This window comes from Heptranchias perlo, chromosome 27 (assembly GCF_035084215.1).
Source record: "Heptranchias perlo isolate sHepPer1 chromosome 27, sHepPer1.hap1, whole genome shotgun sequence".
Taxonomy (NCBI): domain Eukaryota; kingdom Metazoa; phylum Chordata; class Chondrichthyes; order Hexanchiformes; family Hexanchidae; genus Heptranchias; species Heptranchias perlo.
The window spans coordinates 38,149,006-38,437,363 of NC_090351.1; the positions used below are offsets into that span (position 1 = coordinate 38,149,006).

Here is a 288,358-nt window from a genome sequence, read left to right on the forward strand (position 1 = left end):
TTTTTTTGCAGCTCTTTTACTTCAAGCTGTATGAATAGACGGGCTGAGCCCCTGCAGCTCCCTGAAGAAGGAATCTACCCATCGGCACGCCTTTTAACCTTGCCGCACTGAGGGAGCGCTGCACTGTCGGAGACGCCGTCATTCAGATGTGACGTTAAACTGAGGACCCGTCTGTCCTCTCAGGTGGACGTAAAAGATCCTGCAGCACTATTCGAAGATGGAGAGTCCTATTGGTCAACATTGATTCCTTGACCAAGGTTATCTGGTCATTTATCTCACTGCTGCCTGTGGGATCTTGCTGTGTACAAATTAGCTGCCACATTTACCTGCACAGCAACACTTTAAAAGTAATCCAATGGCTGTGAAGCACTTTGGGATGTCCTGAGGACATGTGAGATGTTATATTTTTTCTTTCTATCTCGTAACGTGTCGAGCAAATAGCTGGGCCGACAATCGCTCACTGTGTGGGCCTCAGGTATGAAGAATGTGGATACGGTGAGGTATTGAGAGGCGGAGCCTGCATGGAGCTGAACTACAACAAGGGCCAGCGTCATTGGAGGAGGCAGGGATCACATGTCGATCTTGATCGAGAGCTCAACAGAGTCTCAGACAGACTCCCGCAGTGGGCCGCAGATGTAGACAGCGTGTTGATCAGGCTGCTCCCCAGTGTTAACCCCAAGGAGGAGCGGACAGTGATGGTCCCCCAGGAGGACGTTCTCATCATCAGCTCATCTTCATCCATCTCCTCCCACTCACTGATAGATGCAGCACTACTCAAATCCACAAGGGAGCCTTTAGACTCTCCTGTTTCTCTTTCTAGACATCTCTCTGCCTGTGGGAGAAGGATAAAGCCTTTCAGTCCATCAAGTTTCCCTCAGTCGTAAGAAAATGGACAAATGTGGTCATGTTGAAGAAGATTATTCCCCCCCAATTCCCTCCCTTGTTTAGCTGAGGAAGCTGACCAGGGAATGGTTTCAAAGTCCTGGCACCAACCATTCACCCTCACCCTGGTTTATACCTCTCCCGAATGGTAATTCTTGACTCGCCTTTCAATGGGGTGAGCCTAGACATTGAATATTGAAAGGCTATTCAACTGCAGGGGAGCAACACAGCCAACAAGTTCAGTCCTGTTTTCATCGAAGACCTCCCCCCACCCCCCCCCACACACCCACCCACACACACACACACCCCCCACCCCCCCCCACACACCCCCCCCACCCCCCCCCCCCACACACCCCCACCACACACCCCCCCACCCCCCCCACCCCACCCCCACCCCCCCCACACACAACCCCCCCCGCCACACACACACCCCCCCCCACACCCCCCCCCCCACACACACACACCCCCCCCCACACACCCCCCCCACACACCCCCCCCACACACCCACCCCCACCCCCCCCACCCACACACAACCCCCCCCCACACACCCACCCCCACCCCCCCCACCCCCACCCCCCCCACACACACACACACCCCCCACCCCCCCCACACACACACCCCCCCCACACACACACCCCCCCCCCACACACACACACCCCCCCCCACCCCCCCCCCCCCCACCCCCACACACACCCACCCCCATCCCCCCACCCCCCCCCCCCACCCCCCCCCCCACCCCCCCCCCACACACACCCCCCCCCCCACACACACACACACCCCCCACACCCACCCCCACCCCCCCCACACACCCCCCCCACACCCACCCCCACCCCCCCCCCACACACACACCCCCCACACACACACCCCCACCCCCCCCACACACACCCCCCCACACACACACCCCCCCCACCCCCACCCACCCCCCCACACACACCCCCCCCACACCCACCCCCACCCCCCCCCACACACACACCCCCCACACACACCCCCACCCCCCCCCCCACACACACACACACCCCCCCCACACCCCCACCCCCCCCCCACACACACACACCCCCCACACACCCACCCCCCCCACACACACACCCACCCCCCCTAATGTCCTTTAGGGAAGGAAGCCTGCCGCCCTTACCCGGTCTGGCCTACATGTGACTCCAGACCCACAGCAATGTGCTTGATTCTTAATTGCCCTCTGAAATGGCCTAGCAAGCCACTCAGTTGTAAAATCTCGCTACGAAAAGTCATAATAAGAATAAAACCGGACGGACCACCCGGCATCGGACCACTAGGCACCGGACACGACAACGGCAAAACACCAAGCCCAGTCGACCCTGCAAGGTCCTCCTTACTAACATCTGGGGACTTGTGCCAAAATTGGGAGAGCTGTCCCACAGACTAGTCAAGCAACAGCCTGACATAGCCATACTCACAGAATCATATCTTTCAGCCAACGTCCCAGACTCTTCCATCACCATCCCTGGGTATGTCCTGTCCCACCAGCAGGACAGACCCACCAGAGGTGGTGGTACAGTGATATACAGTCAGGAGGGAGTGGCCCTGGGAGTCCTCAACATTGACTCGGGACCCCATGAAATCTCATGGCATCAGGTCAAACATGGGCAAGGAAACCTCCTGCTGATTACCACCTACCGCCCTCCCTCAGCTGATGAATCAGTCCTCCTCCATGTTGAACACCACTTGGAGGAAGCACTGAGGGTAGCAAGGGCACAGAATGTACTCTGGGTGGGGGACTTCAATGTCCATCACCAAGAGTGGCTCGGTAGCACCACTACTGACCGAGCTGGCCGAGTCCTGAAGGACATAGCTGCTAGACTGGGCCTGCGGCAGGTGGTGAGCGAACCAACACGAGGGAAAAACTTACTTGACCTCGTCCTCACCAATCTACCTGTCGCAAATGCATCTGTCCATGACAGTATTGGGAGGAGTGACCACCGCACAGTCCTCGTGGAGATGAAATCCCGTCTTCGCACTGAGGACACCATCCAACGTGTTGTGTGGCACTACCACCGTGCTAAATGGGATAGATTCAGAACAGATCTCGCAGCTCAAAACTGGGCATCCATGAGGCGCTGTGGGCCATCAGCAGCAGCAGAATTGTATTCCAGCACAATCTGTAACCTCATGGCCCGGCATATTCCTCACTCTACCATTACCAACAAGCCAGGGGATCAACCCTGGTTCATTGAGGAGTGTAGAAGAGCATGCCAGGAGCAGCACCAGGCGTACCTAAAAATGAGGTGCCAACCTGGTGAAGCTACAACTCAGGACTACATGCATGCTAAACAGCGGAAGCAACATGCTATAGACAGAGCTAAGCGATTCCACAACCAACGGATCAGATCAAAGCTCTGCAGTCCTGCCACATCCAGTCGTGAATGGTGGTGGACAATTAAACAACTAACGGGAGGAGGAGACTCTGCAAACATCCCCATTCTCAATGATGGCGGAGTCCAGCACGTGAGTGCAAAAGACAAGGCTGAAGCGTTTGCAACCATCTTCAGCCAGAAGTGCCGAGTGGATAATCCATCTCAGCCTCCTCCCGATATCCCCACCATCACGGAAGCCAGTCTTCGGCCAATTCGATTCACTCCACGTGATATCAGGAAACGGCTGAGTGCACTGGATACAGCAAAGGCTATGGGCCCCGACAGCATCCCAGCTGTAGTGCTGAAGACTTGTGCTCCAGAACTATCTGCGCCTCTAGCCAAGCTGTTCCAGTACAGCTACAACACTGGCATCTACCCGACAATGTGGAAAATTGCCCAGGTATGTCCTGTCCACAAAAAGCAGGACAAATCCAATCCGGCCAATTACCGCCCCATCAGTCTACTCTCAATCATCAGCAAAGTGATGGAAGGTGTCGTCGACAGTGCTATCAAGCGGCACTTACTCACCAATAACCTGCTCACCGATGCTCAGTTTGGGTTCTGCCAGGACCACTCGGCTCCAGACCTCATTACAGCCTTTACATTAGAGCTGAATTCCAGAGGTGAGGTGAGAGTGACTGCCCTTGACATCAAGGCAGCATTTGACCGAGTGTGGCACCAAGGAGCCCTAGTAAAATTGAAGTCAATGGGAATCAGGGGGAAAACTCTCCAGTGGCTGGAGTCATACCTAGCACAAAGGAAGATGGTAGTGGTTGTTGGAGGCCAATCATCTCAGCCCCAGGGCATTGCTGCAGGAGTTCCTCAGGGCAGTGTCCTAGGCCCAACCATCTTCAGCTGCTTCATCAATGACCTTCCCTCCATCATAAGGTCAGAAATGGGGATGTTCGCTGATGACTGCACAGTGTTCAGTTCCATTCGCAACCCCTCAGATAATGAAGCAGTCCGAGCCTGCATGCAGCAAGACCTGGACAACATCCAGGCTTGGGCTGATAAGTGGCAAGTAACATTCGCACCAGATAAGTGCCAGGCAATGACCATCTCCAACAAGAGAGAGTCTAACCACCTCCCCTTGACATTCAACGGCATTACCATCGCCGAATCCCCACCATCAACATCCTGGGGGTCACCATTGACCAGAAACTTAACTGGACCAGCCATATAAATACTGTGGCTACAAGAGCAGGTCAGAGGCTGGGTATTCTGCGGCGAGTGACTCACCTCCTGACTCCCCAAAGCCTTTCCACCATCTACAAGGCACAAGTCAGGAGTGTGATGGAATACTCTCCACTTGCCTGGATGAGTGCAGCTCCAACAACACTCAAGAAGCTCGACACCATCCAAGATAAAGCAGCCCGCTTGATTGGTGCCCCATCCACCACCCTAAACATTCACTCCCTTCACCACCGGCGCACTGTGGCTGCAGTGTGTACCATCCACAGGATGCACTGCAGCAACTCGCCAAGGCTTCTTCGACAGCACCTCCCAAACCCGCGACCTCTACCACCTAGAAGGACAAGAGCAGCAGGCGCATGGGAACAACACCACCTGCACGTTCCCCTCCAAGTCACACACCATCCCGACTTGGAAATATATCGCCGTTCCTTCATCGTCGCTGGGTCAAAATCCTGGAACTCCCTTCCTAACAGCACTGTGGGAGAACCGTCACCACACGGACTGCAGCGGTTCAAGAAGGCGGCTCATCACCACCTTCTCAAGGGCAATTAGGGATGGGCAATAAATGCCGGCCTCACCGGCGACGCCCACATCCCGTGAACGAATATATAAAAAAAAAACACACACACACACACCCCCCCCACACACACCCCACACACACACTCTCTTACATAAGGGCAGAGGGACTTTCCACAGCAGGTCACTGCATAACGCTCAGGAGAGGAGGCCCAAGGATTTCAGACCTTCACGGCACTGAGGGCAATCGTAGAAGCCCAACTGAGATGATCTTAACTCTGCTCCGACCAGGAATCGAACCCACGATCTTCCGATCGCCACGGCTCAGTGGCAGCAGCGTTTGTAATAAGTTCATTTCTCCTTGATCACTATGTGAAGTGACATTTCAATTTCTCACACGGCCACACACAGTCCCAACAGAGAGAGGTGTTCCATTCGTCCTTTTAACATGTCAGGTCAGCTTTGTTTGGTAGCTGTTTCACTAATAACTGGATTGGTTGTTGGGTCAGGCCCAACTAAGGAACATAACCTTCATGGGCCGTATTGGTGTGTCCACGGACAAAGTCAACCCCATGCCCCCATTAATTTGCAGGAATCTCAAGTTGCTGCTACTGACAGATCTCGATGTTGTGATTTGGGATTCATCCACCCAACGAGGCAGCAGCACTTAAAAACAGTCCAGATTGTCAGCCTTTGCCCAGTCGTTCGCACTCTCGCATCTGAGCCAGAAGGTCATAAGTTCAAACTCCACTCCAGAGGCTCGAGCCCTGTATTCTAGGCTGACTCTCCCAGTCCAGTACCGAGCGAGTGCTGCGCTGTCTTTCGGATGAGATGTCAAACCGAGGCCCCGTCTGCTCTCAGGTGGGTCTAAAAGATCCCACGGCCACTATTTCGAGAGCAGGAGAGTCCTCCCCGGTGTCCTGGCCAGTATTTATCCCTCAACCAACATCACTAAAAAAAGAGACAGATTATCTGGTGATTATCTCATTTCTGATTGTGGGATCTTGCTGTGCGCAAATTGTCTGCCACATTTCGTACATTATAACAGTGACTACACTTCAAAAGTACTTCATTGGCTGTAAAGTACTGTATAAATGCAAGTTCTTTCTTTCCAAATCTCCAGGTGTGTGAAATTCAAACAGGACAAGGCAACAAATAATAAAAGCTCAAATACGACTGCGTTGCCAGGGCTTCAAGGCCTTGCTTGTCAAGGCATGGGATATGGGTGTGGTGAGAAGGTGGGTAATTGGGATAGAGGAATATGGTGAGAAGGTGGGGAGTTGGGATAGACGGATATGGTGAGAAGGTGGGGAGTTGGGATAGACGGATATGGTGAGAAGGTGGGGAATTGGGATAGACGGATATGGTGAGAAGGTGGGGAATTGGGATAGACAGATATGGTGAGAAGGTGGGGAATTGGGATAGACGGATATGGTGAGAAGGTGGGGAATTGGGATAGAGGGATATGGTGAGAAGGTGGGGAATTGGGATAGACGGATATGGTGAGAAGGTGGGGAATTGGGATAGAGGGATATGGTGAGAAGGTGGGGAGTTGGGATAGAGGGATGTGGTGAGAAGATGGGGAGTTGGGATAGACGGATGTGGTGAGAAGATGGGGAGTTGGGATAGACGGATGTGGTGAGAAGATGGGGAGTTGCATTAAGCTCTGATAAGGGACAGATTTTTGCCTTTTCCTCAAAATTTTTCAGGTCTTATTTCTATCACAGTATAATTTTGAACAAAATGGATTTGAGCCATTTTCAGATGCACAAGTTGAAACAGAGTTCGTGTATTAATACAGAGGGGGATCTCAGAGCAACTGAATTCATCTAATTATTCACAACACTACAATGATGTCACTGAGAATCAACAACTGATTCTTGTGCTGACCCTGTTTAATAGAAGCCCATTCAGCATAAAAACATTCGAACACCATTCAATCAGAGGACAAAAGGCTTCAATTATTGAACAAGTACTAGAGTGTGGAGCAACTTGCATGATCCAACTCGAAAATACAACACAGGACCAGTGTTTAATGGTTCAATAATAGTCTTGCTTGTGGTGCTCAATAAAGAAAATCTTTGGCACCCTGATGCCTCGTGCCGCCTGAATTGGTACCGAGCGACACAAAGAAAGAAAGAAAGAAATTGCATTTATATAGCACCTTTCATGACCCCAGGACTTCCCAAAGCGCTTTACAGCCAATGAAGTACTTTTTGAAGTGTAGTCACTGTTGTAATGTAGGAAACGTGGCAGCCAATTTACACTCAGCAAGATCCCACAAACGGCAATGAGATACATGACCAGATCATCCGTTTTAGGTGTTGGTTGAGGGATAAATATTGGTCCAGGACAGAACAGGATGGTCCCGTGTTTGGTTTCACAGTTCGGGATGAGTCAACTGTTCCCCAGCCTGATACAGGTCCGACAATTAGTATTGGCAGTCCCAGGCTAGGGAGAGGGACAAAACACAAAGCAGGTTCCCCATTCTTGATCACATACCAGCGACTCATGCTGTAGAGTGTGACTTTAATCAGGTCAGGTTCCAACGTGGGTCAGAGACCCTCTTGACGCTAGGCATTTGGGTGAAGTACTGGAGAGCAGCTGCTTCCTCCCTCTCCTTCCCTCCCCCTGCCCAGTGACACCGAGGCCAATTGAAGCCACCATCCTGACTGAGATCAGTTAACACAGCATGGACTGGGACTGACCCTGGGGCCTTCCTCTCTGCACTGTGTGGCTCAGCGCTGCATCAACTACCAATTGTTCGGGAATAAACCAAAGATTTGTAGTGGATGAAAGTCTGAAGTCAGCAGTGGGGGTGTCTGTGGAAGGCATTGTTGCAAGAATCTGCAATGAAAACAACACAACTTTGTTTATTTTCCGTTCCTTTCTTGTAATTTCCTGAGAAGCCACCAGTCTCGCGACAGCAGCTCCCCTCCCCCACTGTGGTTATTCAGTCCTGCAGAGGTCAGAGTTCAGGGACGATCGAGCAACCTCTGATTCAACGGAGTTAAATGAAGAAGGTCACTCGAGACTTTCATCATCCCTCCCTCCCCAGGTTAGAAGCAGCTGCTTCACAGTTTCGGTCAGTGTGTCCTATTCCTACCAGTGAAGTGGGCAGAGGAGAGGGGGGTTGTTCACGATGTTGAAACACCCTCTAAAACTCTATTTTTAATATCGGACCACTTCTTTCATGTCTGGCCTTTATATCTAGAGGACTGGAGTACAAGGGGGCAGAAGTTATGCTGCAGCTATACAAAACCCTGGTTAGACCGCACCTGGAGTACTGTGAGCAGTTCTGGGCACCGCACCTTCGGAAGGACATATTGGCCTTAGAATCACAGAATCATAGAAGTTTACAACATGGAAACAGGCCCTTCGGCCCATCATATCCATGTCGCCCAGTTTATACCACTAAGTTAGTCCCAATTGCCTGCACTTGGCCCATATCCCTCTATACCCATCTTACCCATGTAACTGTCCAAATGCTTTTTAAAAGACAAAATTGTACCCGCCTCTACTACTACCTCTGGCAGCTCGTTCCAGACACTCACCACCCTTTGAGTGAAAAAATTGCCCCTCTGGACCCTTTTGTATCTCTCCCCTCTCACCTTAAATCTGTGCCCCCTCGTTATAGACTCCCCTACCTTTGGGAAAAGATTTTGACTATCGACCTTATCAATGCCCCTCATTATTTTATAGACTTCTATAAGATCACCCCTAAACCTCCTACTCTCCAGGGAAAAAAGTCTCAGTCTATCCAACCTCTCCCTATAAGTCAAACCATCAAGTCCCGGTAGCATCCTAGTAAATCTTTTCTGCACTCTTTCTAGTTTAATAATATCCTTTCTATAATAGGGTGACCAGAACTGTACACAGTATTCCAAGTGTGGCCTTACTAATGTCTTGTACAACTTCAACAAGATATCCCAACTCCTGTATTCAATGTTCTGACCAATGAAACCAAGCATGCTGAATGCCTTCTTCACCACCCTATCCACCTGTGACTCCACTTTCAAGGAGCTATGAACCTGTACTCCTAGATCTCTTTGTTCTATAACTCTCTCCAACGCCCTACCATTAACGGAGTAGGTCCTGGCCCGATTCGATCTACCAAAATGCATCACCTCACATTTATCTAAATTAAACTCCATCTGCCATTCATCGGCCCACTGGCCCAATTTATCAAGATCCCGTTGCAATCCTAGATAACCTTCTTCACTGTCCACAATGCCACCAATCTTGGTGTCATCTGCAAACTTACTAACCATGCCTCCTAAATTCTCATCCCAATCATTAATATAAATAACAAATAACAGCGGACCCAGCGGCCTTGGAGGGAGTGCAGCGTAGGTTTACTAGAATGATACCCAGACTTCAAGGGTTAAGTTACGAGGAGAGATTACACAAATTGGGGTTGTATTCCCTAGAGTTTCGAAGGTTAAGAGGTGATCTGATCGAAGTTTCTAAGATATTAAGGGGAACAGATAGGGTGGATAGAGAGAAACTATTTCCGCTGGTTGGGGATTTTAGGAGTAGGGGGCACAGTCTAAAAATTAGAGCCAGGCCTTTCTGGAGTGAGATTAGAAAACATTTCTACACACAAAGGGTGGTAGAAGTTTGGAACTCTCTTCCGCAAACGGCAATTGATACTAGCTCAATTGCTAAATTTAAATCCGAGATAGATAGCTTTTTGCCAACCAAAGGTATTAAGGGATTTGGGCCAAAGGCAGGTATATGGAGTTAGATCACAGATCAGCCATGATCTTATCGAATGGCGGAGCAGGCACGAGGGGCTGAATGGCCTACTCCTGTTCCTATGTTCCTACGTTCTTATGTGTCAGCTATGGCTCAGTGGGCAACACTCTCGCCTCTGAGTCAGAAGGTCGTGGGTTTAAGCACCCGCTCCAGAGACTTGAGCACAAAATCTAGGCTGATACTGAGGGAGTGCTGCGCTGTCAGAGGTGCCGTCTTGCGGATGAGACGTCAAACCGAGGCCCTCTCAGGCGGCCGTAAAGGAGAGCAGGGGAGTTCTCCCCTGTATTTAGTCTCCCAACCCACACCTAAAAACAAATGAACTGGTGATTTATTTCATTGCTGTTTGTGGAAGCTTTCTGTGCACAAACTGGCTGTTGCGTTTCCTACATAACAACAGTGACTACTTTGGGAAGGTAGTGCCCAGTGAGGATTGACGTGTTGGGAGTGGGGCAGATGGAGTTGGGAGGTCATGTGGTAAAACCTCTAGGAATACGTCTACCAGAGTTGGTGACCAAGATTGAGGGAGGATTAGGAGGACAATTGGCGGCAGGGTTAGGACGAAAGGTTGGAGTGAGGATTGGGGGCAGAATTGGGAGGTAAGATTAGAGCAGGGTTGGGGGAGGATTGGGGTCAGGGTCAGAGTGAGGGTGGGATCATGGTTTGCTATTAACTATTTCAATACCATTCAGAGACAATGTAAAGCCAAACCCACCCTGTATTGATGCACTCTGTGTGATACAAAAACACGTCACCCGCTGTCACCCGGACTCCATTTCTTTTGGTGCTTGATTCTCTCGCTCGTAACTCTGTGGATATTCATGAGTTTCCCTTTCATCACATGCTGAACTTGAGCTTCATTTATCAGAATGATTCATTGTATCGTCACACGGACCTAAATGGACTCCATGCATTCTAATGGGGCTCTAACTCAAATATTTTGCATTTGAGTTCAAAGTGGGAATAAAATTAATTGTAGGGCTGATTTCAAAGTTACTGAAATGGTGACAGATGCTACAAAGAATTATGGGGCTTGTTGGAGAATTGTCAATCAATCTCACCATGTGTAAGAGCAGTGAGGGGGGCGGGGGGTTTAAACAGTGAATGCTCATTATCAAGTGAGCCAGTTGCTCCAAGTCCGATTCACTTGCAGCTTTAGGCTTGTGAGAGAAAAGAAAGGATTTGCATTCTTATAGAACATTGCACGACCTCAGGACGTCCCAAAGAGCTTCACAGCCAATGACTAACGTTTGAAGTATCGTCACTGTTGTAATGTGGGAAATGCGCACAGCAAGATCCCACAAACAGTAATGTGATAATGACCAGTTAATCTATTTTCGGTAATGTTGGTTGAAAGATAAATATTGGCCAGGACACTACCCCTGATCTTCGTTTAATAGTGGCCATGGGATCTTTTACATCCACCTGCACAGGTAGACGGGGCCTCGGTTTAACAACTCACCTGAAGGACGGCACCTCCGACAGTGCAGCACTCCCTCGGTACTGGACTGGAGTCTGTCCATCCAATGTGTTCTGCCCTAGGGGCCGGGTCCTAACTCAGGTCTCACACATGAGATTCTTGAACCACTTACCAGGGAAGAGGAGCTGTGCCTTCCTCATGGTTTTTATCTCGAGAGTATCTTCAATCGGGTGGGCTGCAACCCAGGCTAAAGACCCTCCCTCCCCCCAATCCCTGCACGTACCCTTACAATTGGGGGCAGCACCTGCGCCAATCAGACACAAGTATCCCCACTGTATGTCAACCCAGTACGTAGTGAAGTATCGGCCTGGGTTGTGTGCTCATTTTCTGGAGTGGGGCTTGAATCCGCAATCGGAGGACGCAGATTTTAAGATAACTGGCAAAAGACCAGGGGGGGGGGGGGGGGGGGGGAGGGGGGGGGGGAGATGAGAAGACATTTTTTTTTAATGCAGCGAGTTGTGATGATCTGGAATGCGCTGCCTGAAAAGGCGGTGGAAGCAGATTCAACAGTAACTTTCAAAAGGGAATTTGGATAAATACTCGAAAAGAAAATATTTGCAGGGCTACGGGGAAAGAGCGGGGGAAATGGGACTAATTGGATAGCTCTTTCAAAGAGCAGGCACAGGCACGATGGGCCGAATGGCCTCCTTCTGTGCTGTGTGATTCTACCCCTCTAACTCAGAAGGGCAGACTACTACCAACTGAGGCAAGCTGACACGTGCAGTGCATTTATGTGGCAGAGCTGCTTCTTGCTGAAGGGTTCTGGTATGGTGGACTCTTCAGTTCTCCCCCTCCTCTCCGAAAGGTGCTGGTTCCTTGCTGCGGTACAGCTTCACAGACACCAGCAGACCTTTTGGTGCCTCACCTCTTTCGCCATTGTTTAGTTGATTTGAATGTCTTACCATGGCTGTGCCAAATAGACGTCAGCCGTGACTCCGTGGGTAGCACTCTCGTCTCTGAGTCAGCAGGTCTCGGGTTCAAGCCCGCACCCCGGAGACTTGAGCCCATAATCTAGGCTGACACTCCCAGTGCCAATGCTGAGGGAATGCGGCACCGTCAGAGGTGCTGTCTTACAGATGAGATGTTAAAACGAGATCTGTGAGCAGGGGGTGTGTTTTTCGAACACTATTTGTATAATGTGTTTGACACAGTTTAGAACAGCATTCCTCACAGGCAATCGAAACAGGGTGAGAGGAGGGGGTGAGGAAGCCACTAATGTGACTGATTGGGCCGACTGGCCCTTTGAATGCTGTCGCTGGCAGTAATTGCAGCCTCCATTTGTCACCCCAGTCACACTGCTACAGTATGCATGAAATGCATCTGGTCAGGATGTAATGGGAAGCAGATTAGGACGACAGGCTCGTGAAAAGTTGACGACATCTATTAATCATTTCACTGCTGAGAAATCTCGCTTTCTTGAAAAATTAATTTTGGGCCTAAAGGCTTTGTAGGTTTGGCACCTCGTTATTGCTCGCACACACCTGGAGCCAAATGAGCTGCTCGTAAAGGAGTTGACTTATGAGTGGGGCTGCAGTGAGCAGCAGGAGAGCTAAACGTTCAGCACTATCAATGTTCGGACAAACCTGAGGTATTCAGTCACGAGACCAGACAGGCCAGGATTAGGCCTGGTTCCCATTTACATTCCAAAGCGGCTCCTTCATCCCAAGGGAGTGTCAGCCGTGGCTCGGTGGGTCGCACTCTCGCCTCTGCGTCAGAAGGTTGTGGGTTCAAATCCCAAGACTCGAGCACAAAATCTAGGCTGACACTTCAGTGCAGTACTGAGGGAGTGCTGCACTGTCAGAGGTGCCATCTTTTGGATGAGACATTAAACCGAGGCCCTGTCTGCCCTCTCAGGTGGACGTAAAAGATCCCATGGCACTATTTTGAAGAAGAGCAGGGGAATTCTCCCCAGCATCTTACCCAATATTTGCCCCTCAACCAACACCTAAAAAAACCCAGATTATCTGGTCATTATCACATTTCTGCTTGCGGGATCTTGCTGTGTGCAAATTGGCTGCCACGTTTCCTACACTACAACAGTAACTACACCTCAAAAGTACTTCAATGGCTGTGAAGTGCTTTGGGACGTCCTGAGGTTGTAAAAAGCGCGATGGAAATGCAAATCTTTTCTTTAAGGGCAGTATCTAGATTTCTGCCAGTCTCCACCTTGTGACCTAACTGCAGAAACACTAGATCTAAAAGTACTTTAATTTTGTTCAAAAACACTTTTTCTTGAAGACAGAAATGTTTGCCCAAAACAAGAAACCTTTTTAACTCACTCCCCGGATGGACCAGTGCGAAAACGCACTACGTGCTGTGCTACTGAGCCAGAGAGACCTGGAAAATCCCAGGTTCCCTCCCCAGTCCGCGGACGAGGATCAACCAGAGTTCCTGCTCCTGAATACAATCCAGCAACCCTGCTGGAGAGTGTGGACGTGACACGGGGGGGAGCACCGGGCTCGGCTGTAATGCCATCCCCCTCCCCCACCTAGTTGAATAGCCTGCCAATACGTTGTCGCCCATGTAGTTGAAACTCTCCTAGAGTCAGCGGCCTCAACAGAGGAATGGAACAAGCTGCAACACAAGAGGGAGGAAGTTATGCTTCAGTTGTACAGAGCCTTGGTCAGACCCCCCCCTCCGGAATATTGCATTCAGTTTTGGGCAGCGCACCTCAGGAAGGATATGTCGGCCTTGGAGGGAGGGCGGATTAATCAGAAAGATACCAGGGCGTAGTGGGTTAAATTGTGAGGACAGGTTGCATAAACTTGGCTTGTTTTCCCTTGCGTATAGGAGATTGGGGGAATGATCTGATCGAGGTATTTAAAATGATTAAGGGATTTGATAGGGTAGATAGATAGAAACTATTTCCTGTGGTGGGAGAGTCCAGAACAAAATTAGAATTAGAGCTAGGTTGTTGCAGGGTGATGTCAGAAGGCACTTCTTCACACAGAGAGTAGTGGAAATCTAACTCCCCATCTGATTTATCTTCACTCCTACTCGTGCCACCTTGGTGGTGTCCTGCACTGTGGGCTTTGGCTCCTCACCTAGTTTTCTCAGTTAGATGATGTAGAACGGCTGGTGAAGGGGTTAATCGGTCCATAAATACTATAAACTCGCAGGGTGACAGGTAACCAGGGGCAACTGTCAATTGATCAAAGCCCACACTGAAAATCCCTATCAGAAAATAAATCTTCATCTCGTTCATGGAGTTATTGAAGGGGAAAAAGGTTCATAAGTTGGTTAAGTCCCTCGAGGACCTTTTCTTTGCAAGGTTATTTTCCCTGCCAGAACCTTGACCCAAGTTATAAATCCTGGCTCAAGCCATCAATGTGCAAAGTGAAAGTTATTGTAATGTAGTCAAAACAGCCTGTAGGGAAACACAAAGCTCCAGACATGGCAAATGATGGGTGGCTTTGTAGCAGAGATCAGAGGTCGGCTGCTGTTTGTCTCCGGTTAAACCCTCGGTCAGAGGCAGTCACTCGAAACTCCACTGCCCAAGTCCTAAACCAGACTTGGGAAGGTGGAGGAGAGAGATTGCGTCTCGACTCCCGAAGCTTGCCGATGAAGAAAATCCTTTGAAATCTCAATTAAACATCGCACATCACAAGCCACAGAGCCAAAGTAAAAACGACTGAATTGGTTTAAGATTCTGACTGTTTGGTGACTGGTTGGCATTTTTAGACATTGTTGGGACAGCCAGCTTAACAAACAGATGTGTGGGAGCCCAGTGGAGAGAACTGTGTATCTCTACCCATCTGAAAAGGCGAATTTGCCCCATACCATTGTGCCTATACCATTTTCCCCATAGCATTGCACCCACAGCCCCTACGAGTGCTTGCTGAGCTATGCTGTTACTGATTTTCAGATTTAATATCGAGAGCGCAGTACTGGTCATGGGAACTCCATAAACAGTCCATAGCCTAAAGCCTGTCCATTAATTTAAGGTCTTAAAATTCTGTATGGGCTTCCATTTGCAGCTTCTATAAAATCATTTTAGTTCCTTCAGTAACTCCCTCCTGAACCCCCCCACAGTGATGGGTTACAGCGAGCACAGGGATGGGCGTGAAACGGCCTCATTTCCCGTACTGATGAAACCAGGACCCGCTTCAGACGCTCGCCCCGACGGCGGCCATGTTGGTCTACAGCCTCGGCTTCTGTTGCCGGTGCTTTGCCCATTCACGCTGCCGGCTGAGGTGGCAGTGCCATTAGAGACGCAGCTGGAAACTACCAGACTCCCGGTGCACCGCGGCTACAGGAGGGGGGGGGGGGGGGGAAAAAAGAGGACGACAGGGTCATCTTGTCACTTTGCCACTGTCTGGAGGTCCCAATGAGATGGTGCTTGTGCCAGTGGAAGCAGCTTAGGCCAAAACAAGATGCGCCGTGAGGCCCCGTCTGCCCCCTCAGGGGAACGTAAAAGATCCCACAGCACTATTTTGAAGAAGAGCAGGGGAGTTCTCCCTGACATCCTGGCCAACCAGCATCACTTTAAAAAAAAAATTATCTGGTCATTTATCTCATTGCGCACAGCAAGATCCCACAAACAGCAAACATTCCAACAGTGACTACACTTCAAAAGTATTTTATGATGCACGACAAGCTCCCACATACAGCAATGTAAAACTGACCGGATAATCAGTTTTAGTGATGTTGGATGAAGGGTAAATATTATCCCAGGGCACCCGATAGCTAGGTATGTCACCACAAGCCTCACACAACCAGCTTCCTGGTAGGTTCTCCAGTCCATCCCATTGCGGGCTTCTTCAGTCTGTTGTCCGGTGCGGTAGATCCAGGCCCTACACTCCTCAGCGCGTCCTCGCTGTCTGTCAGCGGCCAGGGAGTCCCAAGAGTCGACGACCATGTTGCACAGCTTCAAGTGACTCTTCAGTGTGTCCTTGTAGGGCCTTTGTTCTCCGCCCTGCTTGCTTCTGCCATCAACCAGTTTTCCATAAAGCACCTGCTTCAGCAAATGTACAATGTCCATTCTAACATGTGAAATAGTGGCCTCCAGTGGCAAAGTATCAAACTTCTTCATATGCTGTATAATTTAGGAATTCAGAACTCACATCCTACTTACCACGAGTCAGGGTTGGGACACTCTCCAGCACTGGCTAGGCAGCACAGGTTTGGCTCAGTTAATAGCACTCAGGGGTTCAAGTCCCACTCCAAAGACTTGAGCACAAAATCTAGGCTGGCGCTCCCAGTGCGAGTAGTGAGGGAGCTCTATACTGTGGGAGGTGCCGTTTTTGGGGTGAGACGTTAAGCCAAGGCACCGTCTGCCCCCTTAGCTGGACGTAAAAGATCCCATAGCACTATTTCAAAGAAGAGCTTGGGCGTTCTTCCCGGTGTCTTGACCAATATTTATCCCTCAACCGCTGTCCCTAAAACAGATTATCTGATCATTATCACATTACTGTTTGTGGGACCTTGCTGTGCCCAATTAACTGATGCATTTCCTACATTACAACAGTGACTAATTTTTTTTTTAGTGACATCAGTCCTGCCATCCCTGGAATCAGTCTGGTAAATCTTTGTTGCACTCCCTCCATGGCAAGGACATCCTTCCTCAGATAAGGAGACCAAAACTGCACAGAATACTCCAGATGGGGTCTCACCAAGGCCCTGTATAACTGTAGTAAGCTGTACTCAAATCCTCTTGCAATGAAGGCCAACATACCATGCGCCTTCCTAACTGCTTGCTGCACCTGAATGCTCGCTTTCAGCGACTGGTGCACAAGGACACCCAGGTCCCAATCTATCACCATTCAGATAATAATCTGCCTTTCTGTTTTTACAACCAAAGTGGATAACCTCACATTTATCCACATTATATTGCATCTGCCATGTTCTTGCCCACTCACCCAACTTGTCTAAATCACATTGGAGCCTCTTTGCATCCTCCTCACAGCTCACATTCCACCCCAGCTTTGTATCGTCTGCAAACCTGGAAATGTTACATTTAGTTCCCTCATCCAAATCATTGATATATATTGTGAATAGCTGGGGCCCAAGCACTGATCCCTGCGGTACCCCACTAGTCACTGCCTGCCACCCGGAAAAAGACCCGTTTATTCCTACTCTGTTTCCTGTCTGTCAACCAATTCTTAATCTGTGCCAGTATATTCCCCCCAATCCCATGTGCTTTCATTTTGCACACTAACCTCTTGTGTGGGACCTTATCAAAAGCCTTCTGAAAATCCAAATACACCACATCCACTGGTTCTTCCCTATCTATTCTACTAGTTACATCCTCAAACAACTCCAGTAGATTTGTTAAGCATGATTTCCCTTTCATAAACCCATACGGACTTTGTCCAATCCTATTAATGCTTTCCAAGTGTTCTGTTATCACATCTTTTATAATAGACTCTAGCATTTTCCCCACTACTGATGTTAGGCTAACTGGTCTATAATTCCCTTTTTTTTCTCTCCCTCCTTTAAATAGTGGGGTTACATTTGCCACCCTCCAATCTGTAGGAACTGTTCCAGAGTCTATAGAATTTTGGAAGATGACCAAATGCATCCACTATTTCCAGGGCCACTTCCTTTAGTACTCTGGGATGTAGATTATCAGGCCCTGGTGATGTCAGCCTTTAGCCCCATTAATTTCCCTAGCACTATTTTCTTACTAATACTGGTTTCCTTCAGTTCCTCCCTCTCACTAGTCCCTTGGTTCCCTAGCATTTCTGGGAGGTTATTTGTGTCCTCCTTTGTGAAGACAGAACCAAAGTATGTGTTTAATTGTTCTGCCATTTCTTTGTTCTGCCATTTCTTTGTTCTGCATTATAATTTCCCCCATTTCTGACTGTAAGGGACCTACATTTGTCTTCACTAATCTTTTTCTCTTGACATAGTCAGTTTTTATGTTCCCTGCTAGTTTACTCTCATACTCTTATTTTTCCCCTCTTAACCAATCTTTGTCCTCCTTTGCTGAATTCTGAACTGCTCCCAATCCTCAGGTTTGCCGCTTTTTCTAGCAATTTTATACGTCTCCTCTTTGGATCTAATACTATCCCTAATTTCTTTTGTAAGCCACCTTTCCTGTTTTATTTTTGCGCCAGACAGGAATGAATAATTGTTGTAATTCCTGCACACGTTCTTTCGATATTAGCCATTGCCTATCCACCGTCATCCCTTTTAGTATAGTTCCCCAATCTATCATAGCCAACTCGCACCTCTTACAGTGCTTAGGGCTTCTTCTCTCCTACTCGATTCAACCAGCAAGAGAAACACGTTGAGCTTTACACAGTTTAGTGGTGCCATCTTGTGGGGAAGAATGAATAGGCTCAAAAAGTAAAAGGTTTGAAATTTGAAGAGTCGGTGGGGATCGCGGGCTCGTGAAGACAACACAGTATCATCAGTGCACGTACCTGTAAATACCACGTAACACAACGTACAAGATGGTTTAACCACAAAGTCCCTAAATCGGTAACATGGTCTTATTACTGCACAAGAGCACAATAAATTCTTGAAAACATTGAACGCCTCAATTTTAAAATTCTCGTCCTTGTTTTCAAATCCCTCCATGGCCTCGCCCCTCCCTATCTGTGACCTCCTCTAGCCCTACAACCCTCAGATCTCTATGCTCCTCCAATTCTGGCCTCTTGCGTATCCCCGATTTTCATCACACCACTATTGGTGGCTGTGCCTGCAGCTGCCTAGGCCCTAAGCTCTGGAATTACCTCTCTAAACTTTTCCGTCTCTCTATCTCTCCTTTAAAACACTTCTTAAAACCTAACTCTTTGACCAAGCTTTGTCACCTGTCCTAATATCTCTTTATATGGTTTGGTGTCAAATTTTGTCTGATTGTGCTCGTGAAGCACCTGGAGACGTGTTACTATGTTAAGATGCTTTATAAAATGCAACACCAAGTTATAGTCCAACAATTTTATTTGAAAATCACAAGCTTTTGGAGGCTTCCTCCTTAGGTGAATGTCAAGAAATTACAATTGTCAACCCTAGTCCATCACCGGCATCTCCACATTATAAAATGCAAGTTGTTGATATTAATCAAATTTAGCTGAAAGCAAATTTTTAAAAATTCTCTATCTATTGCCCATCCCTAGATGCCTTGAATGCATCAGAGGGAAATTTTAATCTGCCCCACAGGACAGGAGTGGGTACAGTCAACCACCCTGTTCCTCCCAGATTCCTGCCTACCGCCATCTTAAAACAGGCCCATTTTGTTTTAGGCGGCCAAGGCTGATTCAAACAGGTGTCGCATTAATAAATGATAAATGCTAATAGGGTTCCTAAGATGTCATTAGAAGCCTGGTTAAACTTTAATGGCCCTCTTAGTAGGACACCCCTCAATAAAATCTGGCACAGAAAGAAGTGCTCTGGCTAAGATAGATAGGCAAAAGTAAAAACAAGTGCAGGCAGTCCCATCGAGCAGGACCTTTCATGGTCATTTTTCCCTGGTGTCAGCCCATCTGTTGCCAGATTTATTGAATGAAACACCACTACTCGAGACAGTGGACGAATGCAGTGCTAGAAAGGTGACACTACCACACCCCAAAGCGCAGGGTGGGGAATTAATTACAAAGCAAGCACAGGTTTAGAAAGGGATCGGATTGTCATAAAAACCCAACTGGTTCATTAATGTCCTTCAGAAAAGGAAAACCAGTTCTTTACCAGAATGATACTGGGGCTAAAAGGGTTAAATTACGAGGGCAGGTTGCATACACTAGGCTTGTGTTCCCTTTGAGTGTAGAAGATTAAGGGGTGGTCTGATTGAGGTGTTTAAGATGATTAAAAGATTTGATAGGGTAGATACAGAGAAACTATTTTCTCTGGGGTGGGGCAGAAATCATGAACAAAGGAGCATAACCTTAAAATTAGAACTAGGCCATTCAGGGGGTGATATCAGGAAGCACTTCTTCACAAAGGGTAGGGGAAATCTAGAACACCCTCCACCACCCCCCCAAAAAAAACTGTTGAGGGTCAATTGAAAATTTTAAAACAGATTGATAGATTTTTGTTAGGCAAGGGCATTAAGGATTACAGAACCAAGGCGGGTAGATGAAGTTAAGATACAGATAAGCCATAATCTAACTGAATGGCGGAAGAGGCTTGAGGGGCAGAATGGCCTCCTCCTGTTCCTGTGGATCATAATAATTGGCTACCCAAGAAGCAATAGCGTCAACATGCAAGATATTGTGAAAACCCAGGAGAAATACAACTCAGACATTATCAGCATCTGGACAGGCACTGGCCCAAAGGTAGCAGTAGATGTAGCTGCCTTATAGAAATGAGTCAGCATGGCCTTGATCATGCTCTCAGAATGTGTACTATTTGATCCCTTTTGAACAGAGCACAGAATTGTGCGACTGATTTTAGGTATGGTTATAACATTTTGGGCAATATAAGCTGTTGTAACCAGGGAAGAAAATCAGCATTAACAATACAGGGTTATGTGGCTTTCTTCAAAAGCAGAAATATTTTAAGGCAGATCTGGTTTTACAATGATAGTTTATACCCTGTAAGCTGCATACTCTTCAGAGCTGGCAGTTTCCCTGCAATTTTTGTACATCTGAAGTTGCACACCCATCCATCACAATAAGACCCCTGATCTGTTCAGTCACCTCCCCCCGGAGTGACCCCGAAACAGTTCCCAGGCACAGAAATGAGGAAATCCATTATATTAAGCAAAGGCATGAACGCATACATTGTACTTGGAGGAGGGACAGAATGAATTTTAATTGCACTCCACTACACATATGCAAATTATTTAATCATCCTGTCAAAATGTTTACAAAAAAAATTTCTCTGCTGTTGGACGGCGGGCTCTGCAGATGTGGGTCGATGCACTGCCCTACGTGGTACTGAGTCATACAGACTATCCTGTGCTGAGTTAGCTGGAGGTTTAGAGAACTTACATTTATACAGCACCTATCACATGCTCAGGACATCCCAAAGTGCTTCAAAGCCAATGAATGAATTTAAGTATAGTCACTGTTGTAATGTAGGAAAATACAGCAGCCAACTTGTGCACAGCAAGATCCCACAAACAGATCAATGACCAGAAACTTTTTCAGTGGTGTTACTTGAGGGTTAACTGTTGGGCAGGTTACTGGTAGAACTTCCCTACTCTTCGAATAGTGTCGTGAGATCTTTAATATCCACTTGAGCAGACAGAAGGGACCCAAGGTTTAATGTTTCACCCAAAAGACAGCACTTCTGACAATGCAGCACTTCCTCAGTACTGCACTGAAGTGTCAGCCCAGATTATGTGCTCAAGTCCCTGAAATGAATCAGAACAATGCAGCATAGGAAGAGGCCATTCAGCCCATCGCACCGGTGTCAACTGTTTGAAAGAGCTATCCAATTAATCTCATTCCCCTGCTTTTTCCCCATGGCACTGCACATTTTTCCTCTGGGTATTTATCCAATTCCCTTTCAAAAATTATTATTGAATCTGCTTCCACCCCCCCTTTCAGGCAGTGCATTCAAGATCATTACTCGCTGCATTAAAAAAAATTCTCATCTCACCTCTGGTTCTTTTGCCTTAAATCAGTGTCCCCTGGTTACAGACCCTTCTGCCACTGGAAGGGTTCTTCCTTACTCTATCAAAACCCTTCATGATTTTAAATACCACTATTAAACGGATTCACAACCGTCTGACTCGAGATGACAGTGACACCACAGTCAAATAACAATGGCCAGGGTTTGTGCTGGAAGGTGGACATGCAACTGATGTTAGAAGACAGTATTGAGCTTAGCCACGATCTCCCCAGTCAACGACCTCACCGTCAAGGCGCTCAAACGATTGCCCCTCTCTGCGGAATTGAACCCCAGTGCGTTCAGGAAATGGCAGCAGACAGGCAGAGTGCATGTGAGGCAGTCGAAATGGGTTTCACCTCAGGCCGAGAGAAATCTAGTGCCAGCTGCAGCTGCTGTGTCCCTCAAGGATACCTAGGAGCCAGCTGGGAACAAATAAATTGCCTGCAAGTTCATAATGGTCAGGAGTGAATTTAGAGGTGCACTGAAATTCATCCACCACGCTGGGGCTTTTATGTCTTCACAATTTGAAACTATTAAAAAAAGGCTCAGTGGAAGATTTACTTGTTCATATATTTAGGCAGGAAGGTTTTACATTTAGAAACTTCAATTCACATTTTAATACAGGAGATTCATTTCAAAGATTTCCATTTTTATTGCACTCAATGGTAGTACTCTCACCTGAGTCAGAAGATTGTGGGTTTAAACACATAAGCCAAGTGTTTATGCAATCAGTCCCCCACATCAGATCCAAGATGGCCTCCCATTCCCACTACTTCCCCGGTACAACATCCATCTCTCTGGCCTCAAAATTCAAATGCACATCAACAGCAATGGTTATCCATTAGATCTGGTTTAATTAATTTAAGCTGCACTATTGCTCCCTTTCCTCAGCTAAATCTGCTCTGATGGTTGCGGGTTCAAGTCCTATTCCAGAGACTTGAGCCCATAATCTAGGCTGACACTCCCAGTGCAGTACTAAGGGAGTGCTGACTGTTGGAGGTGCCGACGGTTAGATGAGACGTTAACTCTCGGGTGGATGTAAATTCTATGTAATGATTAGGGAGTCTAATTCATAACAGCTGCTCTGTGAAATAAAGCAGCTTAATAATTCAAATGTTATCTCACTAACTATTCTCAGCTCACCTGAAAATAGATTGAAGCACAGATGCAAAGGTCTTAAAATATCCAGTTCAGATCAAAGCAGGATACCACTGTTATACCTCTGGGTTATGCTATTGTATAGTTAGAGATTGGGCACACTCCCTAAAATCAAGACATTCAGACCGTTTTTGGGAGTGATGAGCAGCATGGTACCCAAGAATTTACAGCACAGAAACAGGTCATTCGGCCCAACTGATTTATGCTGGTATTTACGCTCCACACGAGCCTCCTCCCACTTTATCAAACCCCAACATATCCTTCTATTCCTTTCTCCCTCATGTACTTAAAGCTTCCCCTTAAATGCATCTATGCTATTCGCCTCAACTATTCCATCTGGTAACAACTTCCACATTCTAACCACACTCTGGGTAAAGAAGTTTCTCCTGAATTCCTTTTTGGATTTATTGGTGACTGTCTTATATACACATGACCCCTAGTTTTGGTCTCCCCAGAAGTGGAAATATCTTCTCCACGTCTATCCTATCGAACCCCTTCATATTTTTAAAGACCTCTATCAGGTCACCCCTCAGTCTTTTTTCTAGAGAAAAGGGCCCCAGCCTGTTCAGTCTTTCCTGATGGTCATAACCTCAGTTCTGGTATCATCCTTGTAAATCTTTTTTGCACCTTCTCTAGTGCTATAATATCAAAGGCAAAATCCTAAACTTGTAACACACACACAAGTTAATAGCAATTTAGGTGAAGTACATAACATCCTCACCTTTGGGAGATTTAGACAAAACAAAAATCACACTAAAACAGTAGCAATTGCAATACAATCACTGCAGGTTTAGAGTGGTAAACTACAGCTGATTACTAGGATACTTGCTGTCTTATTATGAACCAGCTTTGAATAATATGATCAACAATCTGAGCAGAGCCTTTTAACCCGACTGGAATCGATTCATACGCTTGTTGAACTTGTTCATTTTATTTACGTGAATTCACAACAAATCAGTCAGTACAATTGGAAAACTTTTTAAAAAAAACTTAAACCAGATATCCAGAGTGATATTCTAATTAGATACAGCAGATAGGACCCAGAGATGTCAAGATTGAATAGTCTCAATAAAAGAGTCAGCCCAGCATTGATGTTCTGCTACTGGAATATCTATTAAAAAGAGATATCATTTACAAAAACATGATAAAGACATAATTTCTGCATCAAAATGGACCACAGCCCAATACTGGATTGTTAATAAGGCATGGAAGGCTTACAGATATAGTATATGAGAAATTGTACTTAAGCCAATATATCTTAATTATGTAATGCTGTTAGCTCATGTTCCACAAATTGCTCCCACCACGAGGTCTGTAACCACTGTATTGCTATTTTTACCCCAAAGTACTCTCCCTAGACAACCCAACCTGAAAAGAAAATCTAACACTACAGGCGCTTATCACATTTGTCCTAGAAGTCTTGAGTGGAAATTTCACAGACCATTGAAACGTTAGTGACAGCACTGGTTCAGAATGAAATTCCAATTTCAGAATCAGATGGAATAAATATTTCAGGTACAAAATGCTGATCTATTTACCATTAACTGCATTCAAGGCAAACTTTCAAACTTACTCCCTCAAATTCGAAGCCTGCTGCAGTTCAGGAAATCTAGCAAAGAAATGAGAGTCTGGCATTGTCTGTTGCATTGGGGGGGGCGGGGGGGGGGGAAGATAGGGAGGAGACTGCATGCAACAGACTAGTAACAGGATCTCCGAGGGGTCCAGACCCAAGGATCCTGCCATATTGGTAATGCAACACGCTGGTGCACAATTTTAAAAAAAAGAAACCTAGATTGGAAAGGAAACAAATGAGAGCCAGGAAGCCGGTTTAGAGTTGGTTTAGTATAATATATTTCAGCTTTGAGACATAGAAATCAGCTTTCCACAGTTTTCCTATAAAAGACCCATTTTTCCAAAGCATTATGCACAAAACATTTTTAATTAGAATACAATTGTATAGTGAAAGTAAGGTGGTCTTGTAACTTCCCAATATAAAACGGAGTCACAATGACCAAAAGTAGATGTTAACTGTTGGGATAAGTCCATCAAGGAACAATATGGACTAAAAATGTCAAAAACTATCATTGAACTATTAGTGCTTGATAGGGAGAAGAGGTGCGATGATAAAAGGCCAATATGTAATCAACTCTTAATTTCACTTGCAACATCTACAACATTGGAAATGTGTCCATGCTTTTTTTTGTATAATCATACAACTAAACTCATATTAAATCCACATTGGCTATAACCACTATGCAAAAGGTGAAAATACTGTCTGTTCAAGCGATGTACACTGCAAATTTCAGGAACAGTATGTGCAAACTGTCTTCTGGAGATCTTTTTTGTTTAAATCGAAGATATAAAAACGGGTGAAGCCTCTTCAGATATGTTAAATTTTATTTTTTTTTTTGAAATTGGAATGCTGGCACTTTCCAATTAGGCAACAGTTCTTCATACCTGTAAATATCAAAAACAACAGCTAGTCACACAGAACCAGATAAATTTACCTAAAAAAAGTCTAATAGAAAGTGAGATTACAGTCACAAGCTCTTAAATCTACACTGGTTGATAATTCATCAAAAAAAACAGGCGGGAAAGTGGAGTTGAGGTCGAAGGTCAGCCACAATCATACTGAATGGCGGAGCAGGCTCGAGGGGCCGTATGGCCTACTCCTATTTCTTAAATCTTAGTAGCCTCGACAGCTAAGGTCTCCACATCATACAGAAGTGGGAAAAGGGGCTACTTCAAAATTTAACCTTTAGTGTCCAGTTTATATATCAGACATTTCCAAACACCCCGCTCAAAAGTTGGACTTTGTCCAAACTGAACACAAATGTTCTCGGTGAACCCAGACTGCTAAATAGGAACTCAACAAATCTCAGTCTGTGATGGCCAATGATCTAAGGTCATACAGAGCTGGTTGAAACAGTATCTGTAAATTCAAGAGGAACTGGATGGATAGTTGGCAGAGGAGACAATCGAGAGGTATGAGAGATAGTGTATAGAATTTTTGAACTTGGGGATTGGGCAGATGGTTTGCAATGGTCTCTTCTGACCCCGTACACTCCTATGCAAATACTAATTCAGAGAAGTTCCAGTTATCCATTCGGAATACAAGGATGTTTGATACTGCACTTTGCTTTCCAAGACGAGGGGTGGTAAATTTAAAGCCGTGGTAGTAGATTCAGCCAGTTATAGTGGGAGGGTTCTTTACAGCAAGTTGAATACAAGTTGTTCATATGGTCAGGGTGTTTACACACTATTACACGTCAAAACACGGATCTGCCTAATCACTCGTTGGATCAGCAGGTCATGCAGAACAACCAGAGGTCAGCACACAGGAATTAAAAAGCAAAAAAACCTTGAGCATAATGAGGCAATAGTTAATTCTGAACCAGCTCTTAAAATCCATGGATCAGGAACTTTATAACACCAATAGTTTAAATGGTACATCTCAAAACTGTTAAACTATTTGTGCAGTTACAAAGTCAAAAGATGTCTATTGGAAGTGTCTAGAAAGTAGAGGGCGCTGCACATCAAAATATGAACTGTAGGCAAAATGCGTTCTTGCCCCTGAATCTTCAGGGCCTACGTGTAGTGGTACATTTTAATCATGGTGTTAGACCAGTGACAGCTCAAATTTACACAAGTTATTCAAAAAATGGAAAATGCTTTTAGCATATAACTGTCAAAAAAAGGACAGAACAGACCTAGATACATTAAATTGTTTAGCACTACCATTATATGACAGCACTGCAACCCTCCAAAATTTCTGCACTCCTCCAATTCTGGCCTCCTGTGCATCCCTGATTTTCATCGCTCCACCATTGGCAGCTGTGCCTAGGACCCCAACCTCTGGAATTCCCTCCCTAAACCTCTTTGCCTCTAGTCTCCTCTAAGATGCTCCTTAAAACCTACATCTTTGACCAAGCTTTTGGTCATCTGTCTTAATATCTCATGTAGTTACCATACCAAACATGGCACAAAGTGTGTCGACACTTGCTAGCTCCTGCAATTGGCATAGAACATTTCACCGCCTCCGAAGGTTGCAGGTCCAAGCCCATTCCATGACTCGAACGGGTGACGATTCAGTGCAGTACTGAGGGAGTGCTGCACAGTCACTTTGGGCAAGGCTTTAAAATCTAGGGCCCCATCCACCCATTCTGGTGGATCAAGTGGATACTGAAAATCCCATGGCACTATGTGAAGGACAGCAGGGAGTTCTTCCTCCAACCAACACCGAGAATTAACCACTCATTCATCTCTGGTTGCTTGTGGGAGCATTTAAGTAGGCAAATGTGTTAGCCATTTTTTTTGCATAGCAGTGACTGCACTACTAGGCAATTCATTGTATGTGAAGCACTCCAGGGCGTCTAAAAGACATGATAAATTTGTCATTTGAACAAAATTTCAATGTTGAGATTCTATTCTGCCTCAATTTGCCAGAGAGAAAATTGAAGAGGCATCTGCGTGCCACCTGTAGCCTTCGTCAAATGGAGCATACAGCAATTGGTATCAGAAACAAGTATTTGCACGCTGTGCTTCTATGCATGAAGCACAATCTCCCCATCTCCTCCAGTCTGAGAGACATACCAGACTTGCGCCTCTGCTGCTCTTTAGCTAGGATTGAGCAAATGCTGTGCAGAAACATTTCACAAGGGAGGACACAGATTCAGCCTTCGTTCTTTTCTCCACCCACCTCTCCCAACTATGCATGCTGTGGCTGGATTCACTAGGTATCAAGATCAGCAACTCACCAGTGGGGGCGACAGAGCAATCCTGTGTGCAGCCGTGACATTGGGCTGCTTCCAGTTATCTTTCACTGTAACTGGTAATGCTCAATAAGGATGCAGCTCTTGTTTTTGTCGATGATATTTGACAAAAAAAGACTTGCATTTATATAGTGCCTTCCATGACCTCAGGACATCCAAAAGCACTTTACAGCCAATGAAGTACTTTTGAAGTGAAGTCACTGTTGTAATGTAGGAAACGTAGCAGCCAATTTGCTCACAGCAAGGAAATAAATGACCAGATAATCTGTTTTAGTGATGTTGCTTGAGGGAGAAGCATTGACTGGGGAGAACTCCACCCCCCTGCCCCCTCTTCAAAATAGTGCCATGGGATCTTTTATGTCCATATGAGGGAGCAATTTAACATCTCATCCAAAAGACTGCACCTCTGACAGTACAGCACAGGAATGTCAGCATAGATTATGTGCTGAAGTCCCCAGAGTGGGACTTGAACCCACAACCTCCTTACTTAGAGGCAAGAGTGCTACCTAAGCATATCAGAACCTAATATGCTAAATAACTGGTAACTACACATTCCCAGGAATTAAGGGAAATCCTCAACAGAAATTTCAACTGGCACAATTTTAAAAAAAAATCTTGGAAATGCACAGCAAACCAATCATCTAAAAGAGGTTAAAGTTTGGGCTGAGGCTCTTCATCAGGACTGGTTGAGCGCACTTCCAGAAGGTACAGTTTTTCTTTAAATTTCACTGGGTGTACGAGTGAATTCCGTTCCTGAGCAGTTCTCGGTGTTGACTCTGATCCCAGGAGCCAAAGCCCAGACAGCAGCAAAGGTGGAGGAGAACCCACCAGGTCAAAAAAAAGTTAAAATAAAACAGCAGTTATCTCTGGGGGTGTTGAACAACGACCCCAATAGGTCTCACCTGGCTCAGACCTGCTGCATAGCAGAAGTTTAAAGCAGCATACATTGGGATTTCTTCTTTTTACACTTTTCCACTGGCGCTTTCCTATTGATCTGTCTGACCAGGTCATAAAAGATCTGCAGAAAGAGGAAATAAAATGGAGATACATATGGTTTTCCACACACAAACAAGATTTTTTTGGTGGTTGGGGGTGGAGCATTTCACACTAAACTCTGATGGGGACGGGTGTTGCGTATCAACTCGCTACATCGTGGTGTCAGGGTACAAGCACGTCACCTGGTAAGATAATGGAATTCATTGTTAACTGCCACTTATTAATTCTATATTAGGAACAATAACTTAACAGCACAGAAACAGGCCATTCAGCCCAACTGATCTGTGCCCGTGTTTATGCTCCACGAGCCTCCTCCCACCTTACTTCATCTAACCCTAACATTTCAGAACCAGAACTACCTACTTGACATTTCTGAAGTGACATCCCTTTTTGAAAGTTCCATGATATACAGGTTAAGTGAGTGGGCAAGAAGGTGGCAGATGGGAGTATAATGTGGGGCAATGTGAAGTTATTCACTTTGGTAGGAAGAATAGAAAAACAGAATATTTTTTAAAATGGTGAGAAACTATTAAATGTTGGTGTTGAGAGATTTGGGTGTCCTCTTACAAGCAGCAAAGTTAGCATGCAGGTACAGCAAGCAATTAGGAAGGCAAATGGTATGTTGGCCTTTATTGCAAGGGGGTAGGAGTACAAGAGTAAGGAGGTCTTGCCACAATTGTGCAGGGCTTTGGTGAGACCACACCTAGAGTATTGTGTACAGTTTTGGTCTCCTATCCTAAGGAAGGATATACTTGCCTTGGAGGGGGTGCAACGAAGGTTTGCTAAATTGATTCCTGGGATGGGAGGGTTGTTTTATGAGGAGAGATTGAACAGAACGGGCCTATACTCTCTGGAGTTTAGAAGAATGAGAGGTGATCTCATTGAAACATAAGATTCTGAGAGGGCTTGACAGGATAGATGCTGAGAGGTTGTTTCCCCTGGCTGGAGAGTCTAGAACTAGGGGGCATAGTTTTAGGATGAGGAGGAATTTCTTCACTCGGAGGGTTGTGAATCTTTGAAATTCTCTACCCTAGAGGGCTGTAGATGCTGAGTCATTGAGTATATTCAAGACAGATAGATTTCTGGACTCTAGGGGAAATCAAGAAATAAGGGGATCGGGCGGGTAAGTGGAGTAGAGGTCGAAGATCAGCCATGATCTTAACTAACGGCGAAGCAGGCTCGAGGGGCCGTATGACCTAGTCCTGCCCCTATTTCTTATGTTCTTATACTGGACCAGGGGACAAAAATGCAAACAGGGAACAGGCAAATTCAGGACTGGTGTCACAAAGGACTTCTTCACAGGGCCGAGGAGGCAAAAGCGTGAGTTTAGTGACATCACCTTGCCCCAAGAACGGGAACTGCAAGCATAAACTCACGTCCTTCCATTACATACCACACAGCATGAGAGAAATGCTTTATCAGCATCACCCACGTTCATATCATGCCACACTACATCAGTCCATGGTACCATGGAGGTCAGTTTACATTAAAATATATTATACTCAGATTGAGGTGTCCGTGCATGAAAATGTATTACTGGAGGCAATACTGTAAAAGTAAAAGAGCTCACTGCCCAATGGCTGCAAAGGTCACTCTGCACTGGAAAAGCCAGCAGTCATTCACCTTGTATCTGATGGGTACTGACGTTCTGAGAGGGTGAGATTTTCTACTGTAAGCATGGTTATGCGATGTGTTCAGGGTAAGGGAGATCAGCACTGGGGAATGGAACATTTTCCATTGTGTGCACCAAGTGTCAGCAATAAGCACTCCCAGGCCAGATACAACATGGTTAGTTACAAGGTGAAGCTCCCCTTTCTCTACCCCAAGAATGTGCCTCAACACAACCTATTGCATCAGTGTGACAATTCTCCATTTCCTACATCAACTATGCCGTTTCCTCTCAATGAGATGACCAATCGTGCCAAAATGAGGGACAGTTTTGGACCGTAGACAGACTCACTTCATATTGAACCTCAACACCCAAAGGATCACCCTTGCAGTGTGGACATTTGACCGTACCTCATTAACATTGATCTTTGACTTTGCAGAGGACTCTAAAAAGGCACAGTTGTTCCATTGTCTTGCTAGGTTCTGGCCCTGTTCTTTGCCCACTACTCGCTCGTCTTCCAAGTCGCATTTATTGCCAACCAGAATCATAGGAACCTGGAGGAAAATATAAGCAGAGTCAGGTTTTGTCAGTAACAAGACACAGACTGCGATGTGCCAAATTTTAACATCCCAATTCCATTGATTTTCACCATCAACATTTCCTGACTGTAGTTTTTGGTCAATGGGTAAAATGAAAAGCTGAATGCTCCATATTCCTTATTTACCAAAATAATCCTATCTCCCAATAGCCTTCGATTATAGGAATATAAGAAAAAGTGTCAGATTCAAATCTATCGTGTGTTTAAATGACCAGACTGCCATTGAACTGAGTACGGCCATGGTTTCAACTAAAATGGCAATTTGATTTTTAAAAATTAGGATGTAAAATTAAGGAGTTCCATTTATATTAACAATTGGAAACTTGAGCACTTCAAATTTCCTAGCACAATCTCATGACCAGTTATCACAGAACTCAATAATAGCAACATCAATAATGGGCCTATATACCACCTACATTAATAGGTGGTCTGTTCTCAAAATGACTGCAGTAGAATTGCTGCCTAGTTTCTCCCATGTGGTTCAGTTCAAGCACTAAAAAAAAGTGACATTCCGAACCATTTTGCTCACGATACCAAAGCCTCTGTTACTGCAACATAACCACTTCACAGTTAGAGCACTAATTTGTGTAAGCAAACTGCTGTATAAAACATCATAAACTCATCTTGTATCCATTTACTGTGAACAGCAATCAAAAGATTATGAATAGGGTTTGCACCTCAGGTCTACAGTACAGCATGAAAACCTTCTTGGATATGGTGGCCCACTGGCTTGAGTTTACCAGGATTCCAATGAGCTGCGGTGGATCAGGCAGCTAGATTAATAAATCTCCAGGTACACATTACCATTTTTGAGAGAAACAGTATTTCCCGATTTATGGCTTCATTGCATTTCAATTAAAATATCTTTTTGCAAAATTTTTCAGTCTAGTATTGGGGGATCATCCCCTCATGGGCCTCAGATGAGGGTAGAAATTCAACTTGTGTACAATTTCCAATGGATCAAAAACCTACATTGCCCTCGAGAGATTACAAAGAGGAATAAAGGATTCCAGGCATAAGGAATTGAGGAAAAGTCAAGGAACTGGCTTGTTTTCATCTTGTACCACAAGAATCTTGAAATACTCTATTTGTGGCATTGTACAAATAAACTTACCTTGAATGGGAAATAAGCGTTTTTGCAAAAGAATTAAAATTTCAGAAATAATGAGTGTCTTAACAAAAAATACTGCAAACATCACAGAAAACTCTTCCAAAAGGTTTAAGAGTTCCTGCACCTTTAGAACTTCGACCACTCCCATTCCAAATGGGCACACAAAGAGCGAGCAAACCGGGCTCAAATACTGCTGAATTAACCTAGGTGCATATAAAAAAAATGTTGCATTAATTCTGACATTTAATGGGGATTGTACAGGCACTTCAGCTGATTAAAAATAGAACAGCTCAAAACCGCAGGCCAGATAGAAATGAGCACGACCTGCTCTCCCCTCTAACAGTTGTGCATTTGCTCTCCTGATGCACAGGACTGAAGAAATTGGCCCTGTTGTGTTTCCTTTTTTTTTAAAAAAGGAAGCCAATAAGTTTTACCCTCAACATGCCACAGACATGCTCTTTTTTGTCCCCAAGGCCACTAGGTACATCTCCTCATTGGCAGCCCCTTCCAGTTTGATACTGAAACGCCAAGGTCACACCAACAAAAAAAATCCCATTAAACTTCAGGTCCTTGCCATTAAGGCTAAAAGCTAGCTCTAATTTTTGGATGTGGAGATGCCGGTGATGGACTGGGGTTGACAATTGTAAACAATTTTACAACACCAAGTTATAGTCCAACAATTTTATTTTAAAATCCACAAGCTTTCGGAGGCTTCTTCCTTTCCACATTCACCTGAGGAAGGAGGAAGCCTCCCAAAGCTTGTGGATTTTAAAATAAAATTGTTGGACTAATTTTTGGAAACATCTCACCATGCACTCTTGGTTCGTGGGCTACACTAACACTACATTTTTTTAAAAATTCATTCATTCATGGGATGTGGATGTCGCTGGCAAGGCCGGCATTTATTGCCTATCCCTAATTGCCCAGAGGTGGTGATGAGCTTTCACCTTGAACCGCTGCAACCCTTGTGCCAATGGTGCTCAAACGATGGCCATCTAAGATTTCTATGATGATTCTGTTCTGCAGCAAGTGATTTACAACTGCTGGGCTACTGCATAGTGCATTAATAGTCAACTACATATCGTGGGACTGGAGTTATCTGTAGGCCAGACAGGGTTGGGAGCAACAGGTGACCTTTTCCCGCATGAAGTTAGCAAACTAGTTGGGTTTTTACTAGAATCCAGCAAATTTCTTTATCACTTCTGGTTCTAGCCATAAAATACCAGATTAATTGAATCCAATTTCACAAGTTGCCATGGTGGGATTTGAACTGATGACCTCTGGGGTACTAGTCCAGTAATCACTATGCTACCACACTTTTTTTTCCATATAGCATTTTTTTTAAATTAGAAAAGCTGTTGTCACCTTAAAAATGGAAGGTAGGAACAGGGAGACTTTTTTTTAAAAAAAGCAAAAGATTTTAAACTAGAGTAGGAAAAAAGATTAGAATAGAACGTTAGCTGGAGGGTGTTGGGGTGTGTTGACATTGCAAGTTTAATATCTGCGTGAAGAGGTTTTGGCTTGCCACCAATGCTGAGCTGCAGTGTAAATCCAGGATCAGGGCTCGATCTGCCTTCAAAGTGAAGCAGAGTGAGACACCCCCTGGGAAAGGGATGGAGTCACATTGCACTGCTCCAGTCCAATACCAAATAGTGTGTGTAAATCCAGTGCGTTGTCAAATCTTTACAAAGTGCTGGACAGTCAGGATACTTTAAACCCAAGTGGAATATTGAGAGCAGGGATTCTCCCTTCCGCACGCGCTAAAACATTTAAAGCTCTTGCTGTATGGGAGGCAGCTCTATGTGTGCATGTGTTCAAGCACATGGAGAGCTTTCTACTAAACAGGAACAGCTAAAGTTCCTGCTAGGCAGGAGCCAAGCAGCATAAACGCTGGCTGGAACCCGAACTGCAGCGACAAGGTACCTTAAATATAAAGTTAACGTAAGTGACAAACAGAATAGGAGAAACTGGATGGCAAGGCAAAAACAGGTAAAGTCTTTGTGTTTAGTAGCTTGCATGTAATTACAGGAGCCTCGTTTACTGTAGTACATTTTTTCAACATTACTGCATGAACTGAAAACTTACATAACTAGTCAACCCAGGGGGGATGAAGTGTTAAGCCAGCACAATGAAGTGTTTTAAAACAGCACGTATGACTCAACATTTCAAAATTTTCCCTTAATCTGTTTTGCTGGACTTCAAACGCAAGGAAGATTTAAACAAGAGCTGCTGCAGTATTACTTTTAGATACTTCATTAAACTGTATTTGAAACGGAGGCTTATGATTTGTGCATGAGTCATTTTTCCTAAATAAAAGAAGTCTTCTGCAAAATCACGGGGATCTGCCCAGTGGCAGATCTTAAAAAGTTGATTTATAGGGAGCCTTTCTATGTAAACATGCCTTTTATTACTGGGTCCATGGTTTCATCGTGGAGCAAATCACCCTCTCCCCATTCGAACATAAAGTAGCTTTTAAAGAAAGCTCAACCTCTTCCCCCTTAACAGATACCATCAATACTATGGCTGATGTAGGAAATGAACTCTGTCATCCATCAGTCAGTCAATGTCTCCCATTTCATCCTCTTCCTCCCCTCCACCCCCATGATGCCATCGTGGTCACGCTGTACACCAGATAAGTTTAACCTTCCCTATTCACATCTATAAAAATCAAACTGCTTTTCGATCTTAATCAAAAGCTAAACGATGAGAAAATTGAAGTGTAGAATAATCTTTGAAATGTGTATGTCAAGTCAATGTATCTGCTCCAAGTACTAAAGTTTTTTCAGAAATGAACATTTCAAAACTAAATGTAAAAACGCAAACTGTTATCATGTTCCTGCATGAACCTTTACTTGTTTTGGATAAAGTAGTTACCTTGGCAGAAAGCTGTAATCTTCCTGAATGAAACAAAATGTGACAATTATATATCAAAATGTACTTCAAATACACTAAGCTTTTTGCAGAATTCCAAGCCAATCATCCCAACAGCAGAGCAAAACATCTGTGACTACTTTCCATTTTAATCCAACAGGTTTATACACAAAAGTGGTAGTTTTAAAGTCTACATAATTCATTAACCAGTGACTTAGGCGTTTTATGTCAGGAGAGACTAGACTAAAATGCACTTTCCAATAAGTAAGGCACGTCAACATATCAAACACATAACTTGCTCCAAAGCCGCCATTTAAAATTGTCTCACATTATAGAACTATTTAAGTTAACAAGAACCTCCTTCTACCTCAGTTACAGCATGTTGTTCGTACAGGCCTGCTCAACTTTTAAACCAAATGTAGTAAATGAGTGTAGTATTACAAATGTGCGTCTGTCAAGACTGCTTCAGTCCTTTCTTTTGGGAAACCTTACCTACCAAGAAAGCCACATTGACAGTAGAGAACTTTTTATTTTTGGGGGGGGGGGGAAAGAGGTGGTAGGGGAGGGAAGAGTTACTAAGTTTTACTTATCACCCTAATTAAAATAGGACAGGATTTACTCATACTCTAGCAGCAGACTTTCCACTACAAAAGCCATCAATGATTCACAATCGTCAAAGAGCTGACTGAACATCTATCTATCTATATTATAAAGAAAAAAAAGTTATGTCTGCATACTCTTCAATTTTTCCACTACATCTACATTTGTAATGGTGGGTGTGTAATTATATAATGACACGTTTGCACAGGTCCCATTATAAATGTGGACGTAGGAATTTTAAAATGGAAATATAAAACAGACTTTAAAATGGCAACTGAACTGCGTCTTTATGCACTGGTCTAACCATCCTCTAACCTTTGCTTCATCTGAATATACTTTATGTTGATTCCCCATATGTAACGCCATGGAAGACTGACTAGATGAGAGAAAAAAAAAAATCCGCTGCACGTTTTAAATACCTGTAATAGTGTCAGCTGTGGCTCAGTGGGTAGCATTCTCATCCGAGTCAGAAGGTTGTGGTCATTATGACATTGCTGTTTGTGGGACCTTGCTGTGTATAAATTGGCTGCCACATTTCCTACATTACAACAGCAACTACATTTTAGAAGTGCTGTAAAGTGCTTTGGGGTGTCCTGAGGTCACGAAAGGTGCTATATAAATGCAAGTCTTTCTTTCTACATGCTGCTTGAAGTGTTTAAAACATAGTAAAGCACACTTTGTAAACACACATAGTAAAGCATGTTTACAGTTCAACAGCTGCTATTGCTATCAGCAGATCAAGAGTGTTACCACAAAAAAAAGTGACCCATTTTCAATGTTGCACACAAACAAACTATGCTTCATAGTCCTGGTCACATTACGCCACTGCGACTGGGATTCTGGATTACATACAGCCCATAGTTGCAATTTTAGAACTTAGAATCAGAACGATACAGCACAGGAGGCGGCCATTCAGCCCATCGTGGCTGAGCCGGCTCTTTGAAAGAGCTATCCAATTAGTACCACTCCCCTGCTCTTTCCCCATAGTCCTGCAATCTTTTCCCCCTTCAAGTATTTATCCAATTTCCTTTCAAAATTTATTACTGAACTTAACCTGAGGCACTTATATGCAGAAAAAGTTTAAGATTGGTCTCTATACCAACTGGTCCCAGTAATATCCACTGTTATAGGCTGAATGGTCTGCAAGCAGAGACTCTTGCCTTATACTCACTTCTGAAGTAGAGGAGCCCTGCAATAGAATCTACAACATGGATTTAACAGGTCAGGGGTAATTTTATATGGACAATTCTAGCAGATATTAAAGTGTGGTGGCCCTTTGAAGCACAGAGGCAAGCTAACATCCAAAACAGCATTTCAATAAAATATCATGGTGGGCATTGCACTGCAAGAGTCTTTCTTCAAAATAAATGGCAGAAGATTTAAAATTGTTCTCCAACTATCGTACCCCCTTCAATTAAGGAAATAACCCCCATTTTTCCTAAGCTTTTACAAAAAAAAGCAAAAAGGAATCCTCCCCTCTAGCAGTAGTCCAACAGCTTCTAGCAACATGGATTTAAAATCATTACATTAAAATGCTGGACAACATCCAGCATTTTGTATTTCAGTTGTCAAGTCATAACAAGCCAAAGCTGTTCAATAATCTGGACATGCAACATTTAAAATGTATCCAGCTACCCACTAGTGTTTATATCGAGCCAGATATGCTTTAAATCCCTGGCGATGCTACTACTAAACGATCCTGCACCTTCAGCTCTTTGACACTACAGACCGAAATGGATGGCTCCTTACCAATCTCATTTGTTTGCATTCTGCACTGTCTCTACACTAGAACGTGGAGATCATCCCAGTTACATGCAAATCTGTTCATAAGTTGTTTTTGGAGAGAGGATTTGATCCTGAACAGGATCCACCAGTGTGTGGGACCAATCCTAGTCATTTCCTTTTCTGTATATTTCAGAAAACCTACACAAAAAGGATTAAGTACAGCTGTAGGGAGAAGAGCAAATGTTCATTGCCTTTGTTGGGAGCACCATTAAGTCAGTTCATAGCCTGTGGGGCTCTACTCTGAAAGCCAATCTTAGGACTTCAGTTAGCACTCATACACATTTGGCAAAGAATCCAATCTTCCGCTCAGCATTTTGTTTCAAAGTTTGCTAACAGGCAAGGGGAGCACACAAAGTTATAATTTAACTGCATCACGGATACCACATTAACCAGTTATTAAAAACAGCCATGCAGAATTTGCAAAAGTATAACATGCAAGTGCCATGGAGTGGGAGGACACAGGGTGCCCGGAGATAGTGAGCCACACCATGACTGATCTCAGCGGCAGCTGGTCTGAGTCACCTCAGGCAACTCATACATTACCTAGCAACAGGTTAGGCAGTGGCATTGGCAGGAAACTTGTGAGCTAGTCACCTGCCCATCTCCAGGAAATGGAGGGAGACTCAATAAGAGAGGATAGTACAATAAGTACATCCATGCAGGAAAGCCAGCCTTGCAGCATTCCCATCTATCGGGGCACAGAGAGAGTTTTGAATCTTAACTAAGTTGGTCAATAGCAGCTTCACTGGCAAATTGGTCCCATTAGGACAATCACTGTAATCATAAAATGCTCACCCAAAATGGAACAATTACCACAATATTTAAGGACCAAGAAACTGATCCATTCTGCCTGCAGCTTTGATGTCAAATATTAATACTTGGCCACTGGAAATTATGACAACATTACAACAGTGACCACACACGGCAGATGTAGGAGGGGTTCTAAATGAATTTTTTGCATCTGTTTTCACTATGGAGAAGGACGATGTAGACATAGAAATACGGCAGGGGGACTGTGATATACTCGAACATATTAACATCGAGCGGGAGGAGGTATTGGCGGTTTTAGCAGGCCTAAAAATGGATAAATCCCCAGGCCCGGACGAAATGTATCCCAGGCTACTGTGTGAGGCAAAGGAGGAGATTGCGGGGGCTCTGACACATATATTCAGAACCTCTCTGGCCACAGGGGATGTGCCAGAGGACTGGAGAACCGCTAATGTAATACCATTATTCAAGAAGGGGAGCAGGGAAAAACCGGGGAACTACAGGCCAGTGAGCCTAACATCAGTGGTAGGAAAATTATTGGAAAAAATTCTGAAGGACATAATTAGTCTCCACTTGGAGAAGCAAGGATTAATCAGGGATAGTCAACATGGCTTTGTCAAGGGAAGATCATGTCTGACTAATTTGATTGAATTTTTTGAGGGGGTGACTAGGCGTGTGGATGAGGGTAACGCAGTGGATGTGGTATACATGGATTTCAGTAAGGCCTTCGATAAAGTCCCCCACAGGAGACTGGTCAAGAAGGTACGAGCCCATGGAATCCAGGGTGCCTTGGCACTTGGGATACAAAACTGGCTTAGTGGCAGAAGGCAGAGGGTGATGGTCGAAGGTTGTTTTTTGTGACTGGAAGCCTGTGGCCAGTGGGGTACCACAGGGATCGGTGCTGGGTCCCTTGCTGTTTGTGGTCTACATTAATGACTTGGATATGAATGTAAAAGGTATGATCAGTAAGTTCGCTGATGATACAAAAATTGGTAGGGTGGTAAATAGCGAGGAGGATAGCCTCAGTCTGCAGGACGATATAGATGGGTTGGTCAGATGGGCGGAACAGTGGCAAATGGAATTTAACCCGGAAAAGTGCGAGGTGATGCACTTTGGAGGGACTAACAAGGCAAGGGAATACACAATGAATGGGAGGACCCTAGGCAAGTCAGAGGGTCAGAGGGATCTTGGTGTGCAAGTTCACAGATCCCTGAAGGCGGCGGAACAGGTAGATAAGGTGGTAAAGAAGGCATATGGGATACTTGCCTTTATTAGCCGAGGCATAGAATATAAGAGCAAGGAGGTTATGATGGAGCTGTATAAAACACTGGTTAGGCCACAGCTGGAGTACTGTGTGCAGTTCTGGTCGCCACACTACAGGAAGGATGTGATCGCTTTGGAGAGGGTGCAGAGGAGATTCACCAGGATGTTACCAGGGCTGGAGCGCTTCAGCTATGAAGAGAGACTGGGAAGATTGGGTTTGTTTTCCTTGGAGCAGAGGAGGCTGAGGGGGGACATGATTGAGGTGTACAAAATTATGAGGGGCACAGATAGGATGGATACTAAGGAGCTTTTTCCCTTCGTTGAGGGTTCTATAACAAGGGGACATAGATTCAAGGTAAAAGGCGGGAGGTTTAGAGGGGATTTGAGAAAGAACTTTTTCACCCAGAGGGTGGTTGGAGTCTGGAACTCACTGCCTGAAAGGGTTGTGGAGGCAGGAACCCTCACAACATTCAAGAAGCATTTGGATGAGCACTTGAAATGCCATAGCATACAAGGCTACGGACCAAATGCTGGAATATGGGATTAGAGTAGACAGGGCTGATGGCCGGCGCGGACACGATGGGCCGAAGGGCCTCTATCCGTGCTGTATAACTCTATGACTCTATGACTTCAAAAATACTTAATTGGCTGTAAAGAGCTTTAGGACATCCTGAAAGGCACTATATAAATATAAGTCTTTCTTGAAGAACATACCCCATTGTCTCAAATCCCCTCAAGACCAACTGGATAGTGCAAACAATTGAGTCACCATCATAGGTGATGTGACCACTGTGCCCTCAATCTTTCGAGGTACCGTAAAACATTCCGTGGCCAAGATCACTTGCCCCCGATCCTTACCAGTGTGACTTTTGCTTCGGTGAAGTTGAGAAGTCAACTGACATCCGACATTTCTTAGTTATAAAGTTACGCATTAGGCAGAGTACAAAGGCTATACTTAAATCACATTGAGATTTTCTAAAACTGGTCTCAAGTCTGTTTAATTCTACACTATTTGGGCAGCATTGGAGGGAAAGGAGAGCACCAAGGAACTGTGATGCAGCCTAGCACAAATTCACAAAAAAAACTAGCGATATTAGTCTGCCTTTTGTATAAATTAGCAAAAGGATTTGAAGAAGCCAACCAGATTCAGAACACTTTTACATTACATAAAGCCCTGACCCACAACGTGACCACTGTGGTTTTGAAACCACGAAGAAACATTTTTGTTCCTATCAGAGATGCCTCATGCTTAACAATAAACATAAGCCAGACCAGGTAAGGACGGCAGGTTTCCTTTCCTAAAAAGGACATTAGTGAACCAGGTGGGTTTTTACAACAATCCAGTAGTTTCATAGTCACCATTATTGATACCAGCTTTTTATTCCAGATTTTTTTCTTTTTTTTTAAAAACTACTCTCAATCAGCAGCTAAGTGATGGAAGGTGTTGTCGACAGTGCTATCAAGCGGCACTCACCCTCCAATAACCTGCTCAGCGATGCTTAGTTTGGGTTCCGCCAGGATCACAACTCCAGACCTCATTACAGCCTTGGTCCAAATACAGACAAAAGAGCTGAATTCCAGAGGTGAGGTGAGAGTGACTGTCCATGACATCAAGGCAGCATTTGACCGAGTGTGGCATCAAGGAGCCCCAGTAAAATTGAAGTCAATGGGAATTAGGGGGAAAACTCTCCCGTGGCTGGAGTCATACCTAGCACAAGGAAGATGGTACTGGTTGTTGGAGGCCAATCGTCTCAGTCCCATGAATGAATTTTAAAAATTTGTAGGATATTAACGCCAAATATTAACTGGTGTAGTGAAGATATTAATGTGGGAAAGATGCTCATTTAGACAGGCAAGACAGGAAATTCAATTAATCGTACAGAGGCATTTTTGGCCTTCACTTGCACATCCCCAACTTTCATCACTCCACCCTGCCTTCAGTTGCCTAGGCCCTAAGCTCTGGAATTCCCTCGCTAGTCCTCTCCGCCTCTCTATCCTCCTTTAAGACGCTCCTTAAAACCTTTGACCAAGCTTTTGCTCACCTGTCCTAATATCTCATGTGGCTCGGTGTCAAATTTTGTTCGCTAACACTCAAGAAGCTTAAGAACATAAGAAATAGGAGCAGTAGACGACCACACAGCCCCTCAAGACTGCTCCGCTATTCAAGATGACCATGGCTGATCTTCGACCTCAACTCCACTTTCCTGTCCAATCCCCATATCTCTTGATTCTGCAAGAGTCCAAAAATCTCAGCCTTGAATAAATCCAACAACTGAGCATCCACAGCCCTCTGGGGTAGAGAATGCCAAATATTCACAACCCTGAGTGAAGAAATTCCTCCTCATCTCAATCATAAATGGCCGACCCCTTATCCTATGTCCCCTTGTTCTAGACTCTCCAGGCAGGGGAAACATCCTCAGTATCTGCCCTGTCAAGCCCTCTCAGAATCTCATGTTTCAATGAGATCACCTCTTGTTCTTTTAAACTCCAGAGAGTATAGGCCCATTCTACTCAATCTCTCCTCATAGGACAATCCTCTCATCCCAGGAATCAAATTAGTGAACCTTCGCTGCACCGCCTCCAAGGCAAGTATATCCTTCCTTTGATAAGGACACCAAAACTGTACACAGTACTCCAGGTGGGGTCTCAGCAAAGCCCTGCACAATTGTAGCAAGTCCTCCTTACTCTTGTACCCCCTTGCAATAAAGGCCAACATACCATTTGCCTTCCTAATTGCTTGCTGTACCTGCATGCTAACTTTGTGTTTCGTGTACAAGGACACCCAAATCCCTCTGAACACTAACATTTAATAATTTCTCACCATTTAAAAAAATATTCTGTTTTTCTATTCTTCCTGCAAGTGAATAATCTCACATTTCCGAACATTATACTCCACCTGCCACCTTCTTGCCCACTCACTTAACTTGTTGATATCCCTTTGCAGATTCTTTGCGTCCTCCTCACAGCTTACTTTCCCTTGGGACATTTTGCTACATTAAAGGCGCTATATAAATGCAATTTGTTGTTACTGCTCGTTTAAACGCTCGGTTTAAAACAAGCATAGAAAATAGGATGGCAAAGGTCTGCATTTGAGGAAAATAACTTAAAAACCCAAGAGTTCATTGGAAGAGTGCTGAGGCATTGAATAGTGAAATCAGTAAGATTCACAACAGGGTGTCCTAACCGTTTAGTATAAACATACTAAGGCCTCAATGGTGAAAGGCTACATAAACACTAAGACATTAAACAATCCTTGGTGGTTTTTGGAGAGTCAGCACAATAGGATGGTTTACGATCAGGAGATAAGAACATCGGTGCTTATGTACAGAACACAGGCGAATAGTATAAGAGATAGGGCATGCTCCCTCCCAAAAATGAGCGCTCTCAAGAGGGGACGGTCGGAATTCCATTGCCACGGGCAGTCCGCGAAGGCTAAGTCTGATCAACTTGGACAGATCAGGTTGTATTGATTGCTTGTCATTAATGTAATCTGCAGACAGACAGTTGTATTATAATATTGTTGAATGCATTGTTGAAGACAGCTGTAGTACAATGCTATGTTAAGTCAATCTATTAAACTTGCTACTTTATAACCACTTGGGCTAGAATCAATTGGAGGTTATGTTGAAGGATTAATAACCCCACAGTTGTGACAGTAAGGAGGAGAAATTTGCTAACGGGGAATCCGATCTGCAAACTGACTCCCCATCACCATGAAAACCAAAGTTTTAAGAGGGGCGGGCGTGGGGAGAGAAAGGGAATGGGATGAGTACAGATCCATTTCTAGAGTGTAAACACAGTCTCAATACCTGCAGCAAACCAGAGCACAACATGGTCTCCATCCCCTTTATGCAGTGTAAATGCATCCCCAAGTTGCAGCAGAAAAGCTATTTGGCATTACAATTATTGCAAAGGTTTGTATCCATTAAGCAGCAATTGTGTGCTAGACAAAGGCACATTAAACAGTGAAATCTTCCTGTATGCCCAGATATGGTGCTAGACTGTGGAGTCTTACTGTATTTGGAATAAATGATGAGAACAGTGTTGCTAGAATGTTATGAAGCATAGCTTCTGAATTGAAGATAAATAGTGCCTGCTTTAACCTCATCAGCACTACAGTATGACAGTAAAATTAAAATTTATAATATCTGGCACCTGAATTGTACATTAACTCCTTAACATTGCAAGTGGACTGAATATACAAAACTGGTATCTTTGACTCAGTTAAATACTCATACATTTAACAGCATCCATTGAAACGTCCATGTTATACCACTAACATTTAATCTAAGCCTTCCACATTCATTTCTTGATTGCTATAAATTTTGACCTCTCTTTTCTACTATGATGCAACACCAGTCAATCCACCTTAGCGAACTCACTTTCAACAAGCCTTTTATGGCAGTAAGTTTTTAATAAGACTAAAAAGTGGTCAACACATTGCATGATCTGGAATATGGCACTTAGTTTATAAAAGAGAATCGCCCTTACATGACTGTCGCAGCCACTGAGATTATTTGCAGTAAACTACAGGAATTAAGAGATACAACTGCTGTACTGTTAGCTTTGATGATGCTTTACTGGATAAAAATGGTTTAATAGCATTTACGGTCTTATTAGACTATGTATAATCAATTGTAAACAATTTTACAACACCAAGTTATAGTCCAACAAATTTATTTTAAATTCCACAAGCTTTCGGAGGCTTGTGGAATTTAAAATAAATTTGTTGGACTATAACTTGGTGTTGTAAAATTGTTTACAATTGTCAACCCCAGTCCATCACCGGCATCTCCACATCATGTATAATCAAGACAGAGCTACACTACCTCACTAATGTCACTATCAACATCTACCAAGTCAGGTGTGTTTCAGACTCCTAAAGGCTCTTTTTGAAGCTTAGGATATGCTAATGTCATGTCACTAAACACTGCCTCATGAAACCATACAATTATAATGTTGTGTCTTTTGCTATTACAGAGCTGTTGAAGTACCTGAACATTTTGGGCAGGGAAATGAACTGACACTGCTCTTGCTACTGGAGACAAGTGATCAAACTTTTTTTTAAAACTGCAGCTGCCATGGAAACAACAACCAACACAAGTTTGACACCTGTAAACTGCACTGAGGAAACTACACAATGCTCGCAAATTAAAAGTGCAGCTCACCCCGCAGGGCAGGTGATTACAATACTGAACTGTGAAAATTCTTCTCAAAAGCTTTCAGAGTCTGTCATTCCCTCCAGAAGAATGGAAACAGCGATATATCTTATCCACAATGAAAATGTTGCTGCTACACTCCACACTGTGGAACAGCACCCAATGGGAGTCGTTCCTCTATGTCAGGAGGTTGTGGGTTCAAATCACATTAGACTTGAACACATTATCTAGGCTCACACTCCAGTGCAGTGTTGGGTGAGTGCTGCATTGTAGGAAATGCTCATAGGACCATCATGCCAGAGGCTAACAGCATAACTTGATCCTCGCACTGAAACAAAATTTACCATTTTAGCACAGCCTACCATTTTTTAAAAATTCGTTCATGGGATGCGGGCATCGCTGGCGAGGCCAGCATTTATTGCCCATCTCTAATTGCCCTGGAGAAGGTGGCGGTGAGCCGCCTTCTTGAACTGCTGCAATCCGTGTGGTGAAGGTTCTCCCACAGTGCTGTTGGGAAGGGAGTTCCAGGATTTCGACCCAACGAAACAGCGATATATTTCCAAGTCGGGATGGTGTGTGACTTGGAGGGGAACGTGCAGGTGGTGTTGTTCCCATGTACCTGCTGCTCTTGTCCTTCTAGGTGGTAGAGATAGTGGGTTTGGGAGGTGCTGTCGAAGAAGCCTTGGTGAGTTGCTGCAGTGCATCCTGTGGATGGTACACACTGCAGCCACTGTGCGCCGGTGATGAAGGGAGTGAATGTTTAGGGTGGTGGATGGGATGCCAATCAAGCAGGCTGCTTTGTCCTGGATGGTGTCAAGCTTCGAGTGTTGTTGGAGCTGCACTCATCCAGGCAAGTGGAGAGTATTCATCACACTCCTAACTTATGCCTTGTAGATGGTGGAAAGGCTTTGGGGAGTCAGGAGGTGAGTCACTCGCCGCAGAATACCCAGCCTCTGACCTGCTCTTGGAGCCACAGTATTTATATGGCTGGTCCAGTTAAGTTTCTGGTCAATGGTGACCCCCAGGATGTTGATGGTGGGGGATTCGGCGATGGTAATGCTGTTGAATGTCAAGGGAAGGTGGTTTGACACTCTCTTGTTGGAGATGGTCATTGCCTTGCACTTGTCTGGCACGAATATTACTTGCCACTTATGAGCCCAAGCCTGGATGTTGTCCAGGTCTTGCTGCATGCAGGCTTGGACTGCTTCATTATCTGAGAGGTTGCGAATGGAACTGAACACTGTGCAATCAGCGAACATCCCTATTTCTGACCTTATGATGGAGGAAAGGTCATTGATGAAGCAGCTGAAGATGGTAGGGCCTAGGACACTGCCCTGAGGAACTCCTACAGCAATGTCCCGGGGCTGAGATGATTGGCCTCCAACAACCATTTACAACTATCATTTAGAACATCAAGCAAAATAGCATTCAAACTTACAATTTAATTTGAAACAGAACTTGTACAGGAGGTTCCGAGGGAGGAACAAATGAACGGTGTGAGGGAAAGCTTGCGAGAAGGATGTAACATTGAAGAAATGTTAAGTGGTACAGAACATGCAGTGGCACTAACAGGTATATTGGAGGAGGCATGCAGAGCAAGTACATCTGCCTTACAAATCATACAGCATATAAGGAAACCATTTAGCCAATCGTGCCTGTGCCAGGTCTTTGAAAGAGCTATCCAATTAGTCCCACTCTCCTGCTCTTTCCACGTAACCCTGCTAATTTTTCCTTTAAGTATTTTTTGCACTTCCCTTTTGAAAGTTACAATTGAATCTGCTCCCTCCACCCTTTCATGCATTGCATTCCAGATCATAACTTGCTGCATAATAAAATTTCTCTAATCTTCCCCCTGGATTTTTTGCTAATTATCTTGTGTCCTCTGATTACCGACCCTCCTGCCAGTGGAAACAGTTTTTCCCTATTTACTCTATCAAAACACCTCATATTTTGAATTTAAATCTCCCCTTAAACTTCTTTGCTTGATGAACAATCCCAGCTTCTCTAGTCTCTCAATAACTGAATTCCCTCATCCTTGGTACCATTCTGGTAAATCTCCTCTGCACCCTCTCCAAGGCCTTGACATCCTTTCTAAAGTGTGTTGCCCAGAGTTGGACACAATACTCTGGCTGGGTGACAGTTTCACCCTAGCATCCAAAGAAAAAAGTGGAGATCTAATACTTTAGGTCAACTATTGCTTCACAAAGCAAGAGCAGGTAGTAAAAAGTTGTAAGTAGTTAGTGCCCATGGCATAGAATGAGTTAGAGGTCAACCATGTGAGGGAGCAGAGCAAACACATCATGTGAGGGAGCAGAGCAAACACCAGGCTAAAGCACCACAGGTTAATGACCATCTAATATCATCAGTTCAGCTCCCTTGCACTGCAACTCCAAGCCAGATCTTTGACGACATTAGCACCCTGTAGTTTTGAAACAGTTAAGAATAGGTTGAATCAGTTAGAGAATTATGGTTAACAACTTGATGGTGAGCGATCCACAGTATTTTGATTGCTTACACAAACTGTGGCAGTAGAGTGCATCTGCCTGTGGTAATGAAGGTTTAAGGGGGCAGGTGGTAGAGGGAATGGAGTTATTTTTTCTGCCCACAATAATGCTGGCAATCAATGAAATAAAAAACAGAAACAGAGCTCATACAACCAGCCCACAAATGGCAGATGTTCACACAGTGGAGTATCAGCAACAAAGCATTACACAGTCACAGAAGACCCGAGCCCACAGCAGTTCCCCCTCCAGGGCAATTTCCGACAAAGTATTAAAATGAGAACCATTTCCCCATGGACACCCATCTCAAATGCTCTTCCTGCAGATTTGTCTGGAATAAACATGGAGTTTTGGTATGAGGTTTTCATTAAAATTTTACTAGAACAAAAATGCAATTGCTAGAGAAATTGAGAGACTGGGCAGAGGACACAGCCATGCAATTAAAATTTCAAATACAGCTCAATTTTACTTTTAGAATCTAATTTAAACATCACCTAAAAGTTACAAGGGACTTCCCGTTTTTCCACTTGAACAGCCTTGCTGAATAAGAATGCGAATTGAATAGATTTTAAAACGGCATCGCTGAGATTCAATCCATTATATCAGCGAGAACAGGCAATCCACTCTTCTTGCCGCACAAGCATTTTTTGAACAAAAACGAGCTTCTTGTAATCACGGTCTCTGGGTGAACGTGAGGTTTATATTTCATAGGGCAAGACCAAAACTGGGAAAGCGGAAAGGAGAGAACAGTACAAGTTTCTTATTGTGCCAGCTTCTAAATCAATTGTGCGTGCAACATGAAGGCATGTGCTCGATTAGCATTAGCAATGCTACACAGAAACAATGCGAAGGACTCATGGATTCTTTAGATTCTCGTAAGTTTGCTCACGAGCAAATCCAACATGCCTCCCTCCATTTCACACAACTTGCAATGTCCCAGTTTTATCTTTTACAAATACATTGATGGGAAATCTAGGACATTAAGTGTCAGAGGCACGCAGCTAGACACTCACTCTTGTTCAGGGGGATACAGCATCACAATCACCCCTTTTTGTTACATGGTCCTTGCATGGGGTGGGGGTGGGGAACTGGAGGACAGAGAAAGCAACAAAAAAAGATTGAAGGTGAATCATTCAGGAAGGATTCACCATTAGTTTTTTTTAAATAAAGGGGGGTATTTAAGAAGCCATATAAGAACATAAGAAATAGGAGCAGGAGTAGGCCAATCGGCCCCTCGAGCCTGCTCCGCCATTCAATAAGATCATGGCTGATCTGATCCTAACCTCAAATCTAAATTAATGTCCAATTTCCTGCCCGCTCCCCGTAACCCCTAATTCCCTTTACTTCTAGGAAACTGTCTATTTCTGTTTTAAATTTATTTAATGATGTAGCTTCCACAGCTTCCTGGAGCAGCAAATTCCACAGACCTACTACCCTCTGAGTGAAGAAGTTTCTCCTCATCTCAGTTTTGAAAGAGCAGCCCCTTATTCTAAGATTATGCCCCCTAGTTCTAGTTTCACCCATCCTTGGGAACATCCTTACCGCATCCACCCGATCAAGCCCCTTCACAATCTTATATGTTTCAATAAGATCGCCTCTCATTCTTCTGAACTCCAATGAGTAGAGTCCCAATCTACTCAACCTCTCCTCATATGTCCGCCCCCTCATCCCCGGGGTTAACCGAGTGAACCTTCTTTGTACTGCCTCGAGAGCAAGTATGTCTTTTCTCAAGTATGGACACCAAAACTGTATGCGGTATTCCAGGTGCGGTCTCACCAATACCTTATATAACTGCAGCAATACCTCCCTGTTTTTATACTCTATCCCCCCAGCAATAAAAGCCAACATTCCGTTGGCCTTCTTGATCACCTGCTGCACCTGCATACTAACTTTTTGATTTTCTTGCACTATGTCCCCCAGATCCCTTTGTACTGCAGTACTTTCCAGTTTCACGCCATTAAGATAATAACTTGCTCTCTGATTTTTCCTGCCAAATGATAAATGCAATCCACTGGAGCCAAATATTCCTCCCATTTTTCCCCCACCTCCCCACAAAGTATATACAAAACCTTTCATGGGTCACTTCTGTGGAGCAAGAACCAATCAGCTGGTAATTTAAGTGAGGATTTGTGCAGTCAGCGCCACGGATTTTCTGGACTGTGGCTTTTAGCAACATAAAGGAAATGTTGCAGGTTATTCATACCAGAAATAAAGCGTTCTGCAGTAAACAGTTTTGCTTAGCAACAGATTGCATAAAAATTAACATTTCTAAAAGACAGTTTACCATAACCAGCTTTTTTTTGTTTTTGCTAGAGCGGGAGTCTGATTCAGACAGACAATTCCTCAGGGCAGCAATCTAATTCTGTCTAATCCAGCTACACCACAGGTACCTTTGCTCCCATGCACTTCCTCCCCCTCGATGAGCACATCAAGACGGATGGTCCTGCCTGGGGACTGCTAAGGCGTTTGCTTTCTGGGTGATTCACCAGAAAATAATTGAGATGCGCATACAGACTGCAAGACCATTTGATTACAAGCTGGCAATAGTCACAGCACCTGTCTGCCATTCAACACTTCTGCCCAATACTTCGGTAACACAGCTCACGGTCACATGCCAAATCACGGATCGAGGCTGCCACCCAACCATCCCCAGAACTGTTACTTTGCTCAGTAAATTGAGCAAATTTGAAAAGCACTTAATCACATCTTTATAAAATCACGTGGAACCATTAAGATGTCAGGAGAGTGTTAGTACAGTGTTTAATAAGATTGGCAAGTTTTTGATTTTTAGTAGGTTTTTTGGGGGCATTCAAGAGATGTTCTAGTTTCCCCATCAACTTGCTGCAACAAAAATATTTTAATAAAATTAACAAAGATGGCATTTTTGCAATTTGAGGAAAATTCCTCTAGTGAATATATATGAATTTACTTCTTAAATGCCAACCCTAAACATCACTGATGAATCTTTCCTGAACACTACCAATTGAAATTTTCTTGTTTTCTCCTGTGCTTTGACGGCTCCACTTAGTCTTTCGTACTTGGCTTGTCGCCTTCAACTCATGTATCTCCCACATCTCCTCCATTACTAAAGCTGCCTCCAAGAAGCTTGTTCCCACTTTCAGCACAAAACACTTATTTTCCCATCAAGGACTCTTAACTCTATAAAGCCCAAGTCTACTCAAGGCTGGACTAGTACGCCCATATGTGGAAAGGCTACTCTAGAACCTTTCATAAACTAATACAAGAAAACTCATCTGATGGGTAATCCATCTTTTAAATATAGCCTCCAACTCACTCACTCCTTTAGTCTCAATTTTGCTATGGTATTCCTCTGAACTTGAGCCTTCTAATAATAATGTTCTTCCTGGAAGGAGGGAAGGGAAGGGAGGAAGAAAAAAGAGAAATTTTTAATTCTGAAAGCCAGGAGGCAACTTGAAGACTTGACACAAGATATGTTCCAATGCAGGAGGCAGAACCAGAGGGATTTCAGTGTGGTGCATGCAGATGAGAATTGGTCAGGAGCAGATCCCGATACCCCAGTACTTTTAGAAGTTTAGTACCAGCCAGGACCTCTGCAACAAAGTTTGGAGTTTGGTTCTTTTTAAGATTTCAACTGGGTTGTTGGGTGGGGGGGGGGGGGTAAGAAAGAGAGAACAGGCAGAGAAGTTTTTTGCATTTGAAGAAATATACCCCTTTAAATTATGAAAAAAATCATCCTTCACATTTCACTAGTTAAATGGGCTTTAAGTCAGCATTAAAGGCACGTGATTTGTTTAAAGCTGCATCTGTCGAGCAAGGCAAATTGGCTTCCTAAGATTCTCTGCAGAAAGTTAATGAGGCTGAAGGAAAACACACCAACATATCTGAATATAAAGTAGAGAACCGATTGTGACAGAAAAATGGCTGCTATTTGAACGTCAACAGCTCATACATTACAAAGAAACCCAAAGCAGCAAATGTCGACAAAGTGCCTCGGCCAGATGGGACACACCCTAGAAACGTCAACAAAATAAAAACACATAAAAGAGGCTCTGGTGAGAGCTGCACTACAGAATAATGAATGCTATCCCACTATTTAAAATAAAAGGAATGACACCTGGAAATTATAGTTCAGTTAAGCCTAAAACGTTTAATGAAAAATCACATGGGATGCTGTTTACACTCCTCTACAGATCATAGGCCCGAAGGAGCAGTCAGCATCAAAAGAAGCAATAGATCATGTACCTCACTAAACTGCTGGAATTCTATTGAGGTGATAACCTGCAGATGGGGGCTATCCAGCGAATATAATTTACTCGGATCTTCAAGAGGGCACTTCATAAGGTTCCACACACAAGATTTCTAAAGAAAGTTAAACTCATGGAACTGAATAGCAAATTGGCTCAAGGACTGAAAACTGCCGTGGCAACATGTAGAAGGCGGTGGTGGTGGTGTACGGAAATGGTTGTGGTGGGGGGAGGAGGCAGTGAGCAGCATAGTTCCAGGGAGATCGGTTGTGAGTCTTTTCACCAATCACAATACTGAAAATACTGGGGGAACACCCCTTGTACATAAAATTTGTTGTTCCCAAGTTATGTGATCAGGTGACAACAATATAAACAGCATTTAAGAACAGATGGACCGATTAAGCATAGTAAGAACCGAGGATAAAGCAAAGTAATGCATAGGGGCAGGAAACAGCAGACACATGTACATGATGAAAGGATGCCCTTTTGCAAGGCTGGATGTGCCTGCTATGACAACTTTGAGGTACTATGAACACTTCCTGCACACAACGGGGACAGGAAATCTTGAGTTAAACTCTGCTGAAAACCTGTAGCTTTTCAGTTTTCAGATACAGAAGACCCCATGTTGAGCAATATAAAAAAAAGCTACATTGCTTGCATAGAACAATCCTTTGAGACACTGCCAATTAACAAACTCCCAGTACATTAATTTGTATCTGAATGTGCTCTGTGCTTGTCACTTATCTGGAATTAGCTGACAAAATTAGTGAACAATTCACATTCACTGTTAAGTTTATATCTTAAGCACAGATTCTACACATACAGCATGCTGTAAGTGTTAAATGACCAAAACAGAAGTATTTCAAGTACGCAAGTTAGAAGGTACAATGCGATATTAAATACTCAGTCTCCCATAATTTCAAGATCAAAATATGCTGAATGATCAGCACAATACAAACCAAGCTTAATAAAGAAACACATTGTAAACCCCAGTGCAAGGTCAACTCCAGGTCAATATTTGGGCCTTTGAAAACTAAGATAGTTGCAACAAACTTAACTGTAAAGTGAATTACTTTTTCCTTCCCCCCTCCCCCAAGAACAGAGGAGCACACATGCATAAAGAGTGAAGGAGCTGCACACTATTTCCCCTCAACCTATTCAGCAGCAGAATTGGCAAAGAGAACTAGCATTCTGCCCACCCGGGGCTGCTGAATTAAGTGTACCCACACTAGGACCTTTACTGAAAGAGAACATTAGAAGGGTCACCATTCACTTCATCTTACTGCGACGTGGGCTGTTAACATGGCAAAGAAACACTAGAACGAATCTTATGAATCTTCAAAAGGCTTTCACGGACAATTCTAAAAAAAATATTTTGGGAGGCTACAACCCTGATCTCCAGACACTAGATACACTTCTCTGGTCAAGCTGCCTGAGCAACATACAACAGTGAAGGCAAGAGGGAAACAAAGATTGGTCGTGCAATTTTCCCTCTCCACTGGGAGAACTGGCACTTAGTTGGTATAGTACTATGCCTGGACGTTACATTATAATTAAAGGACAAATATCTGGGATTACAAATACTTTGAAAAAGTGAAATCAGTTTAAAATTACAATCATTGGTTCAACTGCAGTACAGAAACGACATTGCATTCAGGTGCAAGATTAGATTATTTCCCCGGACAACTGAAAAAGTACGAGAATAAGTTGAACAATTACAAGTCAAAAGAACCAGTCCGGCAGCCCATGTTCGAGTTCTCCCACCCCCAGGCATGTGGTAATCCACCTCAGACAGCAACATTTCACGTGGGCATCACAGACTGACGTCATGACGGTTTGGGTTAGGCTCAATGGACCAGCCGGTCTTTTCCCGTACGTCTTTTCATACATTTGTGCGTCTGTTCTATTATTTCACCCCACATTCATTCTCTGTGGGAAACCCATACTGCATAAGCTGGCTAAAGACAGGCTAAGACTATAAACTTGAAAATATCCATAAAAAGACAACCGTATTTCAATTCATGGAGAATCAAAGCCACAGTAGAGCTTGAAAGAGCATCTGACTTAGGTACAATGGAAGAACTGGAAATCAAGTTACTCACAGTTCAGAATTCGGTTTAAAGAGTTAAACTACTAGCCCCAGTTAGAGTGGGCATTCGTCTCCTCTCTCTGGGCTAGATCTAAATAGACTGCAAACAGACGATGAATGCAAGCCTATTCCCCCCCCCCCGCCCCCCCGCACGAACCAAATGTAGATTTTTAAACCACAAGGATCTGGTCTTCAATCTGTACTATACATAACTCAACCCGCTCAGCTGGCTGTCATACTAATAGTTCAACTTCTCAAGGGTTGCGCCAAAGCATCGAAGAAGCAGCTTAACGGGGCTGTTCCATTTCACACAAAACTTGGATTTTTTGCAGCTACTTTTGAAGGAGATTCATTGCAAGGAACAAAATGTCTTCATGCACAGACATCTTTCAAAAATAGACCGTCAATTCTGACCACTCTTCACAGCAATGGTGCAATGAGATAAGCCAATCTGTTTATATTATATTCTGATAAAAACAGAAACTCTGGATACCACACCCACCATAACCCTGCATATTAACAGCTTTCAAACTATTCACATCCATTTATAACATTTTTCTTGTAGATTAAAGTTAAATTACAAACTTTAGCAAAATTTTACAAAAGCAGCCAAGAGACTTCCCTATTTGTATGCAACTCATTTAAAAAAAGTACAAAGTTACCAGCTTTTTTTGTCTGAACAGCAAAGAAAAAGGACCTTGAAAGAGATGAGATTTAGTAATGAGAATGGAATTTGACTGAGAAATGAAAAGAAATGCACACCAATACTAAAAATGCCAATGTAATTACAAAACGCACATTATACATTTAAATAAGGTGAGAGTCAGGATGATTAAAGTGCCAAAATGTTGAGCAAAGCTTTCCAAGTGCGAGACACTAGTTGCAATGGTAAATAAAGCATTATATTTCACAAATAGATTCACAGAATTTATCAAGATGTGGAGATGCCGGTGATGGACTGGGGTTGACAATTGTAAACAATTTTACAACACCAAGTTATAGTCCAGCAATTTTATTTTAAATTCACAAGCTTTCGGAGGCTTCCTCCTTCCTCAGGTAAATTTACCTGAGGAAGGAGGAAGCCTCCGAAAGCTTGTGAATTTAAAATAAAATTGCTGGACTATAACTTGGTGTTGTAAAATTGTTTACAAGAATTTATCAAGGGAGTGGCAGATGCTGTACTATGAATTAGTGAGATTAGGTAGGCATAAAACAGTATACAGTTGGGAGTAAAACTACAAAGTAAAAGGGGAGGGAAACAGCATTTGGAATTGTGGGTTTTTGAACTACGAAGGTGGACTGTAGAGTTAGTTCTCAAGGAGAAGATTGGGGAAGTCTGATCCAATTTGAGTCACCCCCTTCTCCAAGGCAGAAACCCATGTTGGGGCAGGGTTCCACTGGCAGCCCTCCAGCCACTCGATCAAGTGATCATTCATGTATGAACCAAGGCAACTAGCATTCGCAGACTACTGGACTGTAGGGCGTATGACAATCAAGTCTGATCCTGAACTCACCCAAAGTCCAGACACATGCGCTTTCCAGCAGCAGTCATTAGGGCAGTAAAATCATTTGCTGATTTCATTCTCTACCTCCTCCTGCTCTCTCCTCCCTCCCCACCAACCCCCGTAAAAGTCCTGGGTGACAAAGATCAGCTGTGGTTTTTCACCCCTGCCCAGCAGAGATTTACTAACTCAATGCAAACCAAGATAATCTATGCTTTTAGAACAAAGTTAAAAGATAAGCTGGACATACAAGTATTTTGCTGGAAACCAGGACATAGGAACAAGACAAGCTAAACTTAACAGGGTAGGACAGTCTTGGAGAGTAGGGGTACTTTTTGATCATTCTTTTTACAGTGTATTAACCTTGCTAAGTTTGGATCACCAAAGAAAAACTAAATTTCTTACTGGCATGGAAACCCTCGAGAGCCAGCTCTTCCTCCCTGATGGGAGGTGTCCCTATGCATCATAGTAAATCAGCAAAGAGCAGAGTGGGGAGAAACATTCCAAAGCCGCCTGACCCCACAAAATCAGGCCATTGCAAAATCTGCAATCCCAGCTGGTAATTCGGTTTCTTGGGGTCAGACGATTCCAACGGAGCTTTCAGATTAGTCTCAAACTGCATCCCACAAATTCAAATCGGAGGGTATGACACGATAGCTATTACTGAGACATGGCTGCAGGATAGTCAGGATTGGGAACTAAGTATACCAGGTTATAAGGTCTACAGGAGAGATAGGGAAAATGGAAGAGGGGGAGCAGTAACCTTAGTGATTAAAGATGAAATCACTTCAATGATAAAAGGAGAATATAACAAGGAGGTAAGCAGCCAACATAGACCTAATGGGTTGAATTGAGAAATAGGAAAGGGTCTAAGACTATAGTGGGAGTTGTGTATAGGACCCCTGGCAGCAGCTCTGAAGTGCTAGATTATATAAATGCAGAGATTAGACAAGCATGTAACAAAGGCACAGTGGTCTTAAACCTTCACATAAATTGGGAAAAGCAGACTAGCAACTGTCAGAAAGGTAGTGAATTTCTTGTGTATCTGGGATAGTTTTCTACAACAGTATGTCCTAGAGGCAATAAGGGGGCAAGCCATAGTAGATTTAGTAATGAGTAATTAATCAGATTTAGTTAACAGCTTAACTGTGTGTGAACATCTATCCAATAGCGATCATAGCATGATCGAGTTCAAGGTAGTGTTTGAAAGGGGAAAAAAAGTGAATCAGCAGCTAAGATTCTAGATTTGGGTAAGGCTGACTTCAATGGGATGAGACAGAGACTGTCCACAGTAAACTGGGCAATCTGTTAATGGGTCAAATGACTTTATACCAGAGGGGCAAGAATGCTACTTGCCAAAAAAAAGCCATGGATAACTAAAGAGGTAAGGGACAGTATAAGACATAAGGAAAGGGCATAGAAAAGGCAAAAAATGGCACAGATCCTGGCAAATGGGAAAGATACAAAGAGTCACAAAACAGATAGTAAGAACTACAAAAAGAGTATGAAAAGAAACGTGTAAGGGATATCAAAACCAATACGAAGAACTTTTATAGTTATATTAGGAAAAAGAGGGCGGTCAGGAGCAGTGTTGGCCCCTTAAAAACTGAAAGTGGGGATATTGTCATTGGCAATGGGCGGACATGTTGAATAATTACTTTGCGTCAGTATTTACAGTAGAAAAAAGGATAGCATGCCCGAAATCCCAAGAAAACTAATATTGAATCAGGGACAGGGACTCAATAAAATTAACATAAGTAAAACAAAAATAATGAAGAAAATAATAGCACTGAAGAGTGACAAATCCCCTGGACCAGATGGTTTCCATCCCAGGGTTTTAAAAGGAAGTAGGTGAGCACATTGCAGATGCCCTAACTATAATCTTTCGAAGTTCTCTCGATTCAGGAACTGTCCCTCTGGATTGGAAAATTGCACATGTCACTCTGCTTTTTAAGAAAGGAGAGAGAGGGAAACCAGGGAATTATAGACCAGTTAGCCTAACATCTGTTGTGGGGAAAATGCTGGAGTCTATAATTAAGGATAGGGTGACTGAACACCTCGAAAATTTTCAGTTAATCAGAGAGCCAGCATGGATTTGTGAAAGGTGGGTCGTGCCGGACAAACCTGATTGAATTTTTTGAAGAGGTGACTAAAGTAGTGGACAGGGGAATGTCAATGGATGTTATTTATATCAAAGGCCTTCTGGAAGTCCATGAGGTTCCACATAAGAGACTGTTAGCTAAGATAGAAGCCCATGGAATCGAGGGAAAAGTACAGACATGGTTAGGAAGTTGGCTGAGTGAAAGGAGACGAGAGTAGGGATAATGGGTAGGTACTCACATTGGCAGGATGTGACTAGTGGAATCCCACAGGGATCTGTCTTGGGGCCTCAATTATTCACAATATTTATTAACGACTTAGATGAAGGCATAGAAAGTCTCATATCTAAGTTTGCCGATGACACAAAGATTGGTGGCATTGTAAGCAGTGTAGATGAAAACATAAAATTACAAAGGGATATTGATAGATTAGGTGAATGGGCAAAACTGTGGCAAATGTGAGGTCATCCACTTAGAACCAAAAAAGATAGAACAGTGTACTTTCCAAATGGTAAAGAGTTAAAAACGGTGGATGTCCAAAGGGACTTCGGGGTTCAGGTACATAGATCATTGAAGTGCAGAAAATAATCAATAAGGCTAATGGAATGCTGGCCTTTATATCTAGAGGACTAGAGCACAAGGGGGCATAAGTTGTGCTGCAGCTAGACCGCACCTGAAGTACTGTAAGCAGTTCTGAGCACCACACCTTCAGAAGGACATATTGGCCTTGGAGGGAGTGCAGCATAGGTTTACTAGAATGATACCCAGACTTCAAGGGTTAAGTTACGAGGCGACATTACACAAATTGGGGTCGTATTCTCTAGAGTTTAGAAGGTTAAGGGGTTATCTGATCGACTTTTAAGATAATAAGGGTGGAGAGAGAGAAACTACTTCCGCTGATTGAGGATTCTAGGACCAGGGGGCAGAGTCTAAAAATTAGAGCCAAAAACTTTCAGGAGTGAGATTAGAAAACACTTCTACACACAAAGGGTGGTAGAAGTTTGGAACTCTCTTCCGCAAACGGCAATTGATGCTAGCTCAATTGCTAATTTTAAATTAGAGATAGATAGCTTTTTGCCAACCAAAGGTTTTAAAGGGATATGGGCCAAAGGCAGGTATATGGAGTTAGATCACAGATCAGCCATGATCTTATCAAATGGCAGAGCAGGCTAGAGGGGCTGAACGGCCTACTCCTGTTCCTATGTTCCACACTATTTATCACACAGCCATTCCAAGATAACTGTCACTAGAACAGTTTAGCAGTGAGGGTCTCTTATGCAAGTGACATTCAAAAAAAAACTTTGAAAACAAAACAGACTAACATTCCCTTCTATAAAATGGGGACTGCTTCCCTAGACTCTGCTTCCCCTTTAAGGATTAGCTTCATCCCAAGTAGCTGATTTGTGCAATTGTCTAGCAACTAGTACAATGGATTCTGGCTCAGCTGTAGCATTCTAAAGTGAATTGGATCACTCGGCAACAATTGGAAGGAGCTATGGATTTAGAATGGTAAAGATGAAATGGTTAGACTGGCTCCAGAAATGACATGGGTGGCCTGAGCACTGTTCGCACACCTACATGCTCAGAGGATTCGGAACAATGAGGAAACCAAATTACCAGTAGAAAGTCACACTTAGCTTCACCAATCATTTTGTTTAAACTCTGCATATTAAATCAGCATCCTACATTTTAGGTTAACTCCTCTTCAATTCCCAACTGCTTAAAAAGTCAAAACAAATTCTATAGGTTTAAAAAGTCTTTTAAAAAAAAGATACCTGATGGTCAGAAACTTGAGAAAAAGTATTACAATCCTACTTAGTTTGCCCTGAAATTCTTCTGCAGTCAAGAGGAAAAATTAAAATAAAGTTACTTACATCTTCAGTGTCCTTGACCCGTAGGATCTGTTCTCTCAGGTCCTGTAAGTCATTAAACGTTGACTGTGCGGTTATAGAATATACTAGTGCAAACCCCTGGCCGTTCTTCATATACAGATCTCTCATTGCTGTGAATTGCTCCTGTAATAGACAACGGAGGACAGAAATTTAATGCTTGATCAGCTGCAGGCACTAAGTCGGCATTTCAGTCGTATACACCTTATAAATCTCATTTGTCGAGAGCAAAGCAAAACCTACATAGTAAAAGGAGTCAATGGATATGGAACATTTGGAATGTACTTAATTTGTTTCCCTCATGGCTTCAGTTGTTGCATATTCTCACACTGGTTGTAACCATATTACCAGCTGATAGTCCTATATGGCAGGAGGGTTTTATGGGCTCTCACAATCCAGGAGGGGTTGGGGGCGAAAAAACAGGTGAAACACCCACACCCGCCGGACACTAGCATCCCGCTGGACGTCAAGCCAGAATTCAGAAGCAGGGAATCTCCGCTCACCCTGGGACTGTGTGGAGTGGGGTTCGAACCCTGCACCTCCCGACTCAGACAGGACGGCTATCACTGGGCCAAAGGTTTACTCCACGACTTCAGTAAAATAGATTAACACCTCTTTGGATGGCACGTGGCTAGAGGAAATTTTGGACGGGAACGTACTTGATTTGTTCTACTTCACCCTTCTCGGGGTCACAAGTTAGCTGCATACATCTTAAACTTTCACAGCACACGTTTGCAGCCTTGGTTCTTTCTCACGTAGCGAGGTCTCAGCCATGCTATCATGTGAGGTCTCTCCACCACTCCTTCCACCCCCTTCCAGACATACAGGGCATTGAACAAAGGGCCACCCACTCATTCAGCTGGGAATGATTTCTGACACAGGAAGAAAATACTTACAAAAAGCTCAACTTTAAGCTTTATACTAATGCAGTGCTTGAAAATTAGACAAACATTAAGTCAAATTTAATGCATCACAATACTATGCTATGGCAGTCCAGCCATTTTGAGCCACGGCGGGCGACAGCAATAGTTCCTGAACAGACATAAGCAGACATCCAGTTACGTCAAACAAAAAGCAATATCTACTGCTACACGAAAAGCATGACTACAGTGTGGCTAATAAACAGCTTCGTGTAGCTAATGGATTTAATGAGAACCTAGAAAAAGGTATACCATTATAGATGGAGTGGAGGAAATGCACTTATTTGGTTAAAAACTTTAGGCCTGAGTAGCTTTTAAATGTGAAGAAAATAGATTCAAAATGCAGCAACTGTTCAAACAGGGCTTGTAAGTTGAAGATTACAAAGTTTAAGAGAAAACATTAGAGTTTTGAAAAAATAAATCAAAAAATTGGAATGCTGCAGTGCCTGGTTTAACAGCAGAGGGAGCACCAGAGCTCAAAGTCTCCTGGTCATAACCCCACAGTGCTGGGCACACCTTGTGAAGTATCAGCACTGCAGTATTCTGCTAACTTCAGGTCTTGGGCCAATGTGTTCACCAAGACTACATAGTTGAGCTCTGAACTAGCCATGAACCAGATCAGAAGTTGGGGCACGTGAGTCATTCAACTGCTGGGCTGTAACTTCAGGTTGGGTCCTGCTCGTCAATGAAACTATCATACACGGGCTGCACAAAGCTCAGAATAAAACACGCTACACAGATTCAAACAAAAACAATTCTGGATTTTTTTTGTTGCAATTAAAACATTTGAACATACCACATACTCCAGAGAGGGAAAGACTGCACCAACTATGAAAATTCAATCAGAATGGGAGTACGAGGGTTACTCTGATCTCTAGCAGGGGTGGACAAATGTAAGGAATCTTACAACACCACGTTATAGTCCAACAATTTTATTTTAAAATCACAAGCTTTCAGAGATTATCCCCTTCGTTACCTGACGAAGGAGATAATCTCCGAAAGCTTGTGATTTTAAAATAAAATTGTTGGACTATAACCTCGTGTTGTAAGATTCCTTACATTTGTCCACCCCAGTATCTCCACATCTAGCAGGGGTGGCAGTGGTCAAAGGTATTTTGATTATGGAGGAGGCTGAAGTGATAAGATTCATCACAACTTATTTACAGGGCAAGGAAGACACACTTGGGCTTTTCTGGCATCTTCATTAAATTGTAGCATGTCCAGAATACCATCTGCAATTCAACACGAGATAATTCAACTCAAGTATACATGGATATCAACCATGTAGGGTATACTCTGCATAATTAACAGATGCTTGAGACTGGCAAGCAGACTCCAGTACTGTTTGGACATTATGCAATCACTATTCTGTAGCTGCATTCAAGTGCTGCAGGGCTCCATTGGGCAATATTTCACTCACAGGCTACACAGCTTCACCTACTTAAATGCACCGGTCTCAGTTAGCCCTATGCAAAACCAATCTTTCTGGAGACCCTCAAGTTGTTGAAAATGTCAATTTTAATTGACAGCAACCTCCCTGTAATGATGTAGATACATTGTGCACATATGGCAAAGACTACTTATCCAGCTGAGCCAGGTAGCACTTGTAGATCAAGGAGCAGCTTGTAACAGAGATGAGGCAGATAGTGCTTGCATGGTGAAGGACCACTATGCTTTAAGGTAGAAGGAAAAATGTGATAGGTACACAACCAGGCCCAGGTACAGTAGCTTTTATGGCATAAGTTCAAATCTCACCATGGCAAGTTATGAAATTGAGTTCAATAACTGGTCTTGAGGGCTGGCACCAGAAAACCAACCACGAAAGCTGCTGGATTGTTGCAAAAACCCAAACTGCTTCATGGATGTCCTTCAGGCAGGGGATCCTCCCACCCCGACCCGTCTGGCCTACATGCGGCTCCAGTCCCACACTATGTGGTTGATTTCTTAATGCCCTCAGGGAAACTAGGGATGGGCAATAAATATTGCTGGGCCAATGTTGCCTACATCTCAAGAACAAATAAAATGATTAACCAAAGCTGAAGGTCCAATGATCAACTTAAGATGTAACCAGGTGTACACTGACAGGTTACACCTTTATGGAGATATCTTGGAGATAGTGAACCTCATCACTAGAACAGAACTGAAGGTTCCACATTTGAAAGGCTAGGTCCCATTTTCAGATGCTGATGGACCTGTAAATCTCCAGCATTTTCTGTCTTTATAACTATTCCAGCTGTTGATAATTAGCTTCCTGATGGGGGAAGGGAGAGAGGGTGATATGCTATACACAAGTTTCTAACTATTGACCAATTTATGTTAACTGTTTTCATCCATCCATGTAAGGTTCAAAATACAGTACAATAAAATTACATTTCAAGGTGGTCAGATTCTTAAATTTTGTACAAAAAAGATTTCTTACTGTTCCTGCTGTGTCGAGGATTTCAAGCATACACTGTTGGCAGTCTACTTCAACTTGCTGCAGAGAAAACAGAATACATCTTACCAAACCTGGCCACATTCAGATACATAAGCAGCAATTTTAATAGGAACAAACATAGGAAGAGTAGGCCATTCAGCCCCTTGAGCCTGTTCTGCCATTCAATTCGATCATGGCTGATCTGTACCTTAACTCCATAAACCCACCTTGGTTCCATAACCCTTAATACTCTCACCTAACAAAAATTTATCAATCTCAGTTTTGAAATTTTCAATTGACCCCCAGCCTCAACAGCTTTTTTGGGGAGGAGAGAAGAGGAGGGGAGGGGAGAGAAGAGTTCCAGATTTCCACTCCCCTGTGTGAAGTGCTTCCTAACATCACTCCTGAACGGCCTAGCTCTAATTTTAAGGTTACACCTCCTTGTTCTGGACTCCCACACCAAAGGAAATAGTTTCTCTCCATCTTTTTTTATTATTCGTTCATGGAACGTGCGAGTCACTGGCAAGGTCAGCATTTATTGCCGATACCTAATTGCCCTTGAGAAGGTGGTGGTGAGCCACCTTCTTGAACCGCTGCAGTCCATGTGGTGGAGGTTCTCCCACAGTGCTGTTAGGAAGGGAGTTCCAGGATTTTGACCCAACGGCGATGAAGGAACAGCGATATATATCCAAGTCGGGATGGTGTGTGACTTGGAGGGGAACGTGCAGGTGGTGTTGTTCCCATGTACTTGCTGCTCTTGTCCTTCTAGGTGGTAGAGGTCGCGGGTTTGGGAGGTGCTGTTGAAGAAACCTCGGCAAGTTGCTGCAGTGCATCCTGTGGATGGTACACACTGCAGCCACAGCGTGCCAGTGGTGAAGGGAGTGAATGTTTAGGGTGGTGGATGGGGTGCCAATCAAGCGGGCTGCTTTGTCCTGGACAGTGTCAAGCTTCGAGTGTTGTTGGAGCTGCACTCATCCAGGCAAGTGGAGAGTATTCATCACACTCCTAACTTATGCCTTGTAGATGGTGGAAAGGCTTTCGGGAAGTCAGGAGGTTAGTCGCTTGCCGCAGAATACCCAGCCTCTGACCTGCTCTTGTAGCCACAGTATTTATGTGGCTGGCCCAGTTAAGTTTTGGTCAATGGGGTGACCACCCGGATGTTGATGGTGGGGGATTCGGCGATGGTAATGCTGTTGAATGTCATGGGGAGGTGGTTAGACTCTCTTTTTGGAGATGGTCATTGCCTGGCACGAATGTTACTTGCCACTTATCAGCCCAAGCCTGGATGTTGTCCAGGTCTTCCTGCATGCAGGCATGGACTGCTTTGTTAACTGAGGGGCTGCGAATGGAACTGAACATTGTGCAATTATCAGCGAACATCCCCATTTCTGACCTTATGATAGAGGGAAGGTTATTGATGAAGCAGCTGAAGATGGTGCCTGAGGAACACCTGCAGCTATGTCCTGGGGCTGAGATGATTGGCCTCCAACAACCACTACCATCTTCCTTTGTGCTAGGTATGACTCCAGCCACTGGAGAGTTTTCCCCGATTCCGATTGACTTCAATTTTACTAGGGCTCCTTGGTGCCACACGCGGTCAAATGCTGCCTTGATGTCAAGGGCAGTCACTCTCACCTCACCTCTGGAATTCAGCTCTTTTGTCCATGTTTGGACCAAGGCTGTAATGAGGTCTGGAGCCAAGTGGTCCTGGCGGAACCCAAACTGAGCAGGTTATTGGTGAGTAAGTATCGTTTGATAGCACTGTCGATGACACATTCAATCACTTTCCTGATGATTGAGAGTAGACTGATGAGGCAGTAATTGGCCGGATTGGATTTGTCCTGCTTTTTGTGGACAGGACATACCTGGGCAATTTTCCACATTGTCTGGTAGATGCCAGTGTTGTAGCTGTACTGGAACAGTTTGGCCAGAGGCGCGGCTAGTTCTGGAGCACAAGACTTCAGCACTACAGCCGGGATGCTGTCGGGGCCCATAGCCTTTGCTGTATCCAGTGTACTCAGCCGTTTCTTGATATCACGTGGAGTGAATTGAATTGGCTGAAGACTGGCTTCTGTGATGGTCGGGATATCGAGAAGGCAGAGATGGATCATCCACTCGGCACCTCTGGCTGAAGATGGTTGCAAACGCTTCAGCCTTATCTTTTGCACTCACGTGCTGGACTCCATCATTAAGGATGGGGATGTTTACAGAGCCTCCTCCTCCCGTTAGTTAATTGTCCACCACCATTCACGACTGGATGTGGCAGGACTGCAGAGCTTTGATCTGATCCGTTGGTTGTGGAATCGCTTAGCTGTCTATAGCATATTGCTTCCGCTGTTTAGCATGCATGTAGTCCCGAGTTGTAGCTTCACCAGGTTGGCACCTCATTCTTAGGTATGCCTGGCATGCTCTTCTACACTCCTCATTGAGCCCGGGTTGATCCCCTGGCTTGTTGGTAATGGTAGAGTGAGGAATATGCCAGGCCATGAGGTTACAGATGCTGGAATATAATTCTGCTGCTAATGGCAGACAGCGCCTCATGGATGCCCAGTTGAGCTGCTAGATCTGTTCTGAACCTATCCCATTTAGCATGGTGGTCGTGCCACACAACATGTTGGATGGTGTTCAGTGCGGAGACTTCATCTCCACAAGGACTGTGCGGTGGTCACTCCTACCAATGCTGTTATGGACAGATGCATTTGCGACAGGTAGATTGGTGAGGACAAAGTCAAGTAGGTTTTTCCCTCACCACCTGCTGCAGGCCCAGTCTGGCAGCTATGTCCTTCAGGACTCGGCCAGCTCGGTCAGTAGTGGTGCTACCGAGCCACTCTGAATTGGACATTGAAGTTCCCCCACCCAGAGTACATTTTGTGCCCGTGCTACCCTCAGTGCTTCCTCCAAGTGGTGCTCAACATGGAGGAGGACTGATTCATCAGCTGAGGGAGGGCAGTAAGAGGTAATCAGCAGGAGGTTTCCTTGCCCATGTTTGACCCGATGCCATGAGATTTCATGGGTTCCGGAGTCAATGTTGACTACTCCCAGGGCCACTCCCTCCTGACTGTATATCACTGTACTGCCACCTCTGGTGGGTCTATCCCACCGGTCGGACAGGACATACCCAGGGATGGCGATGGAAGAGTCTGGGACGTTGGCTGTGTCAGGCTGTTGCTTGACTAGTCTTTGGGACAGCTCTCCCAATTTTGGCACAAGTCCCAAGATGTTAGTGAGGAGGACTTTGCAAGGTCGACTCGGGTTGGTTTGCCTTTGTCGTGTCCAGTGCCTAGTGGTCCGTCCGGTTTTATTCTTATGACTTTTTTTTTAAAGCACGATTTTACAACTGAGTGGCTTGCTAGGCCATATCAGAGGGCAATTAAGAATCAACCACATCGCTATGGGTCTGGAATCACATAGGCCAGACCGGGTAAGGACAGCAGGTTTTCTTCCCTAATGGACATTAGTGAACCAGATGGATTTTTACGACTATCCAGTAGTTTCATGTCCATTACTGATACTAGTTTTTAATTCCAGATTTTATTTTAATTAATTGAATTTAAATTCCCCAGCTGCCGTGACAGGATTTGAACTCGACTCCAGATTATTAGTCCAGGTCTCTGGATTACTAGCCCAGTAACATAACCACTTTGCTACCATACCCTATAAATGCCTTTAAACATAGCAACTAGATTTCCTCTCAATCTTCTATACTCAAAAGGAATACAAGCCCTAGTCTATGCCACCTGTCCCTATGGTCTAACAATATTAGGGGTACACGAGTACCCCTATGAATTCATAACCAAATTCCCCATTACACACTCACAATGGCACCCATCATAGGAACAGGAGTAGGCCTATTCTGCCATTTAATCAGATCATGGATGATCTGTACCTCAATCCCATTTGCCCACCTTTGCTCCATATCCCTTGATACCCATAACTAACAAAAACCTGTCGATCTCAGTCTTGACAATTTCAATTGACCCACAGCATCAACAGCCTTTTTGGGGGGGTGGGGAGCAGTGTTTCAGATTTCCACATTTCCACCATCCTGAGAGAGAAAAAGTGCCTCCTGATTTCACTCTTGAACAGCATATCTAATTTTATTATGCCCCCCTTGTTCTGGAAGCCCCCGTTAGAGGAAATAGTTTCTCTGTATCTACTCTTATTGAATCCTTTTGTCATTTTGATTAGATCACCAATTTTGGATTGGACAGGCCTGTTTCAGTGAGCTGTCTGGAATTTTTTTTTTAAAAAGGCAAGTTTAAAAATTTTTTTAAAAAGCCACTACCCTTTCATGCCTTATGCTGTGGAGCCATTCATGAATTTTCATCAGTGTACAATTGAATTAATGACTCAAAAGAATCATGAGTCTGTCACTGACTGGATGGGGGAAGAGAAAGAACAGATACCCAACTCCTCAAACTCCGATTTAAGAACCTTAAGCTCCATATATAGTAATTCTTTGTGAACGAGACCAGATTACAACAATTTTGAGGTATAGTTTTAGGATACTTTGCATATTCAGCCAAAGCTTGGTCTCACAACTTAAGATCTCTGTAGGCCTACCTTACTCATGACTTGTCATATCTGGGTCTGTTGCAGACTTATGAACTAAATGGACGTTGGTCTTTTACCATCTAGTAATTCCTATGCATAAGAAGTCAGCAAATTTGTTTTGGTAGCAGTAGCAGGAGGGTCATTTTATAGATTAGCTGTTTTCTTGGGCCACTGATAAAGATTTTTAAATAAAATCCTGAAAGATTATTTTGTGCTCAGGATGAAGGGCTTCAGCATTGCGAAATGGAACAATTTCCACATTGGGTGTCTAGTGTCGGTACCAAACATTTGGGTGGGGTTAAATACAGATCGCTAGATACGACTTAAAGTGCCCTCTACTCTGCCGCAACATGCCTCAGTATGAACTTAAGGAGGAGCCACTACTACCCCATGTGACAAGTGTTTCCATCTTCCACACCAGCCACCTTGTGGTCTGAGCGAGATTGCCAAATGAAGCCAAGCTGGGGAAGGAGGGAGCTTTAATTTACACTCTGCGCTAATCCCTGGATTAAGACTGCTCAATTTACTGTCATGTAGGTGATATATTGGGAAAAAAAGTGTAGGGACTTCAGAAACCATTTTAATGCTGTGCCGTGTCAGATGGTAGCGATTTTGTTGTGGAATGATTCTTCTCGGTCTCAAGTTACAATAATTCCCAGATATCACACGCCATGGAAATATTTTTCGTTAGTTCAGTGCCAGCTCATTGATGATTAAAATCAAAATTTATTCAAACCAGTTCCACTTCTGCACAGCGAGTCAAATGAAAGCAATGTGCCCAACCTAAAGTCTATCAGGTGACAACACAAAATGGGAAGTTTTAACAGTCTAATGTGTCAGAATTACTTCTGAGCACTTCCAACTGAAAAAAAGTTTTATTAGAAAAAGGGAAGTTAGAAAGCTTTTGGAACATTATAGTGATGAGTTTTTGGGTCTAAATAACTGGTATACCAGAGCTGACAATCTGTAACCACCATTCCTGCTGCATTTCATTTTAAAATTCAGCAAGAACAAAAACAGTAACTACTTCTTCGACTGCCACCCACCTCTCCTGGAAGCACTTGAGCTGGAATACAATCCCAAAGGCACCGGCGACCTTCTGGTTCTTTGCCCAAGTGGCACTTCATGTGTGAGCCTAGATATCAGGTTTCAGGAGGCTTTGGCCACAGTGGGAACCACAGCTGAGCCTGATCACCGCCCTCACTAAATTTCCAGCAGCCATTGGATAACAATGAGGGACAGGAACTGGGATAGTAAAATCAGGTCAATGGTCAGCTCAAACAAAAGAGAGTTGGCCGATTGTTAGTATAACTTTTGGTCCCCACTTTGTTCCTTGTATCAGACATCAGCACCATGGCACCAAATTAAATGGTGGCACAGGATACCCACTCCAGTTAACAAGATTAAAAGTCGCAAAGATCAACAGTAAGGGAAGATAACTTTCTTTGCTCTTTTAAAAGTACAATATCAGAGATCCACCATATCTTTATTTTCCCCCAGGAATCTTCCAATGTAAAGCATTTGTTAGAGCAATGAATGCTTAGCTGACTATAGTATTGCACCCTGTAATGCATTTAAGGGGAAGCTAGATAAGCACATGAGGGAGAAAGGAATAGGTTATGCTGATAGGGTTAGATAAAAAGAGGGGTGGATGATGACTCAAGTGGAGCATAAACGCCAGCAAAGACCAGGTGGGCCAAATGGCCTGTTTCTGTACTGTACATGGTGTTATTTTATGTAATTGAGAACAGCACGATTGAAAGACTCAACTGCAGGTCAAGTCCTTCAATCAAGCAGATTCTCATTTGCAATTTGCTGCACTCCCACTTGTTCATTACTAATGACACCATGGATATATTTAGTTTTTTAAAAAAAATTCTTCAAATCCTGTACTGTTTATTAAGGCTCTCCCTCCCAGCCTGTGGACTAATCCAGTAGGACACCGCATGACACCAATTATGCTGAATTCAAATCAAACTGTCCTTCAATTAAAACTGAAGGGCAAACAAACAAAAATCATATTCTGGTACTGAAATGTAGTGACTGCAGCCTAGACCACTCCAACCCAGAGTAGTTAACAAAGGGCAACCCCCAGCATCCCTTGTTCACGCTCTGGGCTATTGCTCATTTTCATTGCGATATGGGTCAGAATTTAATTTTGGAATCAAAAGGTCAGGACTTCTGGTCGGTTGTGCCCGAATGGAACTCTCCCCAAAAAGGTGTTGAGGCTTTGTTAGGCAAGGGTATTAAAGATTAAGGCACTAAGAAGGATATATGGAGTCAAGATACAGATCAGCCGTGATTTAATTGAATGGCTCACTCCTGTTCCTCTTTCTCCTGGATATAATCTAATATGTAGATGTAACTGGTTACATAATGTTTTTCAAACAAAAACTGCATATGTGAGGGGGGGGGGGGGGGGGGGGGGGGGGGGACAAGTCTTTTGGAATGTAAGACAGTTGCACATTCGCTTTTCTAAAGCTGACTAATGGCTGAAGTGTGGGCTGAGGAAACAATCCTAATCTAAATAGCGAGCTGTAAGTTTATCAGCACAGTGAAGCACTGACTTTAACATAGCTAAAATGACCCAAGTTGCTACACAACAGATAGGAAAAATTCAGACAGACGAGGTAACATTGAAAAAGGTAGGTTTTGAGGAGACTTTTTACGGGGTTCGAATGAGGCCAAGACAGCTGAAGGTGCTACCACCAATGGTAGAGTGCCGGGGCACGGGTAGGTGGATATGAATGCACAGTAACCCAAAGATCAGAAGAGGGACAGCATAAGCTGGAACGTAGGCCTAAGGGTGAGGGTGGAAGATGGGTGGGGGAAGGGGAAAAGGAGAAAGAAAAGAAAAAAGGGAAAAAGAGAAACGAGTCCATACACAATCCAGACTCATGAAATTCACAGTCTGGCTGGACGAAAGTTTCTTCTGTCGGCTGCGAAAGGGTCCTCTACAACACAAGTTTACGGCAATCTTAATTCAGTTCCTTGCGGACATGCAGTCAATGAAAAGCTATCCCATAATTTGGCATTATGCTCAGAGCTCATAGGATGGCTCGTATTGGAAGTGGGATGGGTCGCATTGGTGCGACTGGGACATCTCGCACCTTGATACAAGGTACAGAGGCCTCCCCCAATCATTATGCTGACGCAAACTTGCATTGTGAGCCATTTTAAAAAAGGAAACCTAGCCATCTCGGCGACTCAAAAGCTTATGAATGTCTTTGTCGATGTGGAAAGGCAAAGCAGACATATGTACCAATATCACCCCTCCCTTCTTTTGCCCCCGCCACCCTCTAGCTACATCACATTGTCTCACCTTTCTGTAGGAATCTTCTATTGTTGGGTCATACTTTTCAACAAATATTCCCTGAACAAATTGTACAGTCTGAAAGAGAAAAAAAAACATGTCAGGGTAACATGCACAACCCACAGCATCCTAAAAGGGAAGAAAACCACAAGACAGGGCCAGGAAGAGTACAAAATAATCTTCTACCTATAACAAAGCAACATTTACACACAAAGCATCAGCTTTAGAGGCTGATGGCTGCATAACAGATGCATTTGAGGATAGGAATAGAAGGCTATGTTGACAGGGTTAGGAGGAGGCTCATGTGGAGCATAATCACAGGCATAGGACCAGTTGGGCCTAATGGCCTGTTTTGGTGCTGTAAATTCTATGAAGCATCTCGTCTACCCAACGCCACAGATGAATGGTAAGGACATAATAAGCACTGCTACACTGTTATAAAATTAAACAAGTCAAGGAAACAGCTGCCAGAACCAAAATCAATGGAAAAGACAAAGGCCAAGACTTTATGCCACTTGCAGGTGCTGTTTTGTATTGATTATGTTCACTATTTTAGTGGCCTGTAAACACCAGCTGAGGTTTATTTATATATATTGCATTACAAAGCACACTACCGGTTCGGGAGCCTCCACTTCCCCTTTCCAATTCTCAGACACTAAGTGTCTGATTAGTGAATATCGCAGATAACCAAAATATTGATTTTACTTAAGAACCAAACTGAGATGACATTTGACTGGTAAGGGTGAAAATTTTTAGTCAATTGATTTGTACTGGGATGAAATGATGGCTACAGGGAAGCAAAAATAAAGAAAGCATAGTAATCAAAGATCAAACACACTGGCCTAGGATTTCTGACTGATGCTGACGATAACCCATCCAATGAGTTACTGTCAGAAAATCTAAGCCAACTAATTACAAAACTGTAATGGGTTGGTAAGCAAAGTATTCAAGAAATGCACTAACGGCAATTAGCTTTTTTTTACAAAAATAAGTGACTCAACTATATAAATTTTTAAAATAAAAATAGAAAATGCTGGAAACACTCAGGTCAAACAGCATCTGTGGAGAAAGAAACAGAAATAATGTTTCAGGTCGAAGATTGGGAGATAGACCTGAGCGAGTGAGGTGATTACATGAAACAAAAAGCAATTTCTCTAAAGTTTTAATTGATTAACAATTCAATCAGTTGAGCACAAATAAATGCTTCTGCAAATGTGAATCACTGACTCACAAATAGCAAAGTAGATACTGAACCAATTTAACCTTTTTGTGGTTAAATGGGATCGGACTATCCACGAGTTATACTGCTCTTTTCCAGGTCATTGTAGAGTTGCCCTATTTTTGCACCAATAAAAACTTTACTTGTCCTGCACGAGTGGCAAAACAAGCATGCACAAAAAAATAAGCAGCAGTGAAACAAGTAGGAATGACACCTGCAAGGGTATGCTGCTTCAGATGTCAGACTGCCTGAGGTTTCAATGCAAAGCCTTGCATGCATTGTGCAAATATGAAATTAATGCTAAAAGATAGGAGTAGCAACATTCATTAGCAGGATTTGGAAAGATGCTACAAAAGCTGGCAAGGCCAAGTACACAAAAATGTCAGTAAAATAAAAGAACTGATCTCATAATACCAGAGCGAGAGATGGTAGGATCAGTGTTGACAGGTGACCCAAGACAGGTGCAATGAAGTTTGACTATAAATTGTACCGTGCTGATAAACTGAATACAGGAATGTATTAGCTCACTTCTATTTCATCAGCAGCACTCAAGATCAACTAAGTATTCACAATATTTAGGACACAGTTGCCAACTAATGTAAAATAGAATGGAATCCCTGCAATTTTGTGCTTAAGATAGTTACACACTAGAATGCACTGAATGTTAAAACATTGCACATCAGGCACGAAGAAATTGCCAGGCAAATAGAGTTGATCTTTAAAGCCCTGATTCACGCCTGCTCTACAAGTTACAACAGTCGATGTTTACAAATGGATACCCAACCAGCTGTTAATGCAGCATGTACCAAACCAAATACTACTAGCAACCACTGACTTGGATGTTTTCCGTAATCTAGGCTGCATCAGCAACATCCTTCCAAATATTTTTGGTTGAAGAACCCAGGACATATGCCGGGGGGTGGGGGGTGGAATTTATCCCTCACTGGGGCAGTACAAATTAAGCTTCATTTTATTCAAGGAACATTCAGGCAAAATCTCAAGAGCTTTAAGAATATTTTATAAACTAAATGACACAAACCAAATTAGAGTCTCAAAAGACTGCACAATTAAATCCTACTCTGATTGCAATGAAGTAGTTTACAAACAGGCTCTGCATCCTTGTCCCCCAAGAAACAGGGGAAGTTGGGGAGATTACAGAAAGCAACGGGGAAATAGTAACCACAAGTCTGGCTTATAATGGAGAAGGGGAAGAGTACAGAGATTCTCAACTCTAAGAAGCATTTTGAAGGACTGAAGGGGGAACCAAGAGCGACGGGACTAGATCCTATTCTGTTAGGAGAGGAGTAAAAAAGTACAAAGTAATCTTGAATAACTGGGTAGAGCAAAGAAAGAAACTAATGTGGGTAACAAGGGAAGCGATGAGGTGGCTAAGAGTCAAAATAGTATAATCTATGCCAGTGACTAAGGGAGGGCAGACAACCTGAACCATTTAGTTGAGTCAGTGTTCAAAGGATATCAAGATTTTCTTTCCCAATGCAGAGGTAGAATTGTCAGGAGGAGACCAGAAACTATTAAGAAATTACAAACAGAGGTGGCCAATAAGCTGTAGACCACAAGTGGTTAGTCACCTGACTGATGGACTGCATACAGGGGGGGGTGTAAGGATGTTGCCAGTGGGAGGAAAAACATCAAGCATCCTGGCAGGTATTTTTAGGGAATCACTGGAAAACAGGACATGAAGCATGAAGATTGGGGAAAGGTGATAGGAAATAGTGCTAGGAACTACAAGCCAGTGATCAAAATATCTGTAGTAAGATGAATAATTAAGGAAGGCATATTGAATCAGACAGAAACACAGAATAAGAGGGAATAAGCATAATTGGAGGGAGATCATCCATAACAGATTTATTGGGAGTTCTTTGATGAAATAACAGACTTGGTGAACATGGACATTCAGACTATACATTCTGATTTTAGCAAAGCTTTTGGAATCGGTCACATGACATTGGTCCATAACATTGGAATGCATGGAATTGGGGTATGGGAAGAAAAGCTTTTGAAATGGACTGAAAATTGGCTGAATCAGAGGAAACAAAGTATAGTTTTACATGAAAGTGCACTGGTATGGAATAAATGACTAGCAATATACCTCAGGGATCAATGCTGAGGCTGTGGCCACTTTCAGTATACATAATGTGGAACGAGAGACAGAAATAAAGCTTCCTAAATTTGCCGATACTAAATTTTAGATGGGGAGGGCTGACCAAGGAGCAGATACAAAAAAGGGATGGATTGAAGTTGAGCTGAAAAGTGGCAAATGTTTAATGTGGATAGGAAAGACCCTCTAGTCCATCCAGCCTATCCCACACAATCATGATACCTTGTGTATCACAACATACACACACTGGTTTGGGGAAAGGGAAGAAATGGTGGGTCTCTACAGAATACAATACAGGAGAAGGATGTGAGAAATAGTTTAGTGCGGCAATAAATCAGTACGGTGTGCAGCAGCAGTAAGAAAGATCTTAGGATGTAAAGTCAGATGGATAGAGCACAAGTTCGGAGAAGTTAGTACAGAACACTAATCCAGCCCCAGTTGGAGCACTGTGTTCATCATTTCATAATAGGGATAGCTTGGTTTTGGAAAGAACACAAAAGGGCAACTAAATTGGTATGCTGCAATCAAGTACCCAAGATATAGAAATCGGCAATGTTTCTGCTTAAGAAAATGTTCAGATGAATCTTATTGAAGAATTCAACACTAAGATAAACTAAACTCTACACTAAGGGGAGACATTATAGTTCGGAAGAGAAAAGGGGAACAGACAGTTCAGATTTAATTGCTTCACAGTGTGGTGAATCTGTGGAAGAGACTGCCTAGGGTGGAAATTTGAGAAGGTGAATTCAAGATAGGGTTTAGATGAGTATTTGGTGAAAGAAGTGATTGAGGCGCATGAGACATAAAAAGTGTATTTTTCCAGAGTTTGAGAATGGCCTGATGGAATAAACTTTGCTTCCCACATGCCATATTTTGTGCTGAATTTATTCACCCTGCTCCCTTGATTTTAATCTCACAATGCAGTGGTCCCAAATGTAAGGTTGGTTAGGTAGATCATGCAATCACCAAATCCAAAACATGAGCACAGTCACCTTTCCCAGGTGACTCAAAAACCACAAGTGGGGGGGGGGGGGGGGGGGGGGAAAAAGAGAGAAAGAGGGAGAAGCTGCTTCTACCAAACATGATGTGGAGATGCCGGTGATGGACTGGGGTGTACAAATGTAAGGAATCTTACAACACCAGGTTATAGTCCAACAGTTTTATTTGAAAATCGCAAGCTTTCGGAGGCTTTCTCCTTCGTCAGGTGAGTGTCTGATTCCTTGAAAATTGCCGCATATATAGTCAGAGAACAATGCCTGGTGATTACAGATAATCTTTCCAACTGCCCGTTATCAAGGCAATCAAATTGGCGGCCAAACATGGCCACCACTTCATGAATGCAAGAACAATAACCAGAGGAACCAGAACCAGCAATGACAACAGAAATGGAGCAGAGTTCCTAAACTCCTAGTTTATTCACAACAGTTTAGGAAAAGCCAGAACCTATGCAATAGTTGATGAGTCACCCCTTACTATACTGACATGTTCTTAACCAAATAAAGTCAATGCACAAATATTACAATCCTTAGCACAGTTGGGTGCTACATGTCAAAATGTGCAGACTAAAAATATACACCATTTAGAAATCCAATAACTGATGTACCAAATGGATTCCAGGCTTTATGTTGACAAGAAAGCAAGTGGGAAAAAAGTCATACAGGGAGAAAATATTCAAATTTAAGCATTATGCAGAGTCAAAGCTCTTGGGCTTTATTTCAGTTAATGATCAAACTGCATTCAATTTGGAAGATTCAGTGATATGCTTTATCAAAGCAGATTATCTGTTGTTTCATCATCTCAGGGTAGATGTATTAAGCACAAGACTAGATTAATATCACTGCAAACCATACTATCACGCCTCAAGTGCAGTTTAGTTTATTGACACATTCTTTAAGATTCTTAGCTTAATAGCCCGACAAGTAATATTTTAAGAATTAACCAGCTAACATTTATGAAGCATTTTATGTCCTTGGGCTATCCCAAAACACTTTACATCCAATGAATTGCTTCTTGAAGTGCAGTCACTGTTATGAAGGCAAAAGTGGCAACCAATTTGCACACAGCAAGGCCCCACAAACAGCAATTGAACAAATGGCCACTCTGTGTTGGTGGCTTTGTTTGAAGGAAGGATATTGGCCAGGACACTGGGGCAACTCACTTCTCTTCCAATAGCACCCACCTGAGCAGGTGGTGCGTAAAACATTATATAGCACTCTTAAACAGGCACGTGTACATGTGCAGGTGTGCTGTCAATGAAATGTCAAAAGTTAGCTGCAGTAACACTAAGTTACTGGTTATGCAAGGGTATTGGTACAAGTGCATCTCTCAAGATTGGGTGCACTTTAAGGAAGTTATATCGGCCATTGTGGGACTGATTCAGATTAATCCATGTAGGTCAAAACACTGCCTGTTCCCCTCAATCCCTTCGCAGCCAAATTAGCAGCAAGGGAACTGCACTTGACTAGTATCTCTGGCCAAGGTAGCTGGAAACAAAAAAAAAAAATCCAGCTGGGGTCCCTGCTTCTGATCACTGTCCAGTTATTCCAGCTAGATGTACACGTATGGACTGATGCTGAGTGAAGACACATTGTCTCTCAATTGAGAGACACTCACCTCCCTTCCTCAAATCAACAGGTTTTTAAAAAGAGTCACCTAATCAGTACTTCGATACTTGCTCATCATTGCTTTTCATGGGATGCTCAATTGAAAAGGGCAATTCCAAGTTTTTCTCCCAGCAAATTAAATACACAACTACTTGCATTTGAAGAGGTGACTAAAGTAGTGGACAGGGGCATGTCAATGGATGTTATTTATATGGACTTCCAGAAGGCATTTGATGAGGTCCCACATAAAAGAGACTGTTAGCTAAGATAGAAGCCCATGGAATCGAGGGACAAGTACGGACTTGGTTAGGAAGTTGGCTGAGCGAAAGGCGACAGAGTAGGGATAATGGGTAGGTACTCACATTGGCAGGATGTGACTAGTGGAATCCCACAGGGATCTGTCTTGGGGCCTCAATTATTCACAATATTTATTAACGACTTAGATGAAGGCATAGAAAGTCTCATATCTAAGTTTGCCGATGACACAAAGATTGATGGCATTGTAAGCAGTGTAGATGAAAACATAAAATTACAAAGCGATATTGATAGATTAGGTGAATGGACAAAACTGTGGCAAATGGAATTCAATGCAGACAAAATGTGAGGTCATCCACTTTGGATCAAAAAAGGATAGAACAGGGTACTTTCTAAATGGTAAAAAGTTAAAAATTAGTGGATGTCCAAAGGGACTTAGGGGTTCAGGTACATAGATCATTGAAGTATCATGAACAGGTGCAGAAAATAATCAATAAGGCTAATGGAATGCTGGCCTATATATCTAGAGGACTGGAGTACAAGGGGGCAGAAGTTATGCTGCAGCTATACAAAACCCTGGTTAGACCGCACCTGGAGTACTGTGAGCAGTTCTGGGCACCGCACCTTCGGAAGGACATATTGGCCTTGGAGGGAGTGCAGCGTAGGTTTACTAGAATGATACCCGGACTTCAAGGGTTAAGTTATGAGGACAGATTACACAAATTGGGGTTGTATTCTTTGGAGTGTCGAAGGTTATGGGGTGATCTGATCGAAGTTTAAGATATTAAGGGGAACAGATAGGGTGGAGAGAGAGAGAGAGAGAGAGAGAGAGAGAGAGAGAGAAACTATTTCCGCTGGTTGGGGATTTTAGGAGTAGGGGGCACAGTCTAAAAATTAGAGCCAGACCTTTCAGGAGCGAGATTAGAAAACATTTCTACACACAAAGGGTGGTAGAAGTTTGGAACTCTCTTCCACAAACAGCAATTGATACTAGCTCAATTGCTAAATTTAAATCTGAGATAGATAGCTTTTTGGCAACCAAAGGTATTAAGGGATATGGGCCGAAGGCAGGTATATGGAGTTAGATCACAGATCAGCCGTGATCTTATCAAATGGCAGAGCAGGCACGAGGGGCTGAATGGCCTACTCCTGTTCCTATGTTCCATTTATATAGCGCAGTAAAATGTCCCAAAGCGCTTCACAGGAGCATTGTCAATCAAAATTTGACACCAAGCCACATAAGGTGACATTAGGACAGGTGACCAAAAGCTTGGTCAGATGGGTAGGTTTTAAAGAACGCTTTAAGAGGAGGAGAGCGCTAGAGGCAGAGGAAATTCCAGAGCTTAGGGCCTAGATGGCTGACGGCATGGCTGCCAATGGAGCGATGAAAATCAGGGATACACATTCATTCCCTCTTTCTTCTCCTCCCCCCTCAAGCTGGTGACACTTACCATAAAACTAGCAGCTCTCCAGTACCTTGCTGCAGTGGCCATTCTTTATCTGCAAGCCTGGTCAGTGACTGTCAGCTATTAAATTGTTGGTGCCATCATACTTGAGGCATTGTGTCTTCACTCAAGATCCATTCAAGCACATGTACTTCTAGTGGGGGTAACTGGATAAACATCAGAAGCAGGGACCTGTGATTCTTTTCCCCCCCCACCACCATTGGCCAGACCTGGTGTAGCACTCCTGAGCAGCTAATCTGGTTGGGATCAGCTGACTCGAGCATTTTGTACAGCTACACAGCATTTGCCTGTGAGTCACTGGATGAGCCAACCAAGACTTGGTTTTGCTTGTGTTACCATTCTAATAAAAGTGGGCCACTTCCTCAATAGCACAGCTGACTCCCTCACTGCCCAATTAAGTGTCAGTTTATAAAACAGATTCTCTTTCCATCACGTGGCAACAGATCCACAAGGGGAAAAAAGATAAAAGTAGCTAACAGCCCAAGTCCAAAAAAATTGCAGAACTGCATATAGCACTTTTTTTAAAATTGAAGTGCCATGTACGAACAGTAAGGTCAGGGGTGCCAGCCTGTGATTTTCCTGCTCATTAAAATGAGGGGGGGGGGGGGGGGGGGAAGAGAAATCACAGGCTGGCAAGCAAGCAAATAACCTGCATTTATATAGCACCTTTAACCTGGTAAAACTTCCCAAGGCACTTCACAGGAGCGTAAACAGGCAGAAATTGACACTGAGCCAGAGATATTAGGACAGGCAACTAAAAGCTTGGTTAAAGAGGTCGGTTTTAAGGAGCGACTCAGAATGTACAGCACAGAAACAGGCCATTCAGCCCAACAGGCCCATCCTCATCCCTCCCTACTACATCTAACCCTATCAACATACTCTATTCTTTTCTCCCTCGAGTTTATTTAGCTTCCCCATAAATGCATCTATGCTAGTCGCTTCAAATACTCCTTGTGGTAGCGAGTTTCACTTCTAACCACCCTCTGGGTAAAGGAGTTTCTCCTGAATTCCCAATTGGATTTAAAAAGGAGGTAGACAGGCTGAGGTTTGGGGAGGGAATTCCTGAGCTTAGGGTCTAGGCGGTTGGAAGCATGGCCGCCAATGCTGGAGCGATGAAAATCGGGGATGCGCAAGAGGCCAGAATTGAAGGAGCGCAGAGATCAGAGAGTTGTAAGGCTGGAGGAGGTTACGGAGATGGGGAGGGGCGAGGCCATGGAGGGATTTGAACACAAGGAGGAGAATTTTAAAAATCGAGGCATTGTTGGAACAGGAGCCAAGGTAGGTCAGCAAGCACAGGGGTGATGGTTGAATGGGACTTGGTGCACGTTAGGATACCGACCAGAGTTTCGGATGAGTCAGGTTTATAAAGGGCGGAAAGTGGGAGGCTGGCCAAGAGAGCATTGGAATAGTTGAGTCTGAAGGTGACAAAAGGCACGGTTGACTATTTCAGCACACACAAAGGCTGAGGCGGGGCGGAGATGGGCAATGTTACGGGGCTGGAAATAGGCAGTCTTGGTGATGGGAGAGGATACAGGGTCGGAAGCTCAGCTCGGTCACAAGTGGAAAACTCCAGCCTCGAGGCCTAAGTTTCACTCAAAGCAACACCATCTAAAAACCTGAAATGTTGGAGCATTCCAAATGCTCCCATTTAAGTGGACTGCAGTAAAACGCAACTATAAAAAGGATAACTTCTGGCTACCATCAGTGCTTTTATTGGTACTTACCAGAGCAGACTTCCCCACACCTCCTGAACCGAGGACGACCAGTTTGTATTCGCGCATCCTGTGACGTTCCTAAACAGCGTCACTATCTGCAAGACAAAGACACAGCCCGTTTTAGAAACAAAGAATGCCATCCACAAAAAATATTTTGTGTCCTGCTCCCAAACAGCAAATGCAGATGACTGCCCAGCAGGCTAACATTACTGAAACAGTGCACACAAAAACTAATAGGGAGAGAAGCAGATGATCTAATTTTAGTCTCCAGCCAAGCACTCTACAGAAATGGGCCATGTTTTTAATGCAACAGTCTGCTTATATTTTAATCCAGAACAAAAAAAAAGTTACTACTTTCCACATCCTTGGGTACATTTGGAAATTTGCCTTTTAACAAAGCCCGCAGGGGATACATGTAGAGGAAGAAAAACACGCCTACAGTGACGACCCCTGCTACTTGCCTGCGAGTTTATTCCTTTGTGCCTCCATGTAGGAGAGCTACAGTCTCCCGATACTAACAATGCTGCAATGTCAAGCAGAACAGCACGAGATATAAAATGGAGGCCACCGCACTGCAAGCACCCAAGGCCTGAATAGATGAAACCGCGAACGGCAATGAACTCAAATCTGATCAACTATGCCAGTGACTTACTAGGCTGCTGAATCAGCCACACTTACATACCACTTTTAACATTCACATTGCTGTGAAATGACTAGCCACCTTAGATAGTCAGCAGACTCTGTTTGAAATAAGTAACTTTGAACTGCATTTCATTGGAATGAAAATCAGGGAGGAGGCTGAAGGAGAGAGGGGGAAAAAGCAGATAAGCTCAACAATTCACCTAACTATCCCCTCCCTCCTTGCAGGGATAATTCAACAGCTATAGGACTATCTTATGTACATCATACCCTACAGGCAGGTCATTTATAATCAGATGCAGCACTGTCAAATAACATAGCAGCTCATACATATTCCACATTATGTAGCATTTATGCATGAGTACTAATACATCCATGGAACAAACATTCCCCGAGTTCAAGTTATGGTCAGTACAAGAATGGAAAGAACATTGTTCATGACAGCTCCTTCCCAGAACAGCTTCTGCACATATACAGCAGTACTATACTGGTGCAAGTACATTTCAGTAAAACCTCCAGCCTGTCAGCTGACCGCACCCTGATCTGGTGTCCTGTTAAAACACACTCTTTCCTGTCACATCATGTGGGAGCCAACTTCAAAAAGCTGGCAGCCGTAATCGCCAGTGGCAACAAAAGATAAAACTCAGTGAAAGAACCTGCTGCGCACACAGCCTGTTCTGAAAAGAACATAATCCACCGCTTAAAAGGCTTTAAAATAATCAAACAGTCTTGACGCCACATAAATATGCTTCCAGGCCCAGTGGTGCCATTAGGTTTACTTAGCATATTGGTACCAATCCACTGCAGGAAAAAAAATATAATTAGACCAATACACTTGGAGAATTTTTTAAAAAAAAATAAAAACAGCGAGTGGTTATGATCTTTAATTCACTGCCTGAAAGGGTGGTGGGGAAGCAGATGCAATAGTAACTTTCAAAACAAAATTAGACATATACTTGAAAAAGGAAAAATTTGCAGGGTTATGGGGAAAGAGCAGTAGAGTGGGACTAATTGGATAGCTTTCAAAGAGCCAGCTCAGGCCCGATGGACTGAATGGCCTCCTTCTGTGCTGTATGATTCTGCTTGAATGTCACGTGACACTCAATTCATCAACTCAAACTTGTCCCACCACCAGCGACTGACTTGTAATCCCTAGTGCTCAAAATACACTAGATAATTCAAGCTGGAAGGACAAAAATCTATAAGTGCTATTGTTGAATGTTTTCCACCTTCAAATGGATGTAGCAAAGACATTTGACATGCCCGTTATGCTGCAGTAAAATCCTAATGACAACACTAAGGGGACTTTTAAAATCAGTGTAGTGAGGTTAGTGATGCTGTGCTGCTATGTTACAGAACAAAGCAATTCATCTAGGTCACTTCTCAATCATGCCCTGTCTTATAAATAGAAGGCTTCATCACACTGTAATTTACTGACGGGGTCTCAGTACGCTGATCAGTACTCAGTGCCAGTTCATACTTTGAGGTAAATCTTTTTACACACTGGTCCATCAGAAGTGAAAAAAGTGACCACTTGCACGTAAAACATTTTGTATGAATTTGAGCTTGTGCGCGCTTATCCTAGAAAGCAGCAAGTCCTTTCCACCAGCAAAACAAGTGCAAAGTGGTGCTGGAGAAAAGTGTGTAACAAGAAGTGCCAATGGCAAAACTTTGCACTACAACCCCTTTGGCATTCGTGACTTGGCCATCAATACCTTAAAATCTGGAATTGAATGTGACCCAAGTGGATCTCAAATTGATATACTTGTATTCCACCAGGTTTATATATCTGGTTCTTGGTTTCTTGTACATTACTTAACAGATACTTATTCTACAAGTGACTCTTTGTAGAATTTGTACCAATCATTTCAATATGCTCAAATCATTTCCAAGGATCGCATTGAATAATCTGCCTCTTCCCATACATTAAACGGTTTCAAACCTGCAACACAGGGTTTTCCAGAGAGCTCATGTACAAAGGAAGATGGTTAAAACATCTCTGGTTATACAAACACACTATTAGAATTTCATAAACACAAATCAGCCAAAAGTTCTAGGCTCGTTGAAGTGGTCAGCTGTACATCTAAATCAGAAAAATGAGCTCTTCAAAAACAGATCAATACATTCTTTTCATTTCAGTGAACTTTTTTGAAGAACAAATCTGTTCTAATTGGACCATCTTCAATAATACCACATCTTCCCCGTGACCACAGCTGCCCTAGAGAGCAAGGATAATCCCAAAGTTCTTGACATCAGTCTTCATCAGCCCCTTTTTCTACTCCCTCCACCCTTATCTCCAACACCAACAAGCTGATTTGAAGATTGCAACTATTTGCTTGGCTACTTCCTCGTGACTCCTATCTACCCCCAACTTTCATTAAGCTAACTGCCTCCATAAGATCCATCATTTTTTTCCTCCACCCATTTGACCCAACTATGATTCTTTAGCCCAATGCTCGCTGACTTCAACAGCGCAGCCCCACCCTTCAAAAAAGGTTATGACCCCTTTTCAAAAAGCCCACCTTCAACCCCTCCTTCCTCTCCCAACTACCATCGCCTCTGTAACCTCCCTTTCCTCTCTTAAAAAAAGGTCCTCAAGCATGTCCTCATTACCACCTTACTCTGAACTCATCTCTACCATTGCTCCCAGTTTGAATTCCTCAGTCTAGTTTTCACCCTACCTACAGCACAAAGGCCACCCTGGTCAATGTCACTGGCACTAACATGATCCCTCCTAGTCTTGCTCGACTTCTCTGTTGCTGTGGTTGACGACTCCATTCTTCTCCTCCATCTCAGATACACCAGTGAGATGCTGGCTTCACTTGGTTCAACTCCTATCTATCCTAATTATTGATTTCAATTAAGCTCCTAAAAAGGGAAATATTTTTGGTTTCATATAACGTATAGACGAGATTGAATTCTTTGTCTTTTGCTAAATTTGCACGAAGCGGCACCATACCAATCACAATGCAACACCTCCCAATAGTTAAGTCCCATACAAAAGTAGCTTCAGTGTTTCAACAATAGCAGGTGCTTGAGGGACAGTGGCCCTTTGTGGAGCCTACTGAAAGCTTACTTCCAGAAAACAGGAACATTGCTATTTAAACTTCTGCAATTACATTACATTAATATATATAGTGAGAGATAGGGAGATATATTTAAAATGTGCACTAGCTGCACGGCCAAACTTTTGGCAAAACATGCAATTTTGTATGTCTCTTATTGTAAGATTTAAAATGTTATTTATGGCTAGCGTTTTCCAGGGTGGTGATTTTTTTTTTAAAAAGCCATTTTCAGTGCTAAAGAGTTTAAAATCAGTGATTTCAGTTGCAGTTCATTAAAAAAGTTACAATCTAAGATAAGGAAATCCCAGAAAAGGTTAGTATGACTATCTTGTTGGCTATTTACTGATACAAATGTGCAGGTGAAAGTAGGATGATAGTGCAAGTCATTCACTGGTCCACCACATTGCTGCAGAAATCAGAGGACATCTGCCTACTTTTTAAGCTTCAACAGCACAAATTCTGGTGGTATTTTATCACAATCTAAAATTACAAATCCTAGTTTCCACTCAACCACAAAAATTATATAATAAAGTATTTCTTGGTATTTTTCTCAAAAGCCACCCTGAGAGAGAGCAAACTTAGTGTAAACTGTCCTATCAAGGGCTTAAAAACCAGAGCCAGCAGAAATATTTTTAAAATTTCTAAACTGGTTAAGTATTCCACTGCAACATTTGGATTCCATTCCTGGTCTGCTGTGGCGTTTCCCGTCTCTGCACTGCATTGCAGAACACATTAGTTCCGCTTCTGGCTATTTCCTCCCATGCTACTGACATTTTTTTCAAAAAAAATAATGCCTTTTTATGGAAATGCATCTCCTCCTGGCTCAGGATTTCAAGCAGCTACAAATCCTCCGCAGGGAGTAAACACAAAGATAATTTCTCTTTGTGCTCGAAATCCACAGGAGAAAAAAAAAATTCAGCTGATGATGCAGCTTGAAGTAAACAGTGAATTGCGTGTTTACATTCTACAAGCTGAATCTTGGCTAACCCGATGAACAGATCAGCTCAAAAGACATAATGACATCACTCACCAATTATCTTGTTGTACGGTAGCCTCCTGGCAAATCCTCCTCTCCATATAAGGTCATAAAATACAAAATACTGCATAAATGGAACAGTGGGGAGGGAGGAAGAGAACACGATGTTTCACCTTGTTCCTGCAGATAATGTGTTACACTATCTTTGAGATTTTATACGAGAACATTAAAACTACCAGCCAATCGCTAGGAGAATCTTCAGGTGAAGAGGGGTTAGAGGACAGGGGATAATTGGACCAGGGTGTGCAGATGCATTTCAGACCCTATTTTAAAGTCATCCATTCTGTCCTTATTTTTCTTTATCATAAATTCCTATGTCTACTTTCAAACAGAAACTGCTTATGTGAAGTTAACACACTGTAATTACACCCTCCCACCAGTGGCGGGGAGAAGAAAACGTAGGGGAAAGGAAAGAGGCTGCAGGACCGGGGGGGGGGGGGGGGGGGGGGGGGGCGAAAGAAAAGAGAATGGGGTGGCAAAGGCAGGTAAACTACCTCAGCTGGGTGGGTTGTAAACTTCCCTATCCTCTGCTAGGGTTGGGGTGGGGGAAAAATGAGGAAGGAGGTAGAAAAGAGACAATCAGCTTCCTCTTTCCTTCTTAGATTCGGATTTTCATTTCCGAAGGGGAAGGGCAATGGTCAACTTCCCTATTCCTTCCTGCAGACCCAGGAGCTTAATCTTGCCTTTTCTGGACAAGTTTTACATCTCGAGGATCGGAGGGGATGGTCATTGCCACATTACATCCAGTGGGAGGAAAGAATTTTTTCTTAACTTTCCTTACAGCGAGTAACATTCAATAACAATTAGGATTCCATCAACCACTGAAATTCCAGCAAGGTTGGACGGGAGCAGAAGACATGAGTGGGGAATGGGGCACAAGTCTCTTGTGTTGGGGAAAGATGGAAAATACACCATGTACCTTCTTTCAGTGGAGCACTGAATTGGCCTGATCCAGGGAATGTACCCCTATCCTGAGGGGACAGGTGGAGTCTGACGAGCAAAATGCACACAAGAATATGGCCATTTTGAAAAGTTACAGCACGTTTCTTTGTTACGGTCACAAATTGCACTACTACACTTCAAGGATTTCTAGACCTTCCTGAATGAATTACTCAGGCACAATACAACAGCAGCTCTCCTTTCCAAGCTAACATTACACGGCATTTTAATCTTATCATAGAGCCACTTACAAATGTAACTGTTACTGCAGGTTTAAAAAAAATCAAATTTGCCACAGACAGAGCCTAACATAGGAGTTTTCAATACGTTCTGAGATGGAGTGTTTCAACCCACTCATTGCTTTAAGTATATAATGTATTCCAAAGCAAACTAAAAGCTATCGGAGTCCTGGCTAATTGTATATCAAGTTCCAAAATGATTCTTATTGATGGTTTATTGCTATCATGTAGCATACAGAATTTCATTGGAATCTACTGCATATTTTCAAACAATGCCAGTAGTAATTGTAAGCAAGAATACCACCATTCATCGCTCGTGACACAGCTAGGAGACTTTGGAACACTCTTGAAAACAGGATTTTACTCAGCTGTAAAACATTTATGATTCATATTTAAAAAGAGGGACATCAAGGAATTGAAGTGCAACTTATCCTCAGTAGAGGTGTTTTTTTGCTGTACATCACTTGAATTCCTTAAGTTATAACCTGTAACACCAAGTGTCCTGGCTTGACAGTTCTTGGAAAGCACATTTAAAAACGTGTAAATTCAAGGTAAAAATTTAATCTAATAGAACATTGAAAGTACCCCATGAAAATTAACCTGATCTGCTAACCTGTTCCTTAAACAGTTAATGTTGACCTTTAACATGACAACCTGAAACACACATGACTAGAAACTTAACTACTGAATAAAGCGGGGTCTGGGGGTCAGTGTTAAGTTTTTGACAAAGGAAGGGAGTATGTTGACTGAGGTCTACCACACTGCAATGAATATAGAATGTGACAAAAATATATCACTGGCTACGCCAATCCTAACAAAAAACAATTACATGTTTCGTTGGACTTCGTGACCTAATGCAATATTCCCCACCCCCTCAAAATTACAGACCTGCAAGGCTGATTTTATATCATGTCCACAGTGAGACGGACACTTTACAAATGACACAAAATAATTCTTTATCACATTTCAAACTGCAGAATTTTACAGTCACAGTACTAGCTCAGTTTCCCTGTCTCTCAATACATGGCTGTTTATAACATGGTCAATAATAAAGGTTATTTACAGACGTGGGTACAAAAGGTGAAGTGTCCCAGAATGGATCAGTGAAGGTCATGTATGACTGAAAAGGAAATTTATCACTCCAAAACACTAATCAGACATTTAAGAATGTTTGGAACATGGATCAGAATCCAGACTTCCTTCTGAAAGATATAGCCCATAAAGCACCTTTGTATATTCACACCTGAAACCCCAAACAGAACTCAACTGAATAGTGTAACTACATTATATAACAAAGCCACTCTTGCAAACCCAGTCACCAGAGTAAGAAACCAAACATTAACAATTGGCTTTCAGCGAATGTTATTCTTAATATGGCAAGTCATTATGTTGCATATTTTAAAATCATAATGAAATCTGAGTATCCACCAAAATGATCAATTTGGTAGTACTGGTTGGTGCAGATCTACACGTTTTTCATCTCCAGGATCTGGATTTGAATCTCTTTCACAATGGCGGGATTAGAAGGCTGCTGTCTGGACATCCTATGTCAGATCATATTGATCAGTCACAGTTTCGTGGCCATAAACTGTCCACCATTCAGTAGAGATTGGCAATAAAGTGACTATTTTGGTTAAGAGGAGTTGGCCATGATATTTTTTAAAACATTACTTTCCTTCTACACAAATTGACAAGAATCCAAGTTTACAAACCAAAATAAACAAGGAATGAAGAACTCTCCACTGCCTCCATATGCATGATGCAAAAAAAGTCACTTCTAGACTACTGATGTGTTTTGGGATCCTTCTCTTAAAAGTCAATCACTGATCAAATGCCTCATCAACAAATTTCTAACAGCTCCTTTCTGAAAATACAAGGCTTATAGTCAGTCACTCCTGAATCTGATCCAGGAGCCCGAGATTTACAAAGTTTATTAAAATACAGACACAATTGGCTTGATACCTAGCTGCAACAAAGGCAGCCCATCTGCAGTGGGGCTGAATCACTGCTTTTGTGATCAATGTTGCAATTGTTGCCTTCTATTTTATATATACACTTTTTAAAAAGGCACATCCTGTTCCCATTCCTAGAAGAGCAATGAAGGATGTTCACTTGAATACTGTACTAAGCCTAGTTTTCAAACTAAAGCATACTAAGAAAATATAATGAGCAGGAAGACAAAAATAATAAAAGCTTGCTAAAAATGATTGAACACAGCTGCATACAAGAAAGCAAATGCTGTTCAGTCAGTACGCACCTGGGAGGAGACACACACACACTACAGCAGCTGTACCACTCGGGCAATATGGTGTGCAGTCCAACATGACTAAAAAATGTTCAGAAGTAGTGCTTGAGGGGGTTAAAAACTCTAGCTTTCATTACTCCGAGGAATGCCCCTGAAATGTTGTAATACATTTATTTATATAAGCAATTTCAAATTGTTCAGATTAGTGCAATCTATTTTCAACATTTAGCTCCTTTTAAAAAGAGCCATGACATATATGCAAATAAGTGACTCAGCAAGCCCCTTTCAATTTATGCAAGTGATTTATTACAATCCACGAGTGACACCATTTTGCCCGCTCATTACTTCATTGCACTCAAGCTTTCCAATTCAGACACAGAATCGAGAACCGAGCAGTTAAACACCAACACACTACAGGACAATTACTTGAATACCAAGTATTTTGAATGGTCATTGGAACAAATCTTCCGGTTTGGTCAAGGTTAAGAATTCAGAGACGGAGGAAAGCAGGGAGGGGGCGCAAAGTGTAGCTGCCCACTTGGAAAAACATTACTGGTAAGCTTCAGTAATGGCAGGTAGCAATTCAGAGTTTGGAACTCTTTCATACAATCTTACAGCAACAGAAATAGCACGTCAAATTTGTATCGATGTTTTTCCTCAAGACACTAAGTCTAATCCCCCTCTTCTGCTCATGCCTCATCCATTTTTCAAGTAATTATCTAATTTCCTTTTCAAGAATTCATCGACTCTGCAGTGCTCTGTGGCAGAGAATTCTATATTCTAATCCCTGACTATGAAAAATATTTTTTTCCAACTAATTTAAATTTGTGCCCTCCCGTTTGTTTTCACTGGTCAATAAAAACAAACTATCCAGCATAACCCTAAATAACCTTGAAGCAGATTCAATAGTAACTTTCAAAAGATAAGTAGATAAATACTTGAAGGGAAAAAAATTTTACAGGGCTATGGGGAGAAGAGCAGGGGAATGGAGCTAACTGGATAGCTCTTTCAAAGAGCTGGCACAGGCATGATTGGCCTAATGGCCTCCTCCTGCGCAATACCTACTAGAATAAGATACTACGAAGGTGACACGTCAGGTTACTCCTTAACCTTCTCTATATTGAAAAAAGCCCTAATTTCTGTCATTTTTTAAAAAATGCAACCTCTCATCCTGATTAGTTTTTTTAAAAATTCGTTCATGGGATGTGGGCGTCACTGGCATGGCCAGCATTTATTGCCCATCCCTAATTGCCCTTGAGAAGGTGGTGGTGAGCCACCTTCCTGAACCGCTGCAGTCCGTGTGGTGAAGGTTCTCCCATAGTGCTGTTAGGGTCTACATTGCATCTTTCCCAAGGCTCTTATGTCTTTACTATAAAGGGGTCTCAGCGAAATTGGTCATTACAATGGGCACAAGGCAACATCCTTTTATATACATATTCATAACACAAGAAATCTTTTCTTGGACAGAACCATAAGACTTTTTTATGCAGGGTTTACTTTCAACTTTAGACATGTTGGCAGAGTTTTTTTTAAAAAAAAAGAGAAAATGAAGTGAAGAGCCAGGTCCATATTGCAGGACAAGGCTGGTAAGGCCAGGAAGGAAGACAGGTAAATGGGGAAGTAGAGGGTTGAGTGATGCCAGGCTTGGATCTTAAAAGCATCTTAAAAGGAAGTGACAAAACTGTATCTGGCCTTGCTGAGACCGCACCTGCTGTTCCATGCTTAGCTTTGGTGGTCTTACTGCAGAAAGGATGTAGAGTTCTTGGCGGGAGTTCAAAGCGGATTCCTAAACTTAGGGAGCTGAGTTATGAGCAGAGATTGTCCACCCTGGGACTCAACTCTCGAGATGAGGATGATGAGACTTGATATTTCTATTTTTTTTTTTAATTCTTAGATCTAGGAAAGTTTTTTTTGTCAAGCAAAGGATTAGAGGGGACATAGTTTAAAGAGAAGGGGGTCAGAAGGAAAATAGGAAATTTAGGCAACACTTTATATAAAGAAAAGGGTAATAGAATTCCCAAAAGTGAGAACAGAAAGACTAGCTACATTCCTGTTAAGAAAAAGAACAGTGGGCCCTTAATTCTAGAATAAGGTAAACCAACAAGAGATTAAGTGGACCAATGGTCTTTTCTTGCCCAAAACATCACTACATTGCAACATATGAAGGGAAGGCTGAGGGACAGTTGAGAGTAATTGTGGGGGTTGAGAGATGAGCCACTCTGGTAGCCCAGTACCATTCATGGCTGGCTCAGGTAAGCTTCTGGTCAATGCTGATCCCCCACCACACACCTCTTCCTTACCCCAAGTTGATGGGCAATAGTGATGGCGAAGATCAAGGGGAGTTGGTTGGGCTTTCTCTTGGAGAAAGTCATTACCTGGCACTTATCAGATGCAAATATTACCTGCCATTTCTCATCCTAAGCCTGGACACTGTCCATGTCCTGCAGTAGGCTGCTTCATTAAAGAGTTGTACCTGAAATTGAACAGTGGAATTGTCAGCCAATAGCCTCACTCTAGACTTTATGATGGGGAGAAGGTCACTGATGACAGTTGAAGATGGTTGGGCAGAGGGTGCTGCCCCAAGAAACTTCTACAGCTATGTGCTGGGACTACAATCATAGAAACATAGAAAATAGGAGCATGAGTAGGCCATTCAGCCCTTCGGGCCTGCTCCACCATTCAATATCATGGCTGATCCTCTATCTCAATACCATATTCCAGCTCTCTCCCCATACCGCTTGATGCCTTTTGTGTCTAGAAAGCTATCCAGCTCCGTCTTAAATATATTCAGTGACTTGGCCTCCATAGCCTTCTGTGGTAGAGAATTCCACAGGTTCACTCAGTGAAGAAATTTCTCCTCAGCTCAGTCCTAAATGTCCTACCGCGTATCCTGAGACCCCCCAGCTAGGGAAAAACATCCTCCCTGCATCCAGTCTGTCTAGCCCTGTCAGAATTTTATATGTTTCAATGAGAATCAGTGTGTCAGTGAGATGTTTCAATGAGATAATCATTGGCCTCTGACAACCACGACCATCTTCCTGCTAGAGCGCCTTGATGCCATAATCAGCTGAACGTTGCCTTAATGTCAAGGGCAACTACTCTTGCCTCTCCTCGGACATTCAGCTTATGTCCATGTCATGGCAGTGATGAGGTCTGAAGCCGAATGTTTGTATCAAATGAAATACATAAAGATTGAAGGAGAGAACGGATTGGAGGCTGGAGATGAGGGGTGCAAAGCTAGTCACCAGGCATGGAACAGTATGAGCGACAGACGGAGTTATTAGTATCTTGAGATTTGGGAGGTGGAAAAGAGAGCGTGGTAAATAGGAAATCAGTCTTTTTGGACACAGCTTTAATTGATGGATAAGATGTGGAAGTTCACGAGGCCAAAAACAATGGGCAAAGGATTAGGAGTGTAGACAAAAAGAGGCGGTGACTTCTGATTGGGGAACTGATACAAGATCACTGACCCACAACAGCATGAGTGAGAAACATGTAATTAAATCACTGCACTGTAAGAGGTCTAGGAGGTGTGCGTACTAAAGGTGTGCAATTTGAAGGAAGCTGACCAATGCAGAAATAAAATTAAAATTAACCAGCAAAACAATAAGCAGGACTGGATGGTGAGTGGAACTGGTCATGGATGAAAGAAAAAAGTGCAAGAGGGGAAAGAGCCCTCAGGAACTTTTGAGTCAATGGAATATATCGAGGGAATCAGAGGATGAGGCATCAACTACAGCACAGTTGAAGTGAATGTGGAGGACAATAGATGTGCACACAGTGCTTTGCATGATGACAGTCATAAGGTTTGAAGTCATCCATCCATGGTAATAGCGGGTGATTAAAAGTATTTAAGGATAGAGCTCGAGATGAACAAAGTGACCACCTGCTCTTAAAGGAGGACAGAGGCGGAAAGGTTTAATGAGCAAATTCCAAAGCTTAGGGCCTAGGCAGCTGAATGCTTGGCCACCAATGGTGGAGCGCTGAAAATTGATGCATGAGGTTAGAATTGGAGGAACTCAGATCTTAGAGTTGTAGGGCTGAGGTCACAGAGATAAAGAGGGGCGAGGGCATGGAAAGATTTGAACACATGAGAATTTTAAATTTCTAGCTGAAAAAGAATTTCAGCCTCTGCAGCAGCTTCCATAACTTTGGAAAGTACTAATGTAAGAGCACTTAGATGGTAGTCTGAAGGGTGAAAAGAATTATCTTTAAAGAACGAAGGCAAGCATGCACAAATTTCCAAAGGCAGCAGGGTGGTTGGGGAGAGGAGACTAAAAAAGGTACAATGCATAAAAAGGAGCACTGTTGATTCAAATAGTCACTCACCCTGCCAAAGATGGGATAAATATAATTTTGATGCAATTCCTCACACTTGGATAGAATTTGAATGAAGCAATCTGCCATATTTTAACAAAGCAGAACATACAGCAAGGCTTGCCTTTTCCATTTAAAAATGTCTTTTTCCTCTCTCCCCTTCCAAACACAATGCATCAGCCTGTCGCTAAATTGCCTACAGCAAGAAAACTGTATCTGGGTGTTTACAGTTGTGATTTCCTGCCAAATTGCTTGTTCTGTAGCAGCTATATGTTTGCTAGAAAATCAGATAAAGAAACATTTCAAACAAAGTTCAGTAAATTAGTTACTAAAAATTGCATCAAAATATGGTGCTTGGTTAAAACAAATTTAATTAGATTATGGATGTAATGCACGACTATCAGTTGTTCTACGGAAACAGGGGTAAAGTGTAGGATGCAAACTGCTAGTTTATTAAACACTACCATCCATTATTTGATTAGAGAAACAATTATAAAACAAGCTAGTGCTTGGAGGAGGGAACTGTTCAGGAGTACTGAAGCTCTCAAAAAAATTTCAATTGTAATGTTACATTCAAAGAATATGCCACTCTCAGATAAAGGAAATGCCAATGGATTTCTCTAAGCAAACTTTGAGCTGATCAGAACGGAAAGGATTTAAATTGTCTACTTTCAATAGTCACACTCAGAGTGGATTTCCGACGTGTCAAAAGATTCAATTCAAAAAGACTCAATTCTGCATGAGTGTATTCATAGTACATCATATACTCAATGGAGCCCTGAAGTTTGTGTCCCAGGAACAAGCAACCATTTAGTGTTTATGTACATCTCTGTACAAATTAAAAGCAAAATCATACCTTTTTTGAGAAACCCAAGTGAAGGTCCATAGTGCAGGAGATCAGGGTTCAGTAGGAAAGAAGAGTGTGGTTCAATAGAAATTGCTTGACAGGTGTCTACCACACCACCATTTTAGCCACATGAACTAATTTTACTAGAAACTGCCGTACATACAATACAGGTAAAAGTACTTCACAGGTGCATATTACTTAAATATCTACTACCAAAGAGTGACTCACCTCCTGACACTCCAAAGCCTCTCCATCACCTATAGAGTCACAAGTGTGATGGAATACTCTCCACTTGCCTGGATGGATTCAGCTCCAAAACTAAAGCTCGACACCATGCAGGACAAAGCAGTCGGCTTGATTGATACCCCATCCACCACCGACGCACTGTGGCTGTGGTGTGTACTACCTACAGGATGCACTGCAGCGAATCGCCAAGGCTTCTTCGGCAGTACTTCCCAAACCTGCGACCTTCACCAACTAAAAGAACAAGGCAGCCAATGCATGGGACGACAACCACCACCAAGTTCCCCTTCAAGTCACACCATCCTGATTTGGACATATATCGCCATCCCTTCACCTTCGCTGGGTCAAAGACCTGCAACTCTCTACCTAACAGCATCGTGGGATCACCTTCAACACGGACTGCAGTGTTCAAGGCGGCCCATCACCACCTTCTCAAGGGCAGCTAGGGATGGGCAATAAATGCCAGTGACACCCACATCCAGAAAATGATTTTTTTTTAAATACAGTAACCACAGAAGTAAAGCACTCAATGATCAAGAATACTTGCACATTTGGCTTTTCATCTTATCATTTTGCCAACAAATGAATGAAAAGGTTACATACAATGCACACAAATTGAGTATTGAGGTCACCTGCCCACATTAGTAAATCAAGAGTAATAGACAATCAGAAATGCAATTAGCTAGATTTGGATTCCCAATTAGCCACATGTGGCTAGAGGTTAACATATTGGACAATACTAGGATAGAAGATCAGGTTGACCAAGTAGTAATTAGATGATGCCAATATGCTGTATATAAAGCATTATAAAATCACAGCTGAAAACATCAGACTGTGGTAGTTAAACTTTGATCTGCACATTCACCATTTATTACAATGCCTATTAAATTTATGTAACTATACATCAAGCAAAAAAAAAAGCTTCATCAAAAGAAAAAGATTTGCTCTCCCTGATTTGTATCCAGATAAGAGAGATGGGCCATTTTTGCCCACAAGACATCCATTGCAATTTCTGTCTGTACCTATTTGTCATCAGTTCTGACTGCCCAACCACTGGCTTATAAAAGTAATGTTTTCCTATAACTATACCCATAAAGCCAGCTGCACACTGATTTATTATAGTCTACTCAAAAAATCCATTCAAAATACCTAATCAATTTTTTTTGCACTAACTTTCCATTTTGTTGTGTTTGCACTTTTCAAAGTTTTGTGCTAAAAATTTGAACCAGTTAATATTTACATTTGCGGTGCTGTTAATATTTCAGACAAAACAATGCAATATTTTACCTCCAATAACCAATTTTATAATAATCAAAAACAATAATTTGCCAAACACGCCAAATAAGCCAGTAGTACAACAGGTGTATCAACAGTGCATAGTGCTGCTAAAATTCCTATAGCACCTATAGATTCTGAAGCCTACCATGTGGAAAAACAAACTTGCACTTCTATAGCATCTTTGACAACCTCAGGATTCCCAATGATGTGACTACACTTCAAAAAGGTCTTATTGTTATGTAGGCAAATGGGGCAGCCAATTTGTGCAAAGAGTGGTCTCACTAACAGCGATAAGCTAAATGACTAGTTAATCTGTTTTAGTGATATAGGTTGAGGGCTAAATGTTGGCCAGGAGACTGGGAAAATTCCCTCACTTCTCAAATAGTGTCAATGGGAGTGTTTAATTCCACCTGATCAGGCAAATCGCCTCAGGTCAATGTCTCAACCAAAAGATTGCACCTCTGACAAAGCAGCACTGAAGTGTCATCTTAGATTATGTGCTGAAGCCCTGGAGCTGGAATTGAACACAATTTTTTTAAAATTCAGAAGCGACAGTGCTACCACAAAGACAAGCTGACACTTGGCAGTTGCTGGTAATCCCTGAATTCACAGTATTACAGCTGACGCAATGATAAATTTACCAGTTAAAGCATAATTGTCAAACGGTAGTTTTATGAATGCACATAGGCTTGCATATTTTTCAATTTTGAACTTGGAGCTCTCCGACGGCCAAGCTCAGCTCGCAAGACTTCCAAGTTGATGCTACTCAAAGTAGGAATGGCAGTAGCTAATTCAGCTGGAAATTAAGTCTCTATTAAGTCTGCATGAAAAAAAGAGTCCCCATTAACACTGCTTACAAGAATTGTGCTCAAATTGAAGTTTGTGCTTTTTTGTTTTACTTAGCGATGTGGCCAATAGCTTAGGATATTAGTACTAATCACACTGTCTTGGGAGCTTTTTGCAGATGCCTCGCCCGCACCCTGTGGCCTCAGACAGACCTGTTGCTACATTTACCTCTGGGTCTCCTGGCTGTGGGATACTGACAGAACTGGAACTTAGTGCTGTATCATTTAGGAGACAAGGAAATATATCAAGAGGTAGGGTTATCCCAGATGAAAAACTACTGCTCCTATTTTAACCTCTACCTTTTTAGGGGTTTGGGGGGGGGGGGTTAACCTGGCCTCGAGTGGACAATACCCACAGCGGCATAATTGAGATCAGGAGCTTGCTGCGTGGGGATTGCTAGACACTGGTCCACACCCCAACACTCAGTGATGCAAAGTGCTACAGCATTCCCAACAATGGTTTCTGGCAAAAAGGTCAGTAAACGTCAAGTGTTCTCAAATCACAACCAATAATGAAGGGAAACAAGGTCCCTTTTAGCTGCTGCAAAGTCTAAAATAGTGGTTTTTGGTCTTACAAAATTTCAAGGAAGATTTTCAGAACAGTCAAAATAGGGTTAAGTTGGTATAAACACAACTACAAAAACCATATTATAGCTGATATAGTACACTCAATGTGCAGAATTCTTATTTACCCATAGTTTCTTTAAAAAATTCATTCATGGGATGTGGGTGTCACTGGCAAGTCCAGCATTTATTGCCCATCCCCAATTGCCTTTGCGAAGTTGGTGGTGAGCCACCTTCTTGAACTGCTGCAGTCCATGTGGTGAAGGTATTCCCACAGTGCTGTTAGGTAGGGAGTTCCAGGATTTTGACCCAGCGACGATGAAGGAATGGCGATATATTTCCAAGTCAGGATGGTGAGAGACTTGGAGGGGAACGTTCCGGTGGTGGCGTTCCCATCCACCTGCCGCCCTTGTCCTTCTAGGTGGTAGAGGTCACAGGTCTCCCCCGCCCCCAGTCTGGTCGCCTCAAAAAACTTAAATGACAAACCAACCCATGATAACATTCCTGAGTGAATCATGCAGCTTCTGTAATTATTAAGTGATTACAGTTAAGTCTGCAAGATTTTATACATAATTAATTTGCCAGCAATAGAAGCAGGTGTCTCCTAAACAAATGTGTAACTGCATACTTGGAGATCATTTACTACCAAGAGCTCATTTTTCCCCCAAGTTGGAACTAAATAATGGCAGTGTGTTGAACCCACTCCTTGGCTGCCTCACAATTAATTGCTAGTCTTTCAGCGAGCACGAGAAATTGAATTTACATGTCATTCCCCCCCCCCCCCCCCCCCAATTGAGTTGTGTAACAATATTTTCAAGAAAAAAAGTCAATGATGCAACTCATCTATAAGCAGCTCCACAACTAGGTGTTTTTAAAAAAAAATGCATGTTTTTTATCTGTGTAAAAGGACTCAAGACAGCTGTGATAGTAGCTTTCATTGGAGATGAACATATTTTGCTTTACTTATACACATTTCAAAAATTCAGCCAAAGACCACATTAGAATAGAATGATACAGCATAGGTGGCAGCCATTTGGCCCATCGTGCATGTACTGGCTCTTTGAACAAGCTATGAAATTAGTCCCACTCCCCTGCTCTTCCCCCATAGCCCTAAAAAGGCCCAGATTTATAACAATTACACACTGCAAAATTTAATTGGCCTACAATAAATCACTTCCCACTAGGATATCTAATCAAAGAGACTGCTGTTAATGTGGCACATTAAAAAGCATCAAGGATTAAACACATATAGGTCAACAAAAAGGAGATGATCTTTAAAGAAATGCTATTGAGGGAAGAAACAAAAGCACTTAACATTCCTATACATACTGTTTTCAATGCAGCAAATGCCAAAGTACTGTACGTGCCAGTCAACTCTGCAAAGGGAGCAGTTGACTGCTAGGATGCAGGGTGGAGGTGGGGGGGGGAGCGGAGGAGATCATGCTAGTCGAAAGCTTCTGGCATTCTGAATGGAAAATCAGCAGGCTGTCCCGCTTTCAAAAGGGGAGATGAGACGAGAGCAGCTTGAGCAATACTACCTTGGATGCCATTTGTTTCGTGAGCACATCAGTGGTTGTCTCCTACTACTGAATGCTGCTGTATAATGAGCAAAACTTGAATATTTGATGTCCTACAGGCTTCTGCAACTTTAGACCCCTGCTATAGGGCAAACAGTCACTCTCTCGGCATGTGATCTCAAGCTTCAGATTCTGGCTGTAAGAATGGACGTTTTGTTTGGTTTTGGAGACAGCAGCCAACAAATGGAAGATACTCACTGGTTTCAACTGGGTAGCAACATGTCCAGCCAGAACAAGCCACAGAGATGCTGTGTGAAGCAGAAAGGGCAGTTTAAGAGCAATGTGAAGGAAAGGACAATTAAAAAGCGACTACTCCATCAGCTTATTTTATGAAATTCTCTTGCTGAGCAAATTTGTGGGAATGAGGTGGGGGGGGGGGGGTCAGAAAGAGAAAGAAGAAATGCAGAACAAATACTGCATAGGTACACATTATCCCATTTCAATGAACAAAATAAAAGCTATTGGGGTGGAATTTCCTGGGGGTTTTTTTTTTGGGGGGGGGGGGGGGGGGGAGGGAGTAGGAAGTTACACCCGAAATTATGTCCATTTTTCCAAGATCAATATACACCCAAATTTCCTGCCAGTCTCATGCTGGAATGTAAATATGGACGTAAATAATCGGGGCCCCCGAAGAAAAGGCAGAACTCACCATATATTCCTTTAAAAATATAAACTATGAAAATTAAAATTTCAAGCCATCCATTATTCATAAACATGCTGTGCTTAATGTGCAAGAACATGCAATCATGGAAGCTTTTCAATTTTTAATGTGACTTATACTAATGCCATAAAATTGCATTTAAGAAACAAAATAGAGCAGATCCCAGAGGGGTAAAAAAAAAACACCCGAAAAATGACTTTCCTGCTGCGCTTAAAATTCTGGGCTTAATTTTACACCAGTTTTGAACCAGCATAACGGCAGGAAATTCGGGTGTACATTCTTTAGCCTGCGGGTGAAGCCATTATAATGAGCCGAGATGCGTTTGGGGGCTAGGTTCGATAGACTGGCGTAAGAGAGTGAGGAAATTCGGCCAGTGTAATTATGTCCGTGACGCACTTGCGCCAGAGTTTCTGCGATCTTTTACCTTGGGTATTTGCATTATACCCGTCACTAGGTGCAAATACACAGTAAATTCCACCACTATATTTATCTCTCCTCAAATCAGTTAGAAGCGAAAATGTTAGCACTTTACCATTGAGATTAATTGTATCTCTACTTGATTTCATTTGTAACATGACACAGACTCCAATTGGGGCGAGCCTCTTAGTACAACTCTCCTGGTCCTGGGACAGAAGAAATATCAGACATATACCTTGATGTTTCATTTTGTCACCTATGCTCAAACACTGACTTAAACTGCACACCACCATTAAAATCACTGACAGAAGACAAGCATTTTGCGTGGAAAATAAATAGGACGTCAAAAAAACTTCATCCGTTACACAGACAGCACAGTAGTAGATTCTAAAGTTTAGAATTTATTTTGAGATCAAAAGGCTCGAAGACGCTGCATTAAGTACGGCTGCAGTATACTTGATTATTCCACAACTTACATTTGACTGCAGAGATGTCAACTATCATTTAAAAACAAGTGGTATGCAGATAGACAGTGGGCATTAAAAGGTCAAGCAAGATTTTCCCTCCAAACTAAATCCAAGCAAAATTGTTAAGAGGAAGAAAAAGGGATAGTTGGCAGATAGGCAAAAGCCCAGGCCATCTCAGAATGGCTTCTTTGATATTTCTACAAGTTTAGAAACCAGGAACACTTCAATTGCACTAATTATGATTTCAGCATGTCTTGTTAAGCCAAATAATTTTCTACTAACAACAGGTGTGTTCTCCCCAGTGTCCTGGCCAATATTTATCCCTCAATCAACATCACAGACAGATTATCTGATCATCACATTGCTGTTTGTGGGACCTTACTGTGTAAATTGGCTGCCGTGTTTCCTACATTACAACAGTGACTACACTTCAAAAGTACTTCATTGGCTGTAAAGCATTTTGGGACATTGAGGTCATGAAAGGCGCTATAGAAATGCAAGTCTTTCTTCGCTGCTCCGGTTAAGGCAAGCGATATCACTCGATGTTAGCTGTCAATTTCACACTTGAAGTTAATGACAAGTTGAGAAACTGGTTCATTATACTGATGGAGGGGGTTGGAAAGGAGGAGGAGAAAATTTGCTTTCAAGCTCAACAGTTGGATTTTTAAAAGTTTACATATCCACTTTTTATTAATTACTTAGATTTTACTGAAGTGTAACTTCTGCACTAGAAGCTTACATCAGAAGAAGGATAGGAGGTTAGAAAGAAAAAGGTCAGGAGGGATAAGGCCACAAAAAAGGGATTTTAAACACGATAAGAATTTTTAATCTGAAGCTGAGGGTACTGGGAGCCAAGGTAGGTTACCAAGGAATTTGGGAGGGGGGAGGAGAGAGGGAGGAGGAGGGAGTGGTGTTGAGCGAGCAGGACTTAATCTGGAATAGGATATGGGCACAGTTTTAAAATGAGCTGAGGTTTATGAGAGGATGGAGCATGGGAAGCCAGAGAAGAGGGCATTGTAATAACCAAGGCTGGAGGCAACGAAGGCATGCATGAGATTTTGAGCTGTGGGTGGATTGAGTTAGGGGTGGAGGCAGTGACGTTATAGGAGTAAAAGTAGGCGGTCTTTGCAATGATGGGGATACGGGGTTGAACAGGACCCTGATGCGACTGTCTTGTTCAAACGAAGACAGTGGCCGGGGAGGAGGATGGAGCCAGTGACAAAGTATAGAATTTGTGGTGGGGACTGAAAATGAAGGCTTTCGCCTACCCAGTTAATGCTCGACACCCAGCCTAGGATGAGCAAGTACTTAAAAGCAAGTCCCACAGACGAGATGAGCTTAACGACAGGGAAGGGAGATGGTTAGGGTAAAAAACACAGCAGGGCTCAGGACAGGAGTCGGAGATGTACTGGAAGGCAAGATGTTTGCTTTAGTGGACAGAGAATGGGGTGGAAAAACAGCGGAGGCAGTTGAATGGGTGGCCTCAGTGTTGGTGATGAAAAAAAATCTATGAGCCCATTCCTCCCTCATACTTAAACCCCTTCTCCCCCACCTCTACCTGTTAAGGAGCCAGTTGGTAGTAAAGAAAAGGAGTCTGGGGTTATCTTCGCCCTCCTGGATGAGGTTTGCAAGAGATTGACGTAATTAAGATAATGACGGATGGATACGCAAGTCGTGTGCTACGTATGCTCAAGTCGGTCGCAGCTTGGACTTGGGGGAAGAGAAGATTGGAACCACACTAGTGGCAATGACAAGGATGAGAGACAGTGAAGTTCTTGCTGGAGGCAAGGGGCAGTGGAGAGAGAGGCAGGGGAGTAGTTGAGCAGATAAACAGCTACAGGGATTGTGGTGGATGAGGGCCCAAAGGTTAACCAGTTAGAAGATTGAAAGTGTACTTGTAAGCAACTTGGATGGATTTCCCCCTTTTTTATTTTATCTCTTCCTCCATGAGATGACAAGAAATTGAAACATACAATTTACTCTGCAATTCAAAAATTTTGAAAATTCAAAGTTCATAACCATGAAGTACCATTTGAAAAATTACAGTTTAATGTTCTGTCACAACATTAAAGCTGAAGTAAACCCACAGACAGGCTCTGTACTTTAGAACTTGACAGCAAATAGGTCACTTATTAATAACTTTGCACTGGAGTTCAAAATCCTGACTCTACAGCTCATTATTGCCACAACTGCTCTATTTCAGCACGTATAAAAGATAGAAGGAAAGTTAAATATATAAAGCAAGATGAATGGCCATCATTCAACCAAAGGCAGTGGAAGACTCCAGCACAGTGCAAATCTGACAAAACGTTTAGTGCGATAAAGAATATGCCTGTGGGCATACTTAGCAGAACATCCATTGGTTGCCCAAATTTTTAAACACTGACATTAACTGAAATCCTCCAGCTAACATTGCAAGTTAGGACACACCACCTAAATCTGTTACCGCAATGTATTACTGCAAGTTTTCTTACAATAGTAACACAAGATACATTGCTTCTGATGCCAAGTTATGATTGCGTCAGGCAGGACTATAAACAGGCACACTTAGAATTCTGGGTAAAAAGAAATGAGGCAGAGAAAACTACAATACTGCGGTTTTTAAAATTCTGTACCATAGCAAAAGGCAGATAGATGCTCGATGCTGGTCTGCAAAAATATTAACTGCACAATTACTCAAACACTAAAGTTAGATTCTCTCTACTGAAGCCAATGGATGGGCTATTTGGCACTGTGAAAGTTTTATAATCATGATATGTTCATGTTAGTACTCTCACGATGCATGATGTCAACAGCACCGGAGTGTGTTGATGTTTTCAATTTAATTCAGACAAGATAGTGTCAGGGTAAGTCAGACATAATGGTTGAGTTTTCTTGGGAGTTGCTACTTATGCTGGAAAATAGCAAATAAGGGACCGGATGCAAATCCAATTCATTCCCAGACAAGGTCATAATAAAAAGTACTTTCTATCCTCTCACGTAGGCAGGCAATTAGTGGCTACTGGCACATCAGAAGTGAGAAGGCCGCTGGTAATGAGCAATGGAAACAGAACAGCATTTCACAGACACGATAAAGGTAACCTTCAATTCTGGCATACAAACATGTAGATTAGAGAATACTGATAAATGTATATGCAGTCATGAAATACATGGTATAAGTCATGTCACCATATTGATAGGTGGACAACAGATTCAGTAAGTAATGCGCCATGCTTGAACATAAATATCAGTTGTTGTGGAGAGAATTAAAGACTGCAGTGCTGAAGTTAATCAGAATTCAATTCAACTACATAAATGACTTCTTCCAGCCATCCACTACTCAGCATACACCATTACAATAAGACCAAAATTGCTCGGTTCCTGGGACACTTCAATACCTCAGAAGCTCGATCACAATTCTAATATAGGCCATTAATTACTAGTGGCAACAAAAGATCATACATTGGCAGAGATGGGGAGGGTGTCAGGTTTACATACTCGTACAGAAGTACATAAAGTAGCTCAACATTTAGGTTTAATTTTTAAGTGTACAACGTTCTTAATTTTAAAAACATTCGACCCACATTCATAAGTTGGGCAGATCATTCAGTTTACTTACTTTAGAACCAAGTGTGTAAACATCTGTTGGAAGCAAAAATCTCCAACAGGTTAAAGTTAGCTCAAAAGTTGCTCCATTTCCCACTTGGATGACCATATTAAAAATCACTCAAAATGGTTACTACTTACCTTGTCAGATGACAAAGACAATTTAGAATTAAGACTACTTTAAGCTGCTCCACTAGCTTTCTCAAAGGCTCAACTGATAAAGGCAGAAGAACCATAAACATGCATTTATATAGCGGTCCTCACATGCAGGGAAAAGTTTTGAAGTATTTTACAATAAGAGGAAAGGGATATAATGGATACAGATTTGGGACAAAGGAGAGAGGAATGGTAGGGCTAAGATGGGGAACTAAAGGCACATTTGAAGAGGAAGATTTTGAAAGCAGGGAGGAAGGTGGCATAGTAGGAGAAGCTGGTTAGAAAATTTCAGGAGGGCAGGAGCATAGCAGTTCAATGAGTAGCCACTGATGGAGGGAACGAGACACAAGGAGGAATCTTGTGTTCAAAGACCAAATGGTGCGTTTAAAGGATTTAAGGCAGATCATCAGTAAGGTAGTGTGTGGCCAGGCAAGGGAGAAATTAAAAAACAAGGAGAATTTCTTTAAACCAGCATGAACAGACAGGGTGCTGGTGACGGTTGCAGAGGACATAGGGGAAATGATGGGAATATCAAACTTAATGCTGGTGAGGACACGGGCTGTGGCATTTTGGATGAGTTGAAGATTGTGGAGGTCAGCTAGAAGGGTGTTGGAGAATCCAGGTCTTGGAGATGAAAGCATAGACTAGGATTTTAGTGGCACAAAGGTGGGATGGGAAAAGACCGACAGGTTACATGGGCAGAAAAAAGCAGTTTTGGTAATGGAGAAAACATTGGAGAGGAAGCAGAGCTCAGGGTTGAGCAGTATGCCAAGTTTCCAAGCTACCTGACTCTGTTTGAGATGGCAGCTGAGGAGGTTGGTGGACTAGAGACTTAGAAGTGCCGACTAGAGCCAAAAATGGTGACCTGAGATTTACCAATTTTCAGTTAGAGGTAGTTTTTGCTCATCCAGCTCGTGACATCAGGCAGAGAATTAGAGTGCGTGATAACAACCTTTGGATCAATGATTGGCAGTAGAGATGGTGCCATTGGCACATACGTGGAAGCTAATCCTATGTTTCTGGATAAATTTGTCAAGATGGTAAAGGGAAGGAGGCCAAGGATGGATCTGTGGGCTATATTAACCCGCCTGTGTGAACATACAGCAATGTACAGTCTGTCCTGAGTCAGGTAAGAATGGAATTAGTGTCCTGGAGGTGCACTTCAGAGAGGATACTGAAGGATGATCTAGTGGACATGTGTCAAAGGCAGCAGAGAAATTGAAAAGGAGAGATATGGTCATAGCCACGTAGAACATAGTTTGCGACTTTGACCAACACAACCTCAGTTTTGTAAGTGGGTCAAAAGCCTGATTGGAGGGACTCAGGACTGGTGAGAGGTGGGAGTGTAGTTGAGAAACAATGCATTCTAGGACTCAAAAGGAAGGGAAGAAGTTTAGAGAGTGGAAGGGTTTAAGTTGGATTTCTCGAGGGCATTGATAACAGCCATTTTGAAGGAGGCGGGAACAGTGCTAGGTGAGACATTGATAATGTTGGCAAGCATGGGGATGAGAAGCAAAAGTTGGGAGGACAAGAAGTTAGTTTGGGGGGGGGGGGGGGGGGGGGGGGAGGGAGAAAAGAGGAGAGGAGGAAAAAAACAGGTGATAGGCAGGCTCAGGAGGGAGATGGGGGAAACTTCATAAAGAACAGAAAGGGCAGATGGAGGAGCTGGGGGAGGGAAATAAGTAGAAGTCAGAGGAAGCAGTGACCACAATGAAGATGGCTGATTTTGGATACAAAAATGTCCACAAGTTCCTTGCATTTTAATTGAGGTGAGAATTGGTGTAGGAGAGGTAGAGAAGGTTTCAGGAGATTGTTAGTCGTGAAGAAAGGGAGTTTGAGATCCAAGATGATTTTACAGTTGGAAGTAGTTTTGACCAGGGGAGAAAGAGACAGAGACTCAGTACAACCAGAGGGGATCCAGCCCGGATTGCCAATAGATAGCCAGGCCAGATGATTACTGAGCGCATCCAAACTTATAGTCTGTTGATCGAGGCTACGGAGGTAGCTATTATACCAGGGGGAAGTGTGTGGGAGGGCTGGGCAGGGCAAATCAGAGATTGTACTGAACCATAAAATCAGAAGGTTCCAGATTCTAATCCTAGTCTATGTTGAGTTAGCTGGTCTCAGCCAAAGTGTTAATTGGGGTTGTGCAATTGGTTTCAGCATCCCAGAAGGAGGAAGGGGAAATTTTTTTTTTAAAAAGGGATCCTGCTCGTTATCCAGCATCACTTACTGGAAAATGCTCACGTGCATATTTGGCAACAGGATTGTGCTTGGCCCTGATACTGCCCACGAGCACATAGTCTACCAACATTTATTGTTTAGGTTCAAACACGACTGGTTGCCTGGGTAATGTATCAGAGGGCACCCTTGGAATTGTATGCCTTCAGGAAATGGGGCAGTTGTGAGAATGAACAAAAAAAACCACTATGATAATACTTAACCTTATGGGAGTTACAGCAGGCAGCAGAAACATGGTTCTGGGCAGGATGTCAGAATGACAATCTCGTACACATCTTAAAGTCACTGCTTTTCGAAAAAAGACTGGCATTATACCTTTTAAACAACCCATTTGTCTTTTCATTCCTAACTGCTGCCAGATTACAATAGCATGGGTGTTCTGGTAATATTAGGGATTCTATCGCTGATGTCATTACAGCTGGGTAGTTCAGTATGGCAAACATACAAGGTCAGTTATGAAGTTATTCACTGGTCACATGTTAATCTGCTCATTTACTTTTAGCAAAACAAGAACTTTGCCTGAATTGGATCAAAATGAGTCAACCATCTTAACTATTTGACATGCAGTCTCGGGAAGCTGAATTGAGCCTACAGAACAGATTTTGCAAATCTGGCCTAGATTAAACAAACTCTTGCCCTAATATTTGCAACATCGACTAACAGAAGACCCTGCAGATTTTCTACACTTCCACCACACTCCACAACTAATTTCAGCAAGATTGCTATCAAATTTGTTTCTGCTGTTGACAGGTTCAGGAAGAAATGAAAATTGTACCAATTGCCTGCCCAATAACTTACAACACAAAGATAAGCTAATTGTTCCATACAGAAGCCATTGTTTTTCTTCAAAAAGTTTATTTTTGCATATCTTAATACAGTAACTGACTTTAAAAAAATCACTATAATATAAAAAAGCATGTGGATTCAGCCCTCCAATATTCTAACTCTCTAGTCATTGCATCCAACTATTTTGAGTATTCCCAAAAATCTTGTTGCAACTACCCTGCCTGTTAAAATTACCTTCACTTGAAATAATCTATTTCCTTTCTGTCCTAAAATTTACTTTCCAGTCATTTGCAGGTGTCTCCTCTGGTCCTACTTTTCTGTCTTACTTTGAAGAAATAATTTAACTTAACCTTATCTTTACCATTTAATATACTTAAATTTAATAATTGTACACTACAATTACATGCTAACAGATAAATATACCCTTCCAAAATACATAATCTACTGGGAATTACACCTGTTTGAATAAGCTACATCAAGCTAGAGGCAACTTAGAATCATAGAACTGTACAGCGTAGAGGACTGCCAATTAGCCCATCACACTAATGCCTGTTCTCAAACATATCCACTTAGTCCTATTACCCCATCTGGAGAATGGGACTAAGTGGATAGCTCTTATGTATATACATATTTTTTAAAAAACTTGTGCACTTCCAGTTTAATTCTCCATGGTCAGCATAAAAGTTTGACAAATTGTGACCAATGTCAAAACTGTGTACATATTTAGAATAGAAATCCTGTATGTAAACAGTTGCCTGTGGAAAATGTAACTGCAGGCTTTGACCAGTAGGTGATGCTGTGGAGGAAGTTTAAATCTCCAAGCTCCATTGCCATCTTGTATAATAAACTTCACTCATCAACTCATCGTAGGAAATGCCACAAGCAATTACCTCCCTTTTTCCCCCAAATATTAATCCACTTCCCTTTTAAAAGCTATTATGAATTTTACTTCTTCACTGGTTATAGGGCATAACATGAACAACCCTCTATAAAACAATTTCCTTCTAACCTCCTACTTCATCCTTTTGATAAAATTTATACTCCCTAGTTACCAACTCAACTAAGCAGTAAAAAATTATTTTTCCCTTATTTACCTTATAAGACCCTTCATAATTTAACATCCTGATCACATCTCCTCTTAGTGCTAATAAAAGCACTTGTTTATTTAGCCTTTCATCAATACTAAAGCTTATTATAGTGAATCTCTTCCGCATTCTCCACAGCCTGGAGATTTCTTCCTAAAGTACAGCACCCAAAACTGTGCTCATGCAGTGTTGTAAAAGCAGACTTCATTCACTCATTGTTAAGGGCAAGCTCATTGTTAAGGGCAAGCAATGTCAAAGTAGAAGGATGTGTACGATTCTATAGCGGGAGAATGGGACGAACTGGATTGCTCTTACAAAGAGCCGGCATGGGCTCGATGGGCCAAATGGCCTCCTTCTGTACTGTAACCATTCTATGATTTGTTGCCACAGTCTCGAAGAGTTTACATTCTTGGTTATATAACCAGTTGTGTAACCAGTGAGGCATCACCCACCCTTTGAAAAGAGAATGGCAGGAAGGGAAGTTTGCCAATATTAACTAGACAACTGACTAATCCAAAAATGTAGCAGACTGAAGCACATTTCAAGAGTTTTAACAGTATCATCTTCAAAACAGGCTTGCTGAAGAGCATATATTTAAACTCCTCTACTGCACTGTCAACATAGTATGGAACTATTTAGTTAGTTTATTTCTCTGAACAGAAATGCACAAAATGTTCTTCGAAGCTATAGTGCAACTAAAATACACAGAATCTCAAGTAAATATTATCCTGAAAATTGAAGTAAAAGAAACTGAAGATCAGCAAGGTCACTGATTTGCAATTTTCACCGGGGGAATAAATCCCCAAATGCACCAATAAGAATCCTGTGCAATAAAAACAGAATCTAACTTATTCAGTCACTCTGGACACGAGTGCCCAGTTGAACACAAGATTTATTTTCAGCAACTTTTAAACCTATTTTTTTTAAAAAGCAAGTTGCATCACATCTTGAAGATTTAGATTTTATTTATACACAATCAGTTCTAATTATATATTAGGGCAGTGAAGGTTTTTCAAAGGGGGGGGGGGGGGGGAGGAATTTATATTTAGGTTCTGTTGTTGAACTAACCAGCTCAATGGTTATCCAAGGGAAATGGGGACGGCAGCCAACGTGGTCATTACAATCTGGACTGAAGCAGCATTGTCTGAGCCTATATTTCTTTTGGATAACCACAGTCGATGTGATGATCCTCTGCATGAGAACCTGGAGAGTTCCTTCCAGGACACTTTGTCATAGAGGCATTACATGTTCTTGGAATCAAATGCATTGGGCAAGTGTTTCTAAATTTGCCCCATAAAATGGATTTTGAAAGCATTTTCTAGGCCCGGGGCACTGGGTGGGGAGGGGGTGGATATGGGCTAGGGATTTGGAATTAATACGTTACCATTTGCAGCTCCTTCAAGCCCCGAGTTAGTTGAAATCAGCTAAGGCAACAGTCTGGAGCACCTCTGGGATGGTGAGCTTTCTATATTTATCACTAATCCTGCTGGAATGGGAGTATACACTAAATGGAAAGACACTGAACACCATCATGAACACAGACACCTAGAGGGGGTTAATATAATTCCCTGAAAGAGCGAGCAGAGATAGATAAAACTATAAAGAGGCCAACAACATCTGGGCTTTTTATTAATAGGGGTACACAGTACAACCAGAGGTAATGAATTTGTACAAAACTTTGGGTGAGGTCAGTGGCAATTTCAGGCATTCCATTACAAAAAGAGCATGAAAGAGAGTGAACAGCAGGGATTCACCAGGACAACACCAGGGATGAGAAACTATAATTGAGACGACACACGATACTGGACTATTTCCATTAGAACAGAGGAGGTCATAATGAGATTTAATAGAGGATTTTAAAATTATGAAGAGCTTTGAAAGAGTGAAGGAAAGACCATTTCCTCTGGTTCACAAGTCAGCGACAAGGGGCCATTAATTTAAAACAGTCAGTGAGGGAGTGAGGAGAGAAGTTAGGAGAAATTTCTTTACACATTTACGATTTTTGAAGCATGGATTGCTTGGCCAGAGTGAGTGCTCGAGGCAGACATTATTGCATGTTTTAAGGGAAAATTGGATGACTATTTGAAACATTATAATAGAGTATGGAGAGAGCAAGGCTGTAAGATTCATTTTTAATTATTCTAGGAAAGAACCAGCAGACAGGATGGGCCGAATGGCAGCCTTCTCTGCTGTAAAAGCAATGATTCTGTGGAATGGTGAGAACAGAACACGGCTCAGCTGTCACAACAGTCAAATTGTCTGCCAATGCTCACTTGTCTTGGCTCATACAAAGAATGGTCATTTGATCAAAGGGCTGATGTACATGGAGCAAGTAAGCACCACGAGAAGAGAATTGGGAAATAAAGTTCTAATTGTTGAGGGCAGCATGGCTGTTGCTGTTATGGCATATTCGGTTTGTTGCAAGTGCAACCACCAACTAGACTTTAAAAATGAGGTTATGGGATGGAACGTGGCCCGACTTCCTTTTTTTTTTCGTGAACACTTATGCAGATTTACGATAAGGCTGCAGTTTCCTTTAGTTAAATAAGCAGCACGTTTCATGAATTCAACTTTAAAGATGGCACTGGACCTTAAACAGGTAGAGTGAAAACCATGAAACAAAATCAAGTGGAATAAATTACACACAAACAACATTGAAACAGGCCACTTGGCTCAACCAGTTGGTCTTCATCCTCCAGCCAAGCCAGTAGCCCTAATCCCATGTGCCCACCATGATTCCATATCCTTTTTACCACAACCACCTATCTAACCTATTCTTAAAATGTTGACATGGTCTCTGCAATCACTAAATCCAGAGAGAATGGAAAGGGTCTGGTTGGCACAACTGGAATGAGCTCGAAGCACTAGGAGGCTAGGGGTGAATAAGTAATGGCCCAAGTCTCTGGAAGGAAGACCAGTAGGGTAGTGAAGAAGAGACAGAAGCAGGGTAGTGAAGAAGAGACAGAAGCAGGGTAGTGAAGAAGAGACAGAAGCAGGGTAGTGAAGAAGAGACAGAAGCAGGGTAGTGAAGAAGAGACAGAAGCAGGGTAGTGAAGAAGAGACAGAAGCAGGGTAGTGAAGAAGAGACAGAAGCAGGCCAAGAGCACTTGGAGGGGATATGGTATCTGGGACACTGGTCAAGACTGAAGCATAGATCAGAAACAAATTCACGGTTACCTTCACTAGGATTCTAGTAAACTTCACCATTCACCAATAAAACGAATGCATTGATGTACTCAATATTCTCTCCCCTTCCCCCCCCAGAAAAACCTTCACTGTCCTAATGTATTAAAACTGACCATTAATAAAATGAAGCATTAGAACACTTTAATGTACAAGAGTTACAACTGATATTTCCCCATTTTCATGATCCTTTGAAGTATGCCATGCAGGATAAAATTGTTTTTATGACTTAGCTTGAAAGCTTCAATATGTCAGTTCTAGTGATAAGCAATTATTGACACATTTAATGGGCTCTAGAGTTATACAAAACCATGCAATTGAAGGCATACATACATTCTACAAGCACAAGCGTGTTCTCAAAAAAGGTCCCGTCAGAGGGTTGCACACAAGTGGAGAAATAAAAAGGAATATGCTGTTCTGACGTAAAGTTATTTTCTACCCATCAGCAATTTGCCCAAAAATATTAAAAATATTCCATGCAACTGCACTATCTAAAAAAGGACGAACATTTGTTGGTGCCTACTGAATAAAAAGAGTGCATGCGAAAAATGCCACTGAGCTATTAGGAAGTGCAACAGACCAAATTGGGAAATTCCAAATTCACAGCAGTCCACTCAGAGGGGCCCAGGATTGACATCAAAGCCTGTTACCAGTATATCACATTATAATTTGCTGTATTTGCAGTGAACAAAATTGCTGCAGTTAGAGAAAAAATGATCAGCCAATTTATTGTACCTACACAAAATCACTACTTAAAACAATATTGAAGAGCCTAATTTTACTGTAGCAACTGATTCAAATAATGAACTCTCTTGTTTGGGCTTAGTAATGCAAGGCTTGGACAAAACGTACCTGATCTGAGCATAATCCTACTCAAAGCAATGAACTGTAGTACATTTGCTCCAAGCATAATCCTCAAAAGCAAGAAATTAAATTGGTGAATGTTGCGTTGAGAACACAAATCCCAAGATTCGTGTAAGACATGTTGAGAAATGTTGCAATAAAGCAAACATTATTTGTACATCACACTGTACTTGATGCAGTACATCATGCTATACATGGAACAGCAGCTGCCAGTCTGTAATTTTGTAATACAGTCCCACATCTGCTGGTTTCAATGCATCTATGACTGATAAAGTGCCTGGGCCTAATTTGGTGTGGCAAGTTATTCTAATATCAGAACTTGATGATCCTTACAGACCTAAAAATGGGACTTAAGCACTAAAATTAATTCGGAATGAAAGAAGCTGCTGCATAACACTTAATTCTGGTCTCACTAACAACTGCAAAGGTTGCGAATTTCAACATAAAAATCTCAGCACAGAAGGAAGCCATTGTGCCTCTATCGGTGACCAATCGAGATGTCAAATAGCACCAAGCACAATCTACAGAAGACTGAATGTTACAGCTACCCACTGACAATGAGCATGGGGAAAGGAGGGTCAGTAAAATCTTTGCTTGCCTTTCTTTGAAACCAGAGAGGTAGCTATAAAAGAATTAAGAGTTGGGCACCAGAAAATTCCTTGTATTTTTTTTTTAAGTTTCACTTAATTTGAAGGGCAGAAGTTCTACATCAAAGCATAAAAAAGGTATGCCAAAAAAAACTGGATTATAAGCATTTTTAAACTTTAGACAAAGATCAAGCACAGCGAGCCTCTTGTAAATTTGATAGATCACAGATAATCATACAATACAAAAATTTACCAATCCAACAACTTGCATTTATACAGCACATTTAACATAACAAAACATTCTAAGGCGTTTCACAGGAGCGTTACCAAACAAAATTTGATACTGAGCCACGTAAGATATTAGGGCAGGTAACCAAAAGCTAGGTCAAAGATGTAGGTTTTAAGGAGCATCTTAAAAGGAGAGGGGGGGGGGGGTAGAAGGGTTTAGGGAGGGAATTTCAGAGCTTACGGCCTAGGCAGCTGAAGGCATGGCCACCAATGGTGAAGCGATGAAAATCAGGGACGCACAAGAGGCTGGAATTGGAGGAGCGCAGGGATCTCAGAGTTGTAGGAGGTTACAGAGATAAGGAGGGGGCGAGGCCATGGAGTGATTTGAAAAGAACGAGAATTTTAAAATAGAGGCGTTGCCAGACTGGGAGCCAATGAGGTCAGCGAGCACGGGGGTGAACTGGACTTGGTGCGAGTTGGGATACGGGCAGCAATAAGTCTTGGGGCCTGGGCACCAAAAGCATTCAGGGCCCTCCCCCTCCCATTAACAGCCTATGCCTATAGGTTAAGTATCCAAACTTGCAAAGAACTGCAGAAGCTTCTAAGAACTTTTCCAATGCGCTTTCTTGCCTTGCTGTGAGGCTCCAATGCAGTCTTCCACTCTGCTCAGTCTTCGAGCACCTTCCCACCGCTGGGATCACGTGCCGACTGCATTGCACAGGTGCAAACAGACTCAGGATAACACCACCACCCCCAGATTCTAGCCACCGCCTGCCGTGCACTGCAATTAACGCAACCGGCAGGCAGCGCTAGTTCAGTTAATGGCAAGCTATGTTTATGGAGATCCTAGCAAGGGCTCCATATCTGGCGGGGACCCCTGGACACGGGTGCCTACAGAAGCCCATGTGTTAAAGCATACTGACCAACCTGGTTATCCTGAAGTACCTCAGAAGTTGCATTAAGATGGGATAAATGGCTAAATTGCAGACATTAACAAAAAAAAAGATACAACTGAATAAATAATGGAAATTGTCCTAAGCAACAAGGTTTTGCAGTTGCTTCTTTTCTTCCTCTCAGGGAAAACACCCAGTGATATAGCCAAGGCAGAAAGACAAGATGACAAAATACCCACTAAGAAGAACTTATTTACATGGAAACACAGACTCTCAAAAGATCATGAATGGAGCCCAAATGGCCCCAATATAATTCAATAATCAGTCATATTAACTTTACAACTGAATTAACAAAACTGGAATACGTTTCTGCTATTGGAGATTGTTTAGGGAAAAGGGAGTAGTAGTCGAGAGAGGGAAGAGTGACATTTCAGTCTAACTGTAGCACAGCAGTAGTTTCTGTGACTTTGCATTATCAGTCTATCAGGAAACCATAGTGACAGCACATTCTGAAAAGAAAACCAAGGGCTCCAGGAATGCTTGTGTTACAACAAACCTCAGTATATCAAAAGCCAGGGGCGGCCTTCATGACTGTCATGCCCATGTCCAAATGGGCTTGTGAGTTGAAGGTTAGTACTTGCCAATTTCATTGCTTGCTTCATGAATCAAAACATCAGAGATGGACCCATCAAACCCTGCATCTTTATTCAATGCATGAGGACAGGAGCAGCAATTTTGATCTTTATTCTCTAGCCTCAGACTAGCTTGCTAGATTAGTCAGAGCGCCACTTTCTACACTATTACATGAGTCTTCTGGCACAATGTCAGCATCTGAAGACATCCACCAGCCAGGTGAAAGCAAGGCTGCCCAATACAAATGAAATCCACATTGTAAGCAAAAGTTACAGAAAGGTTAAAACTCATGAGTAACACAACGGTACCAGACTTAAAGGTCAGCTGAGTTGCATCAGAGATTTTTCCAGAGTGAGCTATGATTTTCAGCAGCAAGATGTCAAGTTTGAATAAGGCTCTCTGGTGGGATAGTTGAGGGGGGCAAAAAAGGAAGAGAATAAAAAAAATCTTTAAAAAGTGAAGTATTTCCAGTAACTACTAATGCACAGCACTAGTGCATCGATTTACTATACAAAAATCATTGAGTTAGGACAACAGATGGCGAGCAAGAGGTGAGGCTTATCTTGACCAAGTTATCTCATTAATTATCTGCCTATGGATAATGTTATCAAGGTGCATCATATAAATTAGGAAAAGGAGGGGGCCAAGGATAAGACCTTGGGGTACTTGTTGCAGTAGAGGAAGGAGGTTGTGCACCATCTAGTGCGAAAGGAGCAAGAGCATGAAGATTTTGATGGGAATCAAACAGGGTGGCTGCAGCTTTACAGTGTTGTCACCAGGTTTAACAGTGATACAAATATTCTTTTTGGGGGGGTGGGGGGGTTGAAAACCACACATAACCCATTGTATTTCAATGTTGCATAATATACTTTGTGAGATTGAATTAATTCAAATCACTTCAAATGTCTACAGCCACTTGTATTTCACTTTAGTGCTGTGCAGTTCATCCTCCCTCTAGACACAACCCAACATTGGGAGGACCAAATCCATAATTGTATACTTGGGTGTTTTGCCACAGTTCAATGGCTCATATTACCTTGCACACACCAATCATTCTGCTTTACTGAAACATTAAACAATTCCTTTACCTACAGTTTAACAAATACTGGGTTTGTATATTAAACTATGAAAAAAGGGAATTGTCTACAGCTTTATAAACCACAAGATCCACAGCAGACTGGACACTAATTTCACAAATGTGTTCCATGCATTTCAGAGGTAATCAGCTAGCTATGGTATTTCTAAAGTGAAATTAGTTCAGTAAAAATTATGGGTTAGCTTTTGTGCCATGGACTAACACTTGTTCCATCCTTGCTTTATATTATACAAAAAGTAATGTGTAAATCTTAAAATTCTCCTTAACTGTAAATTTTGAACTCAACCTAATTCACTCCACCTATAATCTGTTGCAAGACAAGTCTTCAAGTCATTTAAAACACATTCCAGTTACGGGTGATTGTAGGAACACTATTTCTATTAGAGATATAATATTATGTGCATTAAAATAAGGGACGCATGTATCAACCTATTGCCAGTGAAAACATGCAACTGAAGCAGCAATATAAATGGCTTAGGTCACATGTCTCAGGACAATTGGGTTATTTAAAATTATTTCAGTGAGGCACAAGTGAAATGTAATATTTCAGGGTTCAGAGATCAAGAGCAAGGAGATAAAGCCATAATAAAATCCAGGTCTACAGCAATCTGATCAGCAAATCTTTATACAGCTTATTTCTGAACTTGTCAGTGCAAATGTCATTTCCATTCATTCCAACATGCAACTTTGACAGCTCCAATCTACTGCAAGGAAAAGGAGTGGTATTCCAGCATATAATTCCAAATTTCATGTGGAGCTCTGCAGTTTTAAAGAAACTTGGATTTCAATAGCCTTTCATGACCTCAGGACTCCCAAAGCGCTTTATAGCCAGTGAAATATTTTTGAAGTGTCGTCACTGTTGTAATGTAGGAAAAGTACATTTTTACTGATTTTGTTTTTAAGAACTTTTTCAGCTACTCTCACTGCACCCCAACCCTGCAAAATCTAAAATCTTCTGGCAAAGCTGCTCAATCCAGCCTTGAGGTGGCATCTAGTATACCTGAAAGTGACCAACTGCACTCTGCAGGAAAAAGTCATTACTCACCACTGCCAACTTCCTTCTGATGAAATGGCTGAGATCACAAGTCTGTGGTTATCATGGACACAAACCTTTGTTCCAGCAACAAACTGGAGCCAGCAACTACAGCCAATAGTATTAAAATAAAAGTTAGTGATTTAATGCAGTAACAGAATGTTTTGAAGCTAAACACTTTGGATGGCTGAATCAGAATTTACAAGTGATATATCAGAAAAGAGGCATGAAAAGGCAGTCCCTCAAATCTAGCTTAATACCAATCTTATAAAAAGGCAGTACAAGGGGCAATTAGTTATCAACTCAAAAAAAGTAATTATGTTTTTGTTCAAGTGCTCCATTTTTCTGAATGTTTCCTGCATCTGTGAAGAGCAAGAGGGCAAACATACATTCCAAAGGTGTAGCAGTAATGTAACTCTTTCTCTTTCCCTCCCTCTTTCCCCCACTTTTACATACTTCCATATTCCTGGGTCTACTGCACACTATACTACAAAGGAGAACTACATAACTATATCTAGACCTCAACCATTTAGAGGTTCAGAAAACACTGGGTTTTAATCCTTCTGGACCTCAAATGCCCATTTAGTAAATGTAATAATTGATGCTTTTTTTTGGGGGGGGGGGGTCACTTTTTGCATGTTCTCAGCATTAATGGATACTGCTTTTCTGAAGTTATTTAGACTTTAGCACCCTGCATTGCAAACTGTCAAATACAATCTGCTGTAACAATTGAAGTTTCATTAGACAAAATTTTATATTAAAATTCATTTACTTCCATCATCTAGCCTTTTGCATTTACTACCTAGACCACAGTCTGCAATCCAGAAGATTCAAGAGTCAACAAAATTTTCATCTGAGTGGGAGGAATTTAGCAGTTACTTAAAAAGCCATGGGAAAGTATGCTTTGCTTCTAGTAATGACATTTACTTCAGCGAAACATACCAACATCTTAAAATCACTCTTCCCTTTCACCCCCTCCCTCCCCAACCATTACAGCTCTACAAAGTCATCAATCCCATTTTGCTGCAGAAGTCACTGACTTACCACCAACTCAGGCAACCTTCTCTACAAAAAGTAGGCAGTTCCAACATAACAGCTAAACGGACTCAAAACATGAAGAGCACACGCCAATTTATAAGGTGAAATTTCTCGTGTAGCCCATGGCAGGATTCACAGCATCACAATTCAACCCACCCAGTATTACTCATATATCCAACTGACATTTGAGGATTTCTCCCTCCAGCTATCTGCGTTTTTACAGAATATAAACTCATCTTATGAATTATTCAACTGCACAGCAGACAATTTTCAGCTCACCACTTTCTCACCATTTCTGACATTTATTGGGTTTCACAATTTTGATCAATTCTACTAGAGCAGCAGCCTAGCATTATATAAAGATGTACAAGGAAGGGGGGCAAAATTTCTCCTGCACTGATCTATCACATCTTACATAGGAGTTCCACAGAATTTTACAGCACAGAAACAGGCCATTCAGCCCAACAGGTCCATGCCGGTGTTTATGCTCCACACAAGCCTTGTCCCACCCGATCAGCATAACCTTCTATTCCTTTCTCCCTCATGTACTTATCTAGCTTCCCCTTTAATGCATCTATGCTATTTGCCTTAACTACTCCATGTGGTAGCAAGTTCCACATTCTCTGGGTGAAGAAGTTTCTCTTGAATTCCTTATTGGATTTATTAGTGACTATCTTATATTTATGACTCCATCTTCTGTTAGAGCAGCAGACAGTAAACAACAAATCAGCCACATTGAATTTGGCAAGAACAGGGTAATAAGGGTAAATGAGAGAACATCCTTAAGCTTGTTCATCCAGTATTCCTAACGACCACTACACTGTCACAGTCATTTCCAATGTGTCCCAAAATATATCTATTGAGCGGAGTCAAGTTTTGGCATTAATCCCTCACCAAAAAATATTTCTTCCATCAGTATACTGTACAGTTCAGAGCTGCTTTGCCAATGTTTGTTACAATGTGTCCCAAAACCATGTCATCCTTGATAACTTTCAAAGCACACACCTCTTGACTGTATCCTTCATTGTAAAATGTATTAGTGTGTCAATAATTAGATTAATGTACATCTACAACTCTGAAATATACATCTACCACACTGAAATCTAGTTCATCAAGAATTCAAAGACTACAGGCAGTATAAGAAATAATCTTCCAGCATTTAAGAACATAGCTGGAAGTATCAATAAGGATCTCAGGAATTGCTGATATTCCATGTAATAACAAATATTTTAAAAGTTCTTAAAGCTAACATGTACGCCTGTTGTGGAAATTCACAGCTTTTGAGATTATAATTGACCAAATTTGCAGTTTGAGATTTTGTAACTGAAACTGTCAAACATTTTTTATTTCAAAATATACTTTATTTCATAGAATTTAAAAGAAACAGTTTGAAGTAAATATCACAATTCCAATCCAATACAGATCGAACACAATATGATTGCATATTATAGTTTAAACAGTACATTTTTTATGACTCAGTGTACAAGATGGAGTGACCTTACACCATAGAGCCTTTGCGTAGGCCACACCTCGCTTCACTGTGTCCCGCAGCATGTACTCCTGCACCTTGGAGTGTGCCAGGTGGCAACACAGTCGTGGACAGCACCTTCAACTGGAAGACCTGAATGTTTCGGACAGACCAAAAAGGGCCTCCTTCACGGAGGTCTGATGGTCTTCCAGCCGGAGTAATATCTGTCTCGATGTGCGTCCCAGGGAACTGTCCATAAAGTACAGCATCCTGTGTTACCGAACTGCTTGGGATGAACCGGGACAGATACAAACGCATCTCTCTCGGCACAAAGGGGCAGCCCATCAGGAGGTGGGAGACTGTTTCCTCCTTGCCATAGCCTAGAGGGCAGCTCACGGTGGCGCTGAGGTTCAGTGTGTGTAGGAAGGACCAGACTGGGAGGGGCCTCTCACCACCATCCAGGCGACACCCTGGTGCCTGTTGGTCAGTTCCTTCGACGAGACGTTCTGCCAAATGGCATCGACCCTCTGGTTGGGGAAGAACCGATCGAGTCCACCCTCAGTTCCTTGCAGAACTCAGATCGTTTCGACCACTGTCTGATGGCCTTGTAGTCAAATGGGTTCCTCCTCAGGAACTTCATGTCAGACCACAGAAAGCTTTAGTCACTTTAATAGTCAACCCTTAACAGAAGTGTCATGCAAATCACTTTACAGGGTAAAAGGCAATAACCAAAGAAGATTTTGTTTCAAAAAAAGCTTGCTCAGGAATGAGGGGTCAGAGGGTCCTCTTATTTTGATGAGGAAGCAATAGTTGCTACTTTCTGTAGCCCAAATAAGTGAGAATTTAAAATGGAAATACACTGGCATCTGTTTTTTTTTTAATTCATTCATTCATGGAATGTGGACGTTGCTGGCAAGCATTTATTGCCCATCCTTAATATTGACCAAGGTGGTGGTGGTGAGCCGCCGCCTTAACCACCGCAGTCAGTGTGGTGAAGATTCTCCCACAGTGCTGTTAGGTATGGAGTTCCAGGATCTTGACCCAACAATGAAGGAACCGCAATATATTTCCAAGTCAGGATGGTGTGTGGCTTGGAGGGAAACTTGCAGCCCTTGTGCTTCTAGGTGGACGAGGGTTTGGGAGGTGCTGTCGAAGAAGCAGTGGCAAGTTGCTACAGTGCATCTTGTAGATGGTACACACTGCAGCCATGATGCACCGGTGGTGGAGGGAGTGAATGTTTGCGACTTGTGCCTTGTAGATGGTGGAAAGGCTTTGGCGAAGTCAGGAGGAAAGTCACTCGCCACAGAATACCCAGCCTCTGACTTGCTCTTGCAGCCACAGTATGTGCGTGGCTGGCCAATTAAGTTTCCGGTCAATGGTGAGCCCCAGGATGTTGATGGGGGAGGATTCGGTGATGGTAATGCCGTTGAATGTCAAAGGGCAGTGGTTAGACTCAGTCATTGCCTGGCGCGAATGTTACTTGCCATTTATCAAACCTGGATGTTGTACAGGGCTTGCTGCATGCGGGCATGGACTGCTTCATTATCTGCGGGATTGGAATAGAACCGAACAGCGCACATACCCACTTCTGCCCTTATGGAGGGAAGGTCATTGATGAAGCAGCTGAAGATGGTTGGGCCTAGGACTCTACCCTGAGGAACTCCTGCAGCTATATCCTGGGGCTGAGATGATTGGCCTCCAACAACCACTACCATCTTCCTTTGTGCTAGGAATGACTCCAGCCACTGGAGAGTTTTCCCCCAGATGGCCATTGATTTCAATTTTACTAGGGCTTCTTGATGTCACACACTGTCAAATGCTACCTTGATGTCAAGGGCTGTCACACTCACTTCACTGCTGGAATTCAGCTCTTTTGTCTATGTTTGGACCAAGGCTGTAATGTGGTTTGGAGCTGAATGGTCCTGGCGGAACCCAAACTAAGCATTGCTGAGCAGGTTATTGGTGAATAAGTGCCGCTTGATGTTTGCTGATGATTGAGAGTAGACTGACAGGATGGTAATTGGCCGGATTGGATTTGTCCTGCTTTTTGTGGACAGGACATACCTGGGCAATTTTCCACTTCGTCAGGTAGATGCCAGTGTTGTAGCTATGATGTGGAGATGCCGGTGATGGACTGGGGTTAACAATTGTAAACAATTTTACAACACCAAGTTATAGTCCAACGATTTTATTTTTAATATTAAAAACAATGTGTATTCAGTATAATGGGACCTTCTGTTTTCCGTGGCTAACCTGTCTGAACACCAACGACACCTTTTGATTGGTGTGATGGTGTCCCAGCCTAAGATGTGCGATTTGAGAAGCTCTCATTCACTACTCACCTGACGAAGGGGACAATCGCCGAAAGCTTGTGATTTTAAAATAAAATTGTTGGACTATAACCTGGTGTTGTAAGATTCCTTACAGTTCTCTAACTAGTCATTGAGAGAGAGTGCATGGTCTAGGTGGGTGCTGAGCTGACACTCAGGACTCTGGATAACTGTGCAAAGCCACATCCTTTCTTTTGTGAAATGTGGCACTAAAATTATGACTGTACAGCTTATTTGGGTCATTTGAAAGGAAATGGAAAAATTCTTCTCAATAATGAAAAACATATCGGGGTGGGGGGATGGGAGGAGAAGAGGGGAAAAGAGAAAGAGAACTACAACTGTTAACACCGGGGCTAAATTATGAGAACAGGTTGCTTCGACCAGTCTTATATTTTTGAGTATAGAAGATTAAGGGGTGATCTAATTGAGTGTCCAGAACAAGGGGCATAACCTTAAAATTAGAGCTAGGCTATTCAGGGGTGATGTCAGGAAGCACTTCACAAAAAAGGTAGTAAAAATCTGGAACTCTCCCAAAAAGCTGTGCAGGCTGGGGGGTCAATTGAAAATTTCAAAATTGTATGCTAGATTTTTGTTGGGTAAGGCTATTAAGGATTAGGGAACCAAAGCATGTAGCTGGAGTTGAGAGGAACCATCTAACTGAATGGCAGAACAGGCTCAAAGGGCTGAATGGCCTACTCTTAACTGCACAAGGCTTCCAAATTTCATTTCAATTTCAGCCACATGAAGACACCGATTTCAGAGGTCCCTTCATAAAGGCAAGTCAGCTACAATGTTGATACTGGGCTTGTACATTAAAATTGTACTAGAGTCAATAAGCTTTAGCATTTGCAATATGTTTCTTGTGATATTCTTAACTGATTACTTCAAATTAATCCCATCACCGGTGATAGACCTGCAATTACCAGTACTTCTCCCTTGTGCTATGTAATTCAAAACTGCTCTTTCCAGCCACAAGCCAACTTGCAACAAGACAAAAATCTATATATGGCTGGATATTTCAGTTTAAAATGGACAATTTAACAATACTTCAAACATCCACCATTAAACTTTATTGAAATCCTAGTGACAACAGAGCTACAAACATGTTCAACAGTAGTTCCACTGGAATCTCAAATCAACATCTGGGACCAGCCTTCATAGGAAGTATTTGAACCAGGAGAGAACACATACTATATTCTGGGTTATATCCAGTATTATATTTTCCCACTTTTGTCAGTAAATTGAAGCCAGTGTCAAATGTACACAATTCTCTATGGAATCACTCCCAAAACAGGGCACCCACCATTAAAGCTCACCACTGTGGGGAAACCTAAAATTTTATTTGGTATGCTGTAAATTTGGAGGGGGCAAAGGACTGCTTTATATTGAAAGTCTCTTTCCCCCCCACTTCCACCAAAAACACAACCTTCTTTGAAAGAAATACACCCTAGCAATTGATGAGAAATTCCAGGAGTATAAAAAGATCCATTTAAACTTCAAATGGACCACTTGTCCTACCTGTATCTATTGACAGGAACAGTAATTCCTCTAACAAATAAATCCTCTTAGCTTTTGGACTCAAGCCTGAGGCTTAGAGAAAAACACAGCATGTACAAACCTAAACAAACATATTTAAAGATCATTCTTTTAGATGCATCACTGCAGTTTCACTTTGCATTTGAAAGACCTATGAACAAAGATCTGACACATGCTATAACGATAGTACAACGTATTCTACAAGATCAGGAATAACCTGGAATGATAAAGGTAATCACAAAATTTGTCTTTACCAAATTGATATCAGGCACTTCACATCAGTTTGGAAGCCATGCACACTTGACAGTACTACTCGCCACTCTCTTCCACCCATTCTCTTATTTGGGAGGGGCGGGGGGGGGGGGGGGGGGGGACTATTTTTCTAACAATGGTCCAAGTAATCGGAAGAGCCAGAATTTTGGTGGTACAGAGTGTGCATTTGGCACACGCTCAACAAAAGTGCCCTTGCATGTGTTACAAAGCTTCTAATCTGCCCTTGGCTTCTTTCCTTGCCACAGTACAATGACTATTAAATGCAGAGAGCCACTTTTGTACCAAATCAACTACAAGGGAACACAAACAGTGGAAATAAAAATAAGATGTGGAATTACAAGCACAAACCTTGTCTAGCTACCATGAGGCAGTACAAAGAGGTACAACATTTCTCCACAGTAGTGAAGAATATCAACACATGGCATTTTAATGAGCATTTTGCAATTGTCACCTTATTTGACATTACTAATGGAATTTTGGAACAGACCCTGTATCCACACCAAGCCACCTTTTAAAAAGAGTAATAAATCCAGTAAATTCTGAAATCCAAATTATTGGAATGTAAACAATTGCAATGTACATAACCAAGCATAAGGCAATAAGCTTGTTCTCTTGTACTGACAAGGCCCAACAGACATTTTTGCATCAGAGCTACAACTGAGTGAAGGAATAGTTGCAATCGCCACACATAATTTACTTCTGAAAATTGCTTGGTTAAGTACACAATGGCATGCAATAACTTAAAACAGGGCTATGTTTAACTTGCACCCTTCCTAAAACCTCCAACATCTGAGGAAGAACCTGATGGATTAAAGTACCAGAGTATCGCCAAAGGGTGCCATTTATGTAGCAAATTAGAAAGACTGGAGTGAAATTACCTCAATCTTTTCATGGTACTAATGCACTAAGAAATCTTGTTGCCACAGATTGAATGCAGAGGTCTACGCAGAGGTCTACTTTTATATTTGTTCACTTCCTTATCGAGCTACTTTAGCAGATCACTAGAATTAACATTCAACACTTCCTGCATGAGACCCAACTAAAAGTTACAAAATTTACAGTATTACCTCACTGCAACTTTAAAGTGAGGAGTGCTGTGGGCTTAGTGTATGTTAGTATTAATACACAACAGTAAAAAAATCTCAAGCCAACAAACTCCAAATGTCGTGCTATACACATAATACCCCACCACTAGTCATAGATCAGTGACCACTAGTACTTCACCCTGCTATTAAAGTAGAACACTCTTTCCAGATTCAATTCAAGTTTAGAAGAATAAAATCTATAAGCTAACTACAATGCCGAGAGTTTTCCACACTGTATAGTAATTTCACATGCCTACCATTAGCATTTCAATAAAACTGAATGGAGGCACTGATTAGCATTTCAGTTACAAATTATTAGTAAGTAACTGGCTAGCATTTTAAAAAAGACTCCCCAAGGCCTATTCCACTTAACAGACCATTCGCGGGCTGAAGGAAGTTTAAAGGAACATTTCACAACACGAGTCACACTATCGCCGATTGCTCCAAGTGTTACTAGTGTGAAAACATCTTGTAGGTACACTGCAGTCAGCACAAGAGGAAACCATGCTGCAACCACCAGCAGGTGTAAATTTTTAATGGGTTTCAAGCAGGAAGTGTCGATTATGTTAATTCCTGTGATATAATGCTAAAGAGCTCGGCAGGGAAGTGAACGAATACAAAAACAGAAAATGCTAGAAATACTCAGCAAGTCAGGCAGCATCGGTGAAGAAACAGAATTAACGTTTCAGGTCGATGATAAAGGGTCATCAACCTGAAACTTTAACTCTGTTTCTCCACAGATGCTGCCTGACTTGCTGAGTATTTCCAGCATTTTCTGTTTTTATTTCAGATTTCCAGCATCCACAGTATTTTGCTTTAGAATACAAAAACAGAGCTCTTTGCCCCATCTGTGGTGTTAGTACAGTGCAACCGAACCCCCGAGCGGATTCAGCGATTAAGGTTATCTAGTAAAATGTAGAAGCTCCAAACTTTTGCACGAGAACCCTGCAAGGCAAATGTTGCCCCTGACCACCTGATGCAGTTACTCCTGTGCCAGTAAGAGTTTGGATGGGTATGCAGACAGTTTTGGAAACCCAGGTGCTGTGTCTAGCACTAAAAGGTATCACATGCAAGTGGGTTGCAGTGAACAGACATCATTCAATCAATTTCTTTTTAAAATAGGGAAGCAATCTGGAGCTGCCCCTTTTATTTGAGGCCATTTTAACACTGTGGACAAGTAATAATCCACAGTGCTTCAAAAAGTTCCCTTTCCACCTCTAACCTTCCCATGTACCAGATCTTCCAGGTACAAATGTCTCAAACTGAAAATGCATTGATCCTCTCCACACTGTGAATTCTATATGTTTGCACACATACTGTACAATGGGAGGTCTGGAACTGAGCATTTACCTCCTCACTCTTCCTCCCCATAAAAAAGGTTTCCTGGGGAGAATCCTGCCATCTATGCCAAAAAGCAGCAAAAAAGATATAATTATGCACTAAAAGTGGGGTATCTAAAATACAGTCTGTGGGCCATATCCAGCCCAGGAGCCCTAATTAACTTAGTTCTATTTATGCTTCTATTTCCTATGCACTAGTTTATCCAGTTTAAAAGTTGGAAAGTTTGGAGGCTTTGAAAGGGCTGTTCTTAGCATGTTGCCTCAATGGTGGACATGTCCTAAATGCGAGCTAGATCGGTTTGTTTCCAAATGAATGTGCACACACATTTAAACTCTAAAGCTGTTTCAACACTGCAAGACACCCACCCTAGTGCCATTGTTCAAAGAACAATGCTGGTTTTGCATTGCCAGCTTCAAATGTTAAATTGCCAGGACTCACTAAAGCCAGCCACCAAAAGACTATGATTTATTATTTAAGATTGCTGCCAGGACTTCCCCCAGTTGTATCAAAATTGAAGAGCCAAATCTCTCCATAAAACTATCCCATAAATTGACCCGGTACAAGACAACTGAACTGCTTCAGAGAAGTGGTGCATGTGAGCAGTTGCCAAATAATTGTAGAACTAGAAAAACGTCAAAACTCAGTGGGGTAACTTTACTGAAACAAAAAGCTCACTTCAAACCAAGAGAGACAATCCTGTCTATCATCCAACATCTGAAATTTCCAGATAATCATACTGCCAGGCTAGTATCACTGCATATCAGAAATTATCAGGTCTCTAACTGCCAGAAAGAGAAATTCACTGATTTTTTGAACATGTTAAGCTTGCAATGTATCAGACACACAAAATAAATATATATTTTTTTAATTGTTCCTTTGCCCCCTCCCCAGAAGCCACCAATTTATACTGTCGCATGGTGCAGTACCTATTCTAAACAGTCATTCTGTATGCAGTTCTAACTGTGATCAGCTAAATTCAGTAGAAAGAACACTGAACCTGGGAGCTCCTAGTCTGTATGGCTCAGTTCTACAATATCTTTATCAAATGAGCCAAAGGAAGAAAAGTTCTCCCCTTTTCATGACAATGGAGAAAGTGAAAAATACTTGCTTCCTTCTCCTAGCCAGAGCTATTTTACAGAGTAACATGTTGCTAAATGTAACCATTTATCTTCTTAGTCTGACCATGAAACTATCTAACAAGTTATTTATTGGAGTTGATAAAATTACTGTAACAAAGAACCTGGTGAATATTGGAAAAATCAGCATCTTGCAAATAAAGATTGAAAGAACTGTTACAAGTAGATCCTACAGAACTGTTATTGATAAAATGGTTACAAAATAACAGGTCAGTCATTAATCATTGCATAAATGGTAAAATTTATAAAATGATGAATACTACAAAGCCAGACGTTATGAACAGCCATTTAAGAGCAAACATGCTATATGTACATCAGGCATCCCAAAATTTTAGCTATTTATCGATCCAATAAGTGAACCCTTAGTGAAGGGTTCTTCTCAACTCTTACGTTACTGTGCGATTTTAATAAGAGGTGGCTGTATTTACCACTGATGTTTAACCCCAACTAGTTTACATTTTATAGTTAAAATAACACAAGCAACTGGTCACAAAGACTCCACTGGGAAATTTTGTGGCAAATTCACATCATTTCAACACAGCCCAGGACAATACAAAAAGTTACTGTTTACTCAATACTCTTTAAATCAATTCATTCAAGCCAATAAAAACCACAAGCATGCTATTAATACGGATATAAAACCCTGCCAAAACAGAAAATGAAAAGGTTACAGTTTTGCTGGAATGACATTTAAAAGTGACTTGGTTTTGATTACAATGGCCATTTACGTTACAAGTCATTGAAGGTTTGGGAGGTGCTGGACCACCCCTGCATCAGTCTTTGTTCAAAATATCAACACTTACAACAGTGTATTTCAAGGCAGTAACACTGCAGGGTAAGGGAGGCAATAATTTGGCCAGTACATGAATTACTTTGTAATACCTACTTATGCATTATGGTTGTTTTCAGTCCCTACAGTTAAAATTCAAAAGAAAGTGGGAAGCTTGTACATCTGAACATATCTAGGCCCTACCACATGCTGTACAGCTCAAATCAATGCAAGGACTTCAAAGAAACACCAGAACAGATCCTGAAGTCCCATCACCATGGGAACCACAGCTATTGTTATTCCACAAATAGGTAGCTCAAATTAAAATGTTTTTAAAAAATTCAAATGTGGGTAGATGTTAAAATCCAGCAATATGCTAAGTAATAAAAATGATGAGTCTTTCCTATGCACGAAATAAACCCAGTTCTGTTCGACAATCTAATAACCCCATTTATTAAAAAATTGTAAATCTGAATATATTACCATTTAAAACAAATCTTCAAGTCATGGTTCTTTAAAGTTTTCTGTTTTGTCAAATGCACCGGAGAAGCCGCCAGTGACATTGGGGAAAAAAAGGGGCTTATGTAAGAAATTTTAGGTGGGGCATAATGTTGCATTCGATGGACTACAGCAATATCCACCTCACCCACAGAGACAAAAATGTACTTTTTTGTCTGCATTAAGTTTTCAATTTGGATTCTTCGTTGCTGGAAGCAGCATACGAGGGATTAAAATGCAAGGTCACAGCTTATTTCTCAAAAGAAGGTCATGAGTTCAGAGACCAGACAGGCTGGCTGCGGTAAACTTCACCATTAAGCAAGTTGTTAGACTCCCTAATTCACATTAGGGAGTCTAACAACTTAGTGTTATGTGGCCACAAATTTCAAATCATATGGCAAACATTACATGCTAATCGTCAAAGATCTGTGATATATTGATGAGGGAATTGTAGCCTTTTGTTTCAGTACAACTTCAAAGGAGTTTGGATTGTGTTTCTGTGGAAAGTTGGTTTTACCAAAGTTAGTTCACAGCTTTGGAGCTATGCTAGGCTATACTAGGCCAGGCTAGTTTTCAAACTGCAGCTTGTTTCACTAAGAATTGGGCTTCTGTTTTAAAGTCTATGTACAGAACATCAATGGGGTCTGATATTATTTAGACTGGTGAAGCATACTTTTCACACTGTACACTTCATTTACCCATTTTAAATAAAATCATATTTAGAGTCCAAATTTCTGCCTTCATAGAATGTACAGGCAGTCCACTTTTCAAAGAGAGGAGAATCATGTGATAGCACATGATGCCTTAGTATAGTTGGTTTACATAGCAAGTGCTCTATATTACTTGAGTATCATTTTCCTAGATACAGGGCAGAAAAGGGTACACTCCAGATAGTAGGGTGCACAAAGGCCATTCATAGAAGTGGCTGGCAACGTTGACCCCAACAAAAAAGCTTGTCTGAAAGCATGACTAGCAAAACCATTATCTCAATTTTGACATTAACGTAGTCATTTAAGGTTGTAACTCGTTCACTCAACAAATCCTTTGCTTAGCATTATTGAATCATCAGCTCTTGATTTACCATATCTCTTTTACTAACTTCAAACTTAGTATCTGTTATTATGAGTATTAGTCCTTCACCTTGGTCCCTCAGTTTAAAAGTTCCATATCAACAAAGTATAGTAATGATATTCAACATAGCAGCTATAAACTTGGGTCTCAAGGCCAAGAGATCCAAGCTTAAATTTGATCCCAAGCCATCTATTTCTATTGAAATGGTTGGGGAAGTTGCCCAAAATGCCAGAGTTTTCCCACTACTGGACAACAAGAATTAAACAATCTAGTTTAAAAATTGTGTATAGCATAATTAAACTGCTTTTAAATGGTTCTTCGGCTGCTGGCTACTGACAAGTGGGTCCCACACAGCGACCAACAGCTGCAAGTGAAATGTGCCAGATTGTTTTAAGACTGGCAACTAAAAAGGGCCATTTTATACTACTGGGTTGTTCTGATTGCCCCCAATCTTTCTGGGCCCAACAAATGCATTGTTCTGGCTGCAGTGCAATCGCTCTTGAGATCATGCCATCAGCACTTTGGACTGTATGCAGGTACAAACTATCTCAGCCAGTCTGTGCATGAGTAATATAATGGGATTCACTTTGCAGCCTGTTTGCATAGAGACCAGCCACATTATTTGAAAATAATGCAGCACACTTAGTCCCTCTCAAGACCTGGCCTACAATCTAAAAACAACTTTAATCAAAAACTTCCTTCAGCTTATCAACCATAGGTCATCTTCTCAGCTGGTGCCATTCCATCAGAAACCAGGCAGGACCAGAACCAACATACCCAGCAGCTTTCAGAAAAACCCATGACAAATGTAGCTCTGCGATACAGCTAGAGCAAGTCGGCACTTTTAAATTTCCAGGCGCATCCAACAGCAAGAGAACAGCATGCGTGTACTGTTAGCTGCACTTTTATAACTGAAGTGCCTTGCATACATTGTAAGGCAAGGCTCCCATACTTGCAACAGCTCTCGGGCACATGCTGAATGCCCAAGCAAAATCAACTTTGCCCACAATACTGTCAAATTCTGCTTACAATGGCGTGATGAGCTTACTATGATTGCCTCCTAGAAGATTTTAGCAATCACAAAAAAATCATGGCACACGGGGAATTTGGATCAACAGTATTAGATATTTTGAAACTTGATACTGTACTTCAATTTAATCTTTCATAACTGTAGTCTGCCAGTAAAAATGTACAAAGCTCTTTGTACTAATACAATAAGGGCTACAAGATAATCAAATTTTCCTAGATCTGTAGGAACATTATCTTCTACAAACAGTTTCAGTCATATCTTTCACCCAGAACAAATTTTGTAAGTGCAATCATGCAATAAAGCTCTTGCCTTTTCTATCTTGCAGTTATTATATAAGTGACTACACTTCCAAAAGCAAATCTTTAGCCGTGAAGCACTCCTGAGGAATGTGAAAGACATTAAATAAATGCAAGTTCTTTCACTTTTCTGATTGCTAGATTGAACTACTGTGGACTGAATGCAAACAAAAATCAGACTTCTAAATATCCTTGCCCCAAAAGGATTCAAAATTGCCTCCATTTTGTAAGCAATGGATTTGGTCTAATTTTTTCTATCAACAGAAAATGCAAACTACTGCATTACAACCAATTCTTCAGCATAATATCATACCTATTATTGCAGATAGGATGCTTGGTGTCTGAGTCCATTTTCTGGGGCTGAGATGGAGAGAGAGGTGAAGCAGGGCTCCAAGGGTGAGCTTTTAAATAAATAATTACATTGTTCTTCTATTCAGTCACATTTACAAATTGATGGCAACGTATAGAAATCAGTGTTTATAATACAGCTCAATAAGGAGGGAGCATCATATAAAAGTACACCCCAGGGGCTGGTTCCAGTTAGTGGTATTGATATTTAGGTGTACTGCTGCCGCTGCCCATTGCAACAATGTTGACTTGATGTGTATTGAACCTCTTGGGCTGCATTACTATCGGAACTTACATAGGCAGGTCGGCTACCTCCTAAGCAAAAGTTTTTATAAAGAGCGAACTATTAAAGACAAATGCATGTGACATTATGATGGATAATAAGGAAATGGCAGACTTGTTGAGTACTTTGTATCTGTTTTCAGTGAACGAGGACGACAAAATACCAGTGGCACGAGGGAACCTAAAAATAAGTCAAGGGGAGGAACTTAGTGGATTTAATATAAGAAAAGGGTAATGGAGAACATAACGGACCTTAAGATAGACAAATCTCCAGGATGGTTTCCAACCCAGGATATTAAATAAATTAGGTGAGGAAATTGCAGCTGCATTAGTCATCATTTTTCAAAGCTCTCTAGATTCAGGAATTGTGCCTTTGGAATGAAAAATTGCTAATATCACTCCATTCTTTAAGAAGGCAGAAACCAGGTAACCACAGACCTGTCAGTTGATCAATTATGGGACAGTTACTGGAATCTCTCAGTGATGGAGCACTTAGACAAGTATGAGCAGATCAAAGCAATCAGCGTGGATTTGTGAAGAGTAGGTCATATCTGACGAATTAAGTTGAATTTTTTTTTTTTGAGGGGGTCACTAGCATGGTGGATGAGGAGGAGTGTCTATGGATGTTATCTATATGGATTTCCAGAGGCATTTGATAAGGTTCCGCACAAGAGATTAGCAGCAAAAAAATGAGCGTGCACAGGATTGGAGGTAACCTTTTGATATGGGTTGGTAATTAGTTGGAAGGCAAGGGTCAGACTGTAGGGTTCTCTGATTGGTGGGGTGCAACAAGTGGTGTACCACAGGGATCTATACTAAGGCCACAGCTTTTCACCATATAAATTAATGACTTGGATGAAGGAATAGTGTTCTATATCCAAGTTTGCAGATGACAAAGTTAACGCAAAGATGCAAAAAGGCTAATGGGATGTTGGCCTATATCTCAAGTCGGTTGGAATTCAAAAGCGAGAAAGAGATGCCTCAGTTGTACAGAGCCTCGGTCAGACCTCATCTGGAGTACTACATTCAGTGTTGGGCACTGAAAGATATACTGGCCGTGGAAGAGATGCAGCTCACCTGCACCAGAATTAAATTAGGACAGGTTGCATAAACTTGGCTTGTATTCCCTAAAGTCCTCTGGTGAGGAAATCCAGAACAAGAGGGCACAATCTTAAAATCAGAGCCAGGTCGTTCAGGGGGAAAATTAGGAAGCACTTTTTCCACACAAAGGGTATTGGAAATCTGGAACTTGCTCCAGTGAAAGATTGTGGATGCAGGATCAATTGAAACTTAAGACTGGAGATTGATAGACTTTTGTTAGGTAAGGGTATCAAGGAATATAGAACAGATGCAGGTAAATGGAGTTAAGATAAAGATCAGTCATGATCTAACTGAATGGCAGAAGAGGCTCAAGGAACTGAATGGCCTCCTCTTGTTCCTATCTCTCACATGGTTCTTAGCATGAGGTTTGAAGCATGTCTCTTAACCCCTAGCAAAGGCCCAGGACCAGATTGCTTTCCCCCTCAGTTGAGGAAATAACATGCTCTGTGAAGATGGAGAGTACCCAATATCCCTCCCCCAACCTTAAATATCAGTGATCTATAATTACTCTAGCCAAGAAATAAGTCGTCAAATTTGACTAAATGTGCAAGGCATTTGTGGCACAAGTGTTAGAGATCACATATAGCTATGCAACCAGCATTGATCACAATTTGGCCTAATTTCTTCCATTGCATATTATAAGCATAAAGCAGCACACAAGATTGACAGACAAGCTTCAATAGACAATGAGTTGGTGAATGGTTTTCCCAAACATCTTAGCGCCACAACTATTGATGAAGCAGGTCCTTTGGATTATTCAGCTAGTATTCAAACACAGACCACTGGCACCCAAAGCAAATCAGGCTTGGTAAGTGTATACAGGGTTTGTGCAATCCAGTCCACATACAGACATGAACACTTCAATAAAATTGAGTTATCTGCCCATTTGTATCCAAGGAAAAAAAGTCTGTGTACACGTGAGAGCAAGATCCAGAGAGAAAAAGATGGAAAAAGAAAAACTTCTAATCCACATTGCACATTTGGTCATAAAGGAATCATGAACCCCTCCTTCCAAGCTAGAGATGAAATGAATCAGGGTGTCGAGAGGAGGCTAGGGAGTTAACAAGTTAAGATAGCACTTTATTCAGTACATCAGATCCAACGTACCAGTCTACATACATAGTCTGATACTCAACATTGGTGCAAGACGTTACCTGCACTTGAGCAAAGCCACCCTATAATCACTGCAAGATATAGGGTGCTTTCACCAACCTGTATGGATACACTTTCCTTTTCTATTAAAACTAAATTGATTCTCTTAACGAGTAGGTGGTGGTGGGGGGACAAAAGCAAAAAACAAGAACAAAGTACTTCATGTGCTAGGGTAGGAAGGGGAAAAGGGAAGAGAGGTGAGGGCGCAATAACCACCATACAAAGCAGAAATTCCACCGACAACCCTTTTTATACAGTTCATTTTATTGCACTAGTAAGAATCACGTAATCCCATACAGCGACACTTGAAGAATGTCAAGCTACCTCTATTGCACTCCCCACATTTAGAGTTGTCACTTTTCAAAAACGAATTATAATATAGATGGCTAGCAATGAATTTAAGGGTTAGTAAACTTCTAAAAGGTTCCATCATCTGAACCATGATTAAATTACTGCCTTGTAACTCTGTCACCCATCTACTGCTACTTACCCACATTCCTCACAGTATCCTAGTACATATGCTAAAAGTTTAGAACATTAGAAAAGTTATTGTATCTAGCCTCTACTTGTAATAGAGACTCTAGCAGTTCTGAGAAGTCAGAAATTAAACTGGAAATTTTTAAATATTTACTGATCTCAGTTGCTTATACCTATCTCAATTTACATATGGGAATTTTAGAACAATTACTTACAGAAGTAACAGATAAGGTAGTTAAAGTCCCATCAATTTTGCAGTATTATACATTTTCCTACAGTTTCTTACTACAGGGTAGATAATTCAGTTATCAGCAATATCCCACTTTCACTGCATTTCCTGTTTTTCTAAGATACTATTTAGGTCCAATTACACAATATATTGTCACTGCTTTTTTGGGGGATAATGGTTTACAAACTTTGATAAATTTGACTGCCACAGTAGTCTTGCAGATAACTTCAATAGTACTGACACCCTGATGGTATTCAGTGCGGTTCCCGTCAATTTGATAGAGTTCGCAGAACAGAACCGAATTTCCCTGCAGTTCAGGGCTTCAAAATAACTTCAGGAAAAGATAACTACCCAAGCAACTTCTGACAATCTTTAGACGAAGGCTGCTGTAACTCTTCGCTATGGTGCCTTCCACCCCTAGATATATAGTTCTTAACATAAAGGCACATTCCTGTTTTAGTGATTCCTTCTTAAAAAGTTTGTAATAAACTGGAGACTCAAGACCATGTCCAACATTCTTCCTTTAACAACTTTGACATTCTAATTCATTCCCATAAATATCCAATCTTTAATGACATACTGGAAAATATATCACGTGTACAGTTGTAACAAAGAATGATACCCAATAAGGTGAACATATAATGAATCACATCAGGACCCATTCCCATTTAAGTCAGTGGTACTTACAACATGGACCATCTAAGAAGCAATGAGCCATGTTATAAGTACCACTGATTTTAAACTGCAAGCCTTGAACATGCCAAGAGGGGAAAAAACACAGCCCTCAAAAACTTGGAGTGTACTCTGGTTTTTAAAAAAAAGATTGTAATGAGAGACATAATTCCAAAAGCATGTGACAAAACTGAATTGGTCTTAGAAATTCCTTTATATTAAAAAAAAATGATTCTATAGTTTTCCTTTTATAGAAATGTTCAGTGTAATGCTTGCTGGTACAGTAAAGCTGTAGTAAAAAGGCTGGCACAAATACAGCCAGTTCGCTTAAGCAGGTCACACAAACGGAGTTCAGCGAACTCATGAAATAAGCCAACGTTTTCACTCAGTTCATCAAAATGAAAGTCTATTTTGCTGCATAATGGACTCAATAATTCCCTCATCTGCCCCAAATGGATAAAGCTGGTTTTAAGTGGCAGTTTAAAATTTTTTGGCAACATTAATTGCAATAATCTCTTCTACCAGATGAAGAAATTCTGTATCCGCAATGCATTTAATTATCTGAGCGTACAAACTAAAAGCTCTTCTAACTAAGAAACTGGTAGATATTATGGTGTACATTATAGAGCTTGCAAAGCTTTTATACTATAGATGTTCTTTTAAATTGAACAGTACACAGATGGAACAAGACATTGAGATACCCTTTAGGAAGGAACAAGCTTATTTCAACCACTGTCTTTTCAGTCTTGTACTGTAAACATCAAAGTATCTAAGATACAGAAACGAGTCCTTAATTAGGCAGGCAGTTTTCAGTAGGCTTTTTTCAAAACTGACCTCCAATAGTCAGAGATGATTACTACAAGTTTAATTGCCACAAACTTCCTTGTTCCTTCAAACAAGGACCTCTTTTAGCCCTCAGTATTCGCATTTATGTTTTTGGTGTGAACCTTGGCTCACCGGTAGCACTCTCGGCTGAGTCAGAAGGTCGTGGGTTTAAACTGCACTCCAAAAAGACCTAACCACATAATCTAAGCTGACACTCCAGTGCAGTACAGAGGGAGTGCAGCACTGTTGGAGGTGCTGTCTTTCAGATGAGTCATTAAACCCAGGTGGATGCAAAAGATCCATGGACACTATTCGAAGATCAGGGAATTCTCCTGAGGTCTTGAACGACATTTATCCCTCAACCAGCATCACCAGAGAGATATTATCCGGTCATTTATCTCTGCTGTTTGTGGGACTTTGCTGCATGCAAATTGGCTGCTGCCTTTCCTACATTGCAACAAAAACAGTGGCTACACTTCAAAAATACTTTATTAGCTGTGAAACAGTTTAGGACATCCTGAGGTTGTGAAAGATGTTATATAAATGCAAGTTCTTTCTTTTCAAACATTATAAATAGTATTTCAGTGTTCATCTTGTTCAGACTTTGTGGTGCTCATTTTTCTTCCCCATTTTATATTTGGATCATAAACTTTCCTTCCTATTTGCCCCTACCCTCCTCTTAAAAAAAAAAGTTGGCTATGCATCAAAGCAAGAAGGTTGGTGTCTGACTTAATCACTGAGAAGAGGGCAAGTTGACATCCTGTAATCAGCTCTCCAACTATAAAAGGGGCTGAGATCACCTGCTTTTCTCATCTACTTTTTTAAAAATACAAAATGTCATTAATAATTTAATGAATCTGTAGCCAATATAAGCTTGGTGTTAAAGATAAACATTTGGTTTAAATATATACTCCACTACGTAAATCATAAATCCTATTGAAAAACCATTGGAGTTTACAGCACAGAAGGGCACTCAGCCCATTGAGTCTGTGCTGGCTCAGAACTAGAGCAATCCAAAACTAATGCTGCTGCATTACTCGCTCCCCTTAGTTCTGTATTTTCCTCCGATTCAAATATTTATTCAACTTTCCCTTAAGTCTGCCTCAACTACACACGCTCCAACAAACCGATGTGCAAAAGAAACTTCTATCCTCTCAGTGTAAATTTTACATTGATGACAGCTCGCATCACTGACTTCCCAACCAGAAGAGTCATTTCCTATCCAGTCTATCAAAACCCTTTTTTTAAAAAAACCTCAAATCTCCTCTTAGTCCTCTCAGCTCCAGTGGAAATAGCCCTAGTATCACAAGCCTATCCTCAAATACAGTTACCCATCCCTGGCATCATCTTGTTGAATCTACACTGTACACTCTGAATCCTTTCTAAATGGGGCCCCTGAAACTGCACAGTGTACTCAAGCTGTGGCCTATCTAATGTTTTGTACAAATTCATTACTATGCTATTGCACCTTACAACCCTATTTATAAAATAAAAAATGCTATTGGCTCTTTTTGTGACTATCTACTGACTCGTTGTGAAACATTTATAAAGGGTAATTGCGCCTCCCATCCCGAGCTGTCAACAGATCTCTCCCAGGTCTAGTGCGGGGTGGGGGAATCCCTTGTACACTGCATCACTTCCAACACCAACACAAACCATCCTTGTGACTAATCGGAAAGGAGTCATCTATCCATTTAATTCTGGAATATAGGCTGTTTTGTGGTGTCAACAGGCAACTAAAAACTAACTTGTCTGAACACGTAGTCTTCATTTAAACCGGTTTCAAACTACAAAGCAAGTTCCGTACAGACTCAATTCACACTATAGTTTCTTCCCCATGGGGTAACAGTAACAAGACAAAGATTCTCATTTACTCACTGGCCATTAAAAATCTATTCTCTGTTTTAAATAAAATTGATGTGAATTTAAAATAAAATTGCTGGACTATAACTTGGTGTTGTAAAATTGTTTACAATTAAATAAAATTAAATGTGAATCTATTGCAGTTTGCAGATTTAACTCACGTCCATGTATTAAACATGAGTAAACTCCTTAGAACACAGGAAAAGATTCTAAAGATCCTTTCCCTCACCAAAAAAAATTGAAGAGGAGGTGGATGTATTGGCAGATCTCTGCACTTGAATCCACTTGCCTACAGCTGGCATGTTGCTGGAAATGGCAAAAACATTACCAGAATCTTCCAGAATTTAATAAGTCAGATGCCATGAAGTAGAACTTGTTCTGAACCAAGGCCCTGCAGCTTTTCTGCGTCAAGCAGGAAGGAGGTCACAGTATTTCAGTTTCCAGCAGGGAGGTCTAGTAGGCCTTTGCTTAAGATCTGCTTAGGGAGAACTGCCAACACTAATTCCAGAGGGAAAAGCAGATCAGATCAGATCCAAAAAAAATGCAGCATCCAGGCTAAAAATTTTGAAGATGTTTATCAATCAGTTCATGCTCTAGGACCATGAACTGTTGAACACGGTGTTTCAGTTCAACACCATTAGGGTGCAGAGTTTATGTAGCCAATTCAGTGAAAATTTAATTGAAAAAAATTATCCAATCATGGACAGTTTTTTTTTTAAAGTCATAACAGCAACAACCAAAAATATTCTTACAACATGCTGTCCATATAATCCAAAGCAATTGTTACAAATGGTGCTCAGGTTAAAAAAAATGAATTTTCTTTCAATATTTTGTATTCATTGCTTCTCCAACTTGGTTGCTTTATGAATATTTTTAAAGACAGGACGAGAGATAGTCATGCTTCCACATAAAGTTATCCTTTGGCAGGTGATGAAATCTGGCCGTTCCTATAGAACCCAGCTGATCCAATGCTCCCGCCGAATTCAGTAGATCCCAGAGATGGTATGAGAGTTAAGTCTCATTCTCTTGCATTGTTAAAAATTAAGGTTGCTTTGCCACAAGATGGCAAGTGGCCAGTTTGTCAAAGCCAGCGATCTGCTTGCATCATAGAGAGCGATATTTTGATTCTTAAACTGGCCAAGGAAAGAAGGGTGAACTTGTGCTTCATGGCAGAGGGAAAGCAGTGCTGGAGATTGAGGAACTTTTCCAATGGTAGCACATGGCATCAAACAGCTTCAGGTCTAAAAACAGCTGAGCTGTAGAGTAGTCACTTTTCCTCACTGCCCCAAAAATTCACCATAATCCTAACTCAAGTTTTCTACTGAACCATTAAAATTGCATCCCAATCAGTCCCATGGATAAAAAGTTAACTTACAACCATTCCACTGATGCCATTTTGTTGAAGAAAATTGGTACCAATAAAAATGGCATCAGGAACTGTTACTCACACAGTTTATTGTTCAGCTCATTTCAAGTCATGCAAATGCATGACAATGGGGTTTCCCCACAAGAAAGAAATGTGGGATCTTAAAGACTTGCAGTTACATAGCACCTTTGACCACCTCAGGACACGCAAATTGCTTTACAGCCAATTAAGTACTTTTGATGTGCAATCATGGTTATAATGTAGGAAATGCAGCAGCCGATTTGCACACAGCAAGGTCCCACAAATAGGAATGTGATAATGACCATATGATCTGTTTTAGTGATGTTGGTTGAGGGATAAATACTGGCTAGGGCAACGGGAAGAACTCCTCTACTACTCTTCAAAATGTCGCCATGGGATAGTTTACATTCACCCGAGAGGGCAGACAGGGCTTGGGTTTAATGTCTCATTCGAAAGATGGCGCCTCCAACAGTGCAGCACTTCCTCAGTACTGCACTGGAGTGTCACCCTGGATTTTGTGCTGAAGTCTCTGGAATGGAACTTGAACCCACAACCTTCTGACTCAGGTGAGAGTGCTACCCAGAGTCAGGCTGACATCTTATTCAAATTATAAGCAATGTAATCGCACAGGGCAGGTACTCAAATTCTCTGACTTCATCCCAACATTGTAGATCAGAGACCAGAAACCTCCCCACGAGGGGGGTTTGGGCAGTGATAGAGCTTCCCTAACCTTGGGCTCCTATAAGGAACAGGTTACGATGTTACAATGGAAAGGCATCTTGAACAACTTGCAATTATATAGCACCTTACCACAGAAGGTCAAAAACACTACACATAAAAAAAATGGCTGTTGCCATTAATTAATTGTAACGCAGCAAGTTCCACAAACAATGAGATGAATGACCAGTTAATCTACTTTTGGTGGTGTTGGTTGAGAGAAGACGGCATCTTCAAATAGCACCATGGGATCTTAAAGTCATCTGAACTACAGAAACAGTTGAACAGCTCATCTGAAGTGGTGCACCTCCACCAATGCTGCATTCCCTCAGTAAGGCACACAAGTATCATTCTGGGTTATATGCTCAATTCCTGCCTTGAGCCTGTAACCTTCTCAGTTAGAGGCTCAGTTAGTAGCACTCTCACCAAGTTGATTTAATATTGGGCAGCAAAACTGGGAGTTTGGGGGGGGGGGGGGGTGGGAAAGAAGAGGAGTTATTTCTTATGACAGCAGAAAGCTCTTACCACATTAATATGAAGCACTGTTTTTGCCAAATTTATCGGTGTACTGAGGATCATAGAATCGTTACAGCAGGGAAGGAGGCCATTCGGCCTAGAGTCCGTGCGAGCTCTACACAAGAGCAATCCAGCTAGTCCCTCTCCCCTGCCCTATCCCCATAGCCCTGCAAATTTTTTCCTTTCAAATACTCACCCAGTTCCCTTTTGAAAGCCACGAGTGAATCTGCCTCCACCACCCCCTCAGGCAGTGCATTCCAGATCATAACCACTCGCTGCTTAAATAAATTTTTCTTCATGTCACCTTTGGTTCTTTTGTCAATCACCTTAAATCTATGTCCTCTGGCTCTTGACCCTTCCACCAATGGAAATAGTTTCTCTCTATCTAGGCCCTTTGTGATTTTGAATAACTCTATCAAATCGCCTCTCAACCTTCTCAGCTCCAAGGAGAGCAACCCCAGCTTCTCCAGTCTATCCACGTAACTAAGGTCCCTCATCCCTGGAATCATTCTAGTAAATCTTGAGGCCGTCACACCTTTCCTAAAGTGCCACGCCCAGAACTGGACAATACTCCAGTTGTGCTTGAACCAGTGTTTTATAAAGGTTCATCATGAGTTCCATATTTTTGTACTCTATGCCTCTATTTACAAAGCCCAGGATCCCGTATGCTTTTTTGAACTGCTTTCTCAACCTGCTCTGCCACCTTCAATGATTTGTGCACATATACCCCCAGATCTCTGTTCCTGTACCCCTTTTAGAATTGTGCGCTCTAGTTTATATTGCCTCTCTTCATTCTTCCTACCAAAATGTAACACTTCACATTTTTCTGGTTAAATTTCATCTGCCATGTGTCCTCCCATTCCAACAGCCTGTCTACACCCTCTTGAAGTCTATCACTACCCTCCTCACTTTTCACTATCCTTCCAAGTTTTATGTCATCTACAAATTTGGAAATTGTGCCCTGTACACCCAAGTCCAAGTCATTAATATCAAGAAAAGCATTTTTTTTTTTAAAAGTATAAATTTCACTCTTTGGAAAGATACCAAATGATTTTTTCATAATGTGAAGGTCACCATTATAGATATGCAAGGGCCTTGCATATGGTTAGAGTAAATATTTTGTACAGGAAGGGCGCTATTTTGGAAGGGGTGTGGAGCAATTTTTACACACGTAGCTCAACTGAAGAGACAGTGTTGATCTAATGCTTTCAGCTGTACTGAAAGCGAACTTAACATTCCACATGGTTTTGCTTGAAATCCAACGAATACAGAGGACTCCACATTTGAAGCTGCATATTCCAAAAATAATCACGCATCACTGCTGGTAATACTGCAGTTAGCTTTTTATAAAAATGAATTCTCAAACAGCTCAGATTATTTTAAGAACAAACTAATAAATTGACCCTTGAAACACAGATGAAGTCTGAATTAAAATGAGACAGCTACAGTTCAAGTTAAATCATGGCACTAGTGAAAAGGAACGTTGTCCTCACACATCTGCATGGTGCCTGTCCTGTGCAAAGGTAATGTGGTCTCACTTTATGTCCTGAACTTTTGGGGCCTAGTCCTCAAAACTAGGATCAAAATTCCTGCTTCCACGTCAAACATACACAACTAGTCTGAAAGGCACCTCAAAACATGCACCTACCCTGAGGGATATGTTCAATGATTTTTAGATTTAACTTTTTTTTTTAAAAAAAAGGTCCACTTGAAGCTTGAGCTGAATGATATGGGGGCAGAGCAGAAAATGGAAAGAATAATCTAAAAAACTGAATAATCCTCATGAAGAAATCTCAGTCCAGTGGCTGATATCAAGACATCAAATTAAGGCACAAAAGCACCCTGCCTTCAAATTTTCCCTCTTACTTACAGTATTGGTTATGTTGACAACTTAATTCTATAAGCACAGGCAGTCTGCTGAAATCTCACCCAATCCCACTGCCAAGTGGCCATTCATGGGCAAGTTTTCATTTTCATAAGCAGCACCCCCAGGCTATGTAACTTTGGTAGGAGAGCAGGGAGGAAAGAACTCACACCCCATCTCTACCCTCTCTCCATCTTTAATCACAAACATTTTCAGCAAAGGTGTGTGGGGGGGGGGAAAATACATTTTTTTTTAAATGTCACTGAGCAGCAATTCTGGTCTATTTCCAGCACCCCCCCCCCCCCACCCCAACCTTTTGCCCACGATCTCTACGCTATCCTACAGCCAGTCCAGCTGAGGATAGCTAACTCAACGCAGACCATGAATCAAACCTGGGAGGGGGGGGGGGGGGGGCTTCTGATTCCTTTTAGGAATGTTAAAATTATGTAGAATGGCCTTACAGACATCAGGAATTGTGACAGGAAACAGAATTCTGCCAATTGTAGCACTAAACAAATATTTCACATGTAGGAACAAATTATACAAAAATGCAACACTGCTACCAATAAAACATCTGCTACAAAAGCAGTCACTTCCGCAAGCCCAGCACTTTTCCCATTGCAAATCCTGGGATTTTGGGAAGATGAAATTGATCTGAACCCCATGGTTGCAGACCCTATACCCAACTTTTTTTTTTCCGCTGAACCACCAAGTTAATTTTAGTGCTCTCTACAAAAAGTAGTCAAAAAGTTCCTAAAATCTTAAACGAGCCATGGACATTGGTCACTAGAAAATCATTTAAAAATTACAACGGGTACTAGGGCTTTTGTAGTGCCTTTATCGTGCAAAAATGTCCCAAGGACTGCACTGAGAAGTAGGAGCAGTACAAGGGATAGGTTTGCAGGAAACTTCTGAAAGACAGGTGAAGTAACAGACAATTTAGGAGGGAGTTGAATAGAAGAGGACTGACAACCGATGGGTCTGCTATCAATAGTATTTTTTTTGGGGGGGGGGGGGGGGGGGGGGGGAGGGAAAGAGGCAGTGGAACAAAGATGTGAATACATAGGAGGCCAGGGTCAGAAGACAAAGGTTACAGGTTGCAACACAGGGTTGGAGGATGTTGCAGAGGTGGACTCAGGCAAAGCTGTGGAGCAATTTGTAAACCAGGACAAGGATTTTTGAATTCAATGAACTGGGGACCAACAGGGGTCAATAAGGACAGGGGTAATGAGCAAGTGGGACCTGGTGCAAGATAGGAAGCAGGCAGCTTTGGACAAGGTAAATTTGCATAAAATGGAGCTCAGGAGGCTGAGAGGAAGGCACAGCAGAAAAAGTCTGATGGTAATGGAGGTGCGTACAAAGATTTCACTGGCAATGGGAAGGAAGGGAGGATGCTGGCAACACTACAAAGAATCAGATTTGTACTCCACCCTGTACCCCACAATTACTGCATCCAAGTCATTGAAATTGTTGCACAACTCAATTTTATAATGCTCTAATTCCACATTATACGTGCACAATAAAGCCCTTATGCTAAAACAGGAAGTGCGCAAGACACAGATCACATACAGCAGTACGCTTCTTCCCACTTTAAGACTTGAAAGTTTCATTCCCACACATGCAGTTAACACAAACGCAGGAAGCTTGTATTCTTTGTAATTTCAAGACAAAACACTGCCGGCGTTAAGCATCTCTTTCCCAGGTTAGGATAGTGTCCAACAGCCTGTCACTTTCATAAAGCTAGTAACCACCAACCAGAATCTTCTGTGCTCAATTTGACGATACAATTGCAGTAAAATGTTAGTTACATTACAATTCAATCTATCAAAAGGCTCAAGTGCATTTTACGCAACTCCTCTTCTGGTAGAGAAAGAAGTTGACTAAAACCATTATCAGTCACACTGCTTAAAGCTGCTGTGATGAAACACAGTGAAACCATACACATTCCTGCAGGGCTGTCAAAGGCTTACCTAGTTCTTGAAACTTGTTTCAAATCATGCAGACATTTCTCTCTGTTGTTCTTCCAGTATGGCAACAAGCACACTTTAATTTGTCAAAAAGCAACCGTTTCTTTTAAACTGCAGTGACATCATATCTACCAACATTTCCTCTGAACACTTAAACCAGAAGTAGTCTCTCCTTATCGTGTACTGCTACTTTTTGTAAGAGGCAGTGAAACAATGATAAGACCAACTCCATCTTACACAAAACATTCAAAAAAAGTTAAAAGCAAATCAACTCCAAACCATGTTTGATCTGATCGGGGTGGGGGGGCATAAGATTGCACTAAGCACCGAATAAACTAATAATTACAAAAATTGATCTTAACCACAAGGAGGTGGTCAATCTTAAAAAGATGCTGATTAAGCTGCACTGTACAACATTTTAATCTCTCCAACCCAAATCCAACTCTCTGCTCAGTCTCTTAGCAGAAAGGCACAGTTCACATTACCAACTCAAAAGACAGAATTGGTTTCATTTTATTTGAACTCGTAACACTGAAGGAAACATCACTAGTTGCACAGGGCTGTCGCGTGGTGGAATGTACAGCTACTGGCATGGTACAAACAAAACAAAAAAAACGCTAACAAATGTTGTACGGCATTAAATGCTCCAACTACCAATATTTCACCTGAATGGGATACAACTCAAAACACAACTTAAGTTTGAAAGGACAAAATCTACAGTCGCACTGCCAGATATTGTCCAAGTTCAGGTAGACATGGTTTGAAAATTTCACTCACCATTATGCTTACTGAAATCCTACAAGAACACGGCACATCACAACTGCAAAAAATGAAAATACTTTAACTAAAGAAACCAGCCATGCTTCAAAGTTTAAAACTCCACTGTTTTCACCTCAGGGTGGGAGCAAAGCACTAAACAGAAGCCCATATCACAAGGGGATCCTTAAAATAAACATTACAAATAAAAATCGTTGGACTATAACTTGGTGTTGTAAAATTGTTTACAATTACAGAATAAGGAAGGAGAGCCAGAAGCCAATCAGCACACTGAATGATCACAGGTAGGAGCAAGTTCCTTACAATGCACCACACCCTTATAAAGAAGGATCTTCTCATGCACGAGCCTGGGATAGCGCAGAACTATTTACATTATTAAAATGAGGTGGGAAATATTGGTCAGAAAAGTCAGTCGTAAAAATGTAACAAATGCAAAAGTTTTCAGAAATCAAAAAAATGACTGGAGATAGTGTTTGCAGATCCTGACTCTGCTCCTGAGAGTTTCCAGTATTTTGCTTTTATTGTAGTTTCTAGTCTATTTCAGATTTCCGGCCTTCGCATTTTTTAAAATTCTTTTTATCGCCAGGAAAAACAAGTCAATAACCTCCCTTCACATTCACTAGCCAGTTAATATAGTTTTATTCTATATACAAAACACATGACAGTCCAACTATCCTTTCAGTGAATAACCACGGTTAGTGCAGATCCAGAGTTTCTGGGCTCTTTTGTGGTAATGGTAGTCCTTTGTAGTCTCAAAGGAGGAGAGGTCGATCAGATACAGCAAGTCAGATTAAGTAACTAAAACAAACCAATGCAGTGCTTCAGACGATTTGAAAACAGAATCGCTAAAAGCACAATGAACTACAGCAATAAAACATTTGCTACTTGAAATCAGAGGCTGATGTATTTCACATTAAACATAATTTGAAAAGCAGAGTTCAGAATTGGATCATTGAGTGGTACATTTATACTAAAAGTGAGATGAATCAGTTCTGATGAAGGGGGCCACCCAAAACATCAACTCATCTTCCTCTCAATGAACTGATGTGTATTTCCACATTTGCTGTTTTCAGTATCGTCACCGAGTTTACTTAACATATCGGTACCATCCAAAAATGCACAAAAATAGATTTGTACACAACACCTCACATGGCACTCTTGGAGCCGGTTTAGGCTGGATTCCCAGAGACTGGCATACAAGAATTGCTTATGCCACTAAACTGGCAACAGAATCATAGGTCCACGAGAAGAAAAAACTGGATCGACAAGTTTGCTGCCCGGTTAAGGGAGACAGATTTGGTGTAAATACTGGGATCCTTTTCACTGAACCCAAGCCAAAGAAACACCAGCACAAATGCAACTTGAATTCAACACCCACCACAAGTGATAGACCTGTGCCCACTGCTACTCCACCTGGATGCTGTACAGCTCTCCTTGAGTGAACTGTTTACAGTTCAAGTGGGCACAGGCTCATTACATCTCACAGCTGATTTTTCAGCATACACGTTGACTTTTTCCTTTAAATCGAAGGACATGAGCTTTACAGGAGTTTTCACACTGGCATGTTTTTTCAAATTGCTCTTGCCTGGGCACATCCGCCACCATAGCCCTCTCAGGCTGATGCCAGATACACCAGGACATGCCAACTGCCAGGATTCACTGTACAGGAGCCAACAGGCTCTGACCCCCAGGCCAGCCCCACCACTGCCATCCCAAGGGTGCAAGCTCACTCCAGACCCAGGGTCTTGGGACTGTGTTGGATGGGCTAAACTCCCAGGCCCAGAATCACTGGGACTCAGCATCTCCACTCTTCCCCCTCACTCCTGGGTTAAAAAAAGTGAGGTTCACCACCACCTAAGGCCCAGGAGCCTCCACCTTGGGTCACTGGGAGCCCCTCCCTAGCACACTTTCTCTCTCCCCCCCACCCAGTCACTGGGAGCCTCTCCCTCCTCCTCCTCCCCCCCACCGTCAGGGTCACTGGGAGCCTCTCCCTCCTCCTCCTCCCCTCCACACCACCGTCAGGGTCACTGGGAGCCTCTCCCTCCTCCTCCCCACCACCGTCAGGGTCACTGGGAGCCTCTCCCTCCTCCCCTCCACCGTCAGGGTCACTGGGAGCCTCTCCCTCCTCCCCTCCACCCCCCCCCCCCCACCACCGTCAGGGTCACTGGGAGCCTCTGTCTCCCTCCTACGCCCCAGGGTCACTGGGAGTCTCTCCCTCCCTCCTCCTACCCCCCCCCCCCAGGGTCACTGGGAGTTACCCTCCTCCACCCCTCGGGGTCACTGGGAGCCACCACCCCCCCGGGTCACTGGGAGCCTCTCCCTCCTACCCCCTTTCCCCCCCCCAGGGGTCACTGGGAGCCTCCCTCGCTGACCCCCCCAGGGTCACTGGGAGCCTCCCTTCCCTCTGGGTCACTGGGAGCCTCAACCCCCCCTCCCCCTCCCCCTAAGCCCTCGGGGTCACTGGGAGCATCTCCCTCCTTCCACCTCCCCCCTCAGGGTCACTGGGAACCTCTCCCTCCCAACCCCCCCTCGAGGTCACTGGGAGCCTCTCCCTCCCTCCTAACCCCCCCCTCAAGGTCACTGGGAGCCTCTCCCTCCCTCCTAACCCCCCCCTCAAGGTCACTGGGAGCCTCTCCCTCCCTCCTAACCCCCCCCCCTCGAGGTCACTGGAAGCCTCTCCCCTCCTCCTAGCACCCCCCCACCCTCAGGGTCACTGGGAGCCTCACCCTCCCTCCTACCCCCCCACCCCCAGGGTCACAGAGAGCCTCTCCCTCCTACCCCCGCCCCCCCCCCCACTCGGGGTCACTGGGAACCTCTCCCTCCTTGGGGTCATTGGGAGCCTCTCCCTCCCTCCTTCCTTCCTACCCCACCCTCCCCCCTCTTAGGGTCACTGGGAACCTCTCCCTCCTTCCTACCCCACCCCCCTCGGGGTCACTGGGAGCCTCTCCCTCCTTCCTACCCCACCACCACCCCCCCCCCTCGGGGTCATTGGGAGCCTCTCCCTGCCTCCTTCCTACCCCACCACCGCCCCCCCCCCCCCCTCGGGGTCACTGGGAGCCTCTCCCTCCACCTCGTCGTCACCTCCCCACCCCCCCCCCCGGGGTCACTGGGAGCCTCACCCTCCCTCCCTTCCCCTCCTCCGCCGCCCCCCCCCCTTTTCAGGGTCAATGGGAGCCTCTCCCTCCCCCTTCGGGGTCGCTGGGAGCCTCTCCCTCCACCTCGTCGTCGCCTTCACCCCCCCCCCCCGGGTCACTGGGAACCCCACCCTCCTCCTCCTCCGCCGCCCCCCCCCCTTTTCAGGGTCACTGGGAGCCTCTCCCTCCCCCCTCGGGGTCGCTGGGAGCCTCTCCCCCCACCGGGTCACTGGGCGCCCCCTCGCCGATCCCCAGTAACCCCCGTCTCTCCGCCCCCGATGGCGGAGCCTCCCCGAGGCCTGGATCATTAAGTCCCACCCCCACCACGGGCCCCCGATTTTTGCCGCTTCCCCCTCAGCCGCCCGGTTACTCGCCCACTCCCAGAGCCGCCGGGCCTGCGGCTGGGGAGCCGAGCCCGAGCCCCGGGGCCTGGTTGGGAGCGGCGGGTACTCGGTGTGAAGAAGGCGGTGGCTCCTCCAATAATAGCAGCAGCTTCAGCGCCGGCCTCCGCCTCTCCCGGACCCCGAGCCCCCTGCTGCGGCCGCCTCAGGCCCCGAGCCCCAGCCTCCCCTCTGCCGGTGCCCCGGCCGCTGTCTCCCCCCCCCGGGCCGGTACCTCTCGGTCTCGCTCCGTCCGTCTCGCGCTCCGGCTCCGGCTGCACCCGCTCGAGCTCAGCCCCAACGTCACCGCCAGCCTCGCTCTGGCGCGCCTTAAAAGGGAAACCGCTCTTAAAGCGGCAGTGGCCCCACAAGCAGACTCACTTACACTCAAACTCACACTCACACCCAAACTCACACTCACACACACCCCCAAACTCACCCCACCAAACTCACACTCACACGCACCCCCAAACTCACACCCCCCAAACTCACACTCACGCACACCCCCAAACTCACCCCCCCCAAACTCACACTCACACACACCCCCAAACTCACCCCCCCCCAAACTCACACTCACGCACACCCCCAAACTCACCCCCCCCAAACTCACACTCACACACACCCCCAAACTCACCCCCCAAACTCACACTCACACGCACACCCAAACTCACACCCCCCAAACTCACACTCACGCACACCCCCAAACTCACCCCCCCCAAACTCACACTCACACACACCCCCAAACTCACCCCCCCAAACTCACACTCACACACACCCCCAAACTCACACTCACACACACCCCCAAACTCATCCCCCCAAACTCACACTCACACGCACACCCAAACTCACACCCCCCAAACTCACACTCACGCACACCCCCAAACTCACCCCCCAAACTCGCACTCACACACCCCCCCAAACTCACACTCACACACACCCCCAAACTCACCCCCTCAAACTCACACTCACACGCACACCCAAACTCACACACACCCCCAAACTCACACTCACACACACACACACAAACTCACACTCACACACACCTCCAAACTCACACCCCCCAAACTCACACTCACGCACCCCCCCAAATTCACACTCACACAACCAAACACACACTCACACACACCCCCAAACTCACACTCACACACACACCCAAACTCACAGTCACACACACCCAAACTCACAGACACCCCCAAACTCACACTCACACACACCCCAACTCACACTCACACACACCCCCAACTCACTCTCACACACACCCCCAAACTCAGACACACCCCCAAACTCACACTCACACACACCCAAACTCACATACACACCCAACTCACACTCACACACCCAATCTCACATTCACACACACCCCCAACTCACACTCATACACCCCCCACTCACACTCATATACACCCCCAAACTCACACACACCCCCAAACTCACACTCACACACACACCCAAACTCACACACACACCCAAACTCACACTCACACACATCCCAAACTCACACTCACACACCCTCACACTCACACACACACCCAAACTCACACTCACACACACCCCCAAGCTCACACGCACACACCCCCAAACTCACACTCACACACACCCCCAAACTCACACTCATACACATCCCCAAACTCACACTCACGCACACCCCCAAACTCACACACACAAAAATAAACTCTCACACACACAAACAAACCCACACCCAAATTCACACACACAAACAAACTCACATCCAAACTCTCACACACGAACAAACTCACACACACAAACAAACTAACGCACAAACTCACACACAAATTCACACCCAATCTCATTTCCAAACTCGCACAAAAACAAACTCTTGCCCTAACAAACTTATACCCAAACTCACATGCAGAAACAAACTTACACACAAACTCACACCCAAACAAACACACAAACCCACACTCAAACTCACACACGCAAACAAACTTACATCCAAACTCTTACCCACAAACAAACTCACACCGAAACTCACACACACACACAAACAAACACCCAAACTCACACACAAACAAACTCACACACAAACCCACACACAAACTCACACACAAACAAACAAGCTCATATACAACCGTACACACTCATACCCAGTACTGAGGGAGTGCTGCAGTTTCGAAGGTGCCGTCTTTCGGATGAGATGTTAAACCGAGGCCCTGTCTGCCCTCTCAGGTGGACATAAAAGATCCCATGGCACTATTCGAAAAAGAACAAGGGAGTTTTCCACGGTGTCCTGGGGCCAATATTTATCCCTCAACCAACACCATCAAAAACAGATTACCTGCTCATTATCTCATTGCTATTTGTGGGATCTTGCTGTGTGCAAACTGATTGCCGCCTTTCCTACAATGCAACAGTGACTGCACTTCAAAAGTACTTCATTGGCTGTAAAACGCTTTGCGATGTCCCACGGTCATGAAATGCAACTTCTTTCTTTCTTTAAAGGTGCTATATAAATGCAAGTTATTGTTGCTGGTTACACCTATGTTGTCAAGTAAACACACACACACACATACACACACACACACACACACACAGAAAACCAGAAGCACACAAAGTATAAACACAAATAAACATATACCCAGATAAAACCCAGAAGCTTAAGACACTTTCAGACTGCAGTCGTGCTGCTGACCTCCAATGCATGGACCCACTCAGCCTGGCAGCACTATTGAAGATAAACGTACCTGTTTTATTAAAATTCCGGCACGCCTCCCACTCTGCTGCAGGTTCCTGGGTTGCTGGAGCTCTCAAGCTTGACCACCAGTAAACACATCGGGTCGTATTCAGTGCACCTGCAGGCTGACGTCAGGCATGAGAGATGACATTGAGTCAATACTTTTCACAATCACAGTCTTCAGAGTGGCACAGCACGCTCACACCTGCACAATTAATCCGGCTCCTGATTTTAGACACAATCTAAAAGGTAGCTGGCAGACAATCTGCCTGAAAAGGGATTGAAGGAGGAGGGACTGGGTGGTTCATTACGTTAGTTATGGGCCTTTCATACCCAGCCTACCGAGGCCTCGTCTGCCCTCTCAGGTGGACGTAAAAGATTGCACGGCACTATTTGCAGAAGAGCAGGGGAGTTCTCCCCTGGTGGTCTGGCCCTCAACCAACACCTAAAAACAAATGATCTGGTCACTTATCTCATTGCTGTTTGTGGGATCTTGCTGTGTGGAAATTGGCTGCCTTGTTTCCTACATTACAACAATGATTACACTTCAAAAGTACTTCATTGGCTCTAATGCGCTTTGGGAGGACCTAAGGTCATGAAAGGTGCAATACAAATGCAAGTTCTTTCTTTCTGAGGACCTGGGTTCAAATTCTGCCCAGACTGATGTGATGGAAATCTCTTTCGTCCTCTAGCAGTAAGATGCAATGAGTTTGGGCAGTCTCAGTCCAGTTGGTAGTGGACCCACAGAATAAAACTACCCATACTTGGCACTCAGAGAGCCATAGGAATTTAATTACTTTGAAATGCAGTGATTGATGTTTTAGAGAAATGTGGGGGCTATCTATCACACAGCAAGATCCTGTAAACAGCAATAGAAAGAACTTGCATTTATATAGCGCCTTCAACATCCTTCGGATGTCCTAAAGTGCCGTACAGCCAATTAATTACTTTTGAAGTGTGATCACTGTTATGTAAGTAAACATGGCAGCCAATCCACACACAGCAAAGTCCCATAAACAGCAAAGAGATAAATCACTGGTTAATCTGCTTTAGTGATGTTGGTAGAGAATGCCGGCCAGGGCACTAGGAAATCTCCCCTTCTCATCTTCAAATAGTTACATGGGATCTTTCCCATCCACTTGAACAGGCAGACAGGATTCTCAAGTTAATGTCTCATCTGAAAGATGGCACCTCCGACACTGCAGCCTCGATTATGTGTTCAAGTCTCTGGAGTGGGGCTTGAACTCACGATCTTCTGCCTCAGACAGTGCCAGCAACTGAGCCAAGTTGATGCAGCCTTTCGTTAAAGGAAAAAGTTTTTTTTATCAGTAAACAGCAACAGAAAAAAATATATACTGTTAAGTCAACAAATACAGAAAAAAATACAGAACTCTCATGGCCTGGTGGAGCACCTGGGATCTCTTCATGGACCACCTAGAATCCAGAAAGCCCACTTTGAAAACCTATGGTGCTGGGAGTGTTCTTCTGAGGCTGGGGCTCAGGCACATTGTTGGGACAGAGTTGAGGGAGGTAGGTTTATTCTGCATTTAACTGTACTATACCATTAGATCAGCCGTGATCAGCTACCCCTGTTCCTATACCTGGCTTGACAGAGCCAGATGCCGACAATGGGTGCTCAAAATGGAAAGTGTTCCATTCCCCATTACTAACCTTGCTAATCATAATGAGGCAAATGTTTGCATATTTGGGGGAAAAAAATAACTTGCAGCTTGGAGACACCTAAATGATCAAATAATTCCGCAAAAAACTGTGGGTCCAGCTGGAACCATAGGATTGTATCTTTGTTCAATTGTCTTTTGGGATCAGAGAGAAATTTCTTCTTTTTGCAGGTCTGTTGTCAGTCACCCGTGTCCAAAGATTAGATAATTGGATGGGTCCGTGGTAGCACACGTTATATATGGTGGGTTGGAGGATGTAGGCTCATGGGTCAAATTGCTTTTCTTGTTTTATATTTTCTTAACGAAAGTGGGGAGAGCCCAAGATCTAGATTTTCCGAATGGTGTCATTTTGCTTCCAGTGTCAACCCATTTATTTCGAAAGAGTTAACACTGGTGTTAAAGTGAAAATCTAGGCTCAAAAATCTTGTCATCAGGAGATGCATTCTCTCTTTGGTTTAAGTATGTTTCCCAGTTTAAAAAAATGTTTTATTGGGGTATTGCAGAGCACTAGAGTATCAGTGAAATGCTGTTGTGTTCTGGGCACCCAGTGCCAGCAGTAAGCACTTCTAGATGAGCACAGTTTAGTTATTCGATAAAGCTCCATTCACTCTGACCCTACAAGGATGATACCAGAACTGAGAGGTTATAACTATCAGGAAAGAATGAACAGGCTGGGGCTTGTCTAGAAAAGAGAAAACTCATGGGTGACCGAATAGAGGTCTTTAAAATAATAAAGGTGTTTGATAGAGTAGACGTAGAGAAAATGTTTCCGCTTGTGGGGGTGTCCAAAATTAGGGGTCACTTAAGAATCTAATAAGGAAATCAGGAGAAACTTCTTTACCCAGAGAGTGGTTAGAATGTGGAACTCGCGACCACAAGGAGTAGTTGAGGCGACTAGAACAGATGCATTTAAGGGGAAGCGAGATAAACACATGGGGGAGAAAGGAATAGAAGGATATGCTGATAGGATTCGACAAAGTAAGATGGGAGGAGGCTCCTGTGGAGCATAGACCTGTTAGGCCGAATGGCCAGTTTCTTTGCAGTAATTTCTATGAAATTCTAAGTAATACAAGGTGTCTTTGCCACAGCCTCAGCAGATTTCTCGCTACCAGATGACATTTCTATTTCGCATGCCCACCACCCTTGTGGTCTCTCTGAGTGAGACTGCCAATTGAGTGCCAGTTAATTTTTTGCTATGGGCACATAGCCACAACAACAACAACTTGTATTTATATAGCGCCTTTAACATAGTAAAACATCCCAAGGTGCTTCACAGGTGTGTTATCAAACAAAATTTGACACCAAGCCACAAAAGGAGATATTAGGACAGGTGACCAAAAGCTTGGTCAAAGAGGTAGGTTTTAAGGAAGAGAAAGAGGTAGAGAGACAGAGAGGTTTAGAGAGAGATTTTCAGAGCTTAGGGCTTCGCAGCTGAAGACATGGCCGCCAATGGTAGAGTGATTAAAATCGGGGATGCGCAAGAGGCCAGAATTAGGAGTGCAGACATCTCGGAGGGTTGTAAGGCTGGAGGTGGTTATGAGGGGTGAGGCCTTGGAGGAATTTGAAAACAAGGATTAGAATTTTAAAATCGAGGCGTTGCCAGACCGGGAGCCAATGTAGGTCAACGAGCACAGGGGTGATGGGTGAACAGGACTTGGTGCGAGTTAGGATACGGGCAGCAGAGTTTTGGTTGAACTACGAGGAAGACTGGGTAAGACTGACTAAACTCATTTCATGTCGGACCTTAACAGTCAATAGATGGTGAAGGCTGTTATCCATCATCTAGAGTAGACCACCACCTTCTCAAGGGCAATTAGGGATGGGCAATAAATGCTGGCCTCGCCAGCGACGCCCACATCCCATGAACGAATAATAAAAAAAGATTTAAACCCAGGCTGCAGACATGAAAGGACAATCATATCAACTCGATTTGTATTCTTTTGAGTTCAGAAGGTTGAGGGGTGATCTAATCTCGGTCTTTAAAATGATAAAGGGATTTGATAGGGTGGATATAGAGAAAATATTTCTTCTGGGATGCAGAACAAGGGGGCATAATCTTAAAATTAGAGATAGGCCAGTTAGGAGTGAAATTGGGAAGCATTTTTTCACACAAAAGGTAGTGGAAATCTGAAACTCTCTCCTCAGAAAGGCTGAGTCAATTGAAATTTTTAAGACAGAGATCGATAGATTTTTGTTAGGTAAGTGTATCAAGGGATATGGAGCAAAGGCGGGTAAATGGAGTTCAGGTACAGATCATCCATGATCTAATTAAATGGCAGAACAGGTTCAAGGGGCTGAATGGCCTACACCTGTTCCCACTACATAACACACTAAGTCACCCAATCTCCCATATCAATGCAATTTGCTTCATCAAAAGCAATGAAGTTATGCTAAACCTTTATAAAACACTGGCTAGGCCCCAGCTGGAGTATTGTGTTCAATCTGGGAATCACACTTTAAGAAGGATGTCAAGGCCTTAGAGAGGGTGCAGAAGAGATTTACTAGAATGGTACCAGGGATGAGGGACTTCAGTTATTTGGACAGACTGGAGAAGCTGGGATTTTTCTCCTTAGAAGGTTAAAGGAAAATTTGATAAAAGTGTTCAAAATCAAGAACCATTTTGATAGAGTAAATAAGGAGAACTGTTTCCATTGGCAGAAGGGTCGGTAACCGGAGGACACAGATTTAAGGTAATTGACAAAAGGACCAGCGGAGACATGAGGAAACATTTTTTTACGCAGCGAGTTGTTATGATCTGGAATGCGCTGCCTGAAAGGGCGGTGGAAGCAGATTCAATAATAACTTTCAAAAGGGAGTTAGATAAATGCTTGAAGGGAAAAAATTTACAGGGCAGTGGGGAAAGAGCAGGTCAATGGGACTAAATGGATAGCTGTTTCGAAGAGCCGGCACAGGCACGAAGGGCCGAATGGCCTCCTCCTGTGCTGTACCTCCTATGATGCTATGATATGATATAATATGTTTGCAAACCTTTCCATGAAACTACTTTAAAGAATGAAAGATAGGAGGAGATTGTGATGTGCTAGCAAGGGATAGTGACTCAATCACACCAATGGGAGGTAACAGGGAATGATGGTATTAACAAGAAAGGCTTATCTTGTATTATCGATAAGTTATGTCTCATCTTGTGCTTTTTACTGTAGCTTCCTATCAGGGGGAGCCATAGTCCAGCGAGAGCTTCAACAGTAGATAAATGGATAAATGTCATCAATGAATCGCACCTGGAATACTGCATACAGTTTTGGTGTCCATACTTAAGAAAAGACATACTTGCTCTCGAGGCAGTACAAAGAAGGTTCACTCGGTTAATCCCAGGGATGAGGGGGTGGACATATGAGGAGAGGTTGAGTAGATTGGGACTCTACTCATTGGAGTTCAGAAGAATGAGAGGCGATCTTATTGAAACATATAAGATTGTCAAGGGGCTTGATCGGGTGGATGCGGTAAGGATGATCCCAAGGATGGGTGAAACTAGAACTAGGGGGCATAATCTTAAAATAAGGGGCTGCTCTTTCAAAACTGAGATGAGGAGAAACTTCTTCACTCAGAGGGTAGTAGGTCTGTGGAATTTGCTGCCCCAGGAAGCTGTGGAAGCTACATCATTAAATAAATTTAAAACAGAAATAGACAGTTTCCTAGAAGTGAAGGGAATTAGGGGTTACGGGGAGCGGGCAGGAAATTGGACATGAATTTAGATTTGAGGTTAGGATCAGATCAGCCATGATCTTATTGAATGGCGGAGCAGGCTCAAGGGGCCGGTTGGCCTACTCCTGCTCCTATTTGTTATGTTCTTATGAATCGACGGTCCTTGATATTTATTTCCAAAGGAGGTCAGAAGCTATTGGATTTCCCAGGCAATAGTGGTGATTGAAGTTAGTAAAGCACCTGATGGGCTTGGGGGTCACCTCCAAGATTTCCAATGCATGGAGCTCTGCTATCTGGGCTGGGCTGACAGTGGCTATTCTGGCTATTCTGACAAAGACAAGGGATCAGTCTCATTTGTGATGTTCTCTGGTGAATAACGAGCCAGAATTCACTGCCTAGGGTCACACTAGTGACGGGTCAGGGCGGGGGGTGGTGATGGTGGGGTGGCCTGTGAAGCTGTAGCCTAACTTGATTCACCGCCTTCAGAACATGTGGAGAAAATTGGAAGTTAAATGACGCATGTCATCTGTCAGCCTGAGGATGGCTGCAGTGCGGTGACCTCTGGACAGTAACGTGCAGCTCACACGTCCAGTGACAAACATCCCCTTTAAAATTTGCAATTTTATCTTTTTTTTTTAAACTTATCGAATCATACAGATGTTCTGGAAAGAAGGGAATGGGAGGAAGTTGGTAGAAGTCATCAGTGGTATTCAGCCTAAGAAAAGGACACAATAACCACAGCACACATCCTGACAGAGTAGATATCGCATTTTCAGTCATGCAGGGGAATCATTTTGAAAGTGAATTCAAAACCTAAATTGGGGGGGGGGGGAGGGACAACAGGCTGGGTGACGAATTAGTACACGGCTGCCATTTTGTTAATGAAATACAGGATGCAGGAACAGCAGCATCGCAAAAACAATTATCAGTTAAACAAAACAGGAGGGCAGTGATCCTAGACACTGACCATTCACCTCCAGGACCTGGGGTTTGAACACAGACTAGCTTAATGTTAAGACGACTCTTTCTGCAGGCCATAAGGGTCCTTTGACAAACGAAGGTGGTGAATAGAATACTAGAGCCTGGTCTTCAGTTGCTTCCAAGCCTTTATTCACAGAGATCCACAATACCCACACTGTGCACCCCCTAGATAAGCTCTCATAAAAATGGATACAAGGGAGTTCCCAATTGATACCCACCACCTGAATACAATTAACACTAATTGATAAACATCATATGGATACACCGAACACTAAAGGGGCTGAATGGCCTATTCCTGTTCCTATGTTCCACCGTTCTAATGTGGGGAAATGTGACAGCCAATTTCTGCACAGCAAGTTCACAAAACCTGTATTGCGATAAATGACCAGATAATGTGTTTAAATGATGTTGATTGAGGAATAAATGTTGGCCAGGATACCAGAAAGAGCTCCCCTTTTTCACTCCTCTTATTCAAACAGTGCCGTGGGATCTTTTACATTCAACGAAGGAGGCAGACAAGGCCTGGATTTAATATCTCAACCAAAAGATAGCACCTCAGTACTGCTTTGAAGTATCAGCCTAGATTACATGCTCAATTCTCTGTAGTTGGTCTTGAACCCACAGCATTCTGACTCAGAGGTGAGAGTGCTACCACTGAGCCAAGTCTGACACCTGAACCAAGTCACCTGGAATGAACAAAAGTGAAGGAGATACAGTCCAACCTGTGGAAAGGCTAAAGCCAAAGCACTTACCTCCTTCAACAAAGAAGCATAGAATTATAGAATGGTTACAGCACGGAAGGCGGCCGTTCAGCCCATTGAGCCCGTGCCAGCTCTTTGTAAGAGCAATCCAGTTAGTCCCATTCTCCCGCTCTTTCCCTGTAGCCCTGCAAATTTTTTCCCTTCAAGTATTTATCCAATTTCTTTTTGAAAGCCACGATTGAATCTGCTTCCACCGCCCTTTCAGGCAGCACATTCCAGATCATAACTACTCGCTGCGTAAAAAAGTTTTTTCTCATGTCGCCTTTGGTTCTTTTGCCAATCACCTTAAATCTGTGTCCTCTGGTTCTCCCGCCAATGGGAACAGTTTCTCTTTATTTACTTTATCTAAACTCTTCATGATTTTGAACACCTCTATCAAATTTCCTCTTAACCTTCTCTGCTCTAAGGAGAACAACTCCAGCTTTTGCAGTCTATCCATGTAACTGAAGTCCCTCATCCCAGGAAATATTCTAGTAAATCTCTTGTGCACCCTCTCTCAGGCCTTCACATCCTTCCTAAAGTGCGGTGCCCAGAATTGGACACAATACTCCAGTTGTGGCCGAACCAGCGTTTTATAAAGGTTCAACATAACTTCTTCGCTTTTGTACACTATGGGTAAACTTTAATTCCACGAGCAGGTGGGTTGGGGACGGGTGGGAAGATAAAAATCGTAAAAAAGTAAAACTGCACCCCAACTCGCATCCAACCCACCCACTTCTGGTTTTAATGGAGACGGGTCGAGGGGCAGGTGACAACCCCCTCCCAGTAGGCGGGTCGGTCAGTGAAATCTTTTAACAAGGCTGTGGGCCTCCATTTTGACAGGTTTTTTATTTTTAACTCCTGGGGCCGGGATTCCCGGGCCTTCATCTTCACACCACGTAAGAGGAGGCAAGAAGGCTCGGATCAGCAGGTAAGTGCCTTTATTGCACTGCCCGTGGGCCAGGAGGAGCAGGAGTGTTTCCTCCAGGCCCAACAAGCCTACCTGCCCCAATCCCACACACGCAATCGGCCAACCCCACCCCACAACAAGCTCCAACCACTCCCCACAATCTCCGACCCCCACAATCTCCGACCTCCCCACGTTCTCCGACCCCCCACAATCTCCGACCCCCCCACAATGTCCGACCCCCCGATGTCCGAACCCCCATGACTGAGCACCTGATGACCCCCCTATGACCGCCTTCCTGTGACTGACCCACCGTGGCCTCTGACCCCCCCCAGACCCCATGCCCGCCCCCCCCATCGATGACCAACCAACACACTCCCTCCACCACCCCGATCTCAGACTTACCTGCTGGCATCCACTCCCTGGCTGCTCTCCCGTCTAACTAACAGCCAGCCTGTCAATCTGGCTGGCCTGTTGGGCAGGAAACATACAGAAAAAAAATGAAAAACGTCCTTACGTCAAAATCGTAAGGACGTCCGGGAAAACCATACTTCCGGGTTTCCTGTCAGGAAATCACCCCCCCGCCCCTGCCCACTTCCCGGCTACATGTTAAAATTTACCCCATGCCTCTATTTATAAACCTTTATGCTTTATAACCGCTTTCTCAACCTGCCCTGCCACCTTCAAAGATTTGTGCACATACCCAGGTCTCTCTGCTCCTGCACCCCCTTTAGAGTTGCACCTTTTAGTTTATATTGCCTCTCCTCGTTCATCCTGCCAAAATGTATCACCTTACTTCTCTGCCTTAAACTTCATCAGCCACGTGTCCGCCCATTCCACCAGCCTGTCTATGTCCTCTTGAAGTCTATCACTATCCTCCTCACTGTTTACTACACTTCCAAGTTTTGTGTCATCTGCAAATTTTGAAATTGTGCCCTGTACACCCAAGCGCAAGTCATTAATATATATTAAAAAAAAGCAATGGTCCTAGTACCGACCCCTGGGGAACACCACTTTACACCTCCCTCCAGTCCGTTCACCACTACTCTCTGTTTCCTGTCACTTAGCCAATTTCGTATCCATACTGCCACTGCCCTTTTATTCCAATTTTGTTGACAAGCCTATTATGTGGCACTTTATCAAACGCCTTTTGAAAGTCCATATACACAACATTAACCACATTGCCCTCATCGACCCTCTCTGTTACCTCATCAAAAAACTCAATCAAGTTAGATAAACACGATTTGCCTTTAACAAATCCATGCTGGCTTTCCTTTATTAATCCACATTTGTCCAAGTGACTATTAATTTTGTCCTGGATTATCGTTTCTAAAAGCTTCCCGACCACCGAGGTCAAACTGACTGGCCTGTAGTTGCTGGGTTTATCCTTACACCCTTTTTTGAACAAAGGTGTAACATTTGCAATTCTCCAGTCCCCTGGCACCACCCCCATATCTAAGGATGATTGGAAGATCATGGCCAGTACCTCTGCAATTTCCACCCTTACTTCCCTCATCAACCTAGGATGCATCCCATCTGGATCGGGTGACTTATCTACCTTAAGAAAAGGTTACATACTTGGTTAGGGATGAGATGGATACTGAACTGAGATAAATTGAGATAATCAATTGCTTAATTGAATATGATGACTGTTGTGCTATTGTGCCTGAGGTAGGGAGGGAGGGGTGTTTGTTGTCTGTGAAGGGCAACAGGCCACCGTTGAATGGTGAAAATGCAAAGATGGATAAATATTCTGGAGCTGTGCTCTAATATCTCTGGGGAGGAGGGGGTGTGGTCATGAGGAAGTTAAGCGGAACTTTCTTCAGGAGATTAAAAGAATGGGGTTGAGTTTGTGGGGCAGGTTGTACATGGCCTGTGGAAGGGACATCTTAATGAGATGAATAGACTTCCGTTCTTTCATGCTTTTTAATTTTCTTTTCTTTTAATTGAAATATTCTTTTCTTCTCCAATTATGTCCACAAATCTCCTGATGACACTGGTCAACACTGGTGTTTAGTCCCACAGGTGTCAGCTCCCCTTCAATAGCTCATTGAAGAAGCCTATTGTTCTGCGTGAGCTGGCAGGAGATTCTGTCACAGTCGAGCCCAATCTTGTCCTCACCCAATGCCTACACATACATACATTCCAGCGGGAGTGACTGGACTGCTTTCAGGGACTGGATTTTTCCTCTCTGTAACCCTGGGGCACAGAGCCAAGTTGAAGTGCTTCTAACAAGACGATCACAAACTGGGGGTTGAATAGGGGGCCTTCCTGATCTGTAGGTAGTACAGTAACCAACTGAATCATCAGGGGAACCTTTTGTAAGATGATATTTACCGTGCTTTTATTGAGTGGACGAGTACGTAAGAACATAAGAACATAAGAAATAGGAGCAGGAGTAGGCCATACAGCCCCTCGAGCCTGCTCCACCATTCAATAAGATCATGGCTGATCTTCGACCTCAACTCCACTTTCCCACCCAATCCCCTAGAGTCCCCTTTCAGCCCTGAACATATTCAACAAGTCAGCATCCACAGCCCTCTGGGGTAGAGAATTCCAAAGATTCACAACCCCCTGAGTGAAGAAATTCTTCCTCATCTCAGTCTTAAATGGCCGACCCCTAATCCTAAAACTATGCCCCCTAGTTCTAGACTCTCCAGCCAGGGGAAACAATCTCTCAGCATCTACCCTGTCAAGCCTTCTCAGAATCTTATATGTTTCAATGAGATCACCTCTCATTCTTCCAAACTCCAGAGAGTATAGGCCCATTCTACTCAATCTCTCCTCACAGGACAACCCTCTCATCTCAGGAATCTAGTGAACCTTTGTTGAACCGCCTCTAAGGCAAGTATATCCTTCCTTAGAAAAGGAGACCAAAACTGTACACAGTACTCCAGGTGAGGTCTCACCAAAGCCCTGCACAATTGTGGTAAGACTTCCTTGCTCTTGTACTCCAACCTCCTTGCAATAAAGGCCAACATGCCATTTGCCTTCCTAATTGCTTGCTGTACCTACATGCTAACTTTTTGTGTTTCTTGTACGATGTAAAGTGGATAGGTTGCACGATGCATCATTATATTTCTTTAAAGGTTGTAAACTAGCTGTGCTGCATCTGGTCGCAGTGCGGGTGTGACCTGTTTCATTGTTTTGGAACACTGCAGAATGTTTGTACTTCAAACATTTCTTCAAATGAGAAAAAACAGGAATGACAGAACTTTCATTTATATAGCACCTTCCATGTCCTTAGGACATCTCAAAGCACTTCACAACCAATGAATTATGTTTGAAGTACAGTCACATAGACCAATGCAGCGGACAACAAGGTGCAATGAGATAAATGACCAGATAATCTGTTTCAGGGGTGTTAGTTGAGGAATAAATGTTGGCAGGGGGATGACCCCATTTCTTCTTTCCTTTATGGGATTTTCCCCATCTACCAGAGCAAGCAGACTGGGCCCCAATTTAATATCTCAACCCCTTAGTCCTGCACTGAACAATCAGCTTAAATTCTGCATTGAAGTCCTAGGAGGTGGATTTGAACCTACAACCTTTCTAACATCAAAAGGTGAGAGTACTACCACTGAGCCAAGGCTGACACAGTAAGGCCAGCGTTCAGAATGTGAATTAGTCTATAAGGGTGATGTTGGACGGCTTAATTTAACGAAAAATAAATGTTGAGATCTGAAATGGGTACAGTGCAGCTCTGTGAAATATCATGAACCAGAGGATAGAGCTCCATGATATGTACCCAGTAATCTCCTCCGTGCAATGGTCTTAATGAATCTATGCAAATAATAGAGAACAAGGGGGCATAACCTTCAAATTAGAGCTAGGCGGTTCAGGGGGTGATGTCAGGAAGCACTTCTTCAAACAAAAGGTAGTGGAAATCTGGAAATCTCTCCCCCAAAAAGCTATTGAGGCTGGGAGTCAATTGAAAATTTCAAAACTGAGACTGATAGATTTTTGTTAGGTGAGGGTATTAAGGGTTACAGAACCAAGGCGGATAGATGAAGTCAAGATACTGATCAGCCATGACCTAATTGAATGGGGGGACAGACTCGAGGGGCTGAATGGCCTCCTCCTGTTCCGAGAAGAAAAATCACTGTTGATAGCTGAAAGTTCTGCAGCAGACAGGAAGCATTTTTATGGCACCAGCCCAGTAGAGGGAGTCAATAGTAATGGGGACGAGTGCGGGGACCCCAGCTGAGGTCTGGGGTCAGGACTAGTGAGGTCGATGTGATCTCCCCCTTTCACATACTATCTCGATCCTTCAAGCTTTCCCCATGGAAAGAGTATTGGCGGTTGATGTAATTCCGGTATAGATAGGATTCCGCCCACGTGAACTTAATCAGAGGAGCGAAACAGATAAATTTCAGTCAGTCAGCTTGTTAAAAATCAACTTAAAGATTGCTCCGATGAATTTACTGTTCCTGGTTTTTAGCCGATCCCTGCCGAGGCGGCAATGAAGGAGCTCCAATTGGCCTCAGTGCCCTTGGACCAGAGAGAGGATAAAGAGCCGGGGGTTGCCCACCTCTGTTTGCTAACCAGTGCCTCCTGCTGGACAACGTATGGCGGTTGGGTGAGGACAGGATCGGACTCAACTCCGACGCCCTCCATGGTCGAGCAGCCTGACACCACCCAGTTTCGCAGGTGAAAGATGACCACTCGGGCAAAGTGCCGGAGTAGCCACCGGTATCCTGACCCTTCAGGAGAGTGTCATCCAAAACTCTGCCGCCCGTATCCTAACTCCCACCGAGTCCCGTTCACCCGTAACCCCCAGTGCTCGCTGACCGACATTGGCTCCCGGTCGGGCAACGCCTCGATTTACAAATTCTCATCCTTGTGTTCAAATCCCTCCATGGCCTCGCCCCCTCTATCTCTGTAACCTCCTCCAGCCCTACAACCCTCGGAGATCTCTGCGCTCCTCCAATTCTGGGCTCTTGCGCATCCCTGATTTTAATCGCTCCACCATTGGCGGCCGTGTCTTCAGCTGCCTAGGCCCTAAGCCCTGGAATTCCCTCCCTGAACCTCTCCGCCTCTCTCTCTCCTCCTCCTTTAAGACGCTCCTTAAAACCCACCTCTTTGACCAAGCTTTTGGTCATCTGCTCTAATATCTCCTTATGTGGCTCTGGTGTCAGATTTAGCCTGATGACGCTCCTGTGAAGCGCCTTGGGATATTTTACTAGGTTAAAGGCGCTATATAAATGCAAGTTGTTGTTGTTGAGAGGAGTGGAGAACATCGGAGGCAGGGTGTAAAAATAAAGAAAATTCTGTAATGCTCCTCATTAGTGAACGGGCCCATGGAACGGAGAGGCTGCAGCTAGCGACCTGTTAGAAGCTAATACCCTTAGAATAGTTCCTACACACTTACCAGTGCATCAAGGACCTTTTCTTGCGTGATCCTCTATCCGCTGACTCAATTAATGTTATGTGCAAACTGGCGCTGTGGGCGTTTGCCACAGAGGCAGCCATTCCCACTGCCTGGGGTTCTGAACCAATGAAGACTGAGGTAATCCATTTGAATTTTATTCCATAAAATAAGATGTACAGTGTCTTGGAAGGATCAGTAATTAGAAGGGCATGACCTCACGCCTTTCATTGCTTAGCAACCATACAGCCTGTTGCCAAGCAGGGGAAACATCTTATTGAAACAATCAGGTTATTAACTTTCCTGTTTGAATCAGCTCAGGCCTGTGGGATGAAGATTTGTTAACCCTTTAAAGAGCAGTTTAGTGGGTTAAATATTTCTCTATTTTTTTCTTGTCTGTTTTTCCTTCCCTTCTTCCCCTGAAGGCACTGGCACAGTTTCATGGATAGCAGAAATCACCCGGCATCTGTCCAAATGCCCCTTCTTCACGTTGTGAGCCTAGATATTGAGTGCCAGTAGGCTATTTGACTATGGGAGGGTGCCGCAGCTAAGTAATGATAATGGTATTGGACTAGCTCACCACCACCTTCTCAAGGGCAATTAGGGATGGGCAATAAATGCCGGCCTCGCCAGCGACGTCCACATCCCATGAACGAATAAAAAAAGAGGTTTTGAGTTCAAATCCCACCATGTCAAGATATGAAGTTCAGTTCAATAAATCTGGTGACGTGTGGGCTGGCCTACACATCACCAGATTTATTGAACTGAAAGTTGATGAATTGAGGTAAAAATCCAACTGTTTCACTCCTACTCAGTCTGGTCTAGACTTTACTCTAGTCAAATACTATGTGGTTGACTCTTAATGCCCTATGAAGCAGCCTAAGCTTATGTTCTTATGTTCCAAGCAGTAAGCACAATTGCTACTTTAGGACAACTAAGAATGGGCAATAAAATGTGACCATCCAACGTTACCCACATCCTGAGAACAATAAAATTACCCAATTCTGTTTTCATCAAATGTCGGTACACTTGTGCGTTTTAGATAGATTATTGGATAGCGATCGGGTTGGGGATCCAGGTTGATTTTTCTCCTTCTTATCCCAAGACTTGAGACCAATTGGAGTGCCCCAACTGTTGTCTTAGCTGAGATCAACTAACTTAGCACAGATGGAGGATCAAATCGTAGGAATATAGGAATTGCCAGGTGAATAAAGACCGAAGTCCATCTAGTTCACCTTCTACCATCCTGGCAGTCGCATGATATAATGATAATGGAGTTGTTGTCTAATCGTATCAATCAATCTCTATCAATTAGTCTACAACATGACATGAGGAAAACCCCAATGGTGGAGAGCTTTGGGAACCATAGGTCTAAAGTCACCTGTTCCTCCCAAGCATGTTACACTCACCACATCATGTCTCAAATTACTCCAATATTGTATCCCAAAATGTTATCTGGTGACTACAAGGCACAAGTCAGGAGTGTGATGGAATACTCTCCACTTGCCTGGATGAGTGCAGCTCCAACAACACTCAAGAAGCTCGACACCATCCAGGACAAAGCAGCCCGCTTGATTGGCACCCCATCCACCACCCTAAACATTCACTCCCTTCACCACCGGCGCACTGTGGCTGCAGTGTGTACCATCCACAGGATGCACTGCAGCAACTCGCCAAGGGGCTTCTTCAACAGCACCTCCCAAACCCACGACCTCTACCACCTAGAAGGACAAGAGCAGCAGGTACATGGGAACAACACCACCTGCACGTTCCCCTCCAAGTCACACACCATCCCGACTTGGAAATATATCGCCGTTCCTTCACCGTCGCTGGGTCAAAATCCTGGAACTCCCTTCCTAACAGCACTGCGGGAGAACCTTCACCACACGGACTGCAGCGGTTCAAGAAGGCGGCTCACCACCACCTTCTCAAGGGCAATTAGGGATGGGCAATAAATGCCGGCCTCGCCAGCGACGCCCACATCCCATGAACGAATTTTAAAAAAAATTGATCTAATTTGCATTTGAATGAATCATCACTTCCTGCTTCCATCGTCTCCCTCGGGAGCCTGTTCCATAGATTGACCACTCGATCATTGAAATATTGTTTCCGCAGATTAGTTTTGAATTTACCCCCCTTAAGCGCAGGCGAGATGATGTAGCTTGTCATGGTCGACAGTATCTAGTCAGATACCTTCTGGCATAGATGGTTGTGCACCTCACCAAGTAGCCCCTTCCTCAAATAGTCAAATGTAGCACAGGCGTTTGGTTGTACCGTGCGTACACAAAACTACAATAAGCGAAGGTTGAGGCCATTTCCTATCTACAGCCATTGTGAAGCTGAGAAATTCAGGTGAAGTACCGAGGCCCACGTTACAGGACACCAGAGAAGTTGAAACGAGTAGGAGAGAAAAATGAGGCAAACCAGGAATTAGCAGTTAGATGTTGGGCTTTGATAGGAGGCATTAGGAAGGGACAACAGATTTCACAGTTTTTGGGGCCCTGGGAAAGAATGAGTTAGAACAGGAAGCAGTGTGATGAATCAACATGGTGAAGATGTAAGGAGGAGGAATAATGCGTGAGATGGTATATTTTTAGCTAAGGAGGAAAGTTCAGAGCAACACCAAATATAGTAATTTTCATAAAATTGAGAAAGGTTGTGAAGGAGAAAGGGAGATTGCCTAATACATGAAGGGTACAGCTTATCTTCCCATTTCAGGAAGGTTACAGCTTATCTTCCAAAGGGTACAGCTTATCTTCCCATTTCGGGCCTTGATTGACCTACAGCACATTTACAGCATTTTCTGGTTTCATTGCCAATCGCATCTACTCTTCCTAACTGAGAACTGTGGCCGTCCAGACCTGTTTGGTATACAGTTCCCCACGTGAAGTCATTTGTAATCTTCATGATCTACATTATACACAACACTTTGATCCTGATAGTCCAGATGCACTCTTGTTTCTGGGAAGGCCTGTGGGAGGGGTTGGGGGGGTGGCATTAGTCTGGGAACTCCCAACATCAAGTTGTTCTGTTTTCAGACTGAGTCAGTGTAGTTTCAGCAGGGCTGCACCGGGTGAGACCAGGCAACAGCATCTCTGTAACCTCCTCCAGCCCTACCACCCTCCGAGAACCCTGCGTTCCTCCAACTCTGGCCTCTTGTGCATCCCCCATTTCCTTTGCAACCAGTGATGGGCAATAAATGCCACCCTCTCCAGTGACGCCCACACCCCGAAAATGAATTTTTAAAAAAGCAGCACTGCCATGCTCGTGGGTCGGAAGTAAAGTCCCTGAGCCGAGCAAACCTGAAGTGTCTCAGATTCAATCCCAGATCTGTGCTGCGTTAGTTGATCCCAGGTGAAGCAGTGGTGGGGACACTACAATTGCCCATAGCGCCCCAAGTTAGGGAGGAGAGAGATCGGCTCGGGCTCTCCCTCCTGATCTCTATACAGCGGCCCCGGCTGGGAGCGAGCATGTACAGATGCCGGGGTAAGCGCATGTTCAGGCTCCCCTGCGATTCACTCCATGGTCGGATAGCTCGCTGTCGAAGCTCCCACACGTAGAATGGCTACTTGGGCAATAGGCGGTGAGGGAGTCGATGACTTCAAAAAGTGGGGGGAGTGAAGAACATCTTAAAAAGCAAGGTGACTGACCTGATGTACTAATTTGCAACCACATTACATTGTTCAATCTGCATCAACTTAATACTGAAACTGTTTCACATTGACACAAACTGCAAATAAATGAATGAAATTTCAAGAAAAACCGTTGAAGTAAATGAAATACAAGGAACACCACACTGTAATCTAAAACTGTACATTCCCTAAAACCGTCAGAATACAGCAATGGAAATAACACACCCCTTTCCGAGACTCAAAGAGGAGGTTTGGGAAATACCCAGTGGACTCTCATGTCAGGAGTTCCAGTTTCAAACCTCATTACTATCTCTTAGTGCTGGGTTCAAGTTGTCTACCACCCAATCCCAGCGATAGGCTGTGAGGTTAACTCTCCAATAATTCATTATCTGTACGTTACTGCTCATTATTTCTTTTGGCAAAAACCCAGAAAGTGAAATGTACGAAGGCAGCTCTTCCTGCTGGAAGTGTTTCAGATAAGGGCCAATTCAGAGGAAGAGAGTGGCTGTGCAGAGAGGGTTGATGCTTATAGACTATTTCTGGAGAGGTACTGAGGCGTTCACCATCGCTCAGAATAACACAGCCATCCGTCCTGCGATGGGAGTGCAGCTGCAGCAACAGTAGCCGCGGGACAAAACGGGTCCAGTGGGATTGGAGGCCACTGCAGTCAGAACCGTGTGTGTGAAAGAGTGCAGAGTGGGCAAGGAGACCCCTAGCAGATTGTTAGAGCCCAATCTGAGAACAGCACACCCTGTCACAGCAGTCTGACCTGTTTTCCAATTTCCCACGCCAGCCATTCTGTGACCTTGTTGAGTTGAGATTACCAATTTGGTCCCAAATTAGGGTACACTCAACAACCTTAGTGTCGGAGCAAAGCAGCCCACAGTCCACGCCAATGCTGAAGGTGCAGAATGAGTCAGGGCTGGAGTGTACTGAATGAGGGTCCTTGGAGGGAGTAAACCCAGACCAATGTCAAACCAACTATACCAATTGCCCAGGGGAATCCTTTGGTTCACCTAGAGAGTCTTTAAACCTACCTGGTTCGGTCTCTTTCTCACACACAGTTCCAATTTCAGTAGCTTCCAATCTCACTTACCCTGTTTGTCCTGTGGCACTGTTGCTCTAGCTGCACTTTCCTGTGTTGTCTAAAGATTTAAGTATTAGTGTCGGCTGTGGCTCAGTGGGTAGCACTCTCACCTTTGATGTTAGAAGGTTGTTGGGTTCAAGCCCTCATCCAGAGACTTAAACATAAACTCTTGGCTGAGATTCCCATTGAGGGAGTACAGATGGGACATGGTCATTTATTTCATTGCTATTTGTGGGACCTTGCTGTGCACTGCTTGGCTGCTGTGTTTCTCTTTGTTACAACAGTGACTACACTTCAAAGTACATCATTGACTGTTAAGCGCTTTGGGACATCCTGAGGTAGTGAAAGGCGCTATATAAATGCAAGTTTTTCTTTCTATTAAGGCCTTCCAATGGCAGTTGATCTTCAGTGGGGCAGAACTCCTGCCCCTTGGCTGTGCCCCTGACCCCAGCTCATTTCCTGGGGGTCAAGGTAAATTAGAGCAGGGTCACTGGAATCACTTAAGAAGCTGTTAGTTTGCCAGCCTCTGTTGAAGAGAAGGTGTTTTTTTTTTATTCGTTCATGGGATGTGGGCATCGCTGGCGAGGCTGGCATTTATTGCCCATCCCTAATTGCCCTCGAGAAGGCGGTGGTGAGCCGCCTTCTTGAACCGCTGCAGTCCGTGTGGTGAAGGTTCTCCCACAGTGCTGTTAGGAAGGGTTTTGACCCAGCGACGATGAAGGAACGGCGATATATTTCCAAGTCGGGATGGTGTGTGACTTGGAGGGGAACGTACAGGTGGTGTTGTTCCCATATTCTGCTGCTCTTGTCCTTCTAGGTGGCAGAGGTCGTGGGTTGGGGAGGTGCTGTGGAAGAAGCCTTGGCGAGTTGCTGCAGTGGTGCCTTGCCACGGTGTAGCACAGCCAGGGGTGCCAGCCAATGATAAAAAGAATGATTAAATTTTAACATTTTTAAATGTGGTAGTGAAAGGTATTAGTCAATGCAGCCCTTTAAAATTTCAACTGCCCTCCTTCACAAGCCCATAGCAACTCTGGACACATTGGAATAGTTGAGTCTGGAGGTAACAAAAATATGGATGAGGGTTTCAGCTGCAGACAGGCTGAGGCAGGGGCAGAGACGGGTGATATTACGGCGGTAGAAGTAGGAAGTCTTTGTGATGGAGAGGATATGGGGTCAGAAGCTCAGCTCAGGGTCAATTAGGACACCGAGATTGCGAACAGTCTGGTTCAGCCTGGGACAGTGGCCAGGGAGAGGGGTGGAGTCGGTGGTGAGGGTACAGAATCTATAGTGGGGATAACGACTTCAGTCTTCCCGATGTTTAACTGGAGGAAGTTGTGGGTGATCCTAGACTGGATGTCGAACAAGTAATCTGACAGCACAGAGGCAGTGGAGGGGATCGAGAAAGGTGGTGGAGAGGTAGTCCTAGATGTCATCAGCGTACATGTGGAAGTTGTCCCCAAGGGACAGCGTGTAGAGGGCATGAAGAGAGGGTCATGAACAGATCCTTGAGGGGTTCCCGATGTAACAGTGTGGAGGCAGGAAGAGAAGCCATTGCGGGAGATGTTCTGGCTACAGTTGAAGAGATAAGAGTGGAACCAAGTGAGGGCAGTCCTGCTGAGCTGAACAATGGAGGAGAGACGTCTGGGGAGGATGGTGTGTCAAAGGTTGCAGAGAGGTCTTGAAGGACGAGGAGGGAATGTGCCACGGTCACAGAGGATGTCGCTCGTGATTTGTCTGAGGCCGTTTCAGTGATGTGGCTGGGACGGAAACCCGACTAGAGAGGTTCAAACAGTTGCAGGAAAGATGGACAAGTATTTCAACACTTTGGACTTTAGAGAGGAAAGGAAGGTTGGAGATGGGGCAGTAGTTTTCAAGGACAGATTCTAAAACAGAATTTCTTTTTAAAGAAGTAAGAATCATTAATTTTTTGAAACAGAGGGTAGGCTTTTTGAGAAGACGGGTGATGACAGTGATTTTGAAAGGGAGAGGGACAGTGACTGAGGAGAGGGAACCATTTACAACATCAGCTAACATGGGGGGGCAGGAAGGAAGTTGGGTGTCAGCAGTTTAGTGGGAATAGAGTTGAGGGAGCAGGAGATGGGGGTCATGGACAAGGTGAGCATGGAGGAGGCATGAGGTCACTTACCTCATTGTTTGTGGGAGCTTGCTGTGCACAAATTGGTTGCTGCATTTGCTGACATAACAACATTAAAAGTAATTCATTGATTATGAAGTGCTTTGGGACATCCTGAGGACAGGGAGGTGCTATGTGAAGAAAGAAAGGACTTGCATTTATATATCGCCTTCCATGACCTCAGAATGTCCCAAAGCACTTTACAGCCAACAAAGTATTTTTCAAATGTTGTAAAGTAGGAAATGCAGCAGCCAATTTGTGCACTGCAAGGTCCCACAAAGAGCAATGTGATAATGACCAGATAATCTGTTTTAGTGATGCTAGTTCAGGGATAATTATTGGCCCAGGGCACCGGAAAGAACTCCCCTACTCTTCTTCAAATAGTGCCATGGGATCTTTTATGTCCACCTGAGAGGGCAGACAGGGGCCTCGGTTTAACGTCTCATCCGAAAGATGGCACCTCCAACAGTGCGGCACTCCCTTGGTACTGCACTTGGAGTGTCAGCCTAAATTTTGTGCTCAACTCTCTGGAGTGGGGACTTCAACACACAGCCATCTGACTCAGAGGCGAGAGTGCTACCCTCTAAGGCACAGCTGAAACTTATTTTATTCTTTAAGGCTTGCACTGACTCTGAAGTGAAGCAGAGTGGGACGCCCCACTTCAGGGAGTCTCACTATGCTTGGACCCGATCTCACCTACACAGCAGGGTACATTAAATGGATGGTAAATCATAGGCAGCTTTCCAATACACATGGGCTACACACGAGGCCCTGATGGTAACTGTAGCGGTCAGGGCAAAGCAAAACCGCTTCACACTGAAGCTGCAGTTGTAAATCTACCCTGAATGTAATGAAATTGTGGGAGGGAGAAAAAATACAAATCCCTTCTATAAAACTGAACGCCCATTAGGGAGCTGTCACAGATACGAACGCAAGGTTTGCAGTAGAACTTTCTAATGTCCCACATGAGCAGTTAAAAGTTTATAAAAGCAAGTAAGAAAACACGTTACATCATGCAAGACGGAGTGCCCGTTTAACATTACAGTCAAACTGGGTCTCCTTGGGAATCGTTTCTTTGGATTAATTGCTGCTGATGTGCCCACGGTACAAAAAGGAAAGATAGTAGCTTTTAATACTCGCTTAATATTTAACCCAGAGTGTATAACGGTGTGTGCTAATGTTGCTTTGTCTTTGTGGTAGAGTGGTACAGGAACCACCAGATTAAACACTGTAAAAGCCCATCTATTGGTCGCTGTGGTGAAGACCATCCAGGTGAGCTCGTTCTTGGTGCCAAGTGAACATGTTCCATCACTTGTGCCCAGTGTTAGCATGAAGCACTTACAGTTCGTGTACAGGACCAGTGATGGGTACTGCCCAAGTATAACATACTGTACAGTAAAGCAATGCACCAAAAATGTACCTTAACCACCTGTCGGGATTTGGGATTTTCAACCATTGTACCATGGGAAGGGGGCCTTGGTGTAATTTAAGTTTAAATGTGCTGTCAAGTTAAAGTTTGTTTCGAGAGATTTGTACCCACAGGACAGCCACATGCGGATGATCTGGATAGGAAGTCAGATGAAGCATCTGTCCACGTTCACTAACAAAAAACATCCCAGCAAACATTCACTCCTTAGGGAATGGAATGTCTCATCCTTCTGAGATTTGCACAAGCTAATTTTAATAGGTCCACGTCCAGGGGTGGTGGGGGTGATGGGTGGGGGGGGGTGGTGGTGGTGGGTGGAGGGGAGGGGAGGGGCAGGGAGGGCAGTAGCAGACTTAACTGACAGCTCTACCGGCTAACCCCCAGACAGGGAAGGAGTCAGGGTCAATCTGCCAAACATCCTGTCTCACGAAGCCACAAAAAAGAACAAAGAGACATACATTCATGGCCATTTGGGAAGAACCATTGCAAGAAGCAGGAACTGAGTTAAAGTAAAGTGAAATCTGTTATAACTCTGACTCTGCACGCCCCAAATTAATGGCAGTTTTGTGTTGTCAACCTCCAGCCAGTGGGGATCTAGTCTGAGAATGCCGCCAAGTTCTTAGGATCCTTACAGTTGTCAGTTGGAAGAGACCTTCAGCTTGAGAATTGAAGATCGCCCCTGTAGCTACTTCAACTGGAGCAAAGACCGCTTAGAGGAGATTTAAACTTATGAACTATTTTAAACTTATGAACTATTTTGATGGAGTGAATACGGAAAGATCATTTCCTCTGGTTGGGGGGTCAGTGACGAGGGGTCGTCAACATCAAATTATTGGTACGATATTAAGGAGAAGGCTTTGGACAAATTTCTTTAAGCAGAGGATTGTTGGACTGTCGAGGCAGAGACCATTGCATTTTTTTTAAAAGAGAAAAGTAGATAAATACTTGAAGCGGAGGAAGATACCAGGCTATGCGGAGAGAGCAAGACGGTAGGAATAGTTTCAGATTTCTCTAGCCAAGAGCCGGCATTGATCCTACCTTTAATTCTATCTATTTATAGTCCCACTCCAGAGACTTGAGCACGAAATCCAGGCTGACACATAAGGGCAGTATTGAGAGAGTGCTGCGCTGTCAGAGGTGCCGTGTTTCGGATGAGATGTTAAACCCAGGCCCCGTCTGCCCTCTCGTGTGGACGTAAAAGATCCCATGGCACTATTTCAAAGAAGAGCAGTTGAAGTTCTCCTCTGTGGCCTGGCCAATAATTATCCCTCGACCAACATCACAAAAAAAAACCCAGATCATCTGGTCATTATCATAGTACTGATTGTGGGATCTTGCTGTGCACAAATTGGCAGCTGCGTTTCCTATATTACAATAGTGACTACATTTCAAAAAGTACTTCATCAGCTGTAAAGCGGTTTGGGAGATTCCGAGATGGTGAAAGGCGCTATAGAAATGCAATTTATATTTTCTTTATGGTCTGTGACGTCACACCAAAGGTGATGAAGATATGTGAAGAAATATTGTGAATAAAAAGATGTTTTTCTATATTTGTTGTATCTACAGGAAGCTCTGTAGATTATGCAGATGATAAGTTGCAGAGGGGACTTCACAACTAACAGAATCGTAAAAAGGAAGTTAATTTTTGTCACGATCACAAAATTGCATCTTATCCAATTTCTGCTTCTTTTTGCTGAGTCTACTTTGGTTATTAAAGGATCATTGCATAAGCTGCCCCATGGCCCAGTTGCCGAAGGTTAGTGTACGACTGAGACACGCAGACCAGAAGGTCCCACATCCATTTCCTGGTCTCTGCTCAGTTAGCTCTGTTGCAATAGAGTTTCTACAACTGCCGTCAGCATCCCTGGGCGGAAGAAGGCGAACATCAGCCAGAGTCCCAGTTGCTGCTTAACGTGCACTGACCCCTGCATGGGGTCATGGAGTGAGAAGAGCAGCTGGGGCTGAGCTACGATGGCTTCCACAGTCAAATAGCCTATTAAAAGCTGATTGTCTAGGCTCACATGTGGGGGAGGGACCAAGTTGTGGAGCTATAAACATATAGGTCAGTGCCTTCAGGAGAAGAGGAGTCAAAATTGGAGGGGAAAAGGATTCACAGATGAACTGGAAAAACAAACCTAACCCAGGCTGGTGAAATTAGACGACGAGGAAGGTTACAAACTTTTGCCAAGTCGACAGTAAGCAGCGTAGGGGAAGGGCAAAGGTCGGGATCGTGGTTTGGTTTCTGATGCTTACGTTGTTGCCGATGAAAGTTCTTTTGCAAGTTTTAATAACCTTAATGGCCAATTCCTCTACATCAGACACAGAGCTTAATGGGGGAGGGAGAAAAGTGTCCATCAAAATTTCAGAGCAGAAAGAGCCTGCTTTGCCCAGTGAGCTCTGCTTCAGGCTCCCCCTGTTTAAATTTTTGACATTTTCAGACACTCACTTGACGAGTCTGGTTCAGAACTGGGCAGCTGGCAGCCAGAGTGCGAGAGCTGCGTTTGCTTTGCCACCCTGTGCAAAGGTTGGGATCGGGGGCCCCTACAACAATGATACTAAACATTACCAACCAGAAACAGGAATTGCTAGGCGATAAAAGACCATCCAGTTCACCTTCTACCATCCTGGTAGTCATGTGATACAACGATATTGACTAATTATAGCAATCAATCTCTCTCAATGAGTCTACAACAGACCCAGACATGAGGCGAGGAAAACCCCCAGTGGTGGAGAGCTTTGGGAACCATAGGTCCAAAGTCACCTGTTCCTCCCAAGTTCCTACTTGATCTGGTGTCAAATCTGCACCCGTATGATCGTGAAAAGGCCTGTTTCCGATAGATAATATCAAAATAGTTGACAAAATGATCAGGAATCAGCTATTACCATTGTGTAGGTGTCCTTTCACTGGATCTGTTCAGGGCCCCTGATTGGCTGGTGGTTACGTGTGACTTTGCCAGATGGATGGTCATCTTCAGATCCCAAAAGATCCAACCGAGAACAGCAGGATCGGTTTGAGTCCCAGAGTTGTCCATTATCTTGCCCCACCCAGCTGGTGATGGGCAGCTCTGCAAATGAATTGATGACTTTGAATGGATTGAGCTCTGAATGGTTTCTGTTGTAAGTACAATGGATGGTGTGGGAGAGGAAGGAATGTGGTGAGCTTGTAATGGAACAGCTGTTTCTGGCCAGAATCTATATTTTCCCCACTGTGTGATAAGATAGTCCTGACTCCACAGGCCGGGAAAGTCCCAAGTTCAAACCTTGGTCATGGGAAAATTAACTGGTAGGACAGTGCGATTACCAAACCATATCATCCCCTCCCCTTCCCTACACCCCAATGGTAGGTTACAAGTATACATACTTGAATGAGCAACGCACTGAACTGCGAACCAACATAACCCAAATTGGCTTTACCTCATTTGTGAATACCCAAGTTTGAAGCAATTCAGTTGAAGGGTCATCACCATGTCAACAGATTCCATTTCCTCAGTTATATTTACTTATTTGAATATATTAGTTGGGACACTAATGCTTTAATAAACTTTGCTGATAAGGAAAGAAAGAAAGAACTTGGATTTATGTAGCGCCTTTCATGACCTCAGGACATCCCAAAATGCTTTACAGTCAATGAAGTACTTTTAAAGTATGGTCACTGTTGTGGGAAAAATCACCACTCGGAGTCAGACTTAAAGATTCAACATGCAGTTTATTGGACAAAGCTTTGGGAGAAGACTGGACATTCCGCATTGCCTTTAATTCAACAGTCCAAAATCCACGCTAACAGTCACTGTTGTAATGTAGGGAAATGCAGCAGCCAATTTGGGCACAACAAGGTCCCACAAACAGCAATGAGATAAATGACCAGGCCATTTATTTTAGTGATGTTGGTTGGGGGATAAATATTGGCCAGGACACCCCTGCTCTTCTTTGAATAATGCCATGAAACTTTTTATATCCACCTGAGAGGGGAGACGGCGCCTCAGATCAAAGTCTCATTTGAAAGACGGCATCTCCGACAGTGCAGCATTCCCTCAGTACTGAATTGGAGTATCAGTTTAGACTATATGCTCGAGTGTGTGGAGCAAGGCTTGAACCCATGACCTTCTGACTCAGAGGCAGGAGTGCCACCACTGAATGGCGGCTGATACTTACGTAGGAATACGTCCGTAGAGCGTAGGTCACAGTTAGCGGTGTGGTGTGATAAATATCTCCATGACTGACGCTGGCAGGGTATTTCATGAGTGGTAAAATTGAGATATTGATCAAATCACAAGGCTGACTAACATATTTGATGAATGTTAAAGTAACTTTGAATTATGGAATTTCCCTAGTAGCTAAACTATAGATTGAGATAGGAAACCTAACGGGTGTCTGTCTCAAACAAATTCAGTTGAGTTTCCCCAACTATTTTCTTTAATTTGTCAACACCACATAGACAGAAGCAGGCTCTTTTAATGAAGAATATTTAATTTAGATTGTTTGTGTGAACTTTTGGATTCAGACCGGTGAGGAGATGTTAATGTTGGAGAAGGGAACACTATTCCATTTCAGGCATATGAGCCCCGATGTTAACTCGGGATGCAAATTGAGTGGGCGGGCATTGACGGGAAGCGTTCAGCCGCCATTTTAACTGCCTGCCCCCCCCCCCCCCCCCCGTCATTCCCAACATTGGAGTTGCTGCAGTGCATCCTGCAGATAGTACACACTGCAGCCACGGTGCGCTGGTGGTGGAGGGAGTGAATGTTTAGGGTGGTGGATGGGCTGCTGATCAAGCGGGCTGCTTTGTCCTGGATGGTGTCGAGCTTCTTGAGTGTTGTTGCAGCTGCACTCATCCAGTCAAGTGCACAGTATTCCATCACACTCTTGACTTGTGCCTTGTAGATGGTGGAAAGGCTTTGGGGAGTCAGGAGGTGAGTCACTCGCCACAGAATACCCAGCTTCTGACCTGCTGTAGTAGCCATGCATTTATGTGGCTGGTCCAGTTGAGTTTCTGGTCAATAGTGACCCCCCAGGATGTTGATGGTGGAGGATTTGGCGATGGTAATGCCATTGAATGTCAAGGGGAGGTGGTTAGACTCTCTCTTATTGGAGGTGGTCATTGGCTAGCACTTGTCTGGCGTGAATGGTACTTGCCACTTAACAGCCCAAGCCTGGATGTTGTCCAGGGCTTGCTGCACACGGGCACGGACTGCTTCATTATCTGAGTATGTGCTACTTTAGCTGACCTCAGTCGGAAAGTCAGTGGAGCACTATAATTGGCCTCACTTTCTAAACTCACAGATACAGAAAGATCATTTGCAGAAGGCTGTCAGTGACTGTGGAACTGTACTCCAGCAAGTGGTGGTATCTTAAGAAGAGGAAGGGAGAAAATTGTGGGAAAAACAAACTCGTTCTGAAAAGAGCTTGGAATGGGATTAAAGGTCCTAAAACTAGTATTAATAAGAGATGGTCAAACATTCCAAGGGACCTGATAGTTCCTGTGCTGTTGGGACCATGGAAATATCATCTGGGAAAGGAATAGATTCACATTGTGCAATGTAGACCGTAAAATATCCTACCAGGTTTATTTGATTTGGGGTCAGTGAGAAACCTTTGCGGAACTTCCCGTTAGGGGATTAAGTGAATTGAGTGGAGACCATAATGGGCAAATTGTATAAAGTCAGTGAAAGGAACAGGCCTTGAATTGAAACAGCCCTTAAATTTCCATCTCCTAACGTTCAATGAGAAAGAAACTAGCATTGAGAATTGACTACAATCAGCGGGTGTACTCATCACTGCACCAGAACTATTTCATTAGTACTCTGATTATAGGTTAAGGACTAGTTGTGGCAATGCTTTATACAGTTCTTGTGTGGGCACTTACTGCTGAGTAGATTGTTTTTAAATTCAAGTTGGTTGAATAATTTATTCAGGTGCGTGAGCTGGAGCTAATATTCCAGTCAGAAGTCCCAATGTTTTAAAAACAGAGCATTTCATTGCCTTGCCTCAAATTAAATTTCTGTCTTCAGAACTCAATGCGAATATTAAACGCAGCTTAAAACCACAAGTTCAGGAGGAAACGACTTGGGATCACGTGTTTCTGCTACAGAGGGTGAGGGTGGTTGGGGTTTTGAGTAGAAATGGGCAGGTTTAAATCTGATATGAGTCAAAGTTCTGAAAAACTCAGCTCTTTAAAGTGTCAGCCTTGGCTCAATGGGGTAACACTCTCGCCTCTGAGTCATGAGGTTATTGGAGTCCAGCCCATTCACGAGAGTTGAGTGCATGATCTAGGTTGACTGCTTCAGTGTTGTATTGACTTTTAGGTCTGATATTAAACCAAGGCCTTGTCTGCCCTCTGAGGATGCCAATTTTCCACGATTGCCCTGGAGTCTCCAGGAATTAATCTCCAGGACACCATTGCAAACAACCCCGGAAAAAAATCATAGGAGCTTTTTTTGCACCTTCTCTTCCAAGTCACACACCATCCTGACTTGGAAATATATCGCTGTTCCTTCATCGTCGCTGGGTCAAAATCCTGGAACTCCCTTCCTAACAGCACTGTGGGAGAACCTTCACCACACGGACTGCGGCGGTTCAAGAAGGCGGCTCACCACCACCTTCTCAAGGGCAATTAGGGATGGGCAATAAATGCCGGCCTCGCCAGCGACGCCTGCATCTCATGAATGAATAAAAAAAACTTCTGTGTTTGCTTTCATTTTCCTTGAACACTTTCATTTATTGGTTATAAAAATATTGAAGATGGGGGGGAGGGGGAAGGCTGTTTGACTGACAGTCAAGAATCATTCAATCGGGTACCAAAGAGTCTGTTCACTTTCCAATCAGTGTTGGGAAGGCGGGACACCCCCAGGATGGATGTGTTGGGCGACCAATGATGGCAGCGTGGGGACGGGGCAGTTGGAGGCGAGAGGTCATGTGATGACACCTCCTGGAATGCGTCCAACCAGAGTTGGCAACCCCACTGCCCTCTGAGGTGGAAGTAAAAGTTCGCATGGCACTATTTGAAGAAGAGGAGGGGAGATATTCTGGCCAACATGTATCCCTCAACCAACATCACTAAAGCAAAATTATCTCATTGCTGTATGTGGGATCTTGCTGTTTGTAAACTGGTTGCCTGTTCATCACAGTAGGGACTTCATTTCAAAAGTACTTTATTATCTGTGAAGTGCTTTGGGATATCTTGGAGATATGTAAGGTGCTATATAAATGCAAGTTCTTCCTTCTGTCCATTATGGAGGCAAATCGTGGCCTGGGATTTTTTGATAAGTGCTCGCTACATGGGCGGACCCCCTCACTGGTGACACGGAGCCTGGCAAAATCTATCACAATGTCCAAGTCTGGATCTAATTATGGATCAGACTTAAGGTTTCCCACTTATTGGGTTTTTGTTTTTTATTTTTATTTCTTTCAGCCCTTCCAAAAAGTGATAAAAATGTGGGTTTGGGTTAGGTGGGGAAAAATAATCAGGTGGGATATCCATTGCTGTTGAATCCCCAGTGACCACCCCCCCCCCAACTACCCCACACCCCCCTCCCTACCATCGCCCCGCTGGAACACCGATAGAATGCTGAACTTGGCCCCAAGCTCTGGAATTCCTTCCCTAAACCTCTCCATCTCTTGGATGAGGCAACGAAAGGACAGCGAACATCTGTGGCACTGTGATCCAGCATGAGTCAGTGTCTTCAGCGGGAGAGGAAATTGTTCCATGGTATCGCCCCTCCCTTTCTCTGTAACCTTCTGTAGCCCTACAACCCTCTGAGATCTCTGCGCCCCTCCAATTATGGCCTCTTGTGCATCCCCGATTTCCATCGCCCCACCATTGGCAGCCATGCCTTCAGCTGCCTAGACCCTAAGCTCTGGAATTCCCTCCCTAAATCTTCACTGCTCTCTGCTCCTTTAAGACGCTCCTTAAAACCTACCTCACCTGTCCTAATATCTCCTTGTGTAGCTTAGTGTCAAATTTTGTTTGATAACGCTCCTGTGAAGTGCCTTGGGATGTTTTACTATGTTAAAGGCCCTATATAAATGCAAGTTGTTGAAAAATAAAAATATTATGGGAATGAAAGTGAAAACAAAGCCACAATTAATTTTGCAGAATGAAATAATCTCTTGGTTTAGCTGAGGGAATTAGGTACAACAGAAACAAATTGATCAGAAGATTGACCTGTGACCTCCAGCCTTTCACAATCTAACCTCACTAATTAATAATTCATTTCTTCCAATAAACTTGATACTAAAACTGAAAGGATTCAGAAATCAGTAAAGCACTGGGAGTTGGCCTAAGTACCTCAGCTCAGGTTGTTGTGTTCTTGAAATACTCCTTCTGGGAATGCATAGCGACCTCCTGATGGCTCAACATATATTCACTGCCCAGAGTGGAAATATATCTCCTGGACCAGGAATGTTCCAGTCTTGATCCCCAATCTGTGATAAATTACCTGCTAAATCACAATAAAAGAGGAGGTAGTTGAGATACTGTATGGGTTAAAATTGATAAAGAGGAGGTACTGGAAAGGCGAGCTGCACTTAAAGTAGATAAGTCACCAGGTCCTGATGGGATGCATCCTAGGCTGCTGAGGGAAGTAAGGGTGGAAGTTGCGGAGGTACTGGCCATAATCTTCCAATCATCCTTAGATACGGGGGGTGGTGCCAGAGAACTGGAGAATTGCAAATGTTACATCCTTGTTCAAAAGAGGGTCTAAGGATAAACCCAACAACTACAGGCCAGTCAGTTTAACCTCAGTAGTGGGGAAGCTTTTAGAAACGATAATCTGGGACAAAATTAATAGTCACTTGGACAAGTGTAGATTAATTAAGAAAAGCCAGCATGGATTTGATAAAGGCAAATCATGTTTATCTAACTTGATTGAGTTTTTTGATGAGGTAACAGAGATGGTTGATGAGGGCAATGCGGTTGATGTGGTGTATATGGACTTTCAAAAGGCATTTGATAAACTGCCGCATAATAGGCTTGTCATCAAAGTTGAAGCCCATGGAATAAAGGGGCAGTGGCAGCATGGATACGAAATTGGCTAAGAGACAGGAAACAGAGAGTAATGGTGAACAGTTGTTTTTCGGACTGGAGGGAGGTGTACAGTGGTGTTCCCCAGGGGTCAGTACCATGACCATTGCTTTTCTTGATATATATTAATGACTTGGACTTGGGTGTACAGGGCACAATTTCAAAATTTGCCGATGACACAAAACTTGGAAGGGTAGTGAACAGTGAGGAGGATAGTGTTAGACTTCAAGAGGACATAGACAGGCTGGTGGAATGGACGGACACGTGGCAGGTGAAATTCAACGCAGAAAAGTGTGAAGTGATACATTTTAGTATGAAGAACGAGGAGAGGCAATATAAACAAAAGGGTAAAATTCTAAAAGGGGTGCAGTAATAGAGAGATCTGGGGGTATATGTGCACAAATCGTTGCAGGTGGCAGGACAGGTTGAGAAAGCAGCTAAGAAAGCATACGGGATCCTGGGCTTTATAAATAGAGGCATAGAGTACAAAAGCAAGGCGGTTATGATGAACCTTTATAAAACACTGCTTCGGTCACAGCTGGAATATTGTGTCCAGTTCTGGGCACCGCACTTTAGGAAGGATATGAAGGCCTTAGAGAGGGTGCAGAAGAGATTTACTGGAATGATTCCAGGGATGAGGGACTTCAGTTACGTGGATAGACTGGAGAAGCTGGGGTTGTTCTCCTTAGAGCAGAGAAGGTTGAGAAGAGATTTGATAGAGGTGCTCAAAATCATGAAGGGTCTAGACAGAGTAGACTGAGAGAAACTGTTCCCTTTGGGGGGAGGGTCAAGAACCAGAGGACATAGATTTAAGGTGATTGGCAAAAGAACCAAAGGAGACATGAGGAAAAACATTTTTACACAGCGAGTGGTTAGGATCTGGAATGCACTGCCTGAAGGGGGTGGTGAAGGCAGATTCAATCATGGCTTTCAAAAGGGAATTGGACCAGTACTTGAAGGGAAGAAATTTGCAGGGCTACGGGGAAAGGGCGGGGGAGTGGGATGAGCTGGATTGCTCTTGCAGAGAGCTGGCTTGGATTCGATGGGCTGAATGGCCTCCTTCCATTTTATTCTATGATTCCGTAACCATTCTATGATTCTATGCTATCTACCAGGCCAGCTATAATTAGCCTGAATGCTTCTAAATACATAGAAACATGTAGAACAAAAACAACAACAAGTTGCATTTACATAGCACCTTTAATGGGGCAGGTGAGAGTCCCAGGTGAGAGTCTCCGGGGACAGGTGAGAGTCCCGGGACAGGTGAGAGTCTCCAGGGACAGGTGAGAGTCCCGGGACAGGTGAGAGTCTCCGGGGACAGGTGAGAGTCACGGGAGAGGTGAGAGTCTCGTGGCAGGTGAGTGTCCCTGGGCAGGTGAGTGTCCCTGGGCAGGTGAAAGTCTCGGAGCAGGTGAGAGTCCCTGGGACAGGTGAGAGTCCCTGGGCAGGTTAGAGTCCCTGGGCAGGTTAGAGTCCCTGGGACAGGTGAGCGTCTCGGGACAGGTGAGAGTCTCGGGACAGGTGAGAGCCTTGGGGCAGGTGAGTGTCCCTGGGCAGGTGAGAGTCCCTGGGACAGGTGAGAGTCTCGGGACAGTTGAGAGTCTCTGGGCAGCACTTTTAACATGGTAAAATGTCCCAAGGCACTTCACAGGAGCGATTATGAAACAAAATTTGACACCGAGCCATGTAAGGAGATATTAGGACTGCTGACCGAAACCTTGGTCAAAGAGATAGGCGTTCAGGAATGTCTTAAAGGAGGAGAGAGACGTAGAGAGACAGAGAGGTTTAGCGAGGGAATTCCAGAGCTTTCTCCACCTAAATGGTGGTGGAAACTTGGAACTCTCTCCTTCCAAAAGGCTGTGGATGTGAGTGGACAATTGGAGCTTTCAAAACTAGATCAATAGATTTTTGTTTGGTAAGGATATCAAGGGACATGGAGCAAAAGTGGGAAAATAAGTACAGATCAGCCATGATCTAATTGAATGGTGGAGCAGGTCTGAGGGGCTAAATAACCCACTCCTGTACCTAAAGTTATGTCTCTGCCAAGACTTCTTGCTTCAGTCGTCAAATTGACCCTTAAATTTCTTTGAGCGTTGAACAGATTTGTCCACTCCCCTGCGTGAGTTGGCAAGATGTGAGTTTGAACAAGATTGAGGGGTGACCTGATAGAAGTCTTTAAAATTGTGAAAGGGTTTGATAGGGTAGATGTAGAGAAGATGTTTCTGCTTGTAGGGGAGAGCAGAACTAGGGGCCATAAATATAAGATAGTCACTAACAAATCCAAAGGGAATTCAGGAGAAACTTCTTTACTCAGAGAGTGGTTAGAATGTGGAACTCGCTACCACAAGGAATAGTTGAAGCGAATAGCATAGATGCATTTAAGGAGAAGCTAGATAAACACATGAGGGAGAAAGGAATAGAAGGATATGTTGATAGGGTGAGATGAAGTAGGGTGGGAGGAGGCTCGTGTGAAGTATAAACACCGGCATAGACTAGTTGGGCCGAATGGCCTGTTTCTGTGCTGTAAATTCGATGTAATTCTTTGTAAGTTGTCCCTTGAATTTCTTTGAGCATTGAGAGTATTTGCCCACTCCCCTGCGTGACGTGACAAAATGCGAAGGCTTTGTGAGCACCATCAAACCAGCGACAACAATGAGTTGGGCGTTTCACAGTTCGTTGGCATCACCATCTCTGGCCGAGGGCAGAAGGGGAAACCCCTTTGGTTTGGCCTCAGTGCCGATGGTTATTCTAGAAACTTTGTGCTGTCGTGTTACAAACGAAGACGATTATCGGATGTTTGCCATTAGGGAATTGCTGACCAGGAAGTCCTGTTTTAATTTTTTGAGAGATGCGTACTGAATAATAACATAAACTGTGGCACTTTAAAATATTTTTCTTTAATTTCCTTCAGAAAGTGCAGTCTCCTCTGATTCTCCATATTTCCTTCATGTTAATTTGTCAAAATTCATGCCACCTAAATTTTAAATGGGTCGAATTTACAAACGAAGGAAATATTACAGTCACCTCTGCTTTCATACTCAAAGAATCATAAAATCGTACAACACAGAAGGAGGCCATTCAGCCCATCGTGCCTGTGCCGGCTCTTTGAAAGAGTTATCCAATTGGACCCATTCCCCTGCTCTTTCCCCATAGCCGTGTAAATTTTTCCTTTTCAACTATTTATCCAATTCCCTTTTGAAAGTTATTATTGAATCTGCTTCCACCGCCTTTTCAGGCAGCGCATTCCAGATCATAACAACTCGCTGCGTAAAGAAAATTCTCCTCATCTCCCCTCTGGCTCTTTTGCCAATTATCTTTATGCTGTTGTTTGTATGATTTCAACACAGGTGAGTTAACACCTGTATTAAAATAGCACAGGGAGGAATTTGGTTCCAGGGTACTAAGCCTTCGTGTGAGAGAAGCACTGGTCGTAATTTTTGTCCTAATGGGGTGAAAATTCGCATTGGACGGTTTGCACCAAATGGGGAGATAGCGAATCGACAGCCCCCGCCACCTTCTTTCCCCCCAGCCGGGGAGGAGTGTAAAATTGTTTTTTTTTATTCGTTCATGGGATGTGGGTGTCGCTGGCAAGGCCAGCATTTATTGCCCATCCCTAATTGCCCTTGAGAAGGTAGTGGTGAGCCGCCTTCTTGAACCGTTAATTCACTATCGCCCCATTTTGCACAAGCCGCCTAAGACGATTTTCTGTCACACAGGGCACTAAGATCCCAACTTCGACTCCTGGTCTGTATAGAATCAACTAAGGCAGCACTGGAGACAATGCAACTGACCTGAATGGGCCTGGGATAGATTGGAGGGGAAAAAAGTCTGCCAGGTTCCTGATTGCAGACCCTGCTGAATTACTGTAGGGAAGGCTACTAGCAATGATGGAATTGCAGCTCAGCAAGAGTCTTCACCTTTAGGAGAACTTGAGGACATCAGACCAGGAGGAGGCCATTCAGCCCCTCAAGTCTGTTCCGCCATTCAATTAGATCATGGCTGATCGCTGCCTCCAGCCCGTTTACCCTCCTTCTCTCCATACCCTTACCCAATAAAAATATTCCAATACTCCAGCTGAGGCCCAAACCAATGTCACATCTTTATACACCTATTACTCTAATTTTAGGCATGAATCTGTAGATAAGTTACAGAGTAACGCAGCACCCAGCCTGAAAGTCAAAGTGCTTTTACAACATTAACAGCACAAGATCCAAGGACTTTGGATCTTGTGCTGCCTCCAGGCTGTAGATGCTGAGGAGGCCTTTGATGATGTAGATTGAGCCCATCCATTCAAGATATTTGGTTCAGGAGGCCCAGAGTTTCTTTCTAAGGCTCAACTCAGACATTATACCCGAAAATGCGCCCAATGTTAGTCCTATTTTCCCTAATGCCCAAGTATCCTCCAGATCGTATTAGAATAGGCCCGAACTTAGAATGGGCTAAAAACAAATAAAGCCCAAGCAAAATGCCAAACCCACTCTAGTATATTTCTTCTTTAATCTTCAAATTCAAGTTTCAACTCACTTCATTCATGAACATCAGGCACGACGCGTTTAAAAATCTGCAATCGGGGAAGCTTTTCAATATTTAACGTGACTCATACTGACGCCATAAAAACGGATTCAAAGAAAAAAGAAATTGAGGAAAGATAAAATAAAAACGCTCAAAAAATTACGATTAAAAGACCAGAAAAAGGCCTTTCTTTCCTGCTGCGCCTGAAAATCTGGTTGCAAAGTCGAGAGACTCCTGCGGACAAGGGCAATCGGAGGATACTCGCGTTCGCGAGTTGGGGGGCGGTGGCCAGATTTGTGGGCGGAAATTCATTCGGACGGAGGGTTTGACGGAGGGGCGTAAAGGATCGCGGAGACTTGGGGCGGGGGAGGGTTATGGTAATTACGCGCATAACTCACCCCCAAAATTCCGCCAATTTTTAAGCCACTTAATTGGTTTGCGCCCAGATTAGGAGTGATTCTGGGCCCAAATGCAGAGGATACTCCAGGCTTGGATATCTAAAGGGTAAATTCTGCGATCCCATACTGCCAGCATGGAAGTTGCATTCAAAGGGAGTGTGGGGCCAGAGATTGGGCTAAACACCGTCAACCCAATTCTCCGATTTCCCACTTTACAACAGACTACACTTCAAACGTACTTCATTGACTGTAAAGCACTTTGGGACATCCTGAGGCTGTGAAAGGCGCTATATAAATGCAAATTCTGTCTTTCTTCTATTTGCACTCTTTGTGAGCGTAATTCCCCAATGGGAATGCTGGATTGCACTAATCACCTATCTGAGCTCTTCCTCCTCCCTGAATCCCGACTGTAAAAATCAAAATCCACTGTCCCCTACTCAGTCTCTCCCAGGATCTGAAACTATGGACGCCCCCTTCCTTCCCTCGATCTTCCCTTCCTCCCGTAATCTACAGGCTTTCAAAACCCAAGCTGTTTCCAGCATTTATCTTGTTTTCTCTCCTACTCTTTATAAAGAAAGAACTTGGATTTCTTTAGCACCTTTCACAGCCTCAGGACGTCCCAATGAAGCACTCTTTGAAGTGTAGTCACTGTTGTAATGTAGGAAACGTGGCAGCCAATTTGCACACAGCAAGGTCCCACAAACAGCAATGTGATAATCTGGGTTTTTTTTTTAGTGATGTTGGTTGAGGGATAAATATTGGCCAGGACAGCGGGGAGAACTCTCCTCCTCATCTTTGAAATAGTGCGATGGGATCTTTCACATCCACCTGAGAGGGCAGACGGGGCCTTGGTTTAAGGACTCATTCGAAAGACGGCACCTCCAACAGTGCAGCACTCCCTCTGTACTGCACTGGGAGTGTCAGCCTTGATTTTTGTGCCCAAGTCTCTGGAGTGGGGTTTGAACTCACAACCTCCTGACTCTGAGGCAAGAGTGAGTGTTACCCACTGAGCGTAACCCAGCTGACACCTTATCGATCTTGTTGCTGTGCTGCTCCACGTGACTTGGCCCTTCACACTGGTTTCTCATTGGAGCTAGGTTGGATATTTCCATAGCCACAACCAATGAAAGTCCTGCATCTCTCCCCTTTAGATCACACACAAGTCCCTTTCAGCGATGACCTCTACCCAACCTTCTGCTGGTCTTGGTGCTCCAACTGTCTTCAGACACTGTCCAAGCCCCCTGCAGGGCTAAGGCACTGAAACATAGCAGTGACAATTCTAACAGTTCCATGCTGATCATATATTATTTTTAAACAACTTGGTATCCTTTATTCCCCACGGAGTTAGATTGGGTTGAGTCACCTGGCTGATTATTTTTCTATCAAATAATCTGGGCCAAACATACCCAGGTAACGAGAACGCTTGTACTGAGTCGAATGCTCACCAATGGCAGCCCGATACCAACAGCTCTGCATTGTTTGCTGTTTGCTTTGGCTGCGGCTTATTGTTTAACATGAAACTCTGTGTCCATGGCGACGGGAATACTGAAACTAGGATAGTGTCGGACAAGCGGAAACCAAGAGCTGGAAATGCAGGTATAACTGAGCTGATTGACGGAAACACACTGAGTTAGTCATCAAATAAACTATCCAGGAACAAAGAAAACAAGGATGTAGTGAATTTTAGGAAGAGGGAATGGCTTACCAGCTCAACAAACCGCCCTCTTTTTTGGGTGATCTTTATAGCTCATTCCCATTTCTTCACCAAATTCTTCGATCCTCTCTTAGGATCATTAGGAACAGAAGTAGGTCATTCAGCCCCTCGAGCCAGTTCCGCCATTTAATTAGATCATGGCTGATCTGTACCTTAACTGCATTTACCCATCTTTGCTCCATATCCCTTGATACCCCTACCCAACAAAAATCTATCGATCTCAGTCTTCAAAGCTTCAATTGACCCCCAGCATCCGCAGCCTTTTGGGGGAGAGAGTTCCAGATTTCCACCACCCTTTGTGTGAAGAAATGCTTCCTGACTTCGCTCCTGCTCTAATTTTTTAATTATGTCTCCTTGTTCTTGATTTCCCCCACCAGAGGAAATAATTTCTCCATATCTACCTTATCAAATTCTTTTAACATTTTCAACACCTCAATCAGATCATCCTTCAAGCTTCTGTCCTCAAGGGAATACAAGCTAAGTTTATGCAACCTGTCCTCATAATTTAACCCCCTCTACCCTGGTATAATTCTGGTGAATCAGCTCTGCACCCCCTCCAAGGCCAGTATATCCTTCCTGAGATGTGGTGCCAAAAACTGAACACAATACTTTCCGTTGGTCTAGGACAAGGGGACATAACCTTAAAATCAGAGCCAGGCCATTCAGGAGAGAAGATAGGGAACACTTCTTCACACAAAGGGTGGTAGAAGTGTGGAACCTTCTCCCACAGAAAGCAATAGATGTGAGCGCAATTAATCATTTTAAATCTGAGATCAATAGATTTTTTTCTAGCCAAGGGTACTAAAGGATATGGCACCAAGTCGGGTAGATGGAGTTAGGATTCAGATTAGCCATGATCTCATTGAATGGCGGAACAGGCTCGAAGGGCTGAATGGCCTCCTCCTGTTCCTCTATTCCTATGGGGTCTGACAAGGCTCTATACAACTGAAGCATAACATCCTCACTTTTGTAATCCAGCCCCTTTGAGATAAAGGCCAATATTCCATTAGCCTTTTTGATTGTTTTTTGTACCCGTCTACTAGCTTTTAATAATTTGGGTACATGGACTCCCAAATCTCTTGCTCCCCTACAGTTCCTAGGTTCTCATCATTTAGAAAATACTTTGATTTATCGTTCTTGGGTCCAAAGTGGGTGACCTCTCACTTCCCCACATTGATCTCCAATTGCTGCAATTTTTGCCCACTCATTTAATCTGTCGATGCCCCTTTGTGACTTCTTGCTCCGATTCTTGCCCCGATCTGCACTGCTTACTGTCCCTCCTAACCGAGAGTCACCTGAAAACTTGGGTAGACAACTCTCTATTCCTTCAGGGCCTAAATAAAATGGAAATCCTAATCCCCGGGGCTCTTCCGCCCCCTTTAACTCTTCAGGTGCTGCGACTTGCTGCTACTCCACCAGAAATTCCCACCCTTGCAGCGTGAATCCTGCCGGCAGCAAGCCCTTCATACTAAATGAGTCCCGACCCAGGAAAATGGGATCAGGATTACGACGGGATTGGGGCAGCAGGTGGAAGTCCAGCCCAACCACAAACCCGCCAGGAGAATCCAGCCCTCGTTGCCTAAGCTCACGCATGAAGATTGCCCACTTAGATGGGTGTTGGAGGGGTGGTCAGTGCCCATGGAACTGTACTCCAGTACGAGCAAGCACCTTTGGGAGAGAAAGGTGGAAAGAAATAAGAAGGATCCAAATTTGATCTGTGAGCCACTGCCGTTTCTGAACTCTTCAGTCTCACCTCAAGAACCCCATATATTCTGAATTAGTCCACACTCTTCATTGGCTGGTTTCACATTGATCATTCAATCCAAAGTTAAATTATCAGTGTTTTTTTTTTCATTCACTCTTGGGGTGTGTAGCTGGTAAGGCTGGCATTTATTGCCCATCCTCAGTTGCCCCTTGAGAAGGTGGCAGTTCTTGAACCATTGCCATCTGTGTGGTGAAGGTTCTCCCAAAGTGCTGTTTGAGAAGTTTGATATAAGTGAGAGGCTTGCTAGACCACTTCAGAGGGCAGTTAGGAGTCAACCACATTGGTGCAGGACTGGAGTCACATATAGGCCCAGACAGGGTAAGGGCAGTAGGTTCCCTCCTCTAAAGGGAACTAGTGAACCAGTTAGGTTTTTATGACAATCTGACAGCTTCATGTTTTTACCAGTTTTTTATTATCATAGAATCATAGAATCATAGAAGTTTACAACATGGAAACAGGCCCTTCGGCCCAACATGTCCATGTCGCCCAGTTTATACCACTAAGCTAGTCCCAATTGCCTGCACTTGGCCCATATCCCTCTATACCCATCTTACCCATGTAACTGTCCAAATGTTTTTTAAAAGACAAAATTGTACCCGCCTCTACTACTGCCTCTGGCAGCTCGTTCCAGACACTCACCACCCTTTGAGTGAAAAAATTGCCCCTCTGGGCCCTTTTGTATCTCTCCCCTCTCACCTTAAATCTATGTCCCCTTGTTATAGACTCCCCTACCTTTGGGAAAAGATTTTGACTATCTACCTTATCTATGCCCCTCATTATTTTATAGACTTCTATAAGATCACCCCTTAACCTCCTACTCTCCAGGGAAAAAAGTCCCAGTCTATCTAACTTCTCCCTATAAGTCAAACCATCAAGTCCCGGTAGCATCCTAGTAAATATTTTCTGCACTCTTTCTAGTTTAATAATATCCTTTCTATAATAGGGTACCTGAAATTTTTGGACTAAGTTCAAATTCTCAATTCGGGTGGCTTTGAACTTATAGTTTTTGGATTATTAGTTCAGTAACATAACCACTACACCACCGTATCCTCCGAGGGATCTGAAGGTAAATTTTGGATCACCTTAAAACACCTTGTCTCACACAACCTTTTGCAAGCTAGAAAAACGAATACAGCTTTTCATTCTGACCGTGGGTTCGTGATTTAAGCTTCATTAGGTCCATGAGACGTATAAATTGACCATCAGTCACACTGTGGTTGGTAAGAAAGTAAGTACACAGCCCTGAACAAGGGCTCCCTTAATCTTGTACAAACACTGTAGAATGGAAAGAGTCCTTTCATTCTTACTTTCAGTTACATATTTTAATATTAAAAATATTACACAAGGGCTCATGGAGTTGGGGGTAACATATTAGCATGGATAGAGGATTGGCTAACGGGCAGAAAATAGACAGTAGGGATAAACAGGTCATTTTCAGGTTGGCAGGTTGTAACTAGTGGGGTACCGCAAGGATCGGTGCTTAGGCCAAAGCTGTTTACAATCTATATTAATGACTTGGATGAAGGGATCGAGTGTAATGTATCCAAGTTTGCTGATGACACAAAGCTAGGTAGGAAAGTAAGCTGTGAGGAGGACACAACGAGTCTGCAAAAGAATTTGGATAGGTTAAGTGAGTGGGCAAGAAGGTGGCAGGTGGAGTATAATGTGGGGAAATGTGAGGTTATTCACTTTGATAGGAAGAATAGAAAAACAGAATATTTTTTAAATGGTGAGAAACTATTAAATGTTGGTGTTCAGAAAGACTTGGGTGTCCTGGCACAAGAAACACAAAAAGTTAACATACAGGTACAGCAAGCAATTAGGAAGGCAAATGGCTTGTTGGCCTTTATTGCAAGGGGGTTGGAGTACAAGAGTAAGGAAGTCTTACTACAATTGTGCAGGGCTTTGGTGAGACCTCACCTGGAGTACTGTGTAGAATTTTGGTCTCCTTATCTAAGGAAGGATATACTTGCCTTGGAGGCGGTGCAACAAAGGTTCACTAGATTAATTCCTGGGATGAGAGGGTTGTCCTGTGAGGAGAGATTGAGTAGAATGGGCCTATACTCTCTGGAGTTCAAAAGAATGAGAGGTGATCTCATTGAAACATATGAGATTCTGAGGGGGCTTGACAGGGTAGAGGCTGAGAGGTTGTTTCCCATGGCTGGAGAGTCTAGAACTAGGGACCATAGTCTCAGGACAAGGGGTTGGCCATTTAAGACTGAGATAAGGAGGAATTTCTTCACTCAGAGGGTTGCGAATCTTTGGAATTCTCCAACCCAGAGGGCTGTGGATGCTCAGTCGTTGAGTGTATTCAAGGCCGAGATGGATAGATTTTTGGACTCTAGGGGGAATCAAGGGATATGGGGATCGGACAGGAAAGTGGAGTTGGGGTTGAAGATCAGCCATGATCTCATTGAATGGCGGAGCAGGCTCGAGGGGCCATAGGGCCTACTCCTGTTCCTATTTCTTATGTTCTTATGAATGATGCATCACCATAATTTCTAGTGTATAATGCACAAAAAAAGGTTTGATTTTCTATTTTGTCTCTCCCGGCATGGAACTGTGCCAAATGGGAGCACAATAAAGAAAGAACTCACATTTCTATAGCGTCTTTCACAACCTCAGGATGTCCCAAAGCGCTTTACAGCCAATGAAGTACTTTTGAAGTGTAGTCACTGTTGTAATGTAGGAAACGCAGCAGCCAATTTGCGCACAGCAAGCTCCCACAAACAGCAATATGATAATGACCAAATAATCTGTTTTTTAGTGATGTTGGTTGAGAGAAAAATATTGGCCAGGGCACCGGGGAGAACTCCCCTGCTGTTCTTCGAAATAGTGCCGTGGGATCTTTTATATCCACCTGAGAGGGCAGGCGGGGCCTCGGTTTAACGTTGCATTCAAAAGACAGCACCTCCAACACTGTAGCACTCCCTCAGTACTGCACTTGAATTTCAGCCTAGGTTTTGTGCTCAAGTCTCTGGAGTGGGACTTGAACCCACAACCTTCTGACTCAGAGGTGGGCAAGAGTGCTGCCCACTGAACCACGGCTGACTCCTTATCAGGAAATTATTGGGACGTTGCTCCCCTGCAACCCATGATTTTCCATTGAGTTCCCGTGATGTACTCGTGCCGCACAAAACCTCTGCTTTAGGAGCACGAAAGGCAGAAGTTTTCCCCTCGGTCACCTCCATGGTCTAGAATAGTCTCTGGCATGGAGAGCAGAAACACCTGAAGAAAGAAAGAAAGAAGGAAGGAAGGAAGGAAGGAAAGAAAGAAAGAAAGAACTTGCATTTCTATAGCACCTTTCGTGACCTCAGGATGTCCCAAAGCGCTTTACAGACAATGTAGTACTTTTGAAATGTAGTCACTGTTGTAATGAAGGAAACGCAGCAGCCACTTTGCATCAGGGAGAACTCCCTTGCTATTCTTCGAACAGCACCTCTGTCTACTTGTTTTGAGTCTCAGAGGTGAAGGCAGGCAGCCCGAAAGTCCATTCGCCTGAACATTTAGACATTGAGAAGGTTTTGTTTTATTGCAGAAGGTAGGAGAATAATTTGATGCTTCCCAGCCCAGTCACAAAGAGGCCCTCAGGCAGCAGTCTGATGAGACTCACTGGAGCCCTGTTGAGTTATTGGGCGTTGGCTGGCCTAAATCAGTGTTTGCTTGCAACCTGCTATTTCTTTAAGTTATTTACATAGTTTAGTGAATATATTTTGTTGTGTCGTGTTTCAGCAGGGGAGGAGTGCATTTGAATTGTAATTTCTCTCTTGTTTTTTCCAGCTGACTCTGTACCAAACATAGTCAGGCAACGGAGCCGGAACCTCTAGAGGGGGGTGGGGGTGGGTTATGAGTCAGACATCTGTATCCAAATTTTACTTTGGCATTGGTCATGATAGATTTTTGTTAGGTAAGGCTATTAAGGATTACGGAACCAAGGCGGGTAGATGGAGATAAGATGCAGATAAGCAATGATCTCATGAATGGCAGAACAGGCTCGAGGGGCTGAATGGCCTCCTCCCGTTCCTATGTTCCTAACTACCAAAATACGTCTAATATCAGCCCTACCGGTGTATCAATTGGCACCGAGTGCAGAGTAGGTTCAGCTATGCTCGAGTAAGGTCGGACGTCAGTGCTGACTGGTCAACTCTGGGTGACCGAATGTGTCTAACCACTCTGCTGGGAAGACGTTCTTTGATGGCGGAGGGTTCGGACAAGGAGCAGAAGCTTTGAGGAGATGCTCCTTGCACGTGTAACTGATGGCATTTTAATGCTCTTCACTCGAAACACAAGGCTCATGAATGATCAGAATTAACCGGGTCAAAGAGGGACTGAGGTCTCACCTCCCTCAGTGTACGCGGGTCTGCTCTCTGATCCATGATTCTATAACAGCACAGGTTCTACCAAGTTAAGAAAACCCAGCGTTAACTCTTCCACTGGCACTGACCTATATTTAGATCCCTATAAACCGTGCTCCAGATTACAATAACCTACATTTCTGTCTCTTGCCTAGTTTCACCTCCAGCTTAAATAAAATAAAATATCACGTCTGCAAATGAAATGGGTGCAATTTCTGGAGAATTAATATTTTATTTTTCCCACTGGACGTTCTCCATGCTCTCCTGAGGGCCCTGCCTCTTGCTGGGGTGGGGGTCCCGACGGTGCCCTTTGACCTTCTGTCAATCGGGCATTCCTCATGTGTGAGCCTAGGCCTTGAGTGTCAGGAAGCTATTTGACCATGGGGGGGTGGGGAGGTGGGCGGTTTGTGGGCCAATATCAGAGCTGAGCTCAGCCGTGTTCCCATCTGACCTCCGCACACAGACAGCCAGGGTCGTTGGCTAGCAATGAGTAGCAGGACCCCCTAACTGATTTTTCTGCTCCCTAGCCCAGGGGTGGTGAAGCTCTCTGACTGCGCCGCCACCTCCCTCCCGCCTCCCGCCACTCTTCCCCTTGTCCTGCCACCCCCCCCCACCCCCGCAATTGAGATCAGCTAACTCAGCACACCCTCAAAAAAATAAAACTAAACATCAAATACTGGAAATCCACAGCAGGTCTGTCAGCACCTGTAATGCAGCATCAGTAACGCAGCACCTGTAACGCAGCATCAATAACGCAGAACCTGTAACACAGCACCTGTAACGCAGCATCAGTAACGCAGAACCTGTAACGCAGCATCAATAACGCAGAACCTGTAACGCAGCACCTGTAACGCAGCATCAATAACTCAGCACCTGTAACGCAGCATCTGTAACGCAGCATCAATAACGCAGCACCTGTAACGCAGCATCTGTAACGCAGCACCTGTAACGCAGCATCATTAACGCAGCACCTGTAACGCAGCATCTGTAACGCAGCACCTGTAACGCAACATCTGTAACGCAGCACCTGTAACGCAGCATCAATAACTCAGCACCTGTAACGCAGCATCTGTAACGCAGCACCTGTTACGCAGCATCTGTAACGCAGCACCTGTAACGCAGCATCAATAACGCAGCACCTGTAACGCAGCATCTGTAACACAGCATCAATAACTCAGCACCTGTAACGCAGCATCTGTAACGCAGCACCTGTAACGCAGCATCTGTAATGCAGCATCAATAACTCAGCATCTGTAACACAGCATCTGTAACGCAGCACCTGTAACGCAGCACCTGTAATGCAGCATCAATAACGCAGCACCTGTAACGCAGCATCAATAACGCAGCACCTGTAACGCAGCATCTGTACCGCAGCATCAATAACGCAGCACCTGTAACGCAGCATCTGTAACGCAGCATCAATAACGCAGCACCTGTAACGCAGCATCAATAACGCAGCACCTGTAATGCAGCATCAATAACGCAGCACCTGTAATGCAGCACCTGTAACGCAGCATCAATAACGCAGCACCTGTAACGCAGCATCAATAATGCAGCATCAGTAATGCAGCACCTGTAACGCAGCATCAATAATGCAGCATCAGTAACGCAGCACCTGTAACGCAGCATCAATAATGCAGCATCAGTAACGCAGCACCTGTAACGCAGCATCAATAATGCAGCATCAGTAACGCAGCACCTGTAATGCAGCATCAATAACTCAGCATCAGTAACGCAGCACCTGTAACGCAGCATCAATAATGCAGCATCAATAACTCAGCGCATGTAACGCAGCATCAATAACGCAGCACCTGTAACGCAGCATCAATAACGCAGCACCTGTAACGCAGCACCTGTAACGCAGCACCTGTAACGCAGCATCTGTAACGCAGCATCAATAACGCAGCACCTGTAACACAGCATCAATAACGCAGCACCTGTAACGCAGCATCAATAACGCAGCACCTGTAACGCAGCATCTGTAACGCAGCATCAATAACGCAGCACCTGTAACACAGCATCAATAACGCAGCACCTGTAACGCAGCATCAATAACGCAGCACCTGTAACGCAGCATCTGTAACGCAGCATCAATAACGCAGCACCTGTAACGCAGCATCTGTAACGCAGCATCAATAACGCAGCATCAATAACGCAGCACCTGTAACGCAGCATCAATAACGCAGCACCTGTAACGCAGCATCAATAACGCAGCACCTGTAATGCAGCATAAATAACGCAGCACCTGTAATGCAGCACCTGTAACGCAGCATCAATAACGCAGCACCTGTAACGCAGCATCAATAATGCAGCATCAGTAACGCAGCACCTGTAACGCAGCATCAATAATGCAGCATCAGTAACGCAGCACCTGTAACGCAGCATCAATAATGCAGCATCAGTAACGCAGCACCTGTAATGCAGCATCAATAACTCAGCATCAGTAATGCAGCACCTGTAACGCAGCATCAATAATGCAGCATCAGTAACGCAGCACCTGTAACGCAGCATCAATAATGCAGCATCAATAACTCAGCACCTGTAACGCAGCGCATGTAACGCAGCATCAATAACGCAGCACCTGTAATGCAGCACCTGTAATGCAGCATCAATAACGCAGCACCTGTAACGCAGCATCAATAACGCAGCACCTGTAACGCAGCACCTGCAACGCAGCATTAATAACGCAGCACCTGTAACGCAGCATCAGTAACGCAGCACCTGTAACGCAGCACCTGTAATGCAGCACCTGTAACAGAGCATTATTGGGGGATAGCACACCCTGTATATATTGTAGGGAATTGCACACTCGTTTTACATTACAATGACAACTTACATTTATATAGCGCCTTTAACATTGTAAACTGTCTCAAGGTGCTACACAGGAGCGTAAATCAGACAAGATTTGACACCGAGACACATAAAGGAGATGTTAGGACAGGTGAGGTCAAAGAGGTAGGTTTTAAGGAGTGGCGTACAGGAGAAGAGAGAGGTAGAGAGGCGGAGAGACTAAGGAGGGAATTCCAGAGCTTAGAGCCTAGGCAGCTGAAGGCACGGCCGATAATGGTACCTTCTATAGGGCAGAATGTAGATGAGAAATATTATAGGGAATAGCACACCCTGTGAAATGAAGATCAGGAGTGTTGTGTAAATGCGGGCGATTCGCGATGTCAAGTTACCACCTGGATGGTAATGACACAAATCTAGCCTATTGAGTTTGCTGCTGTAACAGAGAGCTCATCATGGTGGAAAATCCTCAATGTTTATGATTCTGAAGTGGATGAAAGGGGGATCAAGGCAACTCGGTCACTATGGTGACGGTTTCAGACACCAGCGAATTAGGACTGAGTAGAGAAATCAGGAGGAGCTTTTTACGCCATGGGTATTAGGCTTGTAGGACAAATTACTCAGCAAGGCCATTGAAGTGAAGTGTACGAAAGGGTTCAAGGGGCAATGAGATGTTTCTCTTGACAGAGAAGAGATTGAGGGATAAAAGAAAAAGACTTGCATCTATATAGCGCCTTTCACAACCTCAGGACTTCCCAAAGTGGGACTTGAATCCACAACCTTTTAGGCGAGACTGCTACCCACTGAGCCATAACTGACACCTGTTATAGTAAGAAGATGGGTAGGTGGGGTTGAGAGCTATCAAACAGGGGACAGGCTGGTTGGGGCCAATAACGTTCTCTTGTTCCTAAAGATCTTTATATTCTTATGTTGCACTGTTGCTTTCAAAGTTGGGAACTGCCATGAACAAGTTCGGCTCCACTCCTCTTAAGTGTTTGAGTAGAACCATATTTCATTATTTTGATTGAAACTAAATGAACTGTGTGGGGCTGGGTGGTTCTGTGCTGGGACGGTGACCTGATACCCCTGGACCCAGAGTGATATGATGGAAGTCTCCTCCCTGATAGAGATTTGATGGTACCCTATGAACTTGCACCTCTTGGGACTGCTCAATGAAATATAAAGAGGCAGGGTGACAGGGGAGTGGGTGGTGCAGCATGTTACAACATTGACTTTTTCACCTCCAGTCTCTGGGCCTGAATCCAACTCAAGCAGATGGGTGAAGATCTCATCTCTGTGATGGAGAGCTGGATAACACCGTGTGTTGGAATAATAGCATTTCACATCTGACACTTGGGCTCAACCATCACATAACTTTGTGGTGGAGCCTACTGCACACAAGTTCTACAGCAACAAAGAATCTGAGAGAAATCACCAGTCTGTATCACAACCAAGAGTAATCCAAGATCGCTATTAAGACTAGAGAAACTGGGATTGTTCTCCTTAGAGCAGAGAAGGTTGAGGGGAGATTTAATAGAGGTGTTCAAAATTATGAGGGGTTTTGATAGAGTAAATATGGAGAAACTGTTTCCACTGGCAGGAGGGTCGGTAATCAGAGGACACAGATTTAAGTTAATTGGCAAAAAAGCCAGGGGGAGGTGAGGACAATTTTTTTAAAGCAGCGAGTTATTGTGATCTGGAATGCACGGCCTGAAAGGGCGGTGGAAGCAGATTCAATAGTAACTTTCAAAAGGGAATTGGATAAATATTTGAGAAGGAAAAATTCGCAGGACTACGGGGAAAGAGCAGGGAGGAGTGAGACTAATTGGATAGCTCTTTCAAAGAGCCAGCACAGGCACGATGGGCAGAATGGCCTCCTCCTGTGCTGCACGATTCAATGAATCTATGATTAAGTATCTCATTGGTGCTACGCAAGATACAACGTGATGCCCTCTGTCTGGTTTTGGAGTTGACGATGGTAACACAGGGTGAATGAGTCCAATAGACAGAGTCCCTGACCAATGCAGTGTTAAGGTTGTACGGGGAGGGGATTCCAATGTTACTAATTACATTTAGAACTCATTGAATGTTAAACTAATGATCATCGTTGCAGAGAAGCAGTCATATGTAGCTCGTGTTATCTGAAAACAGGAAACAGATGCTTGATGAGGAAAGGATGCAGATGTTGCAAGAATTTTTTTCTGTTACAGTCCACGTGGCATTAATCTGCGGGGCAACAGCTCTACGTTGAAGCACAAGATCTTTCTGGAACTTGTCCCATCTCCCGCACCTTCCCCGCTCCAGGGTCTTAGTGACCTGCTACAACAGTTCAGGTACAGCTGCGATCGTGCGCTTTGTAAGTATCTTGAGGTAGAATCGCTTCCAGACTCCACTAAAAAGTGACAAAGGTTCGAAGAGTGGAATGCACTCAAATAAATTCAGAGTCCTAAATCTTTGCTTTGAATATCGAGCCAGTTTTTGATGAGCTGTGAGGCTGGTCCTCAGTTTACGGCAGTGAATGGGAATGAATCTTTTCAGCTTTAGTTTGTCCCACAAGTGGCACGATTTTCAAGCAGCTGAATTTTCGGCCCTTTCGATACAGTTTCAGGCTTCCCTTTAAAAAGGAATGAAAGAACTTGCATTTATATAGCGCCTTACACGACCTCAGGACATCCCAAAGTGCTTTACAGCCAATTAAGTACTTTTGAAGTGTAGTCGCTATTGTAATGTAGGAAACGCGGCAGCCAATTTGTACCACGGCAAGATCCCACAAACAGTAATGTGATAATGACCAGATCATCGGTTTTAGTGATGTGGGTTGAGGGATAAACATTGGCCAGAACACAAAATAGCGGCCATGGGATCTTTTGCGACCACCTGAGAGGGCAGACGGGGCTTCGGTTTAACATCTCATCCGAAAGACGGCACCTCCGACAGTGCAGCACTCCCTCAGTACTGGCACTGGGAGTGTCAGTTTGGATTTTCCACAATAAGAAGGAGAAATGGGAAAAAGACTTGGCTGCCACCAGCCCTCCTCCTTGATGCTCTACCTCTCCCATCTCCCTGTCGCTCCTTTTCGAAGAAGAGTGTATTGAACAAACCAGACAGTTTCTTTTCCTTAAGAGGGATTCCCTCTTTCCTCTTTATTTCCCCATGGTTCTCCCCAGCCCTGACTGAGAGGGTGGTCGAGAGACCTTCCTTCAGGCCTCCACCGGTGCTGCTCTCAAAGTGCTTGCCATGAGGAACGTGGAACGACTTAGGGTAACTCTCCTCCTGACTGCCCCTTCACTCCTGCTCCTGGCAGCATGGCTGTAATTGTAGGCTCAGCGGGGAATATAGGAACAGGAGGAGGCCATTCAACCCCTCGAGCCTGTTCTGCCATTCAATGAGATCATGGCTGATCTGTATCTTAACTCCATCTTTGCTCCATATCCCTTGATAAAAATCTATCAAAATCTGTGACAAATGAAGATCAATGTGGAGAAATGTGAGGTCATCCACTTTGGACCCAAGAACGATAAATCGGAGTATTTTCCAAATGGTGAGAGCTTAGGAAGTGTAGAGGAACAAAGAGATTTGGGAGTCCAAGTACACAAATCATTAAAAGCTAGTAGACAGTACAAAAAGCAACCAAAAAGGCTAATGGAATATTGGCCTTTATCTCAAGGGGGCTGGATTACAAAAGTGAGGAAGTTATGCTTCAGTTGTATACAGCCTTGGTCAGATCCCATAGGGACATAGGAACAGGAGGAGGCCATTCAGCCCCTCGAGCCTGTTCAGCCATTCAATGAGATCATGGCTGATCTGTATCCTAACCCTATCCACCCGTCTTGGATCCATATCCCTTAATACCCTTGGCTAGCAAAAATTTATCAATTTCAGGTATGAAATTGAGCTAGCATCTGCTTCTTTTCGTGGGAGAGAATTTCCACACTTCTACCACCCTTTGTGTGAAGATGTGTTTCCGAGCTTCTCTCCTGAATGGCCTGGCTCTGATTTTAAGGTTATGTCCCCTTGTCCTAGACTCCCCCCACCAGCGGAAAATGTTTCTCTCTATCTACCCTATCGATTACTTTCAAAATCCTAAAAACCTCAAATCAAATCACTCCTTAACCTTCTATATTCCGGGCACACAAGCCTAGTTTGTGTACTCTCTCCTCATAATCTAACCCTCGGAGCTCTAACTCCAGTTCAATGATGCACATCGGGAACCTACTCCTGTTTTCGGACCCTGATTGTAACTTTCAAAGAGAGATGGTTGGAGCATGCACAGTGCATGCCAGTCCAATATCTCCAAGTTCTCAGAGACCTCACTGGTGATTTAGGGTTGCCAGCCCTCCAGGGTTGTCCTGGGGTCTCCAGGAATTAAAAATTAATCTTCTGGACACTGCTGCGAGCAACATCCCCGGGGAGGAAAATCATAGGGACGTTAAAAAAGTTGTGTGCTTCTTTCATTTTCTTTCAACAACTTTCATTTATTGGTGATAAAAATGTTGGAGCTGGGGTCAAAAAGGCCATTTGACTGGGTGAGGCGGTTGGAGGCGGAAGGTCATGTGATGAAACTTCCAGGAATACGTCTGACCAGAGTTGGCAACCTTGACCAGCGATCCAAACTGAAAGTCTCCCACTTGCTCTTGAATCTGCTGAACTATAAAAGTTCGGATGCTAGGGGAGCTTCCTTGATACGTCACTCTCAGCAGAGAGAGCCTCTCCCAAGGAGCACATCCTAGGAAAATCATGCAGCTGGATGCCGAATCGCTCCTGTTTTTCCTAAATATGGATTTCTAACAACAACTTGTATTTATATAGCACCTTTAACATAGTAAAACATCCCCAAGGAGCTTCACAGGAACGATTATCAGCCAAAATTTGACACCAAGCCACAAGAGCAGATATTAGGACAGGTGACCAAAAGCTTGGTCAAAGAGGTAGGTTTTAAGGAGCGTCTTAAAGGAGGAGAGAGAGGTAGAGAAGCGGAGAGATTTAGGGAAGGAATTCCAGAGCTTCGGGCCTAGACAGCTGAAGAGGCCAGAATTGAGGAGCGCAGAGATCACGGAGGGTTGTAGGGCTGGAGGAGGTTACAGAGATAGGGAGGGGGCGAGGCCATGGAGGCGATTTGAAAACCAGGATGAGAATTTTAAAATCGAGGCGTTCCTGGATCCGGAGCCAATGTAGGTCAGCGAGCACAGGGGTGATGGATGAACGGGACTTGGTGCGTCCTTGCACAAAGTGATTGCAGGACGAGAGCCAAGCTGTCCAATCCTTAAGCTGTTTGCCCTTTGGTCTGTTTGGCATGGCCATCTCACTGATGCATCACTTCCTGCTCGTTTCCAACCCCCCCATCCTCAGTCAGCGTTCTTTTACTAAAATTACTTCATTCCTTTGCATTTGTATATTTTTATCCCGAGATATTTTGTTTCTTATTGCTCTGTACAAGGTTAGCCAGAGTTTCCATTTGTAGAAATGAAAAGTCTTAATGCATGAAATATAAATAAGGAGCAACTCCCAAAGAGACCAATTGGTAGGAAATGGAAAACAGCTGCTGACAATAAATACCCATTAACACAGGGGTCTTTTATTTATTTTAATCCCCCCCACCTCTGTTTTGAGACGCTAGGCTCTTGCTGGGTTACAGTTCCATGGGTGATGGCCATGTCCTAGGACCTCGCCCAGGTAGCTGTTGAGCCTTGACGGTGAGCACCGGCAGACTATTCGACTTTGGGCGGCATTGCAGTCAAGCCGACCCCGTCCACTTCCTAGCTCAGGGAATGCTGAGGCCATTGGTAACACGCCAAGCACCATCCCGACTATTCCCAATTAACTCAGCCCGAAGCGATCTTCCTTCCTGTACCTTCCTGGCCTGTTGTCCCGATTGTCTCTTTTGTCCCTCAATTCCCTCGTCTTCTGGAACTGCGCTCCGACTGCAGCCACTCCCCTGTCCCAGGCCGTCACTGATACCACTCTGCATTATGCTGGTGCTCCAACGCAGAACGGTCTAATGAGACCTCTTCTTGAACAGGAGGTCCCAATGGTGACATTTCCCTCTTCAAAGGGGTCTTGATGGCGAGACTCCCACTTTAAAAGGGGCAATGAAGGCAGGTCTCTCCCCTCAAAAGGGAGCCCGATGGGAATAGACTCCCTCTTTAATAGGGGTCTTAAAGGCAAAGTTCCATATTTGAAAGGGAACCTGATGGTGAGAAAAAGGGGATGAAATTTGTCTCCGCCATTAGTTAACGGAAAAGGTCAGGCAGGATGTCAAACGAGCTGCCAATTCACTATCACCCATTTTGCACAATTGCAAAAGATCAATTTCACCCCACTCTCCCTCGAAAAGAGGATCCCGGTTGTAGGACTTCCTCTTTAAAAGGGTTTTTGATGACACGGCCCCCTCTTTCAAAGTTGCCGTGACATTGAGACTTCGTCTTTAACTGGGGTCCCAGTCATGAACTTGCCTTCTATCGGACTCTGTTTGATCTCAGTAATGCTTAGTTTTTTTTTTGTTACAATTAGTTCAAGAAGCAAGCAGTCTGGTTCTCTGGCTGAACCCCTGAGTTAGGGTGGGGACAGGAAAGGAATCATCAGCACTGAGAGGAACCTGAGGAACAGCCAAATCACTCTCCGCACTCCCTTCCCCTTCTTACACTCAACTCTGACATCTAGCATTCTGCATGAGCATAACTGGGTCCCTTCTCCCCCCTTCCCTCCCCCCGCAAAGACCATTTCAGGATTCTTTTGCTGTGTATTTACAATTATGTACTTGGTACCAGGCAACTCAAAAGTCACTGAGTATTTTATTCAATGAGTCTGTTCTCCATATATGTGAACCCAGACAGTCAATACTGATCGTAGGGGTTTTCACTCAATGCCCTCTCAAGTTCACTTGCAGTAGGAGGCACTGGGTAGGATCAGGAGTGGGAACCCTGCCTGATTTTTGTTTCCTCCTTTCTCTAGTCTTGTGGAGCTGAGGACCTAATGTCATCCTGGCTGAGATCATCTGACTCAGAATGGGATCTATTTTCATCCTGTTGCAGACCGCCTACTTCCACCATAACATCATCCGTCTCCGCCCCCGTCTCCGCTCATCTGCTGCTGAAACTCTCATCTGTGCCTTTGTTATCTCTAGACTTGACTATTCCAGTGATCTCCTGGCCGGGCTCCCATCTGCCCACTCTCCATAAACTTGAGCTCATCCAAAACTCTGCTGCCCGTATCCTAACTCGCACCATGTCCCGTTCACCCATCACCCCCTGTGCTCGCTAATCTACATTGGCTGCCGATCCGGGAACATCTCAATTTTAAAATTGTCATCCTTGTTTTCAAATCCCTCCATGGCCTCGCCCCTCCCTATCACTGTAACCTCCTCCAGCCCTACAACCCTCCGAGATCTCTATGCTCCTCCAATTCTTACCTCTTGCACATCCCCAATTTTAATCGCCCCTCCATTGGCGGCCGTGCCTTCAGCTGCCTAGGACCTAAGCTCTGAAATTTCTTCCTCACCAACTCTCTACCTCTCTCTCCTCCTTTAAGACGCTCCTTAAAACCTACCTCTTTGACCAAGCTTTTGGTTACCTGTCCTAATACCTCCTCATGTGACTTGGTGTCAAATTTTGTTTGATAATCGCTCCTGTGAAGCACCTTGAGACTTCTTGAGGCGCTATATAAATGCAAGTTGTTGTTGTGGCTCAGTTCTACACAGGGCAATGAATTCACCAACAGAGCCATCAGAACGAACTTGTATTTATATAGCGCCTTGAATGACCTCAAGACATCCCAAAGCGCTTTACAGTCAATGAATTGCAATTAAAGTGTAGTCACTGTTGTAATTTGCAATCGGTCAGCCAATTTGTACACAGTAAGCTCCCACAAACAACAATCAGATAATGACCAGATCATCGATTTTCTTTAGTGATGTTGGTTGAGGGATAAATATTGGCCAGAACTAACATGCTCCTCTTCGAAATAAGAACATAAGAAATAGGAGCAGGAGTAGGCCAATCGGCCCTTCGAGCCTGCTCCGCCATTTAATAAGATCATGGCTGATCTGATCCTAACCTCAAATCTAAATTCATGTCCAATTTCCTGCCCGCTCCCCGTAACCCCTAATTCCCTTCACTTCTAGGAAACTGTCTATTTCTGCTTTGAATTTATTTGATGATGTAGCTTCCACAGCTTCCTGGGGCAGCAAATTCCACAGACCTACCACCCTCTGAGTGAAGAAGTTTCCCCTCATCTCAGTTTTGAAGGAGCAGCCCCTTATTCTAAGATTATGCCCCCTAGTTCTAGTTTCACCCATCCTTGGGAACATCCTTACCGCATCCACCCGATCAAGCCCCTTCACAATCTTATATGTTTCAATAAGATCGCCTCTCATTCTTCTGAACTCCAATGAGTAAAGTCCCAATCTACTCAACCTCTCCTCATATGTCCACCCCCTCATCCCCGGGATTAACCGAGTGAACCTTCTTTGTACTGCCTCGAGAGCAAGTATGTCTTTTCTTAAGTATGGACACCAAAACTGTATGCAGTATTCCAGGTGCGGTCTCACCAATACCTTATATAACTGCAGCAATACCTCCCTGTTTTTATATTCTATCCCCCTAGCGATAAATGCCAACATTCCGTTGGCCTTCTTGATCACCTGCTGCACCTGCATACTAACTTTTTGATTTTCTTGCACTAGGACCCCCAGATCCCTTTGTACTTTCCAGTCTCTTGCCTTGGGATCTTTTATGTTCACCTGAGAGGCCAGATGGGGCCTCGGTTTAATGTCTCATCTGAAAGATGGCACCTCCGACAGTGCAGCACTCCCTCAGTACTGCACTGCAGTGTCAGCCTGGATTATGTGCTGAAGTCTCCGGAATGGGGCTTAAACCCATGACCTTCTGAGAGTTCTACCCTCTGAGCCAAGGCTGACACCACCAGGGAAGCTTCAGTGGGGTAAATTGTTGCCTTTTAGTTCTCCTAGTGCACAGATTGCATATTGGACGTTCGGGCTCATATCCTGAAATTCCTGGCTATCCATTCCTGGTGCCCGAAGCCTTGTGCTGGGAGCCGTAAAGATGAATGTTTTCCTCATTGACTTTTTTCTGATGCCCCCAACCAAATTCAGGAGCTCGATGAGTGGGGCAGAGGCTCGGTAAGTCCTTTATCCAGTGCCTCGGAACTTCAACAAACTGCTGTGCCTTTCATGGGGTTAACATGTGGAACTTGCTACCACATTGCGTGGTTGAGGTGAATAACACAGATGCATTTAAAGGGGAAGCTAGGTGAGTACACGAGGGAGAAGGGAATAGAAGGATATGCTGATAGGGTGAGATGAAGTAAAGTGGGAGGAGGCTCATGTGGAGCATAAGCACCGGCATAGGCTTGTTGGGCCGAATGGCCTGTTTCTGTGCTGTGATATGTGGTGTAATTCAATGCAACACAAACAACCCAACATAACAAATTCTGTCAGATTCAGGAATAGAAATAGAAAGTTCCAGAACAAAAGAGGGAAACTTTTAGGGGAATAACGCAAAGAGGAAGAGGTTAAGATTCCCAGAGAAGTTGCCCACATCATCGAAACTATTTATAACTCTGGCATGCCTTGTTCTATAAATTTACTTGATGAGTTCTCACATTTCAATAATAGTATATTTTCCCTGAAGCTGTCCCTGAATTTTCTTTTACTTTAACTTACGATTCCCTTTTGGATGGGCAGATATAATAAGAACGGAGTTTTTTTTAATATTCAGAACAGGAATGTCTCTTCAGGCAGAGCATTTGGGTTAAGCTCACCAAGGCTGTCCCTTTTGGGTTGTTCTCATTCCCACCTACCCAGTTTCTCACCAAATTTCTCAATCCCTTCGAGCTCCAGAAACACACCTGATGGCTCTGAATCCATTTGTACTTCACTGGCCCCACCCGGTAACTTGTTTCACAAAACCAATGGCACTTTCCGTAAAAAGCAAAGATTCCACTCGGCTTCCTGTCTTACTCCTAACTTCCTCATTGTTAACTTGTACCGTCTAGTATTTGAACGATTGGCCTGAATCATTTTTTTGTCAATCCATTTCATAATATCAATGAGGTCATCTCAAATTCTCCTGTTTCCTGATTCCATTAACTCTTCTGCATAGCCTACATTCCTGATGCATACTTGCCAACCATCACCACATCACCCACCCAGTCCCGCTCCTCCTAATCGCATAATTCCAGCGCTGATGACCTGGATTACCGCCTCTGTACACTGTCAGTGCAACCACCAGCGGAAATGGGACCTCCCCCCCCACCCCCACTCCTCTAGTATACAGAGGTACCAATGTAGTCGATCAGCGTTAGAAGCACACCAAGAGGAACAGTGGGACCTGCGCCATGCATCAGGCATTGGACTCGGGTAGGATCGGGCAGGGGGTACCAAGGGGGTGGGGAGAAAATGCATGGCGAGGGGAGAATAAGGGAGGCAGAATTCAAAGGATAGGGGAGGGGGCAGAATGCAAGGAGAGGAGGGGGACCAGAATGTTTGGGGAGGGGATCAGGCAGAATGCAAGATGGAAGGGAATGGGGAGAATGCATGTTAAGGGCAGGACAAGGGGTAAAATGCATGTCAAAAGGGGGAAATGGATGGGGAAGAGAGAGACTGGAGTGCATGGCAGTGAAGAAGAGATGAAGAAGAGAGGAAAAAGGGCACAGAGCTGGGACCGGTGCTTTCGGGGTAGGGCGGGAGCTGGGAGTGGCAGGATTTTGGAGTCCCCGCACTAACCGAGGAGGGGCATAAAATGCCAGCATGAATTCTGGGGTGAGGGAAAGAAAAGTGCCAGTTTAAATGGGATAAATAGGTTGGAGGGAAAGAAGAGTTCCAGTATTAACTGGGATCGTCTCTGTGAAAGGGTGGGGACTTGAATGGGGTACAGTGTGTGTGTGAAAGGGTGGGGAGTTGGATGACGTACAGTGTCTGTGTGAAAGGGTGGGGAGTTGGATGGGGTACAGTGTGTGTGTGTGAAAGGGTGGGGAATTGGATGTGGTACAGTGTCTCTGTGAAAGGGTGGGGAGTTGGATGGAGTACAGTGTCTCTGTGAAATGGTGGGGAGTTGGATGGGGTACAGTGCCTCTGTGAAAGGGTGGGGGAGTTGGATGGGGTACAGTGTCTGTGTGAAAGGGTGGGGAGTTGGATGGGGTACAGTGCCTCTGTGAAAGGGTGGGGGAGTTGGATGGGGTACAGTGTCTGTGTGAAAGGGTGGGGAGTTGGATGGGGTACAGTGTCTCTGTGAAAGGGTGGGGAGTTGGATGGGGTACAGTGTCTCTGTGAAAGGGTGGGGAGTTGGATGGGGTACAGTGTCTGTGTGAAAGGGTGGGGGAGTTGGATGGGGTACAGTGTCTCTGTGACAGGGTGGGGGAGTTGGATGGGGTACAGTGTCTCTGTGACAGGGTGGGGGAGTTGGATGGGGTACAGTGTCTGTGTGAAAGGGTGGGGGAGTTGGATGGGGTACAGTGTCTCTGTGACAGGGTGGGGGAGTTGGATGGGGTACAGTGTGTGTGTGACAGGGTGGGGGAGTTGGATGGGGTACAGTGTCTCTGTGACAGGGTGGGGGAGTTGGATGGGGTACAGTGTCTGTGTGACAGGGTGGGGGAGTTGGATGGGGTACAGTGTCTGTGTGACAGGGTGGGGGAGTTGGATGGGGTACAGTGTCTCTGTGACAGGGTGGGGGAGTTGGATGGGGTACAGTGTCTGTGTGACAGGGTGGGGGAGTTGGATGGGGTACAGTGTCTCTGTGACAGGGTGGGGGAGTTGGATGGGGTACAGTGTCTCTGTGAAAGGGTGGGGAGTTGGATGGGGTACAGTGTCTGTGTGAAAGGGTGGGGGAGTTGGGTGGGGTACAGTGTGTGTGAGAGGGTGGGGAGTTGGGTGGGGTACAGTGTCTCTGTGACAGGGTGGGGGAGTTGGATGGGGTACAGTGTGTGTGAGAGGGTGGGGAGTTGGGTGGGGTACAGTGTGTGTGAGAGGGTGGGGAGTTGGGTGGGGTACAGTGTCTCTGTGAAAGGGTGGGGGAGTTAGTTGGGTACAGTGTGTGTGACAGGGTGGGGGAGTTGGGTGGGGTACAGTGTCTCTGTGAAAGGGTGGGGAAGTTAGTTGGGTACAGTGTGTGTCAGAGGGTGGGGAGTTGGATGGGGTACAGTGTCTCTAAAACGGTGGGAGTTGGAACCATAACCTTCTCTGCCCAATATCCTTTCATTTTATGTTACTATACTGCCTGATTTCAGGCGCTATAATTGAGGAAGACCCAAGCCTTAATGTATGTACATTTCCCTTAATGATTCATCTTTTAGAGATATTAAATTTGTCTATTCCGTGCTCTGACAATCAACATACATTAACATTTCAAATAGCCTGCGTGCGCTGCGAGACAACTTTTCGACTTAATTTGTTTCTGAACAAAGGCCATGCAACAAATAAAGGAACCCCATTCAGTACAGATGTTTCTCATTGAATGCTCTGTTAGATCTGGCCGGTTGCTTGTATTGGTTGTCTACTGTTACAGGAACAATATGATTCTCCCATGAAAATCGTTTTTTAAATCAGATGTACCCTCTTCGGTGTCAATCGCTCCTGTGAAGCACCGTAGGACGTTTTACTATGTTAAAGGCTGTAGAAATGCAAGTTGTTTTTAAATTTACCTGAAATCATATAGGATGAATGAAAGAAAGAAAGATTTGCATTTATATAGTACCTTTCATGACCTCAGGACATCCCAAAGCGCTTTACAGCCAATCAGGTACTTTGGAAGTGTAGTCACTGTTGTAATGTAGGAAACGCAGCAGCCGATTTGCGCACAGCAAGATCCCACAAACAGCAATGTGATAATGACCAGATAATCTATTTTAGTGATGTTGGTTGAGGGATAAATATTGGCCAGGAGACCAGGGAAAACTCCCCTGCTCTTCATCGAATAGTGGCCATGGGATCTTTTAAGTCCACCGGAGAGGGCAGACGGGGCCTCGGTTTAATGTCTCATCTGAAAGACGGCCCCTCCAACAGTGCAGCACTCCCTCAGTACTGGCACTGAGGTGTCTGCTTGGCGTCTCAAGGCGCCAAGTACGTGCTCAAGTCTCTGGAGTGGGGATTGAACCTATGATCTTCTGACTCAGAGGCGAGAGTGCCACCCACCGAGCAATGGCTGACACCTGTAAAATACAGTATGGGAAGCTGTAATTTTTGACACGAGCCAACATTACTACTAACCAATACCTTCAAAAACTGATTAACTCGTCGTTCTCTCTGGGCAATCTGGCTGCTGCGTTTACCTCCCTAACGGCACTCACTGCACCTCACAAGAATAAATTGTGTCTGAGACATTTCTAGGTGCTTTCATGTTGGCAACGTGTGCAGTAGTGAGCCTGTTGTTTGCCACGAGGATAAGGGAAGTCGGTTGTAGCAACGTAAACCAGGACAAGGAGGCTGCAATCCAAACTGAGCAAGCATCAAAGGTAAAAGCACCATTTGAGAGATGAGATGAGACACTTCATAAATGCTAGTGTACTTTTTTACCTTCTTCCTATATCGTTCTGGGACATCAGCTCCAGTCTGCGCTGCCTGAAATGATAAATACCACTGCCTATTTAGATATTACTCATCATTCACAATACTTACCTTGATGATACTTACTGTACTTGCCAGAAGTACATCGAGCGTGCTTTCCAATTATGATATTATTGATAGTTACTTGGATTGCATTTACCATTGTGTACATTTACTGTCAATGGTATTTATCATGGACTGTATTTATCAGGCTTAACCATGACAGAGCTTATAATTAATACTTCTTACTGTTGATGGTACTTAACTTTGAAACCATCTATCTGTAGAGTTCCATTAACCTTTAAAAAGTAATACTTAAGGGTTCAAAATTCTAAATCTGCATCTTGTGTTTTATTGTCAAAGTGACATTTCTCCTCAATGGGCTAACACGGGACTCTATCCAGCTTCCTCATTGGCAGCTATCACCTCAGTCTGAGCTTGAGTCAAGTCCAGGTCTTAGAGGTGATAGGTCACTTTTACTGAACTTAAAAGAGGTTGGGTTCCTATGTAGATCTGAACAAATCTCTGTTGTGAACTACAAGATCAAGCAGACCGCTTTGTCCTCGACAATATCCAGGACGATCTCAGCCCGTACACTGAGTTAAACATCCACTCCCTCCATCATCAGCGCACCGTGGCTGCAGCAACTCGCCAAGGCTTCTTCAACAGCACATCCGACACGTAGAACTGAAACGAGGTGCGACCTACGCAAAGGCTCTATGGGGCAAGGCCACCTTGTAAGAACATAAGAAATAGGAGCAGGAGTAGGCCAATCGGCCCCTCGAGCCTGCTCCGCCATTCAATAAGATCATGGCTGATCTGATCCTAACCTCAAATCTAAATTCATGTCCAATTTCCTGCCCGCTCCCCGTAACCCCTAATTCCCTCTGAACCCCTAATCCCGAGCAAAGTAAGGCCACCCCACCTTGTTTTGACAGAATGTATTAGGAGAATATGTACTCTGTTTTTAAAATTGTAATAATGAGATCATAGTGCATACGAGTTGCATTGTATTTCTTTGAACTGCCTTGCTGGAATTTGTGTCTTTTTACTTGAGCTGTATGTAAACTGTGTGTATCTTTAAATTTTATGAAATTAAAAAAAAGCTAAGGGCAGCAGGCGCATGGAAACACCATCACCTCCAAGTTCCCCTCCAAGTCACAACCATCCCGACTTGGACATATATCGCCGTTCCTTCATGATCGCTGGAGCTCCCTACCTAACCGCACCTTCACCGCACGGACTGCAGCGGTTCAAGAAGAAGGCCCACCACCACCTTCTCAAGGGGCGACTAGGGATGGGCAATAAATGCCGGCCTCGCCAGCGACACCCACATCCCCAGAATGAATAATAAAAAAAAAATCACAGTTTCACCCCTCTGTGCTTGATGCTGGCACTAGGTACCCGAGATGGGAAAGTTTTCCATTCCCCAACATTGACATTCATGAGCTTGATGAACACAAAATCTCCGCATGACTCAATAATAAGATTTTAAAAATATAAACGGTGTTTCATTCAGAAACCTAAGCCGATCACTTGATCTCATCTTCCCTCTTACCCTATAGAACCTCTACTGTGAGCCTGTACTGCGGAGCTGCACTGTGAGCCAGCACTGTGGGGCTGTACAGTGGGTCTGTACTGTGAGCCTGTTCTGTGGGGCTGTACTGCGGGCCTGTACTGTGAGCCTGTACTGCGGAGCTGCACTGTGAGCCAGTACTGTGGGGCTGTACAGTGGGTCTGTACTGTGAGCCTGTTCTGTGGGGCTGTACTGCAGGCCTGTACTGTGAGCCTGTACTGCGGGTCTGTACTGTGAGCCTGTATTGCAGGCCTGTATTGTGAGCCTGTACTGCGGAGCTGCACTGTGAGCCAGTACTATGGGGCTGTACTGCGTGCCCATACTGTGGGCCTTTTTGTGAGCCTGTACTGCGGACCTGTACTGCGGGCTTGTACTGTGAGCCTGTACTGTGGGCCTGTACTGTGAGCCTGTACTGCGGGCCTGTATTGTGAACCTGTACTGCGGGCCTGTATTGTGAACCTGTACTGCGGGCCTGTACTGTGAGCCTGTACTGTGAGCCGGTACTGTGGGCCTGGACTGTGGGCCTGTATTGTGAACCTGTACTGCGGGCCTGTATTGTGAACCTGTACTGCAGGCCTGTAGTGTGGGCCTGTATTGTGAGCCTGTACTGCGGGCCTGTATTGTGAACCTGTACTGCGGGCCTGTATTGTGAACCTGTACTGCGGGCCTGTACTGTGGGCCTGTATTGTGAGCCTGTACTGCAGGCCTGTAGTGTGAACCTGTACTGTGAGCTGGTACTGTGGGCCTGTACTGTGGGCCTGTATTGTGAACCTGTACTGCGGGCCTGTATTGTGAACCTGTACTGCGGGCCTGTACTGTGAGCCTGTATTGTGAACCTGTACTGCGGGCCTGTACTGTGAGCCGGTACTGTGGGCCTGTACTGTGGGCCTGTATTGTGAACCTGTACTGCGGGCCTGTACTGTGAGCCGGTACTGTGGGCCTGTACTGTGGGCCTGTATTGTGAACCTGTACTGCGGGCCTGTACTGTGAGCCGGTACTGTGGGCCTGTACTGTGGGCCTGTATTGTGAACCTGTACTGCGGGCCTGTACTGTGAGCCTGTACTGTGGGCCGGTACTGTGGGCCTGTACTGTGGGCCTGTATTGTGAACCTGTACTGCGGGCCTGTATTGTGAACCTGTACTGCGGGCCTGTATTGCGGGCCTGTACTGTGGGCCGGTACTGTGGGCCTGTACTGTGGGCCTGTACTGTGGGCCTGTATTGTGAACCTGTACTGCGGGCCTGTACTGTGAGCCGGTACTGCGGGCCTGTACTGTGGGCCGGTACTGTGGGCCTGTACTGTGGGCCTGTACTGTGGGCCTGTATTGTGAACCTGTACTGCGGGCCTGTACTGTGAGCCGGTACTGTGGGCCTGTATTGTGAACCTGTACTGCAGGCCTGTTGTGTGGGCCTCGGCCCCTCACTTCAGAATCTCTCAAAAGATGGAACTCCTGGTGGTCCATTGAGCTGTGTCGTAGGATGTTGCGATTGAGACTCATGTGAACAATCTGCCTGGGAAAGGGACCATAAAATTGGAATATCTCTCGACACAAGACTCTACTCTGCACCTTTTAGCAGCTGGTTGGAGTGTGGTATTGGAAAATGAGGTACAGTAGTGTAGTGGTTATGTTGCTGGACTAGTTAATCCAGCGAACATGAGTTCAAAATCCCAAACGGGGCAGTCTGAGAATTTAAATTCAGTAAAAAGCTGGTGATCATGAAGCTGTTGGATTGTCGTAAAAACCCAATCGGTTCACTAATGCCCTCTAGGGAAGGAAACCTGCCGTCCTTACCCAGACTGGGCCTATACGTGACTCCAGTCTCACACCAACATGGTTGACTTTCAACTGCCCTCTGATGTTGTACCAAACCATTGTCAGTGGCTGAAGAAGAGGGCCCATACTACCCGAGGGTAACCAGGGATGGGTAATGAATATTGGCGGTGCCCATGTCCCGAGAATGAATACATTTTTGTTTAAAAACAAGCAGCAGAATAACAACTTCCCCTTTCAATGCCAGAAAGCATTTTAATAGTAAATACTTTTATCTGATATATTTGGTGATAGCGATAACAGAGATAGATAAACAAAATCAACGACTATTCATAAACCTTCCCCCGATGGCCCACTGTGTTAAAGCACCGGCCAACGTAGCATGAAGCCATACAGACCAGAAGCCCAGCGCTGAGTTAGCCAATCTCAACTGGGGTAGAGTTAGTGAGGCGCACGACCCCTGGGTTAGAGATGGGGTGGGGGGGGGGGGGGGGGGGCGAGGAGACCATTCAGCCAAGTGTTCCCGCTCCTGTACCTGATCTGGTGACTCCTGCTGGGGTCAGACTGAATCGCGATGCCTTCTACAGTCAAATAATCCGCCTGCTGCCTGGGCTCACCCATGAAGAACGGCTACCTGGGTGAGGAACTCGGTTCAGGAGGTGCCCATGGAACTCCGAGAGCCAGCACGCTCGAGGGAGGAGGGGGAGAGAAGCGTACGGATACCAAGGGCTCTGTTAGGGTTGTGTGATCAAACTCAATGAATTCACGAACGCTACAGGTTGTTGTAACTTGTCCGTGGTCGACATAACTCGCCAACCAACTTGCAGATGTTTTCCCCAGTGCTATGTCTGACTCATACCCAGCTCACACACTGATCTCCAGTTCACTGTCGTGAAATTCAAAGTATATTCATTCAGAAAATAGGCACCTTTGAGTCAGCTTCACTTCCTGAACACAGACATGCCGGGAAACGCAGGGCCAGGGTCGAGTGATCAGTTTAGATATGAGTGGTTGAGCCTGTGCTATTGAGAATGGGAGGTGCTGGGGACAGATTGTCTGACCTGGGAACAAGCCAGCTGGTCAGTCACAAGTTATGAGTATCAGTGTTACCTCAGTAACAGTGACAGCTTGCATTTATACAGCACCTTTAACTCAGGAGATAAACATCCCCAGTGCGATTCACAGAGGTGCACACTGGAATCGTGAGCGAGTTGAGAAGGAATATGTCAATGAAAGTTTGAAACTCCTTACACAGAAAGAAAGAAAGGAGGAAAGTAAGAAAGAAAAACTTGCATTTATACAGCGCCTCTCAAAGCCCCAGCATGTCCCAAAGCGCTTTACAGCCAATGAAGTACTTTTTGAAGTGTAGTCACTGTTGTAGTGTAGGAAACGCAGCAGCCAATTTGCGCACAGCAAGATCCCACAAACAGCAATGAGATAATGACCAAATAATCTGTTTTTCAGTGATGTTGGTTGAGGGATAAATATTGGCCCAGGACACCGGGGAGAACTCATAGAGTCATAGAGTCATAGAGTCATACAGCACGGATAGAGGCCCTTCGGCCCATCGTGTCCGCGCCGGCCATCAGCCCTGTCTACTCTAATCCCATATTCCAGCATTTGGTCCGTAGCCTTGTATGCTATGGCATTTCAAGTGCTCATCCAAATGCTTCTTGAATGTTGTGAGGGTTCCTGCCTCCACAACCCTTTCAGGCAGTGAGTTCCAGACTCCAACCACCCTCTGGGTGAAAAAGTTCTTTCTCAAATCCCCTCTAAACCTCCCGCCTTTTACCTTGAATCTATGTCCCCTTGTTATAGAACCCTCAACGAAGGGAAAAAGCTCCTTAGTATCCATCCTATCTGTGCCCCTCATAATTTTGTACACCTCAATCATGTCCCCCCTCAGCCTCCTCTGCTCCAAGGAAAACAAACCCAATCTTCCCAGTCTCTCTTCATAGCTGAAGCGCTCCAGCCCTGGTAACATCCTGGTGAATCTCCTCTGCACCCTCTCCAAAGCGATCACATCCTTCCTGTAGTGTGGCGACCAGAACTGCACACAGTACTCCAGCTGTGGCCTAACCAGTGTTTTATACAGCTCCATCATAACCTCCTTGCTCTTATATTCTATGCCTCGGCTAATAAAGGCAAGTATCCCATATGCCTTCTTTACCACCTTATCTACCTGTTCCGCCGCCTTCAGGGATCTGTGAACTTGCACACCAAGATCCCTCTGACCCTCTGTCTTGCCTAGGGTCCTCCCATTCATTGTGTATTCCCTTGCCTTGTTAGTCCCTCCAAAGTGCATCACCTCGCACTTTTCCGGGTTAAATTCCATTTGCCACTGTTCCGCCCATCTGACCAACCCATCTATATCGTCCTGCAGACTGAGGCTATCCTCCTCACTATTTACCACCCTACCAATCTTTGTATCATCAGCGAACTTACTGATCATACCTTTTACATTCATATCCAAGTCATTAATGTAGACCACAAACAGCAAGGGACCCAGCACCGATCCCTGTGGTACCCCACTGGCCACAGGCTTCCAGTCACAAAAACAACCTTCGACCATCACCCTCTGCCTTCTGCCACTAAGCCAGTTTTGTATCCAAAGTGCCTAGGCACCCTGGATTCCATGGGCTCGTACCTTCTTGACCAGTCTCCTGTGGGGGACTTTATCGAAGGCCTTACTGAAATCCATGTATACCACATCCACTGCGTTACCCTCATCCACACGCCTAGTCACCCCCTCAAAAAATTCAATCAAATTAGTCAGACATGATCTTCCCTTGACAAAGCCATGTTGACTATCCCTGATTAATCCTTGCTTCCCCAAGTGGAGACTAATTTTGTCCTTCAGAATTTTTTCCAATAATTTTCCTACCACTGATGTTAGGCTCACTGGCCTGTAGTTCCCCGGTTTTTCCCTACTCCCCTTCTTGAATAATGGTATTACATTAGCACTCCCCTGCTCTTCTTCGAAATAGTGGCTGTGGGATCTTTTACGTCCACCTGAGAGGGCAGACGGGGCCTCGGTTTAGCATCTCATCTGAAAGATGGCACCTCCGGCAGAGCAGCACTCCCTCAGTAGCTCAGAGGGCATTAAACGGGAAATTAGAGACGCATGCAAGAAGGGTACAACTATAATCATGGGAGACTTTAATTTACATATAGATTGGTCAAACCAAATTAGCAATAATACTGTGGGGGAGGAATTCCTGGAGTGCGTACGTGATGGTTTTCTAGACCAATACGTTGAGGAACCAACTAGAGAACAGGCGATCCTAGACTGGGTATTGTGCAATGAAAAAGGATTAATTAACAATCTTGTTGTGCGGGGTCCCTCAGGGAAGAGCGACCATAACATGATAGAATTCCTCATTAAGATGGAGAGTGAAGTAGTTGAATCCGAAACTAGGGTCCTTAATCTAAATAAAGGAAATTACGAAAGTATGAGCTGTGAGTTGGCTATGATAGATTGGGGAACTTTACTAAAAGGGATGACGGTGAATCGGCAATGGCTAATATTTAAAGAACGTGTGCAGGAATTACAACAATTATTCATTCCTGTCTGGCGCAAAAATAAAACAGGAAAGGTGGCTCAACCGTGGCTTACAAAAGAAATTAGGGATAGTATTAGATCCAAAGAGGAGACATATAAAATTGCCAGAAAAAGCGGCAAGCCTGAGGAGTGGGAGCAGTTTAGAATTCAGCATAGGAGAACAAAGAGATTGATTAAGAGGGGAAAAATAGAGTATGAAAGTGAACTAGCAAGGAACATAAAAACTGACTGTAAAAGCTTCTATAAATATGTCAACAGAAAAAGATTAGTGAAGACAAATGTAGGTCCCTTACAGTCAGAAATGGGGGAAATTATAATGGGGAACAAAGAAATGGCAGAACAATTAAACACATACTTTGGTTCTGTCTTCACAAAGGAGGACACAAATAACCTCCTGGAAATATTAGGGAACCAAGGGTCTAGTGAGATGGAGGAACTGAAGGAAACCAGTATTAGTAAAAAAATAGTGCTAGGGAAATTAATGGGGTTAAAGGCTGACAAATCCCCAAGGCCTGATAATCTACATCCCAGAGTACGAAAGGAAGTGGCCCTGGAAATAGTGGATGCATTGGTGATCATCTTCCAAAATTCTATAGACTCTGGAACAGTTCCTACAGATTGGAGGGTGGCAAATGTAACCCCACTATTTAAAAAAGGAGGGAGAGAGAAAACAGGAAATTACAGACCAGTTAGCCTAACATCAGTAGTGGGGAAAAATGCTAGAGTCTATTATAAAAGATTTGATAACAGAACACTTGGAAGGTGTTAATGGGATTGGTCAAAGTCAGTATGGGTTTTTGAAAGGGAAATCATGTTTAACAAATCTACTGGAGTTTTTTGAGGATGTAACTAATAGAATAAATAGGGGAGAACCAGTGGATGTGGTGTACTTGGATTTTCAGAAGGCTTTTGATAAGGTCCCACACAAGAGGTTAGTGTGCAAAATGAAAGCACATGGGATTGGGGGAATATACTGGCATGGATTGAGAATTGGTTGACAGACAGGAAACAGAGTAGGGATGAACGGGTCTTTTTCCGGGTGGCAGGCAGTGACTAGTGGGGTACCGCAGGGATCAGTGCTTGGGCCCCAGCTATTCCCAATATATATCAATGATTTGGATGAGAGAACTAAATGTAACATTTCCAAGTTTGCAGACGACACAAAGCTGGGGTGGAATGTGAGCTGTGAGGAGGATGCAAAGAGGCTCCAATGTGATTTAGACAAGTTGGGTGAGTGGGCAAGAACATGGCAGATGCAGTATAACGTGGATAAATGTGAGGTTATCCACTTTGGTTGTAAAAACAGAAAGACAGATTATTATCTGAATGGTGATAGATTGGGAAAAGGGAGGTGCAACGAGACCTGGGTGTCTTTGTACACCAGTCGCTGAAAGCGAGCATTCAGGTGCAGCAAGCAGTTAGGAAGGCGAATGGTATGTTGGCCTTCATTGCAAGAGGATTTGAGTACAGGAGCAGGGATGTCTTACTGCAGTTATACGGGGCCTTGGTGAGACCACATCTGGAGTATCGTGTGCAGTTTTGGTCTCCTTATCTGAGGAAGGATGTCCTTGCCATGGAGGGAGTGCAACGAAGGTTTACCAGACTGATTCCTGAGATGGCAGGACTGACGTATGATGAGAGATTGGGTCAACTAGGCCTATATTCACTAGAGTTTAGAAGAATGAGAGGTGATCTCATTGAAACATAAAATTCTAACAGGACTTGACAGACTAGATGCAGGGAGGACGTTCCCGATGGCTGGGGAGTCCAGAACCAGGTGTTACAGTCTCAGGATACGGGGTATGCCATTTAGAACCGAGATGAGGAGAAATTTCTTCACTCAGAGAGTGGTGAACCTGTGGAATTCTCTACCACAGAAGGCAGTGGAGGCTAAGTCATTAGACGTATTCAAGAAGGAGATAGATATATTTCTTAATGCTAAAGGGATTAAGGGATATGGGGAAAAAGCGGGAACAGGGTACTGAGTTAGACGATCAGCCATGATCATTTTGAATGGCGGAGCAGGCCTGAAGGGCCGAATGGCCTACTCTTGCTCCTATTTTCTATGTTTCTATGTTTCTACACGGGGAGTGAGAGCCTATATTTTTGAAGGAAGCAAGCTCACGGAAAAAAGAAGTAAAATAATGGGAACTTTTGTGGAGTTGTGTGATGAGGGAATTAAAAGAAGAGTGACAGAGAGGTCAGAGAATTGTGGAGGCATGTGTGGTCCATCTTGTAGCCTTCTCAGCTGCGAGACAGATGTCCTATCTCATCATCAAGTCTAGATAGGATTGGGTCCTTTGTACTGATTGCGTTATGAAACTGTTGCCAAAATGAAAATGTGCATTGATTTGCTGGGTTTCCTGAGACATTTTGCGAAGGAATGTTCTCTGATGGTCCAGATTCTGAAGTGATAGTTTCTGGATCGGAACTGATTCCCGCGCACACGTGTAGATAAAGGTGGCTGAGTTCCAACCAGACGGCAGTCTTGAGTGAATAATACACTTATTCTCCTTGCTGTGATGTTAAGGCTCTTTTCCCAAAACCAGATGCAGGTTGGAGCAGTGGGAATGTTGGTTTAAAGGACGGTCTGACTTGCTGAAATACTAAGAGCATGTCAGTCCCTTAGGTGGTTCACCACCCATATAGACACAGACAATATAGAATCATAGAAGTTACAACATGGAAACAGGCCCTTCGGCCCAACATGTCCATGTCGCCCAGTTTATACCACTAAGCTAGTCCCAATTGCCTGCACTTGGCCCATATCCCTCTATACCCATCTTACCCATGTAACTGTCCAAATGCTTTTTAAAAGACAAAATTGTACCCGCCTCTACTACTGCCTCTGGCAGCTCGTTCCAGACACTCACCACCCTTTGAGTGAAAAAATTGCCCCTCTGGACCCTTTTGTATCTCTCCCCTCTCACCTTAAATCTATGCCCCCTCGTTATAGACTCCCCTACCTTTGGGAAAAGATTTTGACTATCGACCTTATCTATGCCCCTCATTATTTTATAGACTTCTATAAGATCACCCCTTAACCTCCTACTCTCCAGGGAAAAAAGTCCCAGTCTGTCTAACCTCTCCCTGTAAGTCAAACCATCAAGTCCCGGTAGCATCCTAGTAAATCTTTTCTGCACTCTTTCTAGTTTAATAATATCCTTTCTATAATAGGGTGACCAGAACTGTACACAGTACTCCAAGTGTGGCCTCACCAATGCCCTGTACAACTTCAACAAGACATCCCAACTCCTGCATTCAATGTTCTGACCAATGAAACCAAGCATGCTGAATGCCTTCTTCACCACCCTATCCACCTGTGGTTGGAGTTGTTATTTTCAGCTTCCTCCCTTCTCTCCTGAAGGAACTGGCTCATGCTCCTTGTGCCTCCTTCACTACCAAGCCTGATCCCATCCTCAGCCAACACCCAGTCGTGATTCGTTCAATACCCATCAGTAAAAAGGACACTGAAAGAAAGAATGAACTTGCATTTATCTACGGACTTTCACGACCTCAGGACGTCCCAAACCGCTTTACAGCCAATGAAGTACTTTTCGAATTGTAGTCACTGTGGTAAAAGGTGCGATATAAATGCAAGTTCATCCTTTTTTTCTTTCCTACTCGTAAAACATCAACTTATTGCTCTATCATTTCCTCAATTTCCTGAATCCCTTAGGTAAAGATGCCACTACGGCTGCAGCAAGCGATCGGTAACTTTGCATGGTAATTTATAGAGACCAAGGGCTCAGTTTACAGTTTGTTGGGCTGGACGCCAATGATTAAAGCGGTGCATTAATTCATTTGATGGCCTGGCTCACTGCTGGCAATAAATTCACCTGCACAATGTTGAAAAGAATTCACTAAAGAGTTGATTTTACGAATTCATGCTCTCGACCAGAGTTTCGAGCGTCAAGGGGCACCTTTCGGGGATTTGGTCGCAGCGGCCAACGGGCTCCGTTGGATTTTCCGTCCAAATGACTCACGCTGATCTCCGCGAACAAATTCCCGAAACATGCGCCTGTCCCACAAAGCTCTTTGCTGGGAGGGAGAATTTGTAAAATCTACCCCGTGGGTGAACACTTTGAGATGGTTTAGCCATGTCATAAAGTCCAATAATAAGATGTCAGCCATGGCTCAGTGGGTAGCCCTCTTGTCTCTGAGTTAGAAGTTCGTAGGTTCAAGTCCCACTCTAGAGATTTTAAGCATATAATCTAGGCTGACACTACCCAGTGTGGGACTGAGAGAGTGCTGTGCTGTTGGAGGTGCTGTGATTCAGATGAGATGTTAAACTGAGGTCCTGTCTGCCCTCTCATGTGGATGTAATAGATCCCATGGCAGTGTTTCAAAGAAGGGCAGGTGACCTGGTAAATGTTTATCCCTCAATCACCATTATCAGGTCAATATCACATTGCTGTTTGTGGGACCTACTGTGTGCAATTTTGGCAGCTGCATTTCCGACAACAACAACAACTTGCATTTATATAGCGCCTTCAACATAGCAAAACTCCCCAAGGCACTTCACAGGAACATTATCAAACAAAATTTGACACCGAGCCACATAAGGTGACCAAAAGCTTGGTCAAAGAGGTAGATTTTTAAGGAGGGTCTTAAAGGGGGAGAGAGGTAGAGAGGTTTAGGGAGCAGATTTCAGAGCTTAGGGCCCAGGCAGCTGAAGGTATGGCCGCCAATGGTGGAGCGATTAAAATTGGGGATGCACAAGAGGCAAGAATTGGAGGAGCGCAGAGGGTTGGAGGAGGTTACGGAGATATGGAGGGGCCAGGCCATGGAGGGATTTGACCGTGAAGATGAGAATTTTAAAATCGAGGTGTTGCTGGACCGGGAGCCAATGTAGGTCAGCGAGCACAGGGGGTGATGGGTGAACGGGACTTGGTGCGAGTTAGGATACAGGCAGCAGAGTTTTAGATGAGCTCAAGTTTATGGAGGGTGGGAGATGGGAGGCCACCCAGGAGAGCATGGAATAGTCAAGTTTAGGGGTGGAGACGGGCGATGTTACGGAGGTGGAAGTAGGCGGTCTTGGTGATGGATATGCGGTCGGAAACTCATCTCAGGATCAGGTAAATGGCCTGGTTCGGCCTCAAACAGTGGCCAGGGAGAGGGATGGAGTCGGTGGCTAGGGAACGGAGTTTGCGGCGGGAACCGAAGATAATGGCTTCGGTTTTCCCAATAATTTGTTGGAGGAAATTTTTGCTCATCCAGTACTGGATGTCGAACAAGCAGTGTGACAAATGAGAGACAGTGGAGGGGTTGAGAGAGGTGGTTGTGAGGTACAACTGGGTGTCATCAGCGTACATGTGGAATCTGATGTCGTGTTTTCGGATGATGTCGCCGAGGGGCAGCATGTAGATGAGAAATAGGAGGGGCCAAAGATAGATCCTTGGGGGACTCCTGAGGTAATGGTGCGGGAGTGGGAAGAGAAGCCATTGCAGGTGATTCTCTGGCTACGACTTGATAGATAAGAATGGGATCAGGCGAGGGCAGTCCCACCCAGCTAGACGACGGAGGAGAGGTGTTGGAGGAGGATGGTGGGGTCAACCGTGTCAGAGGCTGCAGACGGGTGGAGAAGGATGAGGAGAGATCGTTTAACATGGTCACAGTCACAGAGGATGTCATTTGTTACTTTGATAAGGGCCGTTTCAGTACTGTGGCAGGGGCGGAAACCTGATCGGAGGGATTCAAACATGGAGTTGCGGGAAAGACAGGCACGGATTTGGGAGGCGACAACACATTCAAGAACTTTGGAGTGCAAAGGGAGGTTGGAGATGGGGGCGGTAGTTTGCAAGGACAGAGGGGTCAAGCATGGGATCTTTGAGGAGGGGGCTAATTACAACAGTGACTACATGTCAAAAGTACATTGGCTGCAAAGCGCTTTGGGACGTCCTGAGGTCATGAAAGGTGCTTTAGAAATGGGCGTTCTTTCTTTCTTTCGAAGTGCAAGTATTTCTCACAGTGGAAAGATATGAAAAGAATGGCCCAGCAGGTCAGGCTAGTAATTACCGCCAAAAAAACCTCTAACTTTATAAGGCCTCGGGTCCACCCACCTTCTCCGCCAACATTCCTGGGCCGGGCCAGATAGTCTATGCTTCCTTCCCCCTCCACTATTAGAATCATAGAATCATTGAAAGTTACAGCACAGAAGGAAGCCATTCAGCCCATCGTGTCCGCGCCAGCCGACAAAGAGCTATCCAGCTTAATCCCACTTTCCAGCACTTGGTCCGTAGCTCTGTAGGTTACGGCACTTCAGGTGCACATCCAGGTACTTTTTAAATGAGTTAAGGATTTCTGCCTCTACCACCCTCTCAGGCAGTGAGTTCCAGACCCCCACCACCCTCTGGGAGGAAAAAATTTTTCCTCAGCTCCCCTCTAATCCTTCTACCAATTACTGTAAATCTATGCCCCCTGGTCACTGACCCTTCTGCTAAGGGAAATAGGTCCTCCCTATCTACTCTATCTAGTCCTGTCATAATTGTATACACCTCAATTAAATCTCCCCTCAGCCTCCTTTGTTCCAAAGAAAACAACCCCAGCCTATCCAATCTTTTCTCACAGCTAAAATTCTCCAGCCCTGGCAACATCCTCGTAAATCTCCTCTGTACCCTCTCTAGTGCAATCACATCTTTCCTGTAATGTGGTGACCAGAACTGTACACAGTACTCAAGCTGTGTTTTATACAGTTCTAGCATAACTTCCCTGATTTTATATTCTATGCCTTGGGTAATAAAGGAAAGTATCCCGTTTGCCTTTTTAACCACCTTATCTACCTGTCCTGCTACCTTTAGGGATCTGTGGACATGCACTCCAAGGTCCCTCTCTGTTCCTCTACACCTCTCAGTATCCTCCCATTTATTGTTGTAAACAATTTTACAACACCAAGTTATAGTCCAGCAATTTTATTTTAAATTCACAAGCTTTCGGAGGCTTCCTCCTTCGTCAGGTGAACGATGTGAAAAATGGTTCACCTGACGAAGGAGCATTTGCCTGAGGAAGGAGAAAATCTCCGAAAGCTTGTGAATTTAAAATAAAATTGCTGGACTATAACTTGGTGTTGTAAAATTGTTTACAATTGTCAACCCCAGTCCATCACCGGCATCCCCATTTATTGTGTATTCCCTTGCCTTGTTTGGCTGGGAGCAATTGGATCATGGGGCTCTTTTAATTAGGTTTCAATTAGGTTTGTTTTCATTCATTTTACCTTTGCCTTATTCTGCTGTAACCATTTACAGCGGCTCTGGATCCATCTTTTGTTTCTTTACTTGTCCCATTATCACCTCCTTTTGCCCTTGCACCATCATCCCTTTTGTCATTTAATCGCTCCTGCCCTCTACCCTATCACAGACCTTAAATAATCAAAAGCAAAACACTGCGGATGCTGGAAATCTGAAATAAAAACAGAAAATGCTGGAAACGCTCGGCGAGTCAGGCAGCGTCTGCGGAGAAAGAAACAGAGTTAACGTTTCGGGTCGTCAGAACTGGAAGAAGTTGAAGCTTAAACAGTTTTTAAACTATCGCAGACCTTCCCCTTTGTTCATTTCTTCCTACCCTCCCCCCGACCCCCACTTTTCCCCGGCTCTGTATTTGCTTAAAAAACTGTTTAATCTCTAATGTAAGGAATCTTACAACACCAGGTTATAGTCCAACAATTTTATTTTCAAATCACAAGCTTTCGGAGATTATCCCCTTCGTCAGGTGAGTGAGTGAAACTATAACCTGGTGTTGTAAGATTCCTTACATTTGTCCACCCCAGTCCATCACCGGCATCTCCACATCATGGCTTTAATCTCTAACACCTTCCAGTTTTGATGAAAGGTCGACGACCTGAAACGTTAACTCTGCTTCTCTCTCCACAGATGTTGCCTGACCTGCTGAGTGTCTTTCCGTATTTTCTATTTTTATTTCAGAATTCCAGCAGCCATAGAATCATAGAATGATGCAGCACAGAAAGAGGCCATTTGGTCCCTCTTGCCTGTGCTGGCTGTTTGTAAGAGTTATCCATTTTAATCCCGCTTAACATAGGTTCATAGAAAATAGGAGCAGGAGTAGGCCATTCGGCCCTTCGAGCCTGCTCCGCCATTCAATATGATCATGGCTGATCCTCGATCTCAATACCATATTCCCACTCTCTCCCCATATCCCCTGATGTCTTTTGTGTCTTGCCTGCTCTTTCCCCACAGCCCGGAAAATTTTTACCCCTTCAAGTATTTTGCTTTTGTTTAAACTTGTAGACAGGACCAGTTGGATCACGGGACTCTTTTAATTAGGTTTCAATTTGGTTTGTTTTCATTCATTTGCCTCCCATCACTGGGCTCAGTAACTCTCTGAAGTCAATCTGTCTGACAGGGTGGGTAATTTTGACTTTGGGCGATAGTGTAAAATGGCGATATGAGATCAGCTGTCCGTTATACCTCTCTCCCGATGCCGGCTTGGGCTCATAAGTGGCAAGTAACATTCACGCCAGACAAGTGCCAGGCAATGACCATCTCCAACAAGAGAGAGTCTAACCACCTCCCCTTGACATTCAACGGCATTACCATCGCCGAATCCCCCACCATCAACATCCTGGGGGTCACCATTGACCAGAAACTTAACTGGACCAGCCATATAAATACTGTGGCTACAACAGCGGGTCAGAGGCTGGGTATTCTGCGGTGAGTGACTCACCTCCTGACTCCCCAAAGCCTTTCTACCATCTACAAGGCACAAGTCAGGAGTGTGATGGAATACTCTCCCTTGCCTGGATGAGTGCAGCTCCAACAACACTCAAGAAGCTCGACACCATCCAGGACAAAGCAGCCCGCTTGATTGGCACCCCATCCACCACCCTAAATATTCACTCCCTTCACTACCGGCGCACTGTGGCTACAGTGTGTACCATCCACAGGATGCACTGCAGCAAATCGCCAAGGCTTCTTCCACAGCACCTCCCAAACCCACGACCTCCACCACCTAGAAGGAGAAAAGCAGCAGGCACATGGGAACAACACCACCTGCACATTCCCCTCCAAGTCACACACCATCCTGACTTGGAAATATATCGCCGTTCCTTCATCGTCGCTGGGTCAAAATCCTGGAACTCCCTTCCTAACAGCACTGTGGGAGAACCTTCACCACACGGAATGCAGCGGTTCAAGAAGGCGGCTCACCACCACCTTCTCAAGGGCAATTAGGGATGGGCAATAAATGCCGGCCTTGCCAGAGACGCCCACATCCCATGAACGAATAAAAAATTTTTTCCAATGACTCTATTTAACGTCTCATCTGAAAGTCAGCACCTATGACAGTGCAGCACACCCTCAGTACTGCACTGTCTGCAGCTGAGCCAAGACTGACAATCACTGGCATATTGAATGCTCAGACCTGTAATTAGATTACATGCTGCATAATTTGGCAGGGTTGACTGTGACTCAGGCAGTTATCAGGTCCACTATGCAAGGCCCCCCCCACTGCATCATGCTTCCCATCAGAAGGCTGTGCTTTAGGAACCCGGAACTGAATCCTGCTGCAGTACGGACATGCATAGCAAGTAAATTAAAGTTTAGAGATCTCAACAGATCAGCCAATGTCAGATTTCCCATCATTATCTCATAGAATCATAGAACAATAGAATGGTTACAGCACAGAAGGAGGCCATCCCGCCCATCGTGCCTCTGCTGGCTCTTTGTAAGAGCAATCCAGTTAGCACCACTCCCCTGCTCTTTCCCCGTAGCCCTGCAAATTATTTCCTTTCCCGTATTTATCCAATTCCTTTTTGAAAGCCACGATTGACTCTGCTTCCACCGCCCTTTCAGGCAGCACATTCCAGATCATATCTTCTCGCTGGGTATAAAAGTTTTTCCTCGTGGCGCCTTTGGTTCTTTTGCCAATCACCTTAAATCTGTGTCCTTTGGTTCTCAACCCTTCCGCCAATGGGAACAGTTTCTCTTTATTTACTTTATCTAAACCCTTCATGATTTTGAACACTTCAACAAATCTTCTCTCAACCTTCTCTGCTCTAAAGAGAACAACCTCAGCTTCTCCAGTCTATCCACGTAACTGAAGTCCCTCATCCCTGGAATCATTCCAGTAAATCTTTTCTGCACCCTCTCTAAGACCTTCGCATCCTTCCTAAAGTGCGGTGCCCAGAACTGGACACAATACTCCAGTTGTGGTCAAATCAGTGTTTTATAAAGGTTCATCATGACCTCCTTGCTTTTGTGCTCTATGCCTCTATTTATAAAGCCTAGGATCCACTTTCTCAACCTGTCCTGCCACCTTCAAAGATTTGTGCACATATACCCCCAGGTCTCTCTGTTCCTGCACCCTCTTTAGAATTGTACCCTTTAGTTTACATTGCCTCTCCTCATTCTTCCTGCCAAAATGTATCACTTCACACTTCTCTGCGTTAAATTTCATCTGCCACATGTCCGCCCATTCCTCCAGCCTGTCTATGTTCTCTTGAAATCTTTTACTATCCTCCTCACTGTTTACTACACTTCCAAGTTTTGAGTCATCTGCAAATTTTGAAATTGTGCCCTGTACACCCAAGTCCAAGTCATTAATATATATCAAAAAAAGCAGTGGTCCCAGCACCGATCCCTGGGGAACACCACTGTACACCTCCCTCCAGTCCAAAAAACAACCGTTCACCACTACTCTCTGTTTCCTGTCACTTAGCCAATTTCATATCCATGCTGCCACTGCCCCTTTTATTCCATGGGCTTCAATTTTGCTGATAAGCCCATTATGTGGCACTTTATCAAACGTCTTTTGTAAGTCCTTATACACCACATCAACCGCATTGCACTCATCAACTCCCTCTGTTACCTCATCAAAAAACTCTATCAAGTTAGTTAAACACAATTTGCCTTTAACACAATCGTGCTGGTTTTCCTTTATTAATCCACAATTGTCGAAGTGACTATTAATTCTGTCCCGAATTATCGTTTCTAAAAGCTTCCCCACCACTGAGGTTAAACTGACTGGCCTGTAGTTGCTGGGTTTATCCTTACACCTTTTTTTTGAACAAGGGTGTAACATTTGCAATTCTCCAGTCTTCTGGCACCACAGCCGTATCAAAGGATGTTTGGAAGATCATGGCCAGTACCTCTGCAATTTCCACCCTTACTTCCCTCAGCAACCTAGGATGCATCCCATTCGTACCGAGTGACTTACCTACTTTAAGTACACGTAAGCCCACCAGTGAACAAAAGCTATCTGTTTTTAATATAACGGGTCATTTGCTGGCTTTCTCTGCCTTCCGGATGTTTCTGCCTCTCTCTCTCTGTTTTTTTTTTCCTGTTTGTTTTTTTTCGTTGAATGTATATTCGGGGGTTCTGTAGGTAACACCTCTCTGTCTGAACACGGTGATTGCCTTGGCAACGGGCAGTTGCAAAGGCTGTCTGTAATCACCATGTATTGTTCTGTGATTTATAAATGCGTAGGCTTCGAGGAGTTCCTGACATTTACCTGAGGAAGGAGGAAGCCTCCGAAAGCTTGTAGATTTCAAATAAAATCGTTAGACTATAACTTGGTGTTGTAAAATTGTTTACAATTGTCAACCCCAGTCCATCACTGGCATCTCTACATCATGGCTACTTTAAGTACAGCTAGCCTTTATATTACCTCCTCTTTATCAATTTTTAGCCCAACCAGTATCTCAGCTACCTCCTCTTTTACTGTGACTTTGGCAGCATCTTCTTCCTTGGTAAAGATAGATGCAAAGTACTCATTTAGTACCTCAGCCATGCCATCTGCCTCCATGTGTAGATCTCCTTTTACGCCAAGTAGATGGGCAATGTTTGCCAGGCGCTTAGTGTGGTGGGCACAGTAACCACTTGAAGCACCAACTCATCCTTGGCACTTGGCTCTCCTGCAGAGAGGGTACATGGAATCTCCACCCCTGCCTCAATCCATTTGCTGCTGAAACCCTCATCCGTACTTTTGTTACCTCCAGACTTGACTATTCCAATGATTCCCTGGCCGGCCTCCCATCTTCCACCCTCTGTATATTCAGCTTATCCAAAACTCTGCTGCCTGCCTCCTAACTCGCTGAGATCATCTGACTCAGAACGGGATCTATTTTCATCCTGTTGTTGACCGCCTACTTCCACCATAACATCATCCGTCTCCGCCCCCGTCTCCGCTCATCTGCTGCTGAAACTCTCATCCATGCCTTTGTTATCTCTAGACTTGACTATTCCAGTGATCTCTTGGCCGGGCTCCCATCTGCCCACTCTCCATAAGCTTGAGCTCATCCAAAACTCTGTTGCCCGTATCCTAACTCGCACCAAGTCCCGTTCACCCATCACCCCCTGTGGTCGCTGACTTACATTGGTTCCCAGTCCGGCAACACCTCAGATTTAAAGTTCTCATCCTTGTGTTCAAATCCCTCCATGGCCTCGCCCCTGCCTTTCTCTGTAACCTCCTCCAGCCCTATAACCCTCCGAGAACTCTGTGTTCCTCCAATTCTGGTCTCTTCTGCATCCCCGATTTCCTTTGCCCCTCCATTGGTGACCGTGCCTTCAGCTGTCTGGGCCCTAAGCTCTGGAATTCCCTCCCTAAACCTCTCCGCCTCTCTACCTCTCTCTCCTCCTTTAAGACGCTCTTTAAAACCTACCTATTTGACCAAGGTTTTGGTCGCCTATCCTAATGTCTCCTTATGTGGCTCGGTGTCATATTTTGTCTGACAATTCCTCCCATGAAGTACCTTGGGAGGTTTTACTATGTTAAAGTCGCTATTTAAATGCAAGTTGTTGTTATTGATGTCGCCAAACAGGGCAAATGTCATCTGCTGCACTTCTCCTAGCAACATCTATATGGCTGCATCCCCAGATCTTGGATTAACCCTTCCATTAAACCATCGGGCCAGCATTCATACGTTAACAGTCATTTGTTGGCTGTGGTTTGCTATCGGTATGGCAATTATTTTTGTTACCCTCTGTTGGGGTGATGAGTGTTCAGAGCTAGGCCATTCAGGGGTGATGTCAGGAAGCATTTCTTCACACAAACTGAAAATTTCAAAACTGAGATTGATAGATTTTTGTTAGGCGAGGGTATTAAGGATTACGGAACCAAGGTGGGTAGATGGAGTTAAGATACAGATCAGTCATGACCTAATGAATGGCGGAACAGGCTCGAGGGGCTGAATGGCCACCTCCTGTTCCTATGTTCCAGTGAGGTCAATCAGGGTGAGTTTAATTGTTTACACTTTGATCGTCTTTCCCTAAAAAAGAATGGATGAATCATGAAAAAGTCCGCGGGGAAGAGCCCCAGTCAGAAATCAAGAATGAAAACAATCCATTCTTTTTCAATGTCTGGTAGGTCAGGACACAAAATTGGAAATAAATCTGCATGTTGGAGACTGACCTAATGCTACTTTAGTTAATGTGTTACAGTCCTCAAAGAAAATCTCTGGGTTAAAGAAATGGAAGAATGTTCCGACTGCTAACACGTTTTGTTAAGAAAGCAGCTTTTCCATCTGGATTAGTTCTTTCAGTCTGAGAGACCTGCTTCTAATTATTGGAGATAAACACTTGGGCCAAAGTACCTCATTCGTGAGTTTTTCCCTTAAAAGGGGCTCTTTACAGTATTTCTCTCTCTCTCTCTCCACTTTATGACTAATACTACAGTTGGCATTCCAATCGACCCTTAACTTAGCGTTGCCAACTTTGGTTGCATGTATTCCTGGAGGTATCATCACACGACCTTCTGCCTTCAACTGCCCCGCCCCCACACTCCAGCCATTGGTCACCAAACACGTCCCTCCTCACAGCGCTCTGCCTTCCCCCGCCAATTTGGAAAATCGATTGGACGATTCTTGGACTGTCTGTCAAAACAACCATTTTTTCCCTATCTTCAATATTTTTATAACCACACAGTTTTTTTTCTAATACCCCCATGCTGATTCTCCCGGGTTTTGCTCGCAACAGTGTTCTGGAGAATAGCCTTCAATTCCTGGAGGGTTGGCAACCCCATCTCTGCTCTTGTTCCTTCTAAGTTATGAATACACCGTCCCACACATTCTTCCTGTTCCCTGCACCTTCCACAGAGTGGACATCAGCATTCACCACACCATTTCCCACCAACTCATTCTTTCCCAGCGCCTTTTTTTTTTATTCGTTCATGGGATGTGGACGTCGCTGGCGAGGCCGGCATTTATTGCCCATCCCTAGTGGAACTGTGGGGACCCCCTCAGCTCCTTCAGTCTTCCCTTCCTCCCACAATCTGCAGAAGTCTAAAACCCCAAGCTCAGTCACTACAGGTGGAGCTTCCAACTTCAGGGGGACATAAATCGGATCGGCTACCCGTTATAAAGAAAGAAAGAACTTGCATTTCTATCGCGCCTTTCACAACCTCAGGATGTTCCAAAGTGCTTTAAAGCCAATAAAGTACTTTTGAAGTGTAGTCACTGTTGTAATGTATGAAATGCAGCAGCCAATTTGCACACAGCAAGATCCCACAAACAACAATGTGATAATAACCAGATCACGTGCTTTAGTGATGTTGGTTGAGGGATAAACATTGACCGGGGACACTGGGGAAGATCTCCCCTGCTCTTCTTTGAAAGAGTGGCACGGGATCATTTATGTCTACCTGAGAGGGCAGACAGGGCCTCAGTTTAATTTCACAGACCTCCGACAGTACAACACTCCCTCAGTACTTGCACTGGGAGTGTCAGCCTAGATTTAGTGCTCAAGTCTCCAGAGATGTGGCTTGAACCCACAACCTTCTGACTCAGAGGCAAGAGTGCTGCCCACTGAGCCACAGCTGACCACTGAAAGGAAAATCTGGCGGGTTGTATAACGCGCGGCCAATCTGCAATTGCCTGTTTTATGTCTCTGCCGATATCGAAAGTTTCCCCTTAGGTTTTGATTTTGACTCTTAACTTCCCTCTGAAGTGGCCAAGCAAGCCTCTCAGTTGTATAAACTAGTTGGGCAATGAGGGATGGGCGATAAATGCTGGCCTTGCCAGTGTTTAAGATGATTAAAGGAGTTGATAGGGTTGATAGAGAGAAACTATTTCCTCTGGCAGGGGAGGGGGGGAGTCCAGAACAAGGGGGCATAACCTTAAAATTAGAGCTAGGCCGTTCAGGGGTGATGTCAGGAAGCACTTCTTCACACAAAGGGGAGTGGAAATCTGGAACTCTCTCCCCCAAAAAAGCTGTTGAGGCTGGGGGTCAATTGAAAATGTCAAAACTGAGATTTTTGTTAGGCGAGGGTATTAAGGGTTACGGAACTAAGATACAGATCTAATGTTTTAATTTGAATGGTAGAACTGGCTCGTGGGACTGAATGGCCTGCCCCTGTTCCTATGTTCTAGTGACACCCATATCACGAGAATGAATTAAAAATGTTTTTTACATTAGAGCAACTAAAGATGGGCCTTGTCAGTATTTCTGTACATCCCGAGAACAAATGAAAAAACAATGAGTCATTACCTTCAGAAAATTGGAAAACAAAAATAGGGATGTTGTTGAGATGAATAAATAGAATGAATCTCTCCCTTTTTGTTTGGTATAATACAGGCTCTGTGTGTCCTTTCCCCTTGGAGAGCTGAACAGCACAGAATACAATTGAAAACAGGAAGCTACACAGGAACGGCACTTGTGGTCAGATTGGGCCCATCGCCCGTATAGAAGCTCTGCCTCTACGATACAGTGTCTATAAATACGATTGTACTGTTGCCATCCACCCCCCACCCCCCCCACCTCCCCCAACCCCCCCCCCACCTCCCCCACCCCCCACCCCACCCAGCCCCCCCCACAACAGCTGACAACTCAGTACCACTTTGTCGTGACGAAACGAATGAATGAATTGAGGGTCGACATTCCAGGCTGGGAACTTCCTTTTCCCGTTACTTCAAGTACTTTGTTCGGGCTTATCCCAATCGAAATCTCTAGAAGCGATGAGCAGTGTCTGACATCCATTGAAATAGAGCGTTGGATTCCCTTTGTATGCTGGACAGCCATTGTAGGTTTGGAATCCCGCCTTTCTTGGCTGACGCTTGGTGTTTGGACTCACCTGGAACTCCCACATCCCTTCCGTCGCTAAAACTGCCTCGAGGAAGCTTGGTTTCCTCTTCGGTGCCAAGCATTTGCTTTTCCATCGTCAACTCTTAATTCTATAAAGCTTAAGCTTGATTCCTGCTGCCATATTTGGCAAAAATGTTCTAGGTCCTCTCTCTCACATCATTGGTATGGGAAAAAAACTTATTGTCCTTTCTCTCTCCTTCACCTGCAACCTTTCACGTCTCCATTTTAACGACACTGCAGTGGTAAGTACTCCTTTGAACTTTCCTCACTTGTTCTTCCTACAGTCTAAATTCATTGAATTGAAATTAAGACTCAGTGCACTGTTTTCTACCCTCACTCATTGTATCCCAAGGTGGGTAATTCCTTACCTTCCTCATTGTTCCCCTTCTCCTACAATCTACCAATTTTAAAATCCAACCGTGGCACCTGCTTATATGCTACTTCTTGATGTCCCTCAACTTCTTCCCCCTCCTGGTTGTTTTCCAGTGGACATCTCGTGTGTGCGTATATAGGATGAAGAAATGATGAAGCTTCGCTGTGATACTCTCCTCTCATTATCTAGGCTCGTGAATGTCTTTGTGACTTCCAGACTCAACTATTCCAATACTTTCCTGGCCGGCTTCCCAACTTCCGCCCTCCATAAAGTTCAGCTCATCCAAAACTCTGTTGCCCCTATCTGATCCCGCACCAAGTCCAGCTCAACCATCACTCCTGACCTACATTGGCTCCCAGTCCTCCAATGTCTCAAAATTAAAATTCTCATCTTTGTGTTTAAATTCCTTCAAGGCCTTGCCACTTTTTATCTCTGTAACCTCCTCTTGCACGACCTTTGCGTTCCTCTGACTCTGGCCTCTTGCACGTCCCCCCCTCCCTTCGCCCAACCATTGGCGGCCGTGCCTTCAGCCACCTAGACCCCACATTCTGGAATTTCCTCGCTAAAGCCTCTCCACCTCTCTCATCATTTATGACCCTCCTTAAAACACACTTCTTTGACCAAGCTTTTGGTCTCCCTTCCTAATTTCTTCTTTGGCTCGGGATCCATTTTTTCTGTCCGCCTCTGTGAAGCGACTTGGAATGTTTACATTAAGGGCGATATATAAATGCAAGTTGTTGTTGTTTGCGTACTTGCAAAATGGCGACATGGGTGAGGTACAGGAGGGCAGACAGTGCCCACGAAACCAAACACCAGTATGAGTCAGCACCTTCAGGAGAGATGGGGAGAGGAGAATGGAGGAGAGAAGAGGAGAGAAAAGGAAAGGAGGAAAGGAGAGGGGAGGAGATGAGATGAGAGGAGAATTGGAGGGAAAATATGGACTGTGGGACAATCCATTCTTCATCTGATGTGGCACCTTTACACCTAGCGAATGTTTGCACTGAACTATTCATGGTGATTTGGAAAGTGCAGCAGTGGCCCCTTCTGGGAAAAAAAGAGCAGTACCACAGGGGCAAACCAAATCAGCTTGAAGAGGGGGGAATAAAGAACAAAAACATTTGCACAGCTTCCTGCAAGTGCCCAGAGCTGATCCTATTTATAGCGTGACCTTGATCAGTTATGTCACCAACCTGATTTAAAAACACACCCTGTTCTTTGACCCACTTCTGTTTCACTAAAGAAAGATTCGCCTTTATAAAGCGCCTTTCACAACCTCAGGACGTCCCAAAGTGCTTTACTGCCAAGTACTTAAAGTACTTTTTGAAGTGTAGTTACTGTTGTAATGTAGGAAACGCAGCAGCCAATTTGCACACAGCAAGGTCCCACAAACAGCAATGCCATATAGACCAGATCACCTGCTTTAGTGCTGTTGGTTAGCGCAGGACTTTTATGCCACGAGACAATGAATGGGGTAGGGAGGAAAGGGGGGCGGCATAAATCTGTGGCAGTAAACAACGCCAATGCAGCTCTAATATATTTTAGTGCGTGGGCTGGCCTCGCCCCAGATACGTTGGCAGGCAGTCGTTCAGGAGTGTTGCCCACCGCACAGTTGGTTAACCCGCCAACATTCACCATCTAAACTCACACATAAAAGAAAGAAAGGCTTGCATTTTGTCACGACCTCAGGATGTCCCAAACCGCTTTACGGCCAATGAAGTACCTTTTGAAGTGGAGTCACTGTTGTAATATAGGGAACGCGGCCAACAAATTGTGCACAGCAAGTTCCCACCAACAGCAAAGCAATAATGACCAGATCCTCTGTTTTAGTGATGTGGCTGAGGGATAATCATTGGCCAAGAAACTGGGGAGAACTCCCCTGTTCTTCTTCAAGTAGTGCAATGTGATCTTTTAGGTCCACCTGAGAGGGTAGACAGGGCCTCACTTTAACATCTTGTCTGAAAGATGGCACCCTTTGACAGTGCAGCACTCCCTCAGTACTGCACTGGGAGCGACATGCCTAGATTATGTGCTATAAATCTCAGGAGTGGGACTTAAATTCACAACCTTGTAACTTAGAGGCAAGAGTGCCACTCACTGAGCCATGGCTGACACTAATCGAAATCTCTTTGATAAACTCCTGAGACCATCTCCGCTTACTTTGAGGTCACAGCATTTCCTGACTGCGAGAAATCTCAGCTCAGGACTTGGCCATTTGAAATGGTTGCGTGCGAGAAGCACTGGATTTCATCTCCAGCCGATAATATCCACTTTGCCTCTCCTGCTACTTTATCTGCTCCACGTAGCTGCTGAGGGAAACTCCATTTGAACTAAACCAGAGCCTTCAGCCATCCACTGAGATTTCACCTATCTCACTCACTTAAATTGTTTATGTCGTCAAAAACTCCACTGATAACGGGAGAGGTATCGTCTCGGGCCTGTAAGACTCAGGTACATGTGCAGAATGTTCGCAATTTTGGTGTCCCATTTGACCCTGAGATGACCTTCCAAGCCCATATCCTCTCCATCACCAAGACCGCCTGCTTTCACCTCGGTAATTTCCACCGCTCATCCCCACCCCTGCCTCAGCTCACCTGCTGCTGAAACCCTTGTCCATGCCTTTGTTACCTCTAGATTTGACTAATCCAATGCTCTCCTGGCCGGCCTCCCATCTTCTACCCTCCGTAAACTTCAGCTCATCCAAAACTCTTCTGTCAGTATCCTAACTCGCACCAAGTCCCGTTCACCCATCACCCCTGTGCTCACTGACATACACTGGCTCCTGGTCCAGGAACACCTCGATTTGAAAATTGGCTCCCAGTCCGGCAACGCCTCAAATTTAAAATTCTCAGCCTTGTGATCAAATCCTTCCACGGACTCGACCCTCCCTAACTCTACAACCTCCTCCACCACTACAACCCTCTGAGCTCTCTGCGTTCCTCCAATTCTGGCCTCTTGTACATCCCCCAGTCCTTCCACCCCACCATTGTCGGCCGTGCCTTCAGCTGTCGAGGCCCTAAGCTCTGAACCTCTCCGCCTCTCTACCTCTCTCTCCTCCTTTAAATCGCTGCTTAAAACCTACCTCCTTGACCAAGCTTTTGGTCACCTGACCCAATATCTCCTTCTTCAGTGTCAATTTCTGCCTGATTACACTCCTGTGATACGTCTTTTGATGTTTTACTGCATTAAAGACGCGATATAATGCAAGTTGTTCTCATAGTGCGCACTAGTCATAAAAGGGCACTGTACAGCTCGTGTGTACCTCACTGTTAACTCCTGTACATGCAGTGTACACCGGGTATATGGGAACCATTCACTCACATCTGGTACCGTACAGATCATGTGTACCTCGGTGTCACTTCCTGTACATGCACAGTAAACAATCCCTCCATCCTCTCCAACGTCCATCCCATCTCTAACCTCCATCATCATCCAGCTCTCCCCTCACCTCTCCCACAGTTTCCTGCTCGAATTCTATCAGTGTGAGGCTTCCACTCCCGCCCCACCCCCTCCCCCCCTCCCAACCCCTCCCCTCCCCCCTCCTCGCAGCACAGAATCCCCCTGGTCAAAGTCACCAACAGCAGGCTCTGCGATCGAGCCCAGGGTGCATTAAAAACCTAAAGAGACCACAAAAATAAAGGAAGGGAGTGTTTCACAGTCAACTAACTACTTTTGACGTCTGGCCACTGTTACGTCGGCAAACACTGCCCGAAAATATACACAAAAGAAGGTCCCACGCATGAGAATGAGCAGTTAATCAGATTTTTGGTGGTATTGGTTGAGGGAGGAATATTGACCAGGACACCGGGGAGAACTCCCCTGCTCTCCTTCCGAATAGCACCATTGGACCATTTACTCCCACCTGAACAGGCAGACGGTGCCTCGGTTTAACGTCCCATGTAAAAGACAGTGTAGTGCTCCCTCAGTACTGCACCAGAGTGTTAGCCTAGATTATGTTCTCCAGCCCTGGATTGGGACAAGAATCCATAATCTTCTAACTGCGAGGTTAAGAGTGCTAATGACTGAGCCAAGCTAACGAGGCAGCAACAACCAATGCTGCAAAACATGAACAATATTTCAGCCCGAAAGCTGGTCTTGTCTTTACAGTTTCCATGTTACAATATTTTTTGGGGGGATGGGGAGAAATGTTATACCCCCTTTAAGAAGGAGTTTGTGGTGTTTTGAATATGTAAGCAACCTATCACATTGCAGTGGGATAGCGGAACCCAGCAAACTGGGTGAAACCCCCGCAGCGGCCTCTCAAAGACGCACAGGCAACAGGAAGAGGGATAATGGAGCTGCCTCGCTGCTGATCTGGGCTCAGCTCTTTTATAAACTCAGTAAAAGACTCAGTTCTTTTGAAATGCACACCTTGCGTGCTCATGCATAAAAATGGTCGTTGTTATTTTGATCCGTAGCAACTTTCTTCTTCATTCATCTCTCCCTCTCTCTCTCTTCTCCTGAAGATGGTGTCTCCTTGCTAGGTGTGGGTTCCTCGCCCCCAAACGACCGCTCCTGGTTAGCGTTGTCACTATTCCACCATGTAAGGCGTCACAAACCTATCCTTGCCCAGAGCCTTACCATCTGCATCTTCCAGCAGGAGTCACAGGATAGGACACGAGAGCTGGAAACCCGGGCAGGTGCAGGTGCAAATAGCAATCAAAAAGGCTCATGGAATGTTGGCCTTTATCTCAAGGGGGTTGGAGTACAAAGGGGAGGAAGTGATGCTTCTGTTGTAGAGTCTTAGTCAATCCGTTCAGTTCTGGGCACCGCACCTCAGGAAGGATATATTGGCTTTGTACGGGGGTGCAGGGCAGATTCACCAGAATGATACCGGAATTAAAGGGTTAAATTACGCTGACAGGTTGCATAAACTTGACTTGTGTTCTCTTGAGTTTAGAAGGTTGAGAGGTGATCTGATCGCGGTCTTTAAAATGTTAAAATGGTTCGATAGGGTAGGTAGAAATGATTTCCTCCGGCGGGGGAATCCAGAACAAGGAGACATAATCATGGATCTAGAGCTCGGCCGTTCAGGAGCGAAATCAGGAAGCACTTTTTTCACACAAAGGGCAGTGGAAATCTGGAACTCTCTGCCCACGAAAGGCTGTGGGACAATTGGAGCTTTCAAGGCTGATGTCAATGGATTTTTGCCAGGTAAGGGTATCAAGGGATATGGATAAATGGAGTTGGGGTACAGAACAGCATGATTGTAATGGTTAATTGAATGGCAGAGCAGGCCCAAGGGGCTAAATGGCCTACTTTCCTATTTTCCCTCTCCCTTGTTCGGGAGTGGTGGGCTGAGGGATATTATCCCAACTGCTCTCCCAACTGGGACCAGCTAACTCAACACTGGCCTGTGATTGAAGGACTTGAACCCATGACCTTTAAACTCATAGACAAGAGCGCTACCCACTGAGCCACAGCTGAACTGTAGTTATATATTTTGTGGCGATTAATGCTTGAAAACAGAATAGGAGCTGGAAAGCTTTTATTTTTTGGTTTGAAAGAAAGACCACCTGTCCAGACCTAAACATGCTCAAGGGAGCCCAGTCTGAGCTGAGAACGGGTGTGACATAATGGGATACCACACCGGGTCATAGTCCAACAGTTTTATTTGGACTATAACCTGGTGTTGTAAGATTCCTTACATTTGTCCACCCCAGTCCATCACTGGCATCTCCACATCATAATGGGATAGCGGGCAGCGAATCAAAGGCAGCTCTTTGCAATGCGGAAGAAATGCCGCCATCTGCTGCTCACTCCTTAAATGCACAGTTAGGACTTTTCTAAAAAAAAGGTATTTTACTAACGGGGCCTTCTCGACGCAGCTGCATCTAAGAGTTGAAGAAACAAAAAAGCAGGTTGTGGTAAGGAGAGGGAATCATCAATACTTTATATTGGGGTCCGTGGCTCGACTCACTTGGTAAAAGGGTCTGCTTAATAAGCCACACAAGACAGAAGATCCCAATTCAACAATATCAACAACTTGCATTTTATATAGCGTGGTAACAAGGCACTTTACAGGAGCATTAGGACACCGAGCCACGTAAGGAGATTTTAGGACAGGTGACCAAACGCTTGGTCAAAGAGGTAGGTTTTAAGGAGCGTCTTAAAGGAGAAGAGGTAGAGAGGTGGAGAGGTTTCCAGAGCTTAGGGCCGAGGCAGCTGAAGGCACGGCCACCAATGGTGAAATGATTAAAATCGGGGATGCGCAGGAGGCCAGAATTGGAGGAGCGCAGAGATCTCGGAGGGTTGTAGGGCTGGAGGAGGTTACAGAGATAGGGAGGGGCGAGGCCATGGAGGGATTTGAAAACAAGGATGAGAATTTTAAAATCGAGACGTTCCCAGACCGGGAACCAATATAGGTCAGCGAGCACCGGGGGAGATGGGTGAAGAGGACTCGGTGCAAGTTAGGATACAGGCAGCAGAGTTTTGATTAGCTCAAGTTTACTGTGGAAGGCGGGAGGCCAGCTAGGAGAGCATTGGAATAGTTGAGTCTGGGAGGTAACAAAGGGCATGGATTAGGGTTTCAGCAGCAGATGAGCTGAGGCAGAGGCGGAGACGGGCGATATTACGGAGGTGGAAGTAGGCGGTCTCGGTGATGGAGAAGAAATAGGGACAGAAGCTCAGCTCAGCGTCAAATAGGATGCCAAGGTTGTGAATGGCCTGGTTCAGCCTCAGACAGTAGCCAGAGAGGGGGAATGGGCACGGGGACGGAGTTTGTGGCAATTGAAGACAAATGGCTTCGGTCTTCCCAATATTTAATTGGAGGAGATTTCTGCTCATTATGTCGGACAAGCAGCGTGACAAATAAGAGGCAGTTGTGGGGTGGGGATCGCGTGCGTGGGGGGTGAGGTAGATTCTTAACCAGGGTGGCGCTGCGTTGTCCTCTGTGCCTCAGACGTAGTAAAATCTTCCTCCTTCTGACTTCTTTCCTTGCTGGAAAGTGCGTGTGTGTAGATGTTGGATGAGGACAGGAGCGGGTTGGGTGCGATGCCCCCCATGGTTCAGTAAATATAAACTGTGTGTGGAAGGTTTTTTCTACTAAAATCAGTGCATGTGGGAAGGAAAGGAAAGAAGTAAAGGAAGGAAGGAGGGAAGAATCCCAAAGTGCTTTACAGCCAATGAAGTACTTTTGAAGTGTAGTCACTGTTGTGATGTAGGAAACGCAGCAGTCAATATGCGCACAGCAAGATCCCACAAACTGCAATATGATAATGACCAGATAATCTGTTTTATTGATGTTGGTTGAGGGATAAATATTGGCCAGGACACCGGGGAGAACTCCCCTGCTCTTCCTCGAATAGTGCCATGGGATCTTTTACGTCCACCTGAGAGGGCAGACAGGACCTCGGTTTAACATTTCATCTGAAAGACGGCACCTCCGACAGTGCAACACTCCTTCAGTACTCAGAAATGTGTTAGTACTTACAGGGAATCCCTGGAGTGTGTCAGTATTGTATCCCAGTGGCATACAGTGACTGACCTGCACCCACCAGAATTATACCTGTGTTATACAGTGACAGACCTGTACCCACCAGTACTGTACCCCAGTGTTATACAGTGACAGGCCTGTACCCACCAGTACTGTACCCCAGTGTTATACAGTGACAGGCCTGTACCCACCAGTACTGTACCCCAGTGTTATACAGTGACAGGCCTGTACCCACCAGTACTGTACCCCAGTGTTATACAGTGACAGGCCTGTACCCACCAGTACTGTACCCCAGTGTTATACAGTGACAGACCTGTACCCACCAGTACTGTACCCCAGTGTTATACAGTGACAGACCTGTCCTCACCAGTACTGTACCCCAGTGTTATACAGTGACAGACCTGTCCTCACCAGTACTGTACCCCAGTGTTATACAGTGACAGACCTGTCCTCACCAGTACTGTACCCCAGTGTTATACAGTGACAGACCCGTACTCACCAGTACTGTACCCCAGTGTTATACAGTGACAGACCTGTACCCACCAGTACTGTACCCCAGTGTTATACAGTGACAGACGTGTACTCACCAGTATCGTACTAGTATTTACATAGGATTGCCACTACGCCTTCAGTTAAAGTATGGAGGGGGGCAAGAAAATCACACAATTAATCAAATCAGAACAGGCTAAAACAACAAATTTAATTTATTGATAATTAAATAATATACAGAAATAAAAGTGATTGGCATATATTATAAAAACATACAGACTGTTGCCACTGATATCACACGCTATATTTATCAGTCAGGTTGGGAGTTTCATATGAAATACATTGACAGAGTTCTTTAGTTCGAACACCTATCAGAAATCCAGCAAGAACTGATGAAAACAGATAAATACCTTCTTTCATGCCCTCAATTACTTTGAGGAGTACAGCAATACCATATTGATGTGTTGATAGTACAGATTCTCTTACCATTTCCCTGAGAATAGATGACAGTATCAGGAATTCCACGTGGAATTCTCAAACGGAGGTGAATTAATGCATCAATGTCTACTGTTCCTTCCAACGCCACAAAAAAAACAAAATGTAGATAAGTTTTGCGGCCTTTTTTGAGCAGCCTTCCACAAGAACAACGATTAAGACCCAGAAATACTCATCAGAGCTTGCTCATCGCAAGCCCCAGCTAGTCTAAACGAACTCAGGAGTCAGGGGTCTGAAATGGGCGGAGGAGCCTCATTTATATGTTGAGTCGAGGTTTGCGTGGCGGCCACCTAACGATTATAACCCCAGCCTATTTAGCAGTGGCCTGCACGTGTCTGCCCTGCTAAATTGGTTATCGTTGCACCTTTTTTAACGCCCATTTGCGGAGCAGGCTCGAGGGGCCAATTGGCCTACTCCTGCTCCGATTTCTTATAAAACAGGCACGACGCTGTTGAATTTAGGCCCCGATATTTTCACAAACATGGGTATAGAGGTTCTCAACCCTCCAAGATTGATCTGGAATCTCGAGCAAAAAACCAGGGAGAAAAATCACAGGGGCATTGAACAAAATACTGTGGGTTTTTTTTGATTTTCTTTGAACATTTTTGTTTATTATTTATAAAAATACTGGAGATGGGGAATAAAAGGCTGTTTGACTGACAGCCAAGAATCATCCAATCGGGTAACGAGGAGTCTTTTCGCTTTCCGATTGGCTGTGGGAAGGTGGGGCGCCGCGAGGATGGACATGTTGGGCGACCAATGGCGGGAGCGTGGGGGAGTGTGTCATGTGATGAATCCTCCAGGAATACATTCAACCAGAGTTGGCAACCCGAGGTCGGAAAGATAGAAATATTTTTTCTCCGTCTCAGTGTCACTAATTAAATTTACTTTGCTTTAAACATGACACTGGCATATTCGGCTGCCTCTGTCGGAGATTGGTTAGAAGCGGGTTGATTCCCAACCTTAAACTCCACTGTGCTGTAAACCACATCGGAAGTTTTTGCTGCATTCGCTTCTGGACGCACCAGACCGGAGCTCGTGGGCACATCGCTGGGAGGACCTGCGATGTTGGCGTACACAAAAGTATCGTCCGGTCTTTCAGAGTCCTGGACAGGATCAGAGAGGCGTGGTTTTATAAAAGAGAAACAATAAACGACAACGGTAACAAAAAAAAAATCTATCTGGAGATAAATGGAACAATCCTGAAAGGGAGTCAACCCATCACCACCCACAACTCGAGTTTCAACAACGGACATTTATACAACACTTTATATAACAGAGTAAAACATCCCAAGGCGCTTCAAGGAGGCATAGAGGGAAAAATATGGATGTTGATCCAAAGAAGGAGATATTAGGAGAAGGTGAACAAAAGCTTGGTCAAAGAGCTGGTCTTTAAGGAGGGCCTTAAAGGAAGAGATGGATTACAGAGCGAAGAGCAGGGGACATCCCCCTGGTGTCCTGGCCAATACTTATTCTTCAATCAAGGTCTTTAAAACAGATTATCTGGTCATTATCTCATTGCTGTTTGTGGGATCTTGCTGTGCGCAAATTGGCTGCCGCGTTTCCTACATTACAACAGTGATTACACTTCAAAAATATTTAATTGGCTGTAAAGCGATTTGGGACGTCCTGAGGTCGTGAAAGGTGCTATAGAAATGCAAGTCTTTCTTTCTTTTAAATATGAACAACATTTTGCTTAAAGAGGGGGAGAAGAGAAGGAAAGTCTAGAAATGTTCCACAAATAAGAGGAAAGCTTATCATCTTTTTATCTTCTGACAATGCCTCCTTTAAACAATCAAAAGCTAAAAAATATATGAATTAATTCTTGGTTTACCTCGTCTCCCTGATTTGTTTCCTGGCAACCAGCCGATTCCGTACCTGTGAAAGAAACGAGTCGAGTTTGACACCCTTGCTCTAGGGTCATGGAAAGGAGCCAGTGTTACATCCCTGAACACATTGGGATGTCTCACCTACACCTGTGTATCATGGCCCACACAAGTGTTCATGCATTACTGACAAACCATGGCGTCAGATCACGAGCTAAGCTGCCTCAGAGTATTTATACAGTTTTAATGTTAAGGTCTAGGATAATTCAGCATTCCTGGTGAGGAGCCATGCTCCAAGGGAGCTCAGGTTGGAGATAGGGCTCCAAGGATTGGTTTTCCTCTTGGTGGAGTAGCAGTGAGGCGGGGAGGGACTCCTGCCCTCCGCTTTGACACCCGCAGTAGCTCCAACCCATTTTGCTGGGTGAGTAAAATCGTGATGGGGTGTAAAACGGGCTTCCGACTTGTACCCACCGTGTTGCCGCTGGGCGGGTTAGGTTAAAATGGCCCCCCGATGTCTTTCCTCATTGTGTCAGCCTTGATTCAGTGGGTCGCACTCTCTCGCCTCCGAGTCAGACGGTTGTGGGTTCAAGCCCCACTCCAGACACTTGAGTACAAGATCCAAGCTGACACACCCAGTGCAATATTGAGGGAGTGCTGCACTGTCGAAGGTGCCGTCTTTCAGATGAGACGTTAAACGGAGGCCCCGTCTGCCCTCTCAGGTGGATGTAAAAGATCCCATGGCACTATTTCGAAGAAGGGCAGGGGAGTTCGCCTCAGTGTCCTGGGGCCAATGTTTATCCCTCAACCAACAACACTAAAAAAAACAGATGGTATGGTCATTTATCTCATTGCTGTTTGTGGGATCTTGCTGTGTGCAAATTGGCTGCCACGTTCCCTACATTAAAACAGTGACTACACTTCAAAAGTACTTCATTGGCTGTAAATCACTTGAGATGTCCTGGGGTGGTGAAAGGTGCTATATAAATACAAGTTCTTTCTCTAATCTCGGCTTACACTTCAGTGCAGTTCTGAGGGAGTGCTGCATTGTCAGAGGTGTTACATTTTGGATGAGAAGTTAAACCAAGGCCATGTCTGCCTGCTGAGGTGGATATCAAAGACCCCATGGCACTATCCAGAGACGAGCGAGGAGCTCTCCCGGTATCCTAGACAATGCTGCCCCTCAGTCAAAAAGCAGATTAACTGGTCACTTGTTCATTTGCCATTTGTGAGATCTTGCCGTGTACAAATTAGCTGCTGCAATTCCTACATATCAGCAGTGACTTCATTGGTTGTAATACACTTTGAGCTGTACCAAGGAGGTGAAAAGCATTATATAAATACTTTTGTTGATACTCTTCAAAGGATAATGTTACACTTACCTAGAAATCCTTTCTTCTTTTTGACAAAATACAGAGCAACAGCAACCAGAAGTAAAACCAAAAACAGAAACAGCACCACTCCCACCGATACATATTTCACAGAATCTGGTAACAGAGAAAAAAAAATCTCATCAAGCACATTGTTTGAATGTGTATCCCTCTGGTATAGAGGCCCAGTCAGCTTCCTGTTACATTAGGGTGTAATCTTACACCACCTCACTGTGATCCTAAAGTTGAGTGTGAACATGGACGAGGAACTTCGGTTACATGGAGAGTCTGGAGAAGCTGGGGTTGTTCTCCATAGAGCAGAGAAGGTTAAGGGGAGATTTGATAGAGGTGTTCAAAATCATGAACGGTTTTGATAGAGTAAATAAGAAGAACCCGTTTCTGGTGGCAGGAGGGTCAGTAACCAGAGGACACAGATTTAAGGTGATTGGCAAAAGAACCAGCGGAGACATGAGGAAACATTTTTTTATGCAGCGAGTAGTTATGATCTGGAATGCGCTGCCTGAAAGGGCGGTGGAAGCAGATTCAATAGTAACTTTCAAAAGGGAATTAGATAAATGCTTGAAGGGAAAAAAATTTACAGGGCTACGAGGAAACAATAGGGGAGTGGGACTAATTGGATAACACTTTCAAAGAGCCAGCACAGGCATGATGGGCCGAATGGCCACCTCCTGTGCTGTACCTTCTATGATACTATGAGGGATCTCGCTCCTAATTGCACTGGGAGATGGAAAGTGAGAATTCTGCAGTAACTTGGGTTGGGTTCCAATCTGCCCTTACCGATTGCAGGCAATCTTTGAACATCATGACATCAGATGTCACAGGGCTGGAGAATCGGAGTTGGAAAGAGGCCCTGAGGACATGTTTGGAGGCGACAGTGTAAACTGGCTCTCCAAACCGGCACCGAGTTCAAGAGCAAGTCATTCTCAGCTCACAATCACATACAATTACATAGAATGTACAGCCCAGAAACTGGCCATTCGGCCCAGCTGCCCCAATCTACACATCAGACCTCACCAATCTGCCGATCTGAGTTGGTACCAGGCCTGCGAGAGTGCATGCACAAAGGTTCTCTGCTGATGCACTAGAGACCTTGGGTGCAAGAGGTGGGCAGAAGGAGGGACATCCTACATCCGCGGGGTGGGGGGGTCAAGAGGCCCTCCAGACATTTACTCAAAAGGCAGTGGGGGGCAGCGGGGGACGAAGTCAATGCCAGGCGCACAGCATCATGAACATGGATGCAGTGCAGGAAGAAGTTCAATGCTTTGACATGAGTGGTCGAGGTGAGTGAGGTCAACTGTCAAGTGACGTCTCCTTCCAACTGCACCACACACTACACCCCCATCACCCACATACCAATAAACTCTTTCCATCAGTACTCAACTCTTCCAATTAGATGCTTCCTCTCACCCTTACACATTACCACTGTTTCAAGCCGCCCACGCACAACTCACAGGCCACAGGAAAATGGTAGTGGTTGTTGGAGGCCAATCAACTCAGCCCGAGGACATTGCATCAACATCCTGGGGGTCACCATTGACCAGAAATTTAACTGGACCAGCCATATAAATACTGTGGCTACGAGAGCAGGTCAGAGGCTGGGTATTCTGCGGCGAGTGACTCACCTCCTGACTCCCCAAAGCCTTTCCACCATCTACAAGGCACAAGTCAGGAATGTGATGGAATACTCTCCACTTGCCTGGATGAGTGCAGCTCCAACAACACTCAAGAAGTTCGACACCATCCAGGACAAAGCAGCCCGCTTGATTGGCACCCCATCCACCACCCTAAACATTCACTCCCTTCACCACCGGCACACTGTGGCTGCAGTGTGTACCATCCACAGGATGCACTGCAGCAACTCGCCAAGGCTTCTTCAACAGCACCTCCCAAACCTCTACCACCTAGAAGGACAAAGGCAACAGGCACATGGGAACAACACCACCTGCATGTTCCCCTCCAAGTCACACACCATCCCGATTTGGAAATATATCGCCGTTCCTTCATCGTCGCTGGGTCAAAATCCTGGAACTCCCTTCCTAACAGCACTGTAGGAGAACCTTCACCACACGGACTGCAGCGGTTCAAGAAGGCGGCTCACCACCACCTTCTCAAGGGCAATTAGGGATGGGCAATAAATGCTGGCCTCGCCAGCGACGCCCACATCCCATGAACAAATTTTAAAAAACACATACTGGCAGCTATTCAACCATGACAGGCACATCACCCAGACACACGTCCCACTCTCTTGCAGGAGAAGGTGGCGCATATCAAGAGGCAACAAGTGGCAGTGGCATTTAGCCCCTTGAGCCTGTTCCACCATTCAATGAAATCACGGTGGACCTGAGACCTAACTCCATATACCCGCCTTAGCCCCATATCACTTAATACCCTTGGTTCACAGAAATCTATCAATCTCAGATTTAACATTCACAAGTGAGCTAGCATCAACTGCCGTCTGCAGAAGAGCGTTTCTAAACTTCTCCCACCCTTTGCGTGTAGAAGCATTTCCTAACTTCACTCCTGCACGTCCTGGCTTTAAATGTTAGACTATGTCCCCGTGTCCTAGTATTGAAGTCTAGGAGACCTCCAAAAACAGTTACAAATGTTTCGGCAGCCAGAAGCAATAATCCAGCCACTAACCTGTAAATCCTGCATGGTCCCTTTCAATAGTGGGGGGTCCTCCAGGCATTCTAAGACACGTTCAGATGGTCAGGGTTAAGACTGTGCGTTGAGCTGAGCGTTAAGTCCCAAAATGGTGTTTGTCACTTTAAATCAGCGTTGCACACTGATTGAAGCCATTTGCTTGCTACTTTAAATGATTCCAGTGTTCGTTATCTGCGCCTGCGCTAACTCCTGTACCAAGATGGCGTCTGGCGCATCTCACGCAGAAAACGTGCGTGCGCATTCAAGACGCCATTTTGGATGTCAGAGAGGCCGTAGCGCCGAGACAACGGGCGTTACACGGCCAAATTTAGCGCCCATCTTCTCTACGTCTACCCTATTAAATCCTTTTAAACTGACCCTTAGCTAAACTCATGTGTTAAAAACTCCAAAAGCAAATATGGTGTATCTATTTAAACATTTTACTCCACCGCACAAACATTTTCACTTCCCGAGTTCGCAGGGTGGTCATGAATGTTTTCTTAAAGTGGCAGGTACACTTATGCCTTCTCTTGGAGGCGCTGACTCATGGAAGCATCCAATCGTACAGCACAGAAGGATGCCGTTCAGCCCATTGCACCTGTGCCTACTCTCTGATAGAGCTATCCGCTTAGCCCCAATCCCGTGTTCTTTTCCCCATACTTTTCACTTTTTCCTTTTCCAAATATTTATCCACTTCCCTTTTACAAGCTCGTATGGGTTCCGTTTCCTTCACTATTTCTGGTCAGGCTTTCCGTGTCCTAACAACCAGCTGTGTAGAAAAAAGTTCTCCTAAGATCCCCCTTCATTCTTTTGGTGATGATCTGAAATGTATGCCCTCTAGTTACTGACTTAAAATAGATTTTCCAGATTTACCTCAACAAACTTTGAAACACCTCTATCAGGTCTTCTCTGTGCTAATGAAAAGAGCTCCATTTTCTCCAGTCTCTCCTCAAACTAAAGCCCATCATCCCTGGTATCATCTTAGTGGATCTCTTCTACAGCCTCTCCATGGCCTTGACATCCTTTCTAAAGTAGGGCCCCCAAAATTGGACTCAATATTCTAACTGAGGCCTAAACAGGGTTGCCAACTCTGGTTGGCCATATTCCTGGAGGTTTAATCACATGATGCCCCGCCCCCACACTTCCGCCATTGGTCGCCCGACAAGTCCATCCTCACGTTGCACCACCTTCCTGCACCAATTGGGAATTGAATAGACTCTTCACCCGATTGGGTGATTCTTGACTGTCAGTCAAACAGCTTTAAAGAGGGGGGGTCTTGCTATCAGGGTCCTTGTTACGAAGGGAATTCCACCATCAAGATGTCTTTTGGAAGGAATCTCACCATCATGACCCCACTTTTTAAAGAGAGTCTCACCATCAAACCCCTTTTAAAAGATAAAGTCTCCCCACCAAGCCCCCTTTTAAAGAGAGGATCTTGCCATTGGGATCCCTTTAGGGAGGGAGGCTCAGTTTAAGCAGAGGAGGGAAGCTCCATGAAGTAGACGATGTCACTTTCTATGTTGAACCTGGAGTTATGCCTCAGTCGCAAGAGATCCTACAGCGACTGTCGCAATCAGAGTCCCCACGACTTACACCGTCCGCACTCATCGCGGGCAGCTGCCGATATTGGGCTCATGGCGCTGCCCATTTGCCATCACCATAGGCATCTGTTATAAAGATGCCACGTAAACCAACTTAAAGGCTCCGCTGATTTCAGGCAAGGTCAGGTCTTCAGGCAGCTTCAATCGGCTGTTCGCACTGTTCACATATTGAGGTTTCACCGACAACCGCGTAGAGCGGGCAAATTGCGTTTGCACGAGCGCGTCCGCTATATGCGGTGGGGACTGTAAGTGGACTGCGAGCACTCAAAGAGCAGACACTGTCTCTTGTTCAATAGATCCATTGGGGTTATTCCTGGAATTGGATTGAATTAGCAGGAAGTGGACACTGTTTTACTATTTGACCTTGGACGTGGGTGATGGTGGCAAGGTTGGCATTGATTGACCATCCCTAGTTGCCTCTTGAGGAGGTGGTGGTGGTGGGCCTTCTCCTTGTGGTGATGGTGCTCCCACAATAATGTTAGGTCGGGAATTCCCAGGATTTTGATATAAAAGAAGCAGTTATTCTGTTGTCGAGATGCTGTATCATTGCAGGTGGTTTCATATATTTCCCCGATTATACGGTCTGAGCTCCACTTGCTTATATTTATATATTTTCATGAACGTTTCTAAGTCGAGGTGGGAGCCTCAAAGCGTAGGTTAATAAGGAAAAGGGAGTCTCTTTTTGTTGGCTTTCCTCAGTAGAGGATATAGAGGCACCAAAAAGGATATAGAGGCACTGGAGAAGGTGCAAAAACTATTTACAAGGATGATACCAGAACTGAGAAGTTATAACTATTGGGAAAGACTGAACAGGCTGGGGCTCCTTTCTCTAGAAAAGAGAAGACTGAGAGGTGACCTGATAGAGGTCTTTAAAGGAGTTTGATAGTATTAGGGATGGGCAATAAATGCTGGCCTTGCCAGCGACGTCCACATCCCATGAACGAATAAAATAAAAAGTATGAAGTAGACGTAGAGAAGATGTTTCCACTTCTGGGGGGAGTCCAAAATTAAGGGCCATAAATATAAGATAGTCACTAATAAATCCAATAATGAATTCAGGAGAAACTTCTTTACCCAGACAGTGGTTAGAACGTGAAACTTGCTAGGCAGAGAGCGTGTGCCATGCACCACTTGCGTTGTGTACTGTGTGCCATGTGCACTCCGCCCAGTTTCAGCTGGCGGTCCAGTTGAAGAGGAGCCCAGAAGTTAAGACTTGATGTGCTCCTCCGGGCTTCACAAAAACAGCCCGGGCCGTGGCCGCACTGGGGTCCCACCCCTCCCGAGAATGGACTCCTCCCCCCCTACCACCATGGACCTAACTGGAGGCCGGCAAGGACTGCCCAATATTGCAGTGGGCTGAAGTCAGCAGGTTAACACGGAGCGCTCGTCTTCTGTCTGCAGCCCACGACCCTCGGCTAATGAGGCCCACCCCTCAAAATTGGACCGGGCCCTCCCATCGGGGGACTATTGGGCAGCCGACCTCCCAAACGCCTTTCCAGGGGGCAAAATCTACTCTTGCTTCATAGATCATAGAATCTTACAGCACAGAAGGAGACCATTCGGCCCATCGGGCCTGTGCCGGCTCTGAAAGAGCTAGCCAATTAGTCGCACTGCCCTGCTCTTTCCCCACAGCCCTGCAAATATTTCCTTTTCAAGTATCCAATTCCCTTTCGAAAGTTGCTATTGAATCTGCTTCCACCGCCCTTTCAGGCAGCGCATTCCAGATCATAACAACTCGCTGCGTAAAAAACGTCTCCTCATCTCCCCTCTGATTGTTTTGCCAATTATCTTAAATCTGTGTCCTCTGGTTACCGACCCTCCTGCCAGTGGAAACGGTTTCTCCCTATTTACTCTATCAAAACACCTCATAATTTTGAACACCTCTATTCAATCTCCTCTTAACCTTCTCTGTTCTAAGGAGAACAACCCCAGCTTCTCTAAACTCTCCACATAACTGAAGTCCCTCATCCCTGGAACCATTCTGGTAAATCTCCCCTTAACCTTTTCTAGGGCCTTGACATCCTTCCTAAAGTGTGAGGCTTAGAATTGGACACAATACTCCAGCTGAGGCCTAACCAGTGTTTTCTAAAGGTTTACCATAACTGCTTTACTTTTGTACTCTACAGAGTCAATTTTCGGATGGCCGAGCGGGTGCGTTCGTGGCGGCGGGGTGGGGGGGTGGGGGGGCTCCTAAAATTGGGGATTCCCGGAGCGGGTCCGGAGCCCGGCTCCAACCCGCCCACTTCCGGGTTCCCCAGCCCCCGTATGCGGGACTCCCACCGGCAATCAAAGCCAGCGGGATCCCCCTTAAGATCATTATCTGGGTACTTGAGGTCGTTTACAGACCTCATTAGTTGGAGATTTTAGAAGGATTCAGATTTTGGACTACCCAGAGCGTGTTTCCCATGCTGGGGGAAACACTCCCTGTTTAAACAGACGTGTTGCAGCCAGTGGCAGCTGCAAAGGTCCATTTAACAGGTGCGGGGTAAACCCTCATTCATTGCAGCAGGGCACTCTGTCACCTCAGACAAAGTTTTGCCTGCCACACCGTTGTCTCCACACTCCAAACTATTAAATCATACTCTAAACTCTGCTGTCCAAACACATTTACCTATTTTGCGGACCCCCTCACACTCACACCGTCAGGATGGGGGAGGGGGGTCCATTGCTGCATTTATTACTCCATTGGAGGACGAGCAACATCACCAGCCTCGCCAGGCATGCCGTCCACCTCCGCCACGTGGAGCTACACAACACAGTGCTGCGCAACAGGCACCTGCACAAAGTAGTCGTCCAACTACACATACACCCACTGTAGGGTGACCCAATGGGTGGCATCAAGGGTGTTCATGGAGAACCTCATGAAAGGGCATTATTGCACAAGCCAGTCAAGAATGGCCAAGACGTGGCAGTCGTGGTGACAATATAATATGTAATGTGAGTTGATCAGAAATCAAACATAAGTAAAAACTATGACAAACCCTCAAACACCCTTGTGCATCCCCTTCATGCTCACGACACGTTTGCCTTACGCTTCCTACTATACATATGTGATGCATGCCCTGTGGCTGCAGCACAGGTAGTGGCAGGTTGGGTGAGGCTGACCGTGAAAGAGATGCATCAGAGGTGAGTATGAGATAGAGCCATGAGATTGTATGAGGATTGGGTTGAGTGATAGTGGTGGGATGAGTACTGGTGAGGTGAGTAAGTGCAGGTAAGATGAGGATAAGCTTTGAGTGGGTGTGAGGGGTGATGTGATAGAGTAGTGTTGGCAGTGCAGAAGGAGATGTGGGGTGGGGGCGGTGATGTTGCAGACGGAGTGTAGGGGAATGAGTAAGTGTACTCACTTTGGCTGACCTACTTAGGTCATTGAAGCGCCTCCTGCACTATATGCAGCTGCGTGATATGTGGGTGGTGCTGGTGACCTCCTCTGCCACCTCGAGCCAGGCCTTCGGGTGGTGGCAGAGGCAGGCCACTTCTTCCCGTCCGCCGGGGAGAAGATCTCTGTCCTCCCTCCTCCTCCTCACCCCATCCAGTAGGACCTGGAGTGAGGCATCATTAAACCTGGGAGCAGCCTTCCCCCTGGGCTGCTCCATGCTGTAATTTTGGCTCCCTTCTGCAGCGTCAGTCAGTGGAGGACTGCCCCTTTAAATAGGGCTCCTCCAGCTGACAGCCTATGATGCGGGTGCGCAGTCCGCCCGCTGCGCAGCTTTCCAGCGCGAAACCCAGAAGCCAAGGTAAGTGGCTTCAATTTACTTATGATCTCCTGGGGAACCCACCGATTTTACTGGGCGGGTTACCCACTCCTAATATCGGGCCCAATGTCTCTGTTTATAAAGCCCAAGATCCCGTATGCTTTTTTAAACAGCCTTATCAACTTGTCCTGCCACCTTCAAATACTTCAATACTTCTCTATTGAATGTAACCGTGATGGAAAACATACATGTTTGAGCTTCTGTTTTCGCTGGGATTGTTGTTGCTGTTGTTGTTGCTGCTGTTGTTGTTGCTGCTGTTGTGGTTGTGGCTCTGGTGGTGGTGGTGGTGGTTGTTGTTGTCGTTGTTGTTGTTGTTGGCTTTGTCTTTGGTGGCCAATTACCTACAACAGAAAACGAATTGGTGAGAGTTTTAATTGCTTGCTAACTACCAAAGGGCAAATAGTCTTTCCCTATTGACTCTATCAAAACTCCACAAAAATTAAGAAACCTCAATGGAATCTCCTCTTAGCCTTCTCTGCTCCAGTGGATATAGTCCCAGTATCTCAAGCCTCTCCTCCTATTTATAGTTTCCTTTCCCTGGCATCACCCTGGTGAATCTATGCTGTGCGTTCTCTATGGGTTTAACGTCCTTTCTGTAATGGGGTGCACAAAACTGCACAGAGTGCTTCAACTGTGGCCTAATCAATGTCATGTAAAGTTTCATCATTACTTTGTTCCTCTTCTACTCTATGTACCTATTTATAAAACCCAAGATCCTATTGGTCCATTTTTATGGCTGTATCTATGCTCGTAATTGCAAGGAATTGTATATTTGAAGCCCGAAGTTTCTCTGTCCACCCATGTGATCACTTTAAACTTATAAACTTAAAACTAAGAACATCCATTTCCCTAACAGTGGGGTCCAGTTGCAAGAAGCCCTTCCTACATCTCCCAAGCGACCAATGCTCATGGGTGAGCCAAGAGACAGCTAATGCTGGCAGACTGTTCAAATACTGTGGAATCACAGATGGACCTGCACCTTCCAGTAAGAGTTGTTAATATAGAAAGGAGAAAGAACTCGCATTCAGATAGCACCTTTCATGATCTTAGGACGCTATAAAGCACTTCACAGCCAATGATTTCAGCCAGATCATCGGTAGGGACTTTACAATTAGGGCAAGCGAAGGACAGAACTAAAATCACCAATAAGGGGACGCTAGATAAGCAAAGGAGAGAGAAAAGGAATAGTAGCTTATACTGATAGGATTAGATGAAGAGGGGTGGGAGGAGGCTCGTGTGGAGCATAAACGCCGGCATAGACCAGTTGGGCCGAATGGCCTGTTTCTGTGCTGTTAATTCTATGTAATTCTATGTAAAAGTTCTGACTCCTGATTGAAACCGCATGTGTATGAATATTGGGTGAGGTCAGGACCTAGTGCAAATCAGTTGCTGTAGCAACCTACAAAAACAAGAGCGGCTGCAATCAGAAGTAATCCCATTGTGTGCAAAGCTGATGACACAATAAGGCACTCAGTTTTTAAAAAATTGTTCTCAGGATTGCTGCCGAGGCCACATTCCTTGCCCATCCCTAGTTGCCTTGAGGATATGCCATTCTGATGTCAAATACAAGTCCTTTCTTCCTTAATACAATGCAGAGGCTCAGAACATAATGACCGACAGCAAATACCCATTGAACTGCCTTCTTTTTTTTTGGGTCGTTTAGCCTGTTGTTGTATCGCTGTTGCCCAGCTGTTCCGCTCCCTGTAAATACAAAACATACCAGGAGGAGGATGAACTGAATGAAATCCAGGCTTCCGAAATCTTTATCCAAGAATTCATTGCCTTCAAGCTTAACTTCACTTCTTGACAGCCTTCCGATCTCCACCCACAACTAACTCCAACTTTAAAACACTGCATCCTTTCCCATTCTAAGTCCCACTCATTTATCATATTAAACACCTCGATTCAAATCACCTCTCAACCTTCTAAACTCAAGGGAACACAAACCATCATGGACTCTACCAAATGTTTTCAGCTCCTGAGGGAAAATACTGTTAATTTCCCCCTCCCATCTCCAAGAATAATCAAGTAATACTCTAGAATATCTATCTATCTGTCATCAATGTGCACCCCTCAATTATACTCCAGCCTGTAAATCACTCATAGATATTTATTATTCCATATAGAAACCACCTGAACACCTGAATTAGATTCCATGGGGTATCTATTATTCCAAACCCTTTTGATTGGATTGTAATATTTTAATCCCTCCCAGGTTTCTATCAGTCCCTCAGTAACTATTTATTCACACTTTCAATACCTGGAGATTGGTGGTGTCACAGATGTTGTACGTTGAGAGGTTTGAGTGGCTAAAAATATCAAAAAGAGAAAAATAAGTTACTTTCCTGCAACCAATTCAAGTTGTAATGGGTTTAACTCAGTGATAAAGTCGATTGTTGCTAAAATACCAATACTTTTGGTGCATGATTAGTAATCGAAAACCCTTAACTATATTCTGAACCCATCCGACTCATTCCTATTATCTGAATACATTCAGGCTGATTTTACTGTAAAGGGAATGCCATAACTCCGCAGTTTACACATTTCACTCTGTTCACAACAAGACACTTTTATTAGAAACCAGGTAGATCCCTGAATCCGATTAGCATTCTGTAATCACTCCGAGGTATATATTATTCTTTACTAAACCATTTAAATCTCTTAGTTAGATTTCAGCCTGTAACTCACCTTTGGGCACTTGCCATTCTATAATAAGCACCCCTCGATTATATTCCAGGCAGTAAATCATTTGTAGATATTTATTATTCCACTCAATGCTGCAGTCAACCACATTTCAGCCAATACCTGATTGGTGCTAAAATACCAATATTCTTGGTGAGTGATTAGGATTTGAGAATTCTAGACACCCGCGTGACAAAAATGAAGGGCCCCAGTGACTACCCCCCATGTCACCCCGCGGACTCCTTCCACGACTCCACTGCCTTCAGGAATCGCAAAGGTTTCCACTCCATTAACATGCAACTGGTGTGTGATCAACAGAAGTGCAACGTGCAAGTCTGTGCCCACTTCCCTGGCAGCTGCCAAGACATGTCTATGTTGCGCCAATCCTCCATCTCGCCATCACCCCCTCCCCCAATCTTTGACCCTGCACATTGTGAGAGGCTGGTGGCAGGCGGGTTGGAGGCAAGGTCTATCCCCAGGGACTATCCCCTGCACATTTGGCTCATTACTGCTCTCAGGAACTCATGTTGGAGGACGTACTGCACCACAATCAGATTTATGGCTTTATTGAGCAAACCATTGAAATCCTCAAGCAATAATGCTGTTGCCTGGACAGGTCTGGTGACGTCCTGCAATACAGCCCACAAAGAATGTGCTGTAAGACAGTGGTTTGCTTTACATTTATTACTTTTCCCTTGCAACGGGGACAATACATGGAGCCAAAATTGGACGAGGACCTTCAGTGAGATGAGAGAGATGACACTGAAAGAAAGAACTTGCATTTATATAGCGCCTTTCACAAGCTCAGGACGTCCAAATGCACTTCAGAGCCAATGAAATCCGTTTTTTGAAGTTTAGTCGCTGTTGTGATGTAGAAAACATGGCAGCCAGTTTTGCGCACAGCAAGGCCCCACAAACAGCAATGTGATAATGACCAGATCATTTATTTTTAGGTGTTGGTTGAGGGATAAATATTGGCCAGGACTCCAGGGAGAACTCCCCTGGTTATCTTCATAGTGCCATGGGATCTTTTACGTCCCGCTGAGAGGCCAGACGGGGCCTCGGTTTAACGTCTCATCCGATAGACGACACCTCCGACAGTGCAGCACTCCCTCAGTACTGCGCTGGCAGCGTCAGCTTGGATTATATGCTCAAGTCTCTGCATGGTGGCAGGAGTATTGAGTTCAATTCTGGGCACCATACTTTAGGAAGGATGTCAGTGCCTTAGAGATGGTGCAGAAGATATTTACTAGAATGGTACCACGGATGCAGAACTTCAGTTATGTGGAGATACTGGAGAAGATGGGGTTGTTCTCCTTAGAGCAGAGAAGGTTAATTGGAGATTTGGTGTTCAAAATTATGAACGGTTTTGATAGCATAAATAAGGAGAAACTGTTTCTAGTGGCAGAAGGGTCGGTAACCAGAGGACACAGATTTAAGGTGATCGCAAAAGAATCAGAGGCGACATGAGGAAACATTTTTTAAACAGCGAATTGTGGTCACCTGAAATGCACTGCCTGAAAGAGTGGTGGGAAAAGATTCAATAGTAACTTTCAAAAGGGAATTGGACAAATACTTGAAGGGAAAAATTTTTACAGGGCTATGGGGAAAGAGCAGGGGAATGGGATTAATTGGATAGCTCTTTCAAAGAGCTGGCACAGGCACGATGGGATGAATGGCCTCCTCCTGCACTCTACCGGCAATGATGGTATGATACTACGAGTTAAAATTAGCCCTCAGAACTCCTTACTGTGCTCAACCTTCACTTCCTCCTACAAAATTCAAACTTCTGAAACCCCAGCTTGTGGTCATCTAACTGCTACGTGCTGATTTAGTTTGCCTTCTTTCCCAGTGGTGGTGGAGTCCTGGACTATCATAGTTTCATAGCACAGGAGGAGGCAATTTCGCCCATCGTGCCTGTATTGGCTCTTGGAAAGAGCTATCCAATTAGTCCCATTCCCCTGTTCTTTCCCCATAGCCCTGTAAATGTTTTCCCTTCAAGTATTTGTCCAATTCCATTTTGAAAGTTACTATTGAATCTGCTTCCACCACCTTTTCAGGCAGCGCATTCCAGATCATAACAACTCGCAGCGTAAAAAAATGTTTCCTCATGTCACCTGGGGTTCTTTTGCCGATCACGTTAAATCTGTGTTCTCTGATTACTGACCCTTCTGCCACTGGAAACAGTTTCTCCTTATTTACTCTATCAAAACCCTTCATGATTTTGTACACCTCTATCAAATCTCCTCTTAACCTTCTCTGCTCTAAGGAGAACAACCCCAGCTTCTCCAGTCTCTCCACATAACTGAAGTCCCTCATCCCTGGTACCATTCTAGTAAATCTCTTCTGCACCCTCTCTAAGGCCTTGACATCCTTCTTAAGGTGCGGTGCCCAGAATTGAACACAATACTCCAGCTGAGGCCTAACCAGTGTTTTATAAAGGTTTAGCATAACTTCCTTACTTTTGTACTCTAAGCCTCTATTAATAAAGCCCAGGATCCCATATGCTTTTATAACAGCCTTCTCAACTTGTCCTGCCACCTTCAAAGATTTGTGTATATGCACCCCCAGGTCTCTTTGTTCCTGCACTCTGTTTAAAATTGTACCATTTAGTTTATATTGCCTCTCCTCATTCTTCCTACCAAAATGTATCACTTCACACTTCCTTGAGTTAAATTTCATCTGCCATGTGTCTGCCCATTTCACTAGTCTGTCTATGTCCTCCTGATGTCTGTTACTATCCTCCACATTGTTTACTACATTTCCGAGTTTCATGTCATCTGCAAACTTTGAAATTATACCCTCTATACCCAAGTCCAGGTCATTAATATATATCAAAAAGAGCAGTGGTCCTAATACTGACCCCTGGGTAACACCACTGTATACTCCTCTCCAGTCTGAAAAACAACCGTTCACCACTACTCTCGGATTTCTGACATTTAGCCAGTTTGTAGCCACGCTGTCACTGTCCCTTTAATCCCATGGGTTTTAATTTTGCTAACAAATCTATTATGTGGTACTTTATCAAATGCCTTTTGAAAGTCGATATACACAACATCAACCGCACTACCCTCATCAACTGTCTGTTACCTCATCAAAGAACTCAATCCAATTAGCCAAACATGATTTTCCTTGTAATAAATCCGTGCTGACTTTCATTTATTAGCCCATACTTTTCCAAGTGCCAATTAATTTTGTCCCGGATTGTTATCTCTAAAAGTTTCCCCACCACCGACGATGGGCTGACTGGCCTGTAACTGCCGGCTTTTCCCCCTCCCCATTTTTTGAACAGGGGTGTAAACATTTGCAATCCTCCAGTCCTCCTGCACCATCCCCATATCTCAGGAGGATTGGAAGATTGTGGCCTGAGCCTCCTCAGTTTCCATCCTTACTTCCCTCAGCAACCAAGGATGCATCCCATCCGGACCGGGTGACTTTTCTCCTTTGAGTACTGCCAATCTTTTAAGTTCCTCCTCTTTATCTACTTTTATCCTATCCAATATCGCTACTACCTCCTCCTCTACTGCTACAATGGCAGCATCCTCTTCTCTAGTGAAAGTGGAAGTGGAGCATTCACTTAGTGCCTCAGCCATACTCTCCACAAAAGGATCCTTTTTTTGGTCCCTAATTGGTTTCACACTTCCTTTGACTACCCCTTTTACTATTTACATGCTTATAAAAGACTTTTGGGCTCCCTTTTATGTCAGCTGCTAATCTATTCTCATATTCTCTTTACCACTCATTCCCTTTTTTAAATCTCCTCTGTACTTTCTGTGTGCAGGCTGGTTCTCCACTGTATTATCAACCGGACATTTGTCATAAGCCTCCTTTTTCTGTTTCATTTCAATCTCTATATCTTTAGTCATCGGGGGTGTTCTGGCTTTGGATGGCTTTCCTTTCCCCCTCGCAGGAATATGGGGGTAAATTTTAATGGGGAGTCGGGAAGAGGGCGGGGGGGGGGGGGAGGGGAAATTCCTGATGGGAGTACGGGTTTTCCCGGACGTCCTTACGATTTTGACGTAAGGACGCCCTTCTTTTTTTTTCTGTAGGTTTCCCACCAAACAGGCCAGCCAGATCGACAGGCTGGCCGTCAGTCGGGCGGGAGAGCAGCCAGGGAGTGGATGCCAGCAGGTAAGTCTTAGATCGGGGAGGGGGGTCAGTCATCAAGGGTCAGGGATCATTGGGGGGGCAGTAATCGGGGGGAGGGTCGGTCATCGGGGGGCGTCATCAGGGTTGGCGGTTGGCAGTCATGGGGGGGGTCGGTCATCGGGGGGAATCATCGGGGTTAGCAGTCAAGGTGGGGCAGACTTTGGGGGTGATCCGACATCGGAGGGGTGGGGGATCGGAAATCGTGGGGGGGCGATCGTTGGGGGGGGGTCGGAGATCGTGGGAAAGGTCGGAGATGGTGGGGGGGGGGGTCGGAGATAGTGGGGGTGTCAGAGATCTGAGGAGGGGGTCGGAGATCATGGGGAGGGGGTCGGAGATCGTGGGGAGGGGGTCGGAAATCGTAGGGGGGATTGGAGATCGTGGGTGGGGGGGTTCGGACATGGGAAGGGGGTTGGAGATCGTGGGGAGGGGGTCGGAGATCGTGGAGAGGGGGGGATTGGAGATCGTGGGGGGGGGGGGGGATCGGACATGGGGAGGGGTCGGCCGATCGCAAGCGTAGGATCGCGGCAGGTAGGCTTGTTGGACATGGAGGAAACACTCCTGCTCCTCCTGGCCCACAAGCAGTGCAATAAAGGCACTTACCTGCTGATCTGAGCCTTCTCACCTCCTCTCACACGGCATGAAGCAGAAGATCCGGGAATCCCGGCCCACAGGAGTTAAAAATAAAAAAATGGAGGCCCACAGCCTCCTTGAAAGCTTTCACTGACCGACCCGCCTCCTGACAGCGGGTTGGTCACCCGCCCCTCGATCCGCCTCTGTTATAACCGGAAGTGGGCAGGTTGGCGGCGGGTTGGGGTTGGGTTTTACTTTTTTACCTTCCCACCCACCTCCAAATTTACCTCATGGGCTTTGAGTTTAAATTTGAGATTTTTAAAAATAAATTGGAAAAGATGAATGTAACGGCAGGAACGGCACCGTCAGGTTAAAAAAAAACTCAATAATCTTTTACTGAAGTTGTACAACAAATACCATACCAAAGATAAAGAAACGCCACATTTTCGAGACTTTGGCCCAGATTTAGCTGGGGCGGGACATCTCGCGTTATGCCCCAATAGTCAGATTTTCCCCCTCACCCTTCAGCCCTGTAACTTGCTGGAAGTGCGAGCTGATAACAGCGAGGGCAACTGAGCATCTGGGACCCTGGTGGACAACGAGGCCAATGGTCTATCTCCTCACCCAATGAGATTTAAGGATTGAGAAATAAAATTGAGGAACGACGGAGAAGGAAATTGGGTGAATTGGAGTCAAATCAGGTACAGAAAGAGAAATACATGGAGAGAAAGATTGGATTCAGAGAGAGAAAAAAGAGAGACAATTTTAAAATCTGTAACAACTATTTACTACCTGCAGCAATGAGACTCCAAAGTTTCAACTGTTCCCTTTCTGGGCTGGAGAGATTGATTGGCATTGCAGGAACATAAATCTCCTCATTATCCAATCCGGCCAATTACCGCCCCATCAGTCTCCTCTCAATCATCAGCAAAGTGATGGAAGGTGTCGTCGACAGTGCTATCAAGCGGCACTTACTCACCAATAACCTGCTCACCGATGCTCAGTTTGGGTTCCGCCAGGACCACTCGGCTCCAGACCTCATTACAGCCTTGGTCCAAACTTGGACAAAAGAGCTGAATCCCAGAGGTGAGGTGAGGTGAGAGTGACTGCTCTTAACATCAAGGCAGCATTTGACCGAGTGTGGCACCAAGGAGCCCGAGTAAAAATGAAGTCAATGGGAATCAGGGGGAAAACTCTCCAGTGACTGGAGTCATACCTAGCACAAAGGAAGATGGTAGTGGTTGTTGGAGGCCAATCATCTCAGCCCCAGGACATTGCTGCAGGAGTTCCTCAGGGCAGTGTCCTAGACCCAACCATCTTCAGCTGCTTCATCAATGACCTTCCCTCCAACATAAGGTCAGAAATGGGGATGTTCGCTGATGATTGCACAGTGTTCAGTTCCATTCGCAACCCCTCAAATAATGAAACAGTCCATGCCCACATGCAGCAAGACCTGGACAACATCCAGGCTTGGGCTCATAAGTAGCATGTAACATTCACGCCAGACAAGTGCCAGGCAATGACCATCTCCAACAAGAGAGAGTCTAACCACCTCCCCTTGACATTCAACGGCATTACCATCGCCGAATCCCCCACCATCAACATCCTGGGGGTCACAATTGACCAGAAACTTAACTGGACCAGCCATATAAATACTGTGGCTACAAGAGCAGGTCAGAGGCTGGGTATTCTGTGGCGAGTGACTCACCTCCTGACTCCCCAAAGCCTTTCCACCATCTACAAGGCACAAGTCAGGAATGTGATGGAATACTCTCCACTTGCCTGGATGAGTGCAGCTCCAACAACACTCAAGAAGCTCGACACCATCCAGGACAAAGCAGTCCATTTGATTGGCACCCCATCTGCCACCCTAAACATTCACTCCCTTCACCACCAGTGCACTGTGGCTGCAGTGTGTACCATCCACAGGATGCACTGTAGCAACTCGCCAAGGCTTCTTCGACAGCACCTCCCAAACCCGCGACCTCCACCACCTAGAAGGACAAGGGCAGCAGGCACATGGGAACAACACCACCTGCACGTTCCCCTCCAAGTCACACACCATCCCAACTTGGAAATATATCGCCGTTCCTTCATTGTCGCTGGGTCAAAATCCCGGAACTCCCTTCCTAACAGCACTGTGGGAGAACCGTCACCACACGGACTGCAGCGGTTCAAGAAGGCGGATCACCACCACCTTCTCAAGGGCAATTAGGGATGGGCAATAAATGCCGGCCTCGCCACGACGTCCACATCCCATGAACGAATAAAAAAAAATAAAAGGGTCCTTAAGTTGATAACTACCAGCCCTAACTTTCTGCAGCGAGTTTAATGGGTAATTAATATGCAAATGCAGCAACTTCATGAAACTCACAGGGAAGTTGAGGTCGAGATGCCATTTTCGCGAAGTGAAGCAACGCAAATCGTCCAGCAATTTGTGGCGATCTGCAATTCACGGGGTATCTCTTCCTCACCACTGGACAATTTACACATTAAAAACAGCGAGCGCCATTAAACTCACCGTTATTTTGGCAGTAAATTCTGGACAATTATAATGAAATACCTTGATTTGGACATAAGGCAGCGATGCAATCATCTTCAGATAATCACTCGCACTTCCTCCTTGCCGCCTGTGATGTTATTCAGAGCCGTTATTGGTACAAGCAGTAGGAAATGCGCCAAGAGACTCATCCAGTGCCTGCTAATGTTGCCGTTATCTGATAAGGTCGTTTACTTAACGTTCCAGTACCTGTGCAGTCGGGGAGCGTGCCTGAATCTCTCACCTCCCGCTCTGAGGAAGCCACTGCCTCTGTTATAAAATAGGGAAGCAGATAACACACATCCTGTTATTTTGCAATATCTCATGGTTACTGCACATATCGCTACCAGGTTGGGGAATTTCTGTTCCGTGAAAAAGAAGCTCAGCTCTGAAAGGCCAAGTCCTTCACGGTGACAGTCAGAGCCGGCCTGAACTGTGCGAGGTTGCAGTTATCACGATATGTGTTTCCCGTCGTGAATTAATTTTCTATTCTTGCACAGGGTCTTGCTGTGTAACACAGGCTGTAAAATGTACACGGCGAACTCGACAATATAGGGTGCAGAACTGTTCATTTCTTTTTAAGTGACTGTTAAGAAGGCAAACAGACCCACTTGAAGGATAATTGTGGTAAATGCATCTTGATCAGACCATTAATCAGGCTGGACCAGAGCTGGGGTTTGATCTAGCATATTACATAGAATTACATAGAATGTACATAGAATTACGTGATTTATGGGGAATTATATAATTTACATAGAATTAACAGCACAGAAACAGGCCATTAGGTCCAATTGGTCTATATCCTTGTTTACACTCCACACGAGCCTCCTCCCACCTTACTCCATCTAACTGTACCACCATATTTATTTATTTAGATTTATATACACACACTTATCTCACACACTTATCTAACTTCCCCTTAAATGCATCTGTGCTATTTGCCTCTACTACTCCCATGTGACAGCAAGTTCCACATTCTAACCACTTTCTGAGTAAAGAAGTTTCTCTTGATTTCCTCATTGAATTTATTAATGATTATCTTATATTTATAGCCTCTTGTTTTGGTCTTCTCCCCCGCAAGTGGAAACATTTTCTCTACGTCTGCCCTATCGAACCCTTTCATAATCTTAAAGACCTCCTTCAGGTCACCCCTCAGCCTTCTCTTTTCTGGAGAAAAGAGCCCCAGCCTGTTCGGCCTTTCCTGATTATTATATTCTGCACCTCATTTATTTATTTATATTTTGCGTTTGCCTAGCTGAGTGGGAGGATCTGAGCATCTGCGGCTGGTCATTGGCTGGTCCCAGGAATATGAGAATGTAATCCAGACTGGAGTCCTGCACTGTCGGAGGTGCCGTCTTGTGAATCAGACGCTAACCTGAGGCCGCTAACCTCTCAGGTGGACGTAAGAGATCCCACAGCACTGTTTCGGAGAAGCGCAGGGCAATTCTCCCCAGTGCCCTGGGCCGATATTAATCCCTCCAACATCACCAAAAACAGATTTAACTGCTCGTTGCGATCTGTGGGAGTTGCTGTGTGCAACATTGGCTGCTGCACAGACAACAGTGACTACATTTTCCAAAAAAAAAATAATAATAATTCATTGGCTGTAAAGCTGCTTTGGGAGCAACCGAGTGGACCTTACAGATGCAAGTATAAAATATAAACTGCAGCATCTGGGAGACCCGTTTTAAGAGCTGATTGAGGATGGGATTTACCCATAACCCATAGCTGGAACAAGGAATGAGAAAGTGTGCAATGTGCATGCGCCTGGAAGGTCCCATCTCCCAGGATTGTGGTGGAGTCTTGCTGTGCCGCAGGGACGTTCGCGGTGGAATTGACGGTCGCGACTGAAACTGACCGGGGTGGGGGGTGGTGGAGAGAGAGAGAGAGAGAGAGAACCCGTCTCCTTTCCGAAGCCCCCCTCCATCCTCCTCCTCCCTCCCTCCTTCCTTCCCGATCATGCAGTGACCGTAAGTAAAGAGCCAAAGGGAAATATTAAAGGTTCGATGCGCTGCGGTGAAATGCTTCATCCTTTCCCCGGCAGAGAGCCCTGGTTGATGGAACCTCCATGACTCGATGGGAGGGGTAGAGAGGGAGAGCTCCCCATTCCTTCCCCGGGTTTCCGTAATAAAGGGGAAGAGGAGGAGGGGGGGGGGGAGGTAGATCTTGGGGGCGAGAGAGGGGGTGGGGGGGCAGTCAAGCCCAGGGGGTTTGTCCAGCCCTGGGGTGGGGCTCCCCCATTCAGCCGACCCTCCCCCCTCTCGCCTGCACAGTCGTGTTCACTTTTTTAACCTGTGATCTGCCATGACGTTTTGGCAGATTGCAGTTCCCGAGCTAAATGCAACAGTGAGAAAGGTTGCTAAGTCAGAAGGTCCTGGGTTCGAGCCCCACCCCGGGGCTTGGGCACATAATCCAGGCTGACACTCCCAGTGAGGGAGAGCTGCGCTGTCGGAGGTGCCGTCTTTCGGATGAGGCGTTGAACCGAGGCTTCCCGTCTGCCCTCTCAGGCGGACGTAAAAGATCCCAAGGCACTATTTTGAAGAAGAGCAGGGGAGCTCTTCCTTGGACCTGGTCAATATTTATCCCTCAACCAACATCATTAAAATAGTTTATCTGGTCATTTATCCCATCGCTGTTTGTGGGACCTTGCTGTGCGCAAATTGGCTGCTGCGTCTGCCTACCTGAGTGTGACTGCACGTCAAAAGTTATTTGTTGGCTGTCCTGAGGTTGTGAAAGGGGCTATATAAATGCAAATTCTTCCTTTAAATACCAGTAATGGATTTTTTTTTTTAACATGTTCCTTCTCGGGATGTGGGTGTCGCTGGTGAGGCTTCATTTATCGCCCGTCTCGCTTGCCCTGAGAAGATGGTGGACTGTCTCCTTGAACCACTGCAGTATTTTCCCTGATTTTGCTCTACTGCACATAAAGTAAGCGTTCTTTGACTGATAATCACGCATTGATCAACAGTACAATGTTGAACGTGTGTACAGAGAGACTGAGCAATATTCCATCAACAGATGAGAGGTACAGAATATAGAGTGGAAGAATCTGATTGGCAAAGGTAGCCTAGAAGATGAGTTCAGAGAGTGCTTTCGGGGCACTTTCTTAGAGCAGCACGTTCTAGAGCCAACCAGAGAGCAGGCTATTCTAGATCTGGTAATGTGTAATGAGACAGGATTGATTAATGACTCATTGTAAAGGAGCCTCTAGGTAGCAGTGATCACAAAATGATTTGAATTTCGCATTCAGTTTGAGGGAGAGAAGAGTAAGTCTAAGACTAGTGTTTTAAACTTAAATAAGGGCAATTATGAGGGCATGAAGACAGAGCTGGCTAAAGTGAACTGGGAAATTAGCTTAAGGGATAGGTCAGCGGAGATGCAGTGGCAGACATTTAATGAGATATTTCATAACACTCAGCAAAGATATATTCCAGTGAGAAAGAAAGACTCCAGGGGAAGGATGTACCATCCATGGCTAACTAAGGAAGTTAAAGATAGTATCAAATTGAAAGAAAAAGCGTACAATTCCGCAAAGATTAGTGACAGGTCAGGAGATTGGACAGAATATAAAAAACAGCAAAGAATGACTAAAAGAATAACAAGGAGGGAGAAATTACAGTACGAGAGAAAGCTAGCTAGAAATATAAGAACAGATAATAAGAGTATTTGCAAGTATTTAAAAAGGAAAAGAGTAAGTAAAGTGAGCATTGGTCCTCTAGAGAGAGTCTGGGAAATTAATAATGGAGAATAAGGAAATGGCGGATGAATTGAACAGGTATTTTGCGTCCGTCTTCACTGTAGAGGATACAAATAGTATGCCAGAAATAATTGTGAATCAAGAGGTGAAAGGGAGGGAGGAACTTAAAACATTTACAATCACCAGGGAAAGGGTTCTGAAAAAATTATTAGAACTAAAAGCTGACAAGTCCCCAGGTCCTGACGGACTTCATCCTAGGGTCTTAAAAGAAGTGGCTGCAGAGATAGTAGATGCATTGGTATTAATTTTCCAAAATTCCCTAGATTCTGGAAGGGTCCCATCAGATTGGAAAAGAGCGAATGTAACTCCTCTATTCAAGAAAGGAGAGAGACGGAAAGCAGGAAACTACAGGTCAGTTGGCTTAACATCTGTCATAGGGAAAATGCCAGACTATTATTAAGGAGGTTATAGCAGGGCACTTAGAAAATCTCAATGCAATCAGGCAGAGTCAACACGGCTTTGTGAAAGAGAAATCGTGTTTGACTAATTTATTAGAGTTCTTTTGAGGAAGTAACAAGCAACGTGGATAAAGGGGATCCTGTGGATGTGGTGTACTTGGATTTCCAGAAGGCTTTTGACAAGGTGCCACATCAAAGGCTACTACACAAAATAAGAGCATGGTGTAGGGGGTAACATATTAGCATGGATAAAGGATTGGTTAGCTAACAGGAAACAGAGTAGGCATAAATGGGTCATTTTCAGATTGGCAAGATGTAACGAGTGGAGTGCCACAGGGATCAGTGCTGGGCCTCAACTATTTACAATTATATCAATGACTTGGATGAAGGGACCGAATGTATGGTTGTTAAATTTGCTGATGACATAAAGGTAGGTAGGAAAGTAAGTTGTGAAGAGGACATAAGGAGTCTGCAAAGGGATATAGATAGATTAAGTGAGTGGGCAAAAATTTGGTAGATGGAGTGGGAAAATGTGAACTTGTCCACTTTGGCTGGAGGAATAGAAAAGCAGTATATTATTTAAATGGAGACACATTGCAGAACTCTGAGGTACAGAGGGATCTGGGTGTCCTAGTACATGAATCACAAAAAGTTAGTGTGCAGGTGCAGCAAGTGATTAGGAAGGCAAATGGAATGATGTCATTTATTGCAAGGGGAATGGAATATAAAAGTAGAGATGTTTTGCTACAGTTGTACAGGGCATTGGTGAGACCACATCTAGAATACTGTGTGCAGTTTTGGCCTCCTTATTTAAGAAAGGACGTAATTGCTTTGGAGGCGGTTCAGAGAAGGTTCACTCGACTGATTCCTGGGATGAGGGGGTTATCTTATGAGGAAAGGTTGGACAAGTTGGGCCTGTATACACTGCAGTTTAGAAGAATGAGAGGTGATCTTATTGAAACATATAAGAGCCTGAGGGGACTTGAAGGGGTAGATGCTGAGACGATGTTTCCCCTTGTGGGAGAGACTAGAACTAGGGGCCACAATTTTAAAATAAGGGGTCTCCCATTTAAGATGGAGATGAGGAGAAATTTTTTCTCTCAGAGGGTCGTGAGTCTGTGGAACTCCCTTCCCCAGAGAGCGGTGGAGGCAGGGTCATTGAATATTTTTAAGGCGGAGTTAGATAGATTCCTGATTAACAAGGGAGTGAAAGGTTATAGCAGGTAGACAGGAAAGTAGGGTTGAGGTCACAATCAGATCAGCCATGATCTTGTGAAATGGCAGAGCAGCCTTGAGGGGCCGAATGGCCTACTCCTGCTCTTAATTCGTATGTTCCGTATGTATAAAAGTTGAGATGTGATGGTAAATCTATATAAAACCTTCGTATGGTCACAGTTGGAGGACTGAGGTTTTGGGCTCCACGTTAGAGGGAGGATGTTGAAGCAATAGGGATTGAAAAACTGGGGCTGTGTTCATTAGAATAGAGGAAATTACAGGGGGGGTCTGATAGAGGTGTTTAAAATTATGAAGGGATGGGACAGAGTATATAGAAACAGACTGTTTCTGGTGATCTAGGAGTCTAGAATGAGAGGATAACGATATAAGATTAAATGTAAGCGATTTGGGACAGAGAGCAGGAGAAACCTTTTTACATGGAGGGTTGTGAGACTGTGGAGTTAGTGGAGACCGTGTCAACATTCAAGAATAGTTTAGAAAGGTGGTTGAAGGGAAATGGGAACAGGATGTCACATGGGCTGGATGGGCTGAAAGGCCTGTTTTTATGTTGCAATTTCTAAGTAATTCTTCGGATATTGGTTCATGAATAATCAACGCATTAATTGTAGTGAACCTTGGTTCACAGGCAGTGAGGTGTGGTGTGGTGATAACATTGTACAACTGTAATTTATAATATTTGTCTTTTATTTTTGGTGAATTTCCGCTCAACAACATGAGGGATGTTATTGTTGGGAAACAACGCCACTATTTTGGGCATCCCGTATCACTTCCAGGTCAAGTTCAGCAGGGGTCAGATGCACAGTACATTTCACTTTTCACATCAACCACCCACAGGTCAGGTATAGATAGCACAGGATGCAGGTTTACAACCGCTCTGCACTGTCCCATCGAACACTCCCAGGGCAAGTACTGCAAGGGTTAGATACAGAGTAAAGCTCCCTCTACACTGTCCCATCAAACACTCCCAGGGCAGATACAGCACGGGTTAGATACAGAGTAAAGCTCCCTCCACACTGTCCCATCAAACACTCCCAGGGCAGGTACAGCACGGGTTAGATACAGAGTAAAGCTCCCTCTACACTGTCCCATCAAACACTCCCAGGGCAGATACAGCACGGGTTAGATACAGAGTAAAGCTCCCTCCACACTGTCCCATCAAACACTCCCAGGGCAGGTACAGCACGGGTTAGACACAGAGTAAAGCTCCCTCTACACTGTCCCATCAAACACTCCCGGGGAAACCTTTTTTAAAATTCATTTTTTGGGATGTGGGCATCATGATCATTTATTGCCCATCCCCAGTTGCCCTGAGAAGGTGGTGATACACCTGAGAGATTTGCTAGGCCACTTCAGAAGGCAGTTAAGAGTCAACCACATTGCTGTGGGGACTGGAGTCACATATAGGCCCAGACCGAGTAAGGACGGCAGGTTTCCTTCCCTAACGGATATTGGTGAACCAGTTGGGTTTTTACGACAAACCAACAGATTCATGGTCACTCTTACTGATACCAGCTTTTTATTTCCAGAATTTTTTAAAAACTTAATTCAAATTCTCTCAAACTGTCTATGGTGGGATTTGAACTCAGGTTCTGCTGGATTACTAGGTCCAGCAGCATAACCACTACACCACTGTACTTGTGGCTTTTTTTTTAAAAAGCTGTGCAAATTCACTTTGGTTTAAAACACCACAGGTAAACAAAACTCAATCCCAAAGTCGCTTCCGTGAAGGAAAAAAATAAACGATCAAAAAATCTTGAAATGTGACAAGAGTTGTTGGAACTAAAGGGGAAAGCAAGCTGTCACGATGAAGGAGCTTTGGGAATTCGAGGTAACTTATTAACCCATCAACTCTGCGAAATTAAAATTTGTACTTTCTTTCCTCTGCAATAGAGCCCGGTGCGGGAGATAGTTTGCGAGCAGCGGTGAACATGGAAGCACCGAAAGAGACTGGTGGTTTAATGAATGGCTCCCCACGGGTCAAAAAGCCCCCGGCTGCCCTCCAGGACTGGCACCACTATTACTGCTCCCAGTGCGGAAAGGGCTTCAAATCGCCCTCGGGCTTGGAGAGGCACCTGCGGGTCCACACCGGGGAGAGACCCTTCGAGTGCCCGGTGTGTCGGAAAGGTTTTTACAGTTGCAGCAACCTGACCAGACACGAGCGGATCCACACCGGAGAGAAGCCGTTTGGCTGCGCGGTGTGCGAGAGGCGCTTCTGCACGTCCAGCGACCTCGCCAAGCACGAGCGGAGCCACTCCGGCGACAAGCCTTTCCGGTGCCCCGCGTGCGGGAAGGGATTTTGCACGCCCAGGGAAATGGCGCGTCACCAGGAGTCGCACGGCGGCGAGAGGCCTTTCGAGTGCGGCGTCTGCAAGAAGCGATTCGGGACCGCCAGTTACCTGACGAAGCACGGGCGCATCCACAGCGGCGAGAGGCCGTTCAAGTGCGGGGTCTGCGAGAAGGGGTTCCGCGCGGCCAGCTACCTGGCCAAGCACGAGCGGATTCACACCGGAGAGAAGCCGTTCGAGTGCACGGCCTGCGGCAAGCGATTCTGCGCCTCCAACAAGCTGACGGAGCACAGGCAGACGCACAGCGCCGAGAAGGCCTTCGAGTGCGGGGCGTGCGGGAAACGCTTCCGCGCCTCCAGGAACCTGGCGCAGCACCGGCGGGTCCACCGCGAGAGGCGGGCCTTCGTGTGCTCCGTGTGCGGAAAGGCGCTCGCCTACTCGAGTACCCTGAGAGTCCACCAGCGCATTCACTCGGGCGAGCGTCCCTTCCAGTGCCCCGCGTGTGACAAGAGCTTTGCTCAGGCCTTCAGCCTGAAGCTGCACCAGTACAACCACAGCGGGGAGAGGCCGTTCCGGTGCGCGGTGTGCGGTAAAGGCTTTGTCCTGCCCAGTTACCTGGCAAAGCACCAGTGCGCCCGCACGTGAGAGCACGTGTCTGGGTCTGAAAGATCTGACGGAATATTCACGTTTTTACACTTTTCACTGCAATAAAAAAAAATTCATTTCAAAGTTGCTGGATTAGGGAAAAACGTCAGTGTTCGAAAGAAAGATTTGTCTGGATATGCGTGCTCTCGTTCTTAGTGGTATTGTTTAGGTGACGAGACCATTAAAGGAATGACTGACCACAATTCATAAATGTGTTACTTCATTTTATTTGTAATTTTAAAAAATTAATTCTCGGGATTTGGGCGTCGCTGGCGAGGCCGGCATTTATTGCCCATCCCTAATTGCCCCTTGAGAAGGTGGCGGTGAGCCGCCTTCTTGAACCGCTGCAGTCCGTATGGTGAAGGTTCTCCCACAGTGCTATTAGGGAGGGAGTTCCAGGATTTTGACCCAGTGACGATGAAGGAACGGAACAATGTATTTCCAAATTGGGATGGTGTGTGAGTTGGAGGGGAACTTGGGAGTGGTGGTGTTCCCATGCACCTGCTGCCCTTGTCCTTCCAGGTGGCGGAGTCGTGGGTTTGGGAGGTGCTGTTGAAGCTGCTGAGTTGCTGCAATGCATTCTGTAGATGGTACACACTGGTGGTAATGTAGCCAAGGTGTTGTGTCACTGTGGTTTGCCCTTGTGCCTCTCAAATTAACGTGGTGCAGCTGGCTTCATGAATTGCTCCTTACTGGATGGCGTAGATATGGTGGCTTGGCTTAGGGGTCCTTATGGGAGCTTCTTTGGATTCTGATGACCGATAAATTCCACGTCCTCGTGACCGACAGGACAAGGCCCTATACTTGCTAAGGGGGATGGGCTTGTCGCATTTCAGTTGTCCAGTGGCAAGTGACTGGCACTGACATAACAGACAACTGTCTGTTCCTGTGCTACTGTATGCATGTGCCATCTGTGGAGGTCAAGTCTTCATAAAGATTGAGCATAGATCATTGCATTTCCTCAAGGTCTCTCAATCCCTCCCTCATGGTTACCTGAATTCTTTATTGAAGCCATCTAGAATCATAGAATGATACAGCACAGAAGGAGGCCATTCAGCCAATCAAGCCTGTGCTGGCTCTTCGAAAGAGCTAGCCAAGCATCCTGCAAGTTATGTACTGCAGTTATAGATTTTTTTTTATTCATGGGATGCTGGCCAGGCCGGCATTTATTGCCCATCCGTAATTGCCCTTGAGAAGGTGGTGGTGAGCCGCCGCCTTGAACCGCTGCAGTCCATGTGGTGAAAGTTCTCCCACAGTGCTGTTGGGAAGGGAGTTCCAGGATTTTGACCCAGCGACGATGAAGGAACGGCGATATATTTCCAAGTCGGGATGGTGTGTGACTTGGAGGGGAACGTGCAGGTGGTGTTGTTCCCATGTGCCTGCTGCCCTTGTCCTTCTAGGTGGTAGAGGTCGCGGGTTTGGGAGGTGCTGTCGAAGAAGCCTTGGCAAGTTGCCGCAGTGCATCCTGTGGATGGTACACACTGCAGCCACAGTGCGCCGGTGGTGAAGGGAGTGAATGTTTAGGGTGGTGGATGGGGTGCCAATCAAGCGGGCTGCTTTGTCTTGGATGGTGTCGAGCTTCTTGAGTGTTGTTGGAGCTGCACTCGTCCAAGTAAGTGGAGAGTATTCCATCACACTCCTGACTTGTGCCTTGTCGATGGTGGAAAGGCTTTGGGGAGTCAGGAGGTGAGTCACTCGCCGCAGAATACCCAGCCTCTGACCTGCTCTTGTAGCCACAGTATTTATGTAGCTGGTCCAGTTAAGTTTCTGGTCAACATGGTTTACATTATTAAATATTTCAAAGTAGTGATTATGATAAAACTATAATTTTAAAAGCATTTTATTGTAGTCTATATTGCTCGCATGGTTTATTAATGATGACCCTGAAACATTTCCACCAAAACAAAATGTTCCCAAGCTGGAAAATGCAGTCTCTTTATTGTAACATTGAAACAGTCAGCAGTTATTACCAAAGTAAGTCGGGGGCAGATCGTCCCATGCTGTCCATTACTCACACCCACCACAATGTAAAAGTCATATAAACCCTTCAGGATACATTTATAATGTGATGCTTAGTGGTCGATTACGGATCAGAGATTGCTAGACCGTCAACAGGGAGAATAACTCCAGTGAATGAAACCATAGGCCAGAATTTGCTGGGAAAATAATGACAAGTTTAATGGTGCTCGCCGTTATTAGTGTGTAAATAACCCAGCAACTTGTGGCCAGGAAGAGATACCCTGTGAATTGCGAATCGTCACAAGCTGCTGAATGATTTGTGCTGCTCCGCCCTTAGCCTCGCGGAAATGGCATCTCACCGTGACGCAATTCTCACCACTCGCCTGGATGGGAGCAGCTCCAATAACTCTCAAGTTAAATATCTTCCAGGACAGAGCAGTCTGCTTCACTGACGTTGCTGCCACTGGACTGAATATCAATCCTCTCCATCGCTGGCGCACTGCGTTTACAATGTGTACGATCGACGGGATGCACTGCAGCAACTCAACGTGGTCAGTTCGACAGCACCTCCCTCCCCAGCGACCTCTCCCGCTGAGAAGGACAAGAGCAGCAAGATCATGGGAACTCCCATCACCTTCAAATTCCCCTCCAAGTCACCCACCACCCTGACTGGGACATATGCTGCCAATCCGAGGTCTAAATCCTGAAATTCCCCAACATCATCCTGGGAGCATCATCAGCACATGGACTGCAGCAGCTCGAGGTCCAACACCACCATCTGAGGGTAACGAGGAATGGACGATACACGTGGCCTTGTCAGTGTTGCCCACATCCTGAGAACAAATAAATATAAACAAAAAATGACTGAATTACCAGAAGTAGATTGTTAAAAAGCTGGAGAGAGAAAAAGATGGAGAGAGCGTGACATTGAGAGAAACAGATAGGAAGAGAGAAAAAGACAGCCAGGGAGAGATGAAGAGATAGAGAGATAGAAGGTTAAAGAAATGGAAAGATAAAGAGAGAAAAAGAGAGGGCGTAAAAGTGATACAGAGGGAGAGGTACACAGAGACAGGGAGAGACAGAGAGGTAAAGATACAGAAACATAGAGAATGACAGAGTGAGACCAAGATATAGATAGAAAAAAGAGAGAGATAGTGACGGAGAAAGATAAAGAGAGATAGAGAATTATATATAAAAATAGAGAGGTAGTGAGATAGTGAGCTAGAGAGTGAGGTAGGGAATTGGGGCAGTATAATTTTGTAATGGAGAACCTTTCCTTGCTGCTAGTGCATACTCAGAACATTACCCCCTTAAAGAGAGAGAGAGAATGAATGGGAATGATGTGGAGAGGAGAGAGAGAGAGAGAATGAATGGGAATGATGTGGAGAGGAGAGAGAGAGAATGAATGGGAATGATGTGGAGAGGAGAGAGAGAGGGAATGAATGGGAATGATGTGGAGAGGAGAGAGAGAGAATGAATGGGAATGATGTGGAGAGGAGAGAGAGAGAATGAATGGGAAGGCAGAGGAGAGAGAGAGAATGAGAGATGTAAATGGATTCAGTACCACTACTTACCTACTGGTGGTGCTGTTGAGCCATGAGGAGTTACTCCGCTCAGGAGCTCCACCAACCGCACCGTAGTGGTACTGCAGCCCAATCACCCAGCGATTCATGTGCTGGCCGGGAGAGGGAGACTTTGGTGTCCAGACAGGAGGATCCAAACCATGATGGGCTACCTTACTGCTTATCATAGAGCTCGGTGGGTCACAGGAACAATTTCAGCACAACACCTTGAGTTCAGGAAATGAAACGTTCAGCTATTAGAAAACTGAATTTTAAAAGTAAAACTCCCATCACCATTTTCTTTTCCTTAATGGACCTTGGAGCCGAATTTTGATCCGGTTTTGGGGTGGGAACGGTAGCGCAGCATGCTGAAAATTCGTGGTGCGGCACATACTGTCCCCTCGCCCCCTCCAGTCGCCTCCATTTTGGTGGGGTACTTGAGACGACAATGCCCAACGTCCAATCTATTCCCACTCTTCCATGGTTTAATCTCATGTCCCCCGGTCCTCCCCAATCTGTTAAACTGGAACAATCTATCAATAGGGACACTATCCAGCCCTTTGATTATTTTTAAAGCTGGGAATCATTCTCGTCACTTTCCTCTGGATCTTTTCCAAGGCCACGATAATCACCCATCATGTGGGGGGACCAAAACTGGGCACAGTACTCTAGATACGGTCTGACCAGCGACCTGTATAGTGACAAAATGGTGTCCTTTGAACGGTTCCATTAATACAACCCAATACCCTGTTGGCTTTAGCTGCAACATCTCTACATTGATCATGAACCTTCAGTAAGCAGATTATAAGCAGAAGGAGGAGTGGTGCAGTGTCACATTGCAGGCCGGCCTCCCATCTTCTACCCTCCGTATACTTGAGCCCATCCAAAACTCTGCTTCCCATACCCTGACTCGCACCAAGTCCCGTTCGCCCATCACCCCTGTGCTCGTTGACCTACACTGGCTCCCAGTCCGGGAACACATTGATTTTAAAATTCTCATCCTTGTTTTCAAATCCCTCCGTGGCCTCGGCCCTCCCTATCTCTGTAACCTCCTCCAGCCCTACAACCCTCCGAGATCTCTGCTTCTCTGATTCTGGCTTCTTGCGCTCCACCATTGGCGGCCGTGCCTTCAGCTGCCTGGGCCCTAAGCTCTGGAATTCCCTCTCTAAACCTCTCCGCCTCTCTCTCCTCTTTAAGACACTCCTTAAAACCTACCTCTCTGACCAAGCTTTTGGTCACCTGTTCTAATATCACCTTATGTGGCGCAGTGTCAAATTTAGTTTGATAATCGCTCCTGCGAAGCGCCTTGCAACGTTTTACTACATTAAAGGTGCTATATGAAAGTGTTGTTGTTGTTGCCTGACCAAGATCTTGTACAGGAACCTCTTCCTAAACTGAAGCCAGGTCCTGGGTGTAATGCTGCAGCCATTGGCATGCTTTGTAGCCTCTCTCCATGCCCGCTGACTGGTTTGCCTGGGTGCCCATCTGCCATCAGTAGGAGTGAGGACCTCCTTCCTGAATGTCACTTGCAGCAGTAGCACCCCACCCAAAGCACCATCAGAAAGATGGGGGGGTGGGGGGTGCGGGGGCCCTGCGGGGCCCTGCGGGGGCCCTGGAAGTTGACTCCCACGAATCACCATCTCCCCTTTGGATATCCCACCCTCCCAAACAGCAAGCTGAGCTGCCCATCAGCACTGGAAATTTGCGGCCAGCTCGCCAATAGAATGTAAATGATGCCCAACCGTCGTAATTGGTTTTGGATCTCTTGCTGACACTGTTGGGTGGGTCTTCTGATCGCCCACCGCCCAAGAAATGTCCACTGTAAATGAAACTATTCCCTTTATGTTCTCTCATCAGGTTAAGAAGAAAGAAAGAATTCCATTTATATAACGCCTTTCATGACCTCAGGACGCCCCAAAGTGTTTTACAGCCAACTTTTTTTGAAGTGTAATCACTGTTGTAATGAAGGGAACCGAGGCAGCCAATTTGCAAGATCCCACACACTGGAATCCACCAGTGAGCCAAACCCTACATCCCCATCCCCCTCCACAAGTTCTACCAAACCCAGCTGCCCCACGGCAGCACTCCCAAATCCTAGGACTCCCACCCCAGTTCTGCCGAAGTGCCGGACTACAGCCCAATACAGTCGTATCCCATTCCCTCCGCCCAGTTCGGCTGAATACCAGTGCCTAGAATTTCTGCAGCGGGTTTTCTGGTGGGAGAGCGGTGGTTTTGGTAGCCTAGCGGTTATGGTGCTGGACCAACCACCCAGAGGTTTAGGAGTTCAAATCCCACCAGGGCAAGTTGTGAAAATGAATTTAATAAATCTGGCAATTTGTGGGCTGGCACCAGGGGAAAAAAGTAACTGTTGGATTGAGGTTAAAAACTCAACCGGCTCAGGGAAGGGAACCTGCCACCTCTACCTGATCTGGACTATACGTGACTCTGGTCTCGCACTATGTGGTTGACTCTTAATGGCCTCAAAGTAAATAGGGATGGGCGATAGATATTGCCCATATCCCAAGAACAAGAACAAGGGGGCATAATTAGAGCTAGGCTGTTCAGGAGTGAAATTTGGAAGCACTTCTTCACACAAAGGGTAGTGGAAATCTGGAACTCGCTCCCCCAAAAGGCTGTGGGTGCTGGGGGACAATTGAATTACTTTAAGACTGAGATCGATAGATTTCTGTTGGGTAAGGGTATTAAGGGATATGGAGTAAAAGTGGGTAAATGATCAACCATGATCTGAAAGAATGGCAGAACAGGCTCGAGGGGCTGAATGGCCGACTCCTGTTCTTATGTCCCTTTAAAAAAAATGCAGAGCAACAGCAGAAATGGCTAACACCAGCAGTTTCAACTATTTCTCTGATGTTATGGCAGGAGAACATCCATGGAGACCCAGGGCCCAGATATCTAACTCAAGCTGGTACACCTTGCCTCCCCTCTTGTTCTGCTTTCTCAGTTTTAAAACTGATAAGGGATCCAAAGAAAAGAAAATTAAATACACGGGCAAAGCGAAAATGGACAGTCGTGGAACTCAATCCCCAAAGCACCAGTAAAAAGCCCAGATTAATAATTTATATATAAGTGGGCTCTGACTCACCATCAGCAATGCCACAGAGGTCTACTAGTTGTAGGTGAATTATTTTTGGTGGGGACTAGTTCTGTTCTAAACTTTTAGCCACTTTCCCAATTCATGTTTTTAAAATATTGTATTTTTGCATATTTATCAACTTGCTTTTAAACATGTTTAGTGCTGTTATTTAGTGTAACTTGTCTTGTGTTAGATTAAATTGAAGAGCGCAGCAATTATTATTACTGATATCATGCAGTAAAATATCTGGCCAGTTCTCTGTCCTCTCTGTCTCCACTTTCCCCAATCTTCTCCTCTCTGTCCCTCCACTCTCCGCAATGTTCTCCTCACTGTCTCCACTCTCCCCAATCTTCTCCTCTCTGTCTCCACTCTCCCCAATGTTCTCCTCTCTATCTCCACTCTCCCCAATGTTCTCCTCTCTGTCTCCACTCTCCCCAATGTTCTCCTCTCTATCTCCACTCTCCCCAATGTTCTCCCTGTCTCCACTCTCCCCAATCTTTTCCTCCCTGTCTCCACTCTCCCCAATGTTCTCCTCTCTATCTCCACTCTCCCCAATGTTCTCCTCTCTATCTCCACTCCCCAATGTTCTCCCTGTCTCCACTTTCCCCAATCTTCTCCTCTCTGTCCCTCCACTCTCCCCAATGTTCTCCTCACTGTCTCCACTCTCCCCAATCTTCTCCTCTCTGTCTCCACTCTCCCCAATGTTCTCCTCTCTATCTCCACTCTCCCCAATGTTCTCCTCTCTATCTCCACTCTCCCCAATCTTCTCCTCCCTGTCTCCACTCTCCCTAATGTTCTCCTCCCTGTCTCCACTCTCCCCAATCTTCTTCTCCCTATCTCCACTCTCCCCAATCTTCTTCTCCCTGTCTCCACTCTCCCCAATCTTCTTCTCCCTGTCTCCACTCTCCCCAATCTTCTTCTCCCTGTCTCCACTCTCCCCAATCTTCTTCTCCCTGTCTCCACTCTCCCCAATGTTCTCCTCCCTGTCTCCACTCTCCCCAATCTTCTCCTCCCTGTCTCCACTCTCCCCAATCTTCTTCTCTCTATCTCCACTCTCCCCAATCTTCTCCTCCCTGTCTCCACTCTCCCCAATGTTCTCCCTGTCTCCACTCTCCCCAATCTTCTCCTCCCTGTCTCCACTCTCCCCAGTGTTCTCCCCTCTGTCCTAAAGGGGCTTCATAAATGCAAATTGTTGTTGATTAGAAGAAATTATTTCATGCAAAGGTTCTTCATAAAGGTGCAAGGAAAAAATGGATGCTCAGTCAAATGAGGTGATATGAGGAGGAGTGAGTAAAAGCAGGGACATAGCGATGGGGTTTAAGAAGGTCAGAGCAGGAGAGGGAGGTGGAGAGACAGAGGATTTAGGGAAGGAATTGTAGAGCATGGAGTCTAGGTGGCTGAAAGCATGGCCACCAATGGTGTGGGGAGAAGGGACAGGGACTGAACAAGGGCCCAGAGTCAGAGGAATGGAGCAGACAGTTTGGGGGATGGGGTTCGGGCTGCATGACATTGCAGCAATAGGGAGGGGCGAGGCCATTAAGGAATTTAAACAAGTGGATAAGGATTTTAAATTTGAGGCATCAAAGGGGACCCAGAGCCAATGTAGGTCAGCAAGGACAGAGGTGATGGACAAGCAAGACTTGATGCAGAATAGGATAAGAGCAGCAAAGTTTTGGATGAGCTAAAGTTTATGAGGGTGGAGGATGGGAGACTGGCCAGGAGAGTATTGGGGTAATCAAGTCTGGAGGTGATAAAGGTTTCAGCGGCAGATAGAGACTGAGGTGAGAGCAGAGGCATTTATCTTATAGCTGTTTGTGGGATCTTGCTGTGCACAAATTGGCTGCCACGTTTCCTACAACAGTGACCAGACTTCAAAAGTACTTTAACGGCTGTAAAGCACTTTGGGACATCCCGAGGTCATGAAAGGCGCTATATAAATGGAAGTTCTTTCTTTCTCAGAAATTATACCTAATCCAAAAAAATAAACATTTCAAGGAAGTGATTTCACCCCTTTAAGTGGAGCTGTTTACTGTTTTCTGAGCAGCAGTGAAACTGGACTTGGCTGGAGTTGGAATATTGGCTGTGCTGCTGTTTTCTTATGAATTTCCATGGGTAAGCAAGTTAAGAAACTTTGGGTTGTTGACCTTCAGGCACTTCCAAGAGGATTGAGGGTGTTCCAACATCTTCTACAACAGTCACAATGAATTTTCAGACCATTCAACAACAACTTGCATTTATATAGCACCTTTAATATAATAAAACGTCCCAAGGCACTTCACAGGAGCGTAATCAGTCAAAATTTGACACCGAGCCACATAAGGAGATGTTGGGACAGGTGACCAAAAGCTTGGTCAAAGAGGTAGGTTTTTTGAGGAGCGTCCTAAAGGAGGAGAGAGAGGCGGAGAGGTTTAGGGAGGGAATTCCAAATTCCTAGGGCCCGGGCAGCTGAAGGCACGGCCGTCAATGGTGGAGCGATGAAAATCGGGGATGCGCAAGAGGTCAGAATTGGAGGAGCGCAGAGATCCTATCAGGTTGTAGGGCTAGAGGAGGTTTCGGAGGCAAGGAGAGGGCAAGGCCCATGGGGAGATTTGAAAACAAGAATTTTAAAATCGAGGTGTTCCCAGACCGAGAGCCATTGTAGGTTAGTGAGCACAGGGGTGATGGGTGAACGGGACTTGGTGCGAGTTAGGATACGGGCGGCAGGGTTTTAGATGAGCTCAAGTTTACGGAGGGTGGAAGGTGGGAGGCCGGCCAGGAGAGCACCGGAATAGTTGAGTCACATGCTTACCAAATTATGGAACATCCCACCAGAAAAAGCAGTTGATTCAGGTTCAATTGATGCCTGTAAAAAGGAACTTGATCAATGTCTGTCAAAAAAAAAGGGGACTGGAGGGTAATGGGGATATTAATAGATCTGTTTGATTCATATGGGAGCTGGGAAGAAAGTACGGAGATCTTAGAGCAGATTTTCCAACTGATTATACCCAATTAGCAGGCATTAAGTCGATCTAGCCAACCAAATGAGTGAAGATCTGTTATAATAGATCTTCACCCATCCAATTATCCGGTCGGGATTTGAACTGATCTCAGAAGCTTCCAACGGTTTTTATTTCATTTTCTTAAATTTAGCTCCCAGAGACATTTAGGATGTGTGCAATTTCCCGGAGTTTACTCCAGTTTAGTGCTGAGTTGTCTACATGTCCACATAAGATGGACATCCAGATCTGATAAAAGAAGTGCATTTTAAGAGCCCTTAGCACTTCTGAATCTTGTTTCTGGCTCTCTTCAGTTTCCACTTCGTTGATCAGGAGGCTTTGCATAGAATTAAATCGAATTTACAGCACAGAAACAGGCCATTCGGCCCAACTGGTCTATGCTGGCGTTTATGCTCCGCATGAGTCTCCTCCCACCCCTCTTCATCTCACCCTATCAGCATATCCTATTCCTTTCTCCCTCATGTGTTTATCCAGCTTTCCCTTAAATGCATCTGCACTATTCACCTCAACTACTCCTTGTGGTAGCGAGTTCCACATTCTCACCACTCTCTGGGTAAAGAAGTTTCTCCTGAATTCCCTATTCAGAATTCCCCATGTAAAGAAGTATCTTCCGAACAGTGATTTTTTTTTTTTGTTTCCTTTCTTACTCGTTTGAGTCATAGTGTTAGAAAACATGGACACATATTTCAATAACCTTTGTTCTGTTGTCAGCTGCTTTCGATTACAGCTGTGGTTCGAAATATGCAGTTAGCCGAGGGGCTTGTAATAACAAGTACCTGGCTCTTTGAAACCTTGTTTTGTCACAACAGTGTTTTATAGTGTGTGGACTCAGCAGATCCTAGAAGCATAGAATATTTTAGCACAGGAGGGGGGCCTTTCGGCCCGTCTTGCCTGTGTTGAAATTGGGCCCCTGTCAGGGGGTGGATTTTACACAGTCCCATTTTCCTGCTTTCTTCACTGAACCTTTCATATTCTTCTGTAAATAATTATCCAGGGCCTTTTTTTTCAATCCTGTAATGAGCTAATCTTCGATCACCAATTTGCATGAAAAAGAATTTCTTGTAATCTCCCCCTTTATGTGTCTAATGTTTATCTTGAGATCACGGCCTCCTGTGCTCGATTTACCTTTTCCAGATGTGACCTGACTGTCCCCTTTGTGCAGAGTCAACATGACCCCCAAATCTCGATATAAACTACAAAATCCCATTTGCCTCTTTCGTGGTTTTTGATTATTTACCTGCCCCCCCCCGCCACAACCTTTGAAATCTTATGGCCGGGGATTCTCCTTCGAGATCCCGCCCGAAATCGGTCGTGCCTCCTCAGTGCCTCACCTCCACATCCCTCCATGCTCACCTGCCACCACAGCAACCTCACACCCAACTCACCACATGTAAATGGCAGCAGAGGGGACGGGGGAGTGGGGGGGAAGGGGTGGGGTCCCCGGCAAATTTACTTCCCGTCGGGCCCAAGTTGGTTCCACTTGCCCCCTGTGCCCCCAAACTCTCCCCGGTGTCCTGGGGCCAATATTTATCCCTCAACCAATATCACTGAGAAAACAGATGATCTGGTCACTTACCACATTGCTGTTTGTGGGATCTTGCTGTGCGCAAATCGGCTGCCGCTTTTCCGACATTACAACAGAGACCGCACTTCAAAAAGTACTTCATTGGTTGTAAAGCACTTTGGGACGTCCTGAGGTCATGGAAGGCGCTATATAAATGCAACTTTTTTTTCTTCTTTTAAGTCATTTCTTTCCTTTTCTTTCTTATCCGAGACATATCAAGCTTCCAACTGCAATCAGACACATGTCCCACTCCATACATCAATAACAGACCAGGGCATTCTGTACCAAAGCATTATAACCCAATTACTAACCAGCTAGTTAAGGTTTCCATATCTGTTAATATTAATCAAAAATCCGAATGAATAAAAATGAATGTTCCTCGTCTCCTAATCATATTCCTTCCCACAACCCCAAAACTGTGGAACTGATTGAGTCTCTCAGTCCACTCACCTTCCTCGAATCTACAGGCTTTCAAAACCCACGCATAGTGTCACCTAATCACACTTGGAGTACTGTGCACAGTTCTGGTCTCCATGTTACAAAAGGGCTATCGAGGCACTGGAGAAAGTGCAAAAAAGATTTACAAGGATGATACCAGAACTGAGAGGTTATAACTATCAGGAAAGGCTGAACAGGCTGGGGCTCTTTTCTCTAGAAAAGGGAAGTCTGAGGGGTGACCTAATAGTGTAGCTATGTGAATGGTTATGTATGTATATGTGTGTATATGCATGTCTGCGTGTACATGCAAAAAAGCATATGCTTGTGTGTGTATGTGCATGTGTGCGTGCCTATGTCTGTGTGTATGTGTTTATGCATGTGCAGATAAATGCAGATATGCATGTGTGTATGTGCATGACTACACATGTGTGAGAACGTATGTATATGTGTGTGTGTTTATGGATGGAAATTTCCTCAGACCTGCTCCTGCTCCCCTGGCGTAACTTTGCCGTAAGTACGACAGAAACCCTGTTCACACATGTAAGTGGGGTTTCCACTACGTTGCAGCAAAGTATATGTGTGTATGTTTTGGAATGAGTAAGTGCATGTATGTGTTTTTGCATGTATGTGTGCGCACGTATATATGGATTTTATGTGTGAGTGCACGTGCTTGTGTGTGTGTGTGTGCGTGTGTGTGTGCGTGTGTGTGCGTGCGTGCGTGTGTGTGTGTGTGCGTGTGTGTGTGTGCGTGCGTGTGCGTGCGTGTGTGTGTGTGTGCGTGTGCGTGTGTGTGTGTGTGCGTGAGGGGAGACTATGCTGAACCATTAGGCATAAAGGCTTCCTCTGTACCAGGTCTGCTCCACTGAAAACAGGTTTGATTGGTTTTCAGGCTTGGACCTGGGCAGCTAGTTAGGGTCACATTGCTCAAAGTCTCTAAGGTGATGGATGAAGAATGAAGCTCGAAAGGTCTTTCTGGAACTTGTGCTCTGACCTTATTTGTTGGTGTAATCACTCTCAGACGAGTTAATCAGCATACTGAGGCATCATGCACTCCCAGTTCTCTCTCCAGTGGAGACTCAATAATTGCCGAATTCAGAAAATCCTCCAGCTGGAATTACATTAGTCTCTGAATGATTTCATTGCTCGAGTATAAAATTGGTTAATAGCATCCAGCAGCCAAGGACCACAGACTTTGGAAAACATCTGAGTTGCGTTCCAGGAAGGAACATCATTGAGATATTTGGGATTTTCCTATTCTTTTTAAATTGGATTGCTGTCTTCTGACCCCTGACATGGCAAAACCGTGGAACTGAATCCCAAAAAAAGAGCCTTCAGCATGGAGAGTAGAATCAGGAGACAAAACCACATCCAGTCCTTGGGCCTTTGGTTTTTTGATGCAGAAAAGTAAGTAAACTGGCAGATAAGTTTGTGAGACGTTAAACCGAGGCCCCGTCTGCCCTCTCAGGTGGACGTAGAAGATCCCATGGCACTAATTGAAGAAGAGCAGGGGGGTTCTCCCCGGTGTCCCGGCCAATATTTATCCCTCAACCAACATCACTGAAACAGATAATCTGGTCATTATCACATTGCTGTTTGTGGGATCTTGCTGTGCGCAAATTGGCTGCTGCGTTTCTCTACATTACAACAGTGAATACACTTCAAAAGTACTTCATTGGCTGTAAAGCACTTTGGGACGTCCTGAGGTTGTGAAAGGTGCTGTAGAAATGCAAGTCTTTCTTTCTTTTACTGTCTTCCAAAATAGTGACAATATGGCTATTTTTTTAAGACTCCCTCCAATGCCAGCACTAGAGGGGGCTTTAGACCCGGGCCTGGCTCCCCTTAACACTGTGATAGATGGCCAGCTGCAGGTGTTCCTCTCTACCTGTGCAGATATACTTCAGAGTTCATTGATGCGGGTGTTTGCAGCTTAATGGGGTTGGCTGAGGATGAGTGAAAGTGTGATTTCTGAATTACAGAGGTACAGAAGTCTCTAGAAATGCAGGTCTTTGAGAGGCAGATGGGAGGGGGTGGGAATAGGGGAGGGATTTTATTTGGTTTCACAACTTTTATTTACTGGAAGGGTTCAGTTGTAAGTTGCTGCCTCCCTTCTCTGACCACAGGCTGATGGACGTCTGGTTCCACCTCCTGCTCGTCCTATGGACACTCCTCCTGACATGGGGATGGATCATCATCATCATTGTCGTCTTCCTCCTCTTCAGCTTCAGGAAGTACTAATCCTTTCTGCATAGATATATACTTGGAAAGGAAACAATTTGCAGGGCTATGGGGAAAAAAGCAAGGGGGGGGGGAATGGGATGAATTGGATAGTTCTTTCAAAGAGCCAGCACAGGCATGATGGGACGAATGGCCTCCTTCTGTGCTGTAAGATCCTTTGGAGTTAGGATACAATTCAGCTATGATCTCATTGAATGGCAGAAGAGGCTCAAGGGGCTGAATGGCCTCCTCCTGTTCCTACGTAGAATGCAGCGAGCAACAATGATTCTGGAGCCTTTTGCAGGGCCCCACCAGATGTATCCAGGCATCGAAAATGAGACTTCAAAGTGCCTATGACCTGCTCTATTAAAATTCTTGTAGTCCCACAGGCCTCATCATATTTGTTTTGTTACATAAATCCATGGTTGCTGGAGATGTCCCTAATAACCAATCAACTACATGGCTGGAGTCTTCACTGGTGATATGGGGGATTGCCACATGATAAAAGAGCCATGACAGCTTCCTGGGTAAGGCACACTAACGGGCATCAGGCACTTGATGGATATTTATTAAATTAAAGTCTTTCCTATAGATGAAACTGAGGGGTTTTCAATGCCAATCGCTCTTTGCACTTGTGGTAAAGCTACCAATCTGTAAAATTGGACTGCTCACTCTCGTGGTTTCACTGTACTATGTATAAACGGCAATCAACTGCGCAGCCTTCCCCACCGCCCAACCTGAACAGGGCATCAGTGGCCTTCTTTATTCATTGGTGTGCTGCTGCTTGACTAATTTGACAACGGTCACCCAAGGTCACGCACTGGAAGGACCCAGTGGCAAAAAAGGTTCGAGGCAGTGGTCACTTTCACTGCTACATTCAGTACTATTCTCCTGGTGGAAGTGGGCTACAGGTCTTCAGCCAGCAGCTGCCATAACTCCTCAACAGCCTCTGGGGGCAGAGAAATCTAAGTAAGACCTTCTCTGGCGGTAAACCCCATAAAGTGGGTATCAATGTGTGGAAAACAAACTTCTTCTCTGATCCTCACTCTAAGATGCACCAATCAAGTTTCTTCCATATCCTCTTCGGAGCAATTCCAGAGCAAGAACCAAACTAAAATCACCGTGCAGGCAAAGTTTTTGCAATCTTGGGTAAGCAAATCCAAAATGGCCTCCACCTAAAAAGTCTTTGTTGCAGTTAGGCTCCTACAGGATGCACTGCAGCAAGTTGCCAAGGCTTCTTCGGCAGCACCTTCCAAACCCGCCACCTCCACCACCGAGAAGGACAAGGGCAACTGGTGCACGGGAACACCACCACCTCCAAGCTCCCCTCCAAGTCACACATCGTCCCGACTTGGACATATATCGGCCGTTCCTTCATTGTTGCTGGGTCAAAGTCCTGGAACTCCCTGCCTAACAACACCTTCACCACACGGCCTGCAGCGGTTCAGGAAGGAGGCCCGCCACCACCTTCTCAAGGGGCAACGAAGGATGGGCAATAAATGCCGGCCTTGCCAGCGACACTCATATCTCGAGAATTAATTTTTAAAAACCGCCTTGGGATCTCACTCTGCTGCTTATACCACCACTTGTGTAGCGTGCGATTCCTTGCAAGGCCGGGTTAGGGGTGAAAGTTGAAGCAAATGGTGTAGGAATGTTGGCTACGTCTACCCACCCCCTCCCCCCATTTACATGCGGTGGGTTTGGCGGCAACGCCCGACTGGAAATCTTGTCGGTGGAAACTTTTGGTGGCCATTTTTTAGGCCAGGATTTTGGTGGTAAGCGAAACCATTGCATTTTACTTTATTTCACACCTCTAAACCGCGCAAAAAAACAGGCCATCGCACCTCTGGCTCAAAATGAGCGTGTGCTTCCTGTCCGCCATTTTGGAGGCTTGGGAGGCCATTTAGTGCCCGAAACAGGCACTGCGCAGCCGAATCTCGAGGCCACTGTGATTTTCTAAGATGGTGTCTGTTCAGACTTCCTTGTTCCTTGTCTCCTTGCGCTATTTTGCACCCCACAGCTGAATGGATGAAAGTATCGTCACTTACACTGATTAAATGAAACGATTCAAATGCTCGATAAAGGAGCATTATTGCAAACACATTTTGATTGGGAAGAAAGAAAGAACTTGCATTTATGTAGCAACTTTCACGACCTCAGGATGTCCCACCGCGCTTTACAGCCAATGAAGTACTTTTGAAGTGTAGTCACTGTTGTAATGTAGGAAACGTGGCAGCCAATTTGCGCACAGCAAGATCCCACAAACAGCAATGTGATAATGACCAGATAATCTGTTTTTTTTTTAAGTGATGTTGGTTGAGGGATAAATATTGGCCCCAGGACACCGGGGAGAACTCCTCTGCCAGTTTTCTTATGTTCCCACTAATAGATCAAGTTTGCTAAATTTTACCCACCTCCCAAATTTGCATTGGTTAAATTTTCCACAATGTCGGGAAAATTTCGCCGGGTTGAACTTCCTTCTGGGAATCCGCCAATTTTCAGGCAGTTAGGAGGAAAATGAGACGGGGTCTCCTACCGCTGAATCCCTCCCACACCAAGAAAGTGCCTGGCCGACTTTCTCCGTCTTCTATAGGTTTCCTCATGGCCAGAGTCGGCCGGAGAGCCCTATTATCCTGACCCCCGCACCCGCCATCGTCCATTGCTCCCTGGTGACGCAAAACACCTTTGCAAAAACAAGCAGTGTGGGTCAACTTGTGGCAAACCAGAGGAACTGGACAGTTAAAAGCCACCAGGGACCTGGAACAATCTCCAGAGAAGTCGTTAAATGTTTTTATTTTAATATTTTTTTATAAAGTGTAGTTAAGTTTTTTTAAAACTATTTTTTTTTGCAAGTCTGTTTTCAAAGTCTTTTTTAAAGCTGCTCTCATTTTTTAATCAAGTGTTTTTTAAAGAATATTTATTTTCTTTTAAATATATATATTTTTAAGTTGCAGACTGGGTCTCTGGACTTTTATCCTGTTCTCCTGGGTTTTCTCCGCATGGTTTTATCAACTGGCTTCACGATTTGACACAGACGAACCTTGTTTCTCCTCCCCCCTTCCGTCTTGCACTTTTTCTCCCCCCATTTTTGCAATTGGCGGGTGATTAGCATGAGAATTAATGATAAGATCAGAGCAGCAGGAATGTGAGTTGGCAGCGTGCTGTGTAATATAGTTCTTTACAGGTGCTTAGCCTGCAAGGGTGATTGACTCTGACATAAACAGAGCTAAATATTCTATTAAGCATTGGGTAAATTCTGCTGAGAAACAATTTAAGAGTGCCTGGCAGTAGCCTTTCCTTGATACTGAAACTCCCCCTCTCTGTGACTAGATTAATCATGTTTGACTCGTTTCTCTCTTTAATTGATGACATTTAAAGATAAGGTGAAAACGGAGAGGTAGAGGAATGAATTATACAGAATTACATGGAAGCTACAGCACAGAAACTGACCATTCGGCCCGATTGTTTATGCTCCACACGAGCCTCCTCCCACCCGTCTTCATCCCACCCTATCAGCACAACCTTCTATTCCTTTCTCCCTCATGTGTTTATCTAGCTTCCCCTTAAATGCATCAATGTTATTCGCCTCAACCCCTCCACGTGGTAGCGAGTTCCACATTCTCACCACTCTCTGGGTAAAGAAGTTTCCCCCTGAATTCATTCACATGCGGTGAGTTTGGCGCCAACACCGACTGGAAACCTTGTTGGTGGAAACTTTTGGTGGCCTTTTTTTAGGCCAGGATTCTGGTGGTAAGTCAAACCATTGCATTTTACTTTATTTCACACCTCTAAACCGCGCAAAACACAGGCCATCGCACCTCTGGCTCAAAATGAGCGTGAGCTTCCTGCCTGCCATTTTGGAGGCTTAGGAGGCCATTTAATGCCCCAAACAGGCACTGCGCAGCCGAATAGCGAGGCCACTGTGATTTTCTAAGATGGTGTCTGTTCGGATTTCCTTGTTCCTTGTCTCCTTGCGCTATTTTGCACCCCACAGCTGAATGGATGAAAGTATCGTCACTTACACTGATTAAATGAAACGACTCAAATGCTCGACGAAGGAGCATTATTGCAAACACATTTTGATCGGAAGAAAATAAAACATGCAGTAAAGAAAAGGCCTTTATTCGCTGCATGAAAACCACAGTCCGCAAAGAAAGTTCAAGAAAATTCACAATCACACTTTTAGTAAAAATATTGCATAAAAAATTAATAAAATCTGTTTTTTTGTCTTGATAAACTTTTATTCCTTTAGTAAAAGTTATGCTGAATTCTGTGAACATTCACATAGTAGCTTCAGAGTTGAAGTTTATAACTTCTT

The 288,358-nt window shown here is 44.5% G+C and overlaps 2 protein-coding genes across 6 annotated transcripts; one reads left to right on the plus strand and one right to left on the minus strand.

The window, feature by feature from the left end:
* Positions 1-24,699: 24,699 nt before the first annotated feature.
* rap1aa (RAP1A, member of RAS oncogene family a) lies at positions 24,700-157,737 on the minus strand. Of its 4 annotated transcripts, XM_068007686.1 has the most exons (9): positions 157,669-157,737; positions 149,304-149,418; positions 79,300-79,385; positions 69,923-69,991; positions 62,050-62,106; positions 58,696-58,836; positions 30,660-30,803; positions 28,547-28,662; positions 24,700-25,329 (listed from the first exon to the last, which is right to left on the minus strand). In XM_068007686.1, the coding sequence occupies exons 3-8, from the start codon at positions 79,354-79,356 to the stop codon at positions 28,576-28,578; spliced, it is 555 nt and encodes a 184-aa protein (XP_067863787.1). In that variant the 5' UTR covers positions 79,357-79,385; positions 149,304-149,418; positions 157,669-157,737; the 3' UTR covers positions 24,700-25,329; positions 28,547-28,575. The 4 variants fall into 4 exon arrangements, with proteins under 4 accessions (XP_067863787.1, XP_067863786.1, XP_067863789.1 ...); XM_068007685.1 differs by lacking the exons at positions 149,304-149,418; positions 157,669-157,737 and adding an exon at positions 146,837-146,942; XM_068007688.1 differs by lacking the exons at positions 149,304-149,418; positions 157,669-157,737 and adding an exon at positions 143,088-143,130.
* Positions 157,738-263,244: 105,507 nt separating this feature from the next.
* On the plus strand, positions 263,245-270,424 carry LOC137344742 (zinc finger protein 135-like). Of its 2 annotated transcripts, XM_068007868.1 has the most exons (4): positions 263,245-263,862; positions 264,758-264,820; positions 265,913-266,000; positions 269,174-270,424. In XM_068007868.1, the coding sequence occupies exon 4, from the start codon at positions 269,212-269,214 to the stop codon at positions 270,211-270,213; it is 1,002 nt and encodes a 333-aa protein (XP_067863969.1). In that variant the 5' UTR covers positions 263,245-263,862; positions 264,758-264,820; positions 265,913-266,000; positions 269,174-269,211; the 3' UTR covers positions 270,214-270,424. The 2 variants fall into 2 exon arrangements, with proteins under 2 accessions (XP_067863969.1, XP_067863970.1); XM_068007869.1 differs by lacking the exons at positions 263,245-263,862; positions 265,913-266,000 and having other exon boundaries at positions 264,690-264,820.
* Positions 270,425-288,358: the final 17,934 nt, after the last annotated feature.

Bases quoted from the DNA above. Each gene is read 5' to 3' on its own strand.
- LOC137344742 (XM_068007868.1), top strand. From the start codon at position 269,212: ATGGAAGCACCGAAAGAGACTGGTGGTTTAATGAATGGCTCCCCACGG.
- rap1aa (XM_068007686.1), bottom strand. From the start codon at position 79,356: ATGCGCGAATACAAACTGGTCGTCCTCGGTTCAGGAGGTGTGGGGAAG. The intron at 30,804-58,695 runs GTAAGTAACTTT...ATTTTCCTCCAG, and splicing joins GGGTCAAGGACACTGAAGAT to GTTCCTATGATTCTGGTTGG. The intron at 28,663-30,659 runs GTACGGTCAAAT...CTCTTTCTGCAG, and splicing joins CAAAGATCAATGTTAATGAG to ATCTTTTATGACCTGGTCAG.